Source organism: Mus caroli, unplaced genomic scaffold (assembly GCF_978045245.1).
Source record: "Mus caroli unplaced genomic scaffold, Mus_caroli_1 scaffold_14, whole genome shotgun sequence".
In the NCBI taxonomy this organism is placed as follows: Eukaryota; Metazoa; Chordata; class Mammalia; order Rodentia; family Muridae; genus Mus; species Mus caroli.
The window spans coordinates 109,975,085-110,256,975 of NW_028227269.1; the positions used below are offsets into that span (position 1 = coordinate 109,975,085).

Consider the following 281,891-nt stretch of genomic DNA (forward strand, 5'->3'; position numbering starts at 1 on the left):
CAGAGTGTCCTGGAGGCACTCCCACTTCACGCAGATCTACCTGGGGCCAGGGAAAGTCGATGACTTGCACCCCCTGTTCCGGGGTCCTGCGTGAAAGCTGTGTGCTCCCCCCCGCCCCCCCCCCCCCCCCCCCCGCCTCCCAGCCCAGGCTGGGTCCAGGCAGTAAGGGGAGGAGGGGCGTCCTTGGTGCTTCAGTCAGGGAGCACATTGTCTGTGCGCATGTCTACAGGTGGGGTGGCCTCAGCCTCTTGCTCCGCCTTGTTCTCTCCACAGGTGTCCAAAGCTCCTGCTCCCTTTCCATCACCCTTCCCCTTCCCTGACCTTCCAGGTAGCTGGCTGAAAGCACACCCATTACTTGGGAGAGCTCCATCAGGCCACCCATTCCCTGGGAGAGCCGGGTCAGGCCCAGCCACTACAGCTGTTAGAGCTGTATTGGGGTGGGTGGGGGAAGAGACCCTCATGGAAGGGGAACGTTCGCTCTCCTGCTTTTTCTATAACCTCTTCCTCCACCCCAGGTTCCCAGGGTCCCTTCTTGCCATTCTCCCTGCCTTTGAGCTCCATCTGTGACTCACCTTCAGTACTGACTCCCCTACTGAGACATCTATGACCTCTGGCCGCCTTCCCTGACACCCACAGTTCTTTCCCCACAGCCTTGGGAACCTTTGAGTGCATCTTCACGGTCTTGCTGCTAATTCTTCCCCGAAGTGTTTTTGGGTTTGAATGTTTCCACTGCAGAGCAGGCTCGCTCCGGCAGAGCTAGCTGGTCAGTGGTGGTCAGGCTGCTCAGTCAATAGTGCTGGGACAGGAATAGGCAAAGACCTGGAGCCATACTAAGAGGCTGAGGAGCTGGGCCTCCGCCAGCTGCTGCCTGTTTTTCCTCAGTAGCCCCAGACTCTCCCTCTGTGACTGAGCTTCGTTTCCTGATATTTTGTGAGGCTCAGACCGATGCAACCTTTGGGGCCTGCCAGGAACCCACCCCTCACCCCCCACCTGCCCCCCCCCATACTCTGCAATGGCCAGATGCACTCAGAAACTAACCAACTTGGGCTTTCTATGATGAAGCCTTGGTGGAAGGAATTGCCGACCAGAACTGCTGACTGGCGCAGCCCCGTATGGAGCCTGCTCGCTGTTAACAGAATTCGGGAAACTGAGGAAGATTAAGGTAGAGGACCCAGGGGTTTGGAATCCCAGCTCCACCCTGTGGAGTCCTGGGCCCGTTCTGGGTCCTGCTAAGAAACCCAGCCCCACTGCCCTGTGAGGGACAGAGCCTGCCTGCATGGAGTTCAGGAGAGATGGCTTCCTAGGCAGCAGGCCTTCTGAGTCCTTCTGACCAGCCCCTTTTTTTGCACCCTGCCATAATCACATTCCCCAGGCACAGTGCTTGCCCAGCTGGTCTCTCTTGCTCCGGTGCCTTTTTGATATGAGTGTAGCTAAGGCTGGCCTGGCATTCCCTGTGTAAACAAAGAGGGCCTAAACCTCCAGCCTTCCTGCCTCCACCTTCCAAGTGTTAGGATCACAGGTGTAGGCCACCTCCTCCAGCTTCCTCCCTAAGATCCTAGCACACTTGATCCATTAGTGAGTACGTACTCTGAAAACAAGGTTTGTTTTAAATTGAGCTGGGTATGTAACAGCTGTTTTCACACAAACCACAGAGGTGCATTCCAGCACATACTCTGCAACCCCACACCCTCCAAAGCAGGCTGAGTGTGGCCTCCAGAGAGTGGTGTCTGTGTCAGGGTGGGGGTGGTGATGGGGGCAGGCAGGCACCGCTGCCTCCTCCCTGAGAGTCACCGCTGAGAACACAGCTTAGATGCACATCTTCCCAACCAATAGGCTGTGTTATCTCCAATATGCATGGGAGAGGCAGGTGATGGTTTCCAGATGTTCTGGGAGCAGCCTCCCATCCCCAGCCCAGCCCAAGCCAAGCTCCTCCTACATACTTGAAGTGCATGCCAAATGGTAATGTCTGGATCCTGGGGTAGGATAGAATGGGCTGGGTGGGGTCCCCAGGGTCCTGCAAACACCTGCATGTGGGCTTGTGAGGACCAGCAGTAGAGGATCTAGTCTGACCTCAGGCACCACTTATCAGAGCATGGCTGGCCTAAGCATTACTGAGGACAAGTCTGTTGTAGCCAGCTTCATAGAAAGGGACAGGACAGACTGAGAGGACAAGGGCTCGAAGGTGACTTGTGAGCAGGAGGCTGTCAGGAGGCTGTCACGGCCTTGGTCAAGCCTTCCCGGAGTATCCAGTGGTTCTTGGACCTTGCAGGTATAAACCAGGTCTGCCCTGACCCAAGTCTCTGTCTCCTGAAACCAGTAGCTCATTAGCTACTCAGATAAACTAATTGTTTAGAGGCTTCTTAGAGTACACAGACACACTCCAGCCCCTCCCTCTGATTCATCAGCCTACACATAGGAAAACTGAGGTCCAGAGAGGGGAGTGGTTAACTTAGGGACACAAGGCAGTAGAGCTAGGGCTGTCCCCACGGAGGGAGGGCAGGTTTGGCGTTGAAAGTCTAGCCTGGCCTGGAACCAACTGTGGGCTGGGGGAGTTGAGGGTGCTCTTTCCTCTTTAAGCCTTAATTCCTAAAAGATACTCACTTGCAGGACCCAGTCTCTGAGCATTACTGGGAGATGACAGACAGACAGATGGACAGACACAGAGAGAAGAAGAAGAAGAAGAAGAAGAAGAAGAAGAAGAAGAAGAAGAAGAAGAAGAAGAAGAAGAAGAAGAAGGAGGAGGAGGAGGAGGAGGAGGAGGAGGAGGAGGAGGAGGAGGAGGAGGAGGAGGAAGAGGAGGGGGAGGAGGAGGAGGAGGGGGAGGAGGAGGAGGAGGAGGAGGAGGAAGAGGAGGGGGAGGAGGAGGAGGAGGGGGAGGAGGAGGAGGAGGAGAGGGAGGGGAAGAGGAGAGGGAGAGGAAGAAGAAGAGGAAGAAGAGGAGGAAGAAGAGGAAGAAGAAGAAGGAGAAGAGAGGAGAGACACTGCCAGACAGGATACCTCCTCAACTAACCCCTTTTTGTTGAACCCCTTACCCTTGGATACTTTGCTTGGGTACTTGGGGGTGACCTCAGGTCTTGAACAGAAATAAAGAGGCCTTGCAGCTAGGTGGGCCTTAGTTAGCCTCCAGAGCTCAGTTTTTACGTCCTTGTCTCTGTTGGCAGTCCTGGCCACTAGAGCAGGGCATTTGCCTGGCAGGACAGAGCCTCTCACCCCGCGGTGCATGCTTACAGCCTTCTGGGACACACCCAGAGCCTTGTTCTTAGTGTTGGCACCAGGCTGTGTCTTCTCATACACATGAGAACCCAGAGACAGGTGAAACAATCAGGGTGCTGGGAGCCCCAGTCACACAACTCAGGCTTTTCCTCTGTGGATCTTCCTGCCCCCCTGCCCGCAACGGTGCCCAAGGGGTTCTTTCCCAGATTCAGAGGGTCAGAGGTTGCCTGTCAGCCCCTGCGGAATGTCTTCATACTACGGCAGTCTCTGAGTCCCATCCCCTTCCCCAAGGCCTTGAGTAGCACGCTGACATTCAGAACAACTGAGCCAGGGCTCCCCGGAAGCTATGCAGCATCCAGTGCCACCATTCTAGAATCTTCTTTGCCTGATGACGCGTTATCACAGAGACATGAAGGGGACTAATGAAGAAGCCAGTGAGCATGGGCCCACGTCATAACATATCCCCAATTCCCCCTTGGCTCAAGCAGTCCTTCACTCCCAACTTCTCCTCTCCCCACAGAGCTGTCGGGATCCAGTGGCCACCTCACTTGGGTGTCCCCCAGCCCACCACAGGGTTCCCAGGAGTACCTTGAGGCTTCCTGTGCTCAACTCTGTGACTGATGATGCTGGCCTTGAAAGCGGCCTCCGTCACAGTGTCCTCTGTGGGCTTCTCCGGGGGCAGCATGTCAGCGGATGGAGGTCGCCTGCCTACACCCTTGCTTCCTGCGCTCCTGTTCCTATCCACCACTAACTGCTCGTCTTTGACAGTCAGAGAGGGCCTGGTGTGGAGATGAGAAACCCTCATGTAACTAAAGGCTTCTGTTTGTGGCTCCCAGCCATCCCAGTCTTCCTACCAAGGTGGCTCCAATGTCCTGGCAGGGCAGCCCACCCCACCAATTTCAATTAATTAGGTCCTATGTGGGCCAGGAGCCCAGGGACCACCCTGGTGGCAGGGCCACCTGCATTGCTGTTGTCAAAATGCAAAGTTACAGCAAGTTTTTTTTTAAAAAAAGATTTATTTGTTTATTTTATGTATGTGAGTACACCGTAGCTGTACAGTTGGTTATGAGCCTTCATGTGGTTGTTGGGAATTGAATTTTAGGACCTCTGCTCACTCTGGTCAACTCTACTCGTTCAGTCCCTGCTCACTCCCACCCAAAGATTTATTTATTATTATAAATAAGTACACTGTAGCTGTCTTCTGTTGCCAGAAGAGTGGCATCAGATCTCATTGTGGGTGGTTGTGAGACACCATGTGGTTGCTGGGATTTGAACTCAGGACCTTTGGAAGGGCAATCAGTGCTCTTACCCGCTGAGCCATCTTGCCAGCCCAAGTTACAGCAAATTTAAGTGTCCAGATCTTAATTGGATTTACTTTCCATTTACAGAATGGAGCAGAACCTCATTTCCTGAAATAAAACCTACTCATGTGCCAGTGTCCTGCAGTTTTGGATTTAAGTTTGGAGGAAGGTCAATAGAACAGGCACACCCCCAAATCCCAATGGTTTATCTCAAAGTGATTTTTCCTGTAAAGGAGACAGGGATAGGGAGCGATGGAGACACACTGGTTAGCGTCCAGTCGCTTAGGTTAGATAACAGGTGGTTTGGGGTTGGCAAAGTCTGTCAGCGAGCGACACGTGTGAGCGTCTCCATTGTGATTTCCAGTCTGCTATGTAACAACAGAAAGACAAATATGTCAACATCACACATTTATAAACATTTTCCTCAGAAAATGAGTTTATTTTCCCCGGTTTCAGGAGAAATACACATTTATCTGCAGATCCTGTGTGATCTCTGGCGAGTCGTCCTGCTTTCCTAAGGCGGCCCCTGGAGCTGAAGATCCCTCCTTCTCCGGGTAGGTGTTTCCAGAGCTGGCTTCCATGATGCTGCATGAAGGAGGTCTAACTGCCTTCTACCCTGGCTGTGGCCCATTGAGGGGAAGCTGGAACAGCTGGATTGCTTCCCCAGCCTGGAAGTGAGGGCCAGCCCCGCTGCAATGCAAACATGGCTCCCCAACCCAAAGTCCGGGTCCTAAGAATTAGTGCTAGGGATGTTTTTTTCTTGTTAAGACTTTTATTGGTGCGTGTGAGTGTGTATGTTCAAGAGCACATGTGTTCTTGTGTGTGCACACATGACTTAAGTATTTATGGAGGTCAAAAGAAATTGTCGAAGCTGGGCGGTGCTGGCGCATGCCAGCACTCAGGAGGCTGGCAAATCTGAGTTCTAGGCCAGCTTGGTCTACAGAGTGGATTCCAGGACAGGTGGGCTACACGGAGACCCTGTCTCGAACAAGTAAACAAACAACAAAACCACACAGGAAAAAGTAGTTTTTGTGTTCTCCAGAGATGCGGGTGGTAGTGAACCACCCGGTGTAGGTGCTGGGCACTAAACTTGGGTCCTCTCCAAGAGCAGGACTTGCCCTTAACTGCCAAGCCAGTTTTCCTGCCTTGGTGGTTGGTTGGTTGGTTTTTCTATACAGAGTTACACCCTTGTAGACCATGCTGGCCAAGAGCTCACTACCGACAGTAATTTCCTTGCTTCAGTCTGTTGGGTGTTTCATTTTTTTCTAGGTATTCTAGAACATTCTATAGAACCGCCTGAGCAGCCTCCCTCCAGTTTCTCAGGCCTTCTTCCTCCTCTGGTTCCTTCTGGTCGGGTGGAATGTCAGTCAACCAGCTGGAAGTAGGAGGAAGACTCAGAGGATCCTGGTCTGCCTTCCTGCTCAACCCTGACAAGCAGTGGTGCCCCAAGGCTACCTTGTAAGCAAGATGACCCGCTCTGGGACCATGAAGGAATCACACATGCAGGCTCTGTTCTGAGAAAGGAACAGGTTTAGATGAGAAGCCAAGAGCACTGCGCTGCTGCCTCTGGCACCTCGGAAAAACTCCAGGCTTCATGGCAACAGCTTGTACCTAGAACCGAAAAAGAAGCCGGAAGCGTGCACGAACAACAGGAACTCCAGTCAGTCTGAGCAGCTCTGGACTCCCCACCACAGGAGGCTGGGCCTGCACTTTCCTGTAGCCATCTTCAACACTGCTGAGTCCCCTTTCCTCTGCTCTGGGCCGCATGGACCATCCAGACTGGGCACCATGGCGATTCATGAGGATGGCTAGCTGTCTGTCCATCCCAGACTAAAGGCCTAAAACTGGCCCTGCAAGGCAGACCTGGGTTTTGAGAGCCTGAGCCCTCTGGCTGTGCCTCGTAAGCCCCTCTGTCCCTGTAGGGCCTGCCTTGTGGAAGCACAAAGAATTAGCTTTCGAAGCAGCAGGTGAGGAAAAGCCGGGTCTAACTGACCTCCTAATTAGGGCGGCTTGAGCCTCCTCCACCCCATGACAGTGCGAGCTCAGCCTGCTGGGGATGGAGAGCGCAATGACAGCTCTGGTCTCTTCCTGCCCAATTCTGCTGGAGGCATCTTTGCTCCCTTCTGTTCATCAACTGTTTCTTTTTGGCCAGCATGGTGGAGGATGGGGGCTCATGGACACTGTGGCTGGCTACGGTGGCACCTGTGTTCTCTCCCCAAGCCTAAGCCATATTGCTCTCCTGCTCCAACAGAGACCCAGCTTTCCTTCCTCTGGCCTTGGCCTGCCTACCTGGAAAGGCACTGGGTTGGGTTCCATTCAGGCTGATCTCTCATTAAACAGACACGCCCCTTGAAAATTCTGTTTTCCTGGTCACTCGTTAGGAAACCCAGTTCCTGTCCTACCTTCACGAGAGAATGGGGAGCCGAGCTGGGCAGACGGTGGAGGCCACACTCTGCAGGAAGAAGATCTCCCTAGGAGGCAGAAGCAGATGCCACAGCCTGGCCCTGGCCATGCTCATCCCGCTTGCAGGGACCCATGAGTCCCTCCTCCCCCAGTCCCACCTAGATGAGGATACAGGAGAGCCAGGCTCAGTGATGACCCCGGGAGCAGAAGGAAGTCCTGAGTCACCCTGGCCAGGACCAGGAAGTGGTTATCACCAGAACCAGCACTCCCAAAGCCCAGGAAGCCAGAGTGTGACATCACAGCGGTGATGTCACCAGCCAGCAGGGATAGGAAGCATCTGCCAGGTCTCCAGCAGCCAGCCCTGCGCTTCTCCGTTCATCCTCTGTCCCTCTGTCCACCGTGCGGGCTGCGGTCTACCCTGAGCACCATGGCTGGATGGGAATAGCTGAGTGAGGGCCTTGTCTAGTTTAGTAGGACACAGTGTGTGGTTTAGAGCTGGCAGGCGGGGCCTGGGCGGCTAGTAGGCGGGGCCGTGCCTGGGACCGCCCTCAGGAAAGACCTCACTGAGCACCACTGGTGGTGGTGTCTGCTTTGGGGCTTTGTGGAGTTCTGGGCCAGTTAAAACTTCCCTTCCTGGTGGAGGCAGTTTCACACAGCCTCAGTGTGGATGGACTCTGGCTATTTACAGGGCTGTAGGAAGAGGCTGAGTCACCAGGCAGCCTCCCTGGAGGCCCATGAGACTGGTCACCAAGGTCACAACCCTTGTGAGGCTGGTGGCCTGGAGCCTCTGGACCCTGACCCGACTGGGAGTTCAACTCTGCCCTGATAAGATATCATCTGCAGCCCGCTGGGCTTGGGGACTGTCACTTTATTGGTTTTGAAGTGCCTTGTTATTTTTTTGGTTATAGAGGTGATGTGGCCGAGTGATAAAGTCCTTTAGGCACCAGTGTGTGTGGGCGATGTTGTTGTTGGTGCCACCTCATGATGGGATGACTTGCCCAATCATAATTTACCAAAATCACAACTCATCTAAGACCCTGGCAGAGAGAAATGCCATGAACCCCAGTCCTTCCCCAACTGAAGACCATCCATGACACACTTCTGGGGAGCCTGGCTCGGTGTGAACTGTAGGGTAGGTCTGGGTAGGAGCTGGACGAGAGAGCTGCTGACCCAGCCGGCCTGGCCTGCCCTGCCCCCACCCCACCCCCAGCTGCTGTGACCACCCGGCATGCTGCTTATCTTGTTTCCCCAGATGCTTCCTGTGTGGGATGTAGGGGTGGGAGTGAGGGCCAGGGACACTTCCAGATCCCTGGGCTTCAGGTCGCTCTGGAGACCTGATGTATCCCAAAGCTGAATGAACCCTGGGGCGAAGACTCCCGATGGCTTGCATGTGGGCTTTGAGGGAGAGACTGAGGGGGCACTCAGTCCCTGCATACCGTCCTTGGATGGAGTCCTCACCTACCAGGAGGCTGTAGGAGGCTGCCCCTGCCAGAAGGAAAGGCTAAGCCCGCTTCCCGTGCTGTCCTTGGTATGCCCCAGCCATGGAAGCAGGTCAGGCCTCGGGGCAGCCCTCATACCAAGCTCCACTAAGTGGCACCCCTGGCTACTCCTCTTCAGCCCAGAGGGCATCCTCCTCTTCCTCCTCACTTCTCTGGACACAGAGGAGCATGCAGGCACAGAGCAGGGTGCAATAGCGACATGTCTGAGAACTCCACGGAAAGGTGCCCGCGAACACTGCCAGGCTTTCACCAGGTCCCCCTCCCTCATATCCCCTGGAACTTGTTTGCTCAACTCTGGTTCTCATCTGGGAACCTGGCTTCCCAAGGACCTTTGAGACCAGAGCCACTTCCATTGTATGTGTGATGGGGTTGGGCGGGAAGGGGGGTGGGAAAGAATGCCTAACTAGTTACAAACCTTCCACATTCACAAAAGCTTACAGTTCATAATGGAATCTTTTCTGGCCCACAGCCCTGCAAAGCCCCAAAGCAGACACCACCAACTGCTCAGTGAGGCCTTTCCTGAGGGCCGTCCCAGGCACAGCCCCGCCTACTAGCCGCCAGGCCCCGCCTGCCAGCTCTAAACCACACACTGTGTCCTACTAAACTAGACAAGGCCCTCACTCAGCTATTCCCAGCCAGCCACTGTGCTCAGGCTAGACCGCAGCCCGCACGGTGGACAGAGGGACAGAGGATGAACGGAGAAGCGCAGGGCTGGCTGCTGGGGACCTGGCAGATGCTTCCTATCCCTGCTGGCTGGTGACATCACCGCTGTGATGTCACACTCTGGCTTCCTGGGCTTTGGGAGTGCTGGTTCTGGTGATAACCACTTTCTGGTCCCGGCCAGGGTGACTCAGGACTTCCTTCTGCTCCCGGGGTCATCACTGAGCCTGGCTCTCCTGTATCCTCATCTTGGTGGGACTGGGGGAGGAGGGACTCATGGGTCCCTGCAAGCGGGATGAGCATGGCCAGGGCCAGGCTGTGGCATCTGCTTCTGCCTCCTAGGGAGACCTTCTTCCTGCAGAGTGGGGCCTCTACAGTCTGCACAGCTCGGATACCCATTCTCTCCTAGACTGCTGGGGCAGCAGGGTAGCGGTCTTATCTCTCTCCCTGGTTTTAAGTTGATTTCCATTCTCACCTATCCCAGACTGTTGTGTCCTGAGGGACTTGGGTCACCTAAGTTCACCGTCATATGGTCATACACCACCTTGCTGATTGGTATTGCCACCTCATCTGCAGTTGAGGTCTGTTAACCCTGACAGGACTCCAGTAGAGTGTGCTGTCTTTCATCTATGTGCTACAAGGGCATCAGGTCCAGGCTGGGGTCTGGAATGTAGAAGCAATCAGGGAGCCTTTCAGCTGGGCTCAGGAGTTGAGAGCTCTTCCTGTGACACTTAGGTCTGGGCCCAGCACTTCTTTTTTTTTCCCTGGCTACCTCTCAGGCTGGCCTTGGCCTAGGCACTAGTCTTCTACTGCCCTCTTGGGGACATCTTTGCTTTGGGCTCCACCTGTCTGGTACTTGGTATCCCTCCCGTCTGTCAGGCAGCTTCTTAGACCTTTGCCTTCTGGTGGGGCCATTGTAAGCCTTGTACTGTCTCCAGCACCCTCCAAAGCCACTGTGGCACCCTCCCTCAATTGTGACCATACTGTTGTCCCTTTTCAACGGCAACCTCTCCTCAGCTTCCTCAGCCCAGGGGTCACTGGGCAGCACCTGAGGTCTCCTGGGAGGGTGGCCCCGGAACTTGCCTTTCATGATGCTCTCCCGGGAAGGGCACGCCATAGGCTCACCTAGACAGATGTACTCCTAGTCACAGTGGGATCTTTAGGACTAAGATGACAGATCTGGAGAGGCCACCGGAGCCTATGGGTGAGTGAGGAGGCTGGGTTGTGGGGTAGTCGTCTTCTGGGAGTGTTTGCTGGTTGTGACCACAGGGCAGGGGTAGATAGTGGGTACACTTGGATGGCTTAGAGGCCAGAGAATTTGGATCTGGAGGAAGGATTGGGCAGAGCACATTGCAAAGGCTTGGCTACCCATCAGGGAGGTCTGCCTGTGGGGCTTGGAAAGGCACCCCAGTCAGCACTGTATGCAGGAAGGGTCCTTTAAGCACTGAGGCCATAGGTGTGTGGCGGGTATCTGGAGAGCCCCTGGGCTTATCTGCTTTCTGCTACTTCCCTGCCACAAGGAGCCACTGTGCTAGACTCCGTTGGTTTTAGGAGCCAGTGTGCTAGACTCTGTTTGTTTTAGGAGCCACTGTGCTAGACTCCGTTGGTTTTAGGAGCTAGCGTGCTAGACTCCGTTGGCTTAGCTGAGGGTTTTACCACCTTGTTTGCTTTGATCTGACACGTCTTTTCTTGTGATGGGAACTCCTCTAGTGTTTGGGATGGAAAACATGATAGTTGTTTGGGGATCTTCCCAATGTAGAAGAAATACTTGGTGGAGCCCTGGCATTTGGCTCTTCCAGAAACTCCCATGGGGCCAGAGTTCCCCCAGACCCAGCTGACATAGAGGCTAGCCTGAGGTCAGCATATAGGCAGCACTGTGTGCACTCCTTGTCCAGAGGCTTAGAGATGAGAGGAGCTAGGGTAGCCGTAAGGTGACCTTATTAGACTCCAATCTCTCTACAAACTTGCAATAAGATGTTACTTTACATTTTATTGTTTAAGATCACATGGGAAGCCAGGCATGATGGTGCATACCCATGATGTCAGTACTGGGGAGGTTGAGGCTGGAGGACTGCCATGAGTTTAATGCGAGGCTAGACGGCGTACATACAAATCACCCAGGCTACTCCTAGGAAGACCCTATCTGCAAACAGCAACAACACAAAGCAAATAAAGTGAGGACAGAGAGCAGCCTAGTAATTCTTGAGTATAGTTTTGTAAAAGCTGAAACATTGGCCATAAATTTAAAGTTCATCTTGACAAGTCCCATCTGATCTCGTCCCCTCTTCAGGATGCATTCGCTATTCTGTTTTTGGATTCATTTTGTGCTATTTACATATGTGGATGGATTTTTTGTTAGTGTTGTTTGTTTTTAGATAGATTCTCACTGTGTAGTCCTGGCTAGCCTGGAACTTCCTATGTAGACCAGGCTAGACTTGAACTCCAGAGATCCACCTTGCCTCTGCCTCCCCAGTGCTGGGACTAATGGGCCAGCATTGTTCACAAAGTATCTAAACATTTGAAAATGTAAGTATTGGAAAATATTTCACAATATTAATGTTGTGAAAATTTTAAAAATATAAAAAAGGAAAAACAATCCACGATGTCTGCTAATATGTGCAGGTTTTAAATCATGGTATCACTGTGCATACAGCCTGCCTCTGCAGGTCTCTCTTGGAGCTCTTATTGCTTCAGTTTGTAGGAACTGACTTTAGAGCCCGTCCCTGCTGCAAAGGGCCCCATCTACAGCCATGTCCTCCACAGCAATCATGACCCCATTTCATCTATGAGAAGGTTGGGGCTGTGTGTGTGTGTGTGTGTGTGTGTGTGTGTGTGTTGGGTTGATTTGCTCAGGGTCTGGGAGAGGACTAGGAGGAGCAGGCTTGACCTGGCAGCAAGGAATGATGACCAGGACCCCAGCCACAGGGCAGCAGGGGATGCTGGGGAATGTTGTGATGCCAGCTGTGTTGGGTTTGGGGATGGAGGTGGCACATAAGCACTCTGGGAACTGAAGGAGTTATTGAGGCATGATATCTGGCCACATGTTCTCCCTTTCAGACATCAGGCTCCTCTGCTGGCCAGGCTGGGTTTGCAAAGCTGGGCCCTGCGTTCCAGGACATCAACTCTGACCCACTTCCGTATTGGCTGCTCCTAGGTGTTCTTACCCCTACTCCTACGGGAAATGCCAATCCTCCTACCTCACCTACCAGCGTGGAGTGGCCTCTCTACTGGGTATCTGTCCCCTAGGACCCGGGTCAGGGCCAGGTATATGCTGTTATAGAAAGGTCAGGCTTGCCAGGTGGGTGGGGTGTGATATGTGATATGCCCTTTGGTCAAAGGGGCCAACGTGGTAATTAGGGCAAGCATCCGTCAGAAGAGAAGTTCTGGGAGAAGCTCACCTGTGTCCTAAGCCTGGCTTCCTGCTGATTCAAGGTTGCTTACCATTTGCCAGCCTGAAATAGTAAATCCAGGCATCTGGCAGACCATGGTCTTACTCCATGCTTCAGAAATGGGCCTCCCTCAGCTGACCTGCCTCCATCCCTGGTGTTTGACTGACTCAGGCTAAGGCCATCCCCAGCACCAGGCAGTGTTGTTGGCGTGGTTCCCCAGGGCTGGCTCCACTGGACTACCTTGTTTCAGTCTCCTTGGAGACCACTAGCTACACAAAGCTACAGGTGCCCAGGGGTAAGGGCGCCTTCACCCTCGGCTATGGTGTGGGCCTGAGGGTTCCTTGTAATCCTGGTCCACTGCTCAATGGGCCTTGGGGACCTTGGGGCTGGCCTGGTCCACTGCTCAGAGGACCTTGGCCATGCTAGCTGGACTCCCACAAGCTTTTCTTCTTCATTTTAAAGAAAATTTTGTTACAGCAGAATTTTATAATCCAAATTACATTTCTTCGCTCAGCTCTCAACTCTGTTACTTAAAGTGGGACAGCCGCCCTGAGCCATTTCACAGTAAAGAATTATAAGGCTCAAGAAAGGGATGCCTGAATTTTGTATTTTGCTAAAAATTCTTTTCCCCAGGGTCTTTAAAACCCTTTAATTTTCTTTTGTATTTCACTATTCATATAAATGTTTTTATTTATTTCAGAGAGAGAGAGAGAGAGAGAGAGAGAGAGAGAGAGAGCGCACTGTATAGGAGGGGCGCTCAGAGGGCTGGTTCTCTTCTTCCACCACGTGAGCCTCAGTCTCAGGTCATCAGGCTTGGCTGCAGGCACAGGCATCCTTACCTCCTGAGCCAGCTCAGCAACCACTCGTCCACTTGTCATTTTAAATCAAGTGATTTAGGGCCAGCATTGTTCACTAGATCTGGCATTTGCTCAGTATGTTAATAAGACTCAAGGTTTGTTTTTCCTTTTTTATATTTTTAAAATTTTCACAACATTAATATTGTGAAATATTTTCCAATACTTACATTTTCAAATGTTTAGATACTTTTCTTTGGCGAAGCATGAATTTATCATCACGGCTCACGATTTATCCTAAACAGTTGGAGTTCTGTGCTCTGTTAGCTGCTATCTGGGCAGCTGTTGAGCTTGGTGGCCTTGCTGTACAGCTACAGTTTCATCGTCCTTAGAGCAAAGAGACTGACTGAAGAATGCATCCTATGAAGGGGATTTGAAGTGCGAGCCTCCAACATGGCTGTGGTTCTGCCAGCAAGAGCAGGGTATGTGGCTTGAAACATTGTCCACCTGATGTTTGCTTTTGCTTTTAAGACAGATGCCAACACGGAAGCTAACAGTTTCTGACCTCATATGTAAACAACAGGCCATTTCAGGGTAGCTTGCAGCTATGCGTTAAGATGTTGCTGGGTATTTTAGACTCTGCCGTGTACTGATTGATCTGGGGGATCAATGCAGACAGCAGGAGCAGCAGTCACCACTAAGGACAAGGACATGTTTTTAGCCATGTGTTTGTTGAGGTGACCCAGGAGACTGGTGAAGAAGCCATGCAGACAGCACTGGGTCTGTCTGGTACTGGATGAGACCAGGCACCCTGAAGAGTCCACCTAGGACCTGGTCTTAGTTGGGGATGTTAGAGGGTCATGCAGCATGGTCCTGGCAGCTGCCAGGAAGGAGATGCCTGAAGGAGATGCCAGCTGGGGAGCTGAGGATGGGGTCCAGGCCAGTGTGGACACTTGCCATTCTCTGCATATAATGAGTAAGGTGAGTCTGGCATCTTCTTGACACTGAACTAAAGCTACGTACACAGTCTTGGAAACACTCCATGGTGCAGGAGGTGGTGGCGCATGAGCGTTTTCATCTTATGCAAGTGGTGCCTGTGGTGAGCAGAAGAGTGTGCTAGATCCTTCTGGGCTGGAGTGATGGACAGGCGTGAGCTGCCATGTGGGTCCCCAAAACAGGGTCCTCTACAAGAACAAGTAATCTTGACCACTGAGATTGCCCCAGCCCTTCATACAGGCCTGGGTGAGACAGACCTGGGGCCCAGAGGAAGAGCAATGGTGGACCTTTCTTGATATCCGGGTCTTTGTGCCTGCCTGCATTGTCTCAGTCCCATCTGATCTCAGCAGTGACCGCCGTCTCTGTCTTTAAGGGAGTGCTTGAAGACATTGTGCTGTGGGAAGAAGTTTCCATGTGGAGCTTTTTCGGAGAAGGACCAGAACTTGTGACGAGCCTCCATGTGGTCATCACCTGATGGCACATCTTCTCTTCTGTATCCTCCATATTGTTCCCTTCTGCCGTATTATTCTGAAGCCACCAAGGAGCTTTCTGTTGACAACATTGACCAGATTCACTCCAGGAACTGAATTCTAGGCTGGGGCCCAGAATAGATGTGCTTAAACAGAGCTCTCTCAGAGACTTGGCGGAGCAGCCAAGGCTGAGCGCTGGGACATTGAGAGACCCCAGGGGAGGTGGAAGAGATGAGCTTACCTGGATCCGTTAAAGGACACGGGTATCTTTCCTCCAAGTTCCTTCCAGAGAAACAGCTGCTCCAGGCAGGGACGAATCCCCCTAATATCCCCCTCCCCACCTCCTCTAGGGTCTTGGCAGGAAGAGAGCAATGCCTTCCTGTCTCCTTGATGACATATCAGCCGTGTCAGCCCCCCCACCAGTGAGAGAAAAGGCCTGTGGGATATACCCATCTGCAAGGGTTAACTGAGACACCATGAGGATAAATGTCCCCTAGGCCTCAGCCAGCTGGATCCCGTGATCCAGAGCCTGGTGCTGGCACAGCCAGCGAACAAAGATGCTTTGTTCATGTACGAGAATAAACACTTCCCCTGGATATTTACTCCCGGGCTCAAGTGTAATATGGGGTGTAAGTTACTCTTTAACAGGCAATTGGATACTGGCTGTTGAGTTCTGAACTAATTTCCTGGAGGGAAGGGATGGCTACATCAGCCCAGGGGATGACCAGCCTTAGGAGCGCCTATGGCTGGCCATTACCGGAACCCTGAGAACAGACACAGTGGCCACTGCAGTCTTCTCCAAGAGGCAGGGGAAGTGGAATGAAATGGAGGCCCAGGCAAAGGGGATGTTTATTTTGCCAAGGCAAGGAACCTGCCTGTCCATTCCCCTGCATCCACACCAGCTGCTTGGGAGAAGGCAGTCATCGTGTGCTTTGGGTGGGAATAGGCTGTCCAGTGCCATGGTGCCCAGCCCCAAGCTCCACTCCCACCATTAACTGTTGCCACCCAAGTCTAAGCCTAGTCTTCTAGATCAGAGGCAATGGCTGACATACCATGACCTGTCAGTCTTTAGAGCTTAAGTAAAACTGCACGGGAGTGAGGAGTGGTGATTGCTGGCAGAGTCCTTGTCTGGCATGTGGCAGGCACTGGGTTCCATCCCTGACATCTCAAAAGTAAATGAATAGTTACTGCACATAGTTTTACATGTCAATCATTAGACATCTAGATGAAGGCTTTGGACAGAGGTTGTGTAGGATTCATGGGGAGGAAAGGAAGCCATCTCTCTCCCTACCGCCTGCTCCGATTGGACCATGGGAGACCTCTGCCCCAGGGGAGATTGTCCTCGGCTTGCTAGAGACCTATCGCTTAGTACAGAAAGATGACAAGGCTATCGACTCGCCCCAGCGTGGGTATTTGGACCAGAAAGAGAGGAGGGAATCACGTTGCAGGAGGACGATAGAAGTAAATGTCATGTGGGTGTCATGGAGGTCCCTGCACAATGCCATCCTCTGTGGCGGGCACAGGAGGGCATCAGGAGACAGACTCAGGAAGAGGCGTGGAAGGAAGCAAGTCAGAAGTCCTCAGAGCAACAGAGAGCCGTCCTTTCCCTGACTGTGTGGTGGTTGGAATGAGAACAGTTCCTGTTCGCTCATAGATTTGAATAGTTGGTTCTTGGAAAGGTTCAAGGATGTGGCCTTGTTGGAGGAGGTATGTCACAGGTGGTTGGCGTTGAGGTTTCAAAAGCCTATGCTAGGTCCAGTCTCCGTCGCTCTTCCTGCATCTTGCAGATAAATAAGATCTACATATGCTCTTAGCAATTGCTCTAGCACCATGCCTGCCTGCCACAACGCTCCTCTCCATGGATGGTAAGGACTCACCCTCTCAGACTATAAGCAAGCCCCCAATGAAATACTTTCTTCTAAAGTTTATCTTGCTCATGGTGTCTCATTACGGCCATAGAAAAGTAACAGAGACAACTTGTTTGGATTCAGGGGCCAGCCACAGTACTAGGACCCAGGATCCTATGACCTGTCAGTAGATCTGGGCACCGTGAGCTCCTGAGAGAGGCCATCTCAGGATGGCTACCTGTGGGCCCTGGGCTTCACTCTTCTTCATGCTCCCAGCTCCTTTTATTGACAGGTGGGGAGATAAAGAAGATCGGGAGTGGAGTCGGAGGCTGTCATGTGTACTCATGAGCCTAGAGTCAGCCCACTTTCCACCTGTAGTAGACTTAGGTTGACCTGTATCGGCTCAAGCACTGAGTGGGTGGGGATCTAACAGATTTGGGTGGTCAAGAAGGGGAGGGTCTGAGTCTGGGTTCTTAAGAGATTGGAAACCTGCCTGTGGTGGCTAAAACTCAAGAAGCTGGGTACATCTGGGTGAGATTTTTTAAAACGACATAATTTGAAGTGGGAAGACCCACTTTAACCCCAGATCTTTTGAGGGGGGAAGATCCATCTTTAATCTGGGCCACACCTTCTGCTGGCAGAAGATAAAGGTGAAGGGCATGGGAGAAAGAAGTTTGTTCTTTTCCCCTGCTTGCTTTTGCTCTGCCTGGCAAGTCCATTCCTCCCCTGGCCATTAGAGCCTGCTTCTTTAGGATTCCCGTGTATACTGAAGATCGGCTGAGACAGCCAGCCTCATAGACGAAACAGCTATTGGATTCTTAGACCTTCTTCTGGTATACAGCCGTTGCTGGACTAGCTGGACCAGATCACAGCCTGTAAGCCATTTCTAATAAAACATTTAAAATGTATAAATTATATATATACACTCAGTCTATCAGTTCTGTTCCTCTAGAGAACCCTAGTACACTGCCTGAGGGGTCAGGTCAGCATGAGATAGTTGTGGTGAGTGAGGGATACAGGAAGGACATTCTGGTCAGGAGTGACACTAAGGACATCTTTATTTTATGTGCATGAGGGAGAAAGAGAGGACTTCTCCAGATATAAAAATCCCCAGATGTTCAGAGCCTCCTATAAAAGGTGTAGTTTGGTGGCTGGATATAGGACTTCCTGGTTAAGAGGGCCCAGGTTTGATTCCCAACACCCACATGGCAGTAGACAGCTCTCTGGGCTTCCAGTTCCTGGGGATCCCACACTCTTTTCTGGACTTTGTACAACATCTGGGACACAGACATACATGCAGCAAAAAAAACCCATAAGTATAGAAACTTAAGTAATCTTTTAAAGAAAGGTGTGGTGTTTCGCAGATGCTCACACCCTTCCCCCTGGCCTTTAAATTATCTCTAGGTGACTTTTAAGAATTGATGCAATGGAGCCGGGTGCTGGTGGTCCATGCCTTTAATCCCCACACCGGCAGAGGCAGGCAGATCTCTGTGAGTTCAAAGCCAGCCTGATCTACAGAGTGAGTTCCAGGACAGCCAGGGCCACACACAGGAACCTTGCCTTGAAAACCCAGGGGGCCAAAAAAAAAAAAAAAAAAACAAAAAAACAAAAAACAAAAACCAGATGCAATGGAAGTGTTAGGTGAATAATGTCTGTCCTGTCCTGTTTAGGTTGTAAGAAAAAGGGTAAGGGTGTGTGTATGTTCAGCACAGATGCACTTCTTTCAAATACTTTAAATTTGATATTGGTTGGATGTGTGGTTATGGGATTCATGGATATTGAGAGCTGACTACATTTTTTAAACTGTATGTTGGGAGTTGGAAAAGCATGTGTGTCCTAAGAAGCGTTGCATTAGGGAGGAAGACAGAGCCTCTTGTGAAAAGTGCAATGCTGGAAAAAAATCAAGGCCAAGGGGAGCCCAGCGTGCTGGTCTAATGTGCCTCCAAGCAGGGAAGGGAGAGAAGATCACCACCCCAAGTCTCCGGGTTGAACTCCTCGAATACTAGCCACTGTCACCTAGCTGGAGGGTGGGAAGGCAGGATGGATGTCTGGATGCACAGCCCTAGTTGTGTGGCTGTTCCCTCCTGGAGGTCTGGAGGCTGGGGCCAGAGAGGGACGCTCTGTAGAAGAGTGGACATTGTATTAGGAAAACTGCTCTGAGCAAGCTCTGCAGGTGGTGAAGCCTGGCTTCAGGCTTCCTTCACAGGCATGTCCTTGGAGCTCGGGGGCTTCTGTGTGCATCGTCATCTTCCCAGGGGCTCTGCAGGGCAGAGCACTTGGCCCTCTCAGGCCCAGAGCAGAAGGTCTGCCCTTCTGCCCCAGGACCCCACTGGGGATTAGCTACTGGCCAGCACGGATTGTTTCAGACCTGCAGACAATCCCCAAAGACGATGTGAAGGAAACAATCTCCTCTGCCAGTTCCTGTGAGTTGGTACCCGCTGTCCGGTGGGCTTGGGGGACACGCACCCCTCACAGGTTGTAAGGCAGCAGTGGCTCTGTAGATGGGGTGAGTTTTACACTCACTCTCACTGCCTGGAAGGTCACCGGTGCCAGTTTCAGTAGAACAGCCATTTGGCTACAAGGCCAGAGTGGGGACAAAAACACAAGGTCCCACTCTGTGCCCTTTCAAAAGAGAAAACGCCTGCATTTCTATAGCAGAGTGACTTCATTGTGGCTGTAAGAACATGAGCCTGTTAGGACAGGTAGTGTCTCTGTGTGGCTCCTCACTGTCCTCAACAGCAGTCCCTTTGTGGGGCAGGAGAGAGGGTGGCCTCCTGCCAGTCTCCTGGATACTTGAGGACACTACTAGTAGTCCATCATGATGTTCCCAAACCTTGGTCTGGGGCTATCAAGTCACCTGAAGACAGATGGGTGGGAAGGGCACTAGCGAACCCTATGTGTGGCTCGGAGTCCTCTGCTTCTGTCCCTGTCTTCTTCATTCAGAAGGCATCCAAAGCCCTAGGGTGGGCTATCAGGTGGCTCCCAGATGATGCCAATCTGGGCAGGGGTGGGGCTTCTGATCCAAGCCTTATTGGGAGAATGGTGGCCTGTCCCCATGTAGGCATGGGTGATCAAAGGTCACAGGCTGCCCTGCGGGAGCATAAACCTGTGAGTTCAAAGCCCTGATTCTGCAGGGAGAAGGTTTCACTAACTTTCTGACCCTCCCCTTGTCCCGAGCTATCGTTCTCGCCGGCAAGAACACACTCGGACAACCGGATTCTTCTGCGGCAAGCTTTATTGCTTCTTAAGGAGGGAAGACCCAGACCCCGGAAAATGGTGCTGCTTATATAGCCCTCAGCATGGCGTTTCAGCACCTGATGTGGTGTGTCAGCTCCTGATTTGTTGCTTGCCCATCACCCCATTACTACGCCCCGAGATGGGCAGTGACTAGGCGTGAGTTCACTCTCGCACTTGCGCACAAGGCTTGTTTACTAGTTAGGCACAGCGGAAGCCAGCGCCATCTTATAATGGCGATTGCTCGCGGCACGGCTCTCCACACTCCCCTCTATGTTTCTGTCCAGGGTGAAAGCAATGGACACTTGACCGTGGACTGAAACTTTGAGACTATGAACCCAAAGTAAATTCTTTTTAAGGTTGATTTTCAGTTATGTTGTGACAGCAACAAACACCAACACAGTTCTTTTTAAATTTATTTTTTGAGACAGGGTCTTTATATAGTCCTGGCTGTTCTGAAACTTGCCATATATACCAGGCTGGCCTTGAACTTCCAAGAACCTCTCTTGCCTTCCAAGTGCTGGGATTAAAGGCACACACCACCACACCTGATCTAACAGTTTGAAACTGCAGATTTGAATTGCTTAATAGACATAGGGCCATCTAGGCTATTTTTTTCTGTTTTTTAAAACTGTGCGTACACTAAGAGAACAGTTTCTAAGAGTTGGTTTGCTCCTTCCACTACGTGGATTCTATGGATGAACTCGGGTCCATCGGGCTTCCAGGCAAGTGCCTTTGCCCACTGAACTCGGGTCCATCAGGCTTCCAGGCAAGTGCCTTTGCCCACTGAGCCATCCTGGCAGCTGTCAAGTTGCCTGGTTTTTCTTGGTGTGAACTCTGGAATGATGGAACTTTCTTCCAAGGGATTCGGCCATTTCTTATATCCTGTAGTTTTTATTGGCACAAAGCCATGGCATTCTCTTAACTGTCCTTTCAATCTATGTGTCCAATCACTGAGGTCTGAAGCCAGGCCTTGGGCAGGCCAGGCCAACACTCCTGTCACCAAGCCACACCTTAGTCCTTGTCCTATAATGTCTGTAGAATCCGTACTGACATCTGCCCATTCTGTCTCCTCTGTCAGTCAGGCTGGGGGTTTCCTCCTTTATTGATCTTCTCACGGAACTGGCATTTATGTTCATTGATTTTGGTCCACTGTTTTTCTGACTTCCATCTCAGTGGAATAGGTTAGTATCTTTTGCTTTCTCGGTTATGCTTTTTACGGGTACACTGTGGCTGTCTTCAGACACACCAGAAGAGGGCATCTCGTTACAGATGGTTGAGAGCCACCATGTGGTTGCTGGGAATTGAACTCAGAACCTCTGGAGAAGCAGTCAGTGCTCTTAACCACTGAGCCATCCCTCAGCCCACTTTCTTGGCTATGCTTTTCTGAGGCAGGGTTTCTCTGTGTAGCCCTGGCTGTTTTTGAACTCACTCTGTAGACCAGGCAGGTCTCCAACTCAAGAGATCCGCCTGCCTCTGCCTCCTGGGTGCTGGGATTGAAGGCATCACGCATCACCATTCCTGGCCACACTTTCTATTTTCTTTTTCTTTTTTTTGAGACAGAGTTTTCACTTTTTGGCCTTATTGGCCTAGAACTTAGTATTAGACAAGGCTACCCTCAAACTCACAGATCTGCCTACCCTACTGTACTGAGATGAAAGGTATGCGCCACTATGCTTGGCTCTACAGTTTTGTTTATTTTTCAATTTGCCTGCATAGTTCCTATGTGCTTCGGTCTCTAGCCCACCTGGTGGTTGTCTGACTTTATTCTCCCTCATTCGGTGGGGTAATCAACAGTGTCCTGGAGTTCAATTCTCTGAGGCCTGTTGTCTCTAGACTTCTTAGCCCTGGAGTACAAATTAAATCAAGGTTCTGCCCTGGCAGCAGAAGGGACCATAGTTCTGAACCTGAGCTGCTACACTGAGTCAGATACATGGTGTGGCCTGTGGAGTGGGGAGCCCCAGCCTCATTGCCTTGTCACAGGCATTTGTATGTGCTCACTAACAACACTGCTTGTTCTGTCTTGTCAAGAGCTAGGAAATGTACTGATAGGAAGTGGGAGCGTTGCTCAGGCTGGCCCAACCTGTGCCCTCCTTGCTAGGTCTCTCAAGTTGGTTGGGGCTATAGAAGCACATCACACTTGGCTATGAATCTACTTAACTGCCATGCCCACCCACTCAGTGACACTTATCAGAATGCCAGAATACAGGGGCCGAAGAAACAGCTCATAAGCATGCTTACTGCTCTTTGAGAGGACCCGGATTTAGTTTCAGTACCTATACTGTGTAGCTCCTGGCTCTAGTCCCATGCCCTCTTCTGGCCTCTGTGTGCACATGAGCACGCATGATACACACTCAAACATACATACACGCATAAAACAGCAAAATCGTGATCCTTCTCTTACTGTTCCCCAGTGCCCAGTACAGTGGCACGGGCACAGTTGTCACCTATGTTCTCCGCCCTCAAGGCCATTGTGGTAACCAGTCTGGCCACACTCTGGCTCCACCTACAGGCCACTCTTGGTAGAAGACTTGCAGTTACTGAAACCCTGGTGGATTCCGAACGTATTCTCCACTGTGCAAATGCAAGTGGGGTCTGCACAGGCACATTGAGGATTTTCTTTTGTTGTTGTTAATGGTTTTAAGAAACATGCTCTCACTGAGTAAACAAGGCTGGCTTCCACTCATAATCGCCTTGCTGTTGCCGAGTGCTGAGATTAGAGGCCTGTGTTCCTGCTCCCAGTGAGCTACAGACAGCCCCACATAGACTTGCTCTCACTTCTCTAACTGAAGGACCACTTAGTAGTAAACGGGGGTGAGGGGGTGGGGGAGGAGAGCAGCTGCCAGCCTGTGTGTGGGGCAATTCCAAGGCAGATGTAACCAGCTTCCTCTCTAGATGGGCCCAGGCTCCCTGAATCCTTCCTGGCCTGGCACGTGATAGCCCCAAGTGCACTAAGCCATATGTACAGCAGATGGCTGCTATCCATGAATGGAGGCAACTGTCAACGGCCTGTTTTCAGTGTGACTGGCCTTTTCTAAGACCTGGTTTCGGGCACCACGCACATCTGGGGGAACTTAGAAATATTAATTTGTCAAGCTCTTCCCCAGACCTGTGTAAAGTCACACACAGGGGCCTAAATCCACACCAATGGCCTTTAGTTGATTCCAGTGCAGGCTGAGAAGAGCTGGTGCAGACCACCAATTCTGTTCTTTATTGTTGCTGAGTCAGGTTGTGACCACGAAACTCTGGCTGGCTTGAACTTCAACCCAGGAGATCTGCTTCCAGGGCACTGCTGCATAGTTGTCAACTCGTCGGAGAGGAGTAGACGGTAACTGAAAAGGCCTGTGGGGCGTTTTCTAATGAGTGACTGATGGGGGAGGACCAGCTTGCCTCCGGTGGGTGAAGCCTCCCCTCAGCTGGTGGTTCTGGGTGCTTTAAGCAAGCAGGCTGGGGGCCAGGTGTGGTAGGGCAAGTCTTTGATCTCAGCACTTGGGAGGCAGAGTTAGATAGATTTCCATGAGCTCAGGGCCAGCCTGGTCTACAAAGCAAGTCCAGGATAGACAGGGTTTATTATATACAGGAACCTTGTTCTCAGAGCAAAACTGAAACAGAGAGAGCAGGCTGACGGCTCTTCCGGATGGCCCAGGTTCTACTCTTAGTACCCACGTGGTGGCTCCAGGGTCTTCAATGGCCTCACACAGACACACGTGTGAAAACACCAGTGCACAGAAGATTCAAACAAACAAACCAGCCAAGCAGGCCGAGCAAGCCCCGGGGAGCAAGTCAGTAGGCAGCACCCTCCATGGCTTCTGCATCAGCTCCTGCCTTGGCTTCCCTCAATGAAGCGTGATTCAGAGTATGTAACCCAAGCCTCTTCCTCCCCAAGTCGGACATAGTGTTTTATCACAGCAATAGAAACGCTAGGACAGGAGCTATGGAACTAGAGGTGGGCCCCACCGCCCTCTGAATATGTTTGAAGTAGTCGCGTTTAGCCTCAAATTCATTAAGTCATTAATACTCAGAACTCTTTATCCTCTTGCCTCAACCTCCCAAGAGCTGAGACCACAGGCATGAGGCACCATACCTGGCTTCTCTGTAAGACAAAGTCCATAGGGCAGGCTGTTCTAGAACTTGTGACTCTCCTGCCTCAGCTTCCCACACACTGTGGCTATAGGTGCGCAACAACGGTTCAATGTTTTTTCACATCGCTTATTTTGCCCCGTGATTAATTACTTGGATATAATCCTGCCCAGAGCTTATGTCGACCACATGCTCTGAGGTGATCTTCCCATTTAAAAAAAAAAGTGTGCAAACATGTGCTCATGCGCAAGTGGAGGCCAGAGAACTTCCAAGAGCTGAGGTGGCTTTCTCCTTCCCCACATCGGGGCCCTGGGAACCAAACTCAGGTTATCAGGCTTGGGGAACAGCACCCGTACCTACCGAGCCACCACACCCGCCTTCTTCCCATTAATTCCTTACTAATGGGTATACATGTAACTGATAATGGGTATGCTAGATGCAGGGTGCTGAGTCCACTGCAGCCAGAGTCACAGGTGTCTGTGATCAGAGCAGCAAGTGATCTTAACCGTGCCGCCGCCATCCTTCCAGCCCTTTTCTGCTTATCTTTATTTAAACTTTTTTTTTCCCAGACAGGGCTTTCAGTAGCTCAAGCTGGCCTTGAACCCCTGAACTTTCGATCCTCTCTGCTTCAGCTGAGGTTAGTGGTGTTTTCCTCTTACTTTCTTACTGACCCTAGTAAAAACTTCAAGTTAGCGCTTAAGATAATTAACATCTTCTTTCTCAAAATATGAAAACAAGACAGAGAGGTCAGATGATAGGCAGGAGCAGAACCACTTGACAAATAACTATTGAGTATTGGAATCAAAGTTATTATCTAGATCCTGATGTTGACTAAAAAGGCGGCAAACACTGCTTCTCTTTCTTCAGGCTTCCTAATGAAGGTGGCTCAGACGCTCTGACGGAGCCTGCTGCATCACCAGGGACTTACTCAGGGGAGGCAGAGAGTGGAATTCACAGATACATTTATTAATGCCACATTATAAATGGTACTTAGATAAGTGTACAGTGATGTTCTATGTTCCCATCTAACAGAGCTTGCTCAGGTTTAGCCGACGTCTTCATCTTGTTAGTGATGGCCATGGGCAGGTGCAGGACCTTTCAAGGAGAGGAACAAGTGGAACAGTTTAGTGGTGCAGAATGCAGCTTATTGTTTGAAGAACAAGTCAGAAATGCAAATATTCATTTTAATGCTACAAAAAGCATGGGGGCTGGGCATGATGTACACACCTTTAATTCCAACACTTGGGAGGCAGAGGCAAGAGGATTTCTGAGACTCTGCCTCAAAAGCAAGCCCTAGCCCCCCACCCCCAATCCAACCAACCAAAACACCCACCCAGCATGGGGGTGGGGCCACTTCAATGTAAAATACTCAGCACAGTTCCAGGTGTGTGCAAGTGATGCTGACACAGCTGTTCCCCTGAAGGAGTGGAGAACGCTCTCCTCCAAAAGTTCAGGAAGCCAGTCCCGGATTTGGGTAAGCTTCGAATGGACATAGTTTCACTGCCACCAGAGAAACAGAATAGACAGACATCCAGTCCCCGGGCACAAATTTAGGAGATATTTTCCTTCAAAATTCCATGAAACATCAGGAGTTTCGGTAGCACACACGCTTACCCAGCGAGCCTGTGCTTGCCCAGCGAGCCTTGCTTCCGAGCGGTGTCAGTAACCCGCTTTCTCTGTCACTGCCAAAGGGCTACAAACAGGTTTGCTTTTAAACATCAACTAAAAACTTTTTGTTTGGTTGTTTTTGTTTTTTGTTTTTTAATTTTTTTTTAAAAGATTTTTTATTTATTTATTATATGTAAGTACACTGTAGCTGTCTTCAGACACTCCAGAAGAGGGCGCCAGATCTCGTTATGGATGGTTGTGAGCCACCATGTGGTTGCTGGGACCTGAACTCTGGACCTTTGGAAGAGCAGTCGGGTGCTCTTAACCACTGAGCCATCTCACCAGCCCTTGGTTGTTTTTTGAGACAGGATTTCTCTGTGTAGCCCTGGCTGTCCTGGAACACAGAGATCCTCCTGCCTCTGCCTCCCGAGTACTGGGATTTAAGGTCAACTGCAAACTTCTTGATCTTTATTTAATATTTCCACTGTATCTGACAGAATCACTGAACCAGGTGTCAGTTTTAATTCAGGATTCATATACCTCGTTTTGAAAAGCCACAATGGTCTTTTTCACCCCTCAACCATTCCACAAAGCAGAAATCTTACCTTTCAAAGCTTTACTTCTTTTATCTAAAACAGAAAAAAGACAATCACACCAGTGTCCTACAGAAGTGCCACCAGTCACAAGTCACAAGCAGTCACAAGCAACATGTGGCTGCAGGCTTCACAGGCTGGGTGAAGCATCCCAGCATGCTCTCAGAGGGATGCCTGTGTCACAGCCATTTTCTAGCCGACAATTCACATACAAAGCAGGTGGTCTCATTACAGTGGGTGCACACCCATGCCTCCCCCTGCCCTCCCCGGCTGTCCTCTCCCTTCCCTGCTGGTCTCTTCCTGCCTGCAAAGTCGACTGCGCAGAGGAGGAAAACATGTAATATTTATCTTTTATAGACTGGCTCATCTCATTTAGCAGGATAATCTTTATTTCTACTGCAAACATTTTTTTTTTAATGGCTAAATAAAATTCCACTGTGTGGAACTGCCCAGGCTAAGCTCTCCCAACAAGGGCTATGTAAGCTACTTTATTCTGTGTTTTCTTTCTTCATTTGTTGAGGAGCATCTAAGGCCACAGTTATGGACCAGCCAGATGGCTCAGCAGGTAAAGGTGCTGCTATACAAGCCTGGTGAGCCGAGTTCAGTCTCAGGGACCCAGTACGGGTGGAAGGAGAGAACCATTACACAGCTCCGCACGAGGGCTTTGGCATGTGTGCCCACACATCCATCATGTGTATTTACGTGCACAGGAAAAAGTAAACTTAAAAAGTCACAGTTCCTTAGTAGACAACATTGTTATTTTTTTTTCTGAAAACATTTCCCCCTGCTAAATGCAAAGAAATAAAAGTATAACCTACCGGCACTCCTGATTTTATACACGATGAGGCTCATTAACCCCACTCCTACCCAGATTTCCTGGTACACCTGGGTATAGTAGGGTTTCATGGGGACCCAGACTTTTTGAATCAAGGTTTGAAACATCTGAAATAGAAATGATAAACATTAAGGTAATTGCTACCATATACCTAACTGACAAGATATTTTCATCCACCTGACCAGAGCGCTAGTCCATATGAACTCCTGATACCCTGCCAGCATCTTGCTAGCAGGCTGTCCCTCCCACAAGCCTCTCTGCCACTAAGGCTGGCCCCAAGCCATGCATCATTTTTTCGACCTTTGGGTAGAAGCACCCTTTTCTAGCATCATTAGCATTTCAAGTTGAAAACAGAACAAGCAAAACCACACACCATGATCAGGTTCTTCCCACGGGAACTGAATACTGAGGCCTGTTAAACTAATGCCCTTTCACCTCCAGTAGCCCAGTCCTGAGTTGTCAGATAAATACACAACCAATGGTACAGAATGAGCCTAATGGGACAGCCCTCAAAGTAATGTTTCCAGTTACAGTTACAGCTTACTAACTAGATACCAAACTAGATACCCACATTCTCAACCCAGGGCTTTGAAACAGCTGATGGATTTGACAGCTGCCGGGAGGATCCAGCTCTGAGCCCTTCTCACCTGACTGGGAAACCCCTGGGCTGCAGTCAGTGCCTTGCCTTGATGGTCCTGCTCTACACTGCTACTGCACATAGAATCCTACTGTGCAACACTGTAAAACTGACATACTGCTGTGGATAACCAGAGAAAGTGTTCACTGATGTACAACAGTATGTTATTCTTATACCATCAGCTCAATTTAGTCAAATGGTGAATTATTGAAAGCTGGACCATATTCACTCAGCAAAAAAAATGAAGGGCACATGTGGTAGAGGCACGAAGGAAGAGGGGAGGGAGAGCCAGGCTACCCGGAGAAGCGTCTTCAGTGGAAGCACAGATAGTGAACTTGAAGGCGGGGAGAGGGCAGCTGCCCCGGTTTCACCCACTAGTTTACATGACCTGACTGTGTAACAGGGAGAGTAAGAGAGCTGCACTTCACATGGGTCTAGGATTCTTGCATTAGTGCACACAGCCCTGGCATCGTGTCAGGAGTGCTTGTTATACAGAATGCTACTGTTGAACTAGGGAAACAGGGAAGACGTGCACACCATTTAGACTTGAATTTAGGGATGTCTTCTGGGGGTGGAGATGGCTCAACAAGTCCATGTCCCAGAATCCACAAGGTGCTTTGCCACCATTTGTAATATAACTCCAGTTCCAGGGAGTCTTTTGACCTCCTGGGCATCAGAGAATATAGGGTGCATATTCATACTGTTTGGCATATTTCTATACTGCGCCCCAAAGCTACCAATGATCCAAACAAGGCTAGATCACACCAAATCTGGCCCACATTGCTGATTACTTCAGGAACCAATCTGCCTCTTCTGCTTCTTTCTTTCTGGCCGTGCTTTCTGCTCTTTCCTATGAAATGAACCTAAGTGGGAGAAAGGCCTGAAGGTTAGCTCGTCCAGTGAGAGTTAGCCTGTAGAGTAGTGCTATCATCTTACCCTAGATGGTCATCTGTCCTTAAATTCCTCCCTATTATGTGGACCCGAATGTTCTAGTTGAATTGTTCTGCTTCAGAGCATTAGAAGGCAGCCTCTGGAAAGCGTGAAGGAACCCAAGTCACTAAGTAGGTGGAGTGGAATCTTTGTGGGACAGGCAAGGACTGAGAGAGTACTGTAGGGGACCAATGGGTTAGAACCCTTGGGGCCCAGCTCTGTTCTTGACTTTAGGAATTCTCTAAACCTCCTTTGTCAGGTCTCTCCATCAATCATGGACCTCCTACTTGCTTGACAGACTCTTAAAAAATAAAGGACCCTAGCTGGGAGGTGGCAGCACAAGCCTTTAATCCCAGCCAACCAGCACTCTGTGAGTTCAAAGCCAGCCTGGTCTACACGATAGCCAGAGCTACACAGCAAGAACCTGTCTCAAAAGACAAAAACAAAGATACCCCCGCCCCCAAACAACAATGAAATGGATCCAGAATGGCACGCAGTGCTCAGTGAGCACTCAGGAAATGATCAAATCAATAGCAAGGAATTGCTACAAAAACCCAATAGAAAGCAGCAAGTCCCAGGCCACGGGGATTCTAAGAAAGTACTTAAAGAGGTTTCATCTCAGAGGCTGGGCAGAAGTGTTGAGCTGTATCAAGACTGGCATGATATCTGCAACTGACTTTAATCCTAGCATTTGGAAGGTAGAGGCAGGGGGATCTTTCTCAATTCAAGGCCAGCCTGGTTTATCTACAAAGGGAGTTCCAGGATGGTCAGGGCACAGAGAAAATTTGTCTTGACCTCCCACACCCTGAAAAAGAAATGTGGTATCACAGGAGGGTCTAGAAGGAAAAGGTAAACAGAAGGATGTGAAGGGACTTCAGTGGCCTTGGTGTTCTCCTCAGGATCGAGGCATCCTGGCACTGTGTCCTTATTTTAAACCGCCAAGGGTCCCGACACAGTGAAGGCCTGCTATCCAGTACATTTATACCCCCACCCCACTCCTTTGTCTCTTGCTCCTGGACTTCCATTTTGGTCAGTGTGGTTGTATTTGACTACACAAGTGACATGTTCCCAGTACTCAGTGTGGCCTCTACTCTTCCCACCAAAGTCTCTCTGGCTAACCATATTTCCCAGTTGTTAATTTTACAATACCAGATTCAATAAAAGATCATCCTACTCGAAGGTCAAATGGCTGTCTACTGAGACTGCCTATGCCTGCAGAGTTTGTGAAAATGGCAGTAACAGCAAGCACACTGTAAAGAGGGAACATGTCTGAGGTTTATAATGTGGTTTCATACATTTTCAAACATCAGCCTTGCCAAAGTTAGGTTTCTTCTAACTTGGAAGAAACCTGTGGAATAATGGAAAGAAGGCACTGGCTTTGAAGTGATGTTTCTTGGCACGGATTTTAGCTGCATCCCTCCCTGAGTAACTTGAGTAGGTAACAAGATACTCACAGTGGATGGTGGCATGCCCCTTTGCCAGAGCCTATAGTTACACAGGTTCATCCAAGTGTCAGCACAAGGGCACAGTCCTGGCTGAGTGGACCTCCACTAGAATCTAGCTCCTGGATAACTTCTGTGAAGATGGTACTAGGGCCCCTGGCCCTCCAAGTCTTGAGAAGTAATCCTTCTTTCGCATTGAAATTTGATGTCTGAGCAAAGTCTTATCCGTCCAAGGGATTGACAACCACCCCTCCCCTCATACAATCAGGAAGACTAACTCCAGAAACACCTTCGCAGTGTGGAGGACTGAACGCCGTGCACATCCCTGCCCTCGGTGTGACGGAGTCCCAGACACTCTTGGGGGATTCTTGGGGGATTTGGAGGACTGACCCCGGACACCCTCGCAGTGTGGATGAGTCAGCCGGGCACTCTCTCCGTCACAGTCGCGGGGAACCCGGTGGACCCTCCTTGTAGTAGGCGGCGCAGGGGCTGACCCAAGGTCAGCGTGGATCTCAGAGTCCTTCGCCCGCGTCCGCGACCTACCTGGGCCCCACCGCACCCGGTCCCGGCCCCTCCTCAGTCCCCCGGGTTGGGAACACAGCAAAAAGCCCAGGCCCCGCTCTTACCTCCGCGGGACCAAGACCACAGGCAACACCAAATTCTGCTACAGAACGGGAAAGGTCACAGAGCACGCAGGCGCCGCGCGGGGCCTGCTGGGAAAGCGGAAGGAGCGGAGACACCAGACGCCGGCTGCCCGGCCTTCCGCGCCTGCGCACCACAGCGCCCCCAGTGGTCGCCCGGGTGTTGCAAGCTTCGCAGGGGATTAGTCCAAACCGGGAGGAGCTGGGAAAAGCCTATTGCGTTTTTTAAGTGTCATTAAACTGACCAGATTTCCCAGGGTTTGTGGGTTTCCAGGAATAGAGGACTTTCAGTGCTGAAACCAGGACAGTAGATAATCCGGATAAATTGACCTTAAATAAAATTTTAAAAGCCCCTTTTACATGGTTCATGGCTTTAATCCTAGCCCTCAGGAGGCAGAAGCAACAGGATAAATGTGACTTTCAGGCCAGCCTGAAAACTTAAACCAAAAGTCGCATGTGTTGGTGCATACCTTTAGTCCCAGCACTCAGGAGGCAGAGGCAGGAAGATCTCTGAGAGTTCAAGCCTAGTCTATTTTTTAGTGAGTTCCAGGACAGCCAGAGCAACACAGTGAGAACCTGTCTAAAAAACCAACAAAACAAAACAAAACAACCAATAAGACCAAAGGCCAGACACAGTGGCTGGGGTCTTTCATCCCAGCATTTAAGGGGCAGAGGCACAGCGTGGAGGGAGGAGCGTGGGGCTGTGGGTCTATTGAGTTTGATAGCAAGTTCTGGCCTGGGCTACTTGGTGAGACTCTCACAGTACTCTCACAGTCCCTCCTCCTCCCCTCTTCCCTCCAACAAACAATAAGAGCAAAGGAAATAAAGCAACAATGAAAAGGGGAAACCCTCTTTACTTGAATTTTTTTTTTTAGATAGGTCTTTCTGTAACTTGTTATGTAGACCAGGCTGGCCTCACACTCAGAGGTTTGCCTGCCTCTGCCTCCTGTCTTCTTGGATTAAAGGACTGCACCACTATGTCAGGCTTTTGGCATTTCTTGCCATTTCCCCCTGTATTGCTACTTTTCACTCTACATATTTGATTAAGCAGCCATGCTGTGCATAGTAATTATCATCAAAAACTGTTGTAAAGGGGTACAGAGACTTCTGCAGGAACGCTAGGGACTGGACCTAAGGTTTTATGTTTTAAATAAGCAAGCTAGCTGGGTATGTCGTGATATAATCCCAGCACTTGGACAGTAGAGGCAGATGATTAGGGTTTTAAGAGCATCCTGAAACCCTGGTTTGGTTTTTAGAAAACGAAACCAAAACAAATGAATAAAAATTGTTCTTGCTTACCATTCAGTTTCTCTAGTAAGAAAATAAAAGCTGTCAAACTAAAATGAAATAAAAAGAAAAATTATTTAATAGATGATTTTATTTATTTTGCAGAATACCTTAGACTGGTTTGATAATAAAAGATGTGAGACAATAAAAAAAAATTGTTCTTGCTTTTTTTTTTTTTTAGTTTTTTTTTATTATGTGTATGAGTGTTTTGCTCACATCTATGTCTGTGTACCAAGTATGTGAGTATGTGCCTGTTTGCTCTCAGAAGTTAGAAGAGGGCATTGGCTACCCTGTAACCGGCATTATGGATGTTTGTGTTCTATCACACTGGTGCTGGGATTTGAACCTGGGTCCTTTGGAAGAGCAACAAATGCCCTGAGTCACTAAGGCATCTCTTCAGCCTCAGACTTCTGTTTAAGAAATGACTGACATCTGAACAGAAACTGAAAAAAAGAAAGCCACCTATTGGATTAAAACAAATTAGGCATGTATAGCCATTACCCAAGCACAACACAGAAGAGCTAGACAGGAACCCAGACAAACAAGAGAAGACAAAGGTGTCGCACACACAGAAGAAGCCCAGTCCCCTCAGCCCAGAGCAGCTGGCACTTTCCTCCTCCCTCCTTTTCTCTTTACTTTTTTTCCCTTAACAAATATTATTACGTGGACGAGAGTGGGGAACAATCCCCAGTGCCATGGGACCCATGTGGAGGTCTGGGGAGCCAAGCTGTCAGGCACCTTTACCCACTGAACTGTCTCGCTAACACCACTTTATTGTTTTAGTTTAAAATCACTATTATTTTATGCATACGTGTTTTGCCTGTGTCTAAGTATGGCTTCAAACTCATGACAATTCTCCTGCCTCAGTCTCTAGTGCTAGAATTACAAGAGTGGGCTACTTTATCCAGATTTTTTCTCTCATGGTGCTGGGGTGCCTAGAACAAGATATAAACTCTACAACTGAGTTTTACCCTCGATCATACAGCTAACTGGGTCTAAGAAATCAATGAGGAATAGGGTAGAAATATTTGAAGAGCTAATAGCTGACTGAGAATTTTGTAAAAGGAATATTAAAAACAAAAAACAAAAACAAACAAAAAGGTTCCAAAACATCCTAGTGGAATCAAGCAGACAGAGAAAAGAAGTCTGGAAGTCACGTGATAAAACTAGAGCCGAGGGCTGGGGCTGCAGCTCAGTGGAAGGGTGCTTGTTTAGCGTGCGTGAGGGTCCTGGATTCCATACCCAGCACCGCCAAACAACAAAACCCTAACACCTAACGATGATGTTAAATAGCTGTTCCTCAGGATTCCCCTTATAGGAAAATTAGCATTTAGTAAAGGTGAAATACAGTTTTGAACAAGTTGAGAATAAAGGAATAATTACTAACAGATCTACGGTAAATTTGTTCAGGCCAGAGAAAAATGAACTCAGGTGGCAGGGTGGGGAAGGCAGGGAAGAGTAAAGCCCAGTGCCCGCAGTCCCGCTCTGACGGGAAAGGAGCTTTGGTCTAATGAAGCTCCGTACAACACTTGGGAAGTTTGCTATTTCAGGGCATCTGCAGGCTTAGTGATTTCTAAGGCCTCAAAGGATCAAAACTTTTCACCACAGTAGTAACATTTGCCTTTTCTTGCTAGAATTCTCTCGTGTGCACAGTGGAATTTTCCAGAGGCTGTGGGACTTGTGATGTCATATAGTGTTAACGCAGAGACAGAAAAGCTGCTCTCTTCCATTCAGTTAGACACTAAGGGACTGGTGAAGATTTCTAAGTGTCACTCTGGGACTGGAGAGATGACTCAGCAGTTAAGAGCAGCGGTTGTTCTACCGGAGTATGGTCCCCAGCACCCATGTTAGGCAGTTCACAGCTGCCCTTAGCTCCAGCTCCAGCAGGATCTATTGTCCTCTCCTGGCCCCTATGGGCACTGCACTCACGTAGCATACACCCATACATACCTGTAAATAAAAATATAAAATTGTAATTTATGAAAAAATTTATATGAAATATAAAATTTTAAGTGTTTCTCTTACACATGAGGCTCTTGAAAATACAGTGATTTTTTCATAAAACAATAATGCCTGACATCAAGTGAGTTCTTAATTGCTAGTACTTTGATCTCTGTCCCTGCCAAAAAAAAAAAATTCTGATTAAAGGAATTTGGAGGGGAAAGGGTTAAACTCAACTTACACTTAGAAGTCAGAATCTATCACTGAGGGAAGTCAAGGCAGGGACTCCAGGCAGGAGCAGAAGCAGGAACCATGGAAAAGGGATGCTCAGCTCTACCTGCCTCGGAATAGCGCCTCCCACAGTGGACGCACACATCACTTATCAAGACTTTCTCTGACGGACATGGCCACAAGCCAATCTGATCTGGGCAGTCCCTCAGACAGTCGCTAATCAAGACTTCTTCAGGTAACTCTGGGCTGTGCCAAACCGACAACTGAAAATTATTAGGACGAATACATAAAACTTCTTGGTTGTCATCCCCTGTAGACAGATATAAGCCATAAACAAAAGCTCTTTAGGGTCTCCGGTCACTATTAAGAGTGTAAAGAGGGTCTTGAGAGATAACTCAGGGTTAAGATGTGTTTCAGAAAGAATATTTTACTTTGATTTTTTTTTCTTTTGAGATAATCGCTTTACTTTGATTTTTTTTTTCTTTTGAGATAATCTCTTTTACTCTGTTGCTCAGGCTGGCAAACTGTTTCAGGCTCCCAAGTGCTAGGATTACAGTTGTGAACTATCACGAGGAGAATCACTGTAAGTTATCTGAAGACAAAGTTTCTAACCAGGAAATCAACAGGCTTTTAATTTAATTTCAAGTCCAAAACACCCTGAGTCATCTAAAAGTTCAAAATATTACAGGTGATCCCAGCAGATTCATTCAAAGCACCTGATGCTGCATTTTGAGTTTAAAATGTAGGCAAAACTTAAGCAGTTTCTCTTGCTATTTAGCAGATCCTTCATTGCGAAGTGTGGTTGTTAGCTGTTTGCAACCTCAAGCTGCTTTGAGAATAAGCCCAGTCTGCCCCAGAGGTACCCAATAGTCTTCAAATGACCTAGAGCTTACAAGCCTTTTAAGAATTGCCCGATCTTTGGGTCATGTAAGAAGGGAACACTAAGAGCTACCTTACTTTGAGGCAATGAGACCATGGTTCAGTGAGTGCTTTGGTGTTCCTGTAGGCATAAAGTTACAATCTCCATGGTTTGTGGTCCAGCTCCAGCTGAGGTTAATCCTTGTGGGACTCTAGGCCAAGCTGGCAGCAGGGATGCAGTAAATATTTTCTTAAAGTATTTTTTGTTAACCTTCTCTCAGATATTACATCCAGACTGCAGTTTCCTCTCCTTCCTCCCCAGCCCCGTGTCTTGGCTTCTCCTCCTCCTTTCAGAAAAGGGGAAACCTCCCCGGAGATATCAACCAAACATGGGGTATCAAGTAAGTCCAGTAAATATTATCAGCAGACTCCAACATCAAATCCACAAGCAGCTGGTCTCCATAAACACGTGCCTGACCAGGTCACCTGACTCCAGCTTGCAGACCAGAAGGCACGAGGCTCCCACGTGCATGCAGGGCCTGGCCCCACCCTCTTGCGTGGCACAAGCTGATTGGATGGCCTCAGTGAGGGGTGGGGGTAGAGGCTTCTGGAACGGTCGTTGGCCTGCTGAGCAGGGCAGCGCTCATAAGGCTTTGCCACCATTGGAGTCGGGCAGTTGAGGCAGCTCTTAGGCACTGAGGATGTTGCGCAAGCTCACGGTCGACCAGATAAACGACTGGTTCACCATCGGCAAGACGGTCACCAATGTGGAGCTTCTGGGCTTGCCACCCGCCTTCCCTGCGGAGGCGCCCCGGGAGGAGGTACAGCGCTCGGAGGAGGTCCCCAGCGAGGATCCTACGGCCCAGGCCCAGGTTCCAGTTAAGGCCACAGCACTGGCCAGACCAGTTTCAACCTCTGGGAGGTAGGGAGCCCAGGAGGGCATCAGGAGGGTCCCTCAAGCAGTGAAGAGCCCTCAGTAAATAGGTCCTCTTCTATGGTTTTTTTTTTTTTTGTTGTTGTTGGTTTTTTTTTTTTTTTTTTTTTGCAAGAAGCTGAGCATCCTAAGCATTTCGTAATTTGTTTATTATAATTTGCAGCCTGGTTTTTTAATTTGTTTGTTTGTTTTGAAAGAGTCTTGTGTAGCCCAGCCTGGCCTCAACTTACACCTCTGTGGATAACTGAATTCTTCAGCCTTTGGCTTCTACTTCCTCAAGTCCTGAGATTACAGGGTTACGTCCGCAACCCCAAGTTCATAGACTGCTTTAAATTTTTCATTGTAAGGATGCAGTGTGTGTGTGTGTGTACACCTGTGCCAGGATACTTTGTTAGAGTAGGCGCGCTTGTACCATGTCGGCTCCTGGGGATTGAACTCAGGTGGTCAGGATTGTTGGTAAGTGCAATCAGTTTAAGCATCTCACTGATTCAGACTCTGCCTACCCTCTTTTCTAAAGGTTGATTTTATTTATGTGTTTGTGTGGGGAGGGAGACTCTCTAGTGCTGGAGTTGGAGGTCATTGTGTGCCATGTGACCTGGGTGCTGAGAATGGAACTCGGGTCCTCTGCCAACCATCACCACACAGCCATCTGATGATCTCTTTGACCCATCTGGACTTCTCAGACCCTGAGGTTTGAAGTTAGTCATAGGTTGCCAGGAACTTTGCGCAGAGTCACCAAAATACCCTCTTCCCTTCTGCACTGGCCCCCGTCTCGTTACCACACACACATGGGTGTGGATTTGGGCACGTGATGGTGCACATCCGTTCCCCTCCTGGTGTCACTGGCAGTGAAAATCACTCTGCCCCACCTGTTTTCACTGCTCCTTAACTTTCGACAACTGATGGTTTCTGTTGTTGCTTGCTTGCTTCCCTCCTCCAGAGAGTCATGTTGTCGGAACCACACAGTCCGTCGCCCCCTGACATGGGCTGCTTCCACCTAGTAATGTGAAGTTGAAGTTCTGACGTTTATGGTGCTTTTAGCATAGACTGAGAGCCCACTGGCTGAATGTAACATACTTGCTTCTCTATTGACACACGTCTGGGTTGTTCCCAAGTTCTGGCAGTTATGACTGAAGCTTCTGCAGGCGTCTGTGTGAAGGTTTTTGTGAAGATGTAAGTTTTCAGTACCTTTGTACATTTCAGTAGATCAGTAGCGAGGAGTTTGAATGCTGGCATCTTGTACAGTTTTATTATTTTACGTTTATGCATCTGCGGGTATAAGGCGTATGTGTGTAGGTGTCCATAGAGGCCAACAGGGGGAGCCAGATCCCTGGAACTGGGAGGTGCAGGCAGTTATAAGCTGCCCAGTGTGGGTGCTGGGAATGGAACTCATTTGTTGGAAGAGCGGTAGGTACTTTTAACCACCAAGCCATCTCTCCAGTTTCCTTAACCTTTCCCCTCTCACTCTCTTTGGGTTAAGTAGCTGCCTTCAGTTACATCTGAAGATGGTGGAAATCAGGCTGGAGGATATCTTCTGTTTACCAGAGACCTGGCTGTGGTGAGAAGAGCTCAGCACAGGGTGCAGTACCCCAGCTTGGGGCCTCTCTGCTCCCACCCCAATCCAGCGCCCTCTGAGGTTGAGGAGCCTTTTGTTGTCAATAAAAAATTAATTTGAGAGCCGGGCGTGGTGGCGCACGCCTTTAATCCCAGCACTCGGGAGGCAGAGGCAGGCGGATTTCTGAGTTCGAGGCCAGCCTGGTCTACAAAATGAGCTCCAGGACAGCCAGAGCTATAAAGAGAAACCCTGTCTCGAAAAAAAAAAAACCAAAAAAAAAATAAATAAAAATAAATAAAAATTAATTTGAGGCAGTGTTTTACTATTTTGCATAATTTGCTCTTGAACTGAGCCTAAGTGGTCCTCCTGCCTTAACCCTCTAGGCACTGGGGTCACAGGTCTGCACCCCCAATTCAAATGACTCTTTAATTTTTAAAAATTAATTTATTATTCTGTATTTCTGTGATATATAGGTGTGTGTGCGCGCACACATGTGCATGTGCAAGTTACAGTGTGCATGTGGAGGTCAAAGGCGACGTCTGGGAGTCACTTCTTGCCTTCTACCTTGTGACTCAGTTTCTCTGGTTTCTCTTTGCTCCATGTTAGCTGGCTGGAGAGCCCCTAGACAGGCCTCCTGGCTCTGCCTCACCTCACCGTGGCCTGCTGGGTACAGATGAGTGCCACCTTATTGGGCCTTTCATCTGGGATCCAAGGATGAGACTTGGATCATGAGGCTTGTGTGGCAAGTGCTGTTCCTTCTGAGCCATCTAGCTGGCAGTGTTTTAAAAGTTGTTCTTGTTAGCATTCGGTCCCCTGTAGCGTCAAGTGCAACCTGTACAGCTTTGGTCTTTGTGCTTTTTGGAGGCACCCAGGGGATATAGAGGAGCCACTTTGTTTATATTTTTTACTTTATTTCTTTGAGTTACTCTGGTAACTCTTTGACTTTGTTCCATAGCCTCTACTTAAGGGTCTACAACCAATTTAGGCTTCCCTAAATGTATGTTTTAATTCATTTATTTTGATATTGAAATGAAATATTTGTTGACCTTGTCAGAAACTAAGCTTATAGATTCAACTGTCATTTTAACTGCTAAGAAGCAAAATAAAACTCTTCAATTCTTTATGGACTAAGAGTTGTTAAATCAAAAGTAAATTTTCAGAGCAGTGAAATGAGAAAAGGTAAGCATGCCGCTGCAGAGTTCGGCTTGGCACATGCAGAATTACTGCGGGAGATCGCTAGAATTGTTTTAACTTACCTACCTAGATAGCTCCTGGCCATGCTTTTCTGAGTAGTGCTCGTGGGGACGGCACTTCCCTACAGTGCCTTCATGGACTCTGAATACACACACACACCCAGTACAGTGTTCCTGGCATGTAGTAGTCACTCAGATCGAATGCAGCTATGTTATTTAATCCTTACAGCAACATCTTAATGTTATTGGACTTTTATCAGTTGATCATCTGATTGATGACTGTGTAAAGGAAAAAATGGGTTTAGTTGGCAGAGTGACGTGCCTAATTTCCTGTGGCAAGTAGTCCTCTCAGGCAGAGTGACTTTGCACAGTCACTCTGTGTGCCGCAACCTGTGAATGTGCAGTGGTCTGTGGACAGATGTATGTGTATGAGGGTTTGCCTACATGTATGTGTTTATACCATGTGTGTGCCTGGTGCCCAGGGAGGCCAGGAGGAGCCATTGGATTCCATGGAGCTAGAGTTATAACTGGGTGTACGCCACTGAGTGGCTGATGGGAAAAACCTGGGACCTCTGAATCGTCTGTACAGTCTTGGGAAAAGGGATTTTTCTGGCATAGTTAAGATTTGTTTTTTACATTTGCTTACTGTGGGTATGCATGCATCCACACACTTGCAGGTGTATTTGTGTGGTATGTGTACCACAACATGCACGTGGAGGCCAGAGGGTACCGTACAGGACTCAGTTCTCTCCTTGTATTATTATGTGGGTTCTGGGGATTCAGTTCAGGTTGTCAGGACATGAAAGCAGGCATCTTTACCTTCTGAGCCATCTTGTTGGCCACAGACTTTTTTTTAATTGGTACTTGAATAAAGCAAATTATCCTCCATGATATGAGTGTGCCATTGACAGATAGCCATGGGACTGGTGGCTTTTCTAGGTCTCTAGCCTGTTTGCCTGGCTGTAGTTATTAAACGTGTGCTTTGATGGCTGTATGAATTGAGTCCTATGTTTCTCTAAGAATTCCCATTGTATCAAGGAAGAACATGTTTAGACTGGTAGTCAAGGAGAGGTGAGAATGACAGTTGTATTTTTATTTTATTATTATTATTTTTTTAGATAAATATACGATATTCCTTCCCCAGCCTCCCAAGTTCTGGGATTAACGGCCTGAGTCCCCAAGGCTGGACAAGTGCTTTCTTTTCTTTTAAGCACGAGGATTGAACCTAGTTCCTCATGTATGCTAGCTAAGCACAAAGCTGAGCCCCAGCTCAGCCCCGGTGTGTGTTCTTATGGTAGAGGAGCCTGCTTCATAGCAGAATCAGAGACCGGGTGTGAGTGAGTACCAGGTGGTCATGGGTGACACAAAGGTTTCTGTCCAAGCCAAAAGGAAGAGAAATCTTTGAAAGAACTGGTATGAGGGTGTACTGGCTAGTTTTGTGTCAACTTGACACAGCTGGAGTTATCACAGAGAAAGGAGCTTCAGTTGAGGAAATGCCTCCATGAGATCCAGCTGTAAGGCATTTTCTCAATTAGTGATCAAGGGGGAAAGGCCCCTTGTGGATGGGACTATCTCTGGGCTGGTAGTCTTGAGTTCTATAAGAGAGCAGGCTGAGCAAGCCAGGGGAGGCAAGCCAGTAAAGAACATCCCTCCATGGCCTCTGCATCAGCTCCTGCTTCCTGACCTGCTTGAGTTCCAGTCCTGATTTCCTTTGGTGATGAACAGCAATGTGGAAGTGTAAGCTGAATAAACCCTTTCCTCCCCAACTTGTTGCTTGGTCATGATGTTTGTGCAGGAATAGAAACCCTGACTAAGACAGAGGGAGATACTACGGATTTGATTTGGGTACAAAAACTTTGACCTGCCGATTAGCCATGAACGGAGTGAGTGTGGTTGAAAGAAGTCGGGCCAGAGCTACACTTCTGGGGGGTCAGGATTCTGAGCCCAGTGTGACAAGAACACTAAGCCTGTGGATGGTAGGTCTCAGTGGGGGAAGGTGGAGCTAGAGCCCACAGCTCTACAGCTTGATCTCAGTGGCAGGAGCTGAGAGGTTGGTAAGATTGGACTGAGAAAAAAAAGAGATTTTTTTTGGTGGTGGGTGTGGAAGGATCAGGAAGCCATGGAGTGAGACCACCTCTGCCCTGCCCAAGCATCTCTCTGTATTTCTATGGGAGTCGTCTATGTGTTGTTTTCCACAGAGTTGCTTACCAAGGGTAGAGTTATCACTGAGTTCCTGCATTCACTGCAGCCTCTGACATGCAGCAGACTCTCAGGGAGCTGAATGAATGAAATGCCTACCGGTCCCCAGGGATCAAGTGGTTTTGCTACAGCAGTTCTTTATTCTAGACGGGAGAGTTGCTCCCATATAAAGTGTGAACATGGCTGCTCCAAGGTGTGGTTGAAGAGAGGTTTTTATTGTAGATAGGAGGGAGAGTGCAGGCAGAGGCATCTGGAAGAGTCCAGAGCAGGGAGAGAAAGTAGTAGACTGAACATGGCCAGCAGAGTGGAGCAGGCCATGTGAGGAGTGAGGGAGAAGGACCTGGAGGAAGACAAGGGAGAGCGAGCCATGAGAGCGAGAGCTGAAGGGGTGGGGTCAGATGGAGACAAGGAGCAGGGCAGGGGAAGCCATGATTAGGGGGAGTTGGGGCAGGGCCTTGGGAGAGAAGAGCTGAGGAGAGCTACAGGTACTGAGTGAGCCTGGTGGCCAGCATGCACTTTGGTATGCTAGTGGGCACCCCAGGCAGCCATTTGTCCCTTCTGACACATGAGGAGTGGCTCCTTTGGGAGAGGGAAATGAGTGCAGCAATTGGAAGCAGGGCTTGCTTGGGACATGAGGACCTGACAGCTCTCTGATCCACCCTTGTTTTGACTGACTCAGTTACATATGAAGGTGGTGGAAAGATAGACCTCACTCTCAGGGGTGCAGCTGACTCCCTCCAGGCTGTTTTTGAGGATACGTAAGTGTACAGTCAGTGTGAGTGAAAATGAGAATTACCCTGGCAACTTGCTGTGTGTGTTTCCAGAGTGAGAGAGTGGCTAGTGTTCACGAGTTACCATCCTGGAAGAAGCTGTGTCTCTTGCTTACGTTACTGCAGGAACCTTCCGTCTTTGGTCTGGCTCCTCATGATTTTCTGTTTCTAGCACCTAGAGGAATGTCTGGCATGAGGCCAATGCTCAGTTACTATTTATAGAATGAATGCATTCTCACACCAACACTCACACCTAAGGTTGAATACACAAGTGACTATCTGTGGCTATGTTGCTATTGGACAGAACTGGAGTGCGTAATTGCGGCCTTCCTGTGATCTGCTGCTGCTGTCTGGGCTGTAGTGTTTTCTGTGCTGAAGGTTCTAGCTGTACTCTTCGCTGGCAGCATCTGCATCTGCTCTGCTATATGGATTGCTTCCCTCTTGGGTTTTCCCTGTGCTGGCTTCCTGTTACCAGGGCCTGTTCACATGTCTGCTTAGAGAAGATCCTGTGATCTCCATGGCTTCTTCCTCTGCCTTCCTCCTAATTTCTCTCCTTAGTTTTGTCCTTTTCCTTTCTCCAAGCACTGCTTCTACTCCCTTTTTTGTTATTTGTGTTAACCAAAGGCCAGTCATCTTTGTTCTTGTGTGTTTCTGCCTTTAATCTGTCCCCATCCCGAGGCAACCCAAGCAATTATGAGACCCTGGCTTGTATACCTGGGTGGGCGGTAGTCCTGCACCCACTGACATAGAACATGGAGTTGTTGAAGAAATTGAAGGATTGTGCTGTGTGCGTGTGTTTGAGACACAGTTTTAGTCTGTGTGTTTGTGTGCATGCTATGATACATGTGTAGAGGCGTGTGCACATGTGGAAGCCAGTACAACTTGTAGGAGTCAGTTCTCTCTCTATTTTCTAGTTTCCAGGGGTGAAACTCAGTTTGTCAAGCTTGGTGGCAAGTGCCGTTACCGGCTGAGCCATTTCACCCTCCCCTTTTATATTTATAAACTTATTGAAGATAGTTTCTTACTCACCTAGAGCTTACCAAGTAGACTAGACTGCCTCACCAGCCATCGAAGGGATCCAGCCGCCTCTGGTTTTGAGCTCATTGACCGTGCTCAGCTGTTTTCTGTAGACTCTGGGTTTCAGATTCAGGATCCCCGGCTTGCATGGCAGCTTCCCCAACAGAACTGTTCTTGCTCCCCACCCTTCGGATTTTATTCTTTTAGGAAACAAACAAACCTCCTGAGACTTGGGTTGTGACCATGTTGATGTTATGCTTCCTGTGGCCACGCAGGAGGACTTGTCAGATAGGCAACTGCTATGTGCACTGGGACTGCAGGAGGGAGCTGGGCTCGGGGTGTGACAGGCTGGGTGCGACTCCAGCTCTGCCACTTGCCTTGCATTTGGCCAGGCACTGAGCTTGTCTGATGGTTTGCTCCTTTGCCAAGTGAGAGTCCCATCTCAGATGTCCCAGGTTTGGGTTAATGAGAGGTGATGCACAGTGCCCAGAACGTAGTGTTACTTTATCATTGCTCGGTCTGGCTGGTGATAACAACTTTGAAGGTCTGTTGTGTACAGTACTCTACAGCTCTTGTTCTGTGGAGGAACTTATTTTCTATATTCCCTAGCTAAACATTTTAGTTACTGTGCCCATACCATTTTCAATAAAATGTGCCTGAAGCACCTTACACACACACACACACACACACACTTAACCTCAATTCCTTTGCTAAATTTAGGTTTTGCAGACAGTTTGCAGTATAACAACCGGGATGTGTTTAGCCATGATTAGAGATGAGATTGTCGGCAGTTCCCGTGAGCGTCTGTGCTTTTAAATTGAAGGTCATTTTCATGCTCACGGAGCCTTTCCCTCGCTCCCAACAGGCAACATTATGGAATGGATGCGGCCTTCGTGTCAGTTGCATTGTAGGGAGAAGCTCACATTAATCATTTATTTTACACATCAGCTTTCTTAGAATAAAAGCCAAGATTAATTAAGTTTCACAAAGAATCCGTCATACTTCATATTAAATTTCTTTAGTTCTGTGACATATTTGAGGTATAAGAAACTTCAAACATTTAGACAGTATTTTAGTTAAAAGCATACTTTTCATTAAAATATTGAATATTTAGAGTGGTTAGAAAATAGTGCTGCTTAGAGAAGTTGGCAGTACAGGAATTTTGAGTAAACCCTGACGTTGTAGCCAAGACACATGGAGTCATGCCACTGTTTGTTCTCCGTGCTAAGGGTGACTCTGAGACGGTCTTGCTAATTCCTCAGCTTGGTGGGTAATAGTATGGCAGGTTCCATACTCTGTGTGAACAGGGGGGAAACCTGGTCATGGCATGTTTGTCTACATAGCTTGAAATCGTGGGTATCTCCTCTTTGTCTGGCCTCTCAGAGCTTTCACCTGGGAGCGCAGGGGTAGGGGGACCGGTGATGTCAGAGTCCCATAGGCCAGCATGGTGACCCCCTCTGGCAGGACTGCTGAGAAAGTCTTTCAGAACTTGCTTGAAGATGTAGACAATTTCCCAGGGAAGTACATCGTTTTCTGCCAAAAGTTCTCGAAATCTAAGGGGAGGGGGGTGTAGGAATGAGTATTTAGAAATTTTCTTGTACCCCATTTCCCCAATGAAGCTTACATTTGTAACTGTGTCCTAGACACTTACCTTTTTAGTAACAGAAAAGCGTTATAATTAAGCTTTCAGTGAAGAAACTTTGTAATTAAAGTAAATTTCTATCAGTAAGCTGCCTAGAGGTACATAGGGTTTTGGGCATCGGTACACGGATTGACAGAGTTGATATAATGAGGCAGCTTTTAGTCTGAATCTCGCACACCACAGACCATAAAGAACCCAGTAGTCTACCTGCTGAGAATGGTTCCGGCTTGACAGGGTTGTACTTGTGAGCACAGAGCTTCCAGTTGTCTTTGTTCCGTAGCTGGGATTGCTGTGTGAGAAGTCTGGTAGCTTCTCAGCCAGTTGTAGTCCACGCCTGTCTTTTTCACTTTTTGTTCATTTTCGATCTCATGTATTAATCTCTCGCGCTCCTTCAAATGCCATTTTAACTCCCGAAGCAGAGTCTTTGTCACTACCTCAGAGCCAGCGTAGCATGTTTGTTTGTAGGAATAATTTCTTGGCCATTTCACCCAGCTAAAAAGTGGCATTTTTAGGCTGTGGAGATATTAAATGTTTACTTGCATAAAATTTTTATGGTTCTTAACAGTAAATATTTTTTACTATTGCCAGAAAAGTACATGAATTTTTTTCCACTGGTAAAACATGCAGGTCACAATAAGATTAGAATGTGGGTTAAAGTCTTTCAATTTCTAACTAGGTCAGTGCTAAACCCAAGCTTTGAAAATACCTAGATAAAAACTAAGCAGAAATAAAATAAAATCAAAGATAATAATACAAACTGAGCAATTTCTGAAAATAACACTTGCTAATAGAAGTTTTTAGGGGGTCTTGAAACATCACCGACTTGAAAAGTGCTGTCCACAGCACACGTGTGACTCACTCTTAGTACAGAAAACGCAAGCTTACCTGCCGAGCGAGCCGGGGGGGGGGGGGTCTGCTGCGGGAGTGTTGCCAGAGTTTGCCCAAGTTGGGGCTGAAGCTGTTTCTCTCAGATGGGTCTCACTCTCTGGGGTGTCCTCCAGGGAAGGAGTGCCTCCTCATTTACCCGCTGGAACTGTGTTTGAAACAAAAACTTTCTGTGTTAGGAATGGGATCTGTTGTCTTCATTTGTATATATATATAAAACCTTTCATCTTCATGAGTTATATAATTGTCTACCTTTTGAATGTAGCTTATTTTCTTTGGAAAGGATGCTGGCAGCTACGGATGCTGGTCCCAAATGCATGCTGCAGCGTCTGTAGGAGTGGAGTGAAAAAAAAGCAGGCGTCTGAGGCACCACAGATGCTCCTAGCTGAGGAAGAGTGCCGCGTGGTGTGATGCTCTGCCGTGCATAGCTGTGGGTCACAGGTCCTGCCGTATTTTTATGCCTGTAAAGCTCTAAAAATAACCACACTGCTGCTTTTCATCTTCAGCTTAACTTTGAGGCGGTTTGGAAGCCAGGTCACTGTCCCTTCTAATGAAAGCAGGAAAAATAGATCAGACGTGACCACATGCAAAACACACACTCTGTGGAGGCTCTGCCACCAAGTAAACTGGGCAGAGCCTGCTGGCATCAGTCGTGTGTGGGGCAAGTGAGCTTTCATTTACTGCTCATAACATAGCAAACCCTTGCACTGGAGCAGGTGGACATGCTAGGGGACACCGAAGCTGATAGGGGGGACACTAGCTGATAACCAGTGTGTATTTGATTGTCTCTGTTCAAGGTGGTAAGACGGCGATGAGTTATTGGTGAGAGTGGAGACCTGAAGGAGAACCAAGGTAGAAATAGAACTATACCACGTAAAGTCAGGTGGTAGTACTACATTCCAGTAATCTCCACTCGGGATATGGAGGAAGGAGTACCAGAAGTTCAGGGTCACCCATGACTGTGTGTAGAGCTCAAGTCTCAAATGTGCAGATGAAACATTATAACCCCTGCTTAGGTGAGCAGTCTGTGCCTTGGACTTTGTTGTACATTTTCTGTCAAGATGCTTGTCTGTGAAACAGTGGCCAGAGCATAAAAGGTCCTTTGCGTCCTAGTTTCCTGCTAAGTGATGGCATTATGTAGCTTTTCCTTTTATAACTACTTCTTCTGTTGCTTTTCTTCCCAATAAGCCAAGAATAATAGACATTGTTCCCATCAGAGCTGTGTGCCATGTGTGATCAGAAGTGACACGTGTGGTCATGCTGTAGTTCCTGTTATGTCCGGGAAAGGCCAGACGTCAGGCTTCATTATCCTCAGTGAGCCGCTTTCACATTACACTGCCTGCAGTAGTGGGAGAAAGGAGGGAGTGACGTTTATTGTGACAAGGTGTCCTTCCAAATTAAAGCTGAAGCTGTACCAGTCACGCCGCTTTCCCTGTGAAGAGCTGTGTGACTCTCAGCCTCTCCTCGCTCGAACGGGGAAACTGAAATATCACATGTATTAGGGAACAGGCCTTGTTTCCACTCAGGTCCTCTGCAGTCTTACTTACTTGCACATCTCCAGCTCGCCTTTCTATCTATCCACTGCAGTGCCGAGCATACCAGTGCTGCACTCCTGGGCTCTCAGTACATAGTCCTGGCTGTCCTGGAACTCACGATGTAGACCAAGCTGATGTCAAACTTGGAGATCCACCTGCCTCTGCCTCTGGAGTGCTGGGATTAAAGCACGTGCCAGCACACTGACCCTCCCACCCCACTCCAGAGTCAGACAACTGAGCACCCAAATGCTTACTTCCTCTTAGTTTGTAGCTGCTGTCAATCAGGTTTTGTTTGTTATTGTTTGTTTGTTTGTTCAACTCATTTCTTTTTCTTCAACACTTTTTCCTGGATCCTACTCTTGTTCTCTTGTTTGAACTTACTCTAGCTCCCTCTTCACAATCCTTAAGTGCTTTCTGATTCAACTCGACTGTGTCTCTTACATATCTGCTCAGTTGCTCAACAGATGTTCGCTGATGTCTCTTGTGATGTGGAGGCTTGGGACCTGGGGTGACTTCGTTCACTAGCCAGACCACTTCCTGCTTTCATGGGCTGCCCTCCTAAGGGAAAGACGAATGTGTGTGAATAAGATAATTATAAGTTGCCTTGTGTTATTTAGCATTCATGTCCTGCTTCCTTCAAGTCAAAGGAGCAGATCAGGCAAGGACTTTCTGGTTGGGATAGTTCCTCTGAACAGGGATTTATTTGTTAGTTCTTGAGTCAGGGTCTCACTGGGTAGCTCTGGCTGGCCTTAGATGCACTGCACTCCTGCCACAGCCTCTTAGGTAGATTACTGGACTAAGCCACAACAGCTGGCCTTTGAGCAGACTTCAGTGGCCTTAGAGGACTTCTTGAGCCGTCTCTTGGCTCCTCGGCTTATTGGACATCTGTCCAGCTGCTACAATTGCTGCTTGTGGCTTTAGTTGCCACCTCAGTCCACACGAGGACTCGCCTGTGAACTCTCTGCACACACATGTTATCTAGTGCTTGGTGTGTGCTACTTACGTTACATTTCATTTCTCCTTTCTCATGCAATTGTTAAGATTGAAGTAGAGACCAAATACCATTTTCTTTGACTATCTCTCCGACTACCATGTAGTTAGAGAACATATTTGTAGGTAAGATAAGGCACTTCCCTTTTAAAGTTAATTTGGCTGTCATCGGGGTGAGACCAGGTTAGTGTGAGTTTATCAACTATGCAGTAACTTTAGTAAATGGGTCGCCTCTGATGTATGGGACCTTGTTAGCGATTGTGTATGGAAGGCTTGAAACAGCCCAGTCATTCTCCGTGTGCTGGTTGTCTTGTTTACTCGATCTCTTTTTCTTTTTTCCTTTTATGTGGATAGACTGTTGAGCACTTTTATAGGTTTTAACAATGAATATTGTGAAAAGTTACTGTTTTATCATGGGATTCTTTTACTTTTTATTTTTGGATTTAAAAATACTTTTATTATGGTTAAACTATACATACGCGCGTGTGTGTGTGTGTGTGTGTGTGTGTGTGTGTGTGTGTGAGAGAGAGAGAGAGAGAGAGAGAGAGAGAGAGAGAGAGGTGTACCTGAGTGTACATGGCCAAGCAGGACGGCGGCTTCAGGCACGCCTGAGCCTGAGTTACAGGCAGTTGAGAGCTGCTCAGTGAGGATGCTGGCCGCTGAGCTGGGTTCATCCTCTCAGGAGCAGTGTATTCTCTTCACTACTCAACCGTCTTGCTTTCACTGCCTTTTTGTTTTGTTTTGTTTGTTCTTTTTTCTTTTGAGACAGTGTCTTGTAGTTCAGGCTGGTCTGGAACTTACTATGGAGGCCATGCTGGCTTGAACTTGAGCTCCTCCTGCCTCAGCTTCCCGAGTGCTGAGATCACAGAATTCCCTGGAAAGCTTTGCTCTCTATCCTGAGTCAGCATGTGCTTTGTTTCTGGGGTGGCATTGTCACAAGCCCCTAGCTTAGCTTGCTGTGCTGTCTCTGCCATCTGAGACAATGCCTTCCAAGTGGCAGGTGCTCTGTAAGGGTTTGCATATTGAATGGGCTCTTCTATGCATGCTTGCACTCGTGGCTTTATGTGTGCAGATTTGCAGGGTTCCAGGGAAGATGGTGAGGCTGTAGGTGGAGCATGCTTTAGTCTGTCTGCAGGTTGTCCTGTGTCAGCATGGATGGTCAGGTCACTCACCCCCTCATCCCCTGGGAGGACTTACTTGCTCTTTTGGCCAGCTTAGTTTATTTATTTATTTATTTTTGTCTTTTTTTTTTTTTTTTTTTTCGAGACAGGGTTTCTCTGTGTAGCCCTGGCTGTCCTGGAATTCACTCTGTAGACCAGGCTGGCCTCGAACTCAGAAATCCACCTGCCTCTGTCTCCTGAAAAGGTATGTGCCACCATGCCTGGCAGCTTAGTTTATTTTTTAAAAAATCAATTCATGTTGCTTTTTAAATTTTATTTTTTATTTTTATTTGTATGCATATGGGTGAATTGCTTTTATGATGCAAGTCTGCACCAGTTTTGTGCCTTGTGCTTGTGGAGATCAGAAGAGGGCATCAGATCCCCTAAACTGGAGTTACAAGTGTTTGTAAGCCATCATGTGTGTGGGTGCTAGGAACTGAAGCCTGCCCTCTGGAAGAGTGGCGGGTCTCTTCACTACCCCCGCTGTGCCCTCTTTCCAGTACCACAGCTCGCAGGGTTTCAGTCCATCTCCATCTGGTAACTGAATTTGAGCATTTAAAATTGTTAGTGACTGTCTGTGTTTCCTCTGACTTCCATAAAATAACTGCTCAGAAACTGCGTGCAGAAACGTGGTGACTTTGTAACTGTTCTTTGCAGGTCACTCAGTCAGAGGAGCTCAGAAATGGAGTATATTAACAAATACAGACAACTTGAAGAACAAGAACTTGATACTTATGGCCAGGATCAGCCACCCAGTGGACCAGGTACGCAGGTTTCCTTGAATGCCTTGTATGTGAAGCATCTACAGTTCGTGCACTAAAAGCTCATCCCTCCAGACATTTCCTAAATACAGTATTGGTCAAAGTTAAAAAACCAACTTACATGGCTTCTTAATTAAAAATGGGCGGGGGGATGAGTGTATAGTAGATTATAAAGTGTTAGTTTATCTTAAATATAGAGCCAGAATGTCCTGTTATTTGAAGATTAAATCACTATTTAATTCCTTACTATTAATTGAGAACATTTAACATGTTTCTTAGCTGGGTGTGGTGGTGCTCACGTCATCTCAGCACTGGCAAGGCTTAGGTGCGTGCTCAGGCTTTGAACCTTTGCATTTGAGCCAGTCGGGTCTGCAAATCCAGTCCCAGGGCACCCAGGGAGTCCCCCGCTCTAAAGACAAGCCAGCGTAACTTAGGAAGGGGCTGAGAAGATAGTGCAGTTGGTAAAGTGTCTGCTGCACACAAGTGTCTGAGTTTGGATCTCACTCACCCACATAGAAGGTTGGTGTTGTGGCGTGCACTTGTGTCCCAAGGCAGGGAGAGCAGGGGCTGGCAGACCCCAGCAGCATACTGCATAGATGATAGATGAGCTCCAGTCCGTGTGAGAGACTCTGTCTCGCAAACCAAGATGGGGAGCAATTGAGGAGACACATAGTGTAGATCTCTGTGGCTATATGCACTCATGATCACACATAAACACACCCACAAGAGCATATGAATGCACACATCACACATACATCTCACACACAAAGAGTAACAAGAACACATGAATGTAAATTTACCACATCACATACATACACAAAGACTAACAAGAACACATGAATGTACTTATAACACACAAATGCAAAAACTAGATTTTTATCAAAAACAGAATTTTAACATTAAAACAGAATTTTAAAGAGTAGAAATATATGAAATAAAAAGTAAAAGATTTTTTAAAAAATGTTTTTTGAGACAGGGTTTCACTCTGTAGTTCTGGCTGGCCTAAAATTGCCTCTGTAGGTCAGACACAGATCCCCTCGCCGCTGCTTCCTGAGTTGGGTGGCCTTGCTGATGCACGGCTGCTAAATGGATTGTTCTCTGTTGGCAGGGTGCTCTGCTAAGTGCCCGGGCTAAGTCGCTGCCGTTTTTTTATTTGTGCTGGGCCCTTTCCTGTGAAGGAGGCTCCTCTGAGGTACTGGTCTGTCCCCACTCCTGCCCCATTTACTTGCACTCCCATTGAAGGATGTCACAGTTATGGAAACATTTCCTTATTTGCTCTTAGCCTTTTTAATAATTAGGAAGTACAGTCTATGCCCAGTAGTTCTACGTTAACCCCTAGTCTTGGGATTTATATGAGCTTCTTGATAATATAGATTGCTATGTTCTGTTACTCCTGGAAATTCAGACATTACTTATGCAGTCTTTTCATTTAGTTTTGTGTTTTAACGTTTTTTTGGTCAGTGTGATGGATTTTATTGCTTGTCATTTCATATTCACCTTGAGGCAGAAGCAGCCCTTAGTGCCCTGTTGTGTGGCCTTGCTCCAGTGGCATCTTCTGCCGGTCTCATCTCCCCTTCAGTGCCTTTAAGAGGCTCTGCATTGCGTTTTCCTTTGAGTTGGATACTGTCCTAGCTGCATTTCTTTTGCTGTGACCATAACCCTTAGAAAATGCAACACAGGGCAGGGCTGTTGATATGGCTTTCCCTCGAGCTTCAGCCCTCAGCTGAGGGTATCAGGGTGGGTGAGCTTTTCTAGCAAGAATTCACTCCATGCGCTTGGAGTGGAAAGGAGGAGCTGTGCTGGGTTTGCATCTGTAACTCTGGCTGTGGCTCGGGGAGTTGGTGGCCTAACTAAACTTGTGCAGCTCGTGTTGACTCTCGCCACCACCACGCTGGTCTCATGCTGCTGCTGTCCTCTACAGCTGTCCTTTGGGCTCCCACTGCATGATCCTTGGTTTTTTGAAGCCAAGCAAGTGATACAGAAACAGAAATTGCAGGGTTTTGTTATCTCTTAGGCAATCAAGTGGCTCACAAGTGCAGAGAAATAGTCTCAATTATCTTTGAAACCAATCAGAGCTGCTCTGAGCAGCTCACACCTAAGGAGATGAGGGAAGGGACTTAACGAGCAGCCATTCCTGATGAATGATCCCCAAAAGATAGATGTCTGGTAAAACCAAATCCAAATGCCATCTCTCCACTGCATAGAACTCTTAGAATTTCTAGGAAGCCCAGTTAGTATTCTACTGATTTTAAAGTTATAGTTTGAGGCAATGTTCTTCAGCTAAGTACTTTCTATGTAACAATGTTTTCTAAGCAAGCTCATTGGTAATTTCATCTATGTACTTAGGTATATACAGCTTACCTATAATACTAGTGTTAAAATTTATTATTTTATTTTTATTGTTTAAAGAGAAACCCAGGTAGGAAGCCAAGCCCCAGTCCTACCATAGGCACTGTTAGGAGCGGGAGCACACAGTGCACTCAGCAGCCTGCCTGTCCTGCTGCTCAGCAGCATCCTTCACTCGGATGCAGCTCAGGACAGCCCTCCACTGACATGCATGCCTGTGGCTAACCTGATCTAGGGTGAAGACTTCCTCCTCAGGTGGCAGGGTTGTGGCAGGGTGACATTAGAACTTCCTGTCACAGATGTGATCATTGCTGTGCTCATCAGAGCACTTTGGATGCCCTGGAAACCTCACAAGGTCAGGCCGAGAGAAGAGACTCATGGGTCTCTCCCCTCGTGACGTCATTTCAAAACTCTGTACCTCGGAGGTACTGGTCCTGCTTGTTATGGTTCCCAGAAGAAGTGACCTGGCACTTGGCTCTGGAACAAGGTGCAGAAAAGCAAAACCTGAGTGGAGTGGAGACTCCGTGAGAGGGACTGTGACTGTCTGCCTCCTGAGACTCCGTGTGAGCCTCCTCGATGTGCTGGTGCTTGTGGCCCTCACTGAGGGACAGGACATGCAGCTGGGGCAGGGCTGAGTGCAACCCTGGCGTGTGTCTTCCTCTGAGTAGTCTGGACAGCATGGCTCCATCACAGTGGCTAGCACTCGGTGGCCCGCTCACTATGGAAAGGGGGGGGGGCATTACAATGGGAACTAGACATGCTGAGAGTCTGGCCTCTGATTTGGCAGGTAAATTGGCTCAAAGAGGAAGGAAGCAACCCCAGGGATTGATCTGATGAAGTGGGCAAACTCTCAGTTTCTGGGTAGAAGGCAGAGGGATGGGGGTGGTGGGGTGGAGTGTCTCCTGTAGGTCAGGGTTTAGAAAGGACTTCGCTGCAATACATCGTTATTTTGAAGATTTAGTTTTCTGTTTAGGGTATAAATCCAGTAATTTAGCTTAGTTTTTAAAAAAATATATGGATAGTATCTAGATTTTGTTTGTTTTTGCATTTAATTTTAGAGACCATCTCACCACGTAACTGGCTAGGCGAGCCTGAACTCAGAGCAACCCACCTCTGTCTGCCTCCCGAGGACTGGGATTAAAGGCATGATAGTGTCTAGATCGTATCTGGCTGGACAGGTTTTAGGTTTTAAGGTAAACTTTATGCTCTCTGTGGCAGCCAGGTGACAGTGAATTTCGCTGCGGAAGTTGGTTACATCCTGTGACCTCTGGACTTGTGTCAGATTTTAGCTTGTTTGATGATCCAAGGCAGAGAAGTGGGGAGAGCAGCAGTGTCTGAGGTTCCCGTTCTCCCAGTTTATAGGAAATATTTTATTTAATGTTTTGATAACTAAGAAAATGGAAACTGAGAGCGGCATATTCTGAAGTTGTAGTATTTCTATTTCTGTCCACTTCTGGACTGGTGTTTGTCACATGGAATCTGCTCGCTTGCCTTAAATCATTGTTGACGATCTTCTTTTTATTTGGTTTATACAAAGCCATCAGCCACTCAGCTGTGAACATCTCTGCTCCCTGCTCTCCTGTCCACCCCGGGGCAGTGTCAGTGAGAGCAAGGCTTGCTCTGGGTTGGGTCTGCTTTAGCCAGTGACCTAAAACTGTCAGGTGATATCTTGTGCTACATGAAGAAAGGTTTAGACACTGTGCCAGGGGCTTATGAGTTTTTCTTTCTTGTAAATGTTCTCTTTTAAAGTAACAACCTTCAAAATGGATGCAGTGAAGTCCTGTGAGTCTGACCATGCTGTCAGAGCAGCAAGACTCCTTTAGAGACACCGTGAACCAGGCTCAAGGGTTCTTAGCAGAAATACAGACCTGCCTCCATTTCCTGCTGTCCTGAGTCCTCCCCACTCTCTGTCTGTGGATGCTTGTCCCTCAGCCTCTTTCTCACTTCTCCCCGGCTGCTTGCCTGTCTCTCTGCCCTCTCTCTGTCCATCCTCATAACTGGGGTGGCTTCTTTCTTCCGTGACCACAGGAAAGCAAGGACCCAGTCTTAGAAGCTTGGGGACACAGGTGTCCCTGAGATCATAGTGGCATTTTCCAGCTCAGGTTCTCCTAGGATTGGAGACCATTGCCTGGCCTGTGAGGGTGATGGGGTTCGGTTGTCTTCATCTTTCAAATAAAATAGTTTAACATAAAAAATCCTCGGGGAAAAGCAGTGCGTGGCAGTGTGTGGTAGCTCATGCGTGTAATTTCAGGATTCAGGAGATAGAGGCAGGAGAATGGGGTTCAAGGTCATCTTGAACTAACTACATAGAGAGTTCAAGGCCAGTTTGGGCTACATGAGATCCAGTCTCAAAAATACAAAGCAAACATATCATACCTATCCTCAAAACAACCAAACAACCAACCAAAATAACAACAAACATACCATACCCACCCCCAAACCAATCAAGGAACCAAAATAACAACAACAAACAAGCAACCCCATCCTGGCCCATGCCAGAAGCTGGGAGCCACTGTGAGTGAAACTAAGTCCCAATGTGGAGAGACTCCATTTCTGTGAGCTTGTCAGTGTGTAGAGACGGTGGTCAGAGGCCTGCACAGAGCAGGCCTAGGGATGTCTTAGGACGGGGACTGTTTCCCGGGAAGGAAGAGTTGTTCATTGACAGACTGTGACAGATCTGGATGTGCTGGCTCTGAACTTATGGACCAGCATGAATTCAGATGCAGGAGAAGCTGGGGTCAGGGGGAGAGCGAATGGGAGGATCAGGGTTTGAGATCTAATGTCACCCTCCAAAATTTAAATGTGTGCATATGTATGTATATAAAAGATGTGTGTGTGAGGCCTAGGGATTGATTCCCAGCACCATAAAATTTTAAAAAAGTAACACTTTAGTCACGCATTGTTAGTCTCCCTGTGAAAGAAAGATTGAGGACGTGTCTTCAAGGTGAGACGGGCGTGGTGGCGCACGCCTTTAATCCCAGCATTCGGGAGGCAGAGGCAGGCGGATTTCTGAGTTCAAGGCCAGCCTGGTCTACAAAGTGAGTTCCAGGACAGCCAGAGCTATACAGAGAAACCCTGTCTCGAAAAACCAAAAAAAAAAAAAAAAAAAAAAAGGTGAGACCAGGAAGCTGATGTGGGAGCAGGAAAGGATGAGGAAGAGAGAAAGGGGCTCAGCCTCAGTGGAGGCAGGGGAGAGGAACATGTTCATCTGCAAAGGTGCTGTGCAGAGTCTCCAGGGCTTTGCCCTTGCCATGTGGTGCCCAGAGGCACTTTAGAATTGAAGGTTGGCCAGAGCAGGTGCACAGATTTACAAGGGAATGTTAAATAGGTAGGGTTGGACAGACACCAAATCAAATGTATTTAGCATAGCAAACCAACCCGTTTCACCGCACCCACAGTTTGTAAGTTGTATTTGACTTATCTGTCACCATTATCTATTCATTTTGTAGCAAGGAATGCACACTTCACCACGTGTGTACACCACCATAATCCCGCAGTAGCGAGCAGCTGCTGAGTCAGGTGCTGGAGCCAGTGTGTGTCAGGTCTGTTGACTTAGCAGGCAGTGTAGGCCAACAATGTCGGTGTCTGGGATGGAAGGCGGCAAGCCTTGGTGGCTTGCCTGCATCATTAGTAGTGGACCCACCAAGAGGGAAGGACTGTCAGTCTGTAGAGAGTGTATTTAGCACAGGTGTGGGGTGTGTGTCTGTGTCTGTCTGTGTGTGCACATATGTGTTTATATGTGACAAGACATATACAAAGATTAGATAGGTCACTGGCTTGTTTACTTTCTTTTCAGCTACAAAATAATTTTGTTTTGTCTGAATACAGGTCTGAGGTCACCATTGGCTAAGTTAAGTAATGTGGCATGCATCCCAGAGACAACTTATAAATATCCTGATTTGCCCATAAATCGGTGTAAAGAAGAGGTAACACTTTTCCTAATGTAATTAGCTGTCTGACTAAGGCATAGCACTGTTGGGAACATGTGGTGGGATTAATATGCACAAGCCAGAAGAAAAGCCGGCAGTGCCCGTCACACAAAACACCTCTGCCGAGCCCGGCTAAGGCTCTGTGTGCCGTGCTCAGATGTAGCTGTGCTCACCTGTAGTCTGTCACTGAGAACTGATAGGAGTATGCTCTCCCTTCCTGTGGAGCTTTGTGTGCAAGCAGCACACAGCCAGGTGTTGCTATGGAGAAGGCCACACCCCAACATCTGCACTGGGAACGGTGGTGGCTGCTGCTCTCTTTCCCTGTGTGTTGGCTGACTCCTAAGCATGCACACATCCTTTTGGTTAGATTTCTGACAGTTAGTTAGTTCTATGTTGTTAAGCATGGTTAATAGAAGTAAATTTAAACCATTACTTACTTTAGTGAAAAAAAGAGTTGTAGATAAAATAGGAAATGTTCCAGATCTCATTTTTATTTGCTGAAGATTGAATCATGCTTTTATGGAATAGATATACTTTATTAAGCTTAGATTCTGAAACCCACATCCGTTTGTACTTGCTGACGATTGGTGACTGTTGGAAGGGTGACTAGGATCTTATAGCACTGCGTGTACACTGTAAGGGACAGTGTCGCTAGCTGCTCAAAATTTATCTGACAACTTGAAAGTTTAAAGTCATGTGACTAATGGCAGGGTTTTTCTTTTTTTTGTTGTTGTTTTTGGTTTTAGTAGAATTGCATTCAGTCTTTTTATAAAATAATAGACATTTAGACTTAGAACCATACAAATCAAGTTTGAAAGTTTCATTTATTTTTTTAAAGAAGAAATTGAGACACAGAGCCCTGATGACTTTGACCAGGTTTCCATCGTTGTCAGTAGTTGTGCATGGGATGTGGCAGTGTCCACTTGCAATCCCAGCACTTGGGAGGCAGAAAGGTCTCAGGGCTACATAGTTTGGCCTTGTTTCATAAACCAACCAGCCAGCCCAAGGCCTCAGTTATCACTTGTAGACTGATGTTTTTGTGATGTTAGGGTGGTGGACCACTGGGTTAGGTTGAGCTGGCCTGAAAGTCTTCTCAAGACGACAGTGTTTTACCTTGTTGTTTAATCTGTGCCCATGGTGAAAGGTAATATTTTTTTAAAATTTCAGGTCATTTCCTTGATAGAAAGCAATTCTGTGGTGATCATACACGGTGCCACAGGAAGTGGCAAGAGCACACAGCTCCCACAGTACGTGCTGGACCACTACACCCAGCGCTCTGCCTTCTGCAACATCGTAGTCACCCAGCCGCGGAAGATAGGGGCCAGCAGCATTGCCAGGTGGATCAGTAAGGAACGCTCCTGGACGCTGGGTGGCTTGGTAGGCTATCAGGTGAGATGCAGGAAGTGAGCTTTCTCTTCTTGTGAATGTTTTACTCTATGTAAGTTGAGGGCAGTGTATAACTGTTTTCTACTGGAAATTAAAGACCAGAACTATGCTATAATTAAAAATATTGATAACCCTGTCTCGAAAAAAAACCAAAAAAAATATTGAAAGTAAAATTCTTGAAAATAATTTTAAATTCCTTGTGCAGTTGAATAGGAGATAAGGGAGAATTCTCAGACTGGTGCCTTTTATTATTTGATCTTTTTAATTAGACCCTTGTAACATATAAGGGCTTGTCACCTAAGAATACCATAGACAGCATGACAGCATAAGCTAATCCTTGCTCGTTATGGAAGGAAAGAAATCAATTTGAGATCTTGACTTTTCATTTGGAAAAGTTACATATTTTCTAAAATACAGTAACTTCTCATTCCTACCTTAGGTAAAATGGACACTTATTTGGGTAGTTAAGTGGGAGCCAGTAAACCTATACTTTTCTTTCCCTCTCTTTTCCTTCCTCAACTTTAGGTAGGGCTAGAGAAAATTGCAACAGAAGACACTAGGTTAATTTACATGACCACTGGAGTCCTGCTTCAGAAAATTGTAAGTGCCAAGAGCCTGATGGAGTTCACGCACATCTTCATTGACGAGGTGAGTGTTCTGCTGCCTGGCAGGGCCTTATTTCCGGGCAGTGTGAGCTGCCATCCTGAGTCCTTGCAACAAGGTTCCTTCTGATCTTCTTAACCTTGTGAGGGCGAATTATCTGTTTTATTCTTTGTTCTTTGTCTCTCAAAATATAGGTGGGATGTTGAGGACTGGGGAAAGATTGCTGTATAGAGCAGAGATCTATAGGCAGGTTGCAGCCTCAAGTCAGATCTGGCCCTCTGAGATGTCACTAGAGCCTTTCCTCACTGTGTTCTTATGGCTCAAATTCCTCTGGCCTGCATCTCAGCAGGGTGTAGCAGTTGCAAGGGGCGTTCTCCAGCCTGGTGAAGAGTGCTCTCCACAGCCTACATATGGAGGCAGACTTTCTGCCTCATAAATCAAGGATGACAATAGGGTTCAAAGCCTAGGCTGAGGGTGTAGTTCAGTTGTAGAGTGCTCGCCTAGCATATGAGAGGCTCTAAGTTTAAACCTCAGCACTGCAGGAAAAACTTAAAGATAAGACATATTCATCTACTCTGAAAAAGGCCTTCTGGATTTCCACAGTGTCTGTGAGGCACAAGCCGGGGGAGCCAAGAGCAGAAGTAGCTACAGAATGCAGCCCTGTCATTCTTGAGATCCAGTGGTCATTCCCACTGTGACTTTCTCCAAGTGAATCAGCCCTGTACGCTGTGTGTGTCCTGACCTAACTGGGCTTCTTTTGGAAACAGGCTCTGTCCTCACTACTTTGGTGGGACGGGGTGGTGTGGATGGATCCCTGGATGGCTCAGGCTGGCTCTGCATTTGCGTAGGGCTGGGAGGCAGCTGCTACCCCACATGTCCCCTCTGTGGTCATGTTGGAGTTCCACCTGCTTGCCCTAGACTCTGACCTTGCTTGATACGGTTCACCAGCTTCTGACTGGCCAACCTCTTACCTATCTTGTGAGCTTCAGTTCTTGTAGGCACATATATTTTTGCAACCTACTTTTAATAAGGGTCCAACTTCTCCTCTAGCCCAGTACCCAGCAGAGGTAGTAGAAGAGAAAAGTTATTAGGATCTGGGGGAAGTGGACCTGTTTAGCAATAGTTCTTTGGGGGCGAGCTTGATCTCCTTGGGCAGCAGTTCGGTCCCGTAGCAAACACCAAATACAACTCAGCAGCTGCAGACCGGTTCTCTAGGCAGGCACTAGGCACAAACCAGCAACTGTAGTTCAATCCTGAAAAACTGCCAGGCTCACTGACCAGACTGAGGTGAGGCCGCAGAAGTGGCAAGCTGCCACAGGGACCTAGAGAGGGGTTCTTTGGTGAGTTTCTCTCAATGGCGGTTTTATCAACAAGTTGAGCTGTGTAAGGCGAACCAATACATGCGTGTTGTTAGTGAAGAATAGTGAGCAGAGAAAACTAAACCAAGGCTCAGTGCTCATCTCCCACTGTCTGTGGGGTCACACTTAACTCCTTCACCACGTGGCCTTTCACGTTTGCTGTATCCAAACACCCTCTCACCTGTGTGCCCCATTTGCGGTAGTTCCTTTTGTCATGGAACATGGCTTGCAGCTCTGTTGCCAGTGTTAGACTGGTTCATCTCCAACGTCACACATGCTGGGATGACAAACCACTGCAGGGGGATCAGCGTCAGCTGGGCAGCAGTGTTGCTGTTAAGTGGGCAGGCTTCAGGGGCCTGAGCATTGCTTTGCCCTAATGCCAGTGGGTCCCAAAGAGAGAGATTGAGGGTGACAGTGACCCGTGTACCCTCTGGCTGGTGGGAAGATGCTGTTTGCATACTCCTCAGCTGGACAGGCATGAGTCCCCTGACAACCTCTGCTGAGCTGAGAGGCCTAGTTTAGTTGAAAGTCTAGGAGCATGAAGGTCCTCTACCTTCTCTCAGCAGGTGACATGCAGGTGACATGTGCCTCTTTCTGTAAAATTCCTTTTTCATGTGTGTGGTATGCCTGTGGATATGCATATTTCAGTGTGTGTTGGCACATGTATTTGAGGGTGCGTGTGCATACGCATGCTCATACGTATGGAAGCTCAAGGTTGAAAGTGTCTGGTCCCTCTTCCACCTGATCTGTTGAGATGGGCCTTTGAATCAAACCAGAGCTTGCCTAAGTGACTCACAGCTTCCTCCGAGGAGTCTCCTGCCTCCACCATCTGATGCTGCAGTTACAGACCCACTGTGCCTACGGCCTCTACACGACAGATTGCTTGTGCAACCTTCCCTGCCATGCCGTGCATAGTTGATGTCATGGCGGCTCCTCCTTTCTCTGTAGGTGCATGAACGGACCGAGGAGATGGACTTCCTGCTCTTGGTCGTCCGTAAACTCTTGAGGACAAATTCACGGTTTGTGAAGGTACATTTTTAGATTTCATTCTGTTTCTTCCCCCGTTAGCAGTTGGATATTGTGCTGGTTGGGTTTTGTCAATGTGATACAAACCTAGATATATCTGGCAAAGTGACGTTTAGTTAAGAAAATGCCTTTATAAGATTGGTCTTGCTCAGTGGTGGTGGCACACTCTCAACCTCAGAACTTGGGAGGCAGAAGCAGGCAGATCTCCGAGTTCGAGGCCAGCCTGATCTATAGCAAGAGTTCCGGGACAGTTGGAGACCTGCCCCCCCCTCCCCAAAGTAAAAGATGGGCCTGTAGGCAAGGCTGTAGGGCATTTTTTTGATTGATGATTTATGAGGAAGTACCCTCCCCACTGTGGGAGGTGTCGTTTCTGAGCAAGTGTTTTCGAGCGATGTAAGAAGCAGGCTGAGTAAATCATGAGGAATGAGTCAGAAATCAGCATTTTTCCATGGTCTCTGCTTTAGCGTCTGCCACCAGGTTTCTTCCTTGAGTTTCTGCCCTGACTTCCCTCAGTGATAAATTCTGACCTAAGAGTCCTCCCAAGTTGCTATTGGTTGTGGTGTTTATCACAGCAATAGAAACTCTGACTGAAGCCGGGCGTGGTGGCACACGCCTTTAATCCCAGCACTTGGGAGGCAGAGGCAGGCGGATTTCTGAGTTCGAGGCCAGCCTGGTCTACAAAGTGAGTTCCAGGACAGCCAGGGCTACATAGAGAAACCCTGTCTCCAAAAACCAAAAAAAAAAAAAAAAAAAAAAAAAAGAAACCCTGACTGAGACATAATAGTATCTTGGACTCTATGGTCAGATGTCGTACTCCAAATCCTGCCTGGGAGGAGGCCCGGGCATTCTTTATACTGTTTTAATTTAGATAATACACAAGAAAAGAATCAAGATAGTTTACTTATAATTCATTGGAGGCCTGCTCTTACTGAAGAGCAATGGAGGAGGAATGGATGGGGAAGGGGAGAGGGGGATTGTGGGAGAGGGACTGTGAGAAGAGGAGAGACAGGAAAGTCTGGTCAGAATATAACAAAATAATAAATAAAATAAAAGTAAACTAGAAGGCTTCAGTGGGTTGTACATGGTGGGAGGATGTGGCAGGTGGGCCTGGGCTCTGAGGTGGCCGGCCTCCCTCGCTCGCCCTGCCCTCCCCGCCCGCCCACCCTCTCACCGCTGGGCTCTCTTCCCTGCAGGTGGTCCTCATGTCTGCCACCATCAACTGCAGGCAGTTTGCAGACTACTTTGCCGTTCCCGTTCAGAACAAGATGAGCCCTGCCTATGTTTTTGAAGTGGAAGGCAGGCCCCACGCGATTGAAGAGCATTACCTTAATGACTTGGGGCACGTGCATCATAGTGGGGTACGTTGGGGCACACTGCTTCTCTTACAGTGAGTGGACTTTGGTTTCTGACAAATTGAATTCCCCAGGTTTGGTTGTGAGGCCCTTTTAGAACTTGTCAGAGCAGACGCATGGGAGGAAGGGGGTGGAGGAAAAGAAGGGGGGAAAACATGGGCTTTTGTTACAGCTGGGAGTTCGTAAATATCACAGTCCCCATAGAAATCACTGTGACTAGCGTCACGCCTCGCTCATGTGGAGAACCAAAGCTTTGAATTTCTGTCATTTTGAAATTGTAGATTTACTTAAGGATGGTAATTGTACTTGAGACAGAACTCCGATTAAATGTCTATTTTCTAGTAGAGAGTGACAGTGAAGACTGGGGACATATGTAACTTGTTTTCATGTGTGTGGGACACTCGGAGGTCTCAGAAGTCTAAACCTGAAGTAGAAGCGGATACGAAGCACTTCCTGTCCTATCTTCTGGGAGTGTGTTCAGCGAGGAAGGGCATCTGCATCTGGGTGAGACCCTGGGTTCCACCCCGGCTCAGGAACAAAGGCGAAAAGGAGTGAAAACTTGCCTCAGTCCTCTCCTCGTCTGACCCCTGCCTGTCAGGCCTTCTTCCCTTCCCATGAGACACTCCTCTTGCACAACTCTCGGGTCTGTCAGGCAGACATGGGGGCTTTGTGCTGCAGAGATGGCAGGCTGTCTGCAAACGGAGTTTGCCCGGCTCCCCACACGTGTGTCGTTCTGGTCTCTGACATCTTGGTGCTCACTACAGACAGTGCTGCAGTGACCCTCTCTGCCGCATGCTTCTGTGCACTCCGGATAGCATGTCTTGTAGAACTCTGTTTCTCAGCCTCAGCAGCGCTGGTATTTTGGCCAGAGAATCTTGTGTGGCAGGGGTATCCTTAGCATTACAAGATGGTTTCTTCTTGTCCTTGTCCCTCTCCGTTATCACACCCATCGATATCCTAGATAGTGCCAAATGTTGTGTTGAGACCTCTGTGAGGAACATGCCTTCCTGGAACCTCTGAGCCTGGAAGGAGATTGCTGGGACAGAGAATACATGCGATTGCAATTTGAGAATGGAGCCCCGTTCATCGGAGCAGGAGCTGAGTTTCTGTTGAAGATACTTGTAGTGTTGAAGAGTGGGCTCTACTCCAGTGAGGGGCTGCTTAGGTCCAGCTGACATCAACACCAGACCGTTCTTTGTGGATGCGTGGAAGGAAGGGTAAGGTCGGCTGTGGGCATCTACCCTCTGAGGCCCTCTGGTTGCCCCGGGGCCCTTTGGCTGAAGGTGGCTCTGTTCAGCTGTTTTGAAGGCCCCTCAACTTTCCATTGCTGTCACATCGCCTGTCTTTGGTAGCTGGAAGGCACATAGTGAATATTTTAGGGCACAAACAAATGTGAATGGACAGACCTAACTGCATGTTGATTTTTGTGTGGACGCTGTGGGGGAGGGTGCTGGGGATGGAGCCTAGGCCCTGTGTAGCTAAGTCATGTTCTCACTCCTGAACCTGCCTAGTTTGTCAGCCGTGAAAGGCGGTGTTTTGTTTATTTATGATGTTCAACATCAGGAGAGTGAGTTATCAAGTCCAATCTATCATTGCGCTGCCTGTTGACTAGTGCCATCATATGCTCCCAGCATGCCTTGTGGGATGCCCAGCCCTTCCGCCTGTCTTGTCTGTCTGTCTGTCTGTCTGTCTGTCTCTCTCTCTCTCTCTCTCCCCTTGACCATGGTTTGTTGTCTTTTCCTCATCTTGGGATCATTTGCTGCTCATCTTTTGTTTTTGTTTTTGTTTCTCAAAACAGGATTTCTCTGTGTAAGCCTGGCTGTCCTAGTACTTTCTCTATAGACCAGACTGGCCACAAACTCACAGAGATCCTCCTGCCTCTGCCTCCCGGGTGCTGGGATTAACAACATGTGCCAACATCGCCTGGCCGCTTACCTTTCTTGCTCTTGTTTGAACATAACAAAGAAATACCCCTCCCCCAGTCCCAGGTTTCCCTGCAGCCCTTCCCAGCCTCGCCTGGGGTAGGTAGGGCTGGGGGTGGGGGAGATCATGGTCTCTCTAGTTCCCAGGTCTCTTGTCTCTTCCAGTGTGACTCTACTGACCCCACTTCGCACAGCCTGGATTTACCAGGCTCCTTCGTTCCTATCACCATGTAGCAAGGTGGACCTTAGGTGTACTTGGCTTCTGAGGGAGCTGACACTGTCACTGTCATTGTCTTTAGTCCCCAGTCCCCAGTGCTCTCCTGGTTTTGCTGATGCCAACTTTAGGTGTCCTTGTATGGCCCTGGCAGGAGCCTCCTGTGTCTTTGCGCTCGACTTGTTTTCCTTCTCTAGAATATCTTTAGACAAGTGTAGTGTGCGCTCTAGGGGTTGTGCAGAGAATGTTGGTGATGTCCATTCCCAGATGAATAAGTGTGGTGTCCCACCCTCAGTACAGTCTTTCACACTAGTGCATTTCGTCTGAGGCAGAATCTTATGTAGCCAGGCTAGCCTCAGTCTTGCTGTGTAGGCAAGGATAACCTTGAACCCCTGCTCCTTCTGCCTCTGCTTTCCCAAGTGCTGGTACAAGTGTGTGCCGCTGTACCCAGCTCACAGCAGTCTTTCTGCACTCCATTAGGTCCCCTTAACGCAGATGCCCAGCTGTCCTGCCACCGATTGGTCCCCACCATTGGATGTGTACCCATTCTCTTGATGCATGTATTTTCCCAAGAACTCATTCCTTGTTTTCTGGAACTCCCTGGCCAGACTGGACATGTCATTTTGGTGACATGTGTAGGGATCAGAGCCTCCTCCTTGGGCATGGATGTGGCAGAAGGACTGCCCCAGGTGACGGGTGCTTCCCTCACACTCGGGCTTTGTGGCAGTATGCTTGTGCAGTCACTTGACTCAGAGTACAGGGGATGTGGGCCTCTCCCTTCCTTCTAGACCTCACAGACAGACGGGCCACAGCCAACCGTGACCTTATCACCTGTCAGAGTTGTGTTAGAAAGCATAACTAGGGGCCGAGTGACAGCTCAGGTGCTAATGTGTTCCCCTCACTATGTGAGAACCTAAGCTGGCTCGATGGGCACGGTTGTTTACTGTCATAATTCTCAGCACTGGGGAGTGGGAGACAGCCAGGTCCCTAGGGATTCTTGGCCAAACACCCACAAGAACAGCAGTGTTGAGGGCTTGAGTTCTAGACCTCAGCAGAGTTACTGTGACTCAGCCGAATCCTTTCCCACATGGCCTGTCCGTAGCAGACTTCTGAGGGGGGCTGTTGGGGTGTGGAGCGCATAGCTTTTCCTTGTTTCTGTTGTTGAGTAATTGCATTACAGAATATCAGTCCCTGTTAGCATAGAGTAGGAGAGTAAGAGAACACCAGAGATGACTGGATCAAACGCGCTACTGCCCTCTGCTGGTAGCTCCTGTGTGTAGCTGTTGGGATGTCGGTGCTTTTAGAGGCCGGGATTTGATACCCGAGTTCCCTAGGCCTCTGACGCAGTTTGTCCAGTGCCTTAAAAGTAGTCTCTGCTTGAGCATTCAGATTCCATCCACGTTGCCATTGACTTCAGCATCAGCATCTCAGGGATCCCAGGCAGTGAACACTGCCACCAAGTGTTCAAGAGTGGCTGTGAACAGAATTATTATTATTATTATTAGTAGTAGTAGTGTATCATCATCATCATCACCACCATCATCACTGTCATCATCTTCACCATCATCACCATCATCACTTAGGGTCTCTTAGAATGATGGCTGAAGGTGTGAGCACAGGTCTTACCCCGCACTTGTCTGCAACTCTATTTAATTGTCCCGTTCCTTTATTTTTTCAGCTTCCCTACCGTCTGGAGGAGCCAGTGATAACAAAGGATGTCTATGAAGTTGCTGTCTCTCTCATTCAGATGTTCGATGACCTGGACATGAAAGAGAGCGGGTAAGAGTCCCTCCAGCTACAACTCCATTTGTGTAACTTGAAACACTGGTCCCTCATTCGAGATGGCATAGTGTTTTTGCATATTAAGGGAATAGCTGTAGACATTTGGGCTTGAGCTGTAGTCGTCCTGCCTTCAGGTGCTGGGGTTTCAGCTATGTGCTGCCTGCCACTCAAAGCTGTGAACACCTTTGCAGCAGTCACGGCCACTCTGCTAACTTGTGCTAACGGAAGGCGAAGCCCAGCCGAGGGCAGCTCTAAGACTATTGTTTAAGTTAGATTTGGGCCAGAAGTGGGATGGAGTCACACAGACTCACACAGACGCAGGAGTCACACGGCTTTCTCTGCTTGCTTTTGTTCTCTTGTCTCGGGGCTATTTTTGGACACACCATAGGCAATTTAAATGTTTGTTCTTTTAGCTCTTTTTTTTTTTTTTTAATTTGCGATTCCCCCCCCCCCCTTTTAGGATAGTTTAGGTTCTAAGTGCTGGTTTGCCTGTCATAAATAGTATTTATTATTTTAGAAACAAATACTGGCGATGTGTATTCTCCTTCATTAGTAACCAAAGATAGATGGCTGGGGTGACATTTTTCTTGTAAACCTTAGGATACCCCTGAATTAATTCTTGTCACATCTGGACTTCTTACTTTGGTTCCCAAATTCTGCCCTCCAAAGACTCTGTTGATAAATGTTCTCAGCTTTTATTTGGGTAAAAAGTTATTTTATTTCAGTTTCATCCTTTGTTTAAAAAATCTAAATCTAAGTCAACAGATAAAAAACTTATATGGGGAGATTTGATAAAGAACTTGGTTTGTAGGACCTGAGTTTGATCTCCAGAAACTACAGGAGAAAAGCCAGGCATGACAGTGTGTGCTTGTCATTCCACTGGGAAGGTGTAGGCAGGTGGACCTGGTGTCAGACTGGCCTGGCTGGTAAGAAGCAGGCCAGTGAGAGACCCTGGCTGGAAGAAGCTGGGCAGAGCTCTTGAGGGTGAAACCCAAAGCTGGCACTCACTCTTCTGTCTCATTTTCTCCCATGCTCCCGCCTTCCCTTCCTCCCTCCTTTCCTTCCTTCTTCCCTTCTTCCCCTCTTCTTCCTCTTCTTTTTCCCTCTCCTCTTTCCTTACTCCTGCATGCACATATTCAGTCCCCCACGTACACACACATGCACATGTACACATTGCACATGCATACATGCACATGCACACAGTGACAACCTTTACTGTATGTAGCATGACTTGAAGCATGCAGACATTGGATAGACTCGGCAGTCGGTAGCCACAGGTACTGGCTCTCGTTCTTGTGTGCATACAGTGCAGGTGGCTGCAGGCTGGGCCTCTCTCACCTTAAATGCTTGCACAAGGGTGTTTTGTACACTGGAGTGTTTTCACAGACTTCAGTGCTGAACTCATAAACACTCCAAACTCAAAAACCACTGTGCGGCTCAGAGTCGAGCGTCAGACTCTGCAGGTAGACACTGCAGGTAGACACTGCAGGTAGACACTGCAGGTAGACACTGCAGGTAGACACTGCAGGTAGACACTGCAGGTAGACACTGCAGGTAGACACTGCAGGTAGACACTGCAGGTAGACACTGCAGGTAGACACTGCAGGTAGACACTGCAGGTAGACAGACACTGGAGCGATCCCGATTTTGGATTAGCAGAGCAGGAATCCCTGACTTGGGTGAGGCTCTAGGTTCTCAGGTGCTCCCTGCATTTTCCTTCTCTGCCACTGTATGCACAGTCTCTGAACAGCGTGTAACAGAACACATCTTTTGATGTCTTTAGCACTCGTTCTAATGCTGATGCTATTTTCCTGTACTCTCCTGGCTTGTGCTACCACAGTGATAAAGCCCCTTTTTGTCTCACTGCTCCTCATAGGTAAATGTATCTTCACTCTGGCTAACTCTGATAGAGTCTTTGTGTTTGATGACCTGGGAGCAGGCGTGGGTTTCTTTGTGGTTCCTGTGTCTGTGCCTGAGTGTGCTTGTGGTCTCAACACAAGTGTTAAATGCTGCCCACCAGCCCTGCCTCCTGTGGATGCTGCCTGAGTCCTTACGAGATTTGCCATGTTCTCATTTTCCTTTGTTATGCTTGCTCTAAGGTGGTCCCACAGGGAAGAGCTTCCCTCTAGCTGCTCTCTAAGTGCTTTACCCACCAAGCCATCTCCTCGGCCCTGATTGTTCAGTTGGTGCATAGTATGCCGCTGTCTACACTGACCAGGGTTTATCTGTTTACCTACTAACTGATGTGTTGATTGTCTCTAAGTCGCAAACTATGACTAGAGCTGCTATAAGAGCTTTCATGCCAGCTTTATGTAGACCTGACATCCAGTGCATTGGACAAATTCTAAGGAGCACAGTTGCTGGCGTCCATGTGGAGAGCACAATTAGTTTCTGAAGGAACCATTGGCCCACCTCCCATTGTGGCTGCATCATGTCACATTACCACCAGCAAGTGGCTCGGAGGCTTTGCCAGCTGTGTGTGGCCTGGGCTTGGCTCTCAGAGTGGGCATGGCGCCATCTCACTGCTGCTATGACAAGGTGTTTGCTCATGTCCTTGCCCATTTTTCAATCCAGTTATTTATTTGTTGCTTTGTTTGAGATAAGGTGTCACTAGATAGCACTGGTTGGCCTGGAACTTGCTATGTAGACCAGGGTGCCCTAGAACTCACAGATCTGCCTGTCTCCACCTCCTGAGTGCTGTGATTAAAAGTATATGCCATCATACCTGGCTTTGTTCTTTCCAATGCTGAGTTTAAGTATTCTTTATGTATTTGGATAGCAGTTCTTTATGTCAGAAAAACTTCTTGCAAATATCTTTCCATTTATGAGGTTTGTTGTCTTAGTTTTAAAAGATTGATGGATTTTGTTAATTTCAGTCAATCTGTGTGTATGTGTGTCCCAGTTGTCCTCAATGAAGTGAGTGGAAGCCTCCTTGGGATGCCTGCTCCATCCTCGGGCCCTTGTTTCTGGCTGTTCACCAATTTTAACCTTGCTCCTTTCCAGGAGCCTCCCATTCTTCCAGGGAGTCTAGGAGCACAGTTCTGGCGCAGTGAGCAGCGTGAGGCTGTCTTTAAACGACAGCCTGACTCTGGCCTTGCACTTTGTTACTAGTTTGTCACTGTTTGTAGGTATTTTCAATGGTCATAGCTGGAAATGAGTGAATGATTATGTGTGCCTTTGTATATGTGTGTGTGTACGTGTGCGTGTACGTGTGTGTGTGTGTGTGTGTGTGTGTAGGCTGGAGGACAACCCTGAATGTCGTCTTCAGGATTGAAATCCAGTGCCTCTGAGACAAGGTTTCTCATTGGCCTGAAACTCACCCCAGTTGGGCTACTTGGCAGCAAGCCTGAGGTGTCTCCTGTCTTTCCCTCCCCAGAACTGGAATCCCAATCATATGCATCCAACAATTTTACCACTGCCCCAAGGATTGAACTTCGTTCCTTATGTTTGTGGCAAGTGAGCATTTGCTAGCTAAGCTTGTCTCCCTGGCTATTAGTAAAAATTATTACTGTGTTTGTGTGTGTGCATGTGTCTCAGTGCACATGTGGTAGTCAGAGGACACGTGTGTGGAATCACTTCTCTGTTTCCAGGTTTATGTGTGCTCCAGGGGTGGGACTCAGGCTGTCAGGCTAGTGCATCCTGCACCTTTACCCACAGAGCCTCTCACTGGCCCAAGCCCTCAGTTTTTGAAATGGGATTTTTTTTCTTATGTTCTTAGACTGATTTTGAACTGGGATCAACCAATCTCCTGCCTCAGCCTCCAAGATGGTTGATACACAGGTGTGCAGCATTCTGCTAGGCTTGGGGATTTTTAAATTTTATTTACATATTTATTTTCAAATTTATTTTCTCTTGTGTGTGCTTTGTGTGCATGTGTGCGTGTTGTGTGTGTGTGTGCATGTGTGTGCATATGTGTGTGTTTGTGTGTGTGTGCATGTGTGTGTGGTGTGTGTGTGTGCATGTGTGTGGTGTGTGTGTGTTGAATGCATGCATACATGTGTGTGTATGGAGGCCAGAGAACAAGTTTGTATTGTATCAGGAGCATCTCCACCTCCTTTGAAGAAAGGTTCCCACTGGCCTAGCACTCACACTGCAAGCCTGGCTGGTCACTGAGTCCCGGGGTCTGTCCATCTGTCTCTGCTACCGCAGTGCTGGGGTTGTAGCAGATGTCACCACACCTTGCATGTTTATGTGAGTGCTGGGGACTGAACTCAGGTCTCATGATTCTGGGGTGGGTGCTCACTGACTAAGCCTTCTCCCTAGCTCCTTGGGAAGATCATTTAAAACCAGTCCCCTGTGTAGTACAGGCTATTCTTGAACCCCATACATTTTTACATGGTCACTTTTGTGATTAAATCTCCCTAAACTTTGGATAAATACTGCTTTTTATCAGTTTTTACTTTTATTTTTTAATAATTTAATTTGTAATTCCCTTTACATCCCAATCACAGCCCAAGCTGAAGGTTTTGTGGGTGAATTGATGTCCCCCTCCCTCCTCTGGCAATCCTGCCTGGCCCACAGGAAGTGGCCACTTCAGCCTCTATACCCCCTCTGGTAGGGATCTCAACTAGGGTCACCCCCATAGACTTTCTGTATCCTTCCCCCCCCAGTCCCTGGTCCCAGGTCTCCACTCCCGAGATCCTTTCCACTGATTTCCAGCCTTCCTCTCCCCCTCCCCACATGTGATCACCATTCCTGTTCCTCTCCTCACCTCCTGTCCTACCCAGTTCCCTCTCTCCATCCACATCCAGTGGCTGTTTAGTTTCCCTTCTGAGTGAGGCTCCTGCATCCTCCCTTGGGACCTATTTGCTACCCAGTTACTTTGGGTCTGTGTATTGTAGCATGGCTGCCCTGCAGTTTACAGCTAATGTCCACTTATAAGTGCATACACACCGTATGTGTCTTTCTGGCTCTGGGTTACCTCACTCAGAATGGTATTCACTAGTTCCATGCATTTGCCTGCAATTTTTTTGATGTCTTTGTTTTTAATAGCTGACTAGTATTCCATTGTGTAAATGAACCACAATTTCTTTATCCATTCTTCAGTTGAGGGACATCTAGGTTGTTTCCAGTTTCTGGCTGTTACGAATAATTGAGCAAGTGTCCCTGTGGTTTAATGCAACATCTTTTAGGTGTACACCCAGGAGTGGTATAGCTAAATCTTGGGGTAGAGCTATTCCCAGTTTTCTGAGAAACTGCCAGTTGATTTCCCGAGTGGCTGTACAAGTTTGCATTTCAATAAGTCGGTTTTCATCTAACATTTCCCTTGGAGCCAATGGTTGTCTCCCCGGTACTGGTGTGGGACCCAAGGCTTTGCACGGGTTAAGCCTATGCCTTACTCCACTGTACTTGCAGTCCACTTTTATATAGTCCACTGGCATTGATCTTGAATCCTTTGACTTGTAGAACCTGTTAGAATCCACCTCCCAGTTTCTGCCTGTCCCCCTCTTCCCCTCCCTGTCCCCCCTCCTCCCCTCCCTCTCCCCAGGGAGGGCCCACAGGTCTGAGGAGGAGAAAAATTCTATTTTATACAGAAATACCCTGGTAGTAAGAAGTGGTTATCCTAGACCTGCATCCTTTGTAGTGATAATCTGGGCCTTAATAAGGTTTGTTTATAGTTATTCTAAGGCTTGTATCTTGGGGCTCTTGATTATAGAATCTAAATTTGCAGGAAAACTTTTGCAGATAGTGTCTTGGGGGCTAATGCATTGGAAGTGAAGAGCCCCGGCCTTTTGCCTGGTTGGCCTCTCTCTGCGTGCCTTTCAACTGAAGAACATTACCTGACATGATCTGCAAGAGCTTTCATGAACAAAGCGTGTAAACTCAGGGTCTCATGCAGCAGGGACTCTGCCAGCCTTGATTCAAACTTGTTCACCTCACGTTTTGACAGGAACAAGACCTGGTCCGGGGCGCAGTTTGTGTCGGAGCGGAGCAGCGTGCTGGTGTTCCTGCCAGGTGTGCATGGCGTGATTTTGTGACTGGAATTTTAATTCTCTGGAAGCGCATTCTGAACAATGGTGTTCACGCTGCCTGTTCTCCTAGACGAGAGAGAACGCAAGCAGCTGTGACTCGCTTTGGCTTGTTCGTAACCTTTACCTTGCTACAAAGAGTTCATAGTAAGGAAGAGGTCCTTTCTAAGGCAGGCTTGTCTGCTTCACAGTTCCTGGTAAGATATTTGGCTTTGTTAAGAACATCCGTGGTCATGAATGTGAAGTGTTTGTCCTGAGTTCTCAGTGCTGGATTCTTAATGAGAGCAAAGCATGAAGCCCTGCGGACTCAGCAGCGACCCCGAGTCCCTTCTCAGTGCTAAAGAAAGGGGCTCCTACTGCACCTTACTGAGAGACTCAATTGTGTCTCACAGCCTTTTGTCAAAATGACTTTCTTTTTTTTTTTTTTTTTTTTTTTTTTGGTTTTTTCGAGACAGGGTTTCTCTGTGTAGCCCTGGCTGTCCTGGAACTCACTTTGTAGACCAGGCTGGCCTCGAACTCAGAAATCCGCCTGCCTCTGCCTCCCGAGTGCTGGGATTAAAGGCGTGCGCCACCACGCCCGGCTTCAAAATGACTTTCTTGAGTAGTGGTGTTTGATGACATTATAACAGTATTTCACATATTTTGTTGCTGAGGAGTAATATACAGAACATGTGAACATTTGTGTGTGCAGGGCTGGAAGCAATAGTCTGCAACAAGAGAAACTTGATTTTGGAATGTAACATGTGAGTTTCAAATCCTGGTCACATTTTGCTTACTGAATAGACTCATGTACAGAGACAGCTGTTAGCTGACAGGTGCAGAGAGTCTGCATCTGTGTGGATTTGCCTGTCACATGACTTCTAAGTCCTCACACTGTGAGGAAAAGAAAGGCAAAGCTCTGGTCCCCTCATTAATCTTTCAGAGGTAAACACCACCCAGCAAGGTGTTTGCAAGGGACATCTTACCTTCAGCTCTGTGACTTTCTTTTACATACTAACGCAGAGCGAGTCTGGCATGTTATGTTTATAGTTTCATTAATTGACTTGTTTTGAGCAGATATGAATTATTCTTTTCAGGGCTGCTCCAACAAGGCATTGAAAATTGGATGCTCAAAAGTGGTGTGTTTGCCTGCTGGGAAAACAGTTAGGCATGCTAGAATGGGTTGTCAGGAGGCTTGTTCCCTCAGGGCCCTGGGGCCACCCTCAGGCCTTGGCTTGTTTTGTTGGTGGTTTCCACTCACATGGCTGTCACATGACGATCCTGTGCCTCTACCTTCTCGATTTTTTTATGAGAGTCCCATTGGGTGAAGGTCCCAGTCAACTGTACCAGGACCATATTGTAGCTCCTGTATGTGCAATGATTGTTGATGAATCAGGCCACTCACATTTTCAGTCACCAGAGTTGTAATCTAAAATAGTTTTTGGGAGACATGGTTGAACAAGTTCAAAATATTGATAATCCACACGAGGCGCACCGCATATGCAGATGCTGGAAGGCAGTACACATTTTTAAACCCACTGAAAAAGAACAAATCCTTTAAAGTATTATTACTAGTTTTGTATTCTTGGGATCAAAGGCAGCTCACCACTGAGAACCCACCCCTGAGTTACACTCGCATCCATTTTGGGTTTTTTGTTTGGTTTGGTTTTGATTGGAGACAGAATTTTGGTGTAGCCTTGCCTGGTCTGGAGCAATCTGTGTAGCCAAGTCTCACCTTGAACTGGATATTACCTTGCTTCCATCTCCCAATTTCTGAGATTTCAGACTGGAGTTACCTCATCTGGTTAAAAAAATTGTTTTGATAAGAAACATTTTGTTTATTCATTGGAGGAAATTCGGAAAACAGGAGGGAATCGACCTCTGTGGCCAGCACTCATCTGTAGTCACTGCTCTTTCAAGGGAAACACTGAAAGAATTATATATTTAAGAATAACTTTAAGTTATTACTAATTAATGTCATGGTGCATTTGTTCCAATTCTGGCACAAAAGGATAAAGAGTCAAACTTGAACTGTAGGGTTGTCTTTAAAAAGATTATTTTATCTTCACGTTAACGAAGGAAGTAAAAGACTTGCTCAATAAAAAATTTTAAGACACAGAAAAAAGAGATTGAAGAAGACTCTAGAAGATAGAAAGAGCTCCCTGCTCAAGGATTGGTAGGATTAACACTGTAGCAATGTCAGCCTACCCAAAGCAACCCACAGAGTCAGTGCAGTCCTTACCTAAATTCCAGGACAGTTCTCCACAGAAATAATTTCCAAATTCATATGGAAACAGAAAAGACCAGGATATTTAAAACTGTCCTGAACAATAAACTACTGCTGGAGAGCATTATGTCTGATTTTCAGTTATGTTATAGAACCATAGAATAAAAACAGCATGGTACTTGCATAAAAATACCCACTTATGAACACACACCCCTGTAGTCATCTGTGAGCTCACACTCACCCCTGCAGTCACCTGTGAGCTCACACTCCTGCAATCGCCTGTGAGCACACACTCACCCCAACAGTCACCGGGATCTTGACAAGAGGCCAAAAATACACATGGGAGAGAAGACCGCATTATCAGCAAATGGGGCTGGTCAGGCTGCTAGATAGCATGAAAAGAACAGGACTAGATCTTACCTCACACCCTGTCCACACCAGTTAGGACCAAGTGGATCAGGTACCACAGCATAGCATCTGATGGAGAAGGCAGGGGACACACTCTACTGGCACAGGAAGGACTTTCTGAGCAGGACCCCAGGAGTGCGGGCATTGAGGCTGACAACAGTAGATGGAACGCCATTGTTCAAACAAAGATGCAGCTTACAGGGTGAGAAAAAAAAATACATCTGACCACGGGTTGGTATCTAGAATATATAAAGAATTCAGAAAAATAAACACCAAGAAGACAACCAAGTTAAAAACCAAGGCAAGGAAATAAACAGAGCTCCTAAAAGAAGACAGTGGACAAGAAAAATGTTTAAATTTAGAGTTTATTTTTATGTATATAAGTGGTGTTCCCTGCATGTATATCTGTACACCGTGTGCATTGCCTGGTGCCTGTGGACACCAGAGAGGCCGTCAGATCCCCTGAGGTTGGAGTTACAGAGGGTTCTGAGTGCTGGACACTGCGTCTTTAACTGCTCAGCCACCTCTCCAACCCACCTGATAAATATTTTAAGAAACATTTTTAGTCATCAGGGAAATTCACAGTAAAACTACTTTGAGAATTTATCTCACTGTAAACAGATGGCTAAGATGAGAGAAACCAAGAGACACTAAGGGTGGCAGGTATAGGGAATGTGGGCGTGGCTATGTGCTGAGGACTGAAGGGCTCTAAGGCTCCTGTATCTTCCTACAGAGACACTTGCTCATCCATGTGCATTGCTGCTCTGGCTACAGTAGCCAAGACATGAAAGCAACCCAGATCTCCATCAACTGATGGGCAGTGAAAACGGGTCACAGACACAGTGGGGTGTTGTTCAGCTGAAAAGATGAGATTAGTAACTTTGCAGGTTAAATGGGTAGAACTGGAGACAGTCATTTTGTGAGGTGACCGAAACCAGAAAGACAAACTGCATGTTCTTTCCTGTGGCTATGGTCTTTGACTCTTTAGATATGTGTGTTTGTTTATTTTGTTTTGAGACAGGGTCTCACTGTGTAGACCAGGCTGACCTTGAACTCACAGAGCTTCTCCTATCTCAGCCTTCCAAGTGCTGGGATCACTGAGTGCTGGGTACACATATGCCCCGCCCACCCCCAGCTTCTTTCTGTGTAGTTTATGTTGACCCCCAGCTTCTTTCTGTGTAGTTTATGTTGAAGTACTCACAGAAGTCAGGAACCTTGTAAGGAACCATGGTAGGTGTCAGATTTCAAGATTGGAGGGATAGACGAAACTTGTAGGGGACTAACAGGAGTACTGGAACAGGGAGGGTTAAATAGTGCAACAGGTGGGGACAGGGCAGAGATGCAGGTCTTTCTAACACTAAAGAGCTTTGGAAATGCCATATAGAGACTTACTACCATCTATGATTCCTATCTATAAAAGCAGGTTAAATGGTATCTCTGTATAATAGAATGGTTGGTCAGTGGAAGTACCATAGACTCCCACACGTTACAGGCTATTGTCATTGCTTTGGGTTACCCTCCAGAACACAGACCTGGAAGGTTTATCTCTTACTGATAGTTTCAATAGTGCTGGAAGGTTCTAGATGTGCTAATTGGGGAGAACAATGACAAACACTCTTACCCTGCTGGGAACTCTGAGCTACAATAGTCACCTAGCTGGCAGGGCAGGCCTGCTGGTACAGTAGTGGCAGGCACCGATGCTATGGGAGCAACCAACTACTTACTTGTGGGATGAAAAGCCCACTCCACAAAGTGGGACTCACAGCTGTTACTGGGCCCAAACCTGGAGGCTGCTGAGGTCATCGGCCCTCAGGGAGAGCCTCATAGCAGCAGTCTGCTAAGTGGACAAAAGAAGGAACTGCTCCCTAAGCTCTTATCTTTATAGCTATAGGTTAATCTCTCAAAACTCATGAGTGGAACCTCTTTTTTGCAGTAGGTGGTGATTTAATAGAGGCCCACAATAAATGGTTGTGCAGAGAATGGAAGTCTATGGTGTACTTAGCTCTAAATGGTGCACTGGCTCCCATTACCCCCCAGGGCTCATTGATCATTAAGGGGTGTGGGCAGAAAAATCGTAAGAGCCAGAAGGAGTGGCTGTGTGTAGAGAAACAGGCTTGCTGGAGGTGACAGTGCTGTTACAGACATGAACTCATAGTGGCTGTGACTGCGAGCAGTGTGACCTGCACAGGAAAGAGCCAGACAGGTGGCACCAAGTGAGCGCTGGGGCGTGCGTGCGTGTACTTTAAAGGGGCACATGAAGGTAGGAGAGAATAATGGAATAGCATTAGTGGGAGGGATTGGAGTATCAGGAATGTAGAGAAGATTTGATCAAAACACATTATGTGCAGGCATGAAATTCTCAAACAATAAAAAAGAGCAGAGCACTGAACCACAGACACGCCCCCTGCTCACCGCCCCGCCCCACTCTTCTCACCGCCCTGCCCACCCGCCCCTCCATGCTGCACGTGCTCAGCAGCAACTCAGCCTTCTTTGGGAAACTTTGTTATCTGTGCTTCTGCTCTAGAAGGTGTGCTTTTGGGCTTTGTTCTGTTAACCATACATTGGCAGGATGCGGCGTAGTGCATGCACCAGGCCCTAAGAGCTTCTCTGTCAAATGCAAAAAGATATAAGGACCCTTAAAAATAAGTTACCACTTCAGTTTTTAGATGAGTTTTTAGCAATAAATTCACCTTTGCCTCTCCCTTCCCCCTAGGTCTGGGTGAGATCAATTACATGCATGAGCTCCTCACAAACATGATTCACAAAAGGTATGTGCTGCGGGCGGGCGGTGGCGGGCCCTCTGTCTGCCTCTCAGAACATTGTGCTGCTTGCACCTCACAGAATCTCATTGCCTCACTGAATTGTTACTTGAGTCTGCTGTGTATCATGTGACCTTTTATTTTAGTGCTTTGTCTCTTAGGTTACAGGTCTATCCACTCCATTCCAGTGTGACTTTAGAAGAACAGAATAATGTATTTTTAAGTCCAGTCCCTGGGTACAGAAAGGTAGGACACTGGGAAGGAGAGGTGTGAGACGGGACCATCCTTGCTGGAGAAGGACTGGTACTCCAGCCTCTCCCAGTGTGTGCCCGCCAAACTGCCATCAGGTGATAAGTGTCAGTGGGAATCTGGGCCCTTTAGTGTTGTGCGTTGTTTTGTAAATCAGTTACCTGAAAGACAGGATTTTTTGTTCTGAGACACATCCTGCTATATAGGCTAGGCTGGCCTTGAACTTGAGATTACTTTGTACCATCCTCCTGAGTTCTGAGATTGGAAGAAGTATATATTACCATGCCTGGAAAAACTAAGAGTTTTATGTATTTGATTTCCTGACTCCCCAGGGCTCTGCTCTAGGGAGTTTGCTGCCTTGGGAGTGATGGCTTTGTGAGGAGCCGGGGCCTCAGCCATCTGGACGTTGTCAGCTTCCCTGCTCCTCAGAGCTCCCTGCGAGGATCCCGGTCTGGGACCTGGAGCTTTCGGCTCAAATCTCTGATATGTTTGAGAATGCTTGGACCCTTTAGGCACACTAGACTTTGGGTACTGTTCCAGGATGCTCAGGGTAGCAGCCCTGGCTCTAGAATCTGCCTGCTTTTGCTTTTTGGCTCCTGGCAAGTCCATGGTCCATCCACTAACGATTTCATGATAGGTTCATGAGCAGACCCTTGGCCATGTCATACATCCTTCTTTTAAGCACCACTTGCCCTGTATGTGTCTGGTTTTCCATGTAGTGGGAGCTTCTTGATGAGTGGTAGCCTGCATAAAATACGAAGATGGTTACTTTGTCGTTCGGAGCCAGTATACACACTGGTGTTTAACATCAAGCCCCTTTCTAACTGTGCAGCCGTGTCCTGAGGAGCGGGACACACACACACCAACCTCTTCTGTTTGATGCCCCACAGATTATTCTGTCAACCAACATCGCAGAGAGTTCTGTCACAGTTCCTGATGTCAAATATGGTAAGTTAGCCTTTCTCTGCTCACTTCTTCCTATAAAGAGGCATCCATAGGCTTTTCTGACCACTGGAGGTGTCCTCTGCTCTCCCTCTCCCCATGCTTGGAAGAGACTCAGAGGCTCACAAAGGTTCAGTCTCTCATAGTATTGGCTCATCATTGTCCCCTCTGAGGATAAGTTTTCTTTCAGTCAGGGCCACCTCTAGGGGATGTCAGGCAATTTCAGGGCATTTAATGGAAGCAGTCTTGGGGCTGCCTGGGACAGAAAGGTAGGCAAGGGGAGGTAGTGTGGATGGAAGCCATGACAACGCCATTGTCTGGTCCTTTGTGTATATGTGTTTAATTGCTAACTCATGAATATGTGTGTGTGTGTGTGTGTAGTCTAAGCTTTCTAACTCTTGAGTTGTTAACTCTTGAAGGACCAGTGCCTGTAACCATGGATATAGTACCCCTGTGAGGAAGACCGTGTTATGTTGATTATAGTCTGCTGGGAGACAGCAGAGGAATTACAGTTTCATGTAGAGACAAACATACCGGAAAAGAAGTAGGGGAAGGGAAACTGTAGCTTTGTCTTAGTTGGGTTTCTGTTGCTGTGATGAAGCAGTGTGATCAGAAGCAGCTTGGGCCAGGCGGTGGTGACGCACACCTTTAATCCCAACACTTGGGAGGCAGAGGCAGGCGGATTTCTGAGTTTGAGGCCAGCCTGGTCTACAGAGTGAGTTCCAGCACAGCCAGGGCTACACAGAGAAACCCTGTCTCGAAAAACCAAAAAAAAAAAAAAAGAAAAAAGTAGCAGCTTGGGAGGAAAGAGTTTACTCGGCTGCCACATCACAGTCCCTCCTTAATGGAGATAAGGACAGCACTGTTCTTGCTTGATGTCACCAAGAGCTGTGTTAGGACTGATGGTGTGCGGCAACTGCAGGCTCAGGTGAGGGGAGAGGGTGGTGTGGCACAGCCTGAGGAAGGCAGAAGTCTGCTTTCTGTCTCTCTAAAGGACAACTCCCACCATGTACAAAAGGCAGGCGCTGTCTGGAGGGAAGCCGAGGGCTCCTTCACCTGGCCTGATAGGTTCTCCTTGAAGCAAAAAGAATCTAGCTGATTTGTTACACTCACTGCTAGACAGACAGACAAGAACACAGGATTTGAAACCTGACAATCCAGAACATAACGCCTGTCATCCCTACCTCTGATATAATGAAATTTTGGAGTAACTCTAATCTTTTGAGTGCATCCAGACAGATCTTTATGATAATTTGGTCCTTACATCCAAAGACTTCCAGTTCTTCCAGTTTGATGTAGAAAGAAACCTTGGTTTCCTGTTGCAGGAGATAAGGAGCAGTCGGCACACTCCCAGAGGTGTCTGCAGCATGCAACGCCAACAGCTGCATGGTCACACTCTGGGCTGTCATAATCCCACCAGCTGGGTGGTCACACTCTGGGTTGTCATAATCCCGTCCTGCCTTGCCGTGTGCTCAATACCTTTTTTTTTTTAATGGCAGTTATAGATTTCTGTCTGACCAGAACTCTGGTTTGTGATGAAGATACAAATTATCAGAGTCTGCGACTAAGCTGGGCCTCCAAGACCAGCTGTGACCAGAGAAAAGGTAAGGCATTTGTGGTAGACACCCTGAGGCCTCAGTGGTCATGTGGTGCACAGCAGCTTCCCGAGAACTTTCTTTTCTGTCTCACTCAGATAACTTTATTGAGGCTGGTTTTAAGTCGAAGCACCAGTATTTTGGTTTTCATTCACCTTTGACTCCATGTTTTAATCTTGAGCTGTCTTAGTGTCAGCTGCTAAGGGACAGACAGCCTGTTAGCTCAGTAGCTGTCATTTTCAGAGTGAAATGTTTAAAGATATATTGAATGGCTGTGGAAAGCAAGTGGATCACTTGAGTGATTTGGACAGACCAGCTTTTGACTGCCTCTAAGCCTGGTGCTTGTAGGGTCTTTCTCCTAGTGAGTCCCACAGAGGAATCACGGTGTCCTATGCCAAGCTGAAGGGATAGGGGCCTTTGGGGATGGATGCTTTGCCTACAGAAGGGAGTCTATAACGTGCCAGGCCCAGACGTTGCCTTCTCCTGTAGCAGGAATTGGTGTCAGGGGGACAGCATCTTTGTGTCCTGAGAAATGGTTTGACTTTATAGAGAGCCTCCTGAGGGAGGTAGGCAGGATGCCAAAGAATTCCTCTGGGAAATTACTGCCTCAAAATCAAACACATATGTGCATAAGCCAAGTAACTGATATGTTCCTGCCTCAGTGCAGACACTGGCTTTCAGTGTGTTCTTTCCTCCTTAGCCCTCATAAGGGGTAGGAGGTGAGCATGTGGTAGTCTGAGACTCAGGGAAGCAGCAACAGCAGCTGCACAAGGTTCTCCTCAGGTGGGCTGAGGTCTGAGGCATCAGGCTTCTGGCCTCCTGATGGCTGTACTCTCTCCTCTCCTGAAGTTTCTTGTCAGAGAGGACCAGGAAATGATGAAGGCGCCACTGTAGCCTGGCTGTCAGGAGCTCTGTGAGTGTGAAAGGTGGCCACTTTGTGAAGCTCCACAGCGCATGAGCCGCTCCCCCATCCTTGGTAGCAGATACAACCCTGTTTCTCTTTTAGCCATCACTGGATGCCTCATACCATCTTGTTTGATTTTTTGACTTGCAGTTCCATAACAATTCCTAAGGTTAAGTAGCATTCCTCGTGTTTGCTGGTATTGTCTGCTCCTCAGTGGGTGCTTGTCTTGGTCTCTTGCTTTTTAAAATTTATTTATTTGCTTAATTTTTGAGTCCTTTGGACTGGCTGGCATGGAACTCACTGTGTACACTAGTTGTGTGGCTTTGAACTTGGGAGCTATTTTACTGTCTCTTCCTCCCCCCAAACACTGAAATTACAGCTGTGCACCACCATCTTCAGCTTCCTGCCCATTTTAAAGTCAGGTCATTTGTGTTGTAATAGAATACTGAGTTTGAGACTCTTCATGCAGCCACTTGTTTTGCAGGAGTCCAGGGTCTTCTGTAGAGAAGAGGCTTTAGCCCTGGCGAGGCCCTGGCCAGCTCTTGGTCCTGCAGCTTTTCCCTTGTGTCTCTTACAGAAGTTTTATCATCCTAGTGTAAACTTCTCTTCATCATCTGTTCCCCGTTAACTTCCACCAGAGTCACTCGTACGGGGGTGAACTTTGGATTAAGGTTACTTTCCTACTTGTGCATGTATAGTGAGTGACTCTGCAGACAAAAGCCTCCTGTGGCCTTGTGTCTGGTCTGTTATGAGAAGGTCAGTCAGGTGTGGCCACAGCAGGAGATGCAAGAGAGGCCTGGGAAGATAAAAGCCCTGTACTCATCAGCAGACACAGGAGGTACAGCCTGCTGCATAGAGCCACATAGGAAGGAGATGCCCCGAGTGTACGAGCAGGTGAGGGCAAGGTGACCTTACCTCCATTGGGCTTTATGATGGAATGATGAGACAGGGGGACAGCTCAGGACTGGCTAGTTTGAATAACTCCATAGAGTCTGGATAGTGGGGTGGTTCCTCCTTGACACATGACCCTGGGATTATTTCCACAGAGGAGTCCTGCCTCCTGGTAAATTGTCTTGAATCTTGTAGTTTATTGGAAGGACTTAGTTTGCTTGAGAGCTGTATAGACAGTCCTCTTGTTCTCAGGGTGAGAGGAGAGAGAGTGAAGGAACGCACTCACAGGAGCCGGACTGAGGCAGGAGAGGCCCAGTTCCCCTCGGCCTTGTCTCACCCACTTGTGGGAAACAAAAGTGAGATAGGCTCTCCCTGTGTAGCCCAGCTGCAGCTGGACGGCATACTGTAACCCCGACCCAGCTCCCACGCTAACTGAGACCCCTTGCCTTGGTGTTCTACATGCTGGGATTGTGGGTGTGTACCTTTTTGTTGTTGTTTTGGGGGTTTTGACTTTTTGTGTGTGGTTTTTTTTTTTGTTTGTTTTTGTTTTTTTTTTTTTTGAGTCAGAATCTTTCTTATGTAGCTCTGGCTGTCCTGGAGCACACTGTGTAAATCAGCCTGGCCTTGAACTCACATTGGCCTTTTTGGCTTCTGACTCCTGGCTTGTTGTTTGTTTGTTTGTTTAAGGTTTGTATCTGTTAAGGACACTCCTCACTCTTTTTTTTTTTTTTTCTTGAAGATTTGCTTTCACTCCACAAATAGTAATTGTCATGCGCAAAAGGAGGCGTTGGTGTCATGGCTGCTCAGGTGGAGCCCGGCGCTGAGCTCTTGCGTGCACAGTTCTTAGTTAATACCAGGTGGCCATGGTGAAGGACGTCTTGTAGAAATCTCTGGATAGGCAGACAAGCAGCAAGGACATCTTGGGTGGGGGTTGGGGATACTCCACAAGACTCTAAATATCGTTTGTGGATAAGCCATGCTTCTGTCACCACCTACATGGCTTTTCTGTGGTGAGCTCTTATTTTAACTGGTTTGAACTAAATCTTGCAGGAAATGTGTATTCTTCAAAGTAATATGGTTTCTATTGCATTTTGGCCAGTTTGTTTTCTTTTGACACTTACACTAGATTGTTTTAGAGTAGAAAGCAGCACTCAATCTTAATTTAACTAACTGTTTAGGATAACTTCACTTGGGATAATATTAGAATAAAGATAGTTTGTTTTTACTGGCCTAGCATGGTAGAAGATAACGGTTTTCTATGTCTCTCCACACTGATGTGAAAGTGATCAAGGCCAGTGGAGTTGAGCCTCTCTTTTGCAGGCCGTGCTGGACGAGTGTCTAAAGGACACTGCTACAGACTGATCCCCAGGGACTTCTGGGACAATGCTATCCCTGACCACGTTGTTCCTGAGATGCTGGTAATGAAGTCTGTTCACTGTCAGTGTCAGCTGTTTGTCTATGTGTAGTTTTGTTTCTCACTCTGTTCTGACCCTGATACTGCTGACGCGCTCCCTCTCCCTCCCCCGCTGTTTGTCTGTCTGACTCTGTCTCTCTCTGTCTTCTCTGTCTGTCTCTCTCTCTCTGTGTCTCTGTATCTGTCTCTCTGTCTGTCTCTCTGTCTCTCTCTCTGCTATTCTTAACTGCGTGTCATTCCTCAGGAATTCAGCAAGTAGGCTGGGTTGGAAGCCAACCCCAGGGATTTACCTGACTGTGCATGAGGAGAGCAAGCTCCACACAGATGTGTGAGAGACCTTGTGGGAGGTTCTGCCCTGTCACCATGCAGACTGTCACCAAGCTCTGGTTGGACAGCAGGGCCATTCACCTGACTGTCACCAAACTCTGGTTGGACGGCAGGGCCGCTCACCTGTTAAACCTTCTCGCTGTCCTAGCCCTGCTTGTAATTATTTCTTAAAAATTTAAAAAATATTTTTATCTGTTGTGTTTGGGTGTTTTCTTTGTCTCCAGTAATGAAGTGCCTGCAGAGGTCAGAAGAAGGTGTCGGGTCCTCAGTGCTTATAACCACCAAGCTACCTTCCAGCCCTCCTGTCTTGATCCTCAGTCTGTGGATGTCGCCCCGTGTCTGTGGCCCTTTAATACTGTTTTCTCTACCTGTCAGTCTCTTCCACTCCTTTATGATGAGTAACTGTGGGTTTGCCTTGGTCTTTCCTAACTTCCACCCTCTTCACCTTCCTGATGTCTTTTTGCTTCCTGTTTTCCTGCTTTGACTTTGTCTTCTTCCCCTCTTTGGAGAAAGGGTCTCCCTATGGCCTATGCTGGTTTCGAACTCACAGTCCTTTTGTCCCTAACTCCCCCAGGTACTGGGATCGCAGCACGCACCCTATGCCATGCCAGTTTCCCTCTCCTCCCGCACTGTCAGTCAGGGTCTGGCAGCACCACTGTCCTTAAACCTGTGTTCCTGCCTCTGTCTCCCCCGTGCTGGGATTGTGGGTGTGCTGCCACGCCCAGCGTCCTTCTGTCTTGTCTTCTTCCCTATCCATCTCTGCTGTTCTCCATCTCTATTCCTTCTCTTTCGCATCCCCTTTGCACAAGTCCTGTGAACAGCTAAGTGGTTTAGCATCGTTTCTGTACTGGAATTCTGTTCTTTCAGCGCTGTCCGCTGGGAAGCACAATATTGAAGGTGAAGTTGCTTGACATGGGTGAACCGAGAGCTCTACTGGCCACGGCCCTGTCTCCGCCCAGCCTGAGTGACATCGAGCGCACCATTCTTCTGTTAAAGGAGGTGGGACACGTGCAGTGACTTAGTAGTGGGGAAAGCTAAGGCTTAGCCTAACTTTCTGAGTCTGTAAAGTGGTTTAGCTGTTGCAAAGCTCAGCGCGGGACTCCAGTCCCAGCCGCCCTTCAGCTCGGCCTGGCCCCTCCCCCGTGTCTCTGAAGCCCACTGCCTCTCCATCCCTATGGCCCCATCCTGAGAAGCATCCAGCACTTGCTTCAGTCACTTCGGGCTGCTTGGCTCTTTCTCTAGCTTTGTCCTCCACTCCTTCTCATCCTCCTGCCCACCATTGCCTGAGACTCTCTTCCCATCTGCTCTCCTTGGCCCACTCATGACTCAGCCTCAGCTCTTGTGACTTGCCCTCACTGGCCCTCAGAGCAGCTGTGTCCTAACGTTTTCCCCGCAGACGTGCTTGGTCAGTGTAAGTGTGCTTGGTTCTGCTGGGACCTGTTGGTTCCGTGTGTGCCGTGTTTGTTAAACTTGGGACTGGCTGGGCCTGTGGAAGTGTCCTTGCATGTCATCTCCCTGTGACGTGACATGCGCTTCCTAAAACCACGGAAGGAGTGAGTGTCAGGAGTGGCTGGAGTCACCATCCTCTGCAGGTGACCTTAGCTGCCTCAGAGTCTCACTCACCAGCAGCTGGTGCACCGCCCGTCTCGCACCATCTGCCTTAAGGATAGTGGAGTGTGGCTATGGCAGCTGGCCCTCACTAACGACACTAACTTGCTTCCTAGGTTGGTGCACTGGCAGTCAGTGGGCAGAGGGAGGATGAGAACCCCCACGATGGCGAGTTGACCTTCCTGGGACGAGTGCTGGCACAGCTCCCTGTCAGCCAGCAGCTGGGTAAACTCGTTGTGCTGGGACATGTGTTTGGGTGCCTGGATGAGTGTCTCATCATAGGTGAGTGGGACCGCTGTGGGGACAGCTACTGTGGGGACAGCTGTGGGCAGCGTGTGCTGGCATGAGCTGGCGGGCTTCATACTCTGTTTTTTGTCTTTAGCGGCAGCTCTTTCTCTGAAGAATTTTTTTACGATGCCTTTTCGGCAGCATCTGGATGGATATAGGTATTTAACATTGTCCCTGTGGGGGTCACCTTCCTAGTGGCACGAGGTGACACTTTATCAATGCGTTTGCAGGAACAAAGTGCACTTCTCAGGTAGCAGCAGGAGTGACTGCCTGGCACTTGTGGAGGCGTTCAGGGTAAGTGTCTACCCTCTGGAGAGGAGGAGGCAGAGGTGCCACCCAAAGCACCAGTGTGTTCTCTCACCCCGGCTATGAGTGGATAGAGGTGTCTTCTCATGGTGTGGGCAGGGCTTCTGGTGGCTCTCACAGGAGGGAGTGGTGGGTGTCTGCAGTATTTCCTCAGGCTGATTGAAGCACTAAATGCGTAAGTTTTCTGTATTTAGCCATGTGTTGACATTGGAATTAAATTCAATTAGCTAGTGAGTTATTTTGACACTGGGATCTTGTTGTTTCAGGCCTGGCAGGCTTGCAGACAGCGAGGAGAGCTGCGGCATCCCAAGGTTAGTCATAGCTCCTCCTTGGTGCTTCAGCTGATGGCCGGTAACATTCACAGTGCCTACAATTCTGTCTCAGCCTGGTCACAGCCTGTGCACTGGGATGACATTAACACCTGTGGTCACTGCAGGCATTGCTCATGCTGTCCTCTAGGAGGGGCAGCAGGTGTCTAAGTGGCCTGGCTCTGCTGCTTTAAGGTAAACAAGTTGGCTCAGAATTAATGACACTGTAGCCCTTGCTCCTTTCTCTGAGTTTAGATAAAGGGCTTAACAAGAACCTACTCCAGTAGCCTGTATTGCTTCTCTTTCTCAGATAAGGCCTTGTCTTCTAAACTAATACGGTTTGAAAGACCTTTGGTAGGCATGTCTGTGGATATAGCCTTGCTGTGCCTCAGTGGGTCTTTACCCACAACTGTATTTATTATCTTTCCAGGGGCTACAATGTGACAAGTCTTTGTCTAGTCTGGTCATTCTGCCTTAGATTTTTGGGGACAGATAAACTCAAATGAAGAGTTGTCCCTGTGTAGGGCTTGTGGTTTGGATCTTGTGTTCCCATGGCAGTGTGATGTTGGAAGCTCTCATGGAGGACGTCCTGTATGTGGTCACTCAAGTGCACAAGCTGAGTGCTCCCTGTTGAGGTTCTAGACGAGACATAAATTATGGTAGCAGATTAGCCTCTGACTTTCTGGCCTCATGTTGGATATTGTACTTTTATATGTTCAAAGGATGAACTTGACTGGGGACGGCTAAATTACATTCAAATAAAGAGAATCAGAGAGGTAAGCTATAAATTCTTCAACTTGGTTGGCAAAAACAAACTGACTTAAAAATGGTTACTAAGCAGGCCAGTGGGTGGTGGTACATGCCTTTAATCCCAGCACTTGGGAGGCAGAGGCAGGTGGATTTCTGAGTTCGAGGCCAGCCTGGTCTACAGGGTGAGTTCCAGGACAGCCAGGGCTACACAGAGATTTTTTCAAGATAAACCTGTGGTCCTTTCATTATTAACCAGCTAACCTAAGTAAGCACATTAGGGGCTTTGTGCTTCTGATTCACTCCGTGGTGAGGCTTGGCAGTTCCTGAGCTCAGATGTCTAGTGTTTTCTCCAGGGGGTTTACAGAAGAGTCACAGTGAGGCTGGCCTGAGGCTTGTGTGTGTTTGTGGGAGTGTGTGCACATGTGCAGCTTGTGTTAGTCTCTGGGTTCTCTACAGCTATAGTCTAATTTAACTTAGTGCCAAAATCTAACTAGAGCTGTGTGGTAGCTATTCTTGGTTGTCAACTTGACTACATCTGGAATTAACTAAAACCCAAATGGCTGGGGACAAATATGAAGATTTTTTTTTCCTAAGTAAATCATTTGAAGTGGGAACACCCACTTCTAATCTGCATCTTTGAGGTAAGAAGATAAACCTTTAATCTATATTTTTTGAGATGGGAAGATCTACCTCTCTAATCTAGGCCACCCCATCTGCTGGCAGCCTATATAAAAGACATGAAAGAAGAAGGAAGCGTTTCTCTTTACCTGCTTGTTGTTGCTCTTGCTAACAAGTTCAGCCCTTCACTGGCATTAGAGACTACTGAATGCTACATACTGAAGACCTGCTGAGACATCCAGCTTTGTAGATTAAATAACTACTGGATTGTTCTTTGTAGGCAACCATTGCTGGATTAGCAGCACCACATTCTAATACATCTGAGACAGACAGACAGACAGACAAATAGATGATAGATTGACAGATATTCTGTTTGTTCTGATCCTGTAGAGACATTTGTTTGTTTGTTTGTTTGTTTTGAGACAGGGTCTTTCTGTAAAACCCTGGCCAGCCAGGAACTTGCTTTGTAGACCAGGCTGGCCTTGAACTCACAACCTGCCTCTGCCTCTTTTTTTTTTTTTTTAAAGATTTATTTATTATTATAAATAAGTAGACTGTTGCTGTCTTCAGACACATCAGAAGAGGGAGTCAGATCTCATTTTGGATGGTTGTGAGCCACCATGTGGTTGCTGGGATTTGAACTCGGACCTTTGTAAGAGCAGTCAGTGCTCTCACCCGCTGAGCCATCTCGTCAGCCCTGCCTCTGCCAGGGCTAGGATTAAAAGTGTGTACTTCCATGCCCAGCTTTAGAGTCTTGTTTTGTGTTATAACAAACATATTCCTATGTTTGTGGCCTGTGGTGGAGTGTGATTGACACACTCAGTGCCAGTGTCAATCCTTTGGAGAAAACAGATTTCCCCTCTCCTAGCAGGTCTCAGTTGCAAATAGTTCCTTGGTTAGGGGTGGGACTCTGTCCACTTTTTCTTCACTGTGCTGGAATTTTGAGCAGGTCCTATGTGTGCTGTTCAACTGACTTATGTGCCTCAGCTCTGTGTGTCTGGGAGACGCTGTTTCCTTAGAGTCAACCACCACACTTGGCTCTTACAGTCTCAACCTCGTCTTCCACACAGGCTTCACAGTAGGAGTGGCCTGATAAAGACAGCCCACTTTCGCTGTGTGCTCCCAGGCCTCTCACTGTAGGCAAGTGGTCTGGCTGTGGGTCTCCGTGTTAATCCCCATCTGCTGCAAGAGGAGGCTTCTCTGCTGGGGGCTCATCGAGGCACTGTGTATTGGTATAGCAATATGTCCTTAGGAGTTGTTTTATTGCTGCCTTCACTTAGCAGAACAATAGTGGTAGGTTTTCCCCTGGGCCTGTCTGGTCTCAGGTGGGGGGTCCCATCTTCCAGAGGAGCAGCAAAGCCCATCATAAAGGAGATGGTTCCTCCCACACCTTCTGTGCCACTGAGTGAGAGAGCAAGGATCACTTGTCTTCCCGGGGGCCCGGATGGTACCTTTCAGCATTATGGGCACTAGTCAGGTGACGCTTTTAACTGATCACCATCTGTCTCTCCATTAAGACACTCTGTAAGCGTCTCGTCAGTAACAGGGCTTCACTATCAGGATAGGAAGGGTAACCAATAGCCTTAGCAGTAGGCTGTGGCAGTTTGGGGGAGGTCTGTAGGACCACTTTGCCCAACGATTCAACAAAATGTGATCCATTTCTGGTATTGGGGATTTTACTTGTTAGCATTTGGTTAGGGCATTTTCTCTCTTGTTATATGGCAACTCAATTTATATTTCTCTTATATAGGAGAAACTTCTAGAATGGAGATTTCCACACAACTTTTCAAAGGGCCTTTTGTGTTAGTTATGCCTCCTTTACTCTGCCGTCCTCTCTCTCCTTTGACCTCCTCCTATTCTAGTTCCCCTGACTCACTCACAGCCCTGCGCTCTATTTCCCTTTCCTGGGAAGCCCCGTCCTCCCTCCTGGTCCTTACAGGCTGCCTAACCTCTGGATATGCTAGATGAAACTCACATATCTAAAGCTTAAAAGCTAATGTCCACATTTAAGTGGAAGCGTTCAATACTTGTCTTTCTGTGTATAGGTTACCTCATTTTGGATGATAGTATCTAGCTCCATCTATTTACCTGAAATTTTCATTTTTCTTAGCAGCTCAATAATATTCCATTGAATAATATTCTACCTTGTAAATACACCACATCTTCATTATCCATCAGTTGGATTTTCTGGAACTGGAGCTACAGATGGTTATAGGTTTCCACGTGTGTGCGAGCCCGCACACTCACACACTAGTGATTTAGCTTAGAGTTGTGAACATATTAAGCACACACTTGTATGTTAATATGTCTTACTGAGTTATACCCCTTTCACTTAATCATAGTATTTCCCTCTCTGTTATTTTATACTTTTGCTTTTAAATTTTTATTAGGATACTTTTACGTTTGTGATGACTTAAAATTATTTATTTTCATATATATGTATTCCTATATGTGTGTGTTGCTCTTTAGTGGTTTGCCTGCATGTGTGTATTGTGAGGGAGCCAGATCCCCTAGAAGGGACTTAAAGACAGTGTTCTTAACCACAGAGCCATCTCTCCAGCCCCATCACATATCTATTTTTAAAAGCAGACACTTTGTATGAGAAGGTGTTGAGAGAAGCCTTCACATAGCTCTGTGTGTGCAAGGCCGGCCTTGAGCTCCTCCTGCTGCTGCTGCCTTCGCCTCCCAGATGCTCAGGTCACAGGGACGTGCTGCGATGCATGGATCGAAAGAGTTCCTTTTAACCTGGCATTTATTCTTTTCATCGAGGGGAGCTCTGTAACATACCTTGTTTCTCGAGACAATGTTTTACAGTGTGAGCCATACTGGCCTTGAGCCATGTGGTCAGGGATGGGCTCATCTGAGATCCCCTGCCTCGTCTTCCTAAATTGGGATTATAGGTAGTTGTCACTGTGTTTGTACACAGTGGAAGGTGAAGAGGACAGAAGGAAGTTTGAAAGACGCGAGGTTGAGATTGTAGTTTGGATCACACACATAAGCTGAGGCTCGTGGCGTAGACCTGCAGTCTGCTGCTCTGTTGTTTCCCTTGGCTCTCTCATTCCTTATTAGTGTTGAGAAAGGTGACTCCTGGTGGCTGTGTTGGTTAACCCAGCGGGTGCCCATCCAACCTTCCCTGTTGTATGCATTTGGTTTTACTCCTTGTAGTGATGTTTATGCTTCAGATTTCCATGTGCCCTTTAGGTGGCTGAATTATATGAAGAATTGAAGAATAGAATCTCACAGTTCAACATGTTTGTGGGTCCTCACCATCCCGTCTTGGATCAAGAATATCCATATAAGCAGCGCTTCATCCTGCAGGTGTGCTGGGGCTTCCTTTCACTGACTGATTTGTCCATCTTCCTTCTTTCCTTGCTTGCTTTTGTCCTTGCCTCCTTTCTGAGACAGACTTACTATGTAACCTTGGATGGCCAGGAACTCAGCACATAGACCAGGCTAGCCTTGAATTCACAGAGCTCTTCCTGCCTCTACCTTCTGGTGCTAGTGCGCCACCACACCAACTGCCATCAAGTTCTGATTCAGGTGGTGGTTGACGAGTTTGTTCTCTCTGCTATTGGTTCGGCTGAAATCTGGACACATAGTGGGTCTGCATGTTTGAAATCAGAATCTTTGTTCACACTCCTCCTGGTGGTGTGAGCTGCTCACCCTGCTTTTTCTCAGTGAGCTTGTGTTGTCACCATGGCCAGTGTTAGGACCTTTTGCTTTAAAGTCCAGAGACTCCATGTGCCCTACTGTCACTGCGTGTGCAGAGCAGGCCCCTTTAACTCTGGGTCATGAAGCAGGTGACTAGCTATGGGGTGAAACCTTCCAAGAACTTTCCAGAGGTGTGTCCTGCACATGAGCAGCGCCTCTGTTACAGACCTGCAGAGTAGGGGTGCCATTGCAGCGTCTTAGTTACTGTCAGAAACACCAGGACCGAGGCAGCTTACAGAAGGAAGAGTCTGGGAGAGCTTACAGTTTAGAGGTTGCGTCCATGGCCATCAGGGTTGGGAGCATGGCAGCAGGAAGGCCTGTAGGCCTGGTGCTTGAGCAGTAGCTGGGGGCTTACATCTGATTCACAAGCAAGAGGCAAGAGGCAAGAGGCAGAGAGTGAGTGATGACATGGTGGGCCTTTTAAAACCTAGAGCCTACCCATAGTGAAACACTCCTCCAATGAGTCCATACCTCCAAATTCTTCCCAAATACTCCTACCAACTGGGACCAAATATTCAAACATAGGAGCCTGTAGAGGCCACCCTCATTCAGATTACCACACACATACAGAACAGGGTTTAAGGTGGACACCTGTAAACCAGACATGGTGGGAATAGAGTTCTTTTGTGGATGGGAAGTTGACATGTGGCCGGGGAGTCTTCTGTGGGTGGGCTTTGTAAGGCAGGTTCTTAAGAAAGGGTTTGGCACAGTGCCTTTTAGATGTGAGCGTTAGGTGCCAGCTTGCTGTCCACCTGGAGAGTCCCCACTGGAGTGATGTCTCTACACATGGCCTGTCGGGGCTGAGGTTGGGTGAAGGTGAGAACAGCTTAGTGCACTGTTGTGTCCACATCGGCTCTGTTTGCAGAAGCATTGTAGCTATTCTGAAGAAGAGATCCGGGAAGTATGGCTCTCATGGCAGCCACAGGATGTGAGCGGTGTGGTCGTGCTCTGGGATGATGAGAGCGTACTCGGTGGGAAGAGACTTCAGCATGTGCGTCTTTTCCAGGTTGTGCTGGCAGGCGCTTTTTATCCAAACTACTTCACTTTTGGGCAGCCAGATGAGGAGATGGCAGTGAGGGAACTGGCTGGCAAAGACCCCAAGACAACAGTCGTGGTAGGTGACACATAGGAAGCTGTCCCAAGAGAATAGTGTGAATGTGGTGTCCAAAAGGACTGCCTCTAGTGTGGCTGGCACAGAGGGCTGTCAGTGCTCGAACAAGCGCTGTGTGGATTTCTCCAAGTGCGCACTGCTGCTTAACCTTTCAGAGACTGATGCTTTCCTACAGCATCTTCAACTTTACAGACCTCATTGTACAGAGTTTGTATATTCAGGGTGAGTGCTGCCTTGAACATTGTCACGTCCAAGGATTTAAGGTCCTGGAGAGTAAGTTGTTAATTGACAGCTTAATGGCACACAAAATAAAATGTTACTGGTTGGCAGCTTACTGTTATAAGTAGCAATGGTCCCCCTGCCCTGATGCCCAACATAACTACTTAGAGGATATTAAGTTCAGATTTGAAGCCCCTCAATGTCTGCACTAGAGGGCATGACCTAGGGAGAGCATGTAAGCAGTGTGAACTAGGTGGGAATCGGGGAAGAGATCTGACCAGAAGCCACAGGCACTGACTGCTGGATTCATAGGGGCCATTTGTTTATACCCAGCAGTAACATGTGACAACTGAAATTACATACTTGAGCATCGGGCTTTCATTAGAGGCCTTGGTTGATTTAGGGCAGCATGAAGTAAGTCCCCAGTCACTGCCCGTCTTGGTCTGGGTGTCGTTACACTGCTTCACAGCTGTGGAGAGCTGAAGATTGACAAGGACAGAGCCACAGACTCTCAACCATTTCGAGTCAGGTCTTTGAAGAGCTCAGCAGGAGAGATGGGTGCAGGGATGCAGTGCGTGCCAGGGTGGGCAGGGGATGGGGGAAGAGGTTTCCACTTAAGGCTGCCTGCCATGGGCTCCTGATGCTCCAAGGACTGTGGTTTCTGTTACTCTTCTCTCTAGAGAAAGCTCTTTGATTAGCTTCGTTTGCACTCTTCCTGCTGTCTGTCCTTCAGTTGTGTGCAGTGGACAGGCCCCCACAGGAGCCTACGCAGATACACTTCTCAGCCCCAGTCAGCCTAGTCACTTGACACATGACTGACCATGTGCCATACAAACTAAATCGTAGTTAGTTTTGCTTTGGAACGTCTGGGAGGAGCCAGACATTTTTTTACAGTGTATTTTTCTGTGAGCTTCACTTTAAAGTGGGGGCTTTGCCAGCATCCCAGCAAGCTTGTGATGTAGCTTCCATGGCTTGAGCGTAGACCCCATCCAGGCAGTGCTCCGTATCTTTGCTGCACTACCACAGCTAGGAGCCACTTCACTCTTCAGGGGCGGGTGGGGGCGGGGCCTGTGGGACCAGAGCTTGGGGGCCTGATGCTGTGAAGCAGCTGGCGCTGAGACTGCTGGGTAGGAGCCTGGTTCTGCTGCTGCCCTGAGGGGCCACAGCCTCAGAGGTGACCAATCCATGTCCCCTAACTTCTTTCCTGCCACTCTATCAGAAGGGTGATGTTTCAGGAAGCTGCAGTTAGCATGATTATTTTAAAGTAACAAAATGAAGGCAAAAAACACTGCAATCAACTGTTTAACTGTTTCTAAAAGGGGGAAACTAGCCTTCATTTCATGCATTTTTGTTAAAACGTTTATAATTTCATCATGAGGTTTTCAGGTGCATGGATGGGCCCAGTCTGTGGTGTATTCCTATGGGCTGAGCTTGGGAGTAAGGGCAGCGAGCAGCTGCCTCTGCTCCTGGATGTTGAGGCAGTTGGGTCCTCAGTGACGGCAATGACAGTGACGTGCCTGTGTTCCCTTCCAGCTGAAACACATCCCTCCCTATGGATTTCTTTACTACAAGCAACTGCAGTCTCTCTTTAGACAGTGTGGTCAAGTCAAATCCATTGTATTTGATGGTGCAAAGTAAGTAGCCGCCCTTCAGTCAGCTGCAGTTACGAAGGCGTCCCCAGCTTCCGTGTTCTCAGGACCCTCTCCCAGGGCTGCATGTGTGTAAACGTCTGCACGGAGGCTGCTGGGCTGGCTCTCTGGTGGAGCTTTGGTGGGTCTCATTGTCAGTGGGAGTTGTCCTTCCCAGCGACAAGGAAGGACCTGTGCTGGTGGCCTGTGCTGATGCGCTTGCCTGGTTCTCTTTAGTGCCCACTCCCAGAGTTCCATGGCAAATCTTCACTCTAGTTCTCTGTGGCTGTGGGGGATTCCACAGAGGGCAGCCTTTATCTGTGTACTTCTTTAACACACAGGTTCTTGTCATTAGGTGTCTTTGGAAGACACAGTGCAGAAACTCGGTTAATTTGGCCCTATCTTATTAGCCAGTCGGTAACAAATGGTTAGTTAAATAAATGGTTAGTGAAACAAATGGTTAGTTAAAAGGATCACCGAGTGCTTTTTTGTCCCTGGAAGGAAATGCTATGTACACAAGATTGCAGTCTTTAAATTGATCAGAGAGAAAGGTTTCCCCAGAGATGAGGATTGAACCCAGGGCCTTGTTTGTGTATTCCTTATAATTTTGGCTTTTGACTCACAATGAAAACGTCACATATTTCAGAAGAAAGCAACTATGTTCTTTTTGGTTCTTCCAGGATCAGTTAGAGATATAAAACAAGAATCAAAGAGTAATGACTGTGCTCCTCTGCACACAGTCCCCACTCTGTAGAAGCTGTGTGAGTGTGGCATGTGGGCACAGATGGCACCTGCTGTGTGAGGCAGAGGCATGAGGGCACAGGTGGCACCTGCTGTGTGAGCATGGCATGAAGGCACAGATGGCACCTGCTTGTGAGGCAGAGGCATGAGGGCACAGGTGGTACCTGCTGTGTGAGGCAGAGGCATGAGGGCACAGGCGGCTCCTGCTGTGTGAGGCAGAGGCATGTGGGCACAGGTGGCACCTGCTGTGTGAGGCAGAGACATGTGGGCACAGGTGACACCTGCTGTGTGAAGTAGAGGCATGCGGTCACAGGTGGCACTGCTGTGTGAGGCGGAGGCATGTGGGCACAGGTGGCACCTGCTGTGTGAGCATGGCATGAGGGCACAGGTAGCACCTGCTATGTGAGCATGCATGAGGGCACAGGTGGCACCTGCTATGTGAGCATGCATGAGGGCACAGGTGGCACCTGCTGTGTGAGCATGCATGAGGGCACAGGTGGCACCTGCTGTGTGAGCATGCATGAGGGCACAGGTGGCACCTGCTGTGTGAAGTAGAGGCATGAGGGCACAGGTGGCACCTGCTGTGTGAGGCGGAGGCATGTGGGCACAGGTGGCACCTGCTGTGTGAGCATGCATGAGGGCACAGGTGGCACCTGCTGTGTGAGCATGCATGAGGGCACAGGTGGCACCTGCTGTGTGAGCATGCATGAGGGCACAGGTGGCACCTGCTGTGTGAGCATGCATGAGGGCACAGGTGGCACCTGCTGTGTGAAGTAGAGGCATGAGGGCACAGGTGGCACCTGCTGTGTGAGGCGGAGGCATGACGGCACAGGTGGCACCTGCTGTGTGAGGTAGAAGCATGAGGGCACAGGTAGCACCTGCTGTGTGAGACGGAGGCATGCAGACACAGGGGTGCCTGGGCAGTGTGCAGGGGCGAGACACTGTCATTGTTACTTACTAACTTAGGAGTTGTCTTCAAGGGTTTTGACAAAGCTACTCTGCTGTGTGTTTGATGGATTCTGTGTCACAGTTTCAGCCTCTAACAGTTTAGAAACAGGAAATCTGCTCTGCGCTGGAGTTGTGCAAAGTAGGATTCCTTGGCTGACACTAGCCTGTGAAGTGTGTCACTTGTGCACTGTGCTGTGCAATGGTGAGGCCTGGCTTCCCTGACTTGTAATTGTACCTTAGGTGCCTCAGCAGATCGTTGGTCTTAAGCCAATCAATATTTCTATTGATTGATTAGAAGGGGGAGTTACTAGCATTTTAAGAAGTGCGCAGTGAGAATTTTTTCCTAACCTTCAGAGAAACTAATATCTTATCACTTGTCATATATTATTATTATTATTTCATGCTTTAATTCATATTTTATGGAACAGAGCATTTGTGGAGTTTTCACGGAATCCAACAGAAAGATTTAAGACCCTCCCTGCTGTGAACTTGGCAGTCAAGATGTCCCAGTTGAAAGTGTCCCTAGAGCTCAGTGTCCATGCTGCAGAGGAGATCGAGGGGAAGGTGCAAGGCGGCTCAGTGTCAAAGCTCAGGAACACAAGGTACTTCCTGACGATCCCACATGCGTCCCTGTTCACAGATATGCTCCCCAAGACTGCTGGAGAAGCCAGAGCTGGGGTTGGCCTGGCTTTGTCAGCAGGTGGTGCTGTCCTAGAGTCTTGGTATCCCTCTCCATGGGTGTCCTGGGGCTGTCCCCCACTCATCCTCAGTGGGCTCCTGCTGTGAAGCTGTCAAAGTACTGGGTGAAATAATTTAGATATTCAGTTTAGATGTAGAAATTGGCCCTGTGCTTCTTTCCTTCCTTTTTTTCTGAGGTTTATGAATTTTGTTTTGAGAATTTTTTTTTTTTTTTGGCAGAGCAAAAGGTAGACTTTAGCAGAGGTGCATTTGGGGCCCTGGTCCGTAGCAGTGCCAGCTGCAGAGCAGACATCCTTTCCACCCGCACAGCCAGGGTGGTCACTGGGATGCAGATCTTTTCTTGGACAGGAGTAAAACCCTGGCTAGTGCCTGTAACACATTCCTCTCTTTCAGGGCTGCACAGACAGGAGTCTCCTTCTTTTGTTTGTTTGTTTCTTCGAGACAGGGTTTCTCTGTATAGCCCTGGCTGTCCTGGAACTCACTTTGTAGACCAGGCTGGCCTCGAACTCAGAAATCCGCCTGCCTCTGCCTCCCGAGTGCTGAGATTAAAGGTGTGTGCCCCACGCCCGGCAGGAGTCTGCTTCTTAAATGTTGGTCTGAGCCAGGCTTTCCCTACATAGCCATGGCTGGCCTAGAACTCACGGAGATCCATGCCTGGCTGTATTTATTGTTTTTTTCTTCAACGTCTACTTTATCTCTTGTTCTGTGTAATCTTTGTGATTCCAGAAAGGGTCTTGTGACTATGAACAGGTGAGGTGAGGGAAAGACACAGGCACTCCAAATCCATCCAGTGTGTGGTGGTGTGCGTTCTTTTCCTGGGTTGTTTGCTGTCTGTGGCCCATGTGCTTGTTAGTTAGAGGTGTGGCTGTGTGTGGAGGCCAGCAGCTGATAAGCTGTCTTTGTAACTTTGTAACTCCGTGAACCTGGAGCTCATCCCCTTGGTCGAGCTGGCTGGCCACTGTGCTCCAGGAAGTGGCCTGCATCTACCGAGGCGGTAGATGTTACCTCTGGCTTGTCCCATGGGTTTTGGGGACCCACGAGGACACAGGTCCTCGTGCCTGTGCCAGGCACTTTACCCGAAAAGCCATTTCCGCAGCCTAAGCTTTGTTCTGACCTCTGACCTCTTGGAAAAGAGTGGGCTTAGCCTTCAAAGATCCTGTCTGTCTTTGTTCAAGTCTGACTGTTGACATTTGTGCCTGATGCTGTCTGTGACTTGGAGCCTACAGATCAAAGCAAGGAGGAGCCGGGTCTCTCCTGGAACTCTTTCCCTTATTTTAGGATAAAAGTGTCAAGAGGAAGTTTTATGTTCATTCGTTTTCCTTTACATCCTGTATCATTTACTGTCTTTCTGCTCTAAGAGGTGACTAATATTTCTAGTGCCTGTTTGATAAGCATGTATTTTGTGTTAGCATTATATTGAGCTGAGTGTGGACTCTTTTTTTTTTTTTTTTTTTTTTTTTTTTACAAAAATAGGTTTTTAAAAAAGATTTTTGTATATGAGTGCTCTATCTGCATGTCAAAAGAGGGCATCAGATTCCATTACAGATGGTTGTGAGCCACCCTGTGGTTGCTGGAGATTAAACTCGGGACCTCTAGAAGAGCAGCCACCACTCTTAACTGCGGAGCCGTCTCTGAGGTCAAGGCCTTCTGGAGCCTGGGCTGGCCTCACACTTCCGTAGCTGAGGATGATCTTGAACAGCCTCTGCTTCTTGCTTTCACCTTAAAACTGTGTGTGTTTCTCTGTAGCCCTGGATCTCCTAGCGCTGCACCTGCAGACCAGGCTGCCCTGACCTGGAACCCAGAGATCCACCTGCCTCTGCCCCCGAGTGCTGGGAATAAAGATGTGTGCCACCACTGCCCAGCCACCTGTTATTTCAATTATGCATATTTATGTGTCTGTGTGGGTGTATGTGGACATGTGGGGGGCGGGGGGCTGTGGAGACCAGAGGCCTTGGTTCCTCCTGGAGCTGGAGTTCCGGGCAAGTGGTAGGCTGTGTGATGTGTGTGCGGGGAGGTGAACTACAATCTGTTAGATAAGCAGTCAGAATTGGTGCTAACCACTGAGCCGTCCCTCCAGCCCCTTCTTCCTTCTTCTAAGTTCTGGGATTACAGTATGCACCACCAGGTTTATGCTGTGCTGGGGATCACATCCCAGGCTTTGTACAGACCGGGCAAGCACTCTAGCAGTGGAATGCTTTGTTTTCTAGTTAGTTTTCTAAAATGAAAAAAGTAGAAAGGATTGCAGGCTCTAGATTTAGAATGTATGCTCCTGAAAGCAGATGCTCTGTCTTTTAGGGTGCACTCCTGGAGGGGAGTGGATAACTATTAGGGTGTTCACGACTTCCAGGACAGGCAAGGAAGTCATCAGATGTTCTTCTTCTCTGCAGTGAGATCAAGCTTAGCCTCAGTCAGGTCACTGCTGCTTCTGCTTCTGTACCAAGTGCGAGAGATGGCCAGCTTGCAAGAGGAAAAGCTAATTTGACTCATGGCCTCAGAAGTTTTAGTTCGTGGTTGGCTGGTTCTATTAATTGGGGCCTGGGCTCTACCTGCTAAAGACCCACTGCCACCCGACAGTGACCCCGTAGACCTTTGGGGAATGATTAAGAGCCAAACTCTAGTGCTAGAAATGTTGGAATAGATCAGGTGGTGACTCACTGCGGAAATAAAACCACTTAGCTCTTACTTTCAAACTTCAAACTCATGTTACTCAGGGTGAACGTGGACTTCCAGAAGCAGACGGTGGATCCCATGCAGGTGTCGTTCAACACCTTGGACAGACCCCGCACGGTTGCAGACCTCCTCCTGACAATTGATGTCACTGAGGTGAGAGTGGCCCACTCCATCCTAGAGCCTTTCCCACTCTCATGTCTGAAGATTCTGGTTGTGCGACAGGCTCATCATGTGCCCTGTGAGCCAGCTCCTCGTGTGGTGAATGTGGCTGGGCAGGAATGGCTGTGCTCGCCAAGGTAGCGTGTAGATGACAGAAAAGCAAGACTTCATTCTTGAATCAAAATTAAAGTGTTTAACATGCTGTGGGGGCAGAGGCATACCACTGTGCATTTGAGGCTAGCCTTGTCTTTCTAGAGAGTTCTAGACAAGCCAGGACTACATCCTGAGACATTATCTCAAAAGAAACAAAACCTAAACAGACAAGATAAAACTTAAAAAGTTAGTTAGCATGACATATGCTATAGAATTGTTTACATCAACAAAAGTAGTGTTGAAATATTATTTGTTTTTTTTTTTAATTTCTTTAAAATACCTTGTATAGACTCAGGGATGAAAATCCATAGTGGAGCTCCTGTCTCACGTGTATGAGGCCCTGGGTTCGAAACCCAGCACAGAAAAATATATAAGCAAGTATTTCCTAGTAAATGTACAGTTGCGCTGCACTGGGGCGTCATGCAGACGTCTGCAGACCAGGACCCCTCAAAGCCTTCAGGACCTGGGCCACGGAGTCCCCTCAGGGCAGCTTGTGGTCATGCACTGTTCTGACAAGAAGCTCCTCATGTGCTTCAGAGGCTGCTAGGGACCCATGGAAGGACACTGACAGAAATAAGCCTGTTGATGGGTCATGTGGCCCATTGGTCATCTTTATGTGTGCCCACACTCTTTCCTGACAGGTGGTAGAAGTGGGACACTTCTGGGGGTACAGGATCGACGAAAGGAATGCAGAGCTGCTGAAACAACTGACTGCTGAGATAAACCGCCTAGAGCTGGTCCCTCTGCCTATCCACCCACATCCAGACTTGGTCTGTCTGGCACCTTTTACTGATTACAACAAGGAAAGCTACTTTAGAGCTCAAATTCTTTATGTTTCTGGAAATTCTGCTGAGGTATGTTTTTCTGTTAATAGGAAAGGAAATAAGCCTAGAATTTTACAGAAAATTTTAGGGCTGGAGCGGTGGCTCGGTGGTTAAGAGCACTGACTGCTTTCCCAGAGGACCCAGGTTCAATTCCCAGCACCCACATGGAGACTCATAACCATTTGTAACTGCAGACCTGGGGATCTGACGCCCTCTTCCTGCCTCCGTGGGCAGTGTATACACGTGGTGCACTTACATAAAAAGTAGAGAATCTGCCTTTAACAAGGCATGAAATACAAAGTTATTAGCAGTGGCGCACACCTTTAATCCCAGCACTTGGGGCATGGGGGCAGTGACAGGCCTCTGAATTCAAGACCAACCTAATCTATATGGTGTGTTCCAGAGCAGCCAAGGCTACATACATAGATATACTCTGTCTCAAAAAAACATAAACAAATAAATAAACAAATAAATGAAGCAAAGACGTAGAGAGTGCTTATTATAAGAATTGGAGTGGAAGAGACAAAGGTGGCATCTGTAATAACCTCTACCCCAAAGGAAAGAAGCAGCCTAGACAGAAAGCCACTGAGGAGAACTCTTGAACATTGCAGTGTAGCTCTTCACGGTTGATGGCTTCTGGCAGGGGTGGGGAGGACTCCGTGTCGTTTAAGGGCTGGCTACTGCGAGTGTAAATGTGCTCCAGTGAGTATCTGGCCAACACAAATTGGGTGTGGTATGTTTTTCTTCTTCTTGTTTTGAGGGAGATCATAATGGTGTGTGTCGGGGTCGGGGGTAAACCTGGGATGACTAGGAAGTGAATGTGATCGGGTGCAGTATGTGAAATTTCCAAATAATGAACAAAAGGATTCTAACTGTGGGTTTGAATTAGCACTTCCTTCCCCCCTCAAAAGAATGAGAATATAAGGAATTTTCTTTCTGCATGTGGACTGAGTCTCATGTACGTAGCCGAAGTAGAGAAGGCCACTGCATTCCGGCTGTGCTGCAGAGAGAACCTTGTAGAGACTCTGTCAGAGCACTTGTCTCCTTTGTCTTGTAGGTCTTCTTTGTAGACTATGGGAATAGGTCTCATGTAGACCTAGATCTCTTGAGGGAGATCCCCTGTCAGTTTTTGGAGCTTCCATTTCAGGTAAGACTGAGAAGAGGCTGGGGACGAGTGTTGGATACAAAAGGAAACATGGCAGCTGAAGTCCCTAACAGACAGGACGGCTCATGCTAGCCACATGTGGTATCTACTCTTAAAATTTATATCACATTAGTCCTGGAGAAAATCAGAATGAATGGAGGACCTGACTTTGAGCAAGAGAAAATCGTTTTAATGCAATGATGCTGTCTTAGCCACTGTTGTGTTGCTGAGAAGAGACCAAGGCCACTTACAAAGGAAAACATTGAATTGGGTCTGGCTTACAGCATCAGAGGCTTAGTGCATCATCATGGCAGAGAGTATGGTGGCAGGCAGGTGCGGTGCTGGAGAAGGAGCTGAGCACTGCATCCTGATCTGTAGGCAGAGGGAGTCTGGTGTGAGCTTTTGAAACCCCACTTCCTCTAACAAGACCACACAAGATTAGAAATTTCCCCAAACCTTTCAAAAAAAGTTGCACTCCATGACGATCAAGCATGGAAATACTCCGACCACTGCAGCCTGGGGTTCCATTCTCACTCGGACCACTGCAGCCTGGGGTTCCGTTCTCACTCGGACCACTGCAGCCTGGGGTTCCGTTCTCACTCAGACCACTGCAGCCTGGGGTTCCGTTCTCACTCAGACCACTGCAGCCTGGGGTTCCGTTCTCACTCGGACCACTGCAGCCTGGGGTTCCGTTCTCACTCAGACCACTGCAGCCTGGGGTTCCGTTCTCACTCAGACCACTGCAGCCTGGGGTTCCGTTCTCACTCAGACCACTGCAGCCTGGGGTTCCGTTCTCACTCAGACCACTGCAGCCTGGGGTTCCGTTCTCACTCAGACCACTACAGCCTCTTCTTATGCTCTTAGCTCAGGCTGTTGGCACTAGGTATAGCTTGAGACCTAGACTTGCATACTCCTTCCCAAAGAGCACACTCAAGTTCACTTTAAAATAATGCAGTGGATGACAAAGGAAGGCAGTCTGGGGCGCTGACACACACTGTCATCCTAGCACTGAGTGGCAGAGGGAAATACAGATCACCTGAGCTGGGCAGCCTGGACTGCATAGTGAGTTCCAAGCCAGCCGCCATAGTGAGACACTCCAAAACAAACCAATACATACATTTAAAAATTAAAAAAAGAAGTGAACCCATGTTTGTTTAGCTTTCTGGAAAGCCACAATCATTAGTGTTTTCTCCAGTTATGACCTGTTTCAGAGTGCTTTTCCTTCTGCCCCAGGCTTTGGAATTCAAGATTTGCAAAATGCGACCGTCAGCAAAGTCTCTCATCTGTGGCGAGCACTGGAGTGGGGGCGCCCACGGGCGCTTCGCTGCCCTGGTCAGCGGCTGTCCTCTCCTGGTGAAGGTGTTCTCCATTGTACACAGCGTTCTGCATGTGGACGTGTACCGCTACTCGGGGGCCCAGGATGCTGTCAACGTCAGAGACGTTCTCATCAGGGAGGGCTATGCCGAGCTCGCAGAGGAGTCCTATGAGTCAAAAGTATGAAGCGTGTCTGTCTGTGGAGCACGTGTGTGTGCTGGCGAGGCTGGGCCAGGCTGGTGAGGCTGGGCCAGGCTGGGAGGGGCAGCGGGTGCACCACTTTTCTTCCTTTGTGTGATGTGGAGACACAGGGTAGGTGATGTGTGGGGGTGCTCATTGGTTGGTATTCTGAGCATCTAAACCAGTGGTGACCCCAGCCATAAAATTATTCTCATTGCTACTTCATAACTAATTTTGCCACTGTATGGTCATAATGTAAACAGCTGATATGCAGATGGCCTTAGGTGACCCCTGTGAAAGGGTTATTCAGCTCTAAAAGGGTCACAACCCACAGGTTGGAGAGCGATGATCTGAGTGCTGTGTTTATCTCTGGGGATTGCATTGTGGTGGGCGCATGCTATTTTGGCAGCTTCCTAGTTAATTGTTTTTGTTTTAGAAATTAAAATTAACTTGAAAATATTATATATCTTTTTTAATTGATTCTAAAAATTATTTCTATAATGGAGATACTCAATAAGCAAGTCATATATATTAAGCATTTCAAAATTTCTTTTAACTTCGTTTTAAGCTTTTTTATTTGCAAATATTCAGAAATTAAAATACAATTACACCATTTCCCTCCTTGCAATTCCTGCATACTTCCCCCGACCCCACTCCTCTCACGTTCATGGCCTGTTTCTCTGCTGTTACATATGTATATGAATGCTTAAGTACAACCTTCAGTGTGGCTCATGTGTGTACGTTGTCAGCACTCATCACTTTGTGTTGGAGAAGCAGCTATGGGGTGTTTCCCTCTCTCTGGAGTTATTAATTCCTGTGAGTTCCCTCTTTCCAAGTTAGTGTGTCCACACACGGTGTGATCTCCTTTAGGCAGCCATATTGTTGAGGTTTCCTGGTTGTGGCTTCCCTCTCCTTTGTAGGAGTTACAACCTTAAAGCAGAGTCCTGGTCCTCTGGTCTCGCCATCCCATCTCCACAGTGCTCCCTGAGCCTAAGGGCAGGGTACCAGCTGGGCTGAGGACGACTTCTCTGCATTTTGACCAGTGTGGCTTTCTAAAATGATCTCTGTCAACCTGCTTTTAATGTGTATTAGTTCTTTTCTGAAAAAACAAACAAACAGTTCTTTCTCTAAAATCTTATTGTGTTGGAAAATGTAGTCATTATTTTTGTTTGAATTTTAAATGAACTTGATAAAATTGTGTCCCTGTATATTCATGGCATTCAAATAGGAATAGAATTGGATCTATGAAATATTTTGATATGAGATTCATGCTTTTGCTTTAACACAATTAATGCTATTGCCTTTGACACAATAAATATTTCTTGTTCTGACCAGCAAAGCTATGAAGTCCTCAAGGGTTTCTTTGCTAAGTCAGTGGACACCATGCCGGACAGCTCTGTCTCCTCTCCTCTGAAGGACGACGAGAAGCATCTCCTACGGATCCTGTTGGAGAGCTTTGCCTCCAACCGGCTGGGCGCTCCGAACTGCAAGGTGAGCTCGCTCTGCACGGTTTGCCCTGCTGCCCGAGTCGCTTTTCCTTCTCCCTGCGGTTTCCTCTTGAGTCCTCTTGCACCCTCCTCTCCTCCCTTTCTATTTCCAGTCTGTTGTTCTGGGCATCACTGGGGATCACTCTGCCTCTGCCTGCTTCCTCTGCACAAAATTCCTGTTTCCCTTTTTCTTTCATTTGAGTTTTCTGAGTGCTGAGAGGATAGGTATGTGGCACCACACTCTGATATAATTGTCAAGCCTCAGCTGACTTTGGGACTGCCACCATTTATACTGAGTGGCATATTGTGTATTGGTAACCTGTATTTTGTGTATGCAGGCTGTTCTCCATGGGCCCTTTAACCCTTATGAGCTGAAGTGTCATAGTCTGACCAGAATATCCAAATTCAGGTATGACTCATTCTCCTATGAAATATTTTCTGTTTCTTTATCTGTAGACCTCACAAGAGACTTAACTGACTTTGTATATAAGCTGCAAGACTGTTTTGGCATGTCTCTGACGTCCCTCCTCCCTGTGGAAAACTGTGCACACTTTTGTGTTTCTTCTGCTCTGGTTAGAGCTGTTGCTCAGCAGGCAGTGAACTCCCTCTGTGCCTGGACTCTGAGGGACCTGTGTTCTGGGACAGTTATGATCTGGGAAACAGATGCAGTGGTCATTTTCACTAATACCATAGTTGAATGGTGACAGAAAATTAGTGACAGTGGTTTTGACAGAGGTCTGGGATGCATGGAAGTATCTGGGGGTCCTGGCTATACTTTGAAGGCCACACTCTTAGAAGGCTTTCCAGAACCTTCTAAGTCCCAAAGGCCACAGGATATTTGATATGGTCTAGTGTAGGGGATCAAGGGTGAGGATTGACAGATTCCAGTGACACTGCATAGGACAAGATTGGAGAATTTGTATTTGTGAGAGGTTTGAGTAAGCTAAGTACAATTGGTTACTTGGGTGGGAGAAGAAGGGGCTGGGGACTTGGTGATCGATAAGGCAAGTTTCATAAGTCTCATTTCAAGAGTATCCAGACTAGTTTGAAAAGCTTTAACTGTGTGCATTTTGTAAGGCCCACTCTGGGCAGACACTGGCTTCTCTGAATTCTTCTGGGGGTGAGGAGTAGGTGTCCTGATATCAGTGCAGATGCAAGGCCTTGTAAGACCTTCTGAATGGTCTTCAGGAGGCCTGCGTGTACACAGATGTCTGAGGAATATGCTGTGAGACTTGTTCCCAGTGTAACCGAAGCCAGACAAGAGGTGTAGACACCAGCAGCTTCATGGGCACCTTGAGAAATGAGACAAAGTTAGAGGCAATGGTGGCAGACAAGAAGCTTGCAGGTGGCTTTGTAGAGCCACAGCTATCTCTGCTCAGAAGCAGTGGGGTGGTGAGGCAGGCTGGATGGGCCACACGGAGACCACTCTGCTGGAAGGCAGGCAGAGGCTACAGGCCTTGACGGAGCAAGGGTAGAAAAGCAGGTTTGAGAGCTGCTGTAGATAGTGCCTAAGGGTATGGACAGGAAGGGCTTGAACTGACTCAAAGAGGAGCCCAGGGCCGGTGTGGATCCTAGGTTTGCCTGTGCCACCATCCTCTGAGGTTCACTCTGGGCTGGCATGCTCCATCACCTGGCCAGAGGGGCGACAGCTTGTGCCCTGATGCTTATTCCCAGATGTGTGTGGATTGAGAAGGAGAGCATCAATTCTGTCGTCATCAGTGACAGCCCTGCCGACCTGCACCAGAGGATGCTGGTTGCAGCTTCACTCTCAGTTAACGAGACCGGTAATGAGACAGCTTCTGTTACCTGTTGTCTCTCGTTTGCCTTGACTTGACATCAGTGGTAAAGTCATGCGTGCGTATTCACTCCATCAGCTGTTGTCCCTTTTAAGAAAATGTTGTGTCTCTGTGTGTCTCTGTGTGTGTCTCTGTGTGTTGTGTGTGTGTATGTGTGTGCACAGAAGCCCATGGAAGTCAGAATAGGTATCAGATCTCCTAGAACTGGAGTGTTAGATGATTATGATTCTGAGCCCTTGTGTCAGTGCTGAGAAATGAGCCTGGGTCCTGTGCCAGAGCAGTGAGCACTCTCTACAGCGGAGCCGTCTCTCCGACTCTCATTAAGCTCTTTCCTGAGTGCAGTGCCTAATGCAGATTTAAGAAACAAAGTATTACTACTTTTTGTTTTATAGAAGGATGTGGGAAGTCAGTGATTATTGTTTCTTTATGCCTGTCTATAAAGTTCTTGGCTCTAGGAAATCCTGGTAAGATCTAACAAGAGGCTGAAGAAAGCCGGAGCTCTGGGTTATCTCTTCATGAGTAAATACCTAAGCATGGTCATGAGTCTGTGTAGAATGCACAGGAGCCAAGGGCAGGACCCTGGTGGTCAGACTGGGCAGAAGCTGTGTACTGCAGATGAGCCGGCCGGGTTGGGAGGCGTGGCCTAAGCCTTGTGTGCTGGTTCTCTACCATGTGGCAGGCTCCACCATGCTCCTGAGAGAGACCTCCCTGATGCCGCACATCCCAGGCCTCCCAGCGCTCCTCAGCATGCTGTTTGCACCAGTAATGGAGCTGAGGTAGGTGTGGGCTTCCACTTCATCTGTGGGGAGAGAGTGGAAAGCACCCATGGAGGAGTCGGGCTGTGGCCCCTTCTGCTCTGGTTCACTCTGTGCTTCAGTGCGATTCTGCATTGCGTATTGCTCATGGCCCTGACTTAGGAGACTTCAGCTTCTTAAGTTTTAGTTTTGTGGTGATGCCAAAGTAACACTTGTTCTGTTTCTCTGGTTAGTAATGCTGGCAAGCTCCAGGCTGCAGTGGTAGTATGGTGGCCCTGAGTGTCATGGCCGACACACCACCATGTGCTGTGGTATTCAGAAGGCCCACTATAATCAATGCATTTTCTTTTTTCTTTTTCTTTTTCTTTTTTCTTTCTTTCTTTTTTTTTTTTTTTTCTCAAGACAGGGTTTCTCTGTGTAGCCCTGGGTGTCCTGGAACTTACTCTGTAGACCAGGCTGGCTTCGAACTCAGAAATCTGCCTGCCTCTGCCTCCCGAGTGCTGGGATTACAGGCGTGTGCCACCACGCCCGGCTAATCAATGCACTTTCCAGTGCAGGTATTTTCAGCTGGGATGCCATATGGTTTCTGGAGTGTGTACCGCAGGCTCAGATGGCACTGCTCTGGGAGACTGTGGGTCTGCAGTGTGTGGAGATTGTAGGTCTGCAGTGTGTGGAGATTGGGGTCTGGAGTGTGTACTGCAGGTTCAGATGGCACTGTTCTGGGAGATGTGGCGCCATTGGGACATGAGGCCTAGATGGTGGGGATGAGATCACTGGAGCCAGGCCTGTGAAGACAATACCAACTTGTGGTCTGGCCTGCTTCCTCTGCATCCTGCCTGCTGCAGTGTGAACATCCAGCCACCACTCTCACCTGAGCTCCCCTGAAACTGAACCTGGATAACCTCCCTCACTCCCTCAGGTCACTTCTGTCAGGCATTTTGTCACAGTGACAATAAGAGTTACTAACACACAGGCTTGTTGGGTGTGGACCCGCTGTCAGGAGAGGAACATCTGTTCTTGGGTGCTCACTTGCAGCCCAAACCCTTATAAAGGAGCAGGCAGCATTGCAGGCTGTCTTAGGGCTTGACTGCTGTGGAGACACCATAACTAAGGCCATGGTAACCATTATCACCATGGTGGGAAACATGACAGCGTCCAGGCAGACATAATGCTGGAGAAGGAGCTAAGAGTCTTATATCTTGATCCATAGACAGCAGAAGGGGACTGTGTACCACACTGGGCATAGCTTGGGCATAGGAGACCTCAAAGCCCACCTCCAAAGTGACACACTTCCTCCAGCAAGGCCACACACGCCTCCTGATAATGCCACCTCCTATGGGCCAAGCATTCAAACCCCTGAGTCTGTGGGGACCAAACCTATTCACAACATATTAATTAAAACTAGACATGTGATGTGAAGTTAGAAACATGGAATAGTAAATAAAAGTGGCATCCTGTTGTCTGCAGTCTGTAAATGACAGTTGAAGCCTTTTGGTGGCCAGTTGCCAGTGAGGAACCCTGTCAGCCTCTCTTCCCACAGGAACTAGGAAGCAAAGAGGTGAACTACTCAATAGACCATAGCTCTCTATCCAACCTGGGTTTTCCCTCAGAGACTTGAGTGCAGACACCTGTGTGATGTTAGGTCACTGTTAGGCTTTGTGGTAGCATCATGGACTTCCTAACACTCAGTGGAGTGAGGCACCACACCGCCCACCTTTGGTCACCATCTTAGTTGCTGAGATGAAACTTGAACTTCCACATCACCGTCCATCACTGGAGGAAGTGGGAGCAGGAACCCACACAGGGCAGGGTCCTAAAGGCAGGAGCTGGTGCAGAGGCCGTGCATGGGTGCTGCTTACTGGCTTGCTTCTCTGGCTTGCTCAGCCAGAATTTTTCTAGAACCCAGGACCACCAGCCCAGGGATGGCACCACCCACCATGAGCTGGACCCGTCCCCATCAATCACTACTTAAGAAAATATCCTACAGCTGGATCTCATGGAGGCGTTTTCTCAGTTGAGACTCCTTCCTCTCTGGTGACTTCAGCTGTGACAAGTTGACATAAAACCAGCCAGGGCAGTCACTCTGATGATACACCTGGGAAAACAGATGGGAAGATGACAGGTGTCCCAGCTCAGTGTCAGAGTCTTGAGTCCACTGCATGCAACTCTGCCTGGGGCCTGTGGTAAGGCAGAAAATTAGGATGGAGACATGGCAGAGCAAATCCACCCAAGGCAGTAAGTAGGCAGAGGCAGGGGAGGGGCCAGGGTCCTGGTACTCTTCAAGAACATGTTTTCAAACAGCCAGAGACCCCACCACCTCCCCATAGGACTACAGGCAGCAAACTAAAACTTCATGGGGGTCTCCAGGGGAGACTGGGATTCAAAGCACAGTGAACTGCTTGCATTAGTTTTACGTTATTAACACATAGAGCAGAACACAGGTGTGATGACACACATCTGTACAGCATAAGAGTTGAGAAGTTGATGCAGGAGGATTGTGAGTTCAGAGCTAGCCTTAAACTGAATACAGCAGGTTCAAGGCTGGTCTGGGTTATTGGGCAAGACCCTATCTCAAACAAACAAACTGAAATGTATGAACAGCCTGGGGCAGGGGGAGGTCGGGTGCTATACATAAAACTGATAAATAGAAACTGGAGAGATGGCTCAACCATTAAGAGCATTGGCTGCTTTTCCAGAGTTCCAGAGTTCAATTCCCAGCAACCACATGGTGGCGCACAACATCTGTAATGGGATCCGATGGCCTCTTCTGGTATGCAGGTGTATACAAAGATAGAACACTCCTATACATAAAATAAATAAATTAAAAAAAAAACTTGATAGTCACTCCTGGTTTCTTACTACCTCTCTTCTAAAAAGATTTTATATAAATTCAAATCATAATAAGTTACATTAATAAAGTAGAAGCATGTAGAATTTAAGGAAACATTTTTAATTTTTATCGCTTTTAAGAAGATGTTTTTACTTATATTAGTTGATCTTTTATTATGTACATGCGTGTTTTTGCCAGCACTCATGTATGTATACCATGTGCATACCTGGAGTCAGACAAGGTCAGAAGAAGATGTAAGATCCCCTGGAACTGGAATTAAAATTATAGCCATGTGAGTGTTAAGGACAGAACTCAGGTCGTTTGCAAGAGCAGTGAATGCTCTTCCCTGCTGAGCTCTCTCCAGCCCATTTTACCGCATTTATATGTACTTTACATGTGTGTGTGTCACAGTGCACACATGGAGGTCAGTGGACAACGTGTAGAAGTTTGTTCTCTCCTTCCATCATGTGGATTCCTGGCTCGGCAGCACGGGCCTTTATGCATCGCCATCTTGCTGGGCCTGAGAAACACCTTTGTGACTGGTTTATAAAGCAGATTACTCAAAACCTAGTTTATCAGTCTGAATTGGGGTTTCTAGCCCTCGTTTACTTATACACAGGATCCCTTCACTTTTATTAAGCAGGTGAAGGGGACTTTTCATTTCCTCGTCTGTTCCAGATAGAATGAATAGCACAGCAGTAAGGACTCGAGCGATGGATGCTCAGTGGTTAAGAGCACTAACTATTTTTCTGGAGGTTCCTAGCAGCAACATGGCCGCTCACAAACATCTGTAACTCCCTCTGTTACAGATGAGGGCCCCAGACATGTATGTGGTGAACATACAGACATAGGTAGAACACCCATGCACATGAAATAAAAATTTATACAAGAAACCCAACATTGTTAATATTCATTGATGTTTTTAAAACACAATCCCAACCATTCGATTTTACCAAATGGAGGCTGAGGAGCAGATGCTGGGGTGAAGCCTGCTGGCATGGAGAGGCGGGGAAAGCAGCAAGCTGGCCCTCCTCCTCCGTCAATGCCCCAGAGGGAAAGAGCCTGGCCTTCTCCACACTGTCTTAGAAACCCTTCTAACTGCAAGTCCCTCCTTTCCACTTCCTGTGTGTGTCTCTATCCATCCTCCTGACTTCCTTCCACTCTCTGTGGTCTTTCCTGTGTTTACTTCCTGTCACCTGGTTGCTTGGTCGGCCTCTTGACCTATGGTTGACTTTATTTAATCCTGTTTACAACAAACAGAAAGCTCTTGAATTAAAGGTGTGTGTGTGCTAGGGCTGAGCCACACCACAACTAGAAACAGGTTTTTCCAGTAGACAGTTTCACAGTGTGATCAACTATCCAACAATGCATACTTAAATTATCTTCCTTGTAGTGAGATTTAACCTGTATTTCTGTGTAAAAGCCGAGGAGTCACATCATTTAGTTACGGTACTGGTGCTAGGAAAACACCAGGTAACTCTACCAGTCAGGTATCCAACCTTGAAATGGTGGCTTAGCTTAACTCCTCTAAATGCCTTTCAGAGTTGACCGAGACGGAAAGTGTTACACTGGGGTCCTTTGTGGTTTGGGATGGAATTCAGCTACAGAGGCCCCTATCCTGCCAGAGCATGACATCGAGCTGGCCTTTGATGTGCGCTTAAACGTGGAGGACATCGTTGAGGTAAGTGGCATACTCATCATGCATTCTTCCCTCACTTGCTGCACCCATGTGACTTAACATCAACCACAGGCTGTATGTGGGGGTGTGCTTGCCTGCTTCCCGTGGTGGCCTCTGCCAGCACAGAAGGACCACTCCTTAACTGGCTTGTTCGACAGTGCTGCTTCTCAGTGGGCTCCACTCTCCTCTCCTCCACTGTCTCCCAGTGCATGGACCTCACTATGAGCTCCGCCTCACTCGAAACACAGGGAGGTAAAGAGAGAACCTGCCCCACCTGGCTCGGCCTGGCCTGGCCCAGCCCGAGAGCAGCCACCAGTGGCTCTGCTCCTGTACCAGCCCCTCCGAGTGCTCCTGTGCAGCCAGGGCCAGCTTTTAGAGTGTGCCAATCAAGTGAGAAGGTGCTAATTAAACATGTTTACTATTCTGGGGTTTTTTTGTTTTGTTTTGTATTTCCTTATTCTAGCAATTTGTGTCCTTTGCATTTACTGAAGGGAAAAAAAAAACCTGACCTTTCTCTAAAAATACCTTGAGAAATGCCGTTCTAGGAACCTTTTCTCAGAAGACCCATGATACAGTTGACCAGCTGTGTGAGGGCTGGGAGGGAGGAGCAGTTGAGTCACAGTGTCCTAACTTCTGCTACACGGGCTGGCAGTGTCCTCAGCTTTTATTATTGTCAATGTCCACTCTGCCATCACATGGACAGAGTCAAAATGACCAGAGGGGTGGCTCCATTGTTGAGAGGCCTTGCTGCTCTTAAAAGTATTCCTTTGATCACAGACTTAATTGCAAAACGGAGAACAAACATTCTAGAAACAAATAGGTCCTACACGTAAATCTGGGTTTGGCACAAGGCTTATGGGTGTAGCCCAGAGGTTCTGTCTGTGAAGGGTAAATTGGTTCTGCAAAGGATCCTGGTAAGACCATGAAGAAAAGCTGCATACTAGGCAAAGGTGCCTATTTTATACCTGATCGTATCCATAGCACATTAGCCAGCCTCATAGTCACTAATAAAACAAGCAGCCAAGTAAAATTAGGATGGAAACGAACAAATGAGATGCTGCAGAGCTGGCTTGGGAGGAGATGCAGGTGAGGGCCTTGCACATCCCAGTCCACAGCACTGACAGTGACTGCGGGAGGCAGAGGAGGTGGGCAGGAAGCCTGAGGTCTTCACATGGTCTGCAGAGGGGCTGCCCTATGAGGACTGCTCTCTTACCAGATTACACCTGGGTCTACTGGAGCTGGAGAGGTAGCTGAGAGTTCTACATCTGCAGGCAGCAGGAAGAAAGTGAGCCACTGGGCCTGGCTTGAGCTTCTGAAACCACAATGCCTACCCCTGTGACATAGTTCCCCCAACAAGGCCAGACCTCCTAATAGTACCACTCTCTATGAGCCTACAGGAGCCATTTTCATTCAAACCACTACACTCAACCTGCTTCTTTATAGAGCCCAGGCCCCCAGTCCAGGGATGGAACCACTCACGGTGGGCTGGGCCCTCCCCGATCAATTACTAATTAGGAAAATGCCTTAGAGGTTTTGGGTCTTATGGAGACATTTTTCTCACTTGAGGCTCCCTCCTTTCAGATGACTAGTTTGTGTGTCAAGTTGACATAAGACTAGCCAGAACTGACCTCTTGTCAACTTGACACACAAATCCATCACTAGTAAGCCACACCTTTCTTTCCTTATTCATCCCTAAGAACTCACATTAGAAATGTAAATAATTTTAAAATTTCCACGGTCTTTACAAATTCAAAACACATTAAAATGCCAGTTTCTATCTAATCTTTCTAAAAATCCAAAATCTCTTTTTAAAAGGTCAAAGTCTTTTGGGTGTGGGCTTCTGTAAAAATCAAAGTCAATACCTTCTTCAAGAAGGAAGAAGCAGGGCACAGTCATAATTCGAACCAAGCAAAACCAAACTCCAGCAGTGTAAAAATTCAATGTCCAGTTATCTGGGGTTCACTCGCAATCTTCTGGACTTCTCCAAGGAGCTTGGGTCGCTTCTCCAGCTCTGCTCTCTACAGCACACGCAGCTTGTCTTCTGGGCTCCAGCTGGCTCCATTCCACTGCTGCTCTTGGGATCACCCATTCTACTGACATCTGCAAAATGCTGGGGTCTTCTACAACTGGGCTGTGCCTTCCCCAGTGGCCTCTCCTGACCTCAGCAGTGCCAAGCCTCAGCTGTTCTCCATGATCTCTCCATGTTCTCAAAACCAGCTCCACATTGGGACTTTTACACTGAGTTCAGCTGTAGCACAAGGTACAACTTTGGTCATAACTGGAACGCAGCTTCTGTATGCTGACTTTCAGAAAACACTTCCAGAAGATTCCACCTCGGTGGTGCTGGGCTCTTCTCAGTCACTACTAATTTCTTAGCTCCAGCTTCTCTGCATCAGCTGTCCTGCACCAGCTGTCCTGCAAAAGCTGCCCAGCATCAGCTGCCCAGCATCAGCTGTCCTGCACCAGCTGTCCTGCACCAGCTGCCCTGCATCAGCTGTTCCAGTAATATGTTTTCCTTCACTGTTGCCTCTTATGATTGTGGCTGACTTTTCAGCCCCCCTGACCAGAATGAATTAATAATCTCAATTCAGAATAGCAAATGGCTCTGATAGTCTTTGAATTCCATTTTGTTTTGGTTTGGTTTTTTGGTTTTCTCAAGACAGGGTTTCTCTGTGTAGCCCTGGCTGTCCTGGAACTCTCTTTGTAGATCAGGCTGGCCTCGAACTCAGAAATCTACCTGCCTCTGCCTCCCAAGTGCTGGGATTAAAGGTGTTCGCCACCACTGCCCAGCTGAATTCCATTTTGAAACTTCACAAGCCAAGGCTCTATCCTTTGCACACAAGCCAGGCCTTCATCCTATGTACTGTTCTCAACATTCTTATCTTCCAAGTTCCCACAGAACATCCCACTGAGCTCTCAACACTCAGTGGCCAGGAGAGGCCATTAGTGAAGGTGCAGCCTCGGTGACAGTTGAAGGCCCAGGACAGAAGGGGTCAGGCAAAGAAGTTGCCATAGAAGAAGACCCCAGTGTGGTGCAGATCTCAGTACCATGGATGACCACCACAAACAACAGCAGCAGGGAGTGGAGCCAGCTGGAGCCTAAAAGACAAACTGTGGCTTCAGAGGGCAAAGCTGGAGAAATGACTCAAGCTCCTTGGGGGAGCCCAGATGATCATAAATGAATCCCAGATAACTTTGACCCAAAGTTCCACAGTCCTTCCCAAAACACAGTCAGGTCTGTCAGAAAAATACCCCACTCCTGGTACCGACTTGTCTTAGTTAGGATTACTATTGCTGTGACGAAACATCATGACCCAAAGCAAGTTGGGAAAAGGGTTTATTTGGCTTATACTTCCACATCGCTGTTCATCATCAAAGGAGGTCAGGACAGGAACTCAAGCAGTACCCTGGAGGCAGGAGCTGATGCAGAGGCCATGGAGGGTGCTGCTTACTGGATTGCTTCTTATGGCTTGCTCAGCCTGCTTTCTTAGAGGACTTAGGACCACCAACCCAGGAATCACACTACCCACAATGGGTTGAGCCCTCCCCATCAATCACTAGTTAAGAAAATGCCTTATGACTGGAGCTCATGGCAGTCTTTCCTCAGTTGAGGTTCCCTTCTGTCAGATAGCTGTAGTTTGTGTGTCAGGCTAACATAAGCCTGGCCAGCACAGGGTGTGTGTGTGTGTGTGTGTGTGTGCGTGCGTGTGTGTGTGCGTGCGCGTGCCTGTGAGAAGACATTCTGTATAGGAAGCAGATGAGTGGCTGCCATGAGGTAGGGAGCAAATAACTGCATGGGACACCTAGGAGCCTGACAGTAAAAGAGATGAAGGCAGAGGACACAGAGGATGCATTTGCCCCACCTCCGAGTGTCTCCAGATAGTAATGTATGGCATACACACCATACAGGGAGTTGGGTCTTCCAGGATGGGGGTACATGTGTGAAAAAGGACAGTAAGCATAACTATTGCAAATGTCACACACGCTCATGTCAAAGGAGTGAAAAGAAAGGGAGCCTGGAAGGTGGGGGGCAGAGGAAGCTCCACAGGAGCAAGGTCCTGCGGTCGGTAGCTTTGAGGCTAGGGAGGGAGGCACAAGTCAGCAGGTCTGAGGCCGTTTCCCAGATTCCTGAGTTGGGAACCATAGTTCTTACTAAGGAGGGGAGTTACAAGCAAGTAAGGCTAGCATGGCCCCTGTGGCACTGGTTAGACCCTGAGACACCAGTGTGAACTCAAGGGTTAGTACCTGTAGGGCCAGGTAAGTACAGGCAGTCACAGGTCTGTGCTAACGGCCTCCTGTCCACATGCAATGCCCAGCTCTGGGGGAGCTGCTGAGAAGTAGCCCCTGTGGGTCAGTGAGCATGGGTGACATTCAGCATGTTTTCTAATGGAATTACCCAAGTTGGGACCCAGATCTCCTTGAAGAAACTACTTGCTCTAGGAACAGAGCAGGAAATGTAGGTGCCCAGAGCATCTTGTAGCACCAGGAAGGAAGGACACTTATGAAGTACACAGGGGTAGGATGCATCCAAGCACATATGAGCTAGGGGAAGGGAGATCTCTCTGCCAGTGGGCAGAGCTGAACAGTAATATACTGGATTTACAAATATGAAAGCAAATACATTGGATTATAACCCAGAGTTTAAAATATCCATGTGTCTAGGAAGAAAAATGATTGAATTACTTGGGGGAAAAAGCAACTATTCCTTACAAAATTACTTCAAGTTCATGTGGGTTCTATGGGTCTCTGAGGACACGTGAGGCTTGATGAACTAGGAGTAGGGAAGTCAGGAGGCCTGGAGAGTCCCCAGCCAAGCACCATCACCATATCCTCTGGTGTGGGTAGGCCTAACTATGGAGTATGAGAGAGGACAGTGTCTCCCTTCTGGACAATGACAGACTCAAACTGGGGAGCTACAAAATCTCCAACCAGAACACATCTAAGTTGCCAAAGTCTTGTAAAGCAAGAAAAGGCTGGGAAGCAATCCCATACCAGAGAAGGCCTGGTATGTTCAGTGTGGTTCTTGGACCTGAGTCCTAGAGGAGAAATGGGGTGCTAATAGGAAATGAGTCCAGTCTAGCTTCCAGACTTGTAGCAATGTCCCAGCACTGGCTTCTTTGCTGTAACAAGTGTCGGAGAGATTGGATATGGGCTTATGGGACCTGCTCACTCTTCACTGTTGTTTCTGTTGTTCTACCAGTTCTCTAGACTCTTGACTGATGCCAGTCACAGAACACTGTATAAGTGCTGTGGCCTGTTTGCTGTGGGATGAAATGCAGTTTTATGTAGTCACGTGGCGTGTCACTATTCATTTACAGATTAATATTCTCAGGGCTGCTATCAACAAGCTAGTGTGTGATGGGCCAAATGGATCCAAGTATCTTGGGCCTGAAAGAATCACTCAGTTGCAGGAGAATGCACGCCAGAAACTTCTAGGGTAAGTATGGTGGCATGCTGCTAAGGTATACATTAGGCAATATACAGCCTCTGTGTGTGTGTGTGTGTGTGTGTGTGTGTGTGTGTATAGTTATTTTGATGTCTGGATATTCTGAATCATTTAGGAGATGTGATGGGTAAGTTACTTAAAGTGCAGTTCCAGGACGGAGGCACCTCTTGAAGGCATTGGGATGAAGGTGTCATGTCTGTGTCATTTGGGGTTTGGGCAAGGCAGAATAATCATCCATCATGCATGTGAGCAACTTGAAAACAAGGTAAAGAGATCATTCCATACAGCAGGGTGTGGGGACAGGGACCAAATAGTAGTAGTGTTATGTCCCTACTCCTAATTACAGACTAGGACTGGGGTGGTGGAGAGAAGTGGACTCTGTCACTTGGAGACTAGGTGGTCCTTGGCAACCTCTGTTACTTGGAGACTAGGTGGTCCCTGGCAACCCCTCCCTTGAATCTCCATTCCGAACATGAGTTCAGAGGGCAAGGGGTATCCTTTGGTGCCCTCCGTGGGCTGCCTCTGCTTCCCAAGTGCTTGCTGGGATTATAGGGATGTGCCATACACCACCTTGCTTTGTATTCATTCACATCCTCCCTCCGCCCCTCTCTTTTTCTCTTTGGCATGAATTGAGGTTTTCCATATGTAAATCACTTGGATATATGCCCATGGGATCCGTGGCCTCCTGTGGCACTGCCACGCCGCCTCAGCAGAGACAGTGATGTTGATGTTGACTTGATGGGTAGATTTTTATTGGGTTTTTTTAAAGTTTTTTTTTATTTTATGTATATGAGTACATTGTTGCTGTCAATGAGGGCATTGATCCCATTACAGATGGTTGAGAGCCACTATGTGGTTGCTGGGAACTGAACTTGAGACCTCTGGAAGAGCAATCAGTGCTCTTAACCACTGAGCCATCTCTCCAGTCCAATTTGTTTTAAACAATTAAATGATTTTTTTTTAAGTAAGAGAACTAGTAAGTTTAATGGAGGTTATTTTCAAGAATACAGGCAACTTAAAAAGAAAAACAAAAAATCAAAAAGAATACAGTCAGCTTATAGGCAACTGCACAATTAAAATAATTCCTTTTTCTAGTATTTTTATTTAAAACCATTTTTAAATTTAAATATAGTTGATCATATTTTCCCTCCTGTCCTTCCAGATCCTGCCCTCCCTACCCACCCAACCAAGTTCTTTCTCAAAACAGCAACAACCCAGTACAGCAACAAAACTCACCGCAATCAAGAAAACAAAATAAACGCACTCCACAAAAGAAAAACAACAATGAAACCCACCAAACAGTAACCGATAAAGACATGAATCTCAGGAGTCCACTCTCCATTGTTGAGCTGCTCCTGGATGTGAGGCCTGTGTGGAGAGGTTGACGCTCCCAGGGATGCTTTCCCGCCCCCACAGGTGTGAGTGACAGCTCAGTTGCTCATCTTTACCCTATGGCTAGGATTCATTCATCCATTCTAAAAAATAACAAAATAAATATAATGAAACAAACGTTGTTACTTCAGAGTTGGGCAGGACAAAGCAGCAGAGGCACAGGAAAGAGTCAGAGGCACACTGGTTTGCACACTCAGGACTCCTGTAAAAACACTAAACTGGAAGCTATGATACACACTTAGAGGCTCTAGTCAGACCCATGCAGGCCCTGTGCCTGCTGCCTCAGGCTCTGTGAATGCATGAGGTTTACTCTGTTGATTTAGAGGGAAGGGCTTGCTTTCTTGGTGCCCTGCCTCCCTCCTGGATCTTACAGTCTTTCCTCTTCCTCTCTGAAGGTTCCCTGAGCTCCAAAAGAATTGATGGAGACAACCCACTTAGGGCAGAGTGTTCGGGTCTCTCACTGTGGGTCTGTTCCCATCTGCTCCAGGTGGAGGTTTCTCTCATGATGGCTGAGCAAGGCACTGGTCTTAGCAGACTGTGATTATGGGTCGGTCATTTTTTCAATGCAGTTTTTCTTTTTCTTTTGGAACAGTATTATTTGTTTTTTCCTCCTAGGTCCTTGGCTACCTAGTCTCAAGTCACCGAGCAGTGTTGTGTATGGGTGCCATCTCGTGGAGTGGGCCTTACTCAGATCAGATACTGGTTGGTTACTCCCCCAGGACTGTGCCGCCTTTGCCCTGGCTTATCTTGTATGCAGTGCAGATTGTAGATAGAAGAGTGTGTGGTTGGCTCTGTGTTTATGTTACTTACAGAGAACCTTCCTGTACCAAAGACACGGGAACATAGATAGGGCTGAAAGCTTCTGCAGGCACCAGCTCAGCAACTCCATATTTAAATACGGGTGTTGTGTCCATCAGTGGGGCCTTGCTGTCACTTTGTGGAGGTTAACAACCAGGGTTGTTTGGGGATTCCCACGGAAGAGCCCCTTTGACTCACAACCCAACTGGATGTAACCCAGTCCTGGAACTAGAAACTTTGTTAGGTGACAAGAGATGGCCGTATGCTTATATGTCTTTTATATATTTATGGTATGTATGTGTGTATATATGTATGTTTATATGTCTTTTATATATTTATGGCATGTATGTGTGTATATATGTATATGTATGTATACATTTTAAAGAAATTTCTACTGTATTGTTTCCATACTATCTCGCTAATACCCCTTAATTTTATCTGTCTGTCTCTGTATTCCCTTCCCACAATACTTCCCCCTCCTCCCTACTTGAATCCTCCCATTCCAGCCCACTCTCCCACAACATCTCTCTATTCTGTTTCCCTTTCCTAACAAGTTCTGTTTCATCTGGTCCCTTGTTCTGTACCTACCCTTTGTGGTGCTAGGGATTGTTGCTTAGTTATCATTTACTTAAAAGCTAATATTCACATAAAGCCGAATACATATCATATTTGTCTTTCTAGGTCCGAGACACCTCACTCTGGATGATTTTTTTTTCGAGTTCCATCCATTTGCATGTAAATTTCATGATGTCATTTTTTTTTCCATAGCAAAGTAATGCTCTGTTGTATAAACATACCATGTTTTCATTATCCGTTCTTCTGTTGAGGGGTATCTAGGTTGTTTATAATTTCTGGCTATTAAGAATAGAGTAGCAACCAAGATGGTTGAGCCATTGTACTTACAGTAGCTAAATCCTGAGGCAGATCAATCCCCATCTTCCTGAGGAAACAGCACTGTGAGTTCCATAGTGGCCGTATGGGTTTGCACTCCCACCAGCAATAGATGGGTGTCCCGTTACTCCACATTCTCGTCAGCAGGAGACGTTCTGACTGCTGTAAGATGGAATCTCAAAGTACTTTGGATTTGCATTCCCCTGATGGCTAAGGATGTTGGACATTTCTTTAAGTGTTTCTCAGCCATTTGAGTTTCCTGTATTGAGAATTCTGTTTAGATCTGTACCATGTTTTTAAAATTGGGTTGTTTTTTTGTTATCTAGTTTCTTGAGTTCTTTGTATATCTTGGATATTAGCTTCTTATCAGATGTGTAGTTGGTAAAAATCTTTTGCATTTCATAGGCTGCTTCATGTCCAAATGCTGGTGTCTTCTGCTGGGCAGAAGAGCTTCAGTTTTGTGAGGTCCACTTTTTAAGCCACCCTACGAAGTGCACATGGAAGATGTCAACCAGGGTCCCATCAGCCATATGGCCAGCCTGCAGCTGGAGCAGTGCTGGAGAGCTTTGCCCTGTTGGTGTGGAGAAGGGAGAACTGGTGTCCTGACCAGCTCAGCTACCACCCAGGCCCAGATCTACCACCCAGAAATGATCAAACTCAGGACTGAGATCAGCAAACTAGAAACAAGAACAAAAAACAATACAAACAATCAATGGAACATAGAGTTGGCTCTCTGAAAAAGAAACATGAAGATTAATGTCTCCATCCCCTGGCAAGGGACAAAGAGACACCTTGCTGTTGTGTTCTTCTATCAGTCAGGGCAGAGTAGATGGCAGTCCTTTGTTCATCCTAGCCTGATGCCTGAGTTGGTGGCCAAGCTGTTCTATGCCTAGGACACATAAAAGTCTAATTTATTCCAAGCAGTGCAGCTCGGGAGAGAGAAGAGACCTGCATCCCACCAAGCCACTCTGTCTCTGTCTTTCCCACTGTGCTGCATTGTGTGCCGTGGCCTGCCTGTGCCCACTGCCATGGGGTAGAGGGTAGGTCTGTGGTGGAGAGTGGTGTATTGTTTTTTGTTCTTGTTTCTAGTTTGCTGAGCTCAGTCCTGAGTTTGATCATTTCTGTTTCTTTTGGTTGTGATTTTGTTGTTGTTCTAGAGCTTTCAGGTTATACTAGTTAAGATTGCTTCAGTTGTTTTGGTTTGTATTGTTTTTTTGAGACAGGGTTTCTCTGTAGCCCTGGCTGACCTACAACTGACTCTGTAGACCAGGCTGGCCTCAAACTCACAGAGATCCGCCCGTCTCTGCCTCCTGAGTGCTGGGATTAAAGGATGTGCATATCATGCCCGGCTTTCCCTTTGATTTTTTTTTTAATGTAGGCACTTAGTGCTATGACCTTGCCTCTTGGAACCGTCTTTACCGTGCTCACAAGCTTGGATATGTTGTGTATTCATTTTCATTCAATTCTAGACAGTCTTTAATTTCTTTCTTAATTTCTGTCTTGACCCATTTTGTGTGTGTGTGTAGAGAGAGTTGTGAGTGCCCTTATGTTTGAGGCATAACCTTAAGAATTGCAGTTTGCCTACCATAAGTTTAGGGCTTTCTGTTGTTTTTGTTGTTGAAATCTTGTTTCAATCTGTGGTGGTCTGATAGGATGCAGGAGGTTGCCTCCGTTTTCTTGTGCTGTTGAGACTTTTTATCTGTTACCCTTTGTCTGAGTATGTTGTTGGTTTCCGAGAAAGTTCCATGAGGTTCAGAGAACAATGCATATTTTTTTTTATGTTTGGGTAAAAATGTTAGTAAATATCTGTTAGGTTCACTTGGCCTATACTTTCTCTTAACTTCAACATTTCTCTGTTGAGTTTTATCTGGATGCCCAATTGATTGGCAAGAGTTAGCATATTGAAGTCTCCCACTGTCATGTGTGAGGGTCAGTGTGTGATTTAAGCTAATGAAGTATTTGTTTTACAAATGTGGGTGCCCTTATGTTTGAGGCATAGCTGTTAAGAATTGCAGTTTGCCTACCTGCCTCCCTAGCTGGAGAGGCCTATTTCTCAGCCGGCTTTCTTATAGAGCACAGGATGACACTACCCACAGCGGCCTGAGCCCTCCTCTCATCAACCATTAATTTAAAAAAATGCCCTTCAGCCAGATCTGATGGAGAAATTTTCTTAATTGATGTTCCCTTCTTTCAGCTAGCTCTAATGTGTATCAAGTTGACATAAATTAGTCAACACGCGTGCGCACACACACACTAAAACCCTGTATTTGTGTTGATGCCCAGTGTTCCCTCATTAACCCTGCTGGGGAAGGCAGTACTGGCCACAGTCTTCCCAACTTGCCTATCTAAGAATGGTATAGGGCCTGGCAGAAGTGGCACACACCTTCAACCCCAGCACTCGGGAGGCAGAGACAGGAGGATCTCTGTGAGTTTGATGCCAGCCTGGTCTATAGAATGAGTTATATGACAGCCAGGCTATATACAGAGAAAAAAATATGGTCCAGGATCTGGCATACTTACACACTGAAGGGCCTTCAGTGCTCTCAGTCTGAGCTCTGTGCCTTGGCTGTACTGGCACTGGCAATACATAGAAGTACATACTCCATTACTTCCAGGAAGATGGGTCCTTCCAGTGTGCGCCTCACAGAGGCATTTGTAGGTCAAGTTACATTAGCCACTCAAGGGACCCATTGGCCGCGCAGACTGACGCCTCCCTGCAGCTGGCTTTCTCTCTTCCTAACTTTGAGGAGGGACTCTTTGTTCCAGTTCTTAGTTCCCCAGCAGGCCGCAGGTGTCTGAGTGCTCAGACGCCACAGGGGCTGCCTCTCCAGGGATACGTTAAATGGAATGCGGTGATACTGGCACAGCTCTGTGAAGCTAATGATTCTGTGGTGTGTAACCCCCACCTCAGTAAATGTTGTACAACCCCAAGTTCCTCCTGCCTTTGAGCTGCAGTTCTTGCTCCACCACAGGCAGGCACCTGCAGCTGCCTTCTCCGAGAGTCTCCTGGGTCTTTGTTCCTTCGCTGGCCTCCGTCTGTGGGGGATGCTGGGTGCTTTGCTCCCCAGAGTGTGGCTGGTGGGGTGGTTACTAAGGACAGCCCTGTGCTCTCTTCCTGTGATGACCTGGGCTTCACCTGCTCAGTGGGCAGCCAGGGATGGATTTGGTAGGTCTTAGTGGTAGGTTAGTGTAATTAAAAACATCTTTTTAATTTTTTTAAATAAGCATAGGTGTTTTGTCTGTGTGTATTTGTGTGTGCCACATGCATGCAGTACCTATAAAGGTACAAGAGAGGGCACTGGAACCCCTTGAACAAAAATTGCAGGCATTTGTGGACTGCCGTGAGGTGCTGAAAACAGAACCCAGGTCCTCTGGAAAGCCAGCCAGAGCTTGTTTGTTTGTTTGTGGGTTTTTTGTTTTGTTTTTGTTTTTGTTTTCGAGACAGGGTTTCTCTGTAGAGCTCTGGCTGTCCTGGAACTCACTTTGTAGACCAGGCTGGCCTCAAACTCAGAAATCCACCTGCCTCTGCCTCCCGAGTGCTGGGATTAAAGGTGCGCACCACCACCGCCCAGCCCCCAACCAGAGCTCTTAAGCACTGTATTATTTTTTTAAAAAACCAATGTAAAAATATATCTGGCTAATCTAGCATTCATTATGTAAATGAGGGTGGCCTTGAAGTTATAGCAATCCTTCTGCCTCAGTCTCCCAAGTGCTGGGGCTACAGGCATGGACCACCACACCTGGCTTTGCATTAAAATCTTTAAAGGAAAGGCCAAACTGGGGCCCTGAAGATGGCTCACCAAGTGCTTGCAATTAGACTCTGAACAATTCAAGAAAGTTCTTCTCTGGCCTCCACGTGGATGCTATATGATTTGGAGTGTTGTCTTAGTTAGGGTTTTACTGCTGTGAACAGACACCATGACAAGGCAAGACTTATAAAAATCAACATTTAATTGGGGCTGGCTTACAGGTTCAGAGGTTCAGTCCATTATCATCAAGGTGGGAGCATGGCAGTATCCAGGCAGGCATGGCACAGGAGGAGCTGAGAGTTCTATGTCTTCATCCAAAGGCTGCTAGTGGAAGACTGACTTCCAGGCAACTAGGGTGAGGATCTTATACCCACACCCACAGTGACACACCCATTCCAACCAGGTCACACCTATTCCAACAAGGCCACACCTTCAGATGGTGCTACTCCCTGGTCCAAGGATATACAAACCATCACATTCCACTCCCTGGTCCCCATAGACTTGTTCAAAAACATGAGTCTATGGGGACCATACTTAAACATAGCATAATGCAAAATGCATTTAGTGCAACTTTCAAAGTCCTCATAGTCTATAGCAGTTGCAACAATGTTAAAAGTCCAAAGTTCAAGGTCTCTTCTGAGATTCATTCAACTTAATTAACTGTAATCCCCAAAGCAAGGCCGCAAACCAGCTGGGCAAACTCCAAACTCTGCATCTCCATGGCTGATGTCAAAGTGGTCTTCAGATCTCCACTCCTTTTTCATCTTTTTTGACTGCAACAAACTGCTTCCTCCTGGGCTGGTTCCACTCCCTGTTAGCAGCTTTCCTCAGCATGTGTCCCATGGCTCTGGCATCTTTAACATCTTTGAGTCTCCAAGGCAAGTTCAATGTTACAGCTTCTTCTTTCAGTGTCTGGGATTCCACTTGATCTTTTGGACTCCTCCTAAGGGCTGGCATCACTTCTCCATCTCTGTCCTCTGTAGCACTCTATGCTCAGGTTGATCCACTCCATTACGGCTGCTGTTCTTGGTGATCATCCCATGGTACTGACATCTCCAATACACTGGGGTGTTCCACTCCAACTAGGCTTCACCAATAGCCTCTCATAGGCTCTCTTCAGGGTGCCAAGCCTCAAATCCTTTGCATGACCCCTTCATTCCTGGGCCATCAACTACAGCTGAGGCTTCACCTTCTCCAATGGGCTTCCCTGGCCTCTCACAGTGCTAAGCCTCAGCTTCTCTCCATGATCCCTTCATTCCTTCACAAGCAGTACCACCTGAGTGACTCTTACACATTACCAAGTCCAGCCGCAGCATGAGCTACAACCTTATCTATCTCTGGAACACAGCTTCTTTGTGCTCCCAGAAAACAATTTCCAGAAGATTTCACCTCAACGATGCTGGTCTCTTCTTAATCACCGCTAATTCCTTAGCTCCAGCTAACCAGCATCAATTTTCCCAGTAGTTCCTTCCATTCTTAACCCTAGAGCCAGAGGCACATGGCTGAAGCTGCCGAGTTCTGCTGCTTACAGGAACTAGAACATGATCCCCTTGTATTATTACAGTATCACTAGCTTTATGTTTTCTAAATCCTTCATTGCCTAAGCTTGGCTATCCTGGTTCTTGCTCTGTAGATTGACCCTGAATGTAGAGATCAGCATGCTTGTCTCATGGGATTAAAGGTGTGTACCACCATGCCTGGATCTAATTTAGCTGGGTAGGATCTTGCCCCAAGGTCCCTCTCCCTTAATCTTTATCTCCTAGAACACAAGATTTTGCTCCATTTTGCTTCCTGGTACTCCTTTAATACTCAAGCCATATATTTTATATTTTTCCTTTCTAAGCTTGCTATGCTTGTTCAAACTTTTCTTCATAAGACTTAACCAGAGAACAAAGTCTCTGCTGGGCTTTTTTGAAACTTCTTTTGTCAATGCAACTAATGCAAGTCTCTTCACCTTAGCCTCAGGCAAACTTTTCAGACAAGGACAAAAAGTAGCCACATTCTTCACCAAAATACCACAAAACCAGTCTTTATGCCACATTCTGAAATTCTTCTCCTTTGAAATCTCTTGGGCCAGGTCAACACAGTTCAAATTACTCCCAGCAACAAAGTCTTCCATATTCCTACTAGGATGACCCATTAAGCCCCATTTAAAGCATTCCACTGAGTTCCAAATCCAAAGTCCAAAAATCCACATTCTTTCAAATAAAAGCATGGTCAGGCCTATCACAGCAATACCCCACTCCCAGTACCAACTTCTGTCTTAGTTAGGGTTTTACTGCTGTGAACAGACACCATGACAAGGCAAGACTTATAAAAATCAACATTTAATTGGGGCTGGCTTACAGGTTCAGAGGTTCAGTCCATTATCATCAAGGTGGGAGCATGGCAGTATCCAGGCAGGCATGGCACAGGAGGAGCTGAGAGTTCTATGTCTTCATCCAAAGGCTGCTAGTGGAAGACTGACTTCCAGGCAACTAGGGTGAGGATCTTATACCCACACCCACAGTGACACACCCATTCCAACCAGGTCACACCTATTCCAACAAGGCCACACCTTCAGATGGTGCTACTCCCTGGTCCAAGGATATACAAACCATCACAAGTGTGTTTGCCCACACAATAATGTTAAATTTTTTTAAAGGCTAAACTGTATTTAAAGAAAGTATCTTTGTATTCCCACTGTGAGTCTTCAGTTTCTGCTCATCCCCAGAGCACCAGGCAGGCCAGAGCTGTTCAACCTGATGTTATTTGGTGCTGTGGCTTTAATGTCCAGGTCTTAATGGATAGTGATGGAGACTGTCATCTGTTAAATTGTCTGTTATACTGTCGTCTGTCACATTGTCTATTATACTGTCCTCTGTTACATTGTCTGTTATACTGATGTCTGTTACATTGTCTTCACACCTTTGGATTGCAGAAACACTTTATAAATTCTAGTCAGAAGCCTCTATCTGTAAGTGTTACCTCTGGCCTCTGTTGGGTGTTTGTTTGAGTCAGAGTCTCACTGTATATGCTGGTGTGGTGTTGAACACTTAATTTCTGCCTCAGCCTCCCACATGCTGGGATTAGTTGACTCTGTAACTTTTTATCATTCTGGGGGCATGAGTCTCACTGTCTGGCTTGCTGTGGCTACCTAGTAAACCTGAAGCTGGGCAGCACTGTCTTCCTGTTGTATACTCTCTGGCTGTGGTTATTGTTCGGATCCTTTGCTTCCCGTGTCCACATCAACATCAGTGGTCGGTTGGTCTGCACAGAAAGCCTCAACTGGGGTTGGATAGTGTGTCACAGTGAATTAGGGCAAATTTGCTGTTTTTATGGTAAAGTGGGACTGTTGGATGGTCTTTCACTTCTCTGTTGTGCATGTGTTCACGCGCAAGTGTTCATGCACACACACACACACACACGCACACGCACACACACATGCACACACACACACACACGCACACGCTGTGGTATCAGAATCCAGTCTTGGTGTCTTAGTCAGGGTTTCTATTCCTGCACAAACATCATGACCAAGAAGCAAGTTGGGGAGGAAAGGGTTTATTCGGCTTACACTTCCATGCTGCTGTTCATCACCAAAGAAGTCAGGACTGGAACTCAAGCAGGTCAGAAAGCAGGAGCTGATGCAGAGGCCATGGAGGGATGTTCTTTACTGGCTTGCCTCCTCTGGCTTGCTCAGCCTGTTCTCTTATAGAATCCAAGACTACCAGCTCAGAGATGGCACCACCCACAAGGGGCCTTTCCCCCTTGATCACTAATTGAGAAAATGCCTTACAGTTGGATCTCATGGAGGCATTTCCTCAACTGAAGCTCCTTTCTCTGTGATAACTCCAGCTGTGTCAAGTTGACACAAAACTAGCCAGTACACTTGGGTTGATACTTACCTTTCTTCCTGAGGCAGTCTTTCTTGCTGACCCTACTCTGCCAGGCTTGCTTGCCCCATGTAGGTAAGCTGGATTGCAGATGTGGGCTTGTTATGTCCAGCTCACGTGATCTCCGAGGAGTTCACAGCAAGTGCTTTGTCCATGAGGCGTCTTCCCAGCCCCCTCTCCTTTCTTGGTACACTGCTTGAGTTGTTAGTGTGCAGACCCTGTGCTTTTGCATAATCATTTTTGAGTGTGTTAGTCTCTTGATGACACTGTGAATAAAGTTTTAGTGTTCAGGACTTCCCACATGCAACGTCATCATGTTGTTATGTTATCCTCTTTCTGTCTCCAGCAGTAGCAGTGTGTTAAGGTCTGTTTTGTCTGATGCTGGCATAGCTACTCTTGCTCCCCTGGGTTGATATTTGCATGGTGTGTCTATTCTACCTGTAACCTATTTACTTTGAGAAACTTACTAGCATTTTTTACTCTATTAAATTTCTTGTTTGAGAATTTTACAAAAGTGTGTGTGTGTGTATATATATATATGTATATATATATATATACATACATACACATATACACATATATATACACATATACACACATATATATGTGTATGTGTGTGTATATATATATATATATATATATATATATTGTTTGCTTTCACTATCACCCTTTCTTCCCTCCACACCACTGCTCCCCTCTCCTACAAGCCCCTCAGTGTGGTGGCCCACTGATTTCAACCAGGGCTATTTGTGTGACTGCATGTTTGGAACTGTCACCTGGGGCCTGATTGGCTCACCATTGAGGACTCAGCTGGAAACAGTGACTGCCCCATGGGGTGGGGCCCATGACCCTCCAAGATCCTGATTGGCTTGGCAGGCCTAGTGTTGTGCAGGCAGCTGCCCCTGCTGTGAGATCACTTGGAAGAGCCATGGCAGGCCCTGAAGATAGGGAGGGCGTCACAGCTCTTCTCCCGTTTCCCCCAGATACCTCCTTTCTGTTTCCTCTTCCGGAATGTTTTCTGAGCCTTAGAAGGTGGTGGTGTAGGCGTCCTGTTTAGGGGAGTGCTCGGCTCGGCCCTGTTTCTGCTCTTGAAGATGCTACATCACACATCTACTCTATATACTTGCCTTGTTCAGAGTCTACGAGCAGTGGCCCCTTCATACAGCCAATACCCTGTGCCTTTCACATCATATTTTATCTTTTAAAAATAGTATCTCGGAAATTTCCACTTCAATTATTTTACTTCATTTTCATAGAATTTCTATTTTTATATAGTCTTCCATTTTAAGGTTAATCAATTCACTGATTTTTTTCTTTGATTTCATAGTTTTTATTGTTTGTTTGTTTGTTTGCTTTTAGACATTTCTATCAGGTTTTAAGTCTTCCCGTATAGTTTGCTGTAATTCTGTGAATGTATCTGTCATGGCTACCTTGAAGTCCTGTGTGCTGATCCCTCAACTGCATCCTCTCACTAGTGTCGGCTTGCTGAGTGTCTGTCCCTGCCCCTTTTTCTGAACAGAGTCATGTGTCCTTGTCTCCTGACTAGCATGTCTCCTAAGTTGCATGCTGGAAAGCATTTTAGGAGACATATATAATAACCTCCCTAAAATCTGTTATGTTCTATTTCCTTGTTTTTTAAGTGAACTATAAATTTAATGTTATAACTATAAATTTTGATACTTTGTAAACCTATCAAAATTTTAATTCTGGGATATTTATAGACTTTAAATACAAATACACTTTTTTTTTTTAAAGATCATCCTACTGTTTTTGAGTGTTAATGAATAAATAATAATTTGCTCCTCAGCTTAGGAGACTGAGGCAGGGGAGAGACATTTGAGACCAGCCTGGATTATGCAGTAAACTGAGGCCAACCTGGGCTACCAAGCAAAGCCTTCTCTTAAACTGCAAAACCAGCCAGCAGCAAAACCTTTGGCTTTCCTTTTAAATTTTTAGCTTGTTCTGTCGGTTGAAACCTCGAGAGAAGATTACTCCTCAGTGGCACGAGAAACCCTACGAGTGGAACCAGGTACGTGGGGCTGGCCGCCTGCAGGGCCAGCTGCTGCTGGAGGAGGGAAAGGTAACTGGGTGGACATGGGCTCGGTCCAGGACAGCAAGGGTGACAGGAGCAGGCTCTCCAGGCAGAGTAAGCAGCCATGGAGCACATGGCCATTAGCTTCATATGACACCTTGGAGCCACATGGTAAAAGGGATCCATCTGTCACAGGTTGTTCTCTAACCTCACACATGTGCTGTGGCACATGCAATCTTATGCACACACGCGCATGTGCAGATACACAAACACAAAATTTAAAAACCCCACAATGTGTATTAAAATGGACGATCAGATAAGTGGGGTGAATTATGAGAGTGGAGAAGCATCTGCCAATAGTTTTAGAAAATCGAAAGAACACTTGGCTGTCTCTTTCACACGTCCATGTCCGTGAGCACATAATGATCTGAATTTGGTGTCTAGACAGGTTTCATCCAGAGCCCGACTTGTTTCTCTTCTCTGCATGACTAGGTGGATCCGAGGCTGGTCATGGAGCAAGCTGAGCCGGAGGGCAGCCAAGGAAAGAGCGCGTCACTGTACCAGCTGCACACGCCTGTGGTGCTCAGCCCCTGACCAGCTTGTCCCCAGCAGAGGTCACAGCATTCCTGCGGCTGCTTCTCCATCTTGTTGCCTTTGCTTAGTGTGGGGAGTGGTGTTTCTGCTTGGGTGGGAAAAATCAGAAAGTCTAGTCTTTTCAAGAAACGGGGTCACAGTATTAAATACTTGGCAAAAAGTTGTTCTGAAAGAAGATTTTGTTTTGGAAAAAGCTTCTTTAAATGTATGAGGGTAAAGCTAAATAGTCAGTCCCAGGAGACAGGTTCCAGGGCCTGTTTGTATGCTTATCCTGTCACAACGTGTGTGCAAGCATATGTGTGTGTGCTTAAAAACCCTGTGGCATTTTCTGAAGATTTTTTCCTCACTGAAAAGATGTGGTTTTGGTAAAACTTCAGTTTTGTGTATTTAGGACTTGTGGTTAAATTTAAGCCTCTTGGTCTGTGTTTTGGAAATTAGGAGATGTGACCTGGCACCCAGCATATCTGGTGAAACAATAAAGGCATTGGACTTTGTTTCTGTTGTGATTATTTTTGCTCAGAGATTATCATTGTCTTAGTCACTGTTCTGCTGCTGCTGTGAAGAGGCTTGTGTAAGCAAGGCAACTCTTACAGGAGAAAGCATTTCACGGGGGCTGGCCTAGAGGTTCAGAGGCTTAGTCCATTATTATCATGGAGGAGAGTGTGGCAGCAGACATGGCAGGCATGGTGCTGGATATGTAGCTGAGAGCTGTACCCTAATTTTCAAGCAGAGAGGGAGACTGGGTCTGGCATGGGATTTTGAAACCTCAGACCTCACTCCCGGTGATATGCATCCTACAAAGGCCACGCCTCCTAATCCTTCCCAAGTACTGCCACTCCCTGTGAGTACACATTCTAATCCAAACCACCACAATTAGGAGTTTCATTCTGAAGTATTTTGGTTCATAAAGCTGGGGAAGAGATCACAGACATCTTTAAAAACCGAACTCTTAGAGGAAGCAAGTGTCATTAGAAATGCCTATCACCATCTCCTCTAAGACAGAAGAAAACAAGTCAAGAGAGGCTGCGGTGGAGGGTCATGCCTGCCGTTACATCAGAGACTGTGGCACAAAGCCAGAGAAAGAGTTCAAGGACAGGCTTAGTAGCCTAAGAACAGAAAGCCAGAATCAGCCCATGAGCCACCTTGAACATCACAGAGGCAACTGACTGGGAGCTGCTGGTTCTTGACTGTGAAGGGGACTAGGGAAAACAGCGAACAGTGTGACAGAGGATGGCGAGATAGTGTAGCCCAGTGCCAATGGCAATGCACAGAGCTGAGGTGGAGGTAAAGGGAGCCCAGGAGCTCAGCCAGCACGGACAATGGAGATCTGGGACCTGCGGTGTGCCAATCAGGACTGCATGCACAGTGGTGGGAGCCCGCTGCCTTGGAAGTCAAGGGCCAGGGGCTGTCCTGAGCTGCAGTGACCACCAACCACCATCTGTGGCCCATGGCATGTGGACCAGTCTCTAGCAAGCCCCCAAGGCAGAGAAGAAAGAACGAACTGCAACCTAGATTCTCCTCAACTAGTGCACAGCGTGGATGGTCACACAATGTGACATGTCAGCCTCCCTGGTAAAGGAAACTTTTTAAAATTACCACCTCTTTTGGTAAAAGAAATTTCAAAAAATTAAGACCTTTTTGATAATGCTTGCTCTGTTTATATGTATATATGATTCAGTATTTTATAATGCTTTTACATTATTTTGTGTTATGTAACGTGCCGCCGTGCACACATGAAGGTCATTTCCTCCCACTGTGGGGTGTGAGGCTTGAACTCAGGATGTTAGCCTTGACAGCAAGTGCCTTTACCCACTGAGGGATCCCTCCACCCTTGTTTTTCCTTATTCCTAATACGTTTCCTTTTCCCATTTCCCTTCTCCTTGTTTGTAGGTGGCTATTCTTCCTCATTCCCTCTTTTACAGTTTTCTACTTTTAGTAACATTTCAGTTCAACTGGTCATTTTTGCTCCCCTTTCTTGGGTTTATGGTGGTGACTGTGTTTGGTACGTATTGTATTTATACATCTAGACTTTTAGGTATTGTGCTTGCTGCTACTGTGTTCCACCTGCGCTGTGGTAGGAACAAGCCTTAGCCTCGGGGGTGGTCAGGACAGATGCACCTTCAGGCAGACTGAGAGAAACTGCACAACCACTCCCCAGTTCTGCAAGAAAACTGGTGTAGGTTCTTCAACTTGAATAATAATGGAGATAAAAGCACCCACCGCACAGCCTGGCTCAACAAGGCATGGACCTTCAGAGGGCCTGGGATCCTGCTTCCAGTCCTTTCCCCTCATCAGCAGTGGAGAGAAATGAAAGCTGTCCCTGCACCTGGACAGACATCAGCACGCACAGGTTGCCTCCACACCCTTTCAGGCCACACACCGCTGACAGACTAGAAGAGTGACCATGGATGATACCACCAATACTTTAACACTGAGAAGCCACCTTCATGGCTTTCCAGAGGCCCTCTGCTTTCATGAGACCCGAGGAGAAAGTACATCTTGTAGGCTCTGACACTGTGTACACTGTGTCGTAACCTAACCACAGTCACAGAAGCCAAAACAACACCAAGATGGCCTCACCCTCGAGAGAAGACAGATGGCTCTCCAAGAAGGCCCTTCCATAACTCAGAGATTTTCTTCCTGGGCACGCACAGACCTCAGCAGAGAAACAACAATGGAAAAGGCAATGTGACGCCTCCAATGTGTGAGTTCTCCAGTGTGTGAGTTCTCTAGTATGTGATTGCGAAGATAAAATGAAATGCTGAACAAGAATTCAGAAGGATGTTTATTAAAACGTATTTCAAAGATGATAAAATAAGTGGGTTAGGAAGTTCAGGGTATGAGAGAGCAATTAAAGAGTCTGGGAACAGAGACCAATGCTTGGACAGCACGGGCAAAAGAGCAGACGCCAAGCCTTGAAGACAGTGCTGGTGAGACTTCACACTCCAATTCTGATAGGAATGGACAGCACACATGACCCTTGAGACAGCACTGAAAGACTAAGCACATAGACCAGGAGGGGCCAGGAGCCACAGGCTTACAGGCATAGGAAATCTATTTGGTAAAATAAGAGGAATTTTCTTAAACATTGGGGAAATATGGACATACAGGTAATGGAGCATTTAGAACAGACATGGTAAGAAAAAATAACTTAGTATAGCATAGTTAAGCTTTCAAAACATAAGGAGTATTTAAAAATACAAGAGAAATCTTGAGCTGTGTATAAAGGCAAACTGTCTTAGTCAGAGTTTCTATTCCTGCACAAACATCATGACCAAGAAGCAAGTTGGGGAGGAAAGGGTTTATTCAGCTTACACTTCCACATTGCTGCTCATCACCAAGGATGTCAGGACTGGAACTCAAGCAGGTCAGGAAGCAGGAGCTGATGCAGAGGCCATGGAGGGATGTTCCTTACTGGCTTGCTTCCTCTGGCTTGCTCAGCCTGCTCTCTTATAGAACCAAGATTACCAGCCCAGAGATGGTCCCACCCACAAGGGGCCTTTCCCCCTTGATCACTAATTGAGAAAATGCCTTACAGTTGGATCTCATGGAGGCATTTCCTCAACTGAAGCTCCTTTCTCTGTGATAACTCCAGCCTGTGTCAAGTTGACACAAAACTAGCCAGTACACAAACCCAGCAGAATAACAGCAGGTTTCTCAGCAGAAACTGAAGAGACCAGGAAAGCATGAACAATATATATATATATTTTTAAAGATTTTATTTATTATATGTAAGTACACTGTAGCTGTCTTCAGACACTCCAGAAGAGGGCGCCAGATCTCGTTGCGGATGGTTGTGAGCCACCATGTGGTTGCTGGGATTTGAACTCTGGACCTTCGGAAGAGCAGTCGGGTGCTCTTACCCACTGAGCCATCTCACCAGCCCCGAACAATATATTTTAAGTCCCCCCAAATTGCTGCCAAAATAGTCAGCTGTACCCAGTAAGGCTATCTTCAAAATCAGAGGATAAAGACCTTCCAAGATAAACAGAAAATGGAGTCATAATCACTAAGCCAGCATTCCAAAAGACACTAAAGGAATTCTACACCTAGAAGAGAACAAGATAAATATATTCACCAGAGCATAAGATAGAATATCACTTAGAAGACTGTCTTAGTTAGGGTTTTACTGCTGTGAACAGACACCATGACCAAGGCAAGTCTTATTTAAAAAAACAAAAAACAAAAAACACACCATTTAATTGAGGCTGGCAGGTTCAGAGGTTCAGTCCATTTTCATCAAGGTGGAAGTATGGCAGCATCCAGGCAAACATGGCACAGAGTTCTATGTCTTCATCCAAAGGCTACTAGTGGAAACCTGACTTCCAGGCAACTAGGGTAAGGATCTTAAGGCCACACCCACAGTGACACACCTATTCCAACAAGGCCAGATCTCCAAATGATGCCACTCCCTGGCCCAAGAATATACAAACCATCACATTCCACTCCCTGACCCCCACAGACTTGTTCAAACACATGAGTCTATGGGGGGGGGAGCATACTTAAACATGGCATAGTGCAAAATGCATTTAGTCCAACTTTTAAAGTCCTCATAGTCTATAGCAGTCTCAACAATGTTAAAAATCCAAAGTTCAAGATCTCTTCTGAGCCGGGTGTGGTGGCGCACGCCTTTAATCCCAGCACTCGGGAGGCAGAGGCAGTCGGATTTCTGAGTTCGAGGCCAGCCTGGTCTACAAAGTGAGTTCCAGGACAGCCAGGGCTATACAGAGAAACCCTGTCTTGAAAAACCAAAAAAAAAAAAAAAAAAAAAAAAATCTCTTCTGAGATTCATCCTATCACTTGCTTTGTAATCCCCAAAGCAAGACAGGAAACCAGCTGGGCAAACTCCAAACTCTCTATCTCCATGGCTGATGTCAAAGCGGTCTTCAGATCTCCACTCCTTTTTCATCTTTGTTGACTGCAACAAACTGCTTTCTCCTGGGCTGGTTCCACTTCCTGTTAGCAGCTTTCCTCAGCATGTATCCCATGGCTCTGGTATCTTTAACATCTTTGAGTCTTCAGGGCAATTTCAATGTTATGCTTCTTGTTTCAGTGTCTGGGATTCCACTTGATCTTTTGGGTTCCTCCTAAGGGCTGGCATCACCTCTCCAGCTCTGTCCTCTGTAGCACTCTAAGCTCAGGTTGATCCACTCCACTATGGCTGCTGTTCTTGGTGATCATTCCATGGTACTGACATCTCCAATACACTGGGGTGTACCACTCCAACTAGGCTTCACCAATAACTTCTCATTGGCTCTCTTCACAGTGCCAAGCCTCAAATTCTTTGCATGACCCCCTCAGTCCGGAGCCATCAACTACAGCTGAGGCTACACCTTCTCCAATGGCCTTCCATGACCTCTCACAAGCCTCAGCTGTTCTTCATGACACCTTCATGCCTTCAAAACCAGTACCACCTGGGTGACTCTTACACATTACCAAGTCCAGCCACAGCACGAGGTACAACCTTGGCTGTCTCTGGAACACAGCTTCTTTGTGCTCCCAGAAAACAATTCCCAGAAGATTTCAACTCAGTGATGCTGGTCTCTTCTTAATAACTGCTAATTTCTTAGCTCCAGCTAACCAGCATTGATTGTCCAAGTACTCCCTTCTATTATTCACTCTAAAGCCTGAGCCACATGGCTAAAACTGCAGAGTTCTGCTGCTTGCAGGAGCTGGACATGGCCCCCTTGTTCTATTACATTATCACCAGCTTTCTGTTCTCCAACTCCTTCACTACCTAAGATTGGCTGTTCTAGATATTTCTCTGTAGATTGACCTTAAACGCAGAGATCAGCATGCCTGTCTCCTGAGATTAAAGGTGTGTATCACCATGCCTGGATCTAAATTTAGCAGGGTAGGATCTTGCCCCAAGGTCCCACTCCCTTAATCTGTTATCTCCTAGAACACACAATTTTGCTCCATTTCACTTCCTGGTACCCCTTTAATACTCAAACCATATATATTATATTTTTTCTTTCTAAGCTTGCTATGCTTGTTCAAACTTCTCTTCATAAGACTTAACCAGAGAACAAAGTCTCTGCTGGGCTTTTTTGAAACTTCCTTTGTCAATGAAATTAATCTGAGTCTCTTCACCTTAGCCTCAGGCAGACTTTTCAGACAAGGGCAAAAAGTAGCCACATTCTTTACCAAAATACAACAAAAACAGTCTTTATGCCACATTCTGAAATTATCCTCCTTTGAAATCTCTTGGGCCAGGTCAACACAGTTCAAATTACTCCAAGTAACAAAGTCTTCCGTATTCCTACTAGGATGACCCATTAAGCCCCATTTAAAGCATTCCACTGCTTTCCAAATCCAAAGTCCCAAAATCCACATTCTTTCAAATAAAAGCATGGTCAGGCCTATCACAGCAATACCCCACTCCTGATACCAACTTCTGAATTAGTCAGGGTTCTCTAGAGTCACAGAACATATGGATAGTCTCTATATAGTAAAGGAATTTAACAATGGTTCAGTAGTAGCTGTGAATGGAAGTCCAAGGATCTAGCAGTTACTCAGTCCCACACGGCAAGCAAGGGAAGGAGTGAGAGCAAGACTCCCATCTTCCAATGTCCTTATATGATCTCCAGCAGAAGGTGTAGCCCAGATTTAAGGTGCGTGCCACCGCACCTTTAATCCCAGATGACCTTGAACTCGGAGATCTCCCTGTCATAATCTGGAATCCATAGCCACTATGCCTCAAGATCTAGATACCAAGATCCAGATCAGAAACTTCTATCTCCCAACCTCCAGATTAGGGTCACTGGTGAGCCTTCCAATTGTGGATTGTAGTTCATTCCAGATATAGTCAAGTTGACAACCAGGAATAGCCACTACAAAGACTAAGCAAGCAAGTGTGGACTAGGAAACCATTACCCCAGTAAGTTATCAAACTTCTGAGGTGAATACAGGAGAGACAAACATGACTGAAGGTCACCACACGTAGCAAAATGACAGGAAATGCATCATAGCCCCAAAGTGAGTCTCATTTCTCCACAGAACAAATAGTGTGCTGTTTGCAAGGAACCTCAGGGTCAGTAGATGAGGTGGCTCTGGCATGGGTGAGAGGGTGGGTGACAGCTCTTGCCTTGCAAGCCTGATGGCCTGAGTCTGATCTCTGGGACCCATGGAAGAGGGAGACAACTTGAGGTCTTGAAGGTGTCCTCTGACCTCTGGGTGCACCACAATATATATGGAACGTTACTCACATGCCATACACACACACAAGATTAAAATTTAAGAACAAACCTCACTGTCAAACACACAAGACTGAGAGGATAGAAAGTGATATTCCAAGCAAATGAGAAAAGCCCTCACATGTCACAGACACAGAGGAGATCAGAAAACAGCCACGGTACCTGCATCCCACATCGCACAGAGACAGAGGAGATCAGAAGAGAAAAAGACCACAGAAGAATAAAAGCGCCCACCAAGAATGCATAACAGGTGTAAATATGCATCAAACCTCTGAGAATCCAAGTTAATAAACTAAACCGGTGGCCATAAAGAGGCCCCCACCCATCAGCAGCAGGCTGCATCCTTACCCTGCTTGCACTTCTAGATGTGTAATCTGCAATCAGTTTGCAGAGGTCAGCCCTGTACTGTAGACATCTACAGATAGATCTAAAGGTTACATAACTGTATTATTTTAATCAGATCATGGATATTTCTCCCCAAAATAGGCTATTTTAGATGATAAAGCTAGCATTTAACAAAAAAAAAAAAATTAGAATTTCCTTTCTGTCATGGGGCTGGAAAGACGACTCAGTGGTTAAGAGCATACACTGCTCCTGCAGAGGACCAGGCTTTGTCTTCCAGCACCTTTGTTAGACAGTCCACAAGCAGGGCATGCGATGTCTCCCTCCACGCACACATGCACATCGCCCAGAGATGTAAACTTAAAAATCAAAGAATCGCCTCTCGTATCTTATCCGATACTATGGGATTAAACTGGAAGCCAGCAAGAGAACCTACAGAGCAACATGGAGACAAACAGGTGTCAGGAAGAACGTGGGGGTGGGATGGAAAAGTTACTAGAACCAAATGAAAATGGAAACAACACGTCATCACCTGTGGGACACAGCAGAGGGAACAGAGGGGTTTATAGTTGTGCATGCCTACACTTACACACAAATCCGGGGGCTGGATATTGTGCACCACACACACACACACACACACACAGAGAGAGAGAGAGAGAGAGAGAGAGAGAGAGAGAGAGAGAGTGCTCAAGTAGTTAGCATCAGTTGCTCTTGCAAATGACCTTGGTTTGGTTTCCAGCAAACTCATAGTAGCACACAGCTGTCTATAATCCCAGATCCAGAGAATCTGATGCCCTCTTCTGGCCTCTGTGAGCACCAGGCATGCAAGCACATATTCCAGCATGTGGAAGACTGAGGGAGGAGTTCAAGACAAGGCCTCCCAGGTCTACACTGTGAGACCTTTACAGGCATGGTGGCTCACTCCTGGAACCCTAGCACCTGAGAGGCTGAGGCAGGAGGATTGCAAGGTTAACCTGTAGTACAGAGAGAAATCTCTGATGATAAATAAATAAACAAAACAAAACAAAACAAAAAAAACATAAAACCAAACAACTACATTGAGAGATTCCATCTCTATTTAGATTAGCTGGGGTTTTTGTTGTTGTTGTTGTTTTGTTTGTGTTTTTAAACCATTATGGAGGGAAAGGAACCCTTGTATGGTTAGGAATGTAAAGTAGGAAGGCCACCGTGAGAAGAGGCAAACATTCCTCAAGGCACTAAAGGTTGAATTGTTGGATGACCAGCTCTGCCTCTTGAGTACAGCCCTTAGGAATCCCACGTCCCACACCACAGAGACTGAGCTTTTCGTCCTTGTTTATCGCGACACTACTCATAATAGTCAAGGAATGGACCCGGGACCTACCTGTGAATGATGAGAAAACATGATGTGTGTGCACAGCGGACAGAGTTCTAGTCATAAGACTAAAATCATGTCTCTTCAGGAAGTCATCGGAACTGAATCGTTATATTAAGCAAAACAAGTCAGACCCAGAAAGACAGATATTACACATCTTCATTTGAAGCAAAGACCTGAAAGTGGAAAATAGGCATGCAGTGGGCAGAAGTTGGGAAGGCTGGAGAGCGAGAGGATCGGGAGGCTGGGCTTGATACAAACATGGCAGAGAAATGCCATCGATGTGTTAAGCCAATCAGAACAAAAATAAACACCAAGATCGTTTTTTTCCTTAAAAAAGTCAAGTCTTTGGATTTTGTCAGAGACCAACCACTGAGCATCAGGTCAAGGGGCGCTCCTGTGTGTGCTGGTGCTCGCCCTGAGGGAGGACATGAGGTGAAGGGGCAGAAGCCTCAGAGTTGGCAGAAGGAGCTTTTGAGAAAAGGTGAGACCTGCTTTTGTGCTTGGGCACCTGCTGAATCAGAAATGCCAAGCCTGGGGGACTGTCTGTAAAGGGGAAGCCCAGGCAGGTGCCTGGGCCCCACTTGCTGTGTCACTCAGACGCACACCCAGCTCCCAGGACCCATTCATTACTCTTGTCTGCCTCTGTCCTCTGTCCAGCAGGGACCCTGGGATTGTGCTTCCCAGCGTCAGCAGCAGGTGGCAGTCCTGAGCTAACAACGCACAGTCCTTTGCTGCCCTGCTCAGCCCTTTTTGGTCTTGAAGGAGAGAGACCACAGAGCCCCAGGGCCAGTGCAGGCTGCCTGATGCATTTTACTGAGTGATGTGCACAGTGGCCACCAGATCATCAGCATGGGACATAGTAGGCATGAGCAGTTGCTTCCTAGTCACACTTAGGAAATCGGTAATTATCTAGTAGTTCCAATAGGAACAAGCAACGACAGGGTTCCTGCTCCCATCTTTGAGTTTTTCTGCAGTTGTCTCCATCCTAAGTAACTCCACAGTTCCCTTACGGTCACTGGGAGGACCAGATGCTGTTCTCGTCCTCCACACACCCTGTACCCTTGCCACCCACCCACATCAATCTTTTAGACTAAAAATGACATCCCTGCCCAATGACATCGACTTGGTAAATAGCAATTTTCTTTCTGTGAAAATCAAGAAATGCAGTTTGATTGTACAGTACAGTTATGACTTTAATACATAAGGTTATTATTTTGTTTCACATGTATAATTCTGTATCTACATATTTTTAAATAATTGTCATCTTAGTAGTATATTTATATGTTATAAAGGAACCTGAAAAGTGGCCTAAGGCGAAAGCTTGGCTCTCCATCCCTGACCCAGGCTCTTCAAGGGTGGTCTCTGCTTCCATCTACACATTCCTTCAACAAGCACCTATTGGACACCCGTTGTGTTCAAGGCAGAATTGGGGACCCTGGAAATCAGGGGTGAGCCTCGTGCACCTGTCTCTGTGTCCTGTGGAAGCTCACTGTGCTGTGTCGAGCCACGTGGCAGATGAATTAATTAGGCAACTGTGTATGTTTGTGTGTATGGCGGGTGGGGGGGGGGAGGGGTGTGTCATCAAGCCAGACTAGGGAAAGCTGGGGAAATAGACAGCACTCTAACCCAGGCTTCTGGACACCGAGCAGCCCTGCTGGAGTGACTGCTTGGAGCTGTCCAGGGGGGCGGGGGGGGGGAGGAGTTCTGCAAGCACAGAACTCAGTCGAATGAACAAACTGCAGACAAGAGCCTGGCCCTGCGTGGAGGGAGGCACGGGAGAGCCGTTCTGAGGGGACACTGGCAGGGTCCTCATCTGGGTCAAGTGCAGATGGCTGGGGAGCAGAAGGGTGTGGCCAGGCTAAGAGCAGGGATGTTCAGAAGAGCTTTTTGTTGGTAGTGGAAACTAAGAGGATTCAGCAAGAAGGTGTACTACCCAGTGACCTACTGAAGATGCAGCTGCTTTGTGGGGTAGAGTGCCCCAGGGGAGACGCTGGTGGCCAGCAGAAGTGACCAGGTAAGGCAGGATGGCTGGAGTAGGCAAGCACAAGAAGTCAGGAGAGCCCTCTGGTGTAGTGAGCCAAAGTGTCCTCTATAACACCACAGTTTCCTGCAGCCCCCGCTGTCCTCTGTGGATGTGAAGTCTAAGGGGTTCGTGTTGACATGATCAAGTTAAGAACCTCAGGGCCATCCTGGTTTATGGTTTAGTCGGTGACTGTGTCCTTGCGAGAGACCATGAGGATGGAGGTGGGCATAGGCGTTATGAGCCACTGGAGGTTGTCACCCGTCTGGCTCCGTGACCCCTCGGGGTGAACCACAAGAAGGCTTCTGTTGTGAAGCCCCCATCGCCTGCAGTGATGTATTAGTGTCTTCGTCCCCTTTCCTGTTGCTTAGTGGGGAAAGGTTTGGTTTAGCTCACTGTGGGGCCCTGAAAGGCAGCCTGTTTTGGTTGAATGAGGCTTGCTCTGGAGACCCAGTTGAAAACTCTACAAGGGGCTGAACAGTGAGCCATGTTCCCAGAGACAGATGCCTGACACCACAGAGCCCCCAACTCCATAATTCTGTGACTATCAGTCATGCAGACAATGTCCCAAGCTCCTGGCATTCTGGCTAGACTCCACCCCCACAGTTACCCGACTATAGCCAGGTATGCTCCTCCCCACAGTTACCTGGCAACAGCAAGGTAGCCCAGCCCACTATAAAAGGGGCTGCTTGGCCCCTTATCTCTCTCTCTTTAAGCTCTCATCTTTCTTACTCTCATCTCTAGCTCTCCTTCTCTCTCTCATTAAGCCCCTCTCTCCACGTGGCCATGTCCAGCCTCTCTCCCTCTTTCTACCTTTTCTCTTTCTCTCTGCCTTTCTACAATAAAGCTCTAAAACTATAGACTGTCTCTGCTCATCAAGGCCTGCCATGCTTGAATGATGGGATAGGCTTTCTCCTAGTGAGCAGTGTCTAACCTCCTGCCGGAAGGACTTCCTGCACTCCAGCCACAGATTGGACCAAGGACTCTTGCTCTCGTGGGAACCACCCAGCGCCCCCTTTCTCCCTGCCCTCTCCTCCCTTAGGCCCTGGGAATGACTGAGCTGTCCCCAGGGACCCCCATTTTGTTCTCAGCTCTTCCATGGTGTCCAACAGTGTCTGGGATGCCCGAGATTGAAGACCTGTTATCTCTGGCCTCTGTGAGGCCCAAAGACATCGGACTGCCCCCCCCCAACCCCATGCCGGCTGGGGTTTCATGGCTTCCCACAGCCAGATACCCACCCGGGATCGCGTGGAAAGCGTGTGGCACTCCTCTGTGTCCACCCGCCCAGAGCACCGGAACTCTGGCGGGACAGGGTTTTCTCCCATTCCCTTTATTCCCCCACGCCGGGTGCCCTACAGCTCACAGTTCAAGGGACAGTCCATCGTGGCTTGGAAAGTCAAAGCCATGGGAGCTCGAAGCAGCTGGTCATGGTGGACCTGCTATCAGGGAGCTTGAAGCAGCTGGTCACGGTGGACCTGCTCTCAGGAAGCAAAGAGGCAGATGATGCACACCGGCTCAGCTCCCCTTCTCCACTCACACACCCTGGGATGCCCCGCCCATGGATGTCCCACCCACAACTAAGATGGATCTTCCCTGATCAGTCTCCCAGGTGAGTCTGGGCTCCCTGGAGTTGACAGCATTCATCACAGTTGCCATGGCCCCCAAAGAGGATCTAGCCGGCAACTCCTGCATCCTCAGCAACAGATGGACACAGATCGAGCTTTTCTTTCTTTTCTTTTTAAACTTTTTATTGGTTCTTTGTGAATCTCACAACATGCATCCTAATCCCACTCACCTCTCTGTCCCTTCGTACCTGCCCGCCACCTCTGCAACCTTCTCCCAACAGAGAGAGAGAAAAACCTTGTGGAAGCCGCACAGCAGACAAGAGGCAGAGCCAGCTCTTGCACACTCACACCCTCAGGGTCAGGCCACCCATAACCTCTGCACCCCAGGCCAGCTCCACTGTGTTGTCCAGGTAAGGTACAGGGCCTGCTCACCTGCTCTGGGGACCTCGGGGTCAGCTCTCCCGCCTACTGTAGGTGGCAAGGGGTGAGAGAAGAGCAGCTCTCCCTTGCCCGTGTCACCGCTTGGCAGACGAGTGGCAGCAGAGCCAACGCTCCCACTCACAGCTTTGGGGCCAGCTTGCCTAAGCCACTATAACCGCTCACTTGTTCCAACACCCCACTTCTTGGGGAAGACTCTTTAGGGTGTTCACATAATACTTATACTGTATGCGAACGAGGACAGTTTTGTTTTTTCTGTCCAGCTTGTATAGCTTTTATTTTCTTTCCTTTAAACTTTCTCATTAACATATGTTAGATGTACAAAACACCCTTACTTCTGGCATTTTTATGTGTGGGTAAGCTACACTGCTCAGATTCCCCCCACCATTCTCTCTTGTCCCCTCCACTGGCTCCTGTCCTCCTCTGAAATAGTCCCTCTCCTACTTTCATGGCTTAAAAACACCGGATTGTGTAAATGAGAGACACGAGGTTCTTGCCGCTGATCTGTGGGTGGCTCTCTTCTGCTCATGTCCATCTGGGACTCTCCTGTACTTGGATGCCCTTCTCTTTCCCCAGGTTTGGATGTTTCCTGCTGTCATTTTATCAATAGCGTTCTGTGCATTCAGTCTGTATCTTGATTCCTAGGTTCAGGCTCCTAATATATCCCAGAGGTCGTGGACATTGTGGTCAGGATGGTTCCCCCCTTGTGGTCTGAGTGACAGTTCTCTCCCCTTGCCTTTAACACATGGGATTCTTCCTGCCTGACCTGCCGACTGCTCTGCCCACCAGCTTTTCCCGTGAGTTAGCCATGCTCCCATGTCTATGTTTTTTTTTTGTTTGTTTGTTTGTTTGTTTTTGTTTTTCTTTCTTTTTTTTTTTTTTTTTTTGGCTTTTCAAGACAGGGTTTCTCTATATAGCCCTGGCTGTCCTGGAACTCACTTTGTAGGCCAGGCTGGCCTCGAACTCAGAAATCCACCTGCCTCTGCCTCCCGAGTGCTGGGATTAAAGGCGTGCGCCACCACGCCCAGCCTATGGTTTTCTTTGGAATCAGTTTCCTGCTGAACCTCTCGGCCAGGCCCTGAACTGACTCCTTTTGCTTTATTCAATTTAACCCTCTTTGATCACTGATGATTTAAAACCAGACATTCGGTTTCTTTTTCTGGCCCTTTAACCATCTTCCCATGTTGGCTCGGTTTGAAGAGGTGTGAATCTTCCTGGGTTTCCTTCTTAGTGCATGCGCCAGGTCTAGATGAAAAGCTAATCAACAACTGGCCTCAGCTAGACGCTCAGTCTACCGTTCAAAGAGAGGAAGATTAATTAAGGTCGAAGTCCACCATGACTGGATAGCCTCTGCGCTGGGCACAAAATGAAAGACTCCTTTCATTTAGCAGATCTCCTCCTTCTCTGACTGTGTGGGGAATTCTAAGCCCCAGGCTTGCCTCTACCTGAGGATGCTATGTAACCTTGGTTACCTTTCTTTCTCCTGGTAAGAACCTGTTCAGTGAGCATCTGAGACTCCTGAGATGCTTCCCCAGACTGAGGCATCTCCGTACCCTAAGCCCTCAGCCAATGACCTTTGCCCACCCTGGATGTTTCTACATACCGTCCCCCAAAACTTTATAAGCCTGGAATCACCCAAAGTATAGTTGGTCTGATTCTCTGCAGCTGGTGCCAGTGTGAGTTATTCACCACACATACTCACGGGGCTTCCGAACCCCAGTTTGTCATCTCTGCTTCCTTTGTCCACAATCCTCTAGGGCAGGAAGAGGCACACTTGGGAGGCAGGGGTAGGTAGATCTCTAAGTTCAAGGTCCGCCTGGTTATAGAGGGAATTCCAGGATAGCCAGAGCTGCACAGAGAAACCCTGTCTAAAAGAGACAGAGACAGAGAGACAGATGGAGAGAGACAGAGAGACAGAAAGAAAACTGCTACATTACCAATGTCTACAGAAAATAAAATAGCAAAATCAATGTAGAATAAGTTAAGAAATAATGAGGATAAGCCTAACAATAATAAAAGAATGGGATTTTAAAAAGGGTCCAGAGGAAGGCTGTTACCTCCTTCCAGCCTAGCAAGGCTGGCTGTGACCATCCACCTTAAGCGGAGCCACCTGCTGTGCTGCTCCTTTGACGTGCCACTACCTGCCTGAGGCCCAACTTGCCTGAGGCCAAACGGGTTCTCTTCCAAGAATTTTCCGGAGTTAGCACCGAACTGTTATCTTCGAGAGTTCCCACTAAAAGGTTGATCTGTCTACTTTAAAAGAACTTTACTTGCCTAGAGATGGGCCTCCCCTCTTCTTTATAAAGCGTGTTTGCTGACATTAAAATTAAACCTTGAGCAGAGCCTTGTCTTGGTTCTGTCTTTATCTCTCACCGCCTAGTCCCTCTTCTCTTCCAGATTCCAAAATGTCTTCCCAGAACAGGACCCAGACATGTGAACCACTGGCCGGACACAACAGAAGGCATGAGAAATGGCTCAGCGGTTAGAAGTACTTACTGCTTTCCAGAGGAGCCAGGCTCCTTAGCAGCACCCATGCTGGGTGACTCACAGCAACCTGTAACTCCAGCTTCAGGGGATCTGAAACCTTCCTCAGGTTTCAGAACATACGTCTGTACGGATGAATGGGAACACACGAACACACACACACCCCTTAAAAATTAAAGGTGCACACAGAGAAAGGAGAGTAAATTAAAAGAGAATAATGTAAGAAAGAGGAATCGAAAAGAGCAAGAGAAAAGTGTGAAAAGAGCACACGTGCTTACAGGTCGTGCACACCGCTTACCGTGACTCACAACCACCTGTAGACCTAGCCCGGCGCACCTGACACGTTTTCTGGCCTTTGTAGGAACATGCACTCATGCATACACACCCACACACATAAACATAACTAAAAATAAAATCAAACTTTAAAAATACATAAAATAAAAGTGACTAAATAAAATTAGATAAGCCTGTTGCAGGATATTGGTTCACATCGTGAACCCCAGGACTGTGAACTGGAAAAACCTTATTGTGGTGTGGCTAGACCCTAGCGCACCCCTTTAGTTCAAGAGCTAAATAAAGTCAACCCTGGGTCAAGAGGTGGAGCAAGCAAGCAGCCGACAGGATGTGAACAGGAAGGGGGACATCGGCTGGGAGCTCTTTCCTCCTGGGACATCAGCGAGCGGGAAGGTCGGCTGGGTGCTTTCTCCCCAGCATCTGGCTCTGGAATCTTCTTTTGGTAAGACTGAATGTTTGGGACTTTTGCTTTTTTAAAAACAAAAGAAAACTAGGAGGAGGAACAAAACAGCTTTTCTCTGTTGGTTCTGGGGATCAAATCCAGGTTCTTACACTTGCATGGCCATCACTCAGCTGAGTGGCCAGCCCCACTCCTGTTTTCTTACTCTGATGGTTTTATGGTTTAAGCTTTTATATTGAGGTGTTGATCCATTTTGTACTGAAGAGCAAAAATTTATAATTTTGGGTCTTATAGCATTGTGGTATCTAAGTTCAAGAAATTCAGGGCTAAATGTTGTAAAGAATAGACCCAGGCAGGTCCAGGCACAACCAGACCCACCCTATAGCTGGGAATGTCCAGCCATAAAAGATAAAGAAAAGAATGCAGGAACTGGCCAGAACTGACCAAATGGCCATCTCGCAGGATGGCGCCTCCCGGGCGGCACCTCCCTCTAGCCCACCATAAATCATATATTGACCAGGTGTCCTGCTGACCTCAATAAGTCCCAGGCCCTTGTGCCTCCTTACACCTTAGCTGGCACATACTACCCTGTTAACTTGTAATCTCCCCGCTGACATTTAAATGAGCCAATCATGTGTAACCACGCCAATTCTTTCTACTCCCCCCCTTTTGGTTTGTGATTTTTGCCTTTATATGCCTGTGAAAAGTTTGGGCTGGGGTCGAACTCCTCTGCCCCCTGCGGTGCATGAGTTTCGACCCCAGCATGCTGGTTGAGCGCTCCTTTGTTGTTTGTGTGCCATTAAAGCCTCGTGTTGTTACAAGTTCGGTCTCAGAGTCTCACTGGGTGCGAGCCTTCCCGAGACTTAAGTAAGGGTCTCCCCGCGGGGGTCTTTCAGTACTAATACTTGTATAGAGGTGAGGCAGATACCCTGGCTTCAGCTAGTCTAAGCAGAAGTCACAAGTAGTTCAAACTAGAAATCCAAGTGCAGACTCTAGCACTAAACTTAAGCATAGAAAGGTCTCTAAGAGAAGACACCTAACGGCTGCATGATGCCAGCAAATCAGAGTCCAGATGAAAAGGCATGGAGACAGCAGGATTCTGTGTCAGGAGGTTGGTCACAGGACGACTCTGAGGCAGCAGGAAGGGAAGGAGAGGGGCAGGGAGGAGGCTAAGATAGAACCTTGATGATGATGACAATGACGATGTAGATGAGTACACTGTCACTCTCTTCAGACACACCAGATAAGGGCATTGGATCCCATTACAGATGGTTGTGAGCCACCATGTGGTTGCTGGGAATTGAACTCAGGACCTCTGGAAGAGGTTCCTACAAAGGCCAGAAAATGTGTCAGGTGTGTTGGGCTAAGTCTACAGGTGGTTGTGAGCCATCTCTCCAGGCCTAAGGCATGCTTTTAGTGGCCTGCTTCTTTCAGCCAGACCTCAGCCTCTAGAGTTCCCCTCACTTCCCAATATTGCCAACTTTCTATCCATCCATAGACTCGTCACTGATGGCATCTTGGGATCCATGGAGCAGCAACATCACCTTAACACATGACCCCCCGGGAGGCGTTTCAGATTAAAAGCATAAAAAAACTCTATGGTTTTGTTTCAGAAAACACTTGTTCAGTAAAAACTCATCCCTTGATATAATGCTGATACACCTTAAACTCACAAGCTCAAGGTCAAAATGGCGGGGAAGAGGTGTTGGAGTCTGGGTACCTTGGGGTTTCCCAGGCATGTCTTGCTCATCATCTGCCCCGAGGCCTTAGTTCTGTCTGCAGCTGCTCATTAGGTCAGCAGAGGGATTTCTGCAGCTGCAGGGAGAACAAGATCTGTGTGCATAGTGGACGGTGCGGTCTGCGTGGTGAACGACGTGGTCTGCGTGGTAGACCGTGTCATCTGCAGGGTGGACCATACAGTCTGTGGTGTGGATCACATGGTCTGTGTGGTGGACAGCGCAGTCTGTGTAGTGGACGGTGCAGTGTACATGGTAGACAGCACAGTGTGAGTGGTGGACAGTGCAGTCTGCGCAGTGGACCGCAGCTGTCCCGATGCCTCCCTCACAGCCTGTCCCCTTCTGCCTTCCACACTCTGTGGCTTCTGTTTGGACTTGTCCTTTTTGCTCCTCTTTCTTCCCACTTCCAGCAGCGTTGCCTCTGGCTTTGGATAGACTAAGCATCTCCTATGCTGCAGGATGTGTATGAGCCGCCAGAATTGAGCCACACACTCACACTCGTTTTTATCGTTGGGAGGAGCTCTGCCGAATGTTGTTGCCTTTGGCTAGCTGGTGCTGGCCTCCATGAGTCGGAGATGCCCATATTGGGCTGGGAAGCGTGTGCTGAAGTGCCTGACCCCTAATTCAGATATGCTGGGTAGCTGAGGAAGGAATTGCTGGACTGTGTGGGCACCTGTCAGCACACCTGTCAGGGCAGCAGGTCTATGTCTAGCAATGACTTGGATGTAGCACTCCACACAAGGAGCAGGAATAGAGAGACAACCATGGAGACAACCTGGACCCCCAGAGCCACCCCAGCAACAGCATCCTGGGGCTAGTTGCTATGGAGATGTCAAAGTGCTATGTTCAGACATGAAAAGCACCTGTTAATGTTAAAAAAAAATGGGTTGTGGCGTTGGAATGACAGCAGTTCACAGTGATTAACAAGTACAAAAATAAATCACCGCAAATGCAAATACGTTTAGGAAAAAGAACAAGACAAACCCAGCTTTCCCCAAAATGGAGGACCAGGCTGTTGATCACAAGAGCCTTCCAGCTTGGGAAAGCTCACAGCTCAGCCGGGAGACAAGACCCTCGGAGCACAGCCCCAGGATTGTGTATGGAGAGCTTTCAACCCAGCCGTGACCTGCTCTCTGATTCAGTGGGCGTGGGGGGGGCTTTGAAGGACGGTTGATGGTCAGGTGGGGAAAGTAGACATGTGTGGGACAGGTTGAAGGCATTCTGAGAATGTGTGTGGAGACTCCCTGCTTGCCACGTGCTGAGCCAAACAGGGTGTTTGGGCTCTGGGCCAAAGGGAGGGAAAGCTGGGGAGGCATAGAACACATGATGATGTGGGGTCTCACCTTCCATCTGGAAATGTCTGATCCTGGACATCCCAGCCCTGTACTGCTGAGGAATGCATGGGGCACAGGAGGCCTTTGAAATGCCAGGAGAAGGCCAGGCCTGTGATCCCAGCTACCTTCCAGTCAGGGGCAGGAGGGTCACAGGTTCCAACTCAGCATGGCTTGCAATATTTTTTGTGAGAGATTTACATAAGAGTGGTGGTGCCTGACTATAAAGAGACACATTTTTAATGAGAAGAATTTAGAAACCACGCTTTCATCATAGTCCATTAAAACTGTGCACATGCACAATAAAAACATAGCCTCCCCTTTCAACTGTTCGCAAGTTAAATGCAAACAGCATGTTCCTAGACCACTCTTGCATCAAAGAGGAGATCACAGAGTAGAATCACAGCCAGCCAGAAGGAAATGAGACCTTACACTGCTAACACGTGTGGTGAAATGCCCAGCCTGAAAGATACCCAGTGCGTGCTCTTTAAAACTCATGAAAACAACTGCGGGCATGAGATGGATTTGAGAAGGCGGAGCTAGCTGTGAATGGGGATAGGTGTATCTGGAGCCAGATCCACATATCAGCCCCTCACTGGTCTGGTTAAAAACTAAGGTGCCCACACTACGCTAAAGCCTCACACTTCCAAGGCCAGCCCCTTGCCCAGTTCTGTCAGAAGAGCCCCATCAGCTGTAGTGCTGAATGGTGTCTACCAGGAAGCTCCGTAGAGCGCTCACACAGGCAGCCCTGCTTCACCCGCACCCTGCTTAAAGCCTGCACGGCTGTGAGCCGCCTTCGGCGGTTGGCGAATGGTGGAAGTCTCCAGAAACCCTTTTCCAGATGCTCTCTCAGGCCCTGCCTTGCCAGTAACTTTCTACGACATGGCCCTGCAGGCTTTTTGGGTTTGGTCTGTGTTACAGGCAGCCAGACACATCTCCTATCTGATAAAGTGTGTACTCAAACCAAAACAAAACAGAAAAGAATGCATATCCAATGAACAAGTGTGTAACGTGTTAGTCAGGATCAGAGGCCGACAGACAGAGATGGAGACCCGGACAAGTGTGGTGTGAGCCATTGCTTCTTCAGGGCTGTTTATTCAGATGCTGAAACTCAAGTCTTGACTCAGAGCAGCCCCACCCCCAGAAAGCAGAGAGCCAGGCCTGGAGGCACATGCCAGTAATCTCAGGACTCAGGAGGCTGCTGCAGGCCGAGCCCAAATCTGAGGCCAGCCTTCGGGATACAACAAAGGCAATTAACTCAGAGAGAGGAGGTATGAACACTTAAGTTCAAAAACCAGGACTGGGCTGGGGACATCACTCAGTTGGCAGAGCACTTGCCTAGCGTGAAAAGCCCGAGTCTGAGAGGCCAGCAAGTGATGCACATCTTAGACCCCAGTACTCAGGAGGGAGGTCTCTGAGTTCGAGGCCAGCCTGCTCTACAGAGCGAGCTCCAGGCCACCCAGGGCCACACAAGAAACCCTTTCTTGAAAAATAATAAAGGAAAAAAGAAAGAAAGAAGGAAGAAACAAAGAGAAAAAGAAAAGAGGAAACTAAGTTTGACCCCAGCACCATATAAACTAGAGGTGGAGATGCTCACCCGTGCTTTGGGCGCAGAGGCAGGAGGATCAGAGAGGTTCAAGGTCCTCCTCAGGTTCTAGTAATCTGAAAGCAGACAGGGCTACATGAGATCTTGTCCAAAATAAATCAAAACTCAATTACGCACCTCAAGGGCTTAGAAAAACATGAGCAAGCTGTTCCACAAACTGGTAGGGAGATAAAGGGGGTGGCAGAGGCTGACGAGACACAGAGAGACTACAAGAACAAAGGGTCAAGTAAACAGAGTTGGTTCTTTGAAAATACAAACAAGATCACCAGGCATTAGCTCAACCCATCAGGAGGAGATGACCCAGGCGATATGAAAAGAGAGCCCAAAGACACGCTTGCGAAATTCACAGGATCTTTAAGGAGTATTCTTTAAATGTATATATTTAAAACCTGGGGGATCTAAAAGAAATAGATTAAGTCTTAGGAATGTATGTATGACTTGCCAAATGTAATCAAGAGACTATAAACAACCTCAGCAGATCTAAAATGAACGATGATGTTAATGTGGTAATAAAAAAAATCTCCTGACACAGTAAAGGCCAGGACCAGACAGATCCACTGCTGAATTCTATCAGACTTTTAAAAGAAGAATTATCAGGCTGGAGAGATGGGTCAGCACTTAAGAGCACTGACTGCTCAGTAGTCCTGAGTTCAATTCTCAGCAACCACATGGTGGCTCACAACCATCTGTCATGGGATCTGATGCCCTCTTCTGTTGTGTGTCTAAAGACAGCAACAGTGTACTCACATACATGAAATAAATAAACCTTTTAAAGAAGAAGAAGAAGGAGGAGGAGGAGGAGGAGGAGGAGGAGAAGAAGAAGAAGAAGAAGAAGAAGAAGAAGAAGAAGAAGAAGAAGAAGAAGAAGAAGAAGAAGGAGAAGAAGAAGAAGAAGAAGAAGAAGAAGAAGAAGAAGAAGAAGAAGAAGAAGAAGAAGAAGAAGAAGAAGAAGAAGAAGGAGGAGGAGGAGGAGGAGGAGGAGGAGGAGGAGGAGGAGGAGGAGGAGGAGGAGGAGGAGGAGAAGGAGAAGAAGGAGAAGAAGGAGAAGGAGAAGAAGGAGAAGAAGAAGAAGAAGAAGGAGGAGGAGGAGGAGGAGGAGAAGAAGGAGAAGAAGGAGAAGAAGGAGAAGGAGAAGAAGGAGGAGAAGAAGAAGAAGAAGAAGAAGAAGAAGAAGAAGAAGAAGAAGAAGAAGAAGAAGAAGGAGGAGGAGGAGGAGGAGGAGGAGGAGGAGGAGGAGGAGGAGGAGGAGGAGAAGGAGGAGAAGGAGGAGAAGGAGAGAAGAAGAAGAAGAAGAAGAAGAAGAAGAAGAAGAAGAAGAAGAAGAAGAAGAAGAAGAAGAAGAAGAATTGTCACCCACATCCCACAAACCTGACCAGTAAATAGAAACACTACTGTACAAAGCCAGTGCCATCTTGATCCCCAGACCAGAAAAAAGTACAAAGGGCTGGGCGGTGGTGGCGCACGGCTTTACTCCCAGCACCTGGGAGGCAGAGGCAGGCGGATTTCTGAGTTCGAGGCTAGCCTGGTCTACAGAGTGAGTTCCAGGACAGCCAGGGCTACACAGAGAAACCCTGTCTTGAAAAACCAAAAAAAACCAACCAAACAAAAAACCCAAAAAACAACAACAACAACAAAGAAGCAAACTATAGACTAAGTTCCATGCTAAACAAATAAGTAAGGGGCTGGAGAGATGGCTCAGAAGTTAAGAGCTCTGGCTGCTCCTCCAGAGGGCCTGGGTTCAATTCCCAGCACCTACGCGGCAGCTCACACTGTCTGTAACTTTGGTTTCTGGGAATCTAACACCCTCTTCTGTCCATTCAGACTCAAGCACTCAAGCGATTCAGAGACATACCTGCAGGCAATATTCTCACACACATAAAGATAAATACTTTTTAAAAATAAAAAAAAAGGAAAACTCAAAAACATACTTTGAAGCCAAATTTAATAGTGTATTTAAAAAATAAATATCATGATTGATTTTTGTTTTCATTCTGGGGATGCAAGGAAGGTTCAAAATACATCAGTAAATGTAATTCAACGTGTGAATAAGCAAAGGACAAAACTGATCACATGACCATTTCAAAAGATGAAGAAGAGACCCGTAACAAAGTTCAACATCCTTCCCAATAAGGACCCTGAGGAAACTAAAAACAAAGGAGGTTGCTCCAGCGCAGCAAAGCCTGTGCACTGCAGACCTATACCCACGGGATGCTGAAATCACTTCCTAAAGTCGGGCACGAGACAAAGAGGCCCACGCTCCCCACTCTCAGGCCCACGCTCCCCACTCTCATTCAATAGAAGCTTTACCTCACAACCAGGGAAATAAATAAAGCAAGAGAAAGAAATCGGGGGCACAGAGAAGTCAAACATGCCTCTGTGTGGATGGTGCGGGTCTGCACTTCAAAGACCTTACAGACACCAAAACCAAAAGCAATCTCCAGATTCAGTGCAGCCCTGTGAGGCTCCAGTGCCTTTCTCCACAGAAATAAAGCAATGAGGCATGCAAAAGACTCAGATGACCAAAGTAGTCCGGACGGGAGAGCAATGCTGGGAACCTCACCTCGTCTTAAATGATGTCACAGAGCCATGGAATAGAACCCGGCAACGTGCGGGCAGAAAAACGGACGGGCTGGGAGACAGAGGACATGAAAGCCATGTAGCTACCACCACCTGTGGTCAACAGAAGTGTCCCAAACTGGCAATTGAGCAAAGGCAGCTTCTTGAACACACGGAGCTGAGGAGTATCCACGTATGGGACAATGAAATTCAATCTCCGCTCCCTCTATAAAAATCAGTTCAACTGGACCTAAAGCCTTAATGACCTTAAGACCCAAAATTCTGAAACGGCTGGGAGAAAATGCTAAAAGATGGAGGCACCAGCCATGCTGTCTGACAGGGACTCAGTGTCTCAGGAAATCATAGCAAGGGCTGAACATCAGGATTGTATAAAAATTAACATCCTTCACATGGCAGAGGAAACAAGAACAAGGTGACAGGTTGGGAGAACAGCTTTCCCAGCTACACAACTGACATTCAAATCTTAGCCACAGAGAAAATCCTCAGCACAGACAGAACAAGTCAGGCAGTTGGTGGGAAATGAGCAGACAGTCGTCAACAGAAGCACTGGTGGTCAATAAATAAATGGCCCATGCGTGCTCAGCCCCGGGGAAAGACTGCACCAATCTCAACAGTCCTTAGTTACTTGTAGTCCTCTTCCTTCTCCTCATGCTCCTCCTCGTGCTCCTTCTTCTCCTGCTCCTCCTCCTGCTCCTCTTCCTCCTGCTCCTCCTTCTCCTGCTCCTCCTCCTCTTCCTCCTGCTCCTGCTCCTCCAGCTCCTCCTCCTCTTCCTCCTGCTCCTCCTCCTGCTCCTCCTTCTCCTGCTCCTCCTCCTCCTGCTCCTCCTCCTGCTCCTCCTTCTCCTGCTCCTCTTCCTCCTGCTCCTCGTCCTCCAGCTCCTCTTCCTCCTGCTCCTCCTCCTGCTCCTCCTTCTCCTGCTCCTCCTCCTCCTTCTCCTCCTCCTGCTCCTCCTCCTCCTCTTCCTCCTGCTTCTCCTCCTCCTGCTCCTCCTCCTCCTCTTCCTCCTGCTTCTCCTCCTCCAGCTCCTCCTCCTCTTCCTCCTGCTCCTCCTTCTCCTGCTCCTCCTCCTCCTCTTCCTCCTGCTTCTCCTCCTCCAGCTCCTCCTCCTCTTCCTCCTGCTCCTCCTTCTCCTGCTCCTCCTCCTCCTTCTCCTCCTCCTCCTTCTCCTCCTCCTGCTCCTCCTCCTCCTCTTCCTCCTGCTCCTCCACCTTTTCCTCCTCCTTCTCCTGCTCCTCCTCCTGCTCCTCCTCCAGCTCCTCCTCCTCTTCCTCCAGCTCCTCCTTCTCCTGCTCCTCCTCCTCCTGCTCCTCCTCTTGCTCCTCTTCCTCCTGCTCCTCCTCCTCCAGCTCCTCCTCCTGCTCTTTCTCCTGCTCCTCCTCCTCCTGCTCCTCCTCCTTCTGCTCCTCCTTCTTCACTGTTTTTTGTTTTGTTTTCTTGTTGTCAAGGTAGGGTTTATCTGTTTTAGCCCTGGCTGTCTTGCAATTTGCTCTGTAGACCAGACTGGCCTCCAACTCACAGAGATCTGCCTGTCTCTGCCTCCGGAGTGCTGGGATTAAGGGTGTCACCACACCACCCGGCTGTAGTCCAAGTTGAGGCCTTGTGCGCTTCCTCCCTACTTCCCCACCATGTTTGCCCATCTGTTTGTGTTTCCTTGTTTAGAGAAGAGCACAGTTGGTTATCCAATACCACATGGTCAGCCCTAAAAACATGTAACTGAGTAAGCTGTATTTGTACATTTAGGAATAAAGACAGACATATAGACACAGACAGACAGACAGACATATCTGCAGCAACAATTAAAGAAAAAAGAGACCAAAGATTTGAAAGAGAATGAAGTTATATTTTATATACATGTATGTGTATGTGTGTGTATACATATATATATATATACATATATATATATGTATACACACACACACACATTGAGACTCCAGGCCAGGCACAGTAGTTCACACTTTTTTGTTTTGTTTTGGGTTTTTTTGTTTGTTTGTTTGTTTTTCAGACAGGGTTTCTCTGTATAGCATTGGCTGTCCTGGAACTCACTCTGTAGACCAAGCTGGCTTCGAACCCAGAAATCCGTCTGCCTCTGCTTCCAAAGTGCTGGGATTAAAGGCATGGGCCACCACCACCCGGCAGTAGTTCAATTTATAATCCATGTGCTTCAGAGGCAAAGGCGGATGGCTCTCTGTGCATTCAAGGCCAGCCTGGTCTACCTAGAGAGACTCTCTCTCAAAAAGCAAGCAAAAACAAACAAAAACAAAACAAAACAAAAAACCAAAACAACCTCTCTTAATATTCCATCTTACCCAAGGAATTTCGAGTTAACATGCTACAGAGATACCTATACAATGTTTGTTGTGACACTGTTCTCTGTGACCATGATACTAAATCAACCTCAGTGCCTGTCAGCACATAAACTGGTAAGGTGTACACATTCAATGGGGGTTTCCTTAATTGTAAAGAATAAAATTGCTTTTTTTTTTTCAGGAAAAATGGATGAACTGGGAGATCATCCTGCTAAGAAAAATGAAGAGCAGAGTCAGAAAGACAAATGCCCTGTGTTTCCCCAATATCCAGAATCTGGAGTTTTGACAATATGGACACAGGCGGAAGATGTGAAAGAGGAGTGGGGGGCAGAGAGAGGTCTCCCAGGAGCAGTGGGGGGGGGACAGGAAGCAGAGAGAGGTCTCTCAGGAGCAGTGGAGAGATGAGAGAGCATCCGGGGGCAAGCAAAAGCAGGATGCACACACGGGAAGAGGCGGCATGGAGCTGCTGTTTCCTGTGCTAATGTCTCTCTGCCTTTGAGGAGCAGAGGCAGCACAGGCAGGCAGCAGAGTCCTGCCTGCCAGCATGTTGGGCGTTTTCTCTTTCCACAGAGTGGGCTTACAAAAGCCTGGCAGGACCTGTGCCCATCTGAAGCTTCACTGCAGAGGCCAAGCAGTCACTCCACAGGGAGGGAGATGCTGGAGACAGCACCTGCCTTTCAGTGTGCTATTCGTTATTTGGAAAATGCCACGTTGACCTCAGAGCACGGTAACATTCGAAGGCTCCCGAGGAGTCTGAGATTATCCTGTGCTCTTGAAGACCTGCAATGAGGAAGCAGCTTGCCAGCGTTTACCCGGTGTCCTCCCCTGAAATCGGATTCTCCAATGAGCCATTTTCAAGAAAGAGTCCTGGAAGGCTTCCCTAGCATGCGACTTGGTCATTTGGACACCACTGCCACCTACTGTATTGCTTCCAGCACTGCACTTAGCCAGCACCTGAGACACCAGATGTCCATGACATCCTGTGAGTGCAGGGAGCAGACCTGCACCAACCCACGGAAGCAGGATTTTTGTTTGTTTCATGTGGATTTGTTTTATGGGTATTTTGTATGCATGTGTAGATGTGCATCAATGGATGTTTGGTGCCCTCAAAGGACAGAAGAGGGCTTTGAATCTCTGGGAATGGGCTTGCAGACTGTTGTGAGGTGTCATGTAGGTACTAGGAATTGAACTTGGATTCTTTGCTCTTAGCTGTGTAGTCATTGCTCCAGTCCTGGAAGCATGTTTATATAGAAGTCGGTGCTCTGGTTCCTTCGGTTTGGCATTGTTGACTGCTTAGTGTCCTAGTTCATTACTGTTGCTATGATAAACATACTGAAAAAAGCAACTTGAGGGTTTCCATCTGTGCCTGGAACTGACCCTGTGCCACAGCTCTCCACACCCAAGTATGGCTGGAAGAGAGCTGGTCTCCCAGGAGTGTCGACATGCCTGTGAGCACAGGTTAGACCACCACTTCTGCTCAAGTTCCTAGCCCAAGAGGGACCCACCCAGAGCCATCAGGACACAGGAACCAAGGAACAGCCAGGGATAGGATCCTTCTGGTTTCTGTCTGCACCCTGGAGCTGACCCTGTGCCATAGCTCTCCATACCCAAATTTCTACAGGAAAAAAACTGGTCTCCCAGGAGTACTAGCACACTGGCTTGCAGGAGGGACAAGCCACAGTCAGAGACAGTAAGAACAGCTAACACAAGAGATAACCAGATGGTGAGAGGCAAGGACAAGAAGATAAGCAACAGAAACCAAGGCTACTTGGCATCATCAGAACCCAGTTCTCCCACCACAGCAAGCCCTGGATACCCCAACACACGAGAAAAGCAAGACTCTGATTTAAAATCACATCTCATGATGAGGATAGAGGACTTTAAGAAGGACATAAATAACTCGCTTAAAGAAATACAGGAGAACACAGGTAAACAGATAGAAGCCCTTAAAGAGGAAATGCAAAACTCTCTTAAAGAATTACAGGAAAACACAACCAAACAGGTGAAGGAATTGAACAAAACCATCCAGGATCTAAAAATGGAGATAGAAACAATAAAGAAATAACAAAGGGAGACAACTTTGGAGATAGGGAACCTAGGAAAGAGATCAGGAGTCATAGATGCAAGCATCGCCAACAGAATACAAGAGATAGAAGAGAGAATCTCAGGTGCAGAAGATACCATAGAAAACATTGACACAGCAGTCAAAGAAAATGCAAAATGCAAAAGCCCAAAATATTCAGGAAATCCAGGACACAGTGAGAAGATGAAACCTAAGGATAGTAGGTATAGAAGAAAGTGAAAATTCCCAACTTAAAGGGCCAGTAAATATCTTCAACAAAGTTATAAAAGAAAACTTCCCTAACCTAAAGAAAGAGATGCCCATAAACATATAAGAAACCTACAGAACTCCAAATAGACTGGACCAGAAAAGAAATTCCTCCCATCACATAATAGTCAAAACACCAAATGCACAAAACAAAGAAAGAATATTAAAAGCAGTAAAGGAAAAAGGTCAAGTAACATATAAAGGCAGACCTATCAGAATTACACCAGACTTCTCACCAGAGACTATGAAAACTAGAAGATCCTGGGCAGATCTCATACAGACTTTAAGAGACTTCACTGGAGTGGACGTAGCATGCCAGCCCAGGCTACTATACCCAGCAAAACTCTCAATTACTGTTGATGGAGAACCCAAGATATTCCATGACAAAACCAAATTTACAGAATAACTTTTCACAAATCCAGCCCTACAAAGGATAATAGATGGAAAACGCCAACACATGGAGGGAAACTAATCCCCAGAAAAAGCAAGAAAGTAACCTTTCAACAAACCCAAGAGAAGAGAGCCACACAAACATAGAAATAACATAAAAAGTAGCAGGAAGCAACAATCACTATCCCATAATATCTCTTAACATCAGTGGACTCAACTCCCCAATAGAAAGACAGACTAACAGACTGGATATATAAACAGGACCCAGCATCTTGCGGGAAAGATCTTCACCAATCCTACATCCAATAGAGGACTAATATCCATTATATACAAAGAACTCAAGAAGTTAAACTCCAGAGAACCAAATAACCCTATTAAAAAGTGGAGAACAGAGCCTAACAGGGAATTCTCAACTGAGTAAACTTGAACGGCCAAGAAGCACCTAAAGAAAGGTTCAACATCCTTAGTCATCAGGGCAATGCAAATCAAAATGACCCTGAGATTCCACCTCACACCAGTCAGAATGGCTAAGATCAAAAACTCAGGTGACAGCAGATGCTGGCGAGGATGTGGAGAAAGAGGAACACTCCTCCATTGCTGGTGGGATTACAAGCTGGTACAACTACTCTGGAAATCAGTCTGGCGGTTCCTCAGAAAATTGGACACAGTACTACCTGAGGACCCAGCTATACCATATGTAGCAGAGAATGGCCTTATGGAGCATCAATGGGAGGAGAGCCCCTTGGTCCTGAGGGTGTTTGATGCCCCAGTGTAGGGGAATGCCAGGGCAGGAAGATGGGAGTGGGGGGGGCACCCTCATAGTGGCAAGAGAAAGGAGGAGATGGGGGTTTCTGGAGGGGAGACCTGGAAAGGGGAAAACATTTGAAATGTAAATAAAGAAAATATATAATTAAAAAAAAGAAAAGAAAAGAGATAAAAAAGAAGCAACTTGCAGGAAAAGGGGGGTTTATTTCAGTTTGTAATTCCAGGTCACAGACCATGATTGTGGGGACATCAAGGTAGGAGCTTCAAACAGCTAGTCACATTGTATCCACAGTGACAAGCAGAGAGAAATGAGCACAGCACATTACCTGCTTGCTTGCTCTGCTCATTTTGGTTTCTCCGCTCATAGACAGTTCTGGACCCCAGTCTAGGGAATGGAGCTGCCCACAGTGGGCTGGGTCTTCCCACATCAGTTAATTTAGACAACCCCTTACAAACATACCCACAACACATCTCAATATGGACAACCCCTCACTAAATCTCTCTTCCCAAGTTGTGTCAGGTTAACAATTAAACCACAAGGGCTGATATAATCTGAAATAGCCAGCATGATCAATCGATACAATTTCAACATTGATACTTGTATTACTTTTCTCATCACTGTGACCAAGCACCCAGTGAAAGAGCTCGAGGTCACACTGCATCCACGGTCAGGAAGCAGAGGAGATGAAAGCTGGTGATCAGCTTGTTGTCTGTTTCCTTTAGTCTAGGACCACATGGGATGGTGCCGTGCACACTTAGGGTAGAGCCTCCTCCCTTGACTAAGCCCTACCTGGGAATACCTTCACAGACACACCCAAAAGTCAGTCTCTTTGTAGACTCTAGATCCTGCCCAGTTGACAGCATTTACTGATGGGGCTTATCTTGGCACCCAGTTTCCCCGAAGAAGGCAGCGAAGGGGAAGGGGTGTGAGATCCGGCCAAAGCTGCTCTACCTTTGGCAATTCCATCTGAGATTGCGTGGTCAAAAGCTGTTTACTTTTTGGCAATTCTGTCTTTAACTCTTTGCTATTATGTGGCTAAAAGCCACTGGTTTCTGGTAATTTACTCCCTCTGATAGCAGGAGAGGAATTAGAAAAAAAAGGTTTAGTTCTCCTTGGCCCAAGGGTCCTTCACTGGCCAGATGAGAGGCTTGGGGCTTGTTAACTCTTTGTGAGCCTGAGAGAAAAGAAGAGTTAAAAGGAAGAATTCAAGAACTCACATAGCACCCCCCCCCAGCCCCACCTGACCACTTGCCTCAACAATTCCACAAGTGTTTATGCATACTTACATACATGCACATACACCTACACACATGTGTGAGTGTACATATAGACAAACAGAGCCACATGTATTCATTTGGTGGATGGGGCTGAGCCCCAAATGCCGCCCTTTATGTCTCTCCTCTGTCAATTTACACTTTCTCAGACAAAAGCTCTTTATAAAATTACTTCATCGCTACGATGTTACACAAAAAGGGACTTACAGAAGGATGTTGATAGTAAGTTCAAAGCAGTGTTTCATTCTCTAAGCTCAGTATAAGTTCAAAGCCACAGTTGAGTTGCACATGGCCTTGCTTTATCATGGTTCACACCTGTGGCCTCATCCTTGGACCTGACCTAGATGAATGATTCCCTCGATCACACATCTGTCCCAAGCCTGTCTCTCTTCTTAGTGTGATTATGACAGCTCCTTGTATTCCTAATTATTCAGCCTGTACTTCCTATTCTATGAGGAGGGGCCACATTCTATTCTCGATTCCTTCTGGCAAAACAGCTAAAACCATTTCTTTAAATTTTCTTCTGAAAACTATTTGAGTCAAACCAGGAATTCTTTAAAGTCATTAATTCAGCTAAACAGCATTAATTCATGAAAGTTCATCTTCATGTTAATCTGCAGGGGATTTTCCCAATAGGGTGGGCTGATGCCCATGAATCATGTGGCTATGTAATAATGTCAGGAAGGGCATATCAGCAGTGAGATGAAATCCTGGGATGAAGTCTCCAGGACTGTGCCTCTCCAGAGTGCACCTATCACAGCCATGTAAACCGGTGGGCCATCTCCAGCAAACTCGCTTGCCATAGCCTTTCCTAGATGGATTTTCTCAATTCACCACCATAGTGGTGTTCTCTCTCTCTCTCTCTCTCTCTCTCTCTCTCTCTCTCTCTCTCTCTCTCTCTCTCTCTCTTCTCTTCTCTTCTCTTCTCTTCTTCCTCCTCCTCCTTCCTTCCCTCCCTCCCTCCCTTCTTTCCTTTCTATCACAATCACTACACCAGAGACTCTCTCCCCCACTGCAACTCTCTAAGGTTCACATCCCACTCAGGGAGTCTGTCAGTCAGCTCTGTGGCAAAGTAAACTGGGCCAGTGCCAGCCTGTGCCTCCTACACATGGCAACAGGGTGTCCCTGCTCCCACAGGCGCTCCTATACCTGTGGTCACTCTGCTGAGGTGAGTGTGAGTGTGTGGAGATCCACATGAGGCAGACACTGCCGCGTGTACCGTGGGGCCAAGCTGCTTTCCCTCAACAGAATGTTTTTTAGGTTTCTTGTGTCATTGTGCAAGTCCATGTTTGTTCTTCTCAGCCCATTGCACAAGTGTGCCTGTGACTCCATCCATCTCCCCGAGACAGGCGCTTGGCCTCCTCCTGATTTTTGTCTATCACGAGCACAGCTGCTACGAATTCTGGTCACATTTTCGTTTCTCCTGGAAACATGCCCAGAAGTTGTGGGGTTACTGGATCATGGAGCAGAGGTAGTTTAAGGTCATCGAACGCCACCACCTCCCTATGTGTTCCAGAGCTGTCAGCTCAGGGCCATTCTTCTGCTGCCCACAACATGACAGAGCTGGTGATTACCAGTTTACCCCAGCATGGCCAGCAAGAGGGCTTGGGAGGGCCCTGCAGGAGCATGGCCTGTGCTCACTGGGGCAAAGCTTTCTTGCCTGCCGCAGGCTTCCCAGGAGATTTTATGGTACCTGGTTCCCACCATCCAATCCTCCTCTAGTCTGTCTGCCACAATCTGTCCAAAGAGAGTTGAGCCTCGGTGTGTGGTGGCCGAGGCTCTGTGTGTGTTGCCTGTGGGTGCAGTCCCCTGTCAGCGCCCACATCCCTTCCTGCTGTGTCATCTTGTCTTCCCTTGAGACAGGGTCTTGCCGAGTGACTGAGGTTCACCTGGAACTGGCTTTGTAGAACAGGCTGTTCTCGAACCCTCTTCCTGCCTCAGTCTTCTGAGTGCTGGGATAACAGCTGGGCACCGCCAATAAAGCAGCTACTTCCTGCTTTATTCATTTATATTACCTTTCCACAGTGTGTGTTAGGCCCTACGCCACATTTGGGGGCTTGTTAGTTTGAGATAGGATCTCACTCTGTAGCCCAGGTTATCCTAGAACTGTGGTTATTCTGCTCCAGCTCCTTGAGTGCTGGGAGAGCAGGTGTGTGCCAGCACACACCCATATTTATGATTTTATTGAGTTGTGGGGTTATTTATTCACAGCTCAGTCCCTCATGAGATACTGTCTTGTGGGCATTTTTGCATTGCCTGATTTTGTCTGTTTTTTTTTTTTTTTTTTTTAATTGTGAGGAAAAACTGCAGAAACAGAAAAACTACCACAGTAACTATTTGTGCTTGTGTGTATACAAGTACATGTATGTGTATGAAGGCACACATGCATGCATGTGCGTTTGTGTGTATGCAGGTACATGTATATTGTGAGGGTGCACATGCATGTCTGTATGCAGGTACATGTATGTGTGTGAAGGTGGTACATGCCAATGTATTTTATATTTACCCACAAATATACATGTGGGTGTAACGGTACATATGCATGTGTGTGTGTATATCTGTGTGTATGGAGGTATATGTATGTGTGTGAAAGTGCACGTGCGTGCATGTGTGTTTGCATGTATGCAGGTACATGTATGTGTGTGAAGGTACACATGCATATGTGTGTATCTGTGTGTATGCAGGCACATGCATTGTGTGAAGGTGCATTTGCATGCATAGGTGTGTTTGTGTGTATGCAGGTACATATATGTGTATGGAAGTACATATGCATGTATGTGTATCTGTGTGTATGGAGGTACATGTATGTGTGAAGGTGCAGGTACATATATATGTATGTGTGTAAGCAGGCACATGTATGTGTGTGAAGGTGCACATGCACATGTGTGTTCACATGTGGGATTGTGGAGGTCACAGAACAGTCTTACATGTCAGGCTCCAGGTGCTGCCCACCTCCTTTCTTGAGACAAGGTCTTTCTGTTTTAAATGTCCCTAGCCTGAGTGTACTTTGCAAGTGTGTGGTTCCGTAGTGTTCAGCAAGGGCACACATACACGGGATGGCAGCCTGTGTTCATGTGTGTACTGAGTGCGCTTGTTTGTACATGTGCATATGGAGGCTGGAGGTTGACATCAGGTATCTTCCTCTGCTATGTCCGTAGTATTTTTTGAGACACTGATTGTGCCTAGCCTTGATAGTCAGGGAGGCCCTAGGGTCCATCTTTCTCCAACTGAGGTGATAGGCTCCGGCCACCACGCCTGGCTTTTACGTAGGAGTCAAGATCTGTACTCATGGTTACACATCAAGCATTTACCCACTGAGCTAGCTCTCTATCCCCGGACTCTTCATCTTTCATATCTGAAACTCTGAACCCACTTGGCAACCTCCTCCCCCTCCTCCTCCCAGCCCGGCAACCAACATTCCACGTTCTGTCTCCGTGTTTAACTGTGCTAGCACATTAGTCCATTCTGTGTTGCTGTAACAGAGTACCGGAGACTGCAGAATTTATAAAGAAGAAACACTTACTTCTCTGAGTCTGGAAAGTTCAAGGCCTGGTATCCTGTGAGGACCATATCTCTGCATCCAAGATGGTGCCTTGAATACAGTATCGTTAGGTGGCAAAGAGCAAAGAAACCAAATTCCCTCGGTAAAGCCCTTGAGCAATGGCATTAATCCACGTGACACCTCCCAGAGACCACACATGCCTACCCTGTCCACTGCAGGCTCAGTCTCCAGCACATTTGGGTGTCTCAAGGAGCAGAAACCCGTGTGTCTCTGTGACTGGCTTATTTCTCTTAATTCTGTCCCAGGAGTTCATCCATTAGTCACATGACAGGATCCCCCTCCCCCCACACTTCTCTTGAGCACGTGTCTGTAGCCAGATATGTGGTGCTTTTCCCTCCAGCTCTTGGAGTGGTGCTATGTGGACCCTCCTAGGTGGCTTCCCAGAACCCTTTCCTTGTGGTTCCATCCGCAGTGCTGGCATCCTGCACCGCCTTCCCAGAACCCTTCTGTTGCAGTTCCACCCGCAGTGCAGGAAGTCCCAGATTCCTCCAAGAGACTTTATTTCCTTTTCTTTGTTTCTGTTCTTTCTGTTTTATTGTTTTAGAGTAGTCATTCAGGGGTGGGGTGGGGTCGGGTATGAGGCATTAGCTGCTTGAGGTTTTGCGTGCCACAGAGCACTGGTGGAGGTCAGTTTGCCCCTTCCATAATCACATGGGTTCTGGTACTGGAACTTTGTAATTACCATTGCAGTAATGATTAGTGGCTTCCTTTGCAAGCTTGTTGACACTTGCTGTTTTTAAGTTGGTTATCTCACATTTTGGTGTCTGGGTGGCCATTCCTTAGTGGACAAAGCCCCTGGACACCCCCCTGCACTCCCTGTAAGCCACCTTTCTCCTCTGGCTGTTTTCTGCTGATGTTTTCAGCTTCACACCCAGGTTCCACAGAAACTTCAAGTCCCTTGTCCTGTTGGGTTCTTCTGTGTTCTCCTAAGAGCCTCTTCAGCTTAAATCCTGCCTTTAGATCTTTAATGTGCTTTAAATGAGGCTTTGCATAGGGCTAATTAACTTTTTAAACAAAAGTTTCTTTATCATGCCTATGTGTGTGTGCCCGAGTGTATGCATGGGCACCATATGTATTCAGGGTCATGGAGGCCGGAAGTGGGCACCAGATTCCTTGGTGCTGGAGCTACAGATGGTTGAGAGATACCTGCTGTGGGTGCTGGGAACCGATCCCAGGTCCTCTGTAGGAGCAGCAAGAGGTCTTAACCACTGAGCCTTCTCTCCAGCTCCTGCCACCACTCTTCTTTTGGCCTAATTACTTTTAATGTATCTTTTGTTGTTGTCTTTTTTCCGGTTTTTTTCCTGTTTGGGCTACGGTCTCTCGGTGTAGCCCAAGTTTATAGCCTACTGCGTAGCCCAGGCTTCTCGGCTTTTTTTTTTTTTTTTTTTTTTTTTTTTTTTTTTTTTTCTTTTTACTGAGAAGTGTTTTTCACGGTTTGTTTTCTTAGGTCTGAATTTTTGTAGCTATTGCCTGGCGTTGACTCACTGGGAGACAGGCCACAAACAAGCCCCTCTTTGTTTCCTTCCGGAAACTTTGTAACTTCAGTCTTTTCTCTTGGGTCTGTAAGCTGTTCCTAGCATCTCTGTAGGGGGCTAAGGTTGGGGTTTGTATTCCCATGAGAATGTCTTCTGTAGGCGCCACTAGAGGCTTCTCTGCTTTGCTGAGTGGCTGGTGGGCTCTGTGACACCCCTGTGGCTCCCAGACTTTTGGCTGCTGCTGCAGCAGTAGCAGGAATTTGAAGATGGGATGATGCGGGGGGGGGGGGGGTGCGGGGGGGCGGGAGGGGGTGCGGGGGGGGGGGAAATGCAGGGGCAGAGGCCCCAGCTGCTGCTTTCTCTGGGACTGTTGAAGAGACAATGCCTCACAGAAGACACTGACCTTCAGAGGAAGCTGGAACCCAACACTGCCCACCTGACTCAGTGGCTGTATACTGCCAATATGTGACATTTCAGAGTACCGATGTTACAGGGGTTTAGATCGTGAAGGCCTTCCTCCTCCTCCTCCTCCTCCTACACACACACACACACACACACACCATTCCTGCACAGGTGGCTCCATCTTCCTTTGTACTTGTGGCCCTTCCTGCCCATTCCCCAGTCAGCCACTGGGAATTGGGCCATGCGTCCCTGCCTGTGTTGTATCCATGGTTCCAGGCAGTTTGTGTGCCTCTGTTTCTTGCCTTCCCATTAGGACAGTGTCTGCTTCAGCACCATCCCAGGGATGGATGGAGCGGCATTCCTACAGAATTTACAGCATCCCTGGCCCCAGGCTATCGCCATAGAATCTATCACGATGGAAGGCAAGAGAGACAGCCCCAGCTTGGAGAACCTGCTATGTGCTTAGCAAGGGCCGTTCCCAGGGCTTCCTTCCACCAACAGCTGTGGAAGAACACTAGCGTGTTATATAGTTCTCTGCCTCATGGAATCTTCATCTGTGTGATGCAGCTGTGAGGTTCCCTAGACTTAAGGTGGAGTGACACCCTGTGGACAGTAGTCTGCCCTGCATCTGCCACAGCTGGAGTAGGTAGGGATCCCAGTACAAAGCATTCTGGGAGTCTCCTGACAGCTGTAGCTCTGAAGTGGGACTGCCAATGACTGACAGTGCAGAAGCAACCTCAAAACAAACACAGAACTGCTGGCTGGACAAAGTAGGGCAGTGGAGGGGGCCTGCAGCGCCTCCTGAGCAAAACAGTCTTACAAGTTAAGCTCCAGCCGAGACCTGATTGTGAACTTGTAGCAACTTTTGGTGGACTCTGCTTGTGTATGGATATTTAGTAAGTCAGGTGGACCCAGCTCTGTTCACCTGGCACCAAATGGTGCCCTGGAAGTTTGAGCTTCAGTCTGCAGGATGCGTTAGAATTCCATGGAGAAGAGGGAACAACTGAAGTGCCTGCAGGACTCACTGGAAAGAGGACCCTGGTGCCAGAGGCTTCTGCCTGGAGCCCGAGGCTTCTGCCTGGAGCCAGCTTCCAAGACTTGGGCAGTGGCTGCAGATAGGGACTCTTTCCTGCCTTGTCCTTGGATGTGACTCTATGCTTCAGCTGTGGACAGGAGTTCACTCCAGGGGCAGGTTCAGCCTCTGCACTCAGAGACCACCTAGTGATCCGCTGCTCCTCAAAGTCTGGGAGAGATGTAAGGATCCAAGCCCTGCAAATGAGTTCCACAAGGGCTGAGCCCTGGTTGGTGCCCCGAAGCCTGCCAAGAGCTTTGGGTGTGACATTTTCCAGAGCTTGCAGATTTCCTCTGCAATGGATGAGTCCTGTTTGGCATCCCAGGGCCTTAGAGAACTTTGAGCTGCCATACTTCTCGGGGGTTGTATCAGCTCTCAGCATCCACAGTTACCAGGAGCTCACACCGACTTCACTTTAACCCAGTATAGCAATCTGTTTGACCCCCTTAGGGTTTATCCCAACTGACAGTAACCTCCTATTTGAAATCCCTATCTGTCCACGGCATTCCTGGAGAAGGGTGGGACAAGAATCCAGTTGGGGACAGGTCTTCTGCCCCTGTTTCACTGATGGAAGTCCAGCTGTGTTCCTGGGACCTGGCTTGCCCTCTCACAGTGAGCCTGGCCATTCTAGGGAAGCCGTCTTCTGTTCAAAGCTGGGGTGACAGCTTTTCCCTGTGACCATCATCTGCTGGGAGCTACAAAGTTTGGACTTGTAGTGTCTCCCCAAAGCTGTGTTGACAGCTTAGCTCTTACCTGTGGAACTACTGGGAGGTTAGGGGAATCTTTAGTGGGTAGAGCCCAGTGTGAGGGTCTTAAATCATTATGGGTGAGTCCTTGAGAGCAATTTTGGGTCCCTGACCCCTTGTATGTCTTTATTTATGTCTCCTATCAGGCATTTACACCATGATGTTCTGCCTTGACACAGGCAGAAAACAAGAGAGCCCTAGTCAACCACAGACCAAACTTCTGAAACCACGAGTCAGCGTAAACATCTCCTCCTGTGCTTTTCTTTCATTATTGGGTTGGTTTGTTTTGTTTGAGACAGGGTCTTAGTGTGTAGTTCTGGCTGTTCTGGAACTCACTCTGTAGACTAGGCTCGCTTTGAACTCAAAGATCTGTCTGCCCCTGCCTCCCATGTTTCTGGAGTTAAAGGCATCACTATGCCTGGCTCATTAAAATTTTTGGTTTTTTGAGACAGGGTTTTTCTGTGTAGCCTTGGCTGTCCTGGAACTCACTTTGTAGACCAGGCTGGCCTCGAACTCAGAAATCCCCCTGCCTCTGCCTCCCGAGTGCTGGGATTAAAGGTGTGTGCCCGGCTTCATGAAAACTTTTGATTCATCTCTCATTTATTATTATGAGGCTGTGTGTGCCTGCTCACATGCACTGCAGCAGGAGTGTGGAGGACTGAGGCTGTGTGCACACTCACGTGCACCGCAGTGTGGAGGTCAAAGCACAGCTTTCGGGGTTTGGCTCCTGCTTCCGCTCAGGGCCTCTCTTGTTTCTGCCACGCTGCACGCTTGGGTATAACTTGCCTTCTAGCTTCTGGATGACTCTTCTGCCTCCATCTCCAGTCTCAGTGCAGAGATGTTGGGGCCACCACATCTGCTTTTACTTCGATATGGTTTCAGTGACCACACTCAGGGCATCAGGCTCTTAAGGCAAATGTCTTTCTCTCTAAGCCGTCCCACCCAGTTCTCTATAGCTCCCTCGGGCTGTCTCCAAACTCACTCTATACGTACAACAGTGTAGAAGTCTCTTTTATTTGCCCGATATAAATCATCTCAGAGCATTACTGATGAAAATGTTCACCCTGTCTAGTTCTTTCTGAACTCTGGCTGGCTGCTTGACTCAGCTGTTCTGGCTCAAACTCCTCTCCCAGCTGATTGATTCAAACTGGCTTCTCTGAGCTTCTCGATGAATTGCTCTGCTTGGCCTCAAACTAACTCTGGAAATTCGTTCTAATTTGGCTCCTTCTTATTCTCTGGCTTCAACTGCCTCTGCTGACCTGCCCTGAGCTGCGTGGACTCAGGAACTCAACTCCACTGCTCTGCACTCAACTGACTGAACAGAACTGCCTAGAGCTCAGAGATCCGCATGCCTGTCTCCTGAGTGCTGGGATTAAAGGTGTCTACCACCATGTCAGGACTTAAGCTTTTCTTTACTTAAAACTTGCTCTATACCAACCAGGTCGGCCTTGAACTCAGAGATCTACTTGCCCCTGTCTCCTGAGATTAAAGGCGTGTCAGTAAACTAGCCAAATCACACAGACCTAGAAGGTCTTTGGATATGATTCCTTTGCCAGAGCAGCCTTGCTGGATTAAAATTCCTCTACATAACAGGCTGGCCTTGGACTCACAAGAGACCAGCCTGCCTCTGCTCCCCATCCCCAGTGTAGAGATACACATGTCAGTTTGGTTTTGTTGAGACAGGGTCCCATTTATGTAGCCTGGCTTGGCCTTCCTTCCTCAGCTTTCTGAGCGCTGGGGTTGCAAGTGTGCACCACCATGCTGGCTGATCTCCCTTCTTCCTTGTAAGTTGATGTTCTTTACTTTCTTGTCACAGTGTGGAAAACAGTTGACAAGAAGAGCTAGTGTTTGCCTCCCACGCCAAGCTTCAGCACGACACACATTCCCGACAGGCTCGCTGCTCACCTCCCTCTCGACACCATGGTCCTCTGCCTACTCACAGTGTCCCCACTCCCCGATGCCCACCTGTCCTCCACTCGCCCTTGCATCTGGTAGCAGAGGTCGGGTTAGGACAAACCAGCTTATCCACCCTGCAGGCTGATCACTGTAAGGATCTCGAGTGTCCCCTGGTCTCCCTCCTGAGCCAGTGACCCCACCCAGTGAGTGTTCATGTGTTTAAGTTAGAGCTGCTATTGCTGTGAGAAACACCATGCCCAAAGGTAACTTGGGAGGATAGGGTTTCTTTGACTTATGCGTCCACAACCTACACTGCCACAAGGCAGGATCCTGGAGGCAGGAACTGAAGCAGAAGCCATGGAGGAGTGCTGCTTACTGGCTTGCTCCTCATGGCTTGCTCAGCCTGCTTTCTTATGGACCCCCAGGACCTCCTGCCTAAGAGTGGTACTACCCACGGTGGGTGGCCCCTCCCACACCAGTTGTGTGGAAGCCTTTTCTCAGCTGAGGTTCCCTCTTCCCAAATGACTAGCTTGTGTCAAGTTGGCAAATACCAGCCAGTGTTGTTCTAGCCTTAGACCTGGGTACCTGCTCCTACTGCCTGGCATGTTTGTCCCATTCTGCCCTGACTCTGTCACCATGGCAGCTCTTCATGGAGACCTTGGTCACCTGTGGAAGCACTATCACCTTCTTTGTGTTCTGTTTACAGCCGCTACTGTCCCCACCATAGCATTTAACCCCTTGCCATCCTGTCTCTGGAGGGCAAACTCAAGAAGAACAAGAGCTGAGTTCCCTGAACAAGAACCTGACAGCTGACTCCTCCTGGTTCCTTCGTGGCTTTAGCTTCTGAGCTGGGATATCAGCAGAGATGGCCTGCTCCTAGTCAGACTTGGTATACTGGGTTTGTAAGTCAAATTGTGTTAACAGGGTGGGGTCTGTCTGGGGTGACAGATCAGTATTGAAGGAGATGCACAAGGGGATAAATCGGGTCTCCAGGGGTGCTATTATGGGTTGGATTTGGGTGTTCAAAACACAGAGAAACTAAAGACATAACAAAACATCATTCCTTCCCCCACCCCCCACGAGGTTCCATTAGGATCTGAACTTGTGCCACTGAGATCTTTAACTCTCAACCTCTGGGCCTGAGCTCCCAGCAAGTAGTCAGGGCAGGGGATTGCTGCCCACCATCCCTTCTGAGACAGCCCCACCTTTGCCTAAAGCAGTCTGGAGGGGACATTTCTGGGGATGGTGTTCAGTTCCCTCTGAAGGGCTGGGTCTGCTCCAAGTTCAGGAACACAGTAGGTGTGCTATCTCTGCATCAGGATCTCCTAGCTCTTAGGACCCTGTTCCTGCATTTCCCTGCCCTCCTGGTGCCTCTAGATCACAAGTGAGACCGGACCCTCAGAGACTCAAGGAATTTGTGGAGAGTGTCTAGACCGACACCGGAGAGTGGTCCGGACTGGGCATTCTGGAGGTCCCTGGCCTGAGTTAGGTAAGGCAAAGCCAGAAAACCCGCCCCTTTTTGAGGCCCCACCCTCTATGGTCTCAGCCCATCCCTAGCAGACATCCTTCCTGCCCTTTACAAGAGTCGCACTCCCTATAAGTGTCCCGCTCTCTACTTTGAAGGCGACTCCTCCTCCACCCCAAGGTCCAGCCTACCTTGGATCTTCAGTTCCCACCAACCAGAGAAGCCCCAGACCTCCAGTAAGCCCCACCCTGCAGTCCCCTCCGCTTCCCGGTCTTGTTTTCCCTTTGGCTCTGTCCCCACTGAGGAGTCCGCTGTCCCAGCCATGGCGCGTGCTACGGGACCTGAGCGGCGGCTGCTGGCCATTTACACTGGCGGCACCATCGGCATGCGGAGCGAAGGCGGAGGTGAGTCTGTGTCCCCCACGCCCTAAGCAGAATAACCTCAGGGCTGGGCCACTGGGAACTCTGGGGCTGTCTCTTGAAAGGGGAGACAGGACCCTTCCTCCTCTGGGAGCTCTGGTGGCTGGGAGCCCGGGCCCTAAAAAGGGTGAGGAGCAGGGTAAATTTTCCTGACCTGAAGTTATCTATCCCTGAAGCCATGAGACACATGGGGAGAGGAGGGACCATGGAAGGCTGCTCTGTTCTGTGCCTGGGGCGCTGGGAAGGATGCTGGAACATTCCACACCCTCTAGCCTATGAAAGCCCTTAGGGTGAGCTAGCTTCCTCTGAGGGACTAACGCTGCCTCAGGCAGAGCTGCTTGCCTGCTCTCTCCCTGCAGAGAACTTTTTGTTTTCCTAAGCTGAGGGCCAAGCTGGTTGCTCAAGGAGCTTGGGCACCAGGGTCAGGGGCTTGGAAGTCTGTCCTCTGATACATTCTGCTGCCTCTGGTCGAGACACCCTGGTGAATGCCCCCACTCCTCCCCTCCCCCGGACACCCCACTAGCAGGTGAGGTCATGGCCAATTTGCTTAGCCTTCACTGGAGCGATGACAAAGCAACGGCACCCATTAAGAAGCTGAACGCTAGCTGGTCAGTTACTGCAGTGGGCACCTTGTATGCTGTTGGGTTGTAGTGGGGCCACTCTCTGAGGGCTCCTTTGAGAACACAGGCTCCTGGAAGGAGTGGCTGGTGGGCTGAGGAAGAAGTGTGGCCAGACCAGGACATGCAGTGTGAGGGAAGGAGAGAGGAACCCAGCACACAGCTTAGAGAAGAGGCTTCAGAACTGCCTAGAACAGGGACTGGCCCTATGCACCGGGACCTTGTCCCACCTTGCTTGACTCTTCCCCTCTTGGCTTGACACATGGGTGACTTCAGTCCTGTTGAACCTAACTGGTGTGGCCCAAGCTAAGGGACCAGTGGACTCTGCGCACAGTCCCACCTGTGGTGACACTGTGCCCCATACCCCTTGGATGTCCCCGTCTGTGCTACAGTGGAAGAAACACGATGGGTCAGGAAAGTGCAATGAATCCTTTGAAGGCCCAGGTCGGTAGGGTGTGGGTTTTCAGCTGGGTGAAGGTCTTCTAGGCCCCTTAGGAACCTCCCCTGGGATATGCAAGCCCTGGGAAGAGATGGAGGCCAGCAGTCATCTGCCTGGTTTAGAAACTCCTTCCTCAGAGTGGCAGAACGCCACCCAAGGAGATCAAAATGGCAGCAGGCTTCAGACCCCAGGACAGTATGGTTCTAAGCTGAGGGCTCTGCTCCCCAGACCAGCTTATCCAGAAACCAGAAACCCATCCCAGGCCCTCATGGGACCCCAACGGCCTGCAGCTTCTGACCCTTTCCACTTTTTTTTTTTTTTTTTTTCCTGAGACAGGGTTTCTCTGTGTAGCCCTGGCTGTCCTGGAATTCACTCTGTAGACCAGGCTGGCCTCAAACTCAGAAATCTGCCTGCCTCTGCCTCCCAAGTGCTGGGATCAAGGGTGTCTGCCACCACTGTCATTCTTTAGAGCAACTTTTGGGAGCCTTGGGCTTAGTCCTCTGGGAACAAGGGAGAACTAGAAAAGAGATGCGGCTTTTGATGGCCTCGAGGGGGATCTACACACATGAATGGGCAGTCAGTGCTAGGTCTTAGAGCCTTGGGCCTGCCTCATGTGTGGCTGAAGCCACTGGTGCTTCAGATAGACAGATAGGAATGGGCACCTTAACTTTCTATAAAGGGAAATTTTCATTTCTGGAAATGAGGCAGAACCCAAAGCAAGGCAAACTGGGGCTCAGGCAACATCGCAGCCCTGTGTGCCCTGCTATGGGGTTGCTGAACTGTGGGCTGCAGGCCCTGCCTTTCCTGGATGGCCCCACTGGAGTGAATGATTAACCAGCTTGGCCCCACTTTATGTGGGTCCTGGCCCCTTGTGAGTGGGAGTGGTGGCTTCCGCTACAGAGAAGCTGTTTATATTGTCGCTGTTGTAACAGCTCGTGTACCTTCTGGTAAACAGTGCCCAACACTGGGTGGGGAGTCCTGCCAAGGCAGGAGAGGGCAGAGGTGACCGTATGCCTCACCTCTCCACCTCCCCTTTCAGGGCTCTATGGAAATGTCACAAATCAAAAAACATGTGTCCAGTGACCCCAAGCCTGGTCCTAGGCTTGTTTCAGTGACACCTGGTCACCCAAGGGCTTCCTGTGTTAACTAGGGTACCTCTTGCATGCTGCCCTTGGGAGCCATTTGGTGCAACCACCACAGGGGAGCTAAGCTTCTGCCCGGAGTAGTCAAAGCTGTTCCTGCCCAGTGGCCACAGTTGGCGCCAGCCCTAGAGTCTAGTCAGATGGGTTGATGTCCACTGTGACCATAGTGCAGGCCAGCAGGAGGCCAGGTTGGGGGGGGGGCTCAGCATCCCAGGGTCACATGCTTTGGGGATACCCTCCACGGGAAAAGGATGCAGCTTATAAAATCAGAATTGGGAATGAAGGCCAGTATTAGAACACTGAAAGAAATCACAGAAAATTCTAATTTAAATGGAATCCAGAAAAATGGTCTTACCTGGCGGCTCAGATCCTGTCTTCCTTGGCTGTTTCTGTGACATTTTTTCTTTTCTCGAATCTTGTCATATGGTAATAAGTTTGTAGTTTCCTTCCAGAAAGAAAGCATAGGAGAGTTCAGATTTCTCCTGGCTAGTTTTAATGCTTATCAGGTGCCCCCCTTCAAGATGGGGCTCCCAATGTCTGTACCCCCTCAGTCCAGCCGATGATATCCTCAGGCGCCACTGCCCATGGTCAGAGTTAATAGTCCAGCTGTAGACAGAAGACCTTTGCCTCAGGCAAACATGTCCACAGGTCTCTCACCTCCACTTCCCCTTCCCTGGAGGTGAACCGCCCCTGGAGTATCTAGTGCCATCTGCTGTCAAGGGAACTCACAGGAGAGTGGAGGTCTCAGTGTCCTGGGGTTGGCAGCCACTCAGCATTGAAAGCCTCAGGGCCCGCCCCTCTTTCTGGAGGCAAAGTTTAAAGTCTCCAGGCCTTAACAGCTGAGCGGTCTTCCTGGTGACTGCCAGGGTCCTGGTTTGAGGCCACATTCCTCCTGTCTATGAGGAGACAGCACCTCTGTTCTGTGAGCTGCATTGCCAAATGGTCTCCGATGTGTGTCACTCCCCTGCCTGCCTTTTCTTACAAGGATGCACGGGTGAAAACCCAGCATCTCCTCTTCCTCCCCGGCGTGCTTTACACAATCACACCTGCAAAAATTTTGTCACAGAAGGCAAATGCCGCAGGTTCTTAGACAAGGATGCTGGGTACCTTGGGCAGCTCCTGCACGTGGAGGCAGGCAGGCTGATGTCCTGGTCACACCTAGGGTGTCTCTGGAGGCCCATGGAGCTGACTAAACATACAGGGTCCATCTGTTTTCTGAGCCCAGTCCATAAAACATTTCCATAAGTGACAGTGACCACAAATTGCACCCCGAGAAGTTTTAGGGACTCCATGCCAGGCCAGAGGTGTGTTGGAGATTAGGGGGTACTTAGTGAAGCTGGGGGCGTGGCAGTGGTGTGGTGGGGAACAGCTTTGTGAGCTCCAGATTCTGCAGGCTCCTGACCTGCATCTGGGGGGTGGGGCATAGAAGCACATCTGATCTGTGTTTTACTTGTGCCGGTGTTCTCAGGAATGAGAGCTAGCCGCAACAGTGAGAGGCTGGCAAGCAGCCGCGGAGTAGCAGCTGAGGAGGGAAGATGGGAGAGATGTTACTACAAGAGGAAGGGCCGGCAGGGGACCTGGGGCTGGCTGGAGTGCTCAAATGTCCTTCTAGTCAATCGCAGAAATAGGATGTCGCCAAGAGCACCCTTGGGAAGGAGGTAGGCTGGATGCTTCCATGGCTACTGGTGTCAGGCTGAGGCAGGCATCAGACTAGGTTGAGGCTGGTACTTCTCTGGGGCCCACAGGTCTGCAGGCTGCTTAGGGGATGCTGAAGGCTGGGCCCTCCCTCACCTTGGTGCCCCTCAGCACCATCTGCACCTTCTGGGGTGACTTACCTGGCAGCTTGGTTCAGGCATGGTGTGGAGTGGGGATGGAAAGTCTGCTAGGCCAGAGGTGGGGCTCCTCTCCATGGTCCCCAGAATTGTTCCCCACAGAATTGGTCCCCACAGTAAGCACAGGGCCTCCAGGCAAAGGGATTCTGCAGTTATGACCAGAGAAGGGGCAGAGGGGGCTTGGTATTGAAGAGGGGGCGGGGCATAGGATGATAGCTAGGAATGAGTCCAGTGGATAAAAGTCCCTCAGCCTGCAGCAGGTGAGAGTGATTCCCATAGTCAGGGCTTGGCTGCAGATTCCCCAGTAGCAGGCACAGCGTGCCCGTCCAGTGCTGAGAAATGACCAGGCTGTTGAAGGACTAGTGTCTTGGTGATGATCATGCAGCAACAGAAAAGGGTCCAGCCAGCAGAGGTTGTGCTGTGACAAGTGACACCCACGGCTGACACGCCACCAGGGCCTCCTCCTGAGATCTCACATGCCTTTACTGCTGTGCTCAGGGCCCAGGCATGTGGGGAGGCCCTCACACAGGGATTGGTACAGTGACTGTGTCTCAGGAGGTTACCCAATCTGCCCAAGGTCACAGGGCTAGCATAGAGCAACGGCTGGAACTTCAGCCTTGTTTTCTGCGAGCCTCTGCCAGACAGTAGGACCCATTGGGGTGTCTTGGGAGCAGGGCTCACAGCGTTCCCTGAGATCCAGGTGCCTCAGATACTAATGCTGCAGGGTGGGTTGGGGCACTTGTGTGTTTGGCCTTTGTTTGGGGACAGGACAGGGTGCCTGAACTGGACCTTGGAGAAGCTGTACACAGTCCATACTCTGTGGGGTGGGGTGGGGTGGACGGGACACATGCACGGGTTGAGGTAGGACTGTGAGTGCACATACAGCCATTGGGTCAAAGGCCAGAGAGGACCCGGCCCCACTGCCCCTCTTGGCAGGGTGTACAGACATATTTGATACAAGCAGAGGCGGGACAGGGCGGATGCTGGTGCTGGAGCTTCTGGGATCGTCTGGGTTTAAGATTAGGACTCTCTGAGGAGTCAGCTCCAGAGAAGGATGCCAAAGCTTCCAGATGAAACTGTTACCTAAGTTACCTGGGGTCTCAGGGACCGCTGTGGCCCGGCCCTTCCAGCCTGTGAGAGTCTTGTCTGGTCCAGCGAAGCCTGGCCCCTGACCTAGTCCAGAGCCTGGCACCTAGGAGGAGGGACCGGTGATTGACTGCGATCGTTTGCTATGGCTTTGATCTGAAGCCCATGCCCCACTTGGACTCTGCCTGCAGTGTTGGTACCTGGAAGAGGCCTGGCTGCCGTCCTGAGGACACTTCATATGTTCCACGATGAAGAGTATGCCCGGGCCCACAGCCTGCCTGAGGATACGCTAGTGCTGCCGTGAGTGAACGTTCTTCCAGGCTCTGTGGCAGGGATGATGTGCGGCTGGCGTAGGGTTGATAGCGTGGGCAGGTCCTGAGGACACAGCCTCTGGTGTCCTGGGCCCTCCATGTGAGGCATCTCTGACACCTTGAGTTCATGGGCTTTGGCCTTGGGCTTCTACCAGAGGTGGACCTGTGACCTCTGGTGAGCCTGGGACTCAGCTTACTGCCCTAGCTACCTTATACCCTTCATAGCCGAGTGAGGTAGATTTCTGCTGCACATGAGCTGGGCTTGACCTCTCCCTGAGCTAGGGGTAGGGACACTGCTTAAGGTCAGCCTGTTTACTTACCTCTTGGAGTTGCAGTCTGTCCCTGGAACTTCAGGTGGAAGGGGGGCTGGGCTTGTAGTCATGATGTGAGTTGAGGCTAATGAGGGGGAACCTATTTACAATAATCACACAGCCCCCTTCCACACTGAGCCCCTGCCAGGCACAGCCCCTTCCACACCCCACATCCCAGGATGCCACAGCCCCTCCCAGAATGCAGCAGCCCAGCCCACACCCCAGCCCGTCCAAGGATGCCCCAGCCCCTCCCAGGATGCCACAGCCCCGCCCCACATCCTAGTTGGAGACTGCCGTGGAGGTGGGGCTTTGGATCAGGAGAAAGGCAGAATGGGAGACAGGTTCTGCCTCCTGCAGCCCGGCCAGTCCTGACCAGAGGATCATCTACACGGTGCTGGAGTGCCAGCCACTCTTCGACTCCAGTGACATGACCATCACTGAGTGGGTTCAGATTGCCCAAACCATAGAGGTAGAGGGTGGGAGTGTGGGCCGGGCAGAGTGTGGAATTGGAAGGGCCATGGGCGGGGCTATGGGATGTGGATGGGGGCAGAAAGCTGGGTTGGGCTGGAAGTGGGTAGGCTGGGGGAGGTTATGGTGTGGGAGGGGCTAAATGTGGGCGGGACTGGAGGGCATGGCAGGCCTCCTGCAGAACACTGGGCAAGTGAGTAACTATGGGCTCCTGATAGAGTTTGTGTCCGTCTGAGACGTGGTAGTAGTAAGTAACCTGCGTGGCTGTTAACAAGCAGCGGGAAAGGGCTGGGTCCTGGGCCACGCACTGCACAGTCTGATCCCTTTTCTGTCATAGAGCAGAGGCTGGTTGCTCATACAGTTCACTTGTTCCAGTTAGTGCTGTGGTGGGATATGTGGGGGCTGAGTAGCTTTGTGGACCTGACCCCCGTGCCCCCCCAATCTCAACCTTAGAGTTGCCTCTCTGGATTTAGCACCAAACCCTCCATCACAGTGTCTGGCACGGGTAGTTGTAGCATCGAGGGCAGCTGCTTTACCCTGGAGCTAACCCTTCCTTCAGCTTTTCTCCTCTCCATGATCCTAGACCTAGCTCTCAGGGGCAGTCGTAGCTATGCTTGCTTGTCTCCCTTAAGGAGCCCCAGCTGTCCTGAGTAGGGTAAAATGGGCTCCACGTTTCCCAGGGCAGTCTTCTTCACTGACTGACAGAGTCTCCAGGCTAGGTCCAGTTGGTACTGCTCTGTCATGAAGCAGGGTAAGCTACACCTCAATTTCACGAAGGTTTACTGGGCACTGACCCGACTGCCTGGTGCTCTTCAAAGCTGGGAAGCGAAGCAGCTGTACCGCATATGGCCAGCAGAGGGCACACTGCTCCATGAGACTGCCTAGCTCCTCTGGTCTTTCAATGGGCAAGAGGTTCCGCCGGAGCATGGAGCCTCTTAGCCCTCAGAACTATTGTCTTGGCAGCCACACCTCTGGCCAGCATGCCACCAGGAAGTGATGGTTAGAGAGTGTCCACCATGGACAGTTTGCTCCTGGGAGGCGCCAGCTGAAAATCTGGGGAGCTAGAGTCCTTGGGGCTCACACCCTCTCGTTCTTTGAAGCAAGCTACAGAGTGGGATTCCAGGCAGAGACTCCAGAGAGGGCCTGTGAGGTTGTGGGGGATGAAAGATTGCCACACCAGCCCCCCTACCGGCATCCCAGGCTTTTCCTCTTTCTCATGGCCTGTGAGGAGACTCCTGCCTGCTGCCATGTTCCTGGGAAAAGGGCTGAGGTGGAGAGACCTGGCCTGTCCTGAGCTCATTCCTTCCAACAGAGACACTACGCACAGTACCAGGGCTTTGTTGTCATCCATGGCACAGACACCATGGCCTTTGCTGCCTCAGTGCTCTCTTTCATGCTGGAAAACCTGCAGAAACCGGTCGTCCTCACAGGTGCCCAGGTAACGTCCTCAGAGTCAGAGACCTCCAGGGGCCTCAGAGTCAGGCCATGGCCAGCCCTGGGCTAGCCCTGGGCTTCCTGCTCATCCGCTTTTCCTGGCACCATCCCTGCTGTATACTGCTGGCTAGAGTGTGTAGACACATTAGCTGGTGGCCCTGCCTGGCCACTGCACTCTGCTGAACTGCCTGGATGAGCTACCAATTCTTGAAGCGAGGGACTCACAGGCTCCTGGAGGTCTTTTCCATTAAGGTCTCTGGAGTACTCAGAGCCTAGCCCCCTTCCAGCTCTACCATGCAGGGCTTTTGTCCCTCTTCTTTCTACTGGGCTTCATGTCTGCTGCTCAGTGCCACCACGCAAGACTCATCATGGTGGCTGCACGTTGAGCAGTTCCTCAGGAGACTCCCCCACACCCCGTCTTGTTCCTCTTCTTTCTGGTGCTATCCCTAGCAACCCTTACATATGACATCCCCTCCCCTGGCCCTAACCTAGGACACCTTCGCCCCAACCATAGGTCCTCCCAAGCTCACGCACCCTAGGAGGAGCCTCCCTCTGGGGATGCTGTACTGTGCGCTCCCAGCTGAGCATCCTCCAGCCGGACCATCTTACAGACCTTGGCCTCTCCATTCCATACCCCACAGCAGTCCCGAGCACTTGTGTCCTCTTAGGCACTGCTCAGCCACTCCAGACACTGTCTGTGGTATACCTAGGCAATGGAGAGACAAGCCAGCCTGCTCTGCAGGCCTCAGGAAGAACTTCCCACCCTGGGCCCCCTGTCTGCCCCATAACTCTTGGAGTATAGTGAGGGATTTGGCAGCTTTGTGGGCTGGGGGCCAAAACTGGACCTGAGTGTCTACTGGTTACTTCTGTGGCAGCCAGATGGACAGGCCAGTGCAGACTTGGTCAGAAAGAATGTCAATGGTTGGCAGCCTTGGGAGTAGACTAAGTACCTCCAGACCCTACTCCCCAGCCCAAGCCATCCTGCTGGACCTGAGGTTTGCCTAGAATGGGGATCTGGGTATGTCCTGACTCCCAGGCCTCAGCCACCTCTCTGCCCTTTCTCCAGGTACCTATCCATGCACTGTGGAGTGACGGCCGTGAGAACCTGCTGGGGGCTCTGCTCATGGCTGGCCAATACGTCATCCCTGAGGTATCTGGCCTGGCTGCGTGCGTGGCCTGGGTGGAGGGTGGGGGAGTGAATGCCAGAGATGTGGTCATGGCACACATGGGACCCACAGGAGGTTGGAGCATCTGTCCCTATCCTCCCAAATATCACAACTGTGACAAAGCCGAGGAAGGAAAGCCCCACCCCCCTCCACCCTGGCACCCCTGCCAGCAGCCAGGTTTTCCGTTGTAGATATTCTACACTGTGTTATGTACATACGCATAGTCCATGAAAACGGACTGTGTCCACCTTAGGCTTGGAGTGCATTGTGTCCTACCTCATGGGCTCCTTGTCTCACCTGGCAGAACAGGAAGACGACATCGGCCTGTCCCTCACAGGCCAGGCTGGGAGTCACCTTGTCTTTAGCTGTTCCCTGGAGATTGGCGAGTCACGGTTGGGAATTATGAGAGAGGAGCAGGCAGCTCAAGGGTAGCCCCCCAACCCCGTTCACTTTAGAAGAGTCTCGGGAGCCCCTGGCTTCTTGTACCAGTAGTACACGCACCAGTGGAGAGGTGCTGGCCAAGCAGCCAGCCTGCACCTCCTGCAGTCATTTGTGTGCTCAATGCCAGGCTCCCAGGCTCCCAGGGGACTTGGGTCTTTACTTGGTGGTATTGGCAGGAAGGTGACCTGGGAAGGTGACTGTCAAGGTTTGGTATGTGGATGCTGCTGGGCTGGGGAGTGATGGAGGATGTCATGGGCGCTCGCTTGAGCTGCTTGCTGTCTTGCCCTCCACAGGTCTGCCTGTTCTTCCAGAATCAGCTCTTCCGGGGCAACCGGACAACCAAGGTGGACGCTCGGAGGTTTGCCGCCTTCTGCTCCCCTAACCTGCCCCCTCTAGCCACTGTGGGCGCGGATGTAACGAGTAAGGGGATCTGAGAGCACAGTGAAGGGGGTAGGGGAGTCCTGGGGTCTGGGTGGAGGTGGGAGACTTGCATGGTGTGCATAAGCTCAGAGCTTGGGGGTCTGGCTCCCATAACCCTCAGCTAAAAAGTTCCTCTCTGTATAAATTGGTTCTTCTGTAGTGTAACATGGCTCTTAGGCATCCCAGAGGGCCCTGGTCCTGGAGCTTCCATAAGGGATTAGACACTCTAAGTGCAGAGTGGCCTCCGATGCCGGTCTCTATTGGCCCCCAGTTTCCCATCTTGGGTCTCTATTCTCCTAAGGGCCTCTGTCTCTCTCAACTCAGAGCAAGTGACTCCTGGTCCTTCCCTGGCCTGTCCTAACCAGGTTCAGGGGAGACTCGAACAGCATCTCATCCTAGGGTAAGTGGCCCTACTGCCCACTGGTCCCAGGTTCTTGAACACAGCCCCGGGCCTGCCTATAACTGAGATGCAGGCCCAGGCTCTGGTCCCTGACCTGTTGTCTTTGGAATTCCATTAGGGGTCTTGCACCTCGTAGGACTGGACTTCCATGTGCATGCTCAGGTCAGGCTGCTAGCCTAAAGCCAAAGCAACTCTTCTCGTCTGACGGGATGATTGGCAGCGTCCCATCTCTCTGGGAGGGTGGAGGCAGCCCTCACCCACACTGTGCGTCTGCCTGGGCACAGCAAGTCCTGTGGGTGGGACACGGCATTGCTGGGACCTGCAGGTTCTTGATACACTTCCTAGGCAGCAGAAGCTGTTCCAGGCTCAGGAGAACCTCCAGAGAGGACAGGGCTACTTCCTCAAAGCCTTCCCTTCCCCATACCCTCTAGCCAGGGAAAAACCTCAAGCCTGAACACTAGGGTCCCTGGAGTGGCAGAGGTCCACTTGTTATTGGGGTCCTCCTTGGAAGAGCCTGCATTAGATGGTGGCTTATAGTGGTCTAGCTATTAGCTCATGCTGGGTGGTGACACTAGTGGCCCAGGGTGGGGTGGGGTGGGGCAGTAGATGTGGACCCTGCTCTGCAGCTCAGCTTTCTAAGCCTGAGTCATTCCTTATTTGGGCTCAGGATTGGAGATTCTCCTGTGGGCAGAGAGGCCTTCACCCTGATTCTAAAAGACTCTGCCACACGGGGACACCTGGCCTGCAAGCCTAGCCCAGCCCAGCCTAGCCCAGTATAGCTTCCCTAGCCCAGAACTGAGGCTCACCCCCAGTCCCAGCCCAATATCCTGATCCACCATCCTGCTGTGTGGGTGTGTGGGAACCTGCACCTCGCCTTCTTGCTATCGGCAGGCTGCCCAGCCGGTTCTTGTGTGGAGAAATCTGGGGTTCTGCTCAGGGTGTGGCTACCTGGGCCTGGGGAGGAGGGACGTGGGGCTCCTGCGCCTGCCTCCTGCCAGCAAGCCATAGGACAGAACCCTGATACCACATGATGTGGGCCTCCTGAGGGCTGCCACTGACTCTTCATTTACCCTCTGGGAGGTGAGGGGTCCAGGGACCATCCTTGGTGACAGACTGGAAGGTGATAGACCACACTGCTCAGTCTGCTCTGCACTGGTGCAGGGACACCATGCCTGGGGGCAGCTAGGCCTTGCTGGCTCTGCTCATTCCTGTGTACCTCCCCTGTGCCATCTCCCCTTCTCACTCCTAGTTCCCATCTTTTGCTCTGCAGAGAAGCCTCCCAGGCCACCAGAGCAGAGAAACTGAGGGAGGGAGCCACCCTGCTGCAAAGGCACCCCTTGATCTTGTCCACTAGCTTGGGGTCTTACGCCATACCTTTGACACACAGGCATGTGCCCTGCTCTGTACTTAGGAGCCACCTACCTCCAGAACCAGCAGGGCCACCTCAGACCCTAAGGCTAAGAGCAGACTAGACTACCAGGTTAGATTCATCTCTCAGCCTGGAACACAGCAGGGGCTGTTAAAGGATTGAGGTGACAGCCTAGCTTAGTCACTGCTGCCTTCTCCTTTATGTCCCCAGAGCCCCTGTGGGGAGGACTTAAAGATCCCAAGGAGAGACTCCCTGGCTCATCAGGAGAGTGGCTGGCCATGGGGTGGTCCTTTGTCTCTGTGCACAGCACCCCCCCCCTTCCCCTGCCATAACTCTTCTGATGGCAGTAGCCCCCGCCACCCAGCCTTATCAGTCTGCCCAGCTGAGATGCAGGTCCTTAAATTAAAGGACCCCTCACATTGCCATTGTATCAGCTGATGGATGCTGTAGCCAGTAGGGTGTGCAGTTGAGGGTTCTGCTCCCTCTCTTGCCCCACCCCCACCCCTCACCCTTCAGTGTGTGTCCAGAATACTGTCAGGTTGATTATCACATGTGGCTGCTCTGTCTGTAGACCTCCTGAGTTCATGACCCCCTCAGGTAGCATAAGGTCAGGATGACAGCAAGGGTGGGCAGTCTTGGAGGAGGTCCTGGAGCTGTGGTCTTGTCCTGGCTCCGTGCATGGCACCTCAAGGCTACCATCCCCTCTCCAGAACTCAGTTTTCCTAGGCTGGACTAGAGGATCCCCTGTTGCAGTCTATTACAGGGAAGCCACCAACATCCCACCTCTGTTGGCCTGGGGGCTTCTGGGTACTCAGGATTCATGAAGTTCAAGTGATAACTTGCCATGCCTGTTCCTGCCAGTGTGGCCTGGGTGCCAGTGTATGACCTCACAGTGGCCTTTAACCCTGTGGACAATTGTTCCTTTGGAAGGTTCCCTGGCTTGGCTCTGTTTGAGGGGTGCTGACCCCAAATTCCTACCCCTCCCTTCCCTGTTTAGGCCCGGGATTCTGCCATTACTCAGCACCGGGATGGGAGGGGTGATGGGCCCTAGTAAGCCCCCTGAATTGTGGGGTAAAGAGATGGAGGCTTGCTTTCTTTAAAGGCATGGCTTGAGAAGATCAGCTAATTGGCCGGTGGGCAGAGAGGGTCCCTGGTATTCAGCAAGAGGGCAACAAGCCAGACTGTCTGATCAGAGGGAGCCACTGGACTTCCTCTGGGACTAGCAGACTGCTGCTCCATCCGACCTTTGCATACGCCAGTCCCTTTGCCTGGCATGCGGTCCCCACCCCACACACTTTTTCTTCAGCTTAGTCAGGCTTGACTGGGAGTCTTCCTTCCCATCCCTGTTAGCCGCCATCCCCAACCCTCAGCCCCATAGATTTCATCCCCACCTGTGTCACCACCGCTTGGCTTGGCCACTGACCTTTCTCCTCACGTCACTCCCTACACACCCCCAGGCCATGAGATTGCTATGAACTGAGGCGCCTGCCTGAGGGAGACCAGGACTGATTCCTGAAAGAGGATGAACAAGAGGGTGGGCAAGAAAGACAAACTGGAGGAGGGCTGGGGCCTCAGCTGGAGCTTTCACCCATGGAGACCTTTCTCTGTCCTCAGTCAACCGTGAGCTGGTACGGAAGGCCTGCGGGAAGAGCCATCTGGTGGTCCACAGTAGCATGGAGCCTGACGTGGGCCTATTGCGCCTCTACCCTGGGATTCCCGCCTCCCTGGTAGGGAAACCTTAGAGCCTTCTGTCCTACAGTGCCCTCCACGGCTCCCGTGCCCTCATGCCTCCAGGGCTCCCTGAAACTGTGGTCTGTCTTCCCTGCACCCTGGTGGCCTTGGTCAGGCCAAGGTCTGCACAGAGCGATGGCTTTACCCGTTTGGGCAGCCTTGCCTTCTTAGTTGAGCTCCGCTCTTCCCGGGACGAAGTCTTGATTGATTGAAGGTGGGAGGCTGAGCACCTGGGCTGGGTGTGGGCTTGTGGACACGTGGGGATGTGTGCGGTCACCTGGTGCTACCCTTAGGATGCCACTCTGAGGCTGGCTGGGAGTGTCCCCCGGGACTCTGCTTTCTACTGTTCCTGCTTTCTTTCTGGCCAGGTCTTAGAATGTAGCACAGGCTGGCCTGTTTGTACTCCTCCCACCCCACCCACCGCTGCATCTCTCTCTGCCTTTTCTTGTGCTTGTTGGCCCTCTTTTTCTTCCTGTCTTCAGCCCTCTGAACTGGCTCTTCCTGTGATGTCTGTGGTGCCTCCTTTACCCGTTACAGCTGATAGAACACAAAACTCTCCTCTGTCCTTGAATGTAGTTGTCCTGCCTGGAGGAGTCTGGGCAGGGCCCATTCTGAGGGTCTTCAGTGTCAGGAGCCCTGGTTCTCCAGGCTAACACTGGAGGGGTAGGGGGAATTATTGAGGCTCAGCTTGCCCCACAGTCAGAGAGACCCTGGTTACCATGAGAGGGAAGTCAGATAGTTGGGAAGCTTATAGGATAAGCCCCGTTGGTCTTTTCAGTGAAAACCCTCCCAAATCTGTGTTCCCTGCCCAGGTCCGGACCTTCCTCCAGCCCCCACTGAAAGGCGTGGTCATGGAGACCTTCGGCTCTGGGAATGGGCCCACCAAGCCAGACCTACTACAGGAGCTTCGGGTAGCAGCCGAACAAGGCCTGATCATTGTCAACTGTACCCATTGCCTTCAGGGGGCTGTGACTTCGGACTATGCATCTGGCATGGTAGGGGTGGAAAGTGGGCCTGGGACAAAGGGAGGGTATCTGGAATCCACTTCCCCTTTGCTGCGGTGGTCCCAGGGCCAGCTTCCTTTCCTGGTTCCTCTACAGGCCATGGCAGGAGCTGGCATAGTCTCAGGCTTCGACATGACATCAGAGGCCGCCCTGGCCAAACTGTCCTATGTGCTGGGCCAGCCAGGGCTGAGCCTGAATGACAGGAAGAAGGTGGGTGTACCCTTGGGACTCGAGCACTCCCGCGAGCACATGAATACCTGCTGAGAGGGCCAGGAGGAGTGTCTGTGTTCTGGAAGTGGAAGGGAAGATAGGGCCAGTGCTGACCCAGTTCATCCAGGCCACACCCTAGCCTTCTCTGGGGAGTCTTGGATTCTGGGCACCAGTTCAGTATCCCTCCCCCACTGCTCCTGACACCCTGCCCTGCCTCCCACTTCCTACAGAGCGCACCAGGCCTGTAGGCTGCCAAGCCCTGGCTGAAGTCTTAGGAAACCCAGAGTTTTTAGGGAGGGAGGGCAGTATTAGCCTTCTGTGGGCATTGTGGGTCACACTAAGCCCTTGCAGGGTGTCACAGAGGTGGAATACCAGACCTCCATGAGGCCCAACTCCCTGACCTGGGATCCAGGTCATTCCAAATAGTCTGGACTACCCGGTCCGGTGGTGGCTAAGCCTCCATATCCTTTTGTTCTAGCTGCTGGCCAAGGATCTTCGTGGGGAGATGACGCTGCCTGCAACAGATGTCTTGCTGCAGGATGGCATGCTGGGCTGCAGGGTGGCATGGCTTCTCAGTATGAATGGCAGCCAGGTACCAGCTGCATTGTGTGGGAGTGGCAGGGTGAACACACTCGGGGGATGGCAGAACCTACCATCCATCTCCTGTACTGTCATTCTGGCCTAGGAGGGGACCAGGAAGAAGCTCTGGGGTGCATGGTGAGGACTTAGAGGGATTTCAAGGCAGAGTCAGGAAAGGGACCTGTCTGTTGTGTGGAGATAGAAAAGATGGAGCCGCCAAGCAGGGGCTGCTGTGGTCAGGACACATCCTGCTGGCTTGGACCTCAGACTGGGGTGAGCTTAAGCAAGGTGGGATGCTGTCTGTCCTGCTGTCTGTCCTGGTGCTGAAGAGTCAGGGCTGACTGGGGTCTCTTCAGGACTCTGAGCTAAGGGTTCCAGGCTACACACCTGCACCTTGGAATGTGGTCTAACCCCCGAGCTTCCCTCTGCCCTCAGTGCTTGAGTGCGCAGACCCTAGCAGGGGTGAGGAAGCAGAGGACCCAGGAGCCCAGCAAGTGGCTCCTGCAGAGTTACCTTATGAGCCAGGTGGCTAATGACTCCTTGCTGCCTGTGGGCGTGGCCCGTCATTAGGGTGACTGTGTGATGAGGTTCCTCGTCCCTCTAGGGCCCTGCTGGCCTGAAGCTGTGATTAGGGCCAGCATGGACGCTGGACAAAGTGGCACTTTGAAGACTTTCTGGGGCCTTGGAGGACCCCGGGTGACTGGGCAGTGGGATGGTAGCCCTTCCAGGAATACTGTGCATTGATGCCTTTCTGATGTGTGGTGGGGAGGGGGGGACCCTGCACCATTTCCCATGCTCTCCCAAGGAATGACCCGTGACTATTTCTGTCTGCAGCAGAGGGAGACAGAAAATGGAACAGATCTTGGGGGTCAGTGGCATAGATAGCAGATAGAGGGAAACAGGTGGTAGCCTAGTCTCTGCTTCTAGGCTGTGGGGGCGGGTGGGCATGGGGACTCCTGCCAGAGCCCTCCAGTGAGGTGATTTGGGTACCTTCCTCCTGTGGGGAGATGGGTTCACATAGACAAGGTCCTGCCGGCTCTGTCTGTTCTTATCCTGTGAAGACTCAGTGCCTCAAATCATGGTAGTGGCCCATGTCACCATTGCCTTTTTGTCAGGAGGCTGATACCATGAAGGATGTTCTTCTGCCCGGCCTGGCCCTGGCTGCAGCTCACGCTGGTGACCTGGACACCCTGCAGGCCTTTGTGGAGCTGGTGAGTTCCCCACTGAGGGACCAAGCTAGTGGGTAGGACGCTGCTCACACAGGCAGAACACCCTCCCCAGGTGTTCTCACTAATGCTCCTAAGCCACACTGGGCAATGGGCCTCTGCATCCTAGCCCCAGGGCCTTGCTGGAAGATGGCGTGGGGGTGGACCTGTGAACGCTCATCCTTCCCAGTCCTCTAGGTGGTTCACCTGACCTGTCCTAGCCCTGTTTTGAGGCCTTGTGCCCTTGTGTCATCCTAGGACAGAGACCTAAACCTGAAGGACTATAGTGGTCAAACCCCACTGCATGTGGCTGCACGGAGGGGCCATGCCGCGGTGGTCGCCATGCTGCTGCAGAGGGGTGCGGATGTGGATGCCCGTAATGAGGATGGCCAGAGCCCACTACTGCTGGCCGTGAGGGGCAGGTACCAGGGGCCCAGGTGCTGCCGTGGGCATGTGGGCAGCTGCACGGCAGACGCTTGTCTGATGGGGACAAAGATCAGGTGGAACACAAACAGGGTCGGTGACGGAGGCATATTTCCATGGGGCAATCTGGAAGGGCTACATGGAGGAGGTGGCCTCAGAAGACACTGGCAGTGTCTCAGAAAGAAGAATACCGCTGACAAAGTATGAGGAGTTCCTGGTGACCTCCAGTCATCCGTGTGTCCCAAGATCTGGCAGAAAAAAAAGCTGGCAGAGGGGCTGTGACAGGCATAGGTGACCTGGGTGGAGGGTCCCCAACTGGCCCTCCTCACCCCATGTGGAAAGGTAGCCACTTCAACCTGTCCTCTCCAGTCCTGCCTGCCAGGCTCTGCCCTGGACATGCTAAGAGAGTGTGGGTGTTCGGGCATTGCCCAACATCCTGTGAGGGAAAGGAGACAGGACCCAGGGTGCCCTCAAGCCTCTCCCGTCTCATGCAGGAAGGCTAAGGCCACAAGGTGGGGTCCAGCTGGTGTCCCCATCCTGGAGCTAAGAGCAGCATTGGGTGCAGAGATTATGTCATCAGAGTTAGGTACTTCCTTCTGTGACCTCTACTGCCAGTACATGGAGCATGGCGGCGGCCCAGACCAGCCTGGCAGAGGCATCTCTACTAGAGTAGTTTATCCTGGGCTTCTCACAGCAGCGCACAGCCCACAGACCCTGGGCTGTTAGGGAGTGGGGTGCTTGAGTTGCCCAGGGATATCAGATGGTAGTGTCCAGTCCTGGTCCCTCCCCGTGACACCCCCACCCTGGGTTGGGGATGCTGAGGCAGAGCCCTCTTTTCAGAACAGGTCTGGGAGGCTCTACCTTGGCCCTGCTGACACCCCTGCCCCAGCAGGCAGTTCCCCCTCCAGGTGTGGCTTAGCTAGATCCCCTCAGGAAATAGCTCCTGCCTTGCTGGACCCCCACTGTTCACGTTTCCCCAAGGGTGGAGTTGGGGCACAACTGACTTGGTTTCCCCAGGGCCTATCCTGGGTCTGAGCAGAGAGAGGTCACTTCAGGGATGTGACACAGTGGGACTGACTGGCTGAATGTATCTGGGATGCTGCTCCCAGCTGAGGAGGGAGGCCTCCTGGGGTGTGCAGTTTGCACAAAGAGCTGTGGGCTGAATGGAGGCCATAAAAGATGAGATGTCACCCTAGTCTGGGCAAAGAGTCAGGGGACAGTCCTTGTCTGGGACTAGGCTGTGGGTGTCTGAGTGGGCACTTCCTGCCCTCGCCCCAGTTCTGCCCCCACCCCCCACCCCCTGAGAACTGAGTGAGGCTGGCGGGGTCCAGGCCACACTGACACTCTTGCATGACAGGCACCAGAGCGTCATTGGGCTGCTGAGAGCCGCTGGGGCTCGCCTGTCTCCCCAGGAGCTGGAGGACGTTGGGACAGAGCTGTGCAGGTGATGGTCTGAGCGGCTGTGTGTAAGGGAGGTGCCGGGAGGGTCAGGGCTACCGGGTGGGGCTGAGGAGGGGGAGCCCACACCCAGGTGGCACACACTGCCTGCCTGACAGAAGCATCTCCCTCACACCTGTTACAGGAGTGCCCAACAGAACAATCAGCAGGGGTGGGTGGGCATGTGCTGTGGGCTTGGTAGGCATGGAGGGGTAGGGGAAGTAAAAATAGGGAGAGAGAAAAGCAGATCTGGGCCGCGACAGCTGGGGTTGGGTGCTGTCATGCGGTGTTCATCCTGGGTACTGGAGACTTATGAGACTTCAGACTGACCTGTTGGGATGTCCTCAGTCTATAGACCTCAACCTCAGCCCCCACACTGGTCTGCAGTATCCCAGGGGAAAAGTGCTGTTTGCTGACTTCCTCCCAAGATGGAGGGATAAGGGTGGCTTGCAGAGGCGATGGGGTGAGGGTGGGAGGGAACAAGAGAATGGAGGCTGGCTTTGAAGGGTCTCCTGGAGTAGCTTGGTTCAGGACTGTCCCCCCCCGGGGGGGTGGCAGACCTATTGGCTCTGATGAAAGTGAGGCAGCATGCAGGTCCCAGGAAGCTGAGCCTAGAGTCAGCCATCCCCAGGGACTCTGCTTTACAGAGGCTGGGCTAACGTGAGCTGCTAGCTGGACTGAGGTACAGGGAACCAGTGTCAGTGAACTGGCTGCAGGTGCTTCCAGCATGATCCACCCCAGAAATTATACAGGGCCACACCAGGGACTATGTCTTCCTGAGCAGGAAGGAGTCTCAGGCCACTTGGGGCTCTTCTAGCCTCAGTTTACCCAGGGTGGGGCCTGGCTTTAAGAGTAGAAATACAGACTTTAGAAGAATGAAGACATTGTTCAAGGTTGTCCACTCCAAACTTCCTCTACAGGGAAAGTGACCCCCATGCTTCTTCCCCAACCAGAATGCCCCTGCAGCCTGCCAGGGTCCAGGCTTGACTTGGACCCTTCAGCTACCCAGTTCCCTTCGGTAGCCACTGGCTGTCGTTACTTCCTTCTGCCTTGAGACAGGCCAGACACGTCACAGAGTCTGTGTGGTGAAATATGAAACTGGCAGGGGGTGGGTGTGTGCATACTCCCAGGTGCACGTGTGTGTGTGTGTGTGTGTGTGTGTGTGTGTGTGCGCGCGCGCACGCGCGCGCGCACGCGCGCGCGCTCGAGCATGCTCCTGAGCGCTCGTGCCCTTGACCTGAGTCATAGTCACACCCCATAGGTGAAACCAGACTCCAGGCCGCCCGCCCACAGTTTAGCCTCCTGCCCCAGGGCTGGGTGCTGCTGGATCAGCTGTTTAGGGCTGTCTTTGTAAGGGTACCTAGGGCACAGGGAGAGGCACATTCAGAAGGTAGGCAGGTGAGGGACCCAGCAGGTTCTGACAGCTTCTCTCCATTGCCCCCTCCCCCAACTCCCAGGCTGGCATCAAGGGCAGACAGCGAAGGCCTGCGGGCATGGTGGCAGGCTGGGGCTGACATGGGACAGCCAGACTATGATGGACACTGTGCCCTGCAAGTAGTAAGTGCCTACCTCCTGTGTGCCTTCTCCGGATCTCCTGGAGGTCCTCCGCTGCCCTCCCAAATCCTGGACCAGGAGCTGCCCACTCCTCCTAGAGAAATAACTTCCCTTAGGATTATCCCACTCCACGAGGCTGTATCCAACCAGTCCCCAGGGTGAGGGTGGGGTGTCCATAGGGGTCAGTAGGGCTTTGGGGTTTCTGGGTGCTGTAGTCCAGGCAGTCTCCACAGATCTCTCTCCCCTGCAGGCTGAAGCAGCTGGAAATGCAGATGTGGTGGCCCTGCTACAGAGCTTTAAGGACAGTGTCTGTGCCCAGCCCCAGCCCCACTAGGACCTGGGCTGGGCTGCTAGCTCCTCAGTGAACTCTCACTGGTTTGCAACTGGATCCTGGCACCTGATATCCCAGAGCCAATTTTAGAGGCAGCTGGAGGAAGAGGATATGGGAGACGTGTCATCCGGAGCCTTTCTTGGGGACCCCTAGAGTAAATAGTCTTTTGAAGGAGACAGAGGCTGCTGAGGCTTCACATAGGAGAAGCCCATCTCAGACCTTCACCCTATCCAGTCTTGAGCTGAGTGACTGGAAAGGCCTAGGCCTGCTCCCAGCTGACCTCCATCCCCACTGCTCTGGGGTTTTGAGACTGGGTGGGCGAGCCCCAAACTCCAGAGACTGCCTGGACTCCATACACAGCGCCCCCTGAAGGGGTGAGCCCCACCTCTGTACGTCCTCAGCAAGCCATGTTTCTAGGAAGTGCTCCTTGGCCCCAAACCTGCCATCCTGCTACAGCAGAAACTGTTCCTTACTGCTAAGGGACCTCAGGCATGTGCCAGCCAATCGGCTACTATGTTAGGACCTCAGGCAGGCACGTTCCAGCTGATTGGCTACTATGTTAGCGTCATTGTATTTGGTGAGACCTTGAAGAGTTTCAGAAACCAGCTCTGTCCTGGCCTTGCTATCTCCTCCAGCCACGAGTTCCAGGAGCTGACTCAGAGGGGAGTTATCCTCCCTAAATTGAGCTGTCTTCTGCTCAGCTGCTTCCCAGCCTTTCGGCACGACAATCTGAAGGTCTTTGTTGAGAAGAATGTCAATAAAGTTGTCGGGACAGCTGCTCCTTGGCCTGGATGGGTCTGTGGGCTGTGACTGTGTCGGTATGCGGGGAGTAGGCCTCAGGCTGTGGGACAGAGAGCCATCTCCACAGCAGACAGCAGTCCACTTAAGCAATCATCCTGAGGCCGGCCTGGCATGGCAGGATAGGGTGACATGGGGAGGGCCTGAGCCAGCTGTCCTGCCCCACCCCCAGCCCCTCTGGCCACTTCTGGGGGGGGGGGGAGCATCTACACATCCTTATTCTTCTCTTCTGGGCCTCAGTCGCCTTTTTGAGGCAGCCACAGGCTAAAGAGGAGTGTCCGGAAACCCTGGAGTTCTGGCAGATAGTCAGTCCCCAGGCATGGTGGCGGGGGTGCATCTTCCAGCTCTCAGCCTGCTACGCTCTGTGGCCTGGGCTGCTTGTGGGGAAAGGAAGGATGCTGCCAGGGTGAGCCAGTGAGCATCCTGATGCAGGCGGGCAGCTGCCGGTGTTGACTAAGGCATAATGGGACTTTAGGAAGCAGGCACCTGCTCAGTCCTCAGTTCAAACATCTAACAAGGACATGACCCTCTCCAGGTTTTAGTTCCTCAGGTGTGAGACGCTGCCATCTATTCTGCCACATACAGCTTCTGTCCTTTCTTGCTAGGAGCAAGGAGCTGCCCTCTCCCTTGTACCTACATGAAGGTGCTCATCTGTCCTTTGGGCCCCTAGACAGGGCTTGAAAGCACCCAGGTCCCATGAGAATTTACACCCTAAAGATGGTGGGCAAATGTGACCCCAAGAGGTAGGCCTTGCCATTGGGTGAGCCAGGCTGAGGCTCCCCTACCCACACCTTAGGCTCCTCAGCCTGGTTCCCAGGACCCAGCAGACTCTGCCCTGGCAGCCACCCAGCTCCTCACCCAGACAGGTGTGCTCACACCTTGCACAACCTGGTGACACCACCTCAGCACAGCAGGGGCCCAGAAGCCTTTGCCCCACACCTCAGTGAATCCTCGATGAGTAGGTGGAGAGGTACCACGGGGCATGAGCATCCATCCACAAGACCTGACTTCACCTGTGGGCTGAGACTTCCAGGGTCCAGGGCAGGGAGGTGAGACTGTCAGACAGGAAAGTGTGGAAGGCGAGCTCAGCCTGAGGCCTTCGCTCTCCTCCTGAGGGACTGGCAGAGCCATTGCTTGGGATCCACCACACTTGGATTGTGCAAGCTGAGATGGCTCCCTTCCCTGTTCTGCTGAAACACCCCCAGTCCCCGCCTTTCAGTTGTGGAAGGCTGACTGAGGCTTTTCCCCAGGTCCCCATACAGGTTCTGCAGATATGAGCAACAAGGGTCAGGGGGAGGCAGCAATCGGGCAGGTAAGAGGGACTCCTACAAGGGTTGGCAGCCAGGCCGGTTCTCAGGATCCTCGAGGATGATGGGATGCAACTTCACGCCAGACAGATGCCAGATGGCCTCAAAGGCACCGTCCAGAAGGCTTGGGGGGGATGCAGGTGCTGCATTAGTAAGTTCCTCTGAGGGTCCCAGATAAGTTGCTTTAGGTAGCACGATACTTGGGACACTCGCATGTCCCTTTCAGGCTCCTACGAAGGGCACTGGGCCATCCTTCCATCTGCGGGAACACTGGAATCCCCTGTGAGCACATGCAGAGGTGGTTCAGGCTGCCCTCAGACCAGACTCTGTTTGGATAAGCTGGGGTACCCTATGGCCCTCCTCACAGTGGAGGAGCGCCGGGCCCTGCCCCCAGCAGGCAAGGCTCACTGCTGTTCAGCACACTGGTAATTTCCCTCTAGGGAGGCTTCAGCTCCTCTGAACGCCAGGGCTATCTCTAGGGAACATCTCCCTTTTGTCACGCCCTCTGGTTCCCAGCGCCCTCTATTCTATAATCAGACTCCCCAGTTGAGCCCTCCAGGCCACCCCCACCCATCTCCTCATCCACAAGTAATCTCTTGCAAGGTTACCCTTCTGGTTGTCACATTTCAGGTTGCAAGAGAGCCAGAGTGTTCACCTTGCCTCTCAAAAGTCCCCTCTGAGGCATAGTGCCCACATTAGCCCACCCAGGCTAGACTGGGTGCAAAGGGGTTTGCTTGTTTGCTTGTTTGTTTGTTTCCTGTCTTGCCGTTGAGGGTTTCTCACGGAGATAGGAGGCGACTGACTCCCAGTCTAAGTAGTGTGTGCCTGGTGAGTAAGACTCTGGCTGGCAATGCCTCGTTGTGGACATTCCCTAGTTCTCCATGCCAGCCCCTCTGACTCCACATTCAATCAGACTTGCACACTGCCAAAGGCTGTGGAACCTCTGAGAAGGCATGGCTTCTCTCTGAGGCCGGAGACCCAACTGCAAAAAAAAAAAAAGCACACACACACACACACACAAAACCCTACACTATTCACCCTACTAGGCGAATGTAAAAGTTAAACTTGACAGCGCCATCAGTGAAAGGTCTAGAGGCTTCCTCCTGCTGCCTCGGCCCAGTCTGTGTCTGTGGCGCCCGGCAAGGAAGACACTGGTGTTCCTTGGGCAGGCTGGCCAGGACTTGAATGCATTATGACAGCCTTCTTCTGGTCCTCAGGGGCTCGAGTTTGACTCCAATCGCTCTCCTTTTCCTTTAACACTATCCTTACTGCACTGGAAGGGAACCCTTAAGGGCTCCGTGACTAAGAGGGCAGGGCGCCTGCAGGTGCGGAGCAGATAAGGCCCTTTGGACTGCGGGCAAGGTCCCTGGTACCATGGCACAAGGACTCAGGACTGGGTTCGCCCCGCCCCCTCCGACCGCCCGAGAGGCCCAGGTCTGGGAAGCAGAAACTCGCCGCAGCCCCCCCACCCAGTTTCACTTTCTCTTTGTTCCCTCCTTCCCCTCCCACGGAGTTCTCTTTGATGAGAGTCCGCGGTGCGGGCGTGTCCGTTCCCGCCCCCGCGCCGCTCGTGGGGCTCGGTGCGTGCCCCGCCGGCGTGGCCCCTTGGCGAGCTTTGCAAAGCCGGCTCTCGGGCTTCCAGCGGGCGCAGCCCCTGCGTCGACCTCGGCCAGGTGCGCCAAGCTGGGCGCCGGGTGCGGCCGGTGACTCAGGGCCACCCCCGCGCGGGCACGCGGAGCAGCTCCCGGGGCCTCGGGCCGACCCGCCGCGCGACCCGCGAGCCTGGAAAAACCGGTCCGGCCAGCGCGGCTGGCGCGTTCCGGCGCCGAGCGGGGCGACCGAGCCGCATAAAAGGCACAGGCACGCCGGCTGCCGCCGCACAGAGTGCAGCCGGGCCACGCGGGCCGGGTCGCAGGAGGGCGCTGAGCTGTGGCTCCGGAGCTCCAGGCTGTGCAGAACTTTTGTGTGCAGGCGCGCCTGGTCCAGTGGTTCTTGACAGTTCAACAGTTCTGTAGCGCAATTGTGAAATGTTTAGGACCACTAGACCCGGCGCGCACGGCGGCGACGACAGCAGCGACGGGGCGGCCCCGACGGCCAAGGTCGGCTTGAGAGGGGCGCGGGGGTGGGGTGGGAGCACCCGGATCGCCGAGACTCCTGCAGTCCCGCAGCCTGGCTGGAGTGCAGAGCGACGACCCCGGATGCATGCTGGCCCTGGACCTGCGCAACAGCCTGCACTTTCGCCCACACTACTGACACGTGCGCCTCACCTTCATTCTCTCCCGATCCACCCTTGTCCAAAGCCACCGAACCTCTAACAGGAGCCCGCCGCAAGCCTCTGGGTCATGGAGCATTCTTTGCTCCAGCGCGAGAGTGGCCACTGGGGCTAAGGCTGCCGAGCCCTTGGTAGTCATCTTGTTGAGCTGAGAATTCTTCTGCAGGAGCTCTCTCTTTTCCAGGCTGGGGTAGTGATCCTGTGAGTGTGTGCTGTATGAATGGACAGCTTCTAGGGCCAGACGCGGGCTGGAAGAGTGGTAGTGGGGACAGGCCCAGTCCTGATGCAGAGTTGGGCCAGGGTGATCTTTTGGGGCCTCAGGCTCAGCTGTTGGATGAGTGCACCCATGGGAGAGGTCTGAGTGAAACATAAGTGGCTCTGAGCAAAGTCTGCTTGACTTGACATTTCCACCTCCAGGTGGTCAGGGCCTGTCAAATGGGGTTGTGTGGAAAGAAATGGATGCCTGGACCCTTAAACCGACAACATAGGAACATCGGGAAAGAGGGCCTCCTCCTATCCCAGCTTCCTTGGCCCAAATATAGGAGCCACTGGACAGCCTAGGCTGAATTTGAGGCGGGTCAGAGCATTTCCCGCTGGATGAGTCCCTGTGTCCTGACGGCACATTGGAGAGGTACCCTTCCTTTGCGTGTGTGCATGCCAGGCAAGTACAGGAGATGGCCAGAGGTGGGAGGGAATGGTGTCCCATGGGGTGTCCCCACTCCGCACCCAGTTAGCATCTACTTTGGGTCAACATCTTGCCTGTTGGCCAGAAAGTGCCACTGTGGACACCTCGGGCTGTTAGAGAGCAGGTCCCCCTAGGAACCAGAGGGCATCCCAGGTGCTGTGCTGACAGCCCTCAGTGGGTGCCCTTGGTGAGTGCTCTTGGCCATTCAGTCGGGGTTTGACACGTTGGATGTCCTTGGTCTGTAACTGAATCATGTAACTTGGTTTAAATGTGTATATTGTAGGTTGATTAAAAATAATAATAATAATAATAAACGCATTCCAAAGCATCCCTGTGTCCTTGAGGTTTCTCATTGAGGCCTGTTTGTGAGGCCTCTTCTCAGGCACCCTAATCACCAGAGAAGGAGCAAGTGAAGCCATTGGTTGGGAGGTAACTACTCCAGCCCCGGGCTCCGCTTCCACTTTCTGCCAGGTTTTTCCTGGCTGTGGAGGAGGCCGCCTCCTTGGCTGCTTCTGATTGTCCTGAGTGAAGCTGCTGACCCAGACACCCTCTCTGGCGTTTGAGATGTACTTCCTAGAGCCAGAGTGGGGAGTAGACGTGGGGTTTCAGGGGTTGAGAATCCATTCACCCCTGCACTCTGTTTCCTGCCCCTATATTTGAGATCCCAGTTGGCTTTTGGCCATTCTAGGCTGGAGACCATACACTAGTCTTAGGAACCTGGTTCTGAATTGAGGGTCTGTAAAGAAAGATGTCTCATCCCCTCTCCTACTCCCTGTCCTCCTAGACACATTTCCTCTTGAGCTCAAGTCCAGCCTTGGGTTGGGTAGGGCGAGGTGTGGGTGTAGGTGTGTCCGTACCCAGCTCTACCTCCTACAAGTCGGAGACCTTGTCAGTGCCCTTATGCCCTGGGATTTCCACATCCTCTCACCAAGAGGGAACGTGGGGGTGGCTGGAAAGGCCATTGAGGGAAGCACAATTGTCACAGCTGTGGTTTTGTGGGCAAACGTGGCTTCAAGGTGGAAGACCTTTTTGGAGAGGCACCTTGCAGCCAGGACTTGGGAGGATCCATGGAAGTCTCTGGGTGGCCTTGGGCTGAGGCTGCTAGGAGAGCAAGCAACTCCTCCTCTGCTGGGACCACATGCACACACCTGATGCCATGTGTGCCCCAGCCCTTGAGCTCAGAACCTCTCTAGAGTTCCCAGGATCCATTGCCTTTGGTGATGGGTCTCGCCGCAGTGTTAGCAGGCCGCTCACAGATCTGCTTTCCTAGGCTGTCCCTGAACTGTAGTGTGGATGTGAGGCTCCTTCCAGCCCTGCAGGGGGTGTGAACAGAGGTAGCTGCAATGTCCTTGCCTACTTTCTCTGCCCCTGGATGGATCTAGGACAGTACTGGGCCACATACTGCGACCCAACACAGCCTCCCTAGGAGAACTGCCAACTCTTACAGGTTTGCCTGGATCTCCTGGTTTAGCACTGAAAGTTGAATGATTTGGGAACCTCTCTGTCCTGATCAGCTGGGAAGCTTGTTCAGCTCCTAGAGCATACCATCCAAGTCACTCAGACCACGCTCCCTCTCCCTGGCTTTCCCACGGGAGGAGCACACCTGTGTTTATAAAGTTGATGTTATTCTGGTCTCCATTAAAGCTGCTAAGCCAGTATGCTTGCTGGATTCTCAGGCTTGGGTAGCTGACTCACCTGGAGGGCTAATGAAGAGCAGAGGCCTGGGCTCCTGAACCAGGATGGCCGGTTCTGGGTGAATGCCCCAGGCTGAGAACAGTATCGAGCAACAGGCCTCAGCAGGGAGAGATGATTGCAAGAGGGGGCAGGCCCCTGTGTTGCTGAGCTTTGGAGATGTTGTGAGTCTCCTGTCCTAGAGGAGCCCAGGTCACAGCTGGCCCCTCAGCCTCCAAGCCAAGTAGATAACCTGAGGGAGGCCCGGTCTGAGTGCCTGCACAGGGTTCTCTGAAGGTGTTCCCTCATGCAGACACTAAACATCACAAAAATAAAAAATAATAAAGAGGAATAAGCCTTTAGCCAGACTGATGATGGGAGAGAGAACACAAATGTGAAATTTTCATATAAAATATGCTACTGAGTCAGATGTGGCATGTGTGGCTCGGATCCAGCCATTCAGGAGGATACAGCCCATTAGAGCCAGCCTGTTTTACTCAGGGAGCTCCAAGCCAGCAAGGGCTACATACTGAGACTAGTTTTTGAATATGTATATATGCGTACATATGATGTATAGGACATATGTACATTAGTAAAACAAAAAAAAATGAAAAACCTAGATAGTCCTATATTTAACAAAATTTAGAAATTTAAGCTAAAATGTTTTTGAGGTTCATTTATTTTTATTTTATGGGTATGCGCTCTTGCTTGCTTGCTGTCTGTGCATTGTGTGCAGGACCCACAGAGGCCGGAAGAGGGTGTCAGAGCGGCCAGAGGAAGTTGTCAGATGTCATTGAATCCCTTTCCATCTTGGAACTGGAATTACAGACGCTTGTTAGTAGCCATGTAGATGCTGGGAATTGAACCCAGGACCTCGAGAAGAGAAGCCAGTGCTCTTAACTGCTGAGGCATCTCTCCAACCTGAGTTGGCAGCTTAAAACCTCCTAACAAAAATTTCAGGGAGGAATTTGAGAGGAAAGGAGGGGACAGAAAGGACTGATTATATCTTTAGGGGGTTGAGAGGAATTTGCTCGTGACTTTGACTGTGGTAATTAATATTTTAAAATATTACATTTAATTTACTTGATTGTCTATGTCTGTGTGTATATATGCACATGGAGTGGGGTGGGTACGTGGAGGTCAGAGGACAACCTGCAGGACTGGTGTTCTCCTTCCTGTTGGGCATGGGGATTCACATTGGCAGCCAACACTCTTACTCATTGAGCCGTCTCACCAGCCATGTTTCGGGTTTGTTTCACTTTGAACCATGTTTCACTATGTAGCCCAGGCTGTCCTGGAACAGAGATCTTCCTGAGTCCTGGGAATACAGGCGTGTGCCACGCCATCTGTCTTGATAATGAACAATATATCCTGCTGTCTGAGGTGCCACTTCCTTTATTCTGCCCCCCTTCCCCGCTTTCCCGTGGTTGCTCATGGCATCCCTGAGCTGTACCCTCAGCCAGCCCATACCATCCTCTGCCTCTACATTTCCCAGTGGTGGCACTCGGGTCACACAGTTTGGCTCCTGAAAAGCATATCCATTGTGAAGGTGGATATTTGAGACAGCTTTCCTGGAGTCCTTCCAAGAGACTGTGTGGAGCCCTGGTAGCCAACTGTGGTCCTCACTCTGCAGACCTACACTTCGAAGTGTGTGTGGCAGGCTTGGTTCATCTCCCATGAAATCAGGAATTCTGTGTGGTTCTCTGACACCATGTTGCCTCTATGCACAGACAATGCACATGGCCCCTCTTGGGCTTTCCCTTTGGGAGTGGAGGCCCATAGCTCTTTAAGCAAGAAGCTGGGGTAGTTTCGAGGGCGACCTACTTCCTTAGCCCCCAGTCTCTCCGGGATTACTCCCTTGGTGTTCTCCTTAGCCAATGCCACATACTCTGCCAGTTTTGAAGTTGTTTTTCTCCAAAGGCTAAAACTATATTCCTGTTATTCTGTTTCACCCCGAGTGAAAGCCCCCCTTAGCACCCCAAGAACACACTTCTTCTCCCTTTGGGCTGTGCTCTCCTGAGAATGTTTTGTTTTCCATGGGCATGCCAAGGTTGCAAATGTACCCAGTGGGCTCTCACTTCGAGCTGCTCTCCCCTGGGCTCCTGGGCTGTGTTGCCTTCTTCGGAGGCTCAGATGTGCCAGCTGGCTTGGGGGCAAGCCTTGCTCCCTCCTCTCTTCAACTACCAGGACTCAGGAGTATATCTGACATGCACACAGTTTCCCTAAGTGTTGAGGTGGCACAAGTTTAACACTATATATATATATATATATATATATATATATATATATATATATGTAGTATATATATAATATACTATATTGTAGTGGCTGCCCAGTGATGCCCAAGAGGCAGAGCCAGTGTAGACAGAACTGGTGTAGACAGAGCCAGTGTAAACAGAACCAGTGTAGGCAGAATCGGTGTGGGCTGAGCTGACACAGTCCTGAGGAAGCTCTCAGACAACTCCCACCCATCCTTTTGTTAGCCTTCCCTTAGTTCTGGAAGATATTCACCCCAATCCCGCTTGTGAATGCACAATGCCTTGGGCAGATACCCCAACGCATAGGTCAGGGCTACATCAGTCCTAGCTCGCACAGGCACTGTAATTGGCGAAGTCTGCCTTATTTGGCCTTTGTTCTCTCTACCTCTCTACTGTACACATATGAGGATTTTCCTTTGAGAACTGCTTTGGTCTTAAACTGCATGTGCTGATGCCTCGTGCTCCTTCTCTTTGTAATTCCACTGAGATGTCTTTGTAAGCGACACAGGAATACACTGTATCTTTGATCTGCATGTTGAAATTGAACAGATACTTTTTCAAAAAGGATTTAAACAAGGATGTGATTTTGAAAGTCAAATCGATGGACCTCAGAGGCCGGGGGGGTGGCTCAGAGAGTAAAGTGTGCGCCGAATAAGCGCAAACACCTGAATCCAAGCTCTCAGCACCTACATACAAAGTTGGATGTGACGGCTTGTGTCTATAACCCCAGTGCCAGGAACAGACAGGAAGGTCCTTGAAGCTCATTGGCCAGCCAGTTTAGACAATGACTGAATGCCAGTTTCAACGAGAGACTCTGTCTCAAAAACATATGGTGGGGCCGGGGCTGGGAAGATGGTTGAAAGCATGTACTGCTCTTACAGGGGAACGGGGTTCGGTTCCACCCACCCGTATCCAGCAACTCACAACCACCTATTGCTTCAGCTTTAAGACTCTGACATCTGCTTCTGGCTTCTGCTGGCTTGCACTCATGTGCACATACCACATACAGGCATATAGGCATACATATAACCACCATAAACATAAATCTTTAAGTAAGATGGGGTCTGAGGTGAGGGCTCAGTGGTTATGACTAACAACTTGAATTTGGGTCTCTGGAGCTCATGCGACGAGCCAGATGCAGCGGTGCACATCTGTATACTAGTGCTTCCTACGGTGGATGGGAGGCAGAGATCTGAGAATCCTATGGAAGTCTATGGGCCAGCTAGCCTGGAGTATGCAGTGCAGTGGCAGACATATAGACAGACTCTGTCTCAAACACAGTGGAAGGAAAGCAGCATCAATCACGACAGTCGTTCTGTCACCTCTACACATGCACCACGCCACTCACACATGCACACGCACAGGCACGTGCATGCACACACATACCTGTCACCTCTACACACACACCATGGCACTCACACATGCATTGTTCACACATGCACACCTGTCACCTCTACACACACACACCATGGCACTACACATGCATTGTTCACACATGCACACGCACACACACAGGCATACGCGCACACACACACACCTGTCACCTCTACACACACACACACCATGGCACTATACATGCATTGTTCACACATGCACACACACAGGCACATGCATGTACACACACACATACACACACCTGTCATCTCTACACATGCACTATGGCACTCACACATGCATTTTTCACACATGGACATGCACATGCATGCGCATACGCACACACACACCTGTCACCTCTACACACACACCATGACACTCACATATGCATTGTTCACATGCAAGCTTGCTGGAACGCATGCACGCACTCATGTGATCAAATTGTTTCAAGACATCAAGAGAACAGAAACTTCCAATCCCCTTGCTCTCTATCCAAGTCCAGCCCTGGGTGGCCTGGGCGACCCGTCCACTTTGTGCTCCCCTCTCTGCTTCAGACCACTTTGTCTCCTTGAGCACTTTCCTTCCCAATGTTGCATACTGGGATATGCTATTTCTGACCATTTCCATCCCTAGCTCACTTGCATCCTATAGTTTGGTCACAAAGTTTTACTGAATTGACATTCAGTGTGTGCGATGTTAATACCGTGAGCTATGGAAAGAGGAGTCACAGTTGAGCCTTGGAAGCTTAAATTTCTTCTAAATGGGTCCACACATACCACACGACCATTTCCGTCCCCCATCCTTCCCCTCTGCCTCCCTGGAGTTCAGGCTTCCTCTGAATTCTTGCTTCAGTCTGGACCCTTGGGGACTTTAGCACAGTGAACCCTGAAATACCCGTTCCTCACCAGCTTGAAACTCCCCTTGCCTCTTCTTGGGCTCTGTATCTCCTCAGCCCCATACCTGGTTTTCCTTGGTTCAGGTCCTTTGGTGGTGTGTGTGCAGGTGTGTGTTAAACAGGAGCTCATCTTCTAAGAAGCTCAAGAAAGGGAAGCCTTCTGATCTCGTCTTTCTCCACCTCCACACGAGCTGATGGTTTGACTGGGAGCGGAATCTGCTTCCCTCTGTGCTGGAAACTGCTGTTTCCTCCACCTTCAGTGGTGCTGCAAACTGTGATGTCTGAGCTCCTCCCCTGCCCCCACAGGCCTGATAGGAGCTTCTGCTCATCCTAGCATTGTTTCAAAACTTTACAAGATGCTGACTTCCCATGTGGTGTGCTGGTGCGGAGGAAGCCTGCCTCTGCCCGAGGCTTCTTGTTGAATACCTCCTCACTCATGTATGTATGTGTGTATGTGTGTGTATGTATGTATGTGTGTGTATGTATGTATGTGTATATGTATGTATGTGTATGTATATGTGTGCATGTATGTATGTGTATACATATGTGTATGCATGTGTATGTATGTATGTGTGTATGTATGTGTGTGCATATGTGTATGTGTGTGCATGTATGTATGTGTATGTATGTGTATATGTATATATGTGTATGTATATGTGTGCATGTATGTATGTGTATGCATGTGTATGTATGTATGTGTGTATGTGTGTGTATGCATGCATGCATGTATGTGTATATGTATGTGTGTATGTATGTATGTGTGTATGTGTGTCTATGTATGTATGTGTGTGCATGTGTGTGTATGTATGTATGTGTGTGCATGTGTGTATGTGTGTGTATGTATGTATGTGTGTGCATGTGTGTATGTGTGTGTATGTATGTGTGTGTATGTATGTGTATATGTATGTATGTGTATGTATATGTGTGCATGTATGTATGTGTATGCATATGTGTATGTATGTGTGTATGTGTGTATGCATGCATGTATGTGTGTATGTATGTGTATGTGTGTATGTATGTGTGTGTATGTATGTATGTGTATGTGTGTATGTATGTATGTATGTATGTGTATGCATGTATATGTATGGGCATTTTCTTGCTCAGCAGCTGTTTCCTTCCTGTTCTAATATGGCAGGTCCTCTTCCTTTCTAACTTTTATGTGTGTGTCAGTGCCACATATGTGTGGTGTTCACAAGGGCCAGAAGAGGGCATTGGGTCTCCTGGAACTGGAATTCTAGGCAGGTATGAGCTGACTGAGGGTGTTGGGACCTGAACCCTGGTTCAGGAAGAGCAGCTAGTGCCCTTAACCACTGAGCCATTGCTCAAACCTTTCTTCCTCCTCCTTTTTCAATTATTCTTCCTTTACCTTCTGGGAAATCTCTTTGATCTTATTTGTTAATTAACATTAATTTACTTTTTGTGTATGAATGTTTTGCCTGCATGTCTGTATGTGCTACATACATATCCACACAGGTTGGAAGAGGGCTCCCTCTCTTCTCCCTCACCTCTGCTATTGTATATTTATTAGCCAGATGCATTGTACTTGCTCTTGTGTCTGTGTTTACATTGATGGAGTCCAGCAACGGCTTCGTCCAGGACTAACTGGTGGAGCCACGGGGAATCCCAGCCCCCAGGGGTCTGATTATCCTCGCTGTGATCAGTGGTGCTGCCTGGATCCCTCAGTCCACTTTTACCCATGCAGCCATCAGCTCAGGCTCCTGCCACTCTCTGGAACACTGATACCACCAAAGGCCCATACTCAAAGTCACAGTTCCAAGGCTGCCTTCACACCCAGCTGTAGAGAGCTCCCTGAGGTAGTGGCACCCAGTAGGGTGCTGTAGGGAACAGTAGGCACAGTGCTGAGATCTTTGGGTGACACATATGTGCTAGGAATTCTTTCCTTTTTTTTTAAGATTTATTTATTTTATGAATGTGAATACATACGCTGTTGCTGTCTTCAGACACACACCAGAAGAGGGAATCAGATATCATTACAGATTGTTGTGAGCCACCATGTGGTTGCTGGGAATTGACCTCAGGACCTCTGGAAAAGCAGACAGTGCTTTTAACTGCTGAGCCATCTCTCCAGCCTCTGTGCTAGGACTTGCTAAAGGTTTCCAAGTTGCACCCTCAGTCAACATTCCCGGACAGCCAAGGAGGACTCTGACCACTACGTGTCCTTTTCCACTGGACACTGCCCATTCAAAGATGGAAGCTAAGCCCAGATTTGGAGTAGGGAGGGACACAGGAAGGAAGTCAGAGGTCTTGGGTGGGGGGTGCCAAGCCCTGTTAGGTGTGTGTAGGGTCACAGGGAGGTATCAGGGCTGGTGGCAGGAATCTTGGGGTCTGTGCTTTGAAGCATCTCACCCTGTCAGGTACACAGAATAACCTTCTTCCCTTAGGTCCTCAGTTTCTCTATCCACATAAGAGAGATCAAGTGATCTTTGGTTTTTGCCATAAGGACTGTGGCCAAGTGGCGCCATCTGCTGGCCTTAAGCACAACGGCATGGTGTTGTGTGGCCTGGGCTTGTAGTGCGGGAGGCTGGAAGATGAAGGAGATGAAGGGGGAGCTGAACTGCAGGAGAGGTTCGGATCCTTCGGGATGGCTGGGGACTGCAATTTTGGATGGAGTTTCAAGGGAAACTCTCAGAATCTCTTCCAGGGCCAGCAGTCTCGTCAGGTGAGGCTGGAGGGCCCAGGATCTCCCTTATAGCGCTGCAGGGGACTGGTTGGGTGGGTAAGGGGCATTTAGCTCCACATGCATTTCTTCCCTGGGTCTAGCACTGCAGGCATGGGACTGGGGTGGGACTGGTACAAAGCCAGAACCCGGTATTTCTCAATTTTGTCAGTTTCTCCTCTACTCGAGGCCTTGGGAAAGAGCACAGGACGTCCTGCCATTTTGAGCTGACTTTATGATAGGTGACTGACATTCAAAAAGAGAGAAGCTTAATTTGTGGTAAATGATAAGGAAGAAAACGGAAGCACAGGAGGGGGCTGGGAGGCGCTGTCATGGCTGCGAATTTTAGGCAAGGAAGGCCTAAATTTAGCCAAGGCATCATTCCAGGGCAACCTGGAGAAAAAAAGAGCCAGCACTGTCTGTGAGAAGAGCTCCCAACCAGCCTGCCACGACAGCAGAGCAGAGCCTCCTCAGCGAGCAGCGAGGAAGCCCATGAGGGTGGGTCTGAGTCAGTCATTGTCAGAGAGGGGTGCCAGGCCGTGGGGACCATGGGAAGCAGAGAAGGGTGTGTGTGACCTGTCTGACATCTCTATGTTCTCCTGCTGTGTTCACAGAGACAGAAGGGGATGCAATGAATGCATGGCCTCCAGTCAGATATTGGAGGGGCAGTAGCTAGGACACACAGGTGTGAGGCATCAGTCTGTGGTCGTGTAGCCTTAGGAAGGAGAAGACAGTAGGGACAGGGGGGTCTAGATGGGTCAAATGTCCAAGCGTTAGGTGAGTTGGGGTGAGTTACTCCAGAGCAAATTCTAAAGGCAGAGAGTGCTCCACGAACCCCTTGCTTCTTGGAGGTGGGCGCTGGCCAGGGTGCTGAAGCCATGTGTCTGCTGCCTTCCCAAGGGCTGAGTCTGAGCCCCTAGTGGAAAGAGTGGGATACTTGAGTGGAGAAGGAGGGGTGGGGCCAGTGACCAGCAGGGGTCTGCATACCACACCACAGCGGTGGTCTGACCACAGTGGTCTTTCTGAGAGGGCTTCCCACCGGCCCTGGCAGAGCTGACCACCCTCCACTGGTTTCTGTTCCATCCCCTTTGCAGGGCACACCTCAGGTTAGAGGTTAGCCCTTTACCACACTGCTGCTCTCCAGAGACCAGGCCCCGGGGACAAAGGAATCAGGAGACAGCGAGACTTCGTTGCTCACATCCCAGACTCCGTCCACCCAGCGAAAGGCTTCGTCTCTGAGTCCAGCTTCCTCATCTGTGAAACGGAGATCGAAAGGCACCTTTTCTAGCATCGTGGTCAGGCAAAAGGAGTGAAGGTTGTTGTGTAGGTGGCGCATGTCCATACACATGCCTCTGTCCCAGTGAGCTTCCAGGTATGCAGAACTGAGGGAGGGTCGAAAGTGCTCTGAGAACGAGAGGCAGACTTCCCCTGCCCCATCACTCTCAAAAGGCTGAGGTTGTTCATGCTGAGTGAGATTCTGGGCTCATGGACTCAGACCCCTTAAATGCTACCAGTCTGGACCACCTAATCTTTACCAGTATTTTTATCAACTACTCAAACTAGTGATCAAAACAATCCACAAAGTTATCTGGGCATGGAGGTGCACGTGTTTAACCTTAACCCTTGGGAAGCAGAGGCAGGCAGATCTCGGTTGATTTCAAGGCCAGCCTGGTTTACGTGGTAAAGCTTCAGATCAGCCAGGGCTACATAGTGAACCCCCAAAACCTCAAAACAAACAAATCTCAAAGACAAACTAAACAGATCCCCACACACTATAGCATTAAATAAAGCGAAGGCCACTCCCTGGTCTCCCCCAGGAGCAGAGCTGAGGACACACTGTCTAATGTTATGCTGTCCACAGAGCCCCTATTCCTACCTGAGGTTCTAGGATTGGCCATGTTGCATGCCCTGCCTGCACTGCAGTTTCTAGTGCCCATCTGGGAGCTGGTCTAGATGCCTGTCTACCAGTTGCCAGCTGCAAGTAGGTGCCTTTTATCTTAAAGGTCTGAAGGGTGGGACTGGAGGTGCTGGACTCTATTACGTCAAACTGCCTTCCAGGGAAGGGGGCACCACCAGCAGGTTGTGAGGTCCAGAGCCCCGCATTTGGGAACATGACCACTGCAGCCTTCCTGAAATATCTTGTGTGTGGCCTGATTGGAAGCTGGGCTCTGGCAATTAATCCTGTGGAGGCTCCACTCAATTGCAGGAGGTTTTTCTGTTTAGTTCCCTTGGCCTAGATTTCCCTGGGGACAGCTCTGCCCAGACCTCGACCTGGTAAATGAAATGTTAAAAAAAAAAAAAATCCTTACAATGACTTTAATCAATCCACAGAGGTGGTGGATGGCCTCGTCCCAAGGTTCAGGGGCTTGGATGGGACTGAATGGGGGGGGGTGAAGACATGAGTGGTTTTTCTGAGAGGAAGCCTGATGTCCTATTGGAGCCTAGGCTCTGGATCTGGAGCTGAGAGGAGGGGCTCCGTTCCCTTTAATGACTTGTCTTGGTCTCTGTCCCAGACTGTGAATGGCCACTGCAGTAGAAGGGTCCATAGCCCCTCTTGTTCCTTTCCAGTTTAGAAGCCCGGCAGACACTGGGCAGCTGTCTGTGGGTCTGCCCAAGGCGTTTACATTAGAGTTGGAAGCAGAACCACAGGGTCCCTGGCCTGTCAGGCTGAGACACTGATCTCTAGTTGCCACAGGGGGGAGTCAAGCAAGGGACTCCAGTGCTGAAGGAGCAGAGATTAAGAGATTCCAAGGTTCTCCATAGTGGAGTGTGGAGGGGACCGGGAGTCTCAGCAGCCTAGCCTGGTCTCTAAAGATGTCTCCTTCTACGATACCCTCTACCTCTAAAGACTTGGGGGGGCGGGGTTAGGTTATTTAGGCAACCCCTTCTCTCCCGGACTGACCCTCCGCCCAGACCTTGTGATCTCACCCCCGTGCTACGCCCCCACCCCCATGCCCAAGGCTTTAGAGTGCCAGTTTGTGTCCAAGCAAAGCCTCGCTGCAAACCTGGGGAGCGAGGGTTCCTAAACACTGACCCAGGGGTAAGTGCTTTGGAGCACGTGCAGTGTTGGGAGCACCGGGTTATTTGCCTCCCCGAGTTTGTCTGTCTGTCTTTTTCTTTTCTTCAGACCGGACCCTAAGATGCCTAGAACAGCATAGAGTGAAGCTGGAAAGATGTCCCTTATCTGCAGAGGTTTCCAGGAGCCCAACTTGGTTGCGGTGTCCCTTCCTGGTGGCAGTGCCCACTGCAAAAAGTCCTGGTGTCTTGGGACGCGGAAGGCGGATAGGTGCAGACCTAGCGGGGTCCTGGTCCCCCATTCTCTTCTACACACCTCTTTCCAACTCGGGTCCGCGTGTCCGGCTCGCCGCCCGGGCTGAGGGGGCGCTGTCGGCGCGGGCGGGCGGGGCTGTCGGCGCTGGCGCGCGGCGCGGAGCAAGCGCAGGTCTGGGGGGGCGCCGGCCGCCGAGTACTGGGGGCCTGGTGGGCGGCGGGCGCCGTGCGGGGCTCGGAGACGGCGGGCGCGCGGCCAGGGTGCGCGCGGGAGGGGTGGTTACGGCGGCGGCGGGAGACGCTCGGGGACGCTGCCCACGGTCCACTCCTCCATGGCGCTGCCGGGGTCCCCCGAGCCGCCCCGCGGCGCGCCCCGAAAGGTTCCAAGCCTGCTAGAGATGGGGTCGCTCTGCCTGGACTCAGACATCATCCTGGGTTTCACCAGTCACCTCCTGCGGCGGCGAGGCAAGGTGAGAGCTGCGGGGCCCGGCTGGCAGTGGTGACGCCGTCCCGCGACTTTGCTGCGCAGCACCGCGAAAACGCGGCAGGTCCCGGGCGGAGACCTGTATCTGCACTTTCCCGAGCTGATGTCGCTAGATTCTCCCTCTCTAGTCGAGGCTACGCTGGAACCCGAGCCTTGAGCAGCGATCTTCCACGGAGGAGAGCGTAGCGCAGAGATCGCGGTTCTCTCACCTTGCAGGGATGGGCGAGGAAAAAGGCTAGGGGGAGGTGATCTGAGTTCTGAGATCATTCCGGTTGCTTGGTGCATCTCGGGGTCTTGTGGAGCTGTGTTTTTGTGTCCTCTGGGTACTCGAATGTAGAGTATGCTTCCCGAAGAGCCTGGTGCGGGGAAGTGAAGTTGCGGGTGTGGCCCATCATGAGCGCAGGCCCTGGGTTCCGGGTGATGCTTCTCAGTGTGCGTGTGAGGAGTATGTGTGCATGTGTGTAAGTCGATAACAATGTATGAGCCTCCTGGGCCCCCGGTGTTTGTTTCAGTGCGGTAGAGGGGCGGGGTGACGCTGTTTGTAGTGCTTGCAGGGGTGGACTGAGGAGGGTGGTGCCTGAGGCTACCCAAATCCCAGGGTGGGCCGTCGCCTGCCTGTCTTCCCTTCGCAAGGCTGAAAAGGGCCCCGGAGGCTTGGGGGTTGCAGAAAGTGGGGAGCCCGTTGCCAGTTTATTCATGACTTCCTGTCGTGTTTACAGACTCTTTTAAGTCGTAGATGACCTGGAAAACCGGATCTTCATCCCACTCTTGGCCAATAGTGCGTAGGAGTGGAGGGCTAAGTAAGCAGGGTCCAGGTGGGGAAAGGAGAGCTCGTTTGACAGACCTTATACCGTGCGAAGGTCTGACTGCTCTGGGGATGTCCGGCCAGGGTCTTTCCTTGAAACACCCTGGCTCAGCTGTCCTAAGTCAGCCTCAAGCGGAAAGCTCTGCGCTCAGAACGCGTGGTGTCCTGTCTCTGCGCCCTCGAAATCTGTGCTCACTACGGCCGGCAGGTGGCGCTTGTGTTACGGGGAGCCACGCCGCAGTTCCCGCCTGGCTCCTATCTGGGGTTTCGGGTTGATCCAGAGCTTGGGCCGTAGTCCCCTGCGACCTCAGATGGTGGTGACATTTGGGGTCTGACTTGGGCGAGAGCAACAACTGGTCGCTGGGGAAGAAGGGAAACCTCCGGGTCGGAGACAAACAGGCAATTAATTCCGGAGCTAACTCTCCATCTGCCAGGCCGGCAGACAACAGGTCCCGTACACCCCCAGGGCCAAGCCGCAGCGCTTCCTCCCACTTCGCAGGCGGCTCAGTGTGCAATCCACTTTAAGGCACAGGCGCGGCTGCAAGGACACTTCGAGACAGTTTGTAGCCCCTCACTGCACTTCTTGAAACACGACCCTCATCCATGAGAGACAGTTGGAGCCAAAGCATGGCCAGACAGACTCAAGTGCTCTGGGTGTTCTGGGGAAGCCGTTGGCCCGGGTCCAGCACCTTTCATTCCCCCCATTCCCCCCCCCCACCCCCACCACCGCTTTCGTGCTGTGCGACCTTGGGCAAAAGCTTCAGTTTTCCCGCTCGCAAAGTGATGAGAGTGTTGGGTGCCTCCCAGGAGGCGCACTCCATCCTCGCTCAGGAGGGACAGAGGCGCATGCGTGCGCGTAACTTGTGTCTCGGCAGCCCCCACCGCCCCTCCCGCATCAGCACTCAACTAACAGGTTGGGGGTCCTAGCAGTAGGCGGGGCCGCAAGGAGGAGCGGGACCCCCGCCCACTTGGCTCTGCTCAGGATGGGGGCGGCGCTCTGGCGTCCCGCCCCCTTCCCTCCCCCTACAAGCTTTGGCCCGCCCCCGCCCCCGCCCCCGCCCAGCCTGTCCCGGAGCAAGCCGGTCGCGTCCACAGCGTGCTCTCTGCCACTCGCCTGCTCTGCCAACTTCAGAGCTGCAGGCCTGGCCATGGGGGTGCCCCTGGGCCGGATCACGTAGCCACTGCACCCCGAGAGCCAACGCGTCCCTTCCTGCGACCGTGCCATGGTCGGCCGCGGCGCCTCCTTGTGTGCGGTGCAGCCCGCGGTACGCAAGGCCCTGCTAGGAGCGGGCGGCTGGGCTCGACGGGCACCGGGTTCAGAGCCCAGGACAACGATGATGCTAGCGGGGTGTACGGCGCCCTCTAGGGGTGGGGCTTGGAGCGGAGCGGGACGGGGCCCCGAGCGTCGGGCTGGGGCTTCTTCTTCAGGGACTCCTGGCGTTGCATCCAGGGCCCTAACTTTTGTGCGAGCGAGGCTTTAGGGGCGTGAGCGACTGGGTCTGTAGTCGGCCGCATGGAGTCCCGCAGTGGCGCCGCGCGAAGGTTTGGGCTTACTGTCCCATCTCCAACCCCCGCAGGTGGCTGAGTGCGGCCCGGCTCGAGAGACCCCGCCACTTGAGGTATCCCCACGCAAGAGGCTGCCCGCCGGGCTCGATCAAGACCCATGCAGCAGCCGCCCTGCTCCGGAGGGCGCTGGGGCCAGCGCTGAGCAGAGCCACTCGGCCGGTGGGGGCGGGTGGTGCCGCCACTGCCACACGAAGCTCGTGGAGCTAAAACGACAGGCGTGGAAGTTGGTCAGCGGGCCCGGGACTCCTCTCCGGGTAAGTGACCCCTCTTCAGGCCATATCTCAAGCAGGGAAGGGCTGGAACTTGGGAATCTTTGGGGCTGGGGCTGGGGTTGGGGCTTAGAGCGTGGCGAGTTCATCGTGCCCCCACCCCCACCCGGTACCATAGTCTGCAAGAGTGTGTGTTGGTGCACCTCACCCTAGGAGGCCTGCTGCGTGTCATAGGGGGTTGGGTAAATTTCTTTCCTAGCCACAGATGTCCCACAGCTGGAACCAGTCTGTGTTTGGGAGGGGTAGAAAAGGGGAAGACGGGGACCTCACTCAGGGCAGGGCTTGTCATGGTGAGGCATTTTGGGCGTCTGGACATTGGCATGCCTGTATAGAGAGGGCATAAAAGGTGAGAGAGTGGGCCCCTTTCTGCACCCGGGGGCCGTGCATCATTGTCCCATACTTACACAGTGTCTGTTATGGGCCTATGCCCTGCCCTGGCTCTCTGCCTCTGGGGCCCAGCCCTTCCATGTGGGTAATGACTCTTGAGCCTCGGGGTTTCCCAGGCTGCAGCATGGCAGGCAGGCGCTGGTGGGAGAGGAGTCTACTGGGCTTTCCGGCCAGTCTTGCCAGGCATGTAAAGAACTGGAGTATTGTTCCAGGGAACAATGGTCTCTGGAAGTGTGCAATGCAGGGGTGTGGGGGTCTCCGCAGGAAGCTGCTTCTGACCTTCAGCCTTAGTGAACAGTCCTTGGGAAGCGCCTGCAGTCCCCATCCTGTCCCAGTACCTCTAAGGAGTGCTGTGGTTAGGAGGAGACCCTGGGTTTCCTTTGGGTCGGGTCAGATATGGTGGATGCCAGTCAGGTGTGTCTATGCTGGGCTCCTTTCCAGGTCCCCTGGCTTGTCTGTGGCGGGGATGTTAACAGCCTCTCAGACCAGCTAGATCTGTGGGCCCGAATGGGATGGGATGGCTGACCATGGGTGTTGTTTGGCTTTTGTCAATGGCCTTTGCTGAGCCCTGGATCGTAGAAAGCCTTGAGGATCTCAGAGAGGGTCCTTGGGATATTCTCCTGAGGCCCTTCAGGAAGCAAGCTGATCTAGGAGGCGAGCTGCCTCCCCCTCTGACTGTGCTGCTGCCCAGGTCCTGGCCGACTGGCCACTGATGGATGGGGTCCTAGTAAAGGAAAAGCTGCGGTCACAGTAGTGAACTGGTGGGGTTGGGGGCCATCAATGGAGGCCTGTGGTCTCCTCCTGCAACACACTGCTGCCCCTCTCCACGTTCCTGTGTGTGGCTTTTGGAGCAAGCTGCTCCTCTGCCCTACCAGTTAAGGCTTACTTGACCTAGCCTGGCCCTGGTGGTGGGCAAACCAGGGTCCTGGCCAAGGGTTTGTGTGGCTTTGAGCATCTTATCTACTATGTGTTTTGTCTTGTTACACGAGGAAGCTTCAGTCTGTCCTGGGAATGCTGTCTAATCTGTGGGGTGCTGTGCTCAGGATAGGAACGCTTTGCTCTGGAAAGAATCGAATGCCCTGTGGCACACGGTTACTGCTGGGGTGTTGCCAGTGTGGGCCACAGGGAACTGCAACCATAGCCCTTGATTGACCACTGTGTATACACACACACACACACACACACAGTCTGCTTTTGAGGTAGGGGGAATCCTTCTGGAGGGCAGATGGGAGACACAGTGATCATCACAGTGGGTGGTCTTTGGTAGCTCTATTCTCCAAGGCCAAGGCAATGCTAAGAATTTAGGGTGGAGAGCTAGGATCCTCCAAGGGGGTCTACCTCTTAATTCATTGTGGGAACAGGAACTCTTCCGGGAAGATAGCACTTTACAGCTTGTAGCACACACATCTTATCTTTGTGGGGGCTGCTGGATGGAGGTTGAAGCTGGGACCCTGGCCGGGTGGTTAGAGCCCTGGGCTTGGGGACCCATGTCTAATCTCAGCATAAGAAGGAGGTGTAGGGGCAAGGAGACAGCCTGGTAGCATTCTATGCCTGTGAAAAACTTGCCACCATTAACTTCTGGCCTACCTTTCTCCTAGCAGACACCCTCCTGGTAGGGTCTCTCAGAGCCCTTGGCTGGTCTCCTCCTCTGTGACACTAGTCACCTGTTGCCTGCCTTGCATGAATGTAGGGCAGCTCTGGTTCTGAGGTGGGCTTGAGGGTCATCCTCGTTCTGGACCTTTGGGTACTCATGGCTGTTGGATGCTGTAATTGGAGCCCACCTGGCCATCACCCTGCTGGGGTCCCTTTCACGTATTCATGTCCATGACATCTGTTTGGGGATTGTGGCATAGCACCTTCCACCAAAGAGCCAAAGCCCAGGCCTTTCTTTATTCTGCTGTCTGAGTGCCTGAGCCCCATCTTTTCTGTGTCTAGTCTGCTATGGTGAAGCAGTCATGGGTTCCAGCAGACCCTCCCTTTACCTCTATCCCAGTCCAGGGTTCTACTCGAAAGCAGTAGCTTTGCCAGGGCAGGCGGATTAGTCATGAGTAAGTGCTTGTTAAACAGCTGAATGGCTAGACTTTCCTTTCAGGCCTCATGCACGGTCACCCCAAAGGCTGCTGGGCTGGATTCTGTCTGTGTGTCCCCTAAGGTGACGGTCCCAGAGGAGGATAGCCCTTCTTCCCTACAAAGGAAGTTTTGCTGTTGCTTAGGGGCCACCCCAGATGATGCCCCGAGAGTCACTCAGAGGTGGTGACTCCTCCTGGCCCAGTGGTTCTTTGGTTGTCAATACTGGAGCTGAATTGATGATTCCCCAATGGGAAAATGATTGACTCTCATTTAGGTCTTTGCAGGGTTCCTGCTCATGGACCCAGTTTCATCCTCCTGCCTCCTGAGGCCTTTGTTTCTTTGCTGCGGCCTCTGCCTGCCTGAGTGGAGCTGTGCACAAGGCTGCCAAAGGCTGAATCTTTTGGTGCTGGTCCCTCTATCGCTCCCATTCCCATGGAGCCTCCAGATCCACAGGAGACAGCCCTTGAGGGTCAGGGTCAGGGCCTGGAGCCTTCCTGCCATCCCCGTGGTTTGGCATCAGGGGCTTGGTATGTCCTCATTCCGTCTTGACACCATTTGTGGGCATGTCTTGGCCCTTTCTCACTGGGTTGCCTTCTGCATGGAGCAAGCCTCTGGAAAGGCAGGGCCTGCATGTTCTGGCTGCGCAGGTCCCAGCTCTGGTTGCATTGTGTTTTGTGGGGAGGTCAGACCGTGCTTGCCCCATGACAGGCTGTGGCCCTGGATGACCTAGGGCTGAGGTTAGTTCCTCTGATTCGGAAGTTGCTCCCTGGGATAGCTAGCGCCCCCCCACCCCCACCCCGCACCCACTCAAGGCTGCCACCTTCCTTGATGTTTGGAGCCAGGCCCAGTACGTGCCTGGGGCCTTGCAGGGTGGGGCCCTGGCGTCAGCACCGTTTCCCAGCTGAGCCCAGGTGTCAGCTAGGGGAGGTGTGAGAGGGGTTGGTGCTCCCTGGGGCTGGCTGGCTGGTGCTCAGATGATGAGGTGACTCAGCAGGGAGGTGTCCTTTCCAGGGGCTGGACTGGAGGTGCTCAGAGATTTATGCTACTCTGGGGTCCAGGTGGGACCAGGAGGAGCCTGGTAGCCCCAGCCTTACCCTCTATCTTCTGCAGTTTCTTGGATTGGCTTCTCCGTTTCTCTCAGTGTATAGAGCATTGAATAGTTCTCTTACAGCGTCTGTCTTTCTTACCTGTTTTTGCTGGCCTGGAGTTTCCAGCATTGGGGTGGGGATGGGGTACTTAGGCTTAAGGGTGTGGATGCCCCCACCCCCTTTGGACTTCTGCTGGGGCAGTGTTGAAGTTGTTGTTTTACATACCTCAGGTGCCTGGTACAAGCGTCCTGTCTTGAGGGTGTGTGTGTGTGTGTGTGTGTGTGTGTGTGTGTGTGTGTGTGTGTGTGTTTGTATGCATGTCTTCTGTCAGGAAGGCTGACGGCCATACATGAAGTCTGGCAAGAACTGAGTGGTCGGTGGCCTCACTGCCCTCTCATGACAGGTGACAACATGGGGGCGAGGAGGCTGTAGAATTCCCCACACTTTGAGTGGCTCGGTCAAACTGAAGGGCCTTGCATTGATTTGGAGTAGGTAGGGTTCCGGTTCTTGTCTTGTCTTCATTGAAGGTCCGGTTTACTTTAACCCGCCTCACCGTAGGTCTCCTCACTCTAGACAACCTACCTCCTGCTAATGTTCTCTTAAGGGAAGTGGTCGTTCCTGTGTGTTCAAGTTAGACTGTGTGTTAGTCACATTGTTTTGTTTTTAGTTTACATTGTTTCACTCCTGGAAGTTGCCACACAGTCTTTGTGCTCAAGGCCCCCCGAGTGAGCGAGGGAGCCTTGGCCTAGCTTCTCTGTTTATTTGGTTCACATCATGTGGAACTTGAGCAGTGCAGGGCAGGTGGGTAAGACTGGCCTGGCCCTGTGGGTGCAGCCAGGTGGGTGTTCTAGCCTCTGCCACTGCTGAGTTCAGTGTCTCCTTTACCAAGGCCTCAGCTTCCCCATCTGTCCCTACAAGGTCCAAAGAGGAGACACCTTTGTTCCTGGTTTGGAACCCTTGCTCTGTCTCTCAGTGGTGGACCTGCAGATGATTCTCCTGGACTGCCTTTCAGATGCGAACCTCTGTAGTCAGGAAGCCCAAGGCTGTTTGTTGGGCAGCTGGCTCCCTGTGAGAGGCCCCCAGCCGTGTCTAGTTCCTGCCCCGTGGTAGCATCCTGCTCGGGGTGGGGGTGGGCAGGCAGGTTTTGCAGGTCCCTGTGCTAGTGGACTGTTAGTCATGTGTGGCCCAGGGCCAGGCCTGCTGTTGGCTGGACCCAGAGTCAGATGGATGCTTCTGCAGACGGTTTGCTTGACCTTTGACTCCGGCAGCAGGGTCAACCTGAGCTGTCTCCGGTTTCCGGGTGGAGCGTGCCACGCTGGATCCTGTGCTCAGGGGCCTGATGGCTGGGTGGGCTTCCCACTGTCCTGTTGGCCCAGCTCTGCCGCCTGGCAGCCCAGCCTTGGGTTCCTTCCTGTGCGTTTCATGGGCTCAGCATGTGTGGAACTCCAGAGGCTGCCCTAAAGCCGACTCAGTGTTTTTGTTTTCAGTGCAACCATAAGGCCTGCCTTGCTCTTGTCGGCCTCTCCTCCTCTCTCCCCATGCATGCTCCCACAAGAGGAAGCACACAGAGCTCTGACTCCAGCTTCTGATCCCCAGCCCCAGAAACCTGATATGCACAGGCTGAGGGGGCCGGGCTTAAAGGGAGGATGGAAGGGGTGAGGCCTGGGGGGTGGGGACCCTAGAGTCAGAGTTTCAGCTCTACTGCCTGGGCTGTGTGGCCTGGGGTAAGTGGTTCAGTTTCTCTGGCCTTCCCAAGGAGGTCGACCAGGTTGTTGTATGTAGAGGTGGAGAGGCAGGGCTTTGTCAAGTGTTGGGTGTTGGATTCTGGGTGATACCAGGGGCCTAGTCTGCCTGCCATTTCACATCTGTAGGGTGATAGATGGGCAGGGACGGGGTGGGTCCTGCCTGGCAGGTGATTTGGGCTTGATGATATGGGTGGGCATCTCTTATAGGGTCAGAACTCATCCTTTCCTATAGGTACCCTAAGACCTGGTGGCACCCTAAGACCTGGTGGGGAGAAGAGCTTCCAGGTACAAGCTGGAAGAGTGGAAAGACCAGAGCACCCCAGACAGACTCCTGGTACTGGAGGCTGCCTGGTACTTTAGCATGCTGCCTAAAGAACTCTAAGCATGCAGGCACATAGAACTCTTTTCCCGTGTAGTAAGGGAGGGTATTGGGAGCCGCCTGAGTCCATCACCCGCACCTGCCTTCTCTTCCAAAGTCTGCCTTCTCAGCAGAGTGCCAAGGGTCTGGAGGGCAGTGCTGGGCAGCCGAGGCCTGCAGCACCTACAGATTACACTCAAGCCAGTCAGGAAGGCTCGAGTGTAAACAAGAGACTCAGCATCGTGACTATGACAGAGGTGTGTCTGGAGCTCATGCAGAGACAGTCATTGGTGGCAGACAGGGTTGGAAACCAGTAAGGTAGCAGTTCTTGAGGGTGTCACGGATAGAGCTGCATTCAAGCCCTGGGGCCAGGGCTGGGATTTGGATCATCTCAGAAAGTCTTTGCTGAAAGCTGTAGGCCAGGAATATCCCCGTGAGGCAGCCCCTGTTGGAGGGTGGTAATGGCCACCTGCATGGGGTGGTCTCTAGGACTCCGCCCAGGGACTGGATAGCGGGGGCCTGATTCAGATTCTGCACATATCCCTTTCCAGGTGACTTTCAGCCTCTTTGTGCTCAGCCGTCTCCAGAGGCATAGGCAAATCCCATTTGTGGTCCAGCTTCAGGAAGATGGCTACCTTAATCTGGCAGTGAACCTGCTGCAGCCTCGGGATGCTTTGCTGCCTCATGGTCCAGTGGGGGAAACTTTGTGCTTTGTGTAGGGACCATAGCCTATGCTATAGAATGAGTGTCCAGAAATCTAAGTCAGAGGATATAAGGTATGCCTCTTCAGGTTGGGTCCCGATTAGCCACTGTGTCCCATAGCTGAGGCTGTCAGTGCCCTCCAGGTCTCTAGCATCTTGTGGTGGGTTCTTCGCGGAGAACAGGGTGGCTATTGAGGGGAGAGGCTCTCAATGAGGGAGTCTGTCCTGAAGCATCCAGCTGGGCGTCTCCTGGCACAGGGCTATGGGTGGTGTGCCGGTCGGTGCTGGGTGGGCCGGTCTAGCAGCTGAGAAGATAGAGAGGGGTCTGGGCCTCTAGTGAGGTGCCTGGTAGGGTGGAGCAGCCTGGGTGTGCCTGCCAGTTTCCAGGCTGGAAAGTTGAGCCCTGGACCACCCTGCCAGGCTGCACGAGACACAGGAATGTCCTCGACAGCAGGCCACTGGGAGTCTCTTCCTGGACCTGTTGTCAACTCCGGAAACAGTTGCTCTACAGGGTCGGTCATAGCCCAGAATGCTTTGTTTGGGAAGGAAGGGAGGTTGAGGTAGCAGGCACTGTAGTCCTAGGTTGCTCACACTCGCCTGCTCCCTCCCTTGTCCTTGTGTGGTGGTGCAGTGTGGGACACCAGGGTGTCAGGCACTCTAGGCCTGGGCTTCTTACCTGCCCTGCCGTGGGGGCTGGGATCCCCTTGGCAGAAATGGGTGATTGGCAGCAGGACCCAGAGAGAGTCTGTGTTTGCCCTGACCTCTGGGTGAAGCTTGACCAGCCCTGCAGCCAGGGTACCCCTTTCACCCCTTTCATTCTCCCAGGAGAAAATGGAAAGATTACTTAAAGCAACTTGCAGACTCCAGAAACAAAATAAAAACCGAAAAGCCATCATTTTTTAAACAGGAGGCTCCCTAAAACCCACCGTGTGATGGGTGGGTTGTGCACAGTGCTAAATTGAATCAAATTAAGAAAAATACTTTCCCAAGCACAAGTAAAATATCTGTTTAATTAGACCATAAAGCGGAAATTAAAAGTAATATTTTGCAATGGAGTAATTACTGTCTATCTGAAAGCAATGGGTTTCGAAAGCAACAGGCCCAATGCCTGGGGATTCTGAGTTAAAATTCTGATCCTGAGCTAGGACCCCTGGGGGCTTGGGCTCCTGGACACGAAGCTGCAGGGGTGGGTAGGAAAGGAAGCCTGGTCCTGACAGTTCCTCCTGGACTTCCCTCTGTCCCCGCTGTGTCCTGAGATCCTTACAGCTAGAGGAAGTTCAAGCAAGCAGGGTTTGCTGGTGGCTGAGGGGGCAGGGCAGGGGAATCTGGTGGCTTGCCACCTCAAGGCCTTTGTCCGATCTGAGTGAGGGCCTTGCTGGAACAGTGTGTGTGTGTGGTGTGAATGTGTGTGTGTGTGTGTATGTGTGTGTGTGTGAGAGAGAGAGAGAGAGAGAGAGAGAGAGAGAGAGAGAGAGAGAATGAGAATGTGTGTTTTGTGGTGTGAGTGTGTGTGCATGTGTCCCCTCCCTGGAGCCCTAACTATACTATGGTAAGCTCAGCTCTGCTCACTCTCCTCTATTCTCCCAGCTGCTCCCGGAGACAACGGCTTGGGCTGATTGTGAAGGACCCAGCCCCACAGTGGCTCTGCTCTCTGTGGGCCTCAGTGCTGTGGGTCACAATCCCCACGCCCCAGTCCAACTGCACCGTAGTGTGTTGAGTAGCCTGGTCACCCTGTGTGACCAGGACTGGAAAAGTGGCCTAAGGTTTTAGCCCCGCCAACCCCCAGCGTGGGTGGGTGGTGGTGAGGTGGTGGTGGTGGTGGTGAGGGGTCAAAAACGTTGACTTGGCTACTTCTATGCTAGCCCCAACCTGGGTCCTGGCCCAGGGCTCTGGCCCACTGGGAGCTGATGCAGCAGGGATGGGGTGCAAGGCAGCTGTTGGGAGTAGGAAGGCCTCTTGCCTGAGATACCCGGAGCCGGAGCCAACAGCACAGATGAGCAAATGACTTTTGGCCACCTTCTCAGTGGGGACCTGAATATGGGAGTCCCCCCCTCTCCCCCTTGGTTCCCGTCCGGTGCTTGAATGGACTTCTGCTCTTGACGGCTGGTCAGGCTTCTCGCCCACTCTCTGCCTAGCTGTGTTGTTGGGCCTGGTGGGCCCTCCTTCCTTGGCCCAGTCCTTAGGCTTAGCTTTCATTCTTGCCTCTTGCTGTGGAGAGGGGGATTATTTCAGAGGCTGTGGCCCCTAAGACAGGCAGAGGCCTCCAGGCCTGTTCAGAGGGCCCAGAACAAAGGGCAGCTGGGCCTGGATTCGGGGCTGGAGCCTGCGCTGGGCGGCCCCTTTCAAAGCGAGCTAATGGCTGCACTGGGCCACACTTCCTTCCCTTTGTAGCCTCCTGCTGAGTGGAAAATCAGAGCAGAAGAGTCAGACTGGAAAGAGGCCAGCCTATCCTCCCCTCCGCCTGGGCCTGGGTCACTGGCTGGGATCACCCCACCCCAGTCTCCAGCCCTGTGCCATCTCTGGGGACCTCTCGTGCCCTGCAGGGTTCCCCCTTGTATGCTTGAGCCTGGTGAATTCCAGGGGCATCAGCTAATGGCGACCTGATCTGCCAGGCACTTCTCAGCCTGGAAACCATCCAGAATTTACAGAGTAGTCCATAAATCAGGCGGCTGGCATGATACGGGGTCTGACAGAGGGCACTCTTTTATCTGCCTTGGACTCTGGGTGAGTGGAAATGGGGCCAAGGAGGAGAAAGACCTTAGTCATGATAGGTTCCCTTGCCTCTCTCACCTGTATTGACTGCTTTGGCCACAGCCTTCACTGCTTTGAGCATTATGGGCACAAGTGACCAGCCCCTGGGCATGCTGAGGAAACATGCATTTCTGGGATAAATGAATGAGACACTTTTGTGGGATGGATGACTTCAGCCGTCTGGCCTGAGAAATGGGTATATCTGGGAAGGCTGCTGTATTGGAGTCAGGTGTTGTGAGAAAACCCTCGGAACCTGTATGGTCAGCTTAGTGTGTGGGAGTACCTGAAACTGGACAGAAAGGAGGCCAAGGCTGGAGCTGGTGGAGTGGACCGCTGATCCTGGGCTCTTAGGGTGACAGCTGTAGCTTCACTAGGCTGTGTTTGTTTAAGGGACTGTACTGCGTGGGCCTGGACAGGAGAGCAGGGAATTGGATCAGGATAGGTGTTTTGCCCTAGTTAGGTCACTCTGAGCCTGGCCCAGCCCCAGTCTCTCTGTGGGAGGTGTGTGTGTCCACATGCAGAGTGCCGTGTCCCTCCCGGGAGGTATTGTCCCTTTGGGGGGTGTCCTCCCTCTGGGTGGGAATGTCATCCTCCCGACCTACAGCCTGCTTTGAGGGTCCTCTTCTTGCCTGTCTCTGGACAGTGTCTCTGGGCACCCTTTGCTTGGGACAGTGAGCCATGCACGCCGTCCCTGCTGCTGTCAGGGTTAGAGATGACCACACTCACTCTGGGGACTTTGCTAAGAGACACATCCACGCTAGTACCCTGTCTCATTGTGCTCTCAGCCTCTACCAGGGCTGGCTGGAGACTGCAGCAACAGGGATCGGACCTCTGCCCCATGAGAGAAAGCAGGGGGAAGGGAGCCTGGGGTCTGCTTTTGGCCAGCCTCTTGCCAGACCCTGGACCAGTGCCTTTACCCACAAGCCGGTTGTCAGGGAGCCACAGACACATCTTGTTAGCCGTGAACCAGCGTGGTTAATGATGGTGGGGAGGTGGGTGGCTGTCAAGGGCACAGGGAACCTCACTATTAACTCTGATAATTACCTTCCTGCTGGGCTCATGCGGATGAAATAGTTTGGGCCATAATAATGTTATGGATGGTGTTGCTCTGGCTACAGCCTGGGCTGAGGGGATGGGCTCCCTGTGTCCCTGAGCACTGATTGCTGTCCCTTGCCATCCCCAGGATCCTTGCCTCTCTACCTTGCTGCTTGACAAGCTCCCGGCCTCTGGGGTTCAGCCAGCATGCCGCCCTGACGCCGAGAGCCGCTGTGACGTATGCACCACGCATCTGCACCAGCTCACTCGGGAAGCCCTGCGCCTGTTACAGACGCCTGCCAGTCACGAGGACCCCGATGCTTCCCGAGGAGGCCTTGCGGCTCCCAGCCCCAGGGACCCACCTGGACCCGTGGGCCTCATGGGGAGGCAGCCCCCTGTGGGACCTGACAGGAGGAAGGCAACGGCTTGGCCACCTGGCCCCAGCGTCCAGGTGTCGGTGGCACCAGCAGGCCTTGGGGGAGCATTGAGTACAGTCACCATCCAGGCCCAGCAGTGCTTGGAGGGTGTGTGGAGCCTCTCAAGGGTCAACAGCTTCTTGCCACCCACTTGCCTGGTGAGTGTTCTGAGTAGGTGGGCTACTGGATTGCAGCTGACTCTCTTTGAGGCTCCTGACCACGTCTGGGTGCCCTGTAGCGTGGTATCAGCAGGGCCCACTGCAAGCCTGGGGGAAATCAGGGATGCTTTTGGCTAACCTTCTTAGATCTTCTGTGATGCTGTGGGCGGTTGGAGGAACCAAGGACTCCTGAGACCAGCCTTGTCTGGTCTTGGGTTTAGAGAGGACACCTTCCTTTCTTTGAGAACCTGCTACGACAGGCTGTCCTCAGAGGTGCAGCTTGGGTGGCATAGACTACACCGTGGATGGAAGACAGAGCCTAGACTGCACAGTGAGGTTCACAGTTGCTGGCATTGGTGGTTAGGTTGAAGGCCTGGCTCTCCTTAATCCATCTCTGAAGTCCCTGGCCAGGAGTGGTTTTTCTGGGGCATTGCCTACGTGCACCTCATCATGTCTCTTGTAGTCTCTTCAACTTCCCGTGTCCCCAGTTTTCTACCTGGTTCAAGGAGTCCCAGGGTGGAAGCTGGGAGAGTCATGCTGTTGGCCTAGAGGTTTCCTCGGGTGGGTAAAACAGATGACTTTGACTGGACCCTGGGAGAGCCTGACACCATCAGGGCCCAGCCAGCACTCTGCATGAGCCCTGCTTGACTCTGCCCCTTCTCCAGGGGCTTCTCCAGGGCCACCACTGAGGGCACAGCCACCAGCTTGTTGAAGACTTAGCCTGAGGGCCCCCACAGTGCCCAGCAGGAGGGCAGTGTACTTTGGATTTGTTGGTCTGAGCCCCCCCCCCCCGTGTCCCTAGTGGGGGGAATCCTCTAGGTAGAGAAGGTGTAAACAAATCTACCAAGATTGAGGCACTGTCTTTATGGGAGGAGAGGCAGGAGGGAGGCGGGGCGTGAATCGGGGCAGGGACAGACTGTTGTGGATCATGTGTGCCTGGCTATGTGGAGTAGTGCTCCCCCCACCCCTTTGCTCCCTTGGCTGTTGACAACAGAGGATCCTGTAGGTGTTGCTAAGGAATCCTGCCTCTGAGGTAGAGTTTCAGGTGTGCATTTCAGGCACACAGTAGCCAGCTATGCAAGCTTGGGGAATTGGCAAAGTCCCTGAGGTGGGATGGTCGGCTCTCACCCTTGGTCTGTGTGTCCAGTGGCACTTGGAGGAGACGGGCAGAAGGGCACAGAGACCCCAGAGCCACTGGGCAATGCTGATATAAGCTCCCATGTAAGGAAGGCTCCTCCCATTGTCTTGATTGAAGGTCTTTCCAAGGTGGGTGCAACTTACTGGTTGGACTTTGCTCTTGGATGTGGGCTGTGCTGAGAATTCTGCCCAACCTGGAGCTGGTGCCTGGGCTTTTGTTCAGGGGCTCATTTTTTGAGGCCATCTGTCCTTGGGGTTGGAGTATCATGCTAATCATGGCCTAGCACCCTTCCCTTACCAAACTGAAGGCAGGCCAGCTGCTCTGTCCTGCTGGGGCTTTGACCCAATAGCTGGGCTGCTTGAGGAGTGGGAACAGAACCCAGGGGTAGGGTGCAGATGCCCCTGACTGTTCAGGCAAATTAACAATTCCTAGAGGAGGTGACGTTGAACTGGATCTTAAAGGAAGCCTCAGGTGACATGCTCAGACCTAAAACTCTGATCCCCAGGGGTGTTGGGTGGCCCCGTTGATTGACTGGCCATAGCCTTAGGTCTTAGCAGACATGGAGCGAAGCTCATGCTGATGGTCTTCATGCTTTGGTGTGGTGGTGGGGGAGGATGCCGGGAGGAACCGGTCAATGGCTTTTGGTTAGGCAAGCTCGACCATGGCCTACATGCCATAAAACGTGGGTATTTAAGGCCCCTGCTTCTCATTGCACATTGATTGTGTTCGGGAAAAGGTGGGAATGGATTTATAATTAGAGGACAGTCCTGGCAATCAATAGGGAGATTATTAGAACCATAAATAGAACTTTAGGCTGCAGTTGAGGCAATGTCCCTTGAAGCAGGGTGTCGATCACTGATGATCAAGTACTGCCTGGGCGCTCTGCTCTTAAACACTTCTGGAGAGAAGGGTTGTGAAGCTGTCACAGATGGCTGGTGGCCTTTGGGGCCATTCGGTGGATTGGTTCCCACAGGTGGTTCAGACAGCCTGGCCCCTGGTGTACAGGAGGAGGAGTGGAGGGCCGGGAAACTGGTCGACTTAGGCAGGATTGGTCCCTTAGAGGGGAGAGTATGACCTATGGCTCCCTGGGCCCTCTGGAGCCACTGGCAAGGCCTGGGAGAGTCTAGGTGCTGAATGTGTGGCTGGGGCTGCCCTGGGCTCTGCATCTGGGTGTTACTGTGTACAGTTGTCCTCATGGCCCCAGAGTTTCAGTGGCTGGGGAAGCTATTGGTGTACACAGCTTTATTTAGCCCAAGCCACAGGCACATCTCACTTGGGTTTGAGGGAGCATCTCCCTTGGAGGAGAGTGCCCTGACAGGAGTCCTGGGGCATACAAACATCAGGTAACATAAATCTACCCTGTGGATGGGTGACAGAGCCTGGAGTGACACACTCCCGGTGACACACTGACAGGTACAGGTGAAGGATGTCCTCTGAACCTCCACTCCCATCAGCGACCCCAGTGAGGCCTGGCTCTCCTTAACTCTTGCTCAGAGAGGGGCCTCTTCCTGGTTTGCCATGGAGGGAGCATCCGTTGCTCTGGCGTTCCCAGGGGATTGACCCTACTAGTCTCTCTCTAGCAGTGGTTCTCAACGGGTGCATCGTGACCCCTCTGGTGGATCCTTTCACCGGGTTGCCTGAGACCACTGCTTATCAGATATTCACATTACGGTTCGTAACAGTGGCAGAAGTTCCTTGGGAGTCACCACAGCGTGAGGAACTGGATGAAAGGGTCACGGCTCTAAGGTTGAGAAGCGCTGCTCTAGACAGTCAGGCAGAGAGACACTGATGTAACAGATGAGGAGCAGCCTCCCATGTGGTCTCCTCCATGCCAGCTTGTGGAATGCCCCACAGTCAGAAGCCCCCCCCCCCCCCCCGCGGAGGTCAAGAAACCTGTTCTGATCTTATAGCAGAAGCTCCGGGACAGGACTCAACCTCCTGACCCCTTGGTTGGTTTGAGATGGCACAGTTGACATCAGAGAGGCCTCAAGGAGCCGGGGCTCCCCTCGGCACGATGGTTGATTGGCACCGACCTGGGGGTGCCTGCTTGCTTCCCACTTGGGTCTGTGCAGAGAGCCTTCCCGTTGCCTGTTGTTCATAGAAACCTCAGTAGATACTGAAGGTGGAGAACTCCCTCTGACCTATAGCCTGACTGTGGATGCAACCGTCCTAACGTTGCTGACGCCCCTGTCCAGGCCTCAGTTTACCCACCCATGTAGTGGGGGCTGGTGAGATGGCCTCCTCTTTCGTGTGAAGGCCCAGTGAAGCTGCTTCTGTGATGTGGGTGGGCACAATGCACTGAAGGTACAGGACTTCCCACCTTATGCCAGGCCCTGGAGGCCTCTGGGTAATGAGGCCAGAGGAGAGGAGCAGGTGAGCAAGAATGAGGAGGTAACATTCTCTATAGGATGCTAACCCCCTCAGGTATACACTTGCCTCACGCATAGCCTTGAGCCTCTGTCTCATCCCCTCACAGGAGCACCTGACAGGGTCCTGATGGGGGAGGGAATCCTAGGTCCTAGAAGGAGCTTCCCATGCCAGAATCCCATAGACGCAGAGCTGGGTTCCAGAGATCAGCCGACACTGGGCGAGTCCACTTAGGTCCTGCGGTGTCTCACCTCCGCGTGGGCGCCTTCAGGCTGTGATGGAGTCAGGGTTTTCTCTGTAGCTTCCCTTGGCCAGGGCTGGCCTCACGCTCTCCTCTCTCCATGCTTTTCCTTCGTTGCTGCTGTGTGCCTCCATCACACTTTCTGTTTGGCTGTCCACCCGCATCCTCCCCGTGTCGTGTTGTGTCATGTCGTGTCGTGGTCCCTCCCCCTCGCCCACACCACCGCTGCTGTGCGCTCGCTTTGGGACGGCTTCTTTTGGCAATGTCCAGGCTCTCTGCTTCTGGCGGGAATTGGCAGTGGCCGTCCTGAGGGACGGAGCCGTGTTGTCATGGCAGCTGGTGGGACGGTGGAGCCGAGTCACGTGCGGGACTCCTGAGACAGGTCAGTGTGGGGAGGACCAACGAGAGCGGCGCAGGTGGGTCGGCCGGTGAAAGGCCCCGGTACCTCTGTAGATGCCTTTGGGTGGCTGGGCCTGTGGGAGCGGGTAGCAGGGCCACGTAGGGGATGGGGCAGCCGCTCAAGCCCCCCCCCCCCCCGCAAGGCTTCCTGCTTCCGTCCTCAGTGTTGTGGGACCCTGGGCACAGATCTCCAGCGCAGCCAACACAGACAGAGGAGCTAACTCTAGGTTAGCTGTGGGCTGAGCACCCCTCCTCCCCAAGTTCCTGACCCTGGGCTCTGGCTGCTGTGTCCAGTAGATGCTCAGTCAAATCAGGCTCTGCTCCAAAGGACCCAGACCACAGATCGCCAGCCTTACAGCGTGTACACTGACTCTCTCCTAGGCCGGTTTTCCCGACTAAGCAGTGGGGGTGAGGGAGTGGATCAGAGAAGAGGGCAGGCCAGGCTGGAGTCTGAGGCATGTTTAGGACTGTTGTCCTATACACCTATACTTGCAGCTGATAAATGCTCGGTGCAGTGTCCAGTAAGCTCGGCTATGGATCTTTCAAGTCCTGGGGTACTGGGTGCTGCTGGGCACTAGGAAGGTGCTGGGCTGGCACTGGCTCAAAGCATGGGGTGAGCTTGGGACTCTTACAGGCAGAGAGTGTTGTTCCATCCCCTGTCTGGGATTTAGAAGCTGGGTCCTTCAGGGGCTGAGCAGGGTGAGGCTTTCGCTGTAAGGAGGGTAACTGCCCTGCTGTGGTAAGGTCTCTGCGTACATGGTGGCTCGTTCTACAGAGGTACCACACCTGGTCTCAGGGATGCATCCTTTGAGAGATCCTGGTAATATCTGAGCTCATCCCAGGGTCACCTGTGCCCTCGCAGCCTGGGGATCCCAGGCTTCTGTCATCTGGGACACAGGCCATATTGTCAAAGTGGAGAGGGTATTTTGGAGCTCTAGGGGCCTGGGGCTTTCCTGGAAGAGACCAGCTGCCTGTCCTTTCCTGCTAGGGCTTGAGTTCCCTCTGCCCCGAGAGCCCGAGGGGCAAGTCAACAGCATGTGAAAGCTGTCCTGGGGACATTTAATTATAGCTGTGCACCGTGCTGAGGCCTCTCCCTCTCTAGAATTTATTTTAGCTAATTAGTTGGAAATGCCAGAGTTGTATTTCAGATAGTGGAGTGTCATACGTTATCATATGGGGGACAATTAGCGCTCATGCCAAATATTTATTGTGGTGCCTTGCGTAATTGTACCTCTGGGTGCTCCCAGATGGCCCAGGGATGAGGGCCAGAAGAGGTCTGTCTGCCTGACCTCTGCGGTCACTCCAGAACTTGAGAAGAGCTGTAGAGTCAGCCCCAGGTGGGGTCTGCATTTTCCTCCGTGGCTGGGGTAGACCTATCACGTGCCCTGAGCTGGGGACAGGAGTCCTGGTAGATTGCCTTGGAGGCTAGGCCTTTAGTCCAGGCTCCCAGTCTCTTGGCTGTGATTTCCAGTCACATAGGCAGGATTTTGCAAGTGAGGGTACTCAGCCTGGGGTGATGGGTTTGTCACCTGCCTGTTCCTCACGCCGATTTCTCCTTCCTCCAGGCTGAGGCAGCTGTAGCTGCGGTGGCTGTGGCCGACACTGTCCGAGACTGTGCTCCAGCAGCAGGCCCTGAACGTATGTCGAAGGCGTGGGGCCGAGGGGCAGCATGCACTACAGCCCTGGTTACCCCAGCCCCAGGCACCTCAGCAGGGGGTTCCACAGGCCCGTCTGCAGCGGCCTCTTTCTTTATAAGGTAGGTCCTCTGGGGTCACACAAGCTGCAGCATGTTGTTGGAGAATGGAGGCCTTGATCTGTTCTTGGGAGAAAGAACCGTGGCTCAGTTGATGGAAGTGTGGGAGCTGCGAGAATCCCGGCTGGCCTCCTGGGACACTTTTCAAGGGTACCTGTCTAGGGCCCACAGTTTCCGTGCATAGAAATGAAGGGGCTACTGTTTGACTTCTCCCCTCCCGGATGCCTGTCTTGATGTTGTAAGATGGTGTGGTTGTGGTCCTCTGGCTAGAGGAAAAGAAGTACTTCAGGGTGAGAACAGGACCCCCTCTTCCTGAGTTTGGCCAGCGGGTGGGTGGGGGAGCCTAGCCAGTGCATGGGTTGGAGAGAGTTTCCCTGGCCCCATGGCAAAGCCTCTGGTTCTGCAGACCCAAGGCTGGAGTCCTGCCCTCATCCAGCAGCCTGAGGGAACAGGGATTACAGGATGTAATCGCCATAATGAGAGGTAATGGCAGCCAGCTGGGGGTCACTGTCCCATTAGCAGCCCGAATGGGCGCTGATAAGCTTGTCTGTATCACGCTGGGCAGAGGCTGTCTTATCAGCCCTGGTCCGGGGGGACTTGAGGGCCTGATGGGGGGCGTGACGGGGCATGTGATTAGGGCATTGTTAGGGCTGGCTGATGAATGCTGCAGTGCAGTGTGCACGACCTCCTGTGACTGATGCGGCCTCAGCAACCAACCCAGCCAGATGCAGACAACCTGCCTAGGACCTTCCAGATGGGGACAGCCTGTCTGGGAGCCTCCCTGTGCCAGGAGCAGTCAGGCTAGGGTCTAGGGGGCTGGGCACGAGGGGCTGATATCCGGCCATGTCCTTATCCTGCTCAGTCCTGATTTCAAGGGCCTTTGCTTTGAGGATTTGGTGGCCTGTGTGTAGCTACACTCCTGGCTTGGTACTAGGTAGGAGGTTTTGAAATGCTCAGATCTATTGAAAAGTGTTTACATGGTTGTCGTCCTGAGTCTGGATACCACCCAGCACCCTGATTCTGAGGTGCCTGAGGAGGGTCTTGACACAGCGTGTGTGGTATGTGTGCCCCCCCTCCCACTGGCTCATTAGCCACCCTGCCCGGCTGCAGGCAGCAGCTGCTGACTGCCTTTTGTCTCATCCCAGGCTGTGGAGGTTCCTCTGCCAGAGCAACACCCTGACCTTGGAAAGTTACCATAGAAACAAAGAAACAAGTGGACTTGGGTGGGGGCTGGAGGCAGGTTTCCCAAGGCGTGCAAAGCACACACACACACACACACACACACACACACACACACGTGTGGGGTAGGGGTGGGTGGGAGTCACTGTGACTATCAGTGGCTTCCGGACCTGTAATGTGTGGCCTCTCAAGGGTCGGGTTTAGGGTAGGTGCTTCTGCAGGTGATATCCAGCAGGGCTGAGATTGCTACTGGGAGGCTCGCCCCAATGAGCCTTGAAACTTTGTAACCACTACCTGGCTTTGTGGGTAAGGGCGAGGCATGGAGTTGGAGAGGGGATTGCCCAGAGTGCACCAGGAGGCAGTGGACCTCCGCCCCACCCCACAGCTTCTACTGAGCAGGTGCTGTGTTCACGCTCTGATCCTGGACAGTAGGAGTGATCCTCGCCTATCCCTTGGGGGTTTCGCACCATGGTATATAGGGGTGTGTGTGTCTGGAATCTGTGAAGGTGGCCCTTGGATGAAGGTCAGGTGAGAGAGTTGCCTGCCGTCCGGGAGGGCTTCAGGGGCTGAGGAGATGAGGTGGCAGGGGCATCTATGCTGTGCGCAGAAAGCAGGGTGAGCTCAGAGGTTCAGGTTCTCCAATCTTACAGTCCCCAGCGGGGGCTCTGCACTTGGCCTGACTGCTCTCTGCAGGCTGAACAAGCAACTCAAGCCATCCTCACCCACTTCAGTGGGCCATGCCCACATGAAGAACACTGTAGTCCTAAGGGTACCCGGGAGCCTGGGAGTTGGGGGAGGGGTGGAGTAACATCCGCTCCTCTGGACCCACGGTTAAGCACTGACTAGACAATACCTGCCCGTCAGAAATTTGAGGCCACACTCCGTAGGGACTACCGTGACCCTGACATCCGTGTCCTAAACCCTCTTAACTGCTGTGCAACTTGCAGCCTCCCCTCTCTCTGATGCTCCCATTAATTAGCACAGCCCACCTGCCTAGCTGTCCTATTGCCCTTGGTAAATATGGGATACTCTGGCACCCAGAATCTGGCTATCTTGAGAACATCTGCTGGGGTAGGCATGGGTCAGAGAAGCAAGGTCCTTCCTAGCCTCTGTGGAGCCCCATGCCCCATGTGTCTTTCTGGACCTCCGTGTGGGCCAAGCTGGCAGAGGTGCAGAGACTCTGAAGCCTGCAACCAGGTCAGAGGACTTGGCAGAATGGTCTCTCACTTGCTCCAACCTCTGGGTAAGGTCCTCGGGTGACAGCAGCCCTGAGAAACAGCTGCCTCGGTGGCAGCTCCCTTTAGTCAGGTCTTGAGTTCCTTTAGCTGTTTGACCCATGAGGAGCTCCCAGTGAGCACTCTAGGCTCTCATGAGGCAGATCCTGCAGATGGCAGGTCCGAGGTAGTGAAGGAGGCTCTGTGTGTGGCTTTGTTGTGTCCGCCAACCCCTCAGTTTAGGGAAGCTTTGGACTGGCAGCAGCTGGTCACTCCAAGGGAGCAGGCTGCATTTCAGATGCCCAGAGATCTCAGTGCTAAGCCCAGTTGCCTCTAAAGTACCTTCCTCTTGGAAAGAGGTAAGTTTTCTTTATGAGACAAGTTTTGTTTTTCTTCTCTCTGTTTTCATGAGTCAGTGACCAGAGAAGTGATGGATCTTGGGTTTGCTTGCTGTTCAGGCTGGTGTTCACAAACTGAGCCATTCACATCCTCAGCAAAGGTGTGTGCCAGGCTTCCTGTGAGCTCAGGAAGTCTCTGGCAAGAGTGGTTCTATAGACGAGGAAGCTTAGGGCTGGGGTCTGCATCGGGGCATCGGGGCAGGCTTCCTGGAGGTGGTGTCCCTTGAGGGTGCGAGCTGTTTGGAAGCCCTTGCCTTTTTTCTTTCCGTTTCTCCATCAGAGGAAGGCTGCTCACATCTGCTCACTCCTCCCTGCACACCCCAGGGCCCCAGGGCTGCCACTTCCTAACAGCATGGTGGTCTGAGTGGCCCTGCACGTGATACCCTATTTTTTCTTAGCCTTGGTGAGACTCGTGTCTTTTATGTTCTTGCTGCTTAGAACCCAGGTTTGTATCTTTAACAAACTGGGGTCCTCGGGGTCGGTCCTGACCTCTGGGACCCCTAAAGTCCCTGAAAGCCAAACCCTGGAAGGCTTGGGAGGTTGATGGAAATCTGTCCATGTTCATCCCAGACAAGGTACTTGTCCTGGTCCCTTTGTCAGAGACCTGCTGAGTGGCGCTTTGTGAGTGCCGAGCCATTAACCAGGTTGGGGGGGGGTGTTGGGCCTGTTCCAGCAGCTGCTGGCTGCCACTCCTCTGTTACTGCAAGTTAGATCAGACCTAAGAGCTGGCTGCTGCAGGAGGTGCCCAGGTCAGCTGATGCCTGAGCTGTCCTCTCTGGCTTCTGAGGAGGCCACCAAGGGCAGGGTTCTCTGTAGACCCAGTGGCTTACCCACCGTCTTGTTCCAGCTGTCTGGCCTCTGCTGGCCTCTATAGACCTCGAGGTATGAGCGTCCCCCAGAGCTGTCTTTAAAGGTTGCACTCTGGCCGTGCCTGACCTATGGGAAGGCCCGGGGGCCAGACATAGCTGTAGAGAACTGGTTCAGAGTGGATGTGCCTTGGCCTTCTGCTGACTGCCGGCCAGTGTAGACATCTTGAGGGGCGGGGAGGCTCTCACCACACCCTCTAGCCTTGGAGAATATTGGGCAGCCCTCATGTACTGTCTCCAAACCCTAGGAACAGGTTTTCTTTGCACCCACTTATAGGCAAACAAACAAACAAACAAACAAACAAACAAACAAACCTACTCCAGGAAGTCTTTTTTTTTTTCCTACCCAGCTGGGGAGGCATAGATCTTATATTAGGCCTCAGCCCTGGGCAGTGCCAGGCAAGGGGGTCGTGATTCCCCTGCCCTGATCGTACTTGGAAATAAGACTGCTTTCGGAGGCAGGACTGGGCCTTTTTTTTTCTCCGGAGGCTGTGAGGGTGGGATCTGGAGCAGGGGCTCAGATAGGGAGTTGGGAGGCATGAAGAGCCCTGAGCTGGTGCAGGCTCTGTCTGCTGTGGCCTTTCCCGGCCACTGTCTATGCCCCGTGACCCTCACAGGAGTAGTTGGGGACCCTTGAAGCCTTGACCTTACAATTCTCAGTATACACAGTGGTAGGTAACAGTGTCCGCCTCTCTTGCCCGTGGTTTGCCGTGCGTTACTTCTGCAAAGGAGCTGAGAAATTGCCATACTTTCTCACAAGACTCATTTGAACCTTAAAATGCAGGCTCAGGCAGGTACTAGGCAAATACTTAGTGCACCCCAGGGTGCAGGTGCCACCATTGGCAGAGACCCTGGGCTCTGAGGCCCAGGGTCTTCCTGGGCAGGAGACCCCCCACTCCCTACTTTGCCCAGTCTGCAGCACACGAGCGCCTCTGTGGCTCTGTTAAAGACTCCGCCATGCATCGTAGATTACTTTTATTTTCTGTGATGACACCTCACTAGGAGGAAGCTGTCCCTGGGGTCTCTTAAAAGACAACTCCTATTAAAGACGAGAGGAGTTATCAGAGCACCAGCAACATGGTGGGAGGTGCCAAGGGGGCCCCAGGCTCTGGGCTCCTGCATGTTGGATCCTTCTGAGGAAGAAAAAAAATGGGACCTGACAGGCCTAGAGGGATGGGTGTGGGGTGGGGGACATTTGGGGGTGTTAGGGAGAGGTGGAACTGGTTAGATAGCTTCTCGTCCTGGTCACCTGCCCCCACCTAGGTCTCCTCCTTTGGAAAGTGGTGACAGACCCGGGGAGCGTGGCTTAGCTTCTTGGTGTGTACAATATAAACTCCAGTGATATTCTTGGGTCTCTGTGTTGGAGGTGTGGGTTGGGCTGGGTAATTTTCGTGGTCCACAAGCAAGATAGGAGCCTGACACTTGGCTAGAGGACTTTCAAGGGAAGGTATATTGGGAGACAGTGGGGACAGCTGTTGCAGGGACCTGGGGGGCTGCAGGAAAGCCCATTCCAGGACAGACACTGGACCCTCTATCCCTGGAATATGGCCAGCTTGAAGAAAAGTATGGATAGCTAGGATTGAAGCCTGTGATTTCAGAGCTCAGCACAGAGTAGAATATGGTCCTATGCCTACATGGACTGCCTGCCTCCTGTCTGACCTGTGGCCCCAGGCTAGGACCCCACTCAGAAAAACGCAGTTTAGACTATGCAACTGTAAGAATTTCTGGCTGTTTCCTCAGAGTGACTCTCCACATGGCTGATGGAGTTTGAGATGGCACAGCCTGCTATGGTCCTAGGCACGGTGACAGAGTGACAGAGGTAGCTGTTGGTACACCCTAAGCACCCTCCTCTCCTCTCCAGGGCTGCCCAGAAGCTCAGCCTGGCCTCCAAGCGCAAGAAGCATCACCCGCCGCCTGCGCCCTCCACCCGAGGCACGTCCACTTACCCCACCGACTTCAGTGGCTCTCTGCAGCTGTGGCCGCCCCCGGTGCCCCCCTGCCTGCTCAGGGCTGCCTCCAAGGCCAAGGAAAACCCCAGCAGCTTCGGAAAGGTAGATCCCACTTAGGCCCTGTGCCTGGATATGGGGAGGCTGGAACTCCTTGATAAGATTTAGGAGATAGAAGGCTCCACTAGGGCCACACGGTAAGCCAGTTGGCAGAGCTAAGGACGGGGAACCTGAGCCTCTGGGGTGCAGTGCCCGGAAGGGCATGGGGAGTCTGTGGAGCTGTGAGAAATGATGACAAGAAACTTTTCCTCAGGTCCCAGGGGCTTGTTCCAGGATAGCTGTGTGGTGAAACTTCTGGGCTTTGGGGTGCGAGCAGATCACTCTTGCTTACCCTTGCCGGATGCTGTCTTGAGTTGGGCTGAGCAAGGAGGGGGTGGGTGGGCCTCCTCAGCGTTCCTGAGTCACTTATCCAGGCAGCCTGGCCAGATGGAGTTCAGACCGAGGCAGCTGAGGTCTGGGAGGGGCGTGAGCCCTGGTTGGCTCCAGAGTTCCCCACAGGGTTCTGATTTGGTTCCTATGGTTGGTGCCTCCCTGAAGGAGAAGTTTCTGTACCCCAGGATTAATGGGGTGCTCCTGTGGCAGGAGTATGCAAGCCGTGCTTGTGTGAGGTGGAGAGCCAGACTCTCAAAACCCTTGCAGAAGGCCTGCTCCGAGTGTGGTGTCCCCTCCCAGCCATCCTGAGAGGAGTTACAGAGTTGGGCCTGCTCGACCTTGCCCGATGCGGCCATCCCCAAGTTGGCACTAGCCCTGCGTGCTTGAGTCCTGCACACATGGTCAGCACTGGCTACTGGGGGGTAAACTCCTAACCAGGTACCAGAAAGGAAGGCAAGTGTTTGCAGCCTTCCTTCCCGAAGAGGCAGAGCCCCAGAGGAAGGAAGAGCTCTCCAGACAGGGCTGTCCAGAAGGGCAGCTGCAGTCGAGTGGGAGGGCCTGGGCCTCCTTCGGGCCCAGCTGACTTCACTCTGCACCCTTTTAGCTTCTTGGGCAGCTTTCATTGCCCTTCTCTCAGAATGCTAAGTGGTGGCTGGAAGCCAGGACTTCTGGATCCTCCCTTCCCCTGGGATGGGGCCACACCCCATGGTTTCCTCAAGGCAGTCTGCCGGAGTTAGCCTCTGATGGGGCGGAGTGTGGGAAATAGACTGGCGTGGGGTTGAGTGCAGCAGGCATCTGGCATGGGAGTCACATCCACGTTCAGCGTGGCTAGGAGTGCCGTGGCCAGGCCAGGAATGTAGAGCTGACTCTGAAAAGCCTCTCAATTCTGGACCCGCCTCCAGATGTGTGGATCTGAACCAGAAACCTGCTCCTACCCCAGGCCACTCTATTGCAGTGGTGGGTCTAGTTGGGCAGCTCAGCCGTCTGGGTCTTTCTTTGCAGGGTGAAGGCCTGTAGAGTTGTTCAGCCCCCCACCCCCGTGGGCGGGGCGTGAACAGGGCAAAGGCCGCCTGCCCTCTTTTAGGACAGAGTTCTAGGTGTCAGGTAGCTGCACCTGCCTCTGTGCCTACTCTGTTGGGAGGAGGGGTGTTCTTGACCCTCCACTACCTGTGCCTGCCAGTCCTTGGCTGTCCCCACCTTTCACACTGGCAATGCTTACTAGATGAGGCTTCAGCGCTGTCTAGTGAGAGGAAAGGAGGGAGATGGGACCCAGGCCTAACTGACTTGAACACTCCAATCTCTTCTCTACCTGCCACAGCTCTGGGACAGACAGGTGGTTCCCATGGACCAGGCTGTCATGTTTGAGCTGTGTGGACATAGAGCCAGGCTGAGACCCCCGAAAAGGCCAGGACCAGGACCAGCCTGGTCAGTTAGCCTGTCTGCCCACCTGACATCTCTTCCTCAGGGGCTGTGGTGGTAGCAGGGAGTGTCTGCCTTAGGGCTGGTGGCGTAAGGAATCCCATTCAAGCTCCTTTAATCCCAGCACTCGGGAGGCAGAGGCAGGTGGATTTCTGAGTTCGAGGCCAGCCTGGTCTACAAAGTGAGTTCCAGGGCAGCCAGGGCTACACAGAGAAACCCTGTCTCGAAAAAAACAAACAAATAAACAAGACTCCAAGTGACAGCTCTTCTTTACTGTCACTGTATTTGGGGGCCTACCAGGTCTCTCTCTGCCGCTTGTGGGAAGCCTTCAACCTTCTTGCTGCTGACCCTGGACCATTAGGGACTTCCCCCAGAGACCAGGTGTCCAGGCCAGCAGCCTGTTAACCAGCCCCTGTCCCCCATACCTCTGTACCCCTCCCGGGGCCCTAGGTGCTAATAGCACTGATGTCACATCACCAGAAGCGCCTCCTGAAAGGCGTTTAATATTGCCACAGAAAAGAAGTTAGATTACATTCAGTGTCTGACATTAATGTGCTACTTAAGGTAATTCATCATACTGTGGTATTAAAAAAGACATCTCTGGTGTTGGGTGCTGAGTGGCGCCCCTCCCCCCTTCCCCAGATCGGTCCACCTCTGGGGAGCTAGAAGCCCTGCTTTTATGTTAAAAAAAAACAAAAACAAAACGTGCTTCCCTTCCCCCCAGCGCCAGCGAGAGGCGGCTTTGTGATATCTGCACATTTGGGGGTTGAGGATGCTCTTGTCTCCTGAGAGACCCTGTCATTTCCCTGAGGTAATGACAGGTTCTTTCCAGCAGACAATGGATGGGGGCAGTGGGGGGCAGGCTGGACGAGATGCCCTGCTCGTTCCCCTCCCTGCCTGGAGACTCGGGATCAGTGTCTGCTCAAGAGGCATTGGGAGAGACGTCAGAGCCAAATCGTAGCTTCTCCAGGCCTCTCCTCCCCGCTAGGCAGCCTCTCACATCTCCAGAACCCATTTGGCTCCTGAAGTGGTGAAGAGTTCACGATGAAAAAAAAATTGCCAAAAATTACCTGGAAATGCACATTTTCGTCTGCATTGCGCAGTGGTTGGAAATGAAACCGTTTTGTTCATGTCTCTGGGGAGGAAAAGAATCGATTCTTGCCTGATGGAGCCCAGGTTCTGAGTAGCACAATAGCCACGGATTTCTTTGCTCCTCTCTCTCTCTCTCTCTCTCCCCCCCCCCCCGGAGGGTGGGACACTGCACTCCACGGGAGGCTCTGCATATCAATGTGCCCCTTGTCCGGTGGGAGCAAGCCTGTGGCGCCCGGACTGGCTGCCCCCCTAAACCAATTTTGCAGCGTTATGTATCTGTCACTTACAATTAAATCCTTGGAAAATATTGGTTCTGAAATGAGTCTTGGTAATTTGATTTACACCAATGTGGAGAAGTCAGAGATTTCACTGGAGAGTGAAAGGTGTGGCCTCCAGGCAGAGGGGAGCCCTAACTCAGGGTGGCCTTGAGGAAATAGTGCCTGCCAACCTCACACCTGCCCCAGCCTCCCTCCCCTGCACCTGTGGAGAGTATCCATTCCCCACACAGGTTTTGGGGTGCTGAAATGCAGTTTTCTTTGGCATCTTCGTATCCTCCATTGTCATTGAGGGTTCAGGGCCTGGCATGGGCACAGGGCACACTGGAATCTCCTTTGTGTTCCTACCATGGCCCAGGCTGACTAGTCAATAGCAGAGTTCCTGGAGCTCAGGTCCACCAGGCTGACTAGTCAATAGCAGAGCTCTGGGAACTCTGGGCCACCTTTGTCCTCTCCTCTTCCATACCCCTCCCACCCTCAGCTTCCCCAAACTGGGACTTGTTAGACAAGATTTCAGAATTCCCTCTTCTCAGATTGGGTCCTCGTTCTGGTTGGAATTTCCTCCGCTTTTTGCCTATTGTAGTTTTTCTCTTCCATGATGATGGCTTCCTGAGTTGGCTCAAGGCAGAGGCAGCAAGCATGGAGTTTCTCCCCAGAACCTGGCCCTCCCAGGCCTTTCGCCCCTCTGTGGCTTTGTTCATTTGTACATCCCGCGGGTGTGCTTGTTGTCCTCTTGGAGTGCGAGTCTTTCCACGGGGGACTTTGGCCTGAGGCTACTTGTGGTGGAGGATGAGGGACCCTGAAGGAGAAATGTCCAAGGGACCCTCCCTCCCGTCTCTGCAGACTGACCTGTACTTCCCTGCCTCCTGCCCTGCCGACTGGCTCTGCACCTCACCAGCCTTACCCCACCCTGGGTTTCATTTTCTCTCTACCCTGCTGACCTCATGTGGGATCCGTTCAGGCAGCATTCCTGTGGTACCGGTAACCATGCTGAGACCTGGTCTGCCGTCCTGACTCGTGCTTGCTTCCCCTGCCCTGTAATTAGTGGCCAGCTGGGTGGAGGGCGGAGCTCAGATGCCTACTTCTGCCATCCCCCAGGTGAAGGTTATGCTGCGCATATGGCCGGCACAAGGAGTCCAGCGCTCAGCAGAGTCCACATCCTTCCTGAAGGTGGATTCTCGAAAGAAGCAGGTGACTCTCTATGACCCCGCTGCCGGGCCTCCAGGCTGTGCAGGACTCCGGCACGCCCCCACCGCACCAGTCCCCAAGATGTTTGCTTTTGATGCCATCTTCCCCCAGGACTCGGAGCAGGTACAGTGGAGGGGAGCTCCCGGGTGCTTGTGACATCTGATTTACTTCTGCAGAGAGGGAGCCTCGCTGGCTGTTGTGCCTGCCAGGTCTGCCTTCCAAGTAATCCTAGCCTAGGACATTTTGCCCAGCCTCTGCCTGGTTCTCCAGGCCAAGTGCTGGGGGACCGCTGAGCTCTTCGGAGCCTATTCCCCTATGACACTTTTGAGTAGCCATGTCCTGCCCTGGAAGCTGGATGCTCGCCCAGCTCACTGAGCAATGACCGAGACTTCCTTGTGTTGTGTTGTGGGCAGCATCTTTCAGAGCTGGGTCGGGTGTTTGGGCATAGGCGCCTACCTGAATTGTCTGTGTCTCATCTGCTGACATATATGTCCTGTACTGTCTGTGTGAGTGTGGGAGGGCCCTGTGTAGTTCAGCCGCCCTGTGGACTGTCTGCCTGAATGTGAGCAGGACAGATGGGCCTCAGGCGTATACAGACATAGCAGAAGGTAGTGGCCACAACCCTTTGGCTCTGACACCTGCCCTGGTCCCTGTGGGTTCCTCCCCAGGCTGAGGTCTGCTCAGGGACGGTGGCTGATGTGCTCCAGTCTGTGGTCAGTGGAGCTGATGGCTGCATTTTTTCCTTTGGCCACATGAGCCTCGGTAAGTGCTCTGTGATCCCCGTACACCCATGTCTTCCAACCGTTCTCCATTCCAGTTGCTGCCGTCTTTGAGCCTGGCTCTATTGAAGAAGGAGGTAGTTCTCCATGGTGGGTGTGGGAGTGGAGATCTCACAGGAAGTGGAGGCAGGCAGCGCTGGAAGACAGAGGCCTCAGAGTGGCCGGAGGCTGGAGGGGCCCATTTGGGTTGGCCCTGAGGACACTGGGCAGGTTCCCGAGCTGACAGGACTCTTGAGGGTAGGCTGTGGAGAGTCGGAGGTGGTTCTCACATGCCTCTGTCTCCCAGGCAAATCATACACCATGATTGGGAAGGACAGCTCACCCCAGAGCCTGGGCATCGTGCCCTGTGCTATCTCCTGGCTCTTCAGGCTCATTGACGAACGCAAGGAGAGGCTGGGCACGCGCTTCTCCATCCGTGTGTCTGCTGTGGAAGTGTGCGGCCACGACCAGAGTCTGCGGGACCTGCTTGCTGAGGTGGCTTCAGGCAGCCTTCAGGACACCCAGTCTCCGGGCGTGTACCTCCGGGAGGACCCTGTGTGTGGGACACAGGTGCAGCAACGCCTCCAGCCTTCCCGGGACTGCGGAGGAGAGGGGGGAGGGCCCTCAAGCCCCTGAAGACACGTCTGTGGCTTCTGCTTTCCCCTCACAGATCCAGAACCAGAACGAGCTGCGCGCACCCACAGCAGAGAAGGCGGCCTTCTACCTGGACGCGGCCCTGGCAGCCCGCAGCACCAGCCGTGCTGGCTGCGGGGAGGACGCCCGGCGAAGCTCCCATATGCTCTTCACCCTGCACGTGTACCAGTACCGTGTGGAGAAGTGTGGCCAAGGAGGAAGTAGGTGCATGGGGTTGCCACATCCGAGAGGTTGTACCCCCACCCCGGGGGAGTCCTTGTGGGCGTCTCTAACCTCCTGGGTGGGCTGTGGAAGCATCTGGATGCCCAGACCAAAGCGCCTGCTTGCAAATGTGTCCTCAGTGTCTGGAGGTCGTAGCCGCCTGCACCTGATCGACCTGGGCAGCTGCGACACAGCCGTCAGCAGAGGAGGAGAAGCATCAGGGGGACCCCTCTGTCTGTCTCTGTCAGCTCTGGGCAGTGTCATCCTGGCCCTGGTCAACGGGGCCAAGCATGTGCCCTACAGGTGAGTGGGACCACAGACAGGCACCAGTATGGTGACCTCTGGGGAACTGGCTCTTTTGATATCTGCCGTTTCTGAGAGCCTCCGCGCAGGGCCAGCAATGGTCTACATCTCACCTGGCCTTTTCCCTAGACCGCCCCTCACCTCAGTCAGCCTCTGATCACCTCCTTGGCTTGTAGGGACCACAGACTCACCATGTTACTGAGGGAGTCCCTGGCTACCACCAACTGCCGCACTACTATGATCGCGCACATCTCAGACTCTCCAGCCCACCACGCAGAGACACTCAGCACCGTGCAGCTGGCTGCCCGCATCCACCGCCTGCGTAGGAAGAAGGGCAAGGTGAGCCAGCCCCATCTCCTGCTGCCTCCCAAGGGCTCCCAGGCTCCCACATCCTCTGTCGCTAGCCCCCGACTCTGGATGTCAGGGAGAGGAGGCGACAGGTGTATCCAGCTGCAGGTGGACCTCTTAGGCCCCAAGTCCTTGGTGCACTGAGCAGGGGTAGAATGCTTACAGTAGCGTTTACTTCATAAAGGGAGTGAACAGCACCTCAGCAGGAGACTTGTGGGGCACCCCAGGGAATCTGAGGTCACTGCCCTAGGTCTGCGTGCTGCGCCAGCATGGCCTTTCCCGTCTGAGCGCCTCTCTCCCCAGCCTGTGACATGGTCCATGCTGATCACCCCTCAGAGCTCCCCAGAAGCCGTCCTTATGTTCTGTGCCCTGTGTTGGGATTCCCAACACTTCCAGCCTTGCTCAGCTGCTATTGCCTCATAGAGACCACACTCCCATGTTGCTGAGAGGGAAGAGTCCAAGTGAGAGATGAGTTGGGCCCCGGGCTGTGTGCCGACGGGTGGGTGAACTCACAAGGCTCTGTTGTCCTGCCCCAGCACGCATCCAGTTCCTCAGGAGGAGAGAGCTCCTGTGAGGAGGGCCGGGCCCGCCGTCCCCCACACCTTCGGCCCTTCCACCCACGGGCCATGGTGTTGGACCCCGACCGCTCGGCTCCTGGCCTGTCCGGAGACCCCGATTACTCATCCAGCAGTGAGCAGTCCTGCGACACGGTCATCTATGTGGGTCCTGGTGGGATGGCGCTGTCAGACCGTGAGCTCACGGACAACGAGGGCCCACCTGACTTCGTGCCCATTATCCCTGCACTGAGCCGACGCAGGCCCTCCGAGGGGCCCCGGGACGCTGATCACTTCCGCTGCAGTACGTTCGCCGAGCTGCAGGAGCGTCTGGAGTGCATAGATGGCAGCGAGGCGTTCCCTGGCCCCCAGGGCCCCCAGGGTGGCTCTGACGGAGCCCAAGCCAGCCCTGCCCGGGGAGGCAGGAAACCCTCGTTACCTGAGGCCACACCCTCCAGGAAGGCTGTGGCCCCCACAGTGGTCACCAGTTGCCCTCGAGGCAGCCCTGGGCACGATACTCACCGGAGCGCCTCAGACCCCTCTAAGACTGGCACACAGAGTGAGCAGAGAGTAGATGGTGCCCGGCCTGAGCCACCTGCTTCAGACAAGACCTCAGGAGGCGGGGGCAGGAGGCCACTGCCCAGTCCAGCCCCTCCACCGCCTCGCCAGCCGGAAGCTCAAAGCGTCCCCAAAGAACCTGGGGGAGAGGGTACTGACAGCGTGCTGCGGACACCCCCAGTGGGCATGAGTGGACAGGCGGCCTTGCCCCCGCTGCTCTCAGACTCGGCTTATCTCTCCCCGTCGGCTCGTGGACGCCATCTGGAGAGAGGCCTGCTGACCACCACAGTGACCCTGCAGCAGCCTGTGGAACTCAATGGCGAGGATGAGTTGGTGTTCACGGTGGTAGAGGAGCTACCTCTGGGCGGACTTGCAGGGGCCACACGGCCCTCCAGTCTGGCCAGCATGAGCAGCGACTGCTCCCTGCAGGCTTTGGCCTCAGGGTCCAGGCCAGTCAGTATCATCAGTAGCATCAATGATGAGTTTGATGCATATACCTCGCAGATGTCTGAGGGTCCCGGAGACCCCGGGGAGTTCCCAGAGGGAACAGCGTGGGCTGGCGGCAGTCCAGCCTCCTCCATTGGCTCCTGGCTGAGTGACGTTGGTGTCTGCTTGTCTGAAAGCCGTGGTCCCACACCACAGCCTCCCTTCAGCCCCAACTCTGCAGCAGGGCCGGGTCCACCAGAGTTTCCTACCCCAGGCAGCTCCCTAGAGGAAAGCAAGGTCAGGTCCTCAGAGTGTGGAAGACCAGACAATCCCGGCTCAGCCCGGAGTCTCCACCCTGGAGAAGCGGTTGCAACAACTCAGACCCAACCTGGCAGAGAGCCTTGGGCCAGGTCCCCACATGAGGTAGCCTCAGCCCAGACTATCCACTCCAGCCTGCCTCGGAAACCCAGGACTACCTCCACAGCCAGCCGAGCTCGTCCTAGCCGGGGTCCATACAGCCCTGGTGGCCTGTGTGAGGACCCTTGGCTGCTCCGGGCAGAGGACTGTGACACGCGCCAGATAGCCTCTACGGGCAGAGCCCCAAGCCCAACCCCAGGCTCCCCTCGATTGCCTGAGACTCAGATGATGCCGGCTTGTGCCCAGAGAGTGGTGGATGGGTGTGAGGTGGCATCCAGAATGTCGCGGAGACCAGAGGCTGTGGCTCGGATCCCACCTTTGCGGAGGGGGGCCACCACACTAGGAGTGACCACACCTGCTGCATCCTGTGGGGACGCTCCAGCAGAGGCAGTGGTCCATTCAGGAAGCCTGAAGACCACCTCGGGCAGTAAGAAGAGCGTCTCGCCCAAGGGCGCCTTCTTTCCAAGGCCTAGTGGGGCAGGCCCCCCAGCCCCGCCTGTGCGCAAGTCTAGCCTGGAGCAGAGCACGGCCCTCACCCCCACCCAGGCCCTGGGACTGACCAGGGCAGGGGCTCCTTCTGCCTTCCGAGGGGAGGAGGAAGCCAGGCCCAGTGGTCGGTCTGATTCCTCTGTTCCCAAGGCCACATCCAGCCTGAAAGCCCGAGCTGGCAAGATGGACGCACCACACCGTCCCTCTGGCCACATGTCCCTGGAACGGTGTGAGGGCCTGGCACATGGCAGCAGTAAGGTCAGAGATGTCGTAGGACGGCCACCAAGGGCTGTGCCCAGGTTGGGTGTACCATCCGCCAGCCCTCCACTTGGACCAGCTCCTGCCTGTAGGAACAGCCCAGCCAAGGGTGTTGGAGCAACCAAGCCTCCTGCTGGTGGAGCTAAGGGTCGTAATCTGGGGCCAAGCACATCTCGGGCTCTGGGTGCTCCGGTGAAACCACTAGGGCCTGTGGCAGGCAAGACAGCTGGTAGCGCTGTGCCAGGACCCCGAGCTGCTCCACGGGCTGTGCCGGGTATTGGGGCCAAGGCTGGTCGGGGCACCATCATGGGCACTAAGCAGGCATTCCGGGCTGCCCATAGCCGTGTCCACGAATTGGCAGCCAGTGGATCTCCTGGTAGAGGCGGCCTCTCCTGGGGCTCGACGGACTCGGACAGCGGCAACGACAGCGGTGTGAACCTGGCTGAAGAGCGGCAGCCCGCGAGCCCTGCCCTGCCCTCCCCTTACAGCAAAGTGACCGCTCCGAGGAGACCCCAGCGCTACAGCAGTGGCCATGGCAGTGACAACAGCAGCGTGCTGAGCGGTGAGCTGCCCCCTGCCATGGGCCGCACTGCTCTCTTCTACCACAGTGGCGGCAGCAGTGGCTATGAGAGCATGATTCGGGACAGCGAGGCCACTGGCAGTGCCTCCTCGGCTCCAGACTCCATGAGCGAGAGTGGAACAGCCTCTCTGGGTGCCCGCTCCCGCAGCCTCAAGTCCCCGAAGAAGAGAGCCACAGGTGAGCGGCAGGGCTGGTCCTTGGTGGGCATGGCACTCTATAGTGTGTAGACCCGAGAGATCTTTGACGGTGCATTTGGTCACCACCACTCTGGTGGGTCCTGATCCCCACCCGCAGTTGGGTCTTGCAGCCCCATGGGTTCTTCATTTAGAGGCAGCTCTGTGAGGTTCTCCTTTCTTGTTTCTTGTGGGTGGGCCCGGCTTCTCTACCCTGACACCTCACCCTGTGTGGTCTCTACGAATGCCAGGTGTGCCCAACCCTTGGTAGCTTATAAGCAATGGGGCCGTACAGCCCTTCACAGGGTATAAACGTTAATCCAACGCTGAGAAAGATATTCAGATTGTGAGCACACGCAATTATCAGCCAGACACTTTCCCAGGTATTCCCTGGGCTTTGTTGAACGTAGAGGTGCACGGCGCACTATAGTTTATAAGCAGTCAGTTCCTGGGTGCTCCCTTCTCTGACCCGCTCCACACCAGAGGCTAATTCTTAAACCCTGACAGTAAAAAGACAAGGCTTTGGGTTCAAGCTAGGCAGTGGGCGCTGTGCAGGGCTCTCCCTGCCCAGTGTCCCAGCTACCCAAGTATGCTCTGGGCCCCTCCCTGTCGACCAGAGGGGCAGGGAGGGAGGCTGTGAGTTAGAGCAGTTACTGCCGTGTAAGCAGTTGGTGCGGCTGTGCAGGTGATGTGGCTAGACACCTGGGGTGTCCCTGGCTCTGTTTCAGGTCTACAGCGGAGGAGGCTGATCCCGGCCCCACTTCCTGACGCTGCTGCTTTAGGCCGCAAGCCCAGCCTCCCCGGGCAATGGGTAGACTTGCCCCCGCCCCTGGCCGGCTCTCTGAAGGAGCCTTTCGAGATCAAGGTGTACGAAATAGATGACGTGGAGCGTCTGCAGCGGCACCGGCTGCCTCTGAGGGAGAATGAAGCCAAGGTCAGGGGTGCTACAGTCAGCGGGAGCCCTGGGGTGGCAGGGAGGGCCAGCTGATAGGACATCTGATAGGCTATCTGGGCCCCTGGAGAGAGGGCCAGGCAACCCCTGACCTCACCTTTTTTTTTTTTTTTTTTTTTTTTTTTTTTGTCCACAGCCCTCCCAGGACGCAGAGAAGGTAGGAACCGCCTGAACACCCTTGTGCTTTTGTCCTGGTGCCCTTTGCCAGGGAGGTGACTGCAGGGACTCTTCAGGCTACAGCTGTCTCCACAGAACTACAACTGGGGTCCAGGAACTCCCAAGTGTGGGCCCCCCTGGAGATCCTCCACCCTTTACCTTGGGGACTGGCCATGTGTCTATGTGGGCCCCAAAGCAGGAGGAAGGCCATGGCAAAAGCCAGGGTGCTCAAAACCCCCAGGGAGAGATTCCCTGCCTTTTAAATCTGAACCCACTCTTCTGTCCCTTGTCAGCAGGGCCCAGTGTGCATCAGCTCCAAGCTGCGTCTCGCAGAGCGCAGGCAGCAGCGACTGCAGGAAGTGCAGGCCAAACGTGACCACCTCTGCGAGGAGCTGGCTGAGACCCAGGGCCGGCTGATGGTGGAACCTGGGCGCTGGCTGGAGCAGTGTGAGTGTTCCTCTCCCTCTGTGGCAGAACAGGGGACCCCCCCAGCAGGCGCAGGATCCCAGACCCTGAACAGGGGGCCCCGCAGCAGGTCCAGGATCCCAGACCCTGAACAGGGGGCCCTCCAGCAGGTGCAGGATCCCAGACCTTGAACAGGGGGGCCCCCAGCAGGTGCAGGATCCCAGACCCTGAACAGGGGGCCCCCCAGCAGGTCCAGGATCCCAGATGCTGCTCCCAAGTCTGCCTCTCCTCTGCTCTCAGCTGCTCGCAGACGGCAGACAGCAGGAAGGGAGGATCTGCTGGGCTGGCACTTTTCCTTGAGGAAATTGAGGATCTCTGCCCTGACACCATCTCTTTCTCTCCAGTTGAGGTGGACCCAGAGCTGGAGCCAGAGTCAGCTGAATATCTGGTGGCCCTGGAGCAAGCCACAGCTGCCCTGGAGCAGTGCGTTAACCTGTGCAAGGCCCATGTCATGATGGTCACCTGCTTTGACATTGGAGTTGCTGCCACCACTGCTGTACCTGGGCCACAAGAGGTGGATGTTTGAGGCTGAACACAGGGCGTAGGCAGGACATGCAAGGCAGGGGGTGTGAGCATAATGTGGGATGGAGTGAGGATGTGGAGGGGGTTGGCGGGTTGAAGACGCAGGGTCTGTGCAGGACCAGGGGGATCTCAGAGAGGAGACAGAGGGTGGGAAGGGGAGGGCCAGCCAGTGGACAGATTGCGCACGGAGATGGAAAGACTGTCGCCACCCAGACAGCCACGCAAGTGCCTTTAACTTTGAGTAGGCCTTTTCTCCTTTTCTAATTTGGTGCTACGGACTCAAGACAGAACTCAGACACCAGCAGACAGAGTCTCAGCCTAGGCGGCTGCGGCCACTCTGGCCAGACGAAAGCCAGTTTGTTTCTGATTTTGCCTTCCTTACAACCAAGCAGTTTTGTGTAGCAGGGCAGGCCTGTTCCGGCCAGCCTTCTTTTAGGATTGGGTTAGTTTTCCTTTCCAGAAGTTTTCTCTCAATAGTCCACTTGAGTGGCCACCACCACACTAACAGTGGTGTCCTCGGAGTGTGGACAGCTAGCTGTCAGTTCCCTCCTCTCCTTGAGGGCCCCACTCTGTTCTGAGGACACCAGAGGCCACAAACTAGGGCTGGGCCATGAGCACACAATGCTTTCTTCCACGGCAGGAATTCTTACCAAAACCACAAGCAAAAAAAAAAAAAAAAACAAAAAAACAAAACAATGAAGCGAATCACCTCCAACAAAGACGGGGGTGTGGGTTTTTTTAAAAGTTCCGTTAGCTTCATATTTTTGTATCATTTTGCCTATAAACATAGAGTTTGCAGTGGGAATTTGAAGACAAATGATCTATGTTTTTATGGTTTTGTACAGGTATTCCCAGGTTGGGGGCTCTTGGCAGCTGTGAGGGGGCAGGCTTTTCCTGGGGGACACTGGGGGCATTGTGGGGGGGTCTATGGGAGGCTGTTCTTTTCAGATGCAGACGAGGGGCGAGCCTGCCAGCCTGTGATGTGGCCTGCACGCAGGTTCGTGCTTTCTGACCGTTATGTATTTTCTAAGCATCCAGACCTTTGTACAAATGTGTAGATAACAATCTCACGGCTGTTTTTATTTGTGAATAAAAGATGAGTTGATTGTTTATATGGTCCTGAGTTTCCTGGGTGCCCCTGAGCCCTTCACCCCTGATGTGCTCATATCTTACCGTGTGAGGGGGGTAAGAATGCTACCGGGCCTTGCGGGGAGGCAGCCACCAACTGGACTGAGGATGTCAGGGAGCTGTGCTGGGACCTGCTCTTTCCCTGTTCTTTCTAGATGAGTTCCCATGAAGTTGAATAGGTGGCTAGCAACAGCCTAGGCTTCAAAAATCACACGCCTTTAATCCCCCAAGACCTTTTGTGACCCTAAGATCCAAGGTGAAGCCGGGAGCCAGGTGGAGGGACAACAGCCTTTCCTGGTGGCTGCTAACCCCTCCCACTGGGTTTATTATTTGGAGAAATCAAAGTGACAAGCTGAATTCCAGAAAGACTGTGGTGTCCATTGTTCTTTGTCTTCCAGTGCCTGAGCACACGGGAGCTCTGACTCCCCCTGTGATAGGGAGGCTAGCCTGGGCTACCCTCTGTGGCATCACATTGCACATCACCTACTGAGTTAATTTGCTTCTCCCTTTGTCCTGTGCCGGGTCCTCTTGCAGGATCCCACCTGGCTCTGGGCCCTGGGTGTTCTGCTTTTCTCTACTCTTGCCCCTCCTAGCAGCCCCATGACTGGGATACCCCCTTCTCTGGCCTCTAGCAGTATTTGTGGGGGCCTCTTCTCGGTGGCCCTGCTGCCAAGGCCCCTCCTTGGTGGCAAGTCACACCTTGTGTGGTCTCTGTGTCTGTATCTCCTAGCCTCAGTGGGGCCCTTGGGTGGGCGGGGTCTGAGTCATCACACTTCTGCATGACACAGGGCTGGGCCCCAGAGAGCCCTGGGGGGCACTTGCTGAAGAGAAGAGAATGACTGAACAAAGGAATGAGTCTCCCTGTAGAGGGCCCCGTCTGGGGCGGAAGACAGCTCTGGGCAGACAGTACTACTCCACGGTTTGCAGAATGCCCAAGTGTTGTTCTAACCAAGTCTGCTCGCTGGCCTCTGTGGGTCTGACAGGGCTGCCTCCTGGTCTGCCTTCCTCTACTGCAGCAGGTGTGTGGGGCTGGGAGTCACAGGCCAATTGGGAAGGTGCCCAGACTCCCCTGATCCTACATCTTGTATCCTGAGCCAGTAGCACACAGGCTCTGAGAAGGACAGTGATATTTCCAGCCAGCTCTGTGTCATCCAAGACATTCTGTCCTTGGATTTAGATGTCCTGTTGTACAGGGTATGCTGAATTGGGGGGGGGGTAGTCTCAGGAGAGAGGCCAAAAGCTCACTTTTATGTCTTGCAACCCAGTGCCAGTGTGCACTGCGCAGAGGTGCTATCTGCAGTAACAGCAGCATAGGGTCCAGGCAGGGTCCACATAGAGCCTGGGAAAGGCTTCCCACAAGGCCCCTGCGATGGGCTCTGCCTCCTGGGCATGTATGCTATCGGGGCTGTATGAGGGTGGGCAGCAGTTGGGACATCTCAGCTACACTGGCATCTTTCTGTCACAGGACTGTCACAACCTTCTCCATAGAGAGGCATTCCCGGTCTCGATCCTTGACAGGCTGTAGGTAAAGCCCAGCTTGTTAGTGGCCTCTTGGGTAAAGCCCGATGCTCACAGTTCAGACTTGAGGAACATGGCACTTGCTTTTCCACACTAGGAACCCACTGTCCTGAGGGCATCCTGGGAGCCTTGCATGGCCTTTCATCTGGGACATCAAAGCTCTCAGCCCTGTCATTAAGGGCTGGGAATCTCGTGGGGAGCAATGTGAGTCCCTCTACTCCCATTTTATGGATGGGAACACAGCATTCACCCAGAACCCAGCTCTGTAGTGGAAGCTGGGCCCATGGCAGTCTGCCCCGTGCCTCCTGTAATGGATATGGCTGCATCCTCCTTAGGGATGGAAAACAGAAGCAGAGGGGATGGGGCCACTCAAGCTCCTGACCCCGTTCCTGCACAGAGGAGGGTAGATTGAGATCCTGAGGGAACCTTTCCCAGATCGTGCAGCTCAGTGAAGCCTGAGTCCAGTCCAGCTTTAAGGGATACCAGCCAGCAGGGACCTGAAGCTGGAGAGGCTGGGGCATGGGCCTGGGCCATTTAGGGGGCAGGCTTGTAGCAGCATAGGCGTCAGCTCTCAGGCTCAGAAGCTGGCCTGGCTCCTGGCCACGTGCTTCCCTAAGGCAAGGTGCCCGCTTGACTCAGCCTGCGAGTTGGGACCTGTTCTGCTTGCCCTAACCACGCCAGCCCTGGGCACAGAAAGCCCAATGGGTAGGAGGGGCAAGGAGCTTCCAGGACACAGTAGAGAACTCAGAAGAGGCAAGAGCCAGAGAGTCAAAGCAGGCAGGGCAATGGCTGAGCTGTGTGGCTGTACCCCTTCAAGCCCCCAATGGGGAGGGGTGCTGTGGGGATTAATCCCTATACAGGGCCAGACCTACTGCCTCCAGAAGTGTGACTCTCTCTCTGTCTCGCTGTCTCTGTCTCGCTGTCTCTGTCTCGCTGTCTCTGTCTCTGTCACTGTCTCTGTCTCTCTGTCTCTGTCTCTCTCTCTCTCTCTCTCTGTCTCGTGTGTGTGTGTGTGTGTGTGTGTGTGTGTGTGTGTGTGTGTGTGTGTGATCCGTTCTCCAAGAACTCCTTTGGGTCAGAAGGAGACGCCTTGGACTCACAATGCTTTGAGCTCTCTGGAAGTGGCCTCAGCTTTAGGGAGTCTACCTCACAGTCCCCCAGGGAACTGCAAGGCCCTGTGTCATAGCCATATCCTTCTAGGAGAACCCCTACATTCCTGAACTGGCATGAAGACACTCTTCCTTCCACCCCTCTGGCTTGGCTGCTCCATTCCTGGGCCAGGAGCACTGGGACCAGGCCCTGGGATCTGCTCCCTGCAAACAGGAAGCTCACAGGGCGCCCTCTCCCTCCTGATATTGTGTTTAGCAAGGCAGGATTCAGGTTGTTTCCACACAGGAAGCCCTGGAGGCTGGGAGGGGCTGGGAAGGAATTCCCAGAGCTGCCAAGAGGTTGGCTTTCCTGCAGGGTGGAGGCAGGATGAGGTATGGTGGGGTCTTGGTAGGAAGCTGAGAGCTACTCACTCACAGTTCCAGATGGGTGGCCTTAGATGTTCTTAAGTTACAAATGGGGGCATTGAGGTCCAGCCCCAGGGTCTGTCAGTCCTTCAGAAAAAGGCAGGCCAGAGGGTTTTCTCTTCTGCAGAATCCAGGGGTACCAGGCACGGGGGGCTGAGCGAGGGGTATCCTTGTTGTCCCAGCCAGAGACTTCTGGGAGGACTAGAGAGGTCCAAGCCTCCATGAACCTTCTTTCCAGGGCATGGCTCTGCCCGGGGCAGCCCAAGAGTCCTCCACAGGTGCCTTCCTTACCAAGACTCTTAAATGTGCCCTCCCCAGCTTTTAGATGGGGTGAGATGCAGGCCTTTGATCCCAATCACTCTGGTGACAGAGCCATGGGATCTAACATTCAAATCCTACCTGGATTTGAGACCCCGGCTCAGAATTTAAAGAGTGAATAGCTGAGGCTGGAGAGATGGCTCAGAGGTTAGGAGCACTGGCTGCCCTTCCAGAGGACCCGGTGGGAAATCCAGAATCCACCTGGCAGCTCAGAGTCATCTGTAACGCCAGTTCTAGGTGACCCAGTGCCCTCCAAGGCTTGGCACCAAGCACATGCATGTGACACACGGACATGAAGCTAGCAAAAGGTGGCCAGGGAAAATGCTCACTGGTTCTGTGTGTGTGAGGCCCAGAGTTGGTCCCCAGTTTTAGAAAAACAAAAAACAAAAAACAGCAATTTAGTCCTTTAGTGTGTTTGTTTCTGAATTGTCCTTTAAATTTTACTTACTTGTTTTATTGTATTTTAGATTTTTAAACTTACTTTCACGTGTATGAGTGTTTTGCCTGAATGCATGTCTGTTGGCTTCACCACATGCTTGCGGTGCCCACGGAAAAGATATCAGTTCCCCTAGGGCCAGAGTTACAGAGGTTGTGAGGGTCCTGGGAATTGAACCTGGGTCCTGAGAAGCCAGTGTTTTTGACCTCAGAGCCGTCTTCCCAACCTTATTTTATTGACTTGTATTTGTTTACTTATTTTTAGAAACGTGTAGCCCAGAACTGCCTTGAATCCCCTATGTAGCAAAGAGTGATCTCTAATTCCCACTTCTCCTGCCTCCATCTCTCAAGTACTGAGATGTCAGGTGTGTCCCATCTGGATTTTAGTTTTTATATTTTATTTACTTTTTAAGATAAGCTCAGGCTGGCCTCGAACTCATTACCTCGAACTCTTACCCCTGCTGGGATTGCAGTTGAGTGCTGCCACACTCTGCTACACAGAACCACACTTCACATTGGTTTATATTGAAGCACAATGCTGAGGATACCACAGCACCCCAAGCCCCACATTGCTTCCCCAGTGCTCTGTCTCCGGTTACTGTGGTTATGTTCACTGTGACTGGTGAGCGGGGAGGGGTACATTATGAGACTGTGGCGTGGCCTTTGCCTTCATTGCCTTGGTTTCAACCCTTGTGCCTTTCTTTTGCCCTGAAATTCAACCCAGGATGCCACACTGGGGTGACAATTCTGCACCTCTGGAGGTGAGGGGGAGCCTTCACATGAATAGTTGGGGATTCTGTGAAGGAAATGTGTCCCTTATGGTCAACCCTGGTTGACATCAGTCTGGACTTGCAGTTATTTATTTTCTGCTGTGGGCTCTGTCCAACCTCTTAGATCTGTAAATGAAACTCCATCAGGCTGCTGAAAGCCCATGCAACCTGCTGGTATTATTTCCTCATCCCAGATATTGTCCTGGGGCCACTGCTGGTCTCCCAGAGGTCATCCCAGCTGCCTGGGTTCTGGGACCTTGCAGACCAGTCCTACCCCAATATGTTTATTTGGAGGGGACACTCAATCCATCTGTCCCATGGCATTAGTAGGCTTCCCTACCACATACCCCGGACTCACAGGCATGACAGATTTGAGGCCCTATGAGGACCTGAGCTGCTGCTAAGTTCTCAGAGGACCCAGGTGGATGTAGGTCCTTTGTGTCCTTCTTATCTGGGCTCCGTGGAAAGAGGGGAGTTTCTAGGGGTAGAGACCATGTGCAAAAAGCAGGACCCCAGACTGCAGACCAGCCCTGACGAGTCCTAGAAACTGTCCAAGACTTGGCTGGGCCATTCTTGACGGCAGCCCGGTACCAGCTTTGGGCTTCACAGTGAACTCAGTGGCCCAGACTTGGAAAAGGGATGGAGAGGGAGTTGACTGCTGGCCTCTGGGCAGGGTGATGCCACTGTAATTACTAGTGTGGCCTGGACAGCCCAGCCTGTCCCTGAGGCTGAGAACAGGAGCAATGACGTCCCTGAGAACCCACAAGGCGGTCCCAGGTGATGTCACTACAGCCACCTTCCAACTGTCGTCATCGTCACCTTGGGAGTGAGTTCACACTGGATGTGCTGCCCCGGGCAGCCAGGCCTCTTGCCAGTGGTTGGTTCCTCTATGTCACCTGCCATCAGTGGGTGTTGGCCAGGCCATTTCCTAGAACTTCCTGTAGCCCAGGCTGGCTGACAGGCTGGCCGCAGGCCTGAGGTGGTTGCTGCTTGCTCTTGTCTTTCATTACAGGATAGCAGCTCCTCCCATTGAGGGTCCCGGCTTTACAGCTATGGAGAAAAGGACCAGTTAGTGGAAGAAAGGAAGAAGTCTTAGTCCAACAGAGGGAGCTTGCTGTTGGGACCCCTGGTAACATGGGTCCACACTATGCTGATGAGAACCAGGGAGGGAGTTCTGAGGATATTAGGTGTGGGTCCTTCATTTCCCTTTGTAGAAAGAGCATCTCTTGGCCGCATCTGAGCTGTCCTAGACATCACACACAGGGCTCTGTGCTTGGAATAAATCTCTCCTCTCCTCCCCACCGAGGATGACGGGCTGTATTTCTTGCAGCCTGTGGCTGTCTCAGGGCTGGTCTGCCTGGCAGAGATGCACAGACACTGCCCTCACTGATTTGTGGTCCTGGCTTGGCTGGTGCCGACTCTGGACATCTTTATGAGATGCAGGGGCCTCCGCTGAGAACTGTGATGAGCTGGCGTGTGAGCTACAGCTTGCCAGCCTGGCCTGTCTCTCCAGCACTCACCCCAGTGCCTCCCAGGGCCAGGGCTGGGCTGGCTTCTGTCTAATGCCAGGCTGAGGCAGGAAGGTCCTGGCTTTCATGCTTGTCCGGGGAGCCTGATAATTGGATTCTTGGAGTTTTCACAGGCAGCCAGTGTGTGCAAGCCTGGCTTTGGGCCGGGCTGAATGGGTCTGGGGTAAATGAAGCTGTCCCAGGACCGTGCAGGGAACCCAGGTTTTCTGGAGCTTGGGAGAGATGGCAGAAGCTAGCAGTGGCCTGCTGGGGGGCCTGTCCTGTGCTTCTGAGATATCCAGGGTGCCACGGATGTCAGACCTGTAAGCCAGCGCCAGCTCTGCTACCTGGCTCCAGGCCTCTTTACCTAGCCCGTGGTTCTGAACCTTCTTAAATGCTGTGACCTTCAATTAAGAGCTGTGACCTTCGCCCTCACGTTAGGGTGGCCCTCAACCATAAAAGCATTTTTGTTGCTACTGTATAACTGTAATTCTGCTACTGTTATGAATCATAATATAAATATCTGTATTTTCTGATGGTCTTGAGGGGGGTGGTCATGACCTACAGATGGAGAACCAGTGTTGTAGCCTCCCAGAAAGGGTGTCTATAGAAAGGGTGGATATATACATCATTTCCTTGTGGCACGCATGGCTTCCTCAGCCTATGCCAGTCTCTGCTAGTCAGTCCCTGCCCCCACCTCCACCCTGCCCCTAGAAGAGAACATGGCTCCCCAGGGAGTTTCCCGTTGTGTCCTTCACTCCACCTGCTTCCCAGGTCAAGCCTCCTCCCTCCCACCCCCTTGATTTTCAGGTGGGCAAATCAGTCAGGGATTTGGTTTCTTCAGAGATGGTTGCCAATTTAACGAAGGGCTGAACTGAGAGCCTCGAAGAAGGAACTGGCTGGGATTTGGTTCCGGAACCCGGTGGAGGAGAAGGTTGGAGGGTAGGCTGTGTGTTGAGCTGGCAACAATGGAGCTGAAGAGCTAGGCGAGGCCACCTCCTTTGGGGAACACAGGTAGAGAGCGGGCAAGCTTTGGGTGGGAGCTGACCTTGTGGTTTACCTGTCTCCATGTACTTCAGGGCTCTGGCCCGGTATCACTGGTGTCTCTGGGGTGCGTTGGATGTGGTTATGAACTGGTACGGTAAAATCAGGAGCCACTAGGGTTCCAAAAGAGGGCTTGGGCATGACTTTCACTGTAAGTGGGGGTTTCTGGTGAGAGTCTTAGAAATTTGTCAGTTTTCTGCTAGGACAGGAGAGACTTTAGCAGTTAACTGTCGTGGAGTTCTTGCCTCTGCTGGTGAGATACCTTTGTGGAAGGCCCTCTCATGTTCCAATAACATTCCTGACCTTCTGTCTCACCTCACTCATTCTTCTTACTGTTTCTGGGCCAGCCTTTCCTCAGGCTGGATCTTAGGATTAGTGAACACACCTGCAGAGCCCATCACAAAAGGCTGGGGCTCAGTTGCATCCCCAGCAGCCAAGAAACTGTTGTCACCCAAACACTGAACAGAAGCGAGCATGCAGTTTGGTTCCTTCCTGCTCCTGAGTGGTACAGAGTAGCAATTAGACAGCTCCAGGTCTCTAGAGAAGTGATGTCCATGCCTGCCTCTCTGGTGTGCGTGGGGTTGTGAGCTGTGTCGTTTTGGAGGTCAGTCGGCAAATGTGGTCAGTCGGCTTATCTGGGCCCAGACACTCTCTTCCCAAAGCCAAATGAGTCAAGGCTTCAGACCTCTTCTAACCAGTTATGGGCTGGTGCCACAGCCCAGAAGTTCCAAGGGTTTAAGAGTGTAGGATAGGCCTTTATCTTTCTGTGCATGAGGAGGCCAGGGACTCCCAAGGACAGGAAGTTTCAGGCCCTGCCGGAGACTTGGATGATGCTGGGATGATAGCATGGCCTGAGGATGTGCCCTGTTGCCTGGAAGCTTCTGCAGGAGAGAGAGGCAGGACTTAGACTCCGCCTATTATGTCTCTCCAGAAGAGACCCACTGTGTGCTGGCAGCCAGGAAGGCAGCCCGTTGTCAATCTCAGACAGTGGAAAGCAGTGTATCCCCACCGATCTCTCTGACAAGGCCCATGGGGGACCCAGTCACTGCTCACTAATGGTTTTCTTGCCCTTGGAAGGACAAGGTTGTGGGGCAGATTGGGAGGTATCTGTGGGACACTCCTGGGAAGATGGGGATTCTTCCAGTAGATCTGCCTCTGTCACCATCTGGGCCTCAGTGGTTCCCCACAGGAAGGAGAGCAAACTGACCTAGGGTCTGGGGAAGACAGTTCCTCAGAGCTGGCAGCTCTGTGATATGAACCAAGGGGACAGTCCCTGGGGACAGTAGCCCCAGCTTCACCCCATTAGAGATGGGGTATGGCCAGGGTTTTTTGCCACTGGTGGTGGGTATCTGCTCACAAGGCACAGCCAGGGTGAGGGGTGGCTGCTTGTGTCCCAGTGTTTGGGATTTCCCCAACATGCTGAGCTCAGGGCTCCAGGGGTCAGTCTGTGTGCTGGTTAAGAAGATGCCAGGGAGAACAATGGCTTCCCGAGGCGGCCATATTCTCATCAGTCCATGTGCACACACACAGGTACACACAGGCACATATTCTGGTCTATCTGGGGCCAGATTCCTACAAGTTATATCTCCGTGTACTCTCAAGAGCAACATAATTGCTCTCGATTCCTGGGGATTCCACTAAGACACTGAGCTTAGTAAAGGGTTGGTTGGTGCCTGGCACACAGTGGGTGTTAGTGAACTGGGTCAGATGGGGCAGCACACATGATAAAGCACAGAGATGCACAGCCTCCTTGGCTGCACAGCATCCTTGGCTCTGTGACCTGGGTTGGATGTTTATCCACGGTTATGGTTAGTTTTTCTTTGCTTGTCCGTTTCAGTACAGGGTCTCTCTGGGTAGCCCTGATTGTTCTGGAACTTGATCTGTAGACCAGGCTGGCCTGCCTCTGCCTCCCAAGTGCTAGCATTAAAGGCTTGTGTCACCACGGCCTGGCCTGTGGTTCATTCTAAATGTCAACTTGCCATTTGGGAAGACAGTCTCAATTGAGCAATTTGTCTTTATCAGTTTGGTCTGTGGGCATGCCTATAGGGGATTGTCTTGATTATTAATTGATGCATGAAGAACCAGCCCATGGTGGGCAGTACCATTTTGTAGGAAAGGGGTCCTGAGCTATGTAGGTCAGGAGGAATCTCAATGGGCAGGCAGCAGGTAGCGTGGTGAATTTGTTTCTTGCTGCTCGTGACTGTGCTTGTGACTAGCTGCTTAGCTCCTGGCATGACTTCCCCTCAGTGAGAGCTATTAACCTGGAACTGTAAGCTGAATAAACCTTTCTTCTTCCCGAAGTTGCTTTAGGACAGGGTTTTATCACAGCAATAGAAATGAAAGTGGAACACCCTCTCTGGGCTCGCCTGCCAGTCTAGGGAATAGAAAAGGTACCCTGCTTACAGCAGGGAGTGCTGGGCATCAGGAAGCCTGTGTAGTCTTCTGTGTGGCTCTTCATTGCCACCACCTTGGAGTCAGTTAAGTGTCCTCTCCTGTTCAGGCCTGGCTGCTACCTGTCATCCCACTTCAAGTGAGATCCAGGGGCTTGGGCCTGCCCAAGATCGGAAGGAAGAGTGGAGAGACTCTGCAAGCCTGGGCGCTGCTCAGCAGGGCTCTTTGACTATAAAGCAAAGCCAGGCTGGTGCTCAAGGTCTTCATGGACAGCTGCCTGTGTGATACCTGTGTGAGCATTGGTGTGCACATGAGCACATGCCCGTGGATGTGGACAGTACCAGGCTTGCCTGGAAGTCCCCTGTTGGGTGAGGAAGCTGGGGTATGGTCAGTCCCTTGTGGCACTCTACTGGGGAATCATAATGACTCAAGGTCGGATGATGGTCAGAGATCCTGTCCCCGGTGCCTCTCGTTGTGCAAGGTGGAGACAGCAGAACTCTGGGTCAATTCATCCCCAACTCCATGGCTGCTCCTGAGACTTGTCAGCACTGAGAGGTCAACTCAGTGGCCTGGCTGCCTAAGCCTTTCTGTGTCCCTAGGGCAGCTCAGCCTCTTGCAGCTGGGCCAGGATCAGCTTGAGGCTCTTGGGGTGGGGGTGAGGAAATGGTAACCAAGCCTTGCTCCATGTGAGACATCTTCCTGAGGTCACCTCTGTGCTGTAAAGCAGGGGTCTGTCCCCTGCTGAGCGTTCACCCAGTCAGCATCACAGCCTTGGGTGCTAACATATGGGGTGTGAACGCCAGAGCTGCACAGGGCAGTTAGACTTGCAAATGAGCCCGGGGGCTGAGGAAGTGCTGCGGGAGTGTGGGATGTCCTCCCTGCTGACAGTGTGGGCAGTGTACCCTGGGACCGCTGGCCTCCTACTGCCTCACCTATCTCTGAGGATGAGCCCCCTACAGCCATCAAGAGAGGGTGAACCTCTGGGTGCCCTTCTTCTTCTTCTTCTTCTTCTTCTTCTTCTTCTTCTTCTTCTTCTTCTTCTTCTTCTTCTTCTTCTTCTTCTTCTTTTTGGTTTTTAACGAGACAAGGTTTCTCTGTATAGCCCTGGCTGTCCTGGAACTCACTTTGTAGACCAAGCTGGCCTCAAACTCAGAAATCCGCCTGTCTCTGCCTCCCAAGTGCTGGGATTAAAGGCGTGCGCCATTCCTTTCCCTTGTTACTTCTCCTAGCTCCTCAGTCTCCTGGGTGTCCATCTGGTGGCCTTCAGTTTGGCTCCCTCCTCCCTCTATACTATAAAGGCACTGTTGTGAAATACCTAAAGCCCTTTCCCTAAACCCCAGACTTATAATCCCATAAGCTTCTTGGTATCTGCTCTTCTGTCCCTCGGACTCTCCAGACATTTAGCCTACCTCTCGTCCATGTGCTTCACCCGAGAACTTGGGCTTATGCTAAGGCTCCCCACCTTCCTCTCCGGAGCTGACACAGTCAACCACGCTGCCTTAGTGAGGTCAGGACTCCCCAGGCTGTCCAGGCTAGAGCCAAACTGAAGGTCACCAAGTGGACACCCAGGAGCCTGAAGAGTTAGGAGAAGAATCAAGGGGAGAGAACAATGCTTAAGGATCCCCAGGGGTTCGCCTCCCTCCCTTGATGGCTGTTGAGATCTCAGGCTGTAGAGGCAAGTCCAGGAAGAACCTACCATACTCAGGGGAGAGGGAAACAGCGGGCTGAAGGTGGGATGGGGTAGCAGGATTTCTTCCCAGGAAACCCTCAGTCCAAAAGTCTTCTCTTTGTTTTCCATTCATAAAAATACAGTTGTTGGTATATCTTGAAATCACACGTGACCCACATCAGTTCTGGTCATCCCTGGCCTGTGTGCTCTGAAAACTTCCAGTCTCAGAACAGCTTGTGTGTGTATGTGTGTGTGTATGGTTGGTGTCACAGCCAGGCTGATGTAGGTGTGTTGTGGTTATGCACGGGTTTTATTTGCTTATGTATTATGTGTGTGTTCGATCATGTGTACATGTAAAGGTCAAAGTGTAAAGGTCAAAGGGCAACTTGAGGGAGTTTGTTCTCTGCTCCACCATGTGGGTCCCGGGAATGGATCTCGGGTCATCAGGATTGGTGGTAAGCACCTTTGCCTGCTAAGCCACGCAGCCAGCTCTACAAGAATATCCTTTTCTTTTAAGGAGACAACTATTTGCCTAGAAGCCAGCTATGCCAGGCTCTGCCAGGACGGCTCCTGACTCAGGACACATCCATCGGGGTGGGCAGTAGGGGATCAGGTCTGGTGAAGATGAGATGGAACACTGGCTCTGGACATCATGGAATACCAAAGGGCCCTCAGGTAGAGGCAAGGCCATGTTGTCCTGGAGTGAATGCCTGTCCTGCATTCTGTAGCTGTCCTGGATGGAGTTTGTCATGGGTCCTGGGTCACAGGGCCACAGCAGAAGCCCTGGAGTGGAGGGTGGGCTGGGCCTCTGTTCCATCCTGGCTGGAAAGTTATTTTTTCTGTAAACCGGGAGAGGTATCCTTGTTTCTTGGAGGATGATGTAGACAGCTGGGCACAATGGTCCTGCATACTTGCACAAGGTGGACTCAAAAGGACAGAATTTCCTGCATCTCCAAACGTAAGCTCTTAGTGTGGCTGAGTGGCTGATAGCACTGAGGGAGGAGTCAAAGAGTTTGATCCCAGAGATAGTATGGTGACAGTGTGTGCTGGAGAGAGGCTGGAGTAGAGCAGGGGAGTGCCGGTCATGTTTGAGAATGAAGGAGACTGTGGGCCCTATGATACCATAGTGGTTCTGGTTTAGCAGCCAAGGTGTGAGCCTGGGGCCTGCTCAGCCAGAGATGTTTTCAGCAGTTAGAGGCAGTGTCTTGTGCAGAGACTTTGTTTTATCTTGTCTCTCCACCCATACATTTATCTACCCACCACTCCATCCAAGTGCCCACCCATCTGTCTAATCACCCATTACCCACCCACCAAACTATTTGTCTACCATTCTATTACACATCTATCCATCCATCCATCTAACCACCCATTAGCCCACCCACCCATCCATCCACCAAACTATCCATCTATAATCCCTTTACTCATATTCCCACACATCCCACCCACATATCTATCTTTCTATCCATCCATCCCTCCCTCCATCCATCCATCCATCCATCCATCCATTGACCCACCCACCTACCCATCCGTCTAGCCGTTCATGTACAGTGGCAAGCAGGTATTGCAGAGGAGCCAATGAGGCACTGGCTTCTGCTGCTGCTGCCAAAATGCAATGGCTAAATGTTTAGAGGTTTCACGAGCCAGTTGCCAAACATTTGCCAGTAAATAATATAGAATAGCTCATGTCCTGATCCTGCCCCATAACAAAGTCACTGAAGTCAGGGTTGACATTGCATGGCTGGTAGCTTTTGTTGAATGAATCGAATCTGTGTAGGGGGAGGGAAGTTGAACAGATCACAGGCCACACTTAAGTGATTTCATCGGGGTAAGACACATGGCCTCATTTGTCAGATCATGTGAATGGTGGCTAACGGCTGGCTGTGTGGATGGAGGCCAGGTACAATTTGCAGTCTGTGTGGGTCTCATCCCTCATGACGTGCGTGTGCGTCCACAGTAGGGACATTTATATAAAGCTTTCTGTATCGTATGCCTTTTCCCAAAGAATCAGTTGTGGACTGTTCACTGGTACTCTTGGGAAAACTTTGGGAGTGGGTGGGACAAACCAGATGTCGGTACATTTGGGTGCTTATAGGCAGGGAAGGTGGTGGGGACAGGCGAGGGTAGACTGTAAAGAGGTGGAGCTTACCCAGGCGAGGGACCAAGGAAGGGAAAAGAGGGACTGGGCAGTCGGTGCAACTGGCTAGAGAGGGAGGCCAGAGGAGGTAGGGGCAGGGTTTGGTCTCAAGGGTACCTAAGGAGAGGGGTTCTGTTTTAGATTTTTTTCAGCCCTTTTGATACAGAGGTGAGCTCATTCCTGCAGGCTGTTCTCTCTCTGTCTTTGGCCCTTTCTGTTTGTTTCCATCCTTTGTGACAGGTGGCAGTGGCTTTTATTAGCGCCTGCCGCCTCTCACACGGTTACCTGACCCCTGCTGACAGGCACCCCGCTGAGAACCAGGCTTGGGTGGGACAGCAGTGTGAGGAACCTTGCTGTGCGCGTCAGTCTGCAGGACAGCTGCCGCAGCCCAGAACAGCCACTTCCCAGCTTCCTTCTGGGCTGCAGGCTGCAGAGAGAAGCAAAATGTCAGAGTCCTGAGCTTGGGCTGTCCATCAGGAGGACCGTAGCAGGGGAAGGGGTAGACATCGCTGCTGAGGTGTGTTGCTGAGGATAGGACCTAAGACCACGCTCACGCTGAAGCACGCGTTCTACAGCTAAGCACGCGTTCTACAGCTAAGCAGTACACCCGTGTTCATGTGATAAACATGCACTGCTGTCTTCCTTCCCCCTGAAAGGAGACCAAGGGTGCTCTCTGGCTTTCCGAGGGCCAGTGCTTAGTCTCGTGCACCATCCTTGCATCTACCCAGGCATCCTTCCTCCTTCCCAGTCTGTCAATCACGTGGCAACCTGTTTTCTGTTCTCTAATCTGTCCATCAGCCGTCCAGCTTTTCTGCTACTGGGTAAAGGTTTCCTCTTTGGCTTTTGTCTTCTTGAAGAAAAGAATTCGGCTGAGAGACACAGTCAGAGAAGTTTCTTTAGCAAAGAAGAATTGCCTAGTGCACACCAGGGAAAGACTGAGGCAGGCAGACCAAAGGCCCAGTGGCGCCAGTACAGTGGGCTCTGGGTGGGTGTTAAGAGCCTTTTTATGAGTATTTATGAGGTGGGTAGCAGATTACATGGGCATAAGATGACCCCTTTCTTCTTCCAGTTCATGGCCTATCAGATTTCCCTTTCAGAGTATTTCTTCTGAGACTCAGTGGCACAGTGTAAGCAATATCATAGTGAAGACAGGGTCTTGTGAGAATTCAGACATTGCCAGTCTTTCCCAGTGAACCCATCCTACACTGTGTTACCAGCCTCACCGGTTTGACGCTCAATTGCCCACACTGGCCTTGAACACAGGGCCCTCCGGCTAAGCCTCTTGAGCACATGGGCTTCCAGCTGTGCTTCACTAGGCCTGGACAAGAATGGCTCTCTTGGAGTTTACATTCACAAAGCTCAGTTTCCTGACGCTGACCACACTGGACAGGGAAGGACTTCCTGGAGGTCTCGGGATACCTCTGATGCCAGGATATAGGAGGCTGGCTCAGCAAGTCACTCTCGGGGACCCTGGACACTGTTGCTCCCCAGACCTTCAGGGCCAGAGCCAGCAGCCTTCTATGTAGGTGTACGTCCACGCCTGTCAGTGACTCCGGAGTGTCTCAGCAGAAGGCGCCAGACAAGGAGTCTTCACGAGAGCAGAGCATAAAATGCCGGCACCTTCAGCGGAACCTCTGGGCTCTGGTTCTTCAGGGACACACGGTGACAAGGGAGGTGACTGGATTTTTACAAGCAGGATTGATAGGCCCAGGGTCCCATTCAGGGGGTGGCTGTGTGTGTCTCACACCTAGAACCTGCTGCTCTACTGCCCTGTTGGGATAAGGGATGCCTGGGGGATTGGTGGTACATGGCCTGTGTTGTGTGAGCGCTGGGAGCCTGAGATGCACAAAGGGCGGGCTACATGACTCCTGGATAACAGGGACTTTGGAAAAGAGCCAAGTTTCACTTCATCTGTCTCCGTGATTTGTGAGGACCCTGTGCGAAGCCACGTCCTGAATCATGTTGGGCGTGTTGAACACGCATCGCCAACAGACTCCTTCCTAAATTACCTTTTACGATCGCCAACAAATCTGTGGGCAGTGGGCATCTGTACCCAAGCCCAGGCGTTATTTGTGGCAGCAGACAAAGCATTAATTATTGATGCGCCCAGCCACCTCCTCGCCACCTCCAGTTAAAATTCATGGTCCAGACACTCTGCAAATATTGATTCTGACCCAAGTTGATGTTTTCCCTTTAACATTATTATAATGAGGGATAAAAATCAAATTGCCTTCACTGACGCTCAATCATCCCTCTTTGCCGCTCCTCATCGATCTTCCTTTCCCCGGGTTTTACCATAAATTATTCTATTCAATTAAGTAAACTCACACATAATGGCATTTTGCAAACTGAATAATTTATTGGCTATTTGGCAAAAGCCAGGTTTGGGTAGTTTTATGTCAACTTGACACAAGCTAGAGTCATTTGGGAAGAGGAAGCCTCAAGTGAGATGTCCCAATCAGATTGGCCTGTGGACAAGCCTGTGGTACATATTCTTAAATAGCGATCGATGGCTGGGGAGGACCCAGCCTATTGTGGGTAGTGCCATCCCTGGGCTGGTGGTCCTGGGCGTTGTATGAAAGTAGGCTGAGCAAGGCAGCGGAGGAATTTTTTTTTCTGGGGCAGTCCCTAAGTACTTAGTCCCTAGTACTGGGACTAAGTAGGATTTTAGTTGTAAGAGGTGAGGCCGGAGCCAAAGCCAGCTGGTGGGCAGAGAGGTAAGATGGGGACACTCCATTCCTCTCTGACTGGAGATCCAGAACCTCTCCCGAGTGACCTCCTCCTCTTCCCCCATCCTGATGCCAATCAACCCTGCCCTTGCTCTCACTGGCCACACTCACACCGTCCTCCCTCCACAGCTCCAGAGTTCCCCACGGGAGGCAGAGCCAGAGTCTCTGAAGCTCCCCTAGCCACACGGGGCCTTTCATGCCTAGCACTACCAGCCTAGGGACAAAGGACTGTCTTCTCTAGCTCACCTTCATTAAGATTTCTGTTGCTGTGATAAAACATTGGCAACGTGGGAAAGGAAGGGTTAATTTCTCTTCACACTGTCAGGCCACAGTCCCATCACTGAGGAAACTCAGGGCAGGAACCTGGAGGTAGGAGATGATCCAGGGCCATGGAAGGTGCTGCTTTCTGGCCACTGCCATTGGCAGGCTGACTCCTAAAGTTGGCGCTGTCTCCGTCCGCACTGAGTCGTCCTTTGATGAGTGTCTGTGTCTCCGTCTTCTTCTCTCATGAGAATACAGACTAGGTGGTCTGACCTAGGGACTTTGCTATCTCAGTCACTTCTTTAATGGACCCATCTCTTAATACGCTTCCATGCTGAGGTCCTGGGGACAGGGTCTCAACGTGGGAAGTCTGGGAGGGATTGCCCTTAGACCAGAACACCCTTAATCACTATCTGTCCCCTGGCTGGCACTTAGTGCTGTGGTCCAGCTGGCCTCTACTCTACAGACTCTGAGAATCACCTCCCAGCCCACCACCACCAGTCCTGTGCATCCTGCTCTCTCAGAGCCTCTGCGGAAGCGTGTGCTGAACGCAGAATATCATTAGAACCACTGGACCATCTGGCTTCCTCAAGAGGCCAGTTGTCAGAACCCAGTCTAAGGCTACTTTCCCACAGGAATCGGGTGCAACCCTATTTTTTTAAAGTTTTTTTTTTTCCTTCTAAATGTCATGTGCATTGATTGATATTTGTCTGCGTGTATGTCTATGTGACGGTTTCAGATTCCCTGAAACTGGAGTTACAGACACTTTGCGAGTTACCATGTGAATGCTGGGAATTGAACTCGGGTCTTCTTGAAGAGCAGACTGTGGAGCCATCTCTCCAGCCCCAACAACCCCAGCTTCTATGTCTCAAGTTATATATATATCCAATGCCAGAGCGATGAGCCCCAGGATGCAAAGTGCAGGTGGACAGAAGGATGTGTGCTGCTTAGTTTATGCCAACTTGACACAAAATAGAGTCATCAGAGAGGAAGGAGCCTCAACTGGGAAAGCGCCTCCATGAGATCAGACTGTAAGCAAGCCTGTAGGATATTTTCTTAATTGGTGATCCCTGGGGGACTCCAGCACACTCAGGGTGGTGCCACTCCCGGGCTGGTGGCCCTGGGTTCTGTAAGAATACAGGCTGAGCAAGCTACGAGAAGCAAGCCAGTAAACAGCACCCGTCCATGCCCCTGCATCAGCTCCTGCCTCCAGGTTCTTGCTCTGCCTGAGTTCCTGTCCTGACGTCCTTTAGCGATGGGCTATGATATGCGAGTGTAAACCACGCAAACTCTTTCCTCGCCAGCTTGCTTTGGTTATGTGTTTCATCACAGCAATATTAACCCCAAGACAGATGGGATGCCGTGCTCAGAGGCTTTAACATTTGTGTGTGGGTGACAGAGGTCACAGAGGCACACAGAGCAGTAAGGGTCAACTGGCCTGGGCTCTTAAGGAACACATCCTCCTGGTCCCTCTGAAGAAAATATTCTGAAGGAACATTCCATGCACTCTGAAAGACTCCCAACTCTCAGGACTATGAGAGAGGGAGAGCCTGGTGCTCTCCTCTGGGCAAGTCCAGGCTCTTGTGACAATCCCCGGGATACCTGGCCACTCTGAAACTTCTCTTTGGTGACCCAGGGGCAGGCTAAACAGAGCTGTGGCTGTGACTGTGCGTAATTAGGGTTAATTTCTCTTGGAGCCACCAAGCTCCAGCTAAAAGCTGTTAGAGCTAATTGCTTCTGTAATGAGCCTATCTTGGCAAGGCTCCGCTGGCACTGGCTGGGGTGGGGCTGTGTGGCCTTTCCTGGGGACCTTCCCTGGACCTCTCTGAGACAGCCTAAGGTCCTGAGTGGAGGCATGAGGTACTGAGGACCCACCCATAGCTCATCTGCTGGCCTCCTGCATAAGTTCTCAGACAGAGTAGCACTGGGGTCTGAGACTCTGCCTAGGATTCAGCCCTTGGTCTTCTGCAGTGCAGGGCAGAGGATAACAACACTTGCAGGCAGGGCAGAGGATGACACTTGCAAGCCTGGAAGGAAGGCTGAGGCAGGACCCTGCAGGGTGGGGTGCCCTCACATGTCTGTCACTGCAGGGTGAAGCAGCCCTGAGCAGATGACTGAATGCACACTGCAGGGAAACATTGGGGAAACTGTGTCTGGGGCAGGGGTGGGGAGGGAGGGGGAACGGGATGACCAGAGGGTGGGGCCCATTCTCTAGCCTCTCCATTTTGCTCAGAAATTCATGGACACCAGGAATCCTGAACTTAAATTCAGATCAGGTCTGGAAATATGGAAGGCCACATGGGTGTGGCTGTTGGCTCTAGGCGTGGCCTTTCAGAGACAGCCAACAAAGCATGTGGACAGCAGTCTGAGCTCACTTCCTCCCTCCCATAGGACAGGGTGTTGGTTTGGTGTCAGGGGCCCTCTGCAGGCTTGGTGGCAGAGAGCCCTCTCCACTCTGGGCTTCTCAGCCCTCTGCGGTACTTAGGGGTGGGATGTCCCAGGGAGGGCGCACATTGTGTGCACATGTGTGCACAGCAATGCACGCTATAAGGCACGGAGGCTGAGATGGTTGTGAAATGTTAACTCTATGCGCACTGAGATGGTCCCGCCTCGAGGCTGCTGAGGAGCAAAACCAAGGACCACGTGCTGGGCAGGAAGCTGCTATCCCACTGCTGCCCCGGGGTCTCTGCAACTCTCAGCCCTGTGGACCAGGCAGCCCTAAGCAGCTCTGGCACCCTGCCTCGGTCTTGGAAATGCTCTCTGGAGCCAGGACTCCTCTGTTAATTCTGGTTTCAGCCTGGGGGGCGCTGTACCCTATCCCAACTAGGCCTGGGGCTAGATCAGGGGCAGGCTGCTCCCCCTGGGTACCAGGACACCAAGTGTAAGGAGCGATGTGAAAGAGTCCATTTTGGTGGTGCGATGGGGTACATGGACCTCCTTACTGACTGTCCTTACTCTTTTTTTGTTTTGGTTTGGTTTGGTTTGGTTTTTCAAGACAGGGTTTCACTGTGTAGCTCTGGCTGTCCTGGAACTCACTCTGTAGACCAGGCTGGCCTCGAATTCAGAAATCTGCCTGCCTCTGCCTCCCAAGTGCTGGGATTAAAGGTGTGCGCCACCACCGCCCGGCACTGTTCTTACTCTTAACCACATCTTCATGTGGAGCTCCACTGTTATGATCCTGCAAGCCTCACTGTTGGCTTAGAGGTGTCTGTGGCCTCATGAGTCAGGTTAGGTAACATGTGCCTACTGCCTCTTGCCTGTGGCCCATGAAATACACAGTGGCACCCTGATGTGCTGGAGACAAGCACTCCATGCAGGACCTTCAGCGGTCATCTGCTGACGTCAGCAGCCTGTGAACCTAGGGCATTCTGGGCTGTGAAGCGATACAACCCACTGAACTCGGGGCAGACTTTCTCTGGATTTCTTACTATATGTTGAGCAGCTTTGAGACAGGAGAAAAAAACCAAAAGCAAAAGGCTGTAAAAAACTAACGGTGAGAGACTGCCCTGAATACTTGATTCAGAAACAAAACTTTTTGCTTTCTAGTGCTGAGTAAAGGAACGCCCTGCTTAGCCAGCAGATCCCTACTTAGCCAACTGCATCCACCCTTTGTGTAACCCCGACTTTGGAACTGAGAACAGTGTGTGATCGGAGGGGCCAAGTCACTAACACATCAGCTCATTAGCAAAGGGAAGGCAGACTGTGGCTGCCTCTCCCCCTACTCCCAGCAACCCTCAGGTTGATGCAAGACTTTACTCCTGGTGAAACGTGGTTATAAAACCCCTTTCCAATCTCAAATGATCAAATCTCCCTGCCACTGAACCCTAGCACCTAAATGGAAAATTGGCACGTGGATTGCTGCTCAGGTGAGGACACCAGAGGCAGCCCGGGCAGTGTGTGCTAGAGACGTTGCTCCTTTGGTCTCATTTTCTCCACCACTTAGCAGATGGCCACTTGCTGTGAAGGTGCAGAACATGTTAGGCCCATACTGAATCTCTGAGAGAGCCAACTTGCCTACCCCCACATCTAGGCTCAGGCTACCCAGTAGCAGGGCCGGTTTGCCTAATGGTGGAGCTCTGGCTATGTACCACCTATCTCCTTGGTGTTTGCTGGAGAGACAGGCACTCAGAGGAACAGTGCATTGTAGGTGTAAGGCAGCCATCTGGGCTAGAGGCTTCCTGATGTCCAGAAGGACTGGAGCCACCCAGACCTGTACCCTCTGTCCCTGAGTAGCTGTCTGTGGCCTGGAGAATGGCCACAGCTGGGAGAGACTTGCCCTGGGGTACACAGCCTAGTAGAGTTCCCAGAGGGCAGTGGTCTGTTGGGCAAGGCTGCCTTTCTCCTAAGGTAGTCTGGCCTGCACTGTGACTTGTCTAGTTTGCTTTCTATCACTGTGATAAAACACCAAGACCAAAACCAAACTGGGTGGGGTGGGGGAGGGCTTGCTTGGCTTACACATGCCTAGCATGATTGATCATTGAGGGAAACTGAGGTGAGACCCCAAGCGAGGTGAATCCCTGGCACGGGAAATGAAGCAGAGACCATGCAGGAAGGCTCACTGCCCATGAATTACTTTTCTTATACCACTCAGGACCACCAGGACTGGCACCACCCACATCAACCATAAATCAAGAAAATGCTGCACAGACTTGCCCACAGGCCAATCAGAGGGAGACATTTCCTCAGTTAAGTTTCCTCTTTCCGGGTGACTCTAGCATGTGTGTCAAAATGACAAAACAGGCAAAGAAATGAACATCAAGGACAAAAATGAAGCTAACCATTGGACCTCCCGTAGACACAGTTCCATGGCCTTTCTGATCATGGGCCTTCTGTGGCTTCCCTATGTGACAAAGTCCCAGGATTTCCCAACATTCCCTCCCTCATAGACTTCATGTACATTCGCTGGGGACACTCTGACAAGGCTGGGGACCCTCTAATAAGGCCCACTATTTGTGCTTCCTTCTAAAGTCAAGAGTCAGGAGGGGCCCCTGACCCCCTCTCTCCTTAGACAATAATGTATTATTATTATTATGTGTACAGCACCCATTGTACACAGTGTTCACAAAGGCCAGAAGGTCACCCTTGAACTGTATTTACAGGTGGTTGTGAGCCACCTGATGCATGTGCAGGGAACTGAGCCCTAGTCTTCTGGAAGAGCAGCCATTCTCTGAGCTGCTGAGCTATCTCTCTTGATGCCTCTCTCTCGGGTTCACACATGGCTTCCTTCTCCCCATACCTTATTATGTTCCCTTCTGTGCCTTGGTTGCCACTCTCATTTTAACTTACTAATCTTTTTCTCTTTCTCTCCCTCTCCCTCTCCCTCTCCCTCTCCCTCTCCCTCTCCCTCTCCCTCTCCCTCTCCCTCTCCCTCTCCCTCTCCCTCTCCCTCTCCCTCTCCCTCTCCCTCTCCCTCTCCCTCTCCCTCTCCCTCTCCCTCTCCCTCTCCCTCTCCCTCTCCCTCTCCCTCTCCCTCTCCCTCTCCCTCTCCCTCTTCTTCTTCTTCTTCTTCTTCTTCTTCTTCTTCTTCTTCTTCTTCTTCTTCTTCTTCTTCTTCTTCTTCTTCTTTGCAATACAGCTAATTGCCTTTATTTCAGTATGCATCTACATTTAGTGGTCCTGAACAGAGAGTGGGGAGCGTGGCAATATGACAGAAGGCCAGGCCCCAGATCTGCGGATGATCTGCAAACGTGGTGACACAGAGCTCCTCATGGTCCCTGCAGGAGGGTCTGAGGAGCAGCACTGAATCCTGAGTCTGCAGGGTTAAGGCCTCATGTTCCAGCTGTCAGGCTCCATATCAGACCCGATGGATGGCCAGGGTGACTCGAGAGCCCTGTTCAAACCTTTTCAATGTGTAAAAGCAAAGCAATTATGGGAAAAGGAACCAACTCAGAACCGTGTGCACCGAGGACTCTCCACATGGCCTTTCTCTAGGCATCTTTCCACCAAGGACCCTGAGCGCTGGCCGGTCTGAGTCACCCTGTGACTGCTCTCTTCACCTCTAGATCTGAGCGCAAAGCTCAAAGGCTGATGGTAGCAGCAGGGCCCAGGACCCCCCCACTCCCTTCCTAGTCTGGTGGCAGGTGAGTGTGGTCCGGAGCTAAGTGAGGGAAGAGCCAGGCTCTTCCAACCTCATCTGATGGCTTCTGACCATAGCAAGTGTTGGGTGGTGATGGGCAACAAGGGAGTTGAGGAGGGGAACGCAGCACCCCTTGATAAATGGGGGGATAGGAAGCCCTGAATTCTTCACCCACAGCCAATCTCAGAGGGAGGGGAGGGTTACAAGCTTTGGCCAAGGGTGGGAGTGGAGCAGTGGGAAACCACAGCTTGGATGGGGCATCACTTAAGACTTAAGAAAGCAGGGGTGCAGCCAAAGCGCCCCAAGCCCAGCAGTAGTCAGTCCCACAGCTGCTACCTGAAGTCTTCCCGTCTGTTTTACCACACAGCTGTGGTGGAGGGTGGGGCGGGCAAAGGCAGACCCAAGCCAAGGGCCAGCAGCAGGTGACTGGGTGACGTGTCTGTTCACAGTTGCGTTAGCTGTGCCCACGGCTCCCACAGGAAACCGATTACAGCACCTTCTTGATCCCAGAAGTTCAACCAGGCAGACAGCGGTTACAATCGACAGTTGATGTTACACAGCACAACTTAGGTATTTCAAATGGACGAGAAGTTAGTATCAGAACAGCGTCTCAGGATAAAGTCTGAGTGGGGCTTCCCCTCCGGTACTTTGAGGTCTACAGATGTATCAAGAAAATTCACTACTGTGGAAAGTGAAGACTTGGGTTGGATGGGGAGGGGAGACCTTGGTGACTAATTGCTGTCACAATGTCCTTCTGGTGGCTGTGGCAGCTTCATGTTCTCTTTTGACATTATCAGGTACCGCGGTTCCTGCAGGCTGACTTTGATGCTGTGGGAGTTCTGCCACTTTGCCAGCACTGCCATGGCTCTTGGAGCCGTCTCTCCATTTGAAATGTTCATGCCGTTCATACTGACTCTTGTTACAAATCTCACAGACGGGGGTGCTTCTGGGTGCTTAGGTCCACATTTTATTTTAAGGCTGTATATTTGGTTTCTATATAGTGCTCATGGAGGCCCAATTATCATGCCTGTCCATGTTGTAAGTGTCATGTCCTTGTTGTCCTCTACACCCCAGCTCACTGTGCCATTGCCTACTCCTTTCTGGCCTCCTTCCAGCTCTTCCAACAGTCGGAAATTTCAAGGGACTTTTACTCCCGAGCCTGTGGTGGCTGCCATCTTGCGTCAATGTCACTCCAAGGCTGCTAATAATCTTTAAAGGCACTATCTCCAAATACAGGTGCCAGGTGGAGATCCGTGGCCAATGCTTGGGTCTGGCTGTGTGTGGTAACCTCAGCCCTTGCTTCCGCACTCACGAGACGGTCCTTTCCTTCCCAGCTTTATCCTGACCTGCAGAGACCTTGGGTCTCTCTCTCCTAGGGTGCCATTGCAGATCTTCAGACTGTTAGGACCTCTCCTCCATGTTGTTCCCGCAGTTGTCTGTTCCTTGCTAGGTCATAAAGCACACTCCTGAGACAGTAACCGTGTCCCTCCCAAAGATCTGGGCCTGTGACTGGGTAGCCTCAGACCCCAAGACTTCAGACCTCAGACCAGAAGCAGACAAATAAATACCCAAGACCTTGGCCCTGCCCAAGCCTTTGAGCTGCTGAAGTTTCTCCTGGCGGAGTTCTGAGGCAGCCGGTGGGAGGATGGAGGGTGCCCACCTACCTGAGAAATCCTGATTTTGAAGAAATGGATTCCTATGTGGCCCCGTCCCTTGTTGGTGTCCACTACCACTTTTTTTTCCTCCAAGGTCTCTGCCCCCTGCCCTGGGCCACCCTGCCAGGTTTGTCATTGCTATGGTAGGTTCTCTCCACTCCCCTTTACATGCCTCACCTGGCACCAACTGTTAGCCTGGAAAGAGTCACAAAGCACAGTTGTCACACAGGACAGGAAGAGGGTGAAAGACACAGAGGAGAAGGATATGGCTTTCTCAAGTGACAAAGGACACATGCAGGAACATGAGAATGGGGTCAAGCCCCTGGTGGACATCGAGCGGGAAACTTTTCAGCAGGTAGAGGTGGGCACAGAGCTTGAGAGATCCCGACTCACCCTCGGTGTTCAGATGAGTACACAGAAGCCCGAGAAGAGAGACTAGGCTGCCTGGAAGCAGGCCTGGGCATAGGCTGGGTCTCACACCATGAAGGGTCTCCAGGCACATCTTAGCCCTGCTTCCTGTGCCTCAAGGTCTGTGGCCATGGGAACTGTCTCAATTAGGGTTTTTATTGCTGTGAAGAGACACCATGACCACAGGAACTCTTATGAAGGAAACCATTTCATTGGGGCTGGCTTACAGTTCAGAGGTTCAGTCCATTATCCTCATGGTGGGAAGTGTGGTGGCACACAGGCAGACAAGGTGCTGGAGAGGAGCTGAGAGTTCTACGTCTGGATCAGCAGGTAGCAAGAAGAGAGTGAAAGAGTGGGCCTGGCGTGAGCTTCTGAAACCTCAAAACCCACCTCCAGTGACATATTTCCCTCAAGGAGGCCACACCTCCTAATACTGCCACTTCCTAGAGCCTATGGGAGCCATTTTCATTCAAACGACCACAACGATGGTGGTGTGGTGGGTTCTAGGACACCAGAGATTTGAGTGAAAGGCTTTTCTCGGGGTTGTACTGGAAGGCTGCCTGGAGGAGTTGGCAGCAAGGTAGGGTTTTATTAAGCCCAGGTACCCTAGCTGGAGGACCATGTTAGGAGGCAGGTGGTAGAAGGCAGGCGGCAGGAGGCAGGTGGCAGGAGGTAGGTGGCGGAGGCAGGTGGCAGGTGGCAGAAGGCAGGTAGCAGGTGGCAGGAGGCAGATGGCAGGTGGCAGGAGGCAGGTGGCAGGAGGCAGATGGGGAGGGGGCTGTGTTGGGCGCTGAAGATGAGGATGGCTAGAGGAAGCTGCATCTGGTTCTATAGGGCCTGTAGTATACAGCACGCAAACGAGTGTCTGAACTAGCCTCACACCCAGTAGGGTGACATAGATGAGTGTGAGGGAGGTGATGTGGAATGAGAACCAGAGAGCGTTGATGAGCAAAGAGGGTGGCTGAGGAGGTCTGCTGAACTGGCCAGGGCTTGAGAAAAAGCTGGCCAAGGGCAAGTGGGATTTCTGCAAGGCATGGGATGGGGTGGTGTGACCCCTGGTAAAAGTACTCCTCTACACACATACACTGTGGGAACTGAGGCCTGAGAGCCAGCTAGGAGCCAGGGCGTGGCTAGTCTGGCTGTGGGAAAGTGAGGCCTGGGGTTGCCTGGCTCTGCAGTAACAGACTCAAGGAATCTCTGTCTGCTCTGTCTTGGGCAATCTGGGCCAGAGACCAGGGCCAGTAGATCTGCAGGGGTCATTGGATGTCACCAGGGATGGCCCCTGTATCCTGGCTGCCTGGCTGGCCTGTCTACAGCCCATCTGGTGGCTTGAGTGTGCCCAGCTGGTCATTCTTGCACCCATGCTGGAACGCTGTCCCCATGGACCCAGGATGGACTTCCAGAGTGAAGGATTAAGTTGTTGATGGTAATCAAGCTCCCAGCAAAGGCAGTAAGTGAATTGTACTGATGGATCAATTGTGTAATTGGCAGCTAGCCCTTCTCCCTCACCTCAGTCTGCCCTCTTATCGGGGTCCCCGTGCTCTTCTAGCTTGTGTCCTGGGGTGGGGGGTCATGTGTCCTGGGGGCACATCTTGGGAGGCCATTGAGCAGAGCCTCCTGGCTAGAAAAGCCATTAAAGCAAATAGGTCTTGGACCATCTTTTGGCTTTTCCATTAAGTCCTGTTTGCTACTGTTTCATGAAATGGTTGCCTAATCCTATTTGTGACAAGCCTGTAAGCCACAGATAAAAACAGGGCATTTGCATCGAAGAAGGGAGTGGTACTGAGCCTTCCTTCCCTGGGATAATATTAGCTCCTCCATGCTCCTGGGGTTTGAAATTTTTACATGGAGGTTTAAATATTCAAAAGAGCTTGTAGGGCTCCCCCTTTCTTCTGCTAACTATTAGAGACAGATTAAATTTAAAAGAGATTTAATTTGTCAGTTGTCTCGAACATTAATGGAGGATAAATTATGCCTGCGAAGGGGACTGTGTCGCCTTTGTCTCGCTGGGCAAGGCCGTCCGGGTTAGCACTGGCGCAGTTAAGAGTCCAGTGCTCACACTTCGCCCAGCCTCTCCCTGGCAGCCCGAGAGCATAAATTACCTCTGTGGGCATCTGCTTGGAGCATTGCAGGGATCTGCCCATTGAACTCCCTGTTGATAAAGTGAGTGATCAGCCATTTAGCCCCCCAGCCATGTAGAGACCCTGGAGGAGCTATCCAGGTTCTCAATGAGGGAACCACCCTGAGAACTCTGCCACAGCTCTGTCTCCTTGCTCTGGTGAGAAGGCGTCTGAATTGAGGTGTACATGTGTGTGAGAGTGTGTGCCCGAGTGTGCTGGGTATCGTCTGGGACAAGCTCTTATCTTGATGGATCTGGTAGAGGTGCCCCACCCCCTGACCCCAGCACTGCCACCACTGGCAAAGTGGTCTGGAGTTTTTTCCTCAGGGCTAGGAGGGGCACACACTCCAGTGTGGCTGTCAGTGGAGCTAATGGGAAATGTTAGCTGGGTGTGAGGCGGAGAAGGATTTGGGGGTTCTCTTCTGTGTTTTTCCCAGGCTCACTTTTTAGAGTGCTAGCGCTGGCTTTCAGGGTGTGGCCTGAGCGACTCAGGGTACAGAGACTGGAAAGGAGGAGTGGGTTGAGGAGAAGAGACAACCGAGGTCTTTCTGGAGAGATCGCTGGACCCTCTGGGAAAAGGACAGAACACGGAGCTGGAGTGAAGTAGTGGGGTCAAGAGACCAGGGCTTTTCCTCTTAGGTATTCTTCAACGTGTCCTCTATGGCTCCCCCAGAGTAGAGTTCAGGATTTTGTGATGATGTAGACAGCATCCCCTGCCCAGGTGGTAGGCTATATATGCTGGAGGCACTGTATTGCTGGAGTCCTCCCACACTGGATTAATTCCCATAATCAACTTGACTGGATTAAGAAACACCCAGGGCATTAATGAGGCAGGCCTCTAGCATACTCAATGGCATCTCCAGAAAAGGTTAACCCAGGAAGAAAGACCTGTCCCCAACTGTAAACAGCAGGGAGCTGAGCAGTGAACATCTCCCTGCTTCCTGGTGACAAAACCAACAGTCTGCCATGACTGGGCGTCCCATGGTCCTGCCACCATGGTTTCCAAATCACGGTGGCCTTTAACCCTTCAAAGCACGAGTCCAAATCCTTTTTAAGTTGCTTTGTCACAGTCATAAGACAGGAAACTAATACACACCCCTACTGCCACCTCCTGGGGGGAGGGGCAGGGCGGGCAAAGCTCAGTCCATTGGCTCCCAACCTTTCTATCACTGTCCCCATTGTAATGATGGCCCACATATCTGAAACAAAAGGCAAGGCCTTCAGGGTGGGGCTCAGGTGCATGCAGGATCCCAGACCCTGAGTACCCCATGCTCCAGGGGAGGGGTGATGACCCCCTTCAGTCCTCAGCACCCCCGGGAGAGCTTCTGAGGGCATGCCCCATGCAGACCTTCCAATTAGAGTCCGTTAGTGAGGCCCAGCCCAGCTCAGGCACCTGGGCACCCCTGAGGGGCAGGGATAGGGATTAGGTCACATTCAGCCACATCTTTGTTGGGGGATCAGCCGGTGGGTGCTTTGGGTCCCCAGGGCCTCCAATTACAGCCCCTTAGAAAGAGGCGGCAGGGCTGGGTAGGGGCTTGGATGAGCCCCCTAAGCTCTCTGCTTGTACCCCAGCCTGCATCTGGGTCCCGCTTTTGATGGTCTCAGTCTTGCCACAGTGCAGAGGAGAATGTGGCAGGCTTAGGGTGACTCCAGACGCCTGGCTCGAGTGGCTTATGGTCCCTGTGCTGGGAAGGTCTGGAAAGTCACTGACATCACTCAGACTGGCACATCTGAAGACCTGACCTTGCCCCTCAACACAGTGGTCACCCTCTGGACATGCTGAGCTGGCCTCACAGGATGGAGTTTGGGAATGTGTGTGGCCCACTGGGGCACGTGTGTTGACTCAGAAGACAAGCTGGGCCACCTGGCTCACTCCCATGTTCATCCCTCATTCTGCTTAGACAGGTATCTAGAAAGGGCATGCAGGTGAGAGGAACCCAGGCTCAGTGCAGAGAGAGGGTCCCTTTCTGGCCACAGGGCCATGCTGTGCCACCTAATCCATGGTGATACCTGTCTGACAGTGTCTGAGAGCAGTTTCGTCTGTTTCTCAGCTTGTACCATCATCTCTTGTCCTGTTGGGCAAGCTCTACTTGGCAGGTCTGCCCTGGGAAACAGAGGAGAAGGGTCCAGGACTGTTGGACACCCCGAGAGGGGGCAAAGGAGGGAATGTGTGATATGAAGTGACAGCAATTTCTCCCTAGGTATATCATGAAGCAATCGTCACTGGTTCTCCTCTGAACATGTTTCTTCTGCTTTCCCTTCCTGCACCCCGGCCTTCTTTTAGGCTGTTAAATGAACAGGATTTCTCGGGAGCTGGGGGTAGCAGGAGGGCTGGGAAGAGGTGGGCCCTCATCTGAAGGCTCCTGACTGGGAGGCATCCCAGTTCTCCCAAGGCCAATACATAAGCCCATCCAGCTAGCACACAGCTGTCCCGATTGCATGCCACACACATGGCCTCACACTGCAGTACAGCAGGTGGGAGTTTTACGGGGTCTGATTCTGCATTCTCTCATTGAGCTGGCTGGGGGAAGGGGAAGCTGCCGGCTGGGCCCCCAGCCAAGGCACACAGTTCCCGCCACCACATGGCTCCTTGTTCATGGGCACCTGCTGAATGCCAAGCAGCCTGGTGGTCCGGCCTAACCGTTAAGGGCCTGATTTGCATTGGGAATGGCCCAGCACTGGCTTGTCCACACCTCCTGGGGTCTCACCAGGAGGCAGGTTGCAGTGCTTTTGGGTTCCTCTAAGACTGTTGGGGGATTTTATCAGGGCCAGGTGTACTGGCTGGTTTTGTGTGTCAACTTCACACAAGCTGGAGTTATCACAGAGAAAGAAGCCTCCCTTGAGGAAATGCCTCCATGAGATCCATCTGTAAGGCATTTTCTCAGTTAGTGATCAAGGCTGGGAGTCCCCATTGTGGGTGGTGCCATCCCTGGGCTGATAGTCCTGGGTTCTATAAGAAAGCAAGCTGAGAAAGCTAGGGGAAGCAAGCCAGTAAGCAGCATTCCTCCATGGCCTCTGCATCAGCTCCTGCCTCCAAGTTCCTGCCCTGTGTGAGTTCCTGTCCTGACTTCCTTTGGTGATGAACAGCAATGTGGAAGTGTAAGCTGAATAAACCCTCTCCTCCCCTACGTGCTTCTTGGTCATGTTTTATGTAGAGGTAGAAACCCTAAGACACCAGAGATGTGTGTAAGCGTGTGCATGTAGGCCAAACGAAGACACACCAGTGGACGGCAGCCAGAAGGTGAGGCAGATCACCTCTCAGCATGGGACTGCCCAAGTGGTGTCCACCCAAGATAAAAGATGGGCAAGATGAGCTTATTCCTAGCAGAGGTGCTGACTGGACAGGAAAACCAGGGATGCCTAAGCTTCAGGGCCTCATGGAGTTTGGGTAGCTGTAGGAGACCCTGGCACACAGTCTGCTAGCAAGGGAGAGGGATCAGAGAAAGTCCTAAAATAAGGAAGGAGAGCAGCTACAGGAACCAGAAAGGCCCAGAGAAGCAGGGCCAGACAGACATTCTGTTTACCAGGAAGATTCATCTTTGGCTTCTCTGTCACCTGGACTTCAGGGAGGTTCATCCACGGGGAAGAACCCCATTGTAGTCAGAGGCTAGAGGCAAAGTCTGGTGTGGTCCTCAGGGCCCATCTCCCCCCCCCCACTCCTTGGCGGCGTTGGCTCCAGTTCCTGCCACACTCTGCGCCTATGGTTCCTATGTGCAAGAGTCACACTCATCCCCTGGGCACACCTGGTCTTTCAGCCAGCCATACAACTGTCATCGCAAAGCCAGTCGTGAACATGCAGTTGCTTTGGGGAGTCCTCTGGCTTTCCTTGGAGCTTAGCAGTGGGTGCACACTATTAACATAACCCCCTGCTGGTGGAGGTGTGGATGCTTTCCCAGGTCTTATTTCCCACTCTATGGGGCCCCAGGAACCAGGACCTAGGATCCAGGGACAGGTGGGATGATGGATGCAGAGCACCTTGAGAGTCCCTCTTATGAAGGTAAGGGTGGTGACAGGGTCATGCAGGAAAGGTTTCCCCACCACTGGTGGCTAGCCTCTTTCTCATATCCGTTTTCCCATCCTCTCAGCACTCATCCACTCTCCTGCTACCCTGGGATATGGCTTGAGCATTTCTCCCAAGGCCTCACGCACTGATATCTAATCCCATCACGGGGTATTAAGGGAGCAGAAACGTAATCTAACTGTCTTGTTTACAGGTTGCCTTGGGAGGTGGGAGACTTAGATACGATCTTCAGGGCTGAATCCCTGTGATCCTATTCTGGTACCTTTACAAGAAGAGGAGAAAGAGCAGGAGGCACACATGCCAAACGATGCCTTGGGATACGACATGTAAAAATGCTGTTGCCAGATGTGGCCCTAAATCTATTTCTAGCAAAACTTATCATCTTATCAGCCTGTATTGACAACAAGAACGAGCCAACACTCTTGCTCCCTTCCCTCCCTCACCCCCTCCTCCCTCTCCCTCTCTCCTTCCTCTCTTCCTCCGTCCTCTCCCTCTCTTCCCTCCTCCCTTCTACCTATCACCTTTTAAAAAATCACCTGGATTTGACCAAATCTTGTGTGGTTTCACAACCAAGTCTTTAAAGCCTGGAGTTCTAGGCCATTAGAGAAGGAGACCAGGATCCAGAAGGATCCAGAGAAGGCCCTGGCACAGGCTGGAGGTGGCAGGGGTGTGTGTGTGTGTGTGTTTGCGTGTCTGTGTAGTAATGTGTGTGTACATGTGTGTATGTAGTAATGGGTGCATGTGTGTGTTTACATGTATATAGTAATGAATATGTGTGTGTGTGCATGTATGTGTAGTAATGCGTATGTATATGTGTGTGTATAGTAATGGGTACATGTGTGTGTATAGTAATGGGTACATGTGTGTGTATAGTAATGAATGTGTGCGTGTGTGCATGTGTGTGTAATAATGAGTGCGTGTGTGTGTGTGTGTGGTAACAGGTATGTGTGTGCATGTGTGTGTGTAGTAATGGGTGCCTGACCAAAACTGGGATAATGGACAGTGATCTGGTGGGTTGGTGCTGGGGAGGACGGTAGACAGCGTGAGGGTGCCTGGAGGGCGTGTGGTACCTCCTTCTGGAGGAGAAGCACAAGTGCTTTGGTCCAGGTTGCTAATCCTGGCCATGTCTGGCCACGGGACTCATCAAGGACCAACCCATTCCAGCTGTCATAGACCCATCGGCCCTGTGTTAGTTGAGTGCCAATATGCATCATGTGTGGAAGCCAGATCCAGGCAGGTATCCCTTGCAGTCTCTGTGGGTAGCTTCCAGCTCTGCTTGCAGCAGCTAGACCCAGCTGGGCAACAGTCACATGTCTTGAGCTCGGTGTCACTGGGCATTCCGAGGGCAGGAAGCCTCTTTGTGGACAGAGGCTGCAGTCTCTGACACGGGCATGCCATGGACAGAGCCGGCATCCTCCCAAGCTCTGGCACTGCTTCCCGAGTTGACTCTTCTCCTGTCTCTTGTTCTGTCATGTGTCCATTCTTAGGGATAGAGGTGGGCAGGGCTTGCAGTGGCTGTCCAGCAAGGCTACAGTGTAGATGAGGGCTCTATGCCAGAGCAGAGGCAGAGGCAGAGGGAACAGATGTCCTGAGTTGCTCTGCCTCCTTATAACTGGAATATCCTTATACCTGGAATATTCTGCTTCTTGACTTGAGACGGTTTGGGTTTTGATATGGCCACATTCAGCAGCTGTGAGTTTGGCAGGCAGGCTGCCTGGGGCTTTGTTGTCTGGGGGTCACTCCCCTACTCGGGCTCCTGCTGAGGTAGGTTCTAATCTGGGAGAGGCATCCTCATTTTCCCCTTATGACTTGGAGTAGGAGCTGGGGGCAGACATCTGACTCAATGCCCTGGATCTTGGGGTCACATGGGGCCTCAACATATGGGGCAAGGGTCAGGGTCTGGGGGCAACAGAGTAGACACTGGGCTGAGCTGAGACACTATCTCAGAGCCACAAAAGACTAGTCAGGTGGCTAGAGGCTGGCCCTGTGCTCAGTCACCAGGCCCTGACCTTGATGCGCAGTGGTTTGGGGATAACCTTAGCCAAGCTAGCACTGCCCTGGTTTGCTGTAGTTCTGGGTCTTTTGTTCAATGGTGGTTACTCATTTGGTTGTTAGGCCTACCCAGTGTTGTTCTGGGCTTCAAGGTGACGGGAACAAACGGGTCCAAGCCTGTGGGAGGAGCTGGATAGAGGGCTGGCCAGTAAATTAGAAAGGAGGCTGCCTGCTCTGCTCAGGGTCAGACGAAGGCTCCACACTATGGGGTGAGACAGGAGGGCGGGGTGGGGGGGACAGCTGAGTTACTACTCATGGCTTCCAGGCCTGGGAGGAGAGATGAGAGCCTGCAGCCCCGCCTGTCCTCTAGATGAAAGGTAGCCAGGCAGGCCGAGTGCAAGGGAGGAGACGCCAATTACAGATGAGCGCACACTCCCCAGGCAGCTACCCGCCCCTCCAGGATCAAACGCTGCCCTCCTCTCTGCCTGCCCCGGCGGCAGCTCCATGTCCAATTATGAGTCTTACAGGGCGGATGGTAGCCTAATGTGAATTCAGCCATTAGCCCGTCCCCAGCAGCTGCTAATGAGCACTGCTGTGTGTGTTCATATGTGCCCATGTACCAGTGCATATGTGTGTAAGTGCATATATGTGTGTGTTCACAGGTGACCATGTGCCAAATGCATGAATGTCTAAGTCTATTTATCTGTCCATCTGTCTGTCTTTCTACCTATCAGCACAGTGCAATGCATATGTGTGTGTGTGTGTGTGTGTGTGTGTGTGTGTCTGAGAGGGAGGTAGGGGGTGCGGAGGGGGGGAATATGGTACAATGCATACATGTGTGTTCATGTGTGCCCATGTGCCAAGTATATGTTCTGTCTGTCTGTCTGTCTACCTATCTATCAGTACAGTATAATGCATATATGTGGGTTGTGTGTGAGAGAGAGAGAGAGAGAGGAGAGAGAGGGAGAATATGGTATAATGCACACACATGTGTGCCTACGTGCCATGTGCATGCATGTGTAAATCTATCCATCTATCTATACAGTGCAGTGCAGATGTGTTGTGTTTTGTGTGTGTGTGTGTTCACATGCTCAGATTAGCGAAACTTGGTACCTCTTACATCCTTCCTAATAGGGGATAAGCTTGTTGCTTGCTGCATGAACAGACTAGCCAAGCCTCCTCTTTTCTTTCACCCACTCCCTACCTCCTTCCCACAGGCCACCTCATACCACCACCCACACACCACAGCCCACTCACCCCACACTCCACACCTCATGTCACACCACCCACCATTACACATCCCACTCCATCCCACATCCCACCTCACACCTATCCCGGTACATCACCTCCCACCCCCCACAACACACTCGGTGCAGCTCACCCCTCCTATGCCTGACTTGGCACACCCTCCACGCTCAGCCCATCTCATATCCCACCTCACACCATATGCATGTATGACACCCAACATCAAAAAACAATGCCATGTGTCCCACACCACACCTCTGCCCCTAACCCCCATATTACACTGTAACCCACAGCTTACACCTGTGCCCAACCCCACACACACCCTCTGTTTCTACAGCTCATATTCACACCCATACCCTCGTTGACCCAGGCTCCACCCCCACCCCACTGCCATATTCCAGCACATCCCAGGACCATACACACCTGACCCGGATGGCTCTGAACCCACTGCTTGCTTGCCTTATACGTGACAGAAAAGTAGTTCTGGAAGAGTCTGGACCTAGGGGAATAACGCCTTTTCTTCACTTGGAGAAACTGAGGCAAAGCGAAACTGAGGATCACAGAACTAGTCATTTTCATAGGCAGACAGTATCCTGGCTCCATGGCCACCTCTTGGGATAACTGGCTTCTCCCGGCTGTGTCTCTCCTTGCCTAGGTTTTGCTTTCCCCAAGGACCAGAGGCTGACCCTGGACATCCAGTTCCTTGGGAAAAATCAAAGCCCTTGAGCATCTGGACGCTCAGGGCAAATGGCAGAACCTGCTGACTCCGGTATGGGGTGGCTAGCTGCCTGCTCCTCCTGGGTTCAGGCACTGCCCTGTCTTTCCTTGTTGGTGTCTCCAAGTGGATGGGCGGGGCCTGACTTCAAGACTGGGATGCCAGCTTACATTCTGCAAGAGCCACTATCAAAACCTACCAGGGTGAACCATAGTTTCACTTCAAATCATCTCTGGGGCACCTTCCTGCTGAGCCAACCTCCCGAGTCTCCTTGGAGAGCTGGTTCATTCTGTCAGGGAGGGGCATG

The 281,891-nt window shown here is 50.6% G+C and overlaps 5 protein-coding genes, 2 long non-coding RNA genes and 1 pseudogene across 13 annotated transcripts; 4 read left to right on the forward strand and 4 right to left on the reverse strand.

Annotated features, from left to right (window-relative positions):
• The first annotated feature begins 9,056 nt into the window (after positions 1 to 9,056).
• On the forward strand, positions 9,057 to 15,327 carry LOC147001332 (uncharacterized). The gene is made up of 3 exons (XR_015045140.1): positions 9,057 to 9,314; positions 13,506 to 13,741; positions 14,629 to 15,327. It is a non-coding gene; the product is annotated as an uncharacterized LOC147001332 (long non-coding RNA).
• A 9,504-nt stretch (positions 15,328 to 24,831) lies between these two features.
• Atp5mj (ATP synthase membrane subunit j) lies at positions 24,832 to 30,678 on the reverse strand. Its single transcript, XM_021179309.3, has 4 exons — positions 30,558 to 30,678; positions 26,906 to 27,029; positions 26,100 to 26,123; positions 24,832 to 24,981 (listed from the first exon to the last, which is right to left on the reverse strand). Exons 2-4 carry the CDS (start codon positions 27,027 to 27,029, stop codon positions 24,953 to 24,955), a joined length of 177 nt encoding a protein of 58 aa, XP_021034968.1. The 5' UTR covers positions 30,558 to 30,678; the 3' UTR covers positions 24,832 to 24,952.
• A 4,845-nt stretch (positions 30,679 to 35,523) lies between these two features.
• Positions 35,524 to 130,297, forward strand: Tdrd9 (tudor domain containing 9). Its single transcript, XM_021179500.2, has 36 exons — positions 35,524 to 35,811; positions 49,427 to 49,533; positions 55,705 to 55,802; positions 56,973 to 57,194; positions 57,717 to 57,839; positions 60,101 to 60,181; positions 61,372 to 61,536; positions 65,345 to 65,445; positions 71,339 to 71,403; positions 76,745 to 76,799; positions 76,952 to 77,036; positions 77,930 to 77,987; positions 79,481 to 79,585; positions 82,692 to 82,789; positions 83,980 to 84,111; positions 84,837 to 85,002; positions 85,103 to 85,166; positions 85,239 to 85,302; positions 85,581 to 85,625; positions 86,345 to 86,398; positions 90,192 to 90,308; positions 91,708 to 91,815; positions 93,565 to 93,665; positions 95,777 to 95,950; positions 98,759 to 98,870; positions 99,671 to 99,883; positions 100,911 to 101,000; positions 102,231 to 102,491; positions 103,827 to 103,982; positions 104,317 to 104,387; positions 105,653 to 105,762; positions 106,454 to 106,550; positions 110,902 to 111,040; positions 116,356 to 116,474; positions 129,145 to 129,217; positions 129,713 to 130,297. Exons 1-36 carry the CDS (start codon positions 35,591 to 35,593, stop codon positions 129,812 to 129,814), a joined length of 4,152 nt encoding a protein of 1,383 aa, XP_021035159.1. The 5' UTR covers positions 35,524 to 35,590; the 3' UTR covers positions 129,815 to 130,297.
• Positions 43,816 to 44,705, reverse strand: Rd3l (RD3 like). Its single transcript, XM_021179501.2, has 2 exons — positions 44,407 to 44,705; positions 43,816 to 44,110 (listed from the first exon to the last, which is right to left on the reverse strand). Exons 1-2 carry the CDS (start codon positions 44,703 to 44,705, stop codon positions 43,816 to 43,818), a joined length of 594 nt encoding a protein of 197 aa, XP_021035160.1.
• Positions 130,298 to 170,930: 40,633 nt separating the features above from the next.
• Positions 170,931 to 191,950, forward strand: Aspg (asparaginase). Of its 5 annotated transcripts, none has more exons than XM_021178890.3 (15): positions 170,931 to 171,248; positions 176,571 to 176,679; positions 177,359 to 177,470; positions 178,782 to 178,907; positions 179,970 to 180,053; positions 180,804 to 180,930; positions 184,314 to 184,426; positions 185,243 to 185,425; positions 185,531 to 185,644; positions 186,123 to 186,236; positions 187,339 to 187,434; positions 187,687 to 187,850; positions 189,209 to 189,295; positions 190,746 to 190,845; positions 191,093 to 191,950. In XM_021178890.3, the coding sequence occupies exons 1-15, from the start codon at positions 171,167 to 171,169 to the stop codon at positions 191,174 to 191,176; spliced, it is 1,695 nt and encodes a 564-aa protein (XP_021034549.1). In that variant the 5' UTR covers positions 170,931 to 171,166; the 3' UTR covers positions 191,177 to 191,950. The 5 variants fall into 5 exon arrangements, with proteins under 5 accessions (XP_021034549.1, XP_021034551.1, XP_021034554.1 ...); XM_021178892.3 differs by having other exon boundaries at positions 171,081 to 171,248; positions 177,359 to 177,442; positions 180,804 to 180,868; XM_021178893.3 differs by lacking the exon at positions 170,931 to 171,248 and adding an exon at positions 171,313 to 171,871.
• LOC115032785 (uncharacterized) lies at positions 171,849 to 174,143 on the reverse strand. The gene is made up of 3 exons (XR_003838414.2): positions 174,005 to 174,143; positions 173,817 to 173,906; positions 171,849 to 172,400 (listed from the first exon to the last, which is right to left on the reverse strand). It is a non-coding gene; the product is annotated as an uncharacterized LOC115032785 (long non-coding RNA).
• Positions 191,951 to 208,712: 16,762 nt separating the features above from the next.
• Kif26a (kinesin family member 26A) lies at positions 208,713 to 246,850 on the forward strand. Of its 3 annotated transcripts, none has more exons than XM_085830702.1 (16): positions 208,713 to 208,850; positions 211,247 to 211,489; positions 221,788 to 222,213; positions 227,924 to 228,114; positions 233,630 to 233,819; positions 238,031 to 238,243; positions 238,789 to 238,882; positions 239,186 to 239,448; positions 239,549 to 239,732; positions 239,874 to 240,036; positions 240,213 to 240,375; positions 240,921 to 243,843; positions 244,568 to 244,773; positions 244,928 to 244,948; positions 245,244 to 245,394; positions 245,757 to 246,850. In XM_085830702.1, the coding sequence occupies exons 1-16, from the start codon at positions 208,713 to 208,715 to the stop codon at positions 245,936 to 245,938; spliced, it is 5,751 nt and encodes a 1,916-aa protein (XP_085686828.1). In that variant the 3' UTR covers positions 245,939 to 246,850. The 3 variants fall into 3 exon arrangements, with proteins under 3 accessions (XP_085686828.1, XP_029340736.1, XP_021034761.1); XM_029484876.2 differs by lacking the exon at positions 208,713 to 208,850 and adding an exon at positions 210,748 to 210,934 and having other exon boundaries at positions 245,241 to 245,394; XM_021179102.2 differs by lacking the exon at positions 208,713 to 208,850 and adding an exon at positions 210,748 to 210,934.
• Positions 246,851 to 270,160: 23,310 nt separating this feature from the next.
• LOC110307409 (ubiquitin-conjugating enzyme E2 variant 1 pseudogene) lies at positions 270,161 to 270,606 on the reverse strand (annotated as a pseudogene).
• Between the last annotated feature and the right edge of the window lie 11,285 nt (positions 270,607 to 281,891).

What these genes read in the sequence shown, in the direction of transcription:
- Atp5mj (XM_021179309.3), bottom strand. Translation starts at nt 27,029, where the DNA reads ATGTTTCAAACCTTGATTCAAAAAGTCTGGGTCCCCATGAAACCCTAC. An exon ending in GTATAAAATCAGGAGTGCCG is followed by an intron (nt 26,124 to 26,905) that starts GTAGGTTATACT and finishes TTTCTGTTTTAG; the next exon opens with ATAAAAGAAGTAAAGCTTTG. An exon ending in AAGAAGTAAAGCTTTGAAAG is followed by an intron (nt 24,982 to 26,099) that starts GTAAGATTTCTG and finishes TCTCCTTGAAAG; the next exon opens with GTCCTGCACCTGCCCATGGC.
- Tdrd9 (XM_021179500.2), top strand. Translation starts at nt 35,591, where the DNA reads ATGTTGCGCAAGCTCACGGTCGACCAGATAAACGACTGGTTCACCATC. An exon ending in AAATAAAGAGAATCAGAGAG is followed by an intron (nt 86,399 to 90,191) that starts GTAAGCTATAAA and finishes TGTGCCCTTTAG; the next exon opens with GTGGCTGAATTATATGAAGA. An exon ending in TGGGCGCTCCGAACTGCAAG is followed by an intron (nt 103,983 to 104,316) that starts GTGAGCTCGCTC and finishes TTGTGTATGCAG; the next exon opens with GCTGTTCTCCATGGGCCCTT.
- Rd3l (XM_021179501.2), bottom strand. Translation starts at nt 44,705, where the DNA reads ATGCCACTTTTTAGCTGGGTGAAATGGCCAAGAAATTATTCCTACAAA. An exon ending in GCCGGAACCATTCTCAGCAG is followed by an intron (nt 44,111 to 44,406) that starts GTAGACTACTGG and finishes CCCTCCCCTTAG; the next exon opens with ATTTCGAGAACTTTTGGCAG.
- Aspg (XM_021178890.3), top strand. Translation starts at nt 171,167, where the DNA reads ATGGCGCGTGCTACGGGACCTGAGCGGCGGCTGCTGGCCATTTACACT. An exon ending in TGTGGGCGCGGATGTAACGA is followed by an intron (nt 180,931 to 184,313) that starts GTAAGGGGATCT and finishes CTCTGTCCTCAG; the next exon opens with TCAACCGTGAGCTGGTACGG. An exon ending in CTGCTGGCCGTGAGGGGCAG is followed by an intron (nt 187,851 to 189,208) that starts GTACCAGGGGCC and finishes CTTGCATGACAG; the next exon opens with GCACCAGAGCGTCATTGGGC.
- Kif26a (XM_085830702.1), top strand. Translation starts at nt 208,713, where the DNA reads ATGGCGCTGCCGGGGTCCCCCGAGCCGCCCCGCGGCGCGCCCCGAAAG. An exon ending in TCTTGCCACCCACTTGCCTG is followed by an intron (nt 222,214 to 227,923) that starts GTGAGTGTTCTG and finishes TCCTTCCTCCAG; the next exon opens with GCTGAGGCAGCTGTAGCTGC. An exon ending in ACCCCAGCAGCTTCGGAAAG is followed by an intron (nt 233,820 to 238,030) that starts GTAGATCCCACT and finishes GCCATCCCCCAG; the next exon opens with GTGAAGGTTATGCTGCGCAT.